General features: G+C 44.4%; 2 protein-coding genes across 5 annotated transcripts; both read left to right on the top strand.

Moving 5' to 3' along the window:
* The first annotated feature begins 6,553 nt into the window (after positions 1-6,553).
* acap2 (ArfGAP with coiled-coil, ankyrin repeat and PH domains 2) lies at positions 6,554-109,621 on the top strand. 4 transcript variants are annotated; one of them, XM_033031328.1, is made up of 25 exons: positions 6,566-6,733; positions 32,788-32,845; positions 34,639-34,758; positions 36,549-36,602; positions 43,436-43,494; positions 46,970-47,153; positions 51,604-51,648; positions 56,686-56,781; positions 60,501-60,575; positions 62,415-62,426; positions 72,622-72,734; positions 78,306-78,326; positions 79,727-79,778; positions 80,133-80,233; positions 81,738-81,849; positions 83,092-83,300; positions 84,623-84,692; positions 85,811-85,905; positions 86,935-87,101; positions 89,385-89,480; positions 90,101-90,309; positions 91,182-91,291; positions 92,934-93,044; positions 96,497-96,555; positions 107,687-109,621. In XM_033031328.1, exons 1-25 carry the CDS (start codon positions 6,681-6,683, stop codon positions 107,785-107,787), a joined length of 2,382 nt encoding a protein of 793 aa, XP_032887219.1. In that variant the 5' UTR covers positions 6,566-6,680; the 3' UTR covers positions 107,788-109,621. The 4 variants fall into 4 exon arrangements, with proteins under 4 accessions (XP_032887222.1, XP_032887219.1, XP_032887220.1 ...); XM_033031329.1 differs by lacking the exon at positions 62,415-62,426; XM_033031330.1 differs by lacking the exon at positions 78,306-78,326.
* Positions 109,622-112,315: 2,694 nt separating this feature from the next.
* xxylt1 (xyloside xylosyltransferase 1) lies at positions 112,316-164,397 on the top strand. The gene is made up of 4 exons (XM_033031327.1): positions 112,316-112,911; positions 119,453-119,600; positions 135,549-135,681; positions 162,483-164,397. Exons 1-4 carry the CDS (start codon positions 112,411-112,413, stop codon positions 162,877-162,879), a joined length of 1,179 nt encoding a protein of 392 aa, XP_032887218.1. The 5' UTR covers positions 112,316-112,410; the 3' UTR covers positions 162,880-164,397.
* Positions 164,398-220,554: the final 56,157 nt, after the last annotated feature.

The following is a 220,554-nucleotide window of genomic DNA, read 5'->3' as shown; positions in this document are numbered from 1 at the left end:
CACCTGGCCTTTGTAGCTGCAACACCAGATAGTAGTGGCAGGGATCAACCTTGCACGATGACATTGACAACTCTGGGCAGGCTCTTTCCCGCTGCCCTAAGTTCAGGTAGTCATGTGATTCAGAGCGCAGATAATTTACACATGAAGTTTGTTTCTGTAAATAAAACATTAAATTCTGTAATGTGAATTGCACTCATTCCAAGACAACATAGCTACTGGATAAGCTGAAGAATGATAGAATTGGACATGTAGATCAATACAATTTAAAATAATCACCCAGCCAAATTTAATTTCAATCTATCTGAAATGGCCATTTATTGACATGAAGTATGTTCGTTGTTACTCAATCAAAATCAGTTCAACTATCTGGTTATGTTTTAAATGGTTCATATATAATGTTTTACTACAAATCGCTGCTAATTTGTTAAATTATCTTTCTTTTTACTACTTAACAATTTAGTAATGCAGAAAAAATATCCTAGCTTGGTTCAGGATTACTACCAAACCAAAGTTGACACAATGTTGTATTGGAACATAATGGGGGGAGAAGGCCAAACACTTGGTCAAACATTTAAGTGGAACACGAGTCAGCAGCTTAGGGAGAGAGTTCCAAAGCTTGGCAAGTGGGGGAAGTCTATGTGTCAATTTCATTTGGATAATGTTTGGGAAGCAGATTTGGTGGATGGGGGTTTTTTAGAGGATTATACGGCCAATGGTTGGGGAGGGGGAGGGAGGGGTAAGACCCTCAAAATTATATAGCAAGGGAAAGGATTTAAAGATTGCTTACAGAGCATGTATAACTCAACTCAGAAGGATGATTAATGAATGCGATGATGAAAGTTAAGATATGAATGGCAAAAATTTGGATACCTCAAGCTTTTGGTGAGTAGAATAAAATAAACTAGTCTTGTGTCGTTAGGAAGTAGTCAAGTCTAAAAGTATTTAGGACGTGGATGAGAGTTTTACCAACAGATGTGCTGAGCTGGGGGATGCGGTTCGGTGAATGGTGAAACAATTTGCCTCATTTTCTGACATGCAAGGGAGAGCGATGGATATGGTACTGAACCGAGATTGTGATGAGAACAGAAGATAATGACTTCATTCTTCCCCATATTTGGCCATTTCTGCTCATTTACACATATTATTGGATGAGCAGAAAGATGACAGAACAGTGGATGAGCCATTACAGACAAGGGGGAAGTCAAACTAATTGTCGTTCCCTCGCCATGGATTTCAACCATGGCAAAGTTTAACACTTTCAAAAGTTGTTCTGATATCAAATCTTGTAAACCGGCAAACTAGAGGTTCAGGGAAGAAAACACAGCAAATACATGTTCCCCTCCCCCCCAACTTTTACCCCAACAGTAAATGTAAACATTTGCTTATGTTCATAATCTGCATTTTTGTCTTAAAGCCTTTCTGCTATTCTACAATTATTTTTGCCTGTTTACTCTATCTAAAATCACTTTTAAAATTCTTCACATTTTCTGTACAATTCATAATCCCATCCAATTTTGTGTCATTGCAAACTAAAATATTTAGTGATTCTCTTATCCAAACCATAGAATGTGTATGTGGAAATAAAGAACTACAGATGCTGGTTTATAACAAAAATAGACACAAAGTGGTGGAGTAACTTATCTCTGGAGAACATGGATGGGTGTTGATTCGGGTTCAGATTCTTCTTCGGACTGCTAGACTACGGCGCCTGGTGGTCTCTCAGGTGGTCTCCCGTCTAAGTAGTAACCAGGCCTGAGCCTATTTAACTTACGACATCAAACAGGATTAGGCATTTTCAGGCTAGAATGGGCGTAGGCGTAGTCTGAAGAAAGGTCCCGACCCGAAACAACACCTATCCATGTTGTCCCGAGATGCTGCATGACCCGCTGAGTTACTCCAGCACTCTGAAACGTCACCTATCCATGTTGTCCAGAGATGCTGCCTGACCGGCTGAGTTACTCCAGCACTTTGTCTCTGTCATAGTACAGGTGTATTTATATTCAGACTAGCTGCAGATCAAACATTGCCTGCCTCCCCAATAAACACACATTCATTCCTACTGTTTCCTTCTTTCAATCAATGTTCAATCCTTGTCAATGCATTACCGAATACAATGTTATAATTTTGAATACTAACGATTAATGTTGAATGTTATCAAAAGCTTTCTGAAAATCCATGCGCACCAACTTGAAATATCCAACCTCTCTGGCTTGAGGTGGGTCTAATGGAGCCTGACCTACTTAAACGACTGCAGGAGACTATGCGGTCGCCACATGTTCGCGGGTGGCTGCCTTCATGGTCGAGAGGAGTTACCGCATTCTGGGAACTAGTCGCGGCCTCATTATGGTTGCCGCAAATTTTTCAACATGTTGAAAAATTTGCGGCGACCAGAATGAAGCCGCCATAGATAGTAGCGAGAATTCTCGTGCCGTAGGTGCAGTTGTAGTGGGTTGCCAGGAGGTCAAAGGTTCTGGTAGGTTCTCTAAAGTTGTAGCCGGTGCTGACAGATGAATTTCATTGGCTCATTGGGGAAAAAAAACGTAAGCAGTTTTCAGAACCAAGGATAACCGACCGGTAATGTTAATGTCAGCCGAGCTTCACAGCCGTGTATCTTTGGCTTCTGAAAAGTTGTCTCCACTTCTTCTCTCCCCCCCCCCCCCCCCTCTTTTAAAGGACTTGCGTGACCCTTTCCGTACACTGTGCTTTCACCGTCAGAATTACAGCGATAACCTTCCTGTTCATCGTGGTGTGTGTGTGTATCACATTGGCTTAGCACCGTGTGAATTTCACTCAGACTGCGCTGTCCCCCGCCTGCATAGCGGGCTGGTGAAAAATCGACTAAGTGGGACAGGCCCATTCGTGTACAACTGCTGTTTTTTTATTTTTGTCTATTGCCCAAGCAGTTCCTGATGTGACTTGTACTAAATTTTGACTAATAACCTCTGAGGAAACTGCATTGGGATGATTCATCGTGTTGTATGTGCAATATAAACGTGCATTGCTGATGTAAATGTTATAATTTGGCCAAGGGAATGAAAAAGGGAATATTACTTTTATTGAAGACGGGTTTCGGCCCGAAACGTTGCCTATTTCCTTCGCTCCATAGATGCTGCCTCACTCGCTGAGTTTCTCCAGCATTTTTGTCTACCTTCGATTTTTCAGCATCTGCAGTTCCTTCTTAAACATATTACTTTATCCCCTTGTGCAACTTTCATTGCTAAAGATTTTAAACTTCTGGAAGATTCTTTACACATTGATTATTAATGTGTGGATTACAGTTACAAGAAGCAGAGTAGAATTATGTCCAAAGACTAAGAAACCATTCTGTGGTATGTCTGCAGTGGGGTGGGATAGATGTAAGCATTCTATTGGATTGACAGTCAGACTGCAACTGTATAGAATTCTGCAAGTCAAGCATGTTTGGAAAAAAATCAAGCATCGCAATACCAATCTGCAACCACTACTTGACCACATGAAATCCATGACGTGTCGTAATGTCCTGATGAATACATTTAGGCAGAGGAAATTTATATGCAGAGTTCATATTTATTTACAAATCAGCAGCCGTAACATGTCACATGCTGACTTTTCAGACGGCTGGTTTCACATTGTGGAGAGGCAAGTAGAACACATGACTACTGTCCAATGGGATTATAGCACCATGGATTCTGAGAATATGCTCATGTTTTAAGTACCAGTCAAATGACTATTTTACATTAGGCTCCTTATTTTTTGCTACTACAGATTGTTTTAATGTGCTCATGGTACTACTAAAGAGCAAAGTGAGTTTGCCCCGGGTTGTTTTAAGAATTATTTTGTCTTTAATCTGCACACCGAGAAGACGGGAAAAGCAGAAAGAACCAGAAATAAACCTCTGGCACTTCGGGTTCAAGAATATACTTAATATGTACAGCAAATGTAATCAATGCATCTTTCTCTACATTCATTGTATCATCAATTCAATAAGTTCTCTTCCAATGCATCAATATCACCCATGTTTCTGCCTTGGTGCACCCATGAAGTGTTTGAGAGGTTGTTACAAGGACCAGTGGTGGCTGGACACTAGACTGGTCCTCCCCTACAATGCCTGCAGTGGCTGCACTGAGCTCTCAAATGTCCCTCAGCACAGATTCCTGCTGCTTGGAATGTGCCAATTGGCAGCATTCACTTGTGGACATCTCCTTGCACTGGAAGACCACCAAGTTTCAGCTGACCCGAGGTGATCTCCCAGCAGCAGCAGCAGCAATATTTGTTTGGGTATGTGTCCCTGGTAACAATCCACGGATCACTCCTCTGACACTGCTGCTCAGGGTGAAACTAGACAAGGAACATTGAATCCCTTTCCACACCGCACTGGCAAACATACAGCTCATGAGCAAGTGGAAAGTTTGCTCATGTGGTTGTACAGGGTGTATGTCCCCATACTTGCATACCATTTTCCAACATGCATGAGCTGTACTGATCTTTCCAGATTGCGGTTTATTGTCTTGTAACCATTCCTGGACAGAAAAAAAGGTAGCAGCCTAACAAGGCACCTCTCCATGTCTGAAGAAGGGTCTGGACCCGAAACGTCACCCATTCCTTCTCTCCAGAGATGCCGCCTGTCCCGCTGAGTTACTCAAGCTTTTTGTGTCCGCCTATCCATGTTCTATAGAGATGCTGCCTGGTCCAGAGTTACTCCAGTACTTTGAGTATTTTTTTTGTAAACCAGTATCTACAGTTACTTGATTATACATTTCAGCATTGTTTAGGTTTCTAAAGATATGTCAGGTATTTTTTCCCCCACTAATAATGAGTACTAATAATGAGATTAGCAAGTTTGCTGATGATACAAAAGTGAGTGGATTTGCAGATAGTGAGGGTGGTTGTGAACGAATACAGCAGGATCTGGATTAATTGGTCAGGTGGGCAGAGGAAAGGTTGATGGAATTTAACACAGGGAAGTGTGAGGTGTTCCATTTTGGGACGTCGAACAAGGGCAGGACCTACACAGTGAATGGTCGGCTTCTGGGGAATGTTGTAGGATCTAGGAGTGCAGGTGCATGGTTCCTTGAAGGTTGAGTTGCAGGTAGATAAGGTGGTCAAAAAGGCTTATGGCACATTGGCCTTCATTAGTCAGAGTATAGAAGTTGGGAGGTCATGTTGCAGTTGTATAAGACGTTGGTGAGAGCATTTAGAATATTGTTTAAGAAGTAACTGCAGATGCTGGAAAATCGAAGGTAGACAAAAATGCTGGAGAAACTCAGTGGGTGGGGCAGCATCTATGGAGGGAAGGAAATAAGCAACGTTTCGGGCCGAAACCCTTCTTCAGACTGAAGAACTGACTGAACTTCAGTCTGAATTTCAGACTGAAGAAGGGTATCGACCCGAAACATTGCCTATTTCCTTCCCTCCGTAGATGCTGCCTCACCCGCTGAGGTTCTCCTGCATTTTTGTCTACTTTAGAATATTACGTTCAGTTCTGGGCACCACGTTATAAGAAAAATATTGTCAAGCTTGAAAGGGTTCAGAAGAGATTTACGAGGATGTTGCCGTGACTTTGTCTTTCTTTGTGAACCGCTATTCCTTGTGTCTTTATTTGTCGATGTGACCTGCTGCTTTTTTCACTTATTACCGATTGGATCATTTTTACCATTTCAAGATCAACTTTTTCAGTTTGTGGAGTTTTCTAATCATGCAAAATCAAACATCGGTTGTTGTGCAGTTCAAAGGTATTGACGTGAAACGCCAGCTCTGTAATTCTCTCCTCACAGACCTACCCGGTCGACAGAGCAGTTCCAGTTTTGACTGTTTTTGCGGCAGTTTAAAAAAAAAATGCTTTGAGATCAAACTTTCCCACGTCAAGATGTTTGATACAAGTACACACAGCAGATGGCGATCTCAGTCACTTTCAACTTAATTTTGGTTGTTAGTTGGCTGTCACTCCTATTAAATAATTTGCATCGATGCCTATTCCTTGCCAATAACCATGTTTCAGCGTCAGTTGTGTTGCAAAAACGGGGATGCAACGTGATACTGCCGTTCATGGTGAAGCGAGGGTTCCTATACAAATTACACCTGGACTGGAGACACTAGCCACTGGAGTTGGAGACAATCGCCACGAGATAGTGGACACTGGTACGAGCTGAAGAATACACTGGAGACAGTGGGTACTGGAGGCACTGGAGCTTGAGACATGGCAGTGGTGACACTGGAGATAGTGAAAACTGGCACTTGAGTCAGTGGACACTGGAGTTGGACACCGATACTGGAGCCACAGACGCTAGTACTGACAGTGCTGGAGCCACAGACACTGGTACTGACAGTGCTGGAGCTGGAGCCACATACACTGGTACTGACAGTGTTGGAGCTGCAGACACTTGTACTGACAGTGTTGGAGCCGCAGACACTGGTACTGACAGTGTTGGAGCCACTGGGTGTGCACTTGGCTCCGCCCCGCCCTGTCCCCAGGCACCGTGCACCCAAACCTGCTGCCGCCCAGAGCCCGCCCCCACCACGGGATTGGCTGGAGAGGAGGCGGGGCGGCGCTGATTGGCCGGGCGGGCTGTCCATCACACGGCGAGAGGGCAGGGTTGGTTGCGCTGGAAGGGACGGGGCATCGGACCCGCGCACACACACACACGCCCCGCAAACTCGGACCCGCTCACACGCCCAGGCCCTGATCCCCCCGCCCGCCTGCCATGAAGCTGATGGTGGATTTCGAGGAGTGTCTGAAGGACTCGCCGCGCTTCAGGTAGGCCGTGTCCGCGCCCCGGAGCCTTGGGCGGGCGGTTGGCCACCGTCCCCGGAGCCCAGGCCCCGGCTCCTCCCGCCCTCACCCACCGCCGCCCGGGCTTCAGGTCAATGGGTGTTTATAACGGCCGCCGCTTCGGTCTTGGTGGCGAGTGACGGGATCTAGGCGGCCCGGCTCCTTGCCCTGCCCAGGATCTACGGCATGTGTCCAGTCTATGCCCCGTGTCCAGTCTATGCCCCGCCTCCAGTCGATGCCCCGCATCCAGTCGAGTCCCAGTGTCCAGTCTAGTCCCAGTGTCCAGTCTATGCCCCGGGTCCAGTCTATGCCCCGCATCCAGTCGAGTCCCAGTGTCCAGTCTAGTCCCAGTGTCCAGTCTATGCCCCGCGTCCAGTCTATGCCCCGCGTCCAGTCTAGTCTCTGCGTCCAGTCTAGTCTCTGCGTCCAGTCTATGCCCTGTGTCCAGTCTAGTCCCTGTGTCCAGTCTATGCCCTGTGTCCCGCCTATGCCTGTCCACTCTAGTCCCTGTGCCCAGTCTATGCTCTGCGCCCAGCCCTTGCTTTCTCCAGTGGGCACCTTTAGCCCTGGTGTCTGAGGAGCAGACGCCAGCATCTCATCGGTCTACAGTTATTTGACAATCTAACTTTTATCCCGGAACTGGACCAGTTTGTCCGTTGGATCCATTATTGTCACCAATTTCAAGCGGCTGAAATCATGCATTAAAATACTGTAGAATCGAATAGTTCCTTTTGTATCAACATAAGATTTTACATCTTTGCGGAAATTATGTTCCGATTTCTAGTCAGTCTAAACATGTGTATGGGACTCGACCCGAATATTAATGGGTCTCGACCCGAAACGTTGCCTACTCCTTTTCTCTATAGATGCTGCCTCACCCCCTGAGTTTCTCCAGCATTTTTTGTTTATTTTGAATGTTTTATGAATGTTAGCTTTATTAAATCCTGTAAATCAAGGTCTCTCTTAACCTCGTTCAGTGTGAAGGTCGGTGTGAAGGACAGTGACTTGTGTCTGTTCAGACCTGTGTATGGCCTGTGTCTGTCATGTTTGACTGATTGAACTCAGTGCTGGTTGGCAGTGAATTTGATGACTGAAAGTGAGGTGGAGGCAGACTTGTATTTTCAGTGGTTCTTACTCGTTCACAAACTATCAATTACATAAAACCTCAGAAAAATGTTTTGATTTGTGAAGATGCATTTCGACTAGAATACTAGTGTTTACATTCCATACAAGCCAATAGTTTTAACCATAACAACTCTGTCCTTTTGTTTAATCTACTATTCCTTCATTCGCATATTGTGTAATTTTAATTGACAAATTAGATTTCTTTTATGTAAATTTGACACCCCATGTTCTGCAGAGCCAAATCCCATAAATTCTTATGTTGCATAAGTAGTTAATTTCTTTGGCAGAGTTGTACATAATTGAAACAGGTCCTATGCCTCACTGTGTCTACGCTGACCATCATAACATCTATACTAATCCCACTTGGCTTTATTAATTTTGTATTTCTCTATCCTATGCTCATTCACCTGTCCAGGTGCCTCTTAAACATTTTTACTGTTCCCTTATCAACCCTCGTGGTCATATCTTCATGAAACACTGAAATTCATGAAATATGATTTCCAATGTACAAAGCCATGTTGACTATTCCTAATCATTTCTCGTCTTTCCAAATGAAAATAAATCCTGTCTCTCAGAGTCTCTTCCAATAGCTTCCCCGTCACGAGCTTGTAGTTCTCTGGCTAGTTCCTGCTGCCTGTTCATCGTGGCTAACAAAGATGTAAACAGCTCTGGAGGTGCCTCAGCAACCTCAACCTTTGCTTCCCATTACCCTGCTGGACAGGCCCTGGAGATTTAGTCACCTTTATGCATTTCAAGACCTCCAACACCACCTCCTTTGTAATGTTGAAGTGTGCCAGGATGTCACTGTTCCCTCCCGTGAATTACTATCTCCCTTGTCCTTCTCCATGGTACATGTAGATGAGAAGTATTCATTTAAGACCGTGTCCATTTCCTGTGGATCCAGGTGCAGCACTTTCTCCCAATTTACCCGTTTACTTTTAACATATTTATAGAATTCCCTTTTTGCCATCCCAACTTCCTCAGTAAACGTATTCCGACACCCCTTATGCTTCTCAATGGACTCACTGGCTGGTTCCTAGCTGTTTATACCTGGTGCATGCCTCCTTTTTCTTGACCAGACTCTTGTTCAGTGTAAAGGTCAGGACAGTGATATGTGTCTGTTTAGTACTGCACATGGCCTGTCTACCTGTGATGTTTGATTCTGAATTAAATCAGTGCTGGTTAGCTGTGAAAGTGAGGGGGAGGCTGAGACCTATTTTCTGTGGTTCTTCATCTTTTAAATACAATGATCATACACGTATGCATTTTTATGAAAAATGCTTTCCTAACTTTGCCAGTCCAGACCTTCACTAACGGAGCATGTTAGCCCTAAACACTTTCAATCTCACTTTTCCAAAGCTCCTCTCTCTGCTTGAAAACAACCTCAGCAATCAACGTTAAGAACAATGGGGACCGGGCGTGGGGGACCGCCGTGAAGAACAATGGGGAACCGGCGTGCGGAGACCACCGTGATGGACGGTGGGAGAACAAAGGGGAGCTCGGTGTGGGGGAGAGGGGGCACTCTAGTTTAGAATCCTCTGCCTAGGGGATAAGCCCGCGTTTGTTCGTTCGTTGTTCTGGTTAAGGCTGTGCGCACAGCAGCCAGCCACCAGTCGCTTGTCTTTTTCTTTTTGTTTTCACTTTTAATTTAATTTTAATTTCAAGTTTTCACGTACCTTGTGTGTTGTGACTGTTGGCAGACCAATTTCCCTATGGGGATGAATAAAGTTCTATTGTATCGTATTGTAGAGAGCTCCTGTTGGATGCCATTTAAAAACTTCTTCACACTCCCCATCCGCATTAACTTAACACTTAAGGACCAGTCCTATTTATTTTTTTTGCAAACAAATACGATAATGGTGACTGGTCCCATAGTGCCTCAACAATGTCCCACTGTAGATATAATACCACAATCTCAGGTGGGTATCCATGCCCTGTACCTGTCAAACTCCTTGCAGTTCAGTCTAACAGGGAGAGACCTTCCTTGCTCCCTGCTCTGCCCCAGTGGGCCCTGCCTCCTGCTCTTGCTTTCTCAACCTCAATATTTGCTTCAACAATCTTATTTGATACATTACTACTTTGGGCAGCTGCTGCAGCAAAATTAATTTAGCTATATTTGCACTATCCAACTTTGGGTTTTAAAATTAGATGAAAATCCGGAGCCAACCTCTGGTCAAGTTTCTGCTTCACAGCGAAGCACACTTGGAATTGTGCAGCTTTGGTTAGACATAAACTTTGGTTCCGAAAGTAAAAGAGCATTGTTATTTCTGAGCTGTCTGCTCTGGAATATTTTGATGTCTTAAATTACAAAGTTTTAAAATTGGAAATATAGCCTCATAAACATCATCAACATTATTGAGTACGACAGTGATCGCAACTTTCACTGAAGTGTGGATGGCCATTGGCTCGCTAGGAGCTCATCCGCCCTTTGACAGGTCTTGTTTTTGGTCCTACTGGGGGTCCACAGCCCCCTCCTCCCCTGGCAGCCGACTATCCGACCATGGAGCAGGTAGCACGGGATTACGTGGTACCCGTGGCGGGGGGAACTCCACCCGACCTAACCTGACCCGACATAAACCAACTGGTTGAATTATTATTCAATCAAATATTTCAACTAACATCCTTCTTTACTATCTCCTACACAGGCCAATAAACTTTAATACATTGTTAGCACACTGTTATTTTTTAAATCAAGCGGTCTGATTTTTAATTTATGAGCTTGTTGCAATAAAGTTAAATACAAATTATATTTTTGAGATTTGGTTAATTATAAATAGATTTAATGTATGAGTAAATGGAGTAGCTTTATTTTCAGGCAAAATCTTAGTTAGGGAGTTGGGTAAAATTAAGTTGAGGATTTTATTTTATTCACTTCATAGAAAATGTAGCATTCATTTAATCTCTGGGAGCGCGATTTGCTTCCTTGACCTGTTGCATCCGGTTTGAGAATTCTACTTTCCGTTGTCCTGTTGGCTCACCAGTTTGAGAGTTTTTTCCCCAGAATCAATGATGTATGGCTTTGAACAAGCTTCAGGGTGGTATAGTTCACAGGTGCTTACTTCTCTTGTTCTTCCAGGTAGTAAGCTGGATATCTTGTACAGGGTGCATACTGCAGCTACCATTTACTGGTGAGCGAGTGGCTATTGAAGTTGTTCATTGGACTACTGATTACTTGGGCTGTTTCCCTCAGGATTCTTGAGCCTTGTTGGATCAAGGCTTGTGGTGCGAATCCCCTTGCACTTCTCAAGAAGGTGAGAGAGGAGCCACTTTCTCCAGAATGTTCTTTGATAATCGGATAGAAGTAAAATTATTTGACCTCACCAAGGGAATCAAACAACAGCAGAGTCTAAGTTCAGGGGAGTGAGACTTTTGGTCTTAATTACTGGCAATAATATTTAATTAGCTCTGCATCATCAAATAAGTTGTAGTAGAGGAACGTAACATTAGATTTATTTTAAAGGCAGCACTTCATCAGCTCTCTGTAATAACTCCGTTTCTACCTGCTGACTATGAATCACTTGAGGCAGTGGATCAGTTATCATTACAATGTCACCCTGTAACCAGGGAGAGGCCAGGCATATGCTTCATCTATAATGACTTGCTCATGTCCTGTTCTTTCAATAGCCATGTGTTTTTTATAAGTTGTGGCAACTTTGTGATGTACAGTGGGTCATTTTTATATTTTTTATGTTCTAGTGAAATCTAGCAATTTAAAAAAAAAAACCCTCTCCAGAGATCACTACAAAATACGTTGAAGTTGAGCTTTTTCTATTATTTCCCTGTCAAAAGTGTTTACTTGTCATATGTACTGCCAACAGAACAATGAAATTCTTACTTGTAACAAGTTTCTCTGTGACAGTCTTAAACATTAGCAGAGTTGTGAAATGACCGAGGAACTTAACATTTTTCACAATTTTCACAATTAAAATTGTTAGAAATGGTAATTTTATAAGATGTAATTTGTTTCATCTGCAAAGACCTGGTAGTATTTAGAAGATTTTCAGGATACCTGTAGTTGCTTTGCATCAACATTGATTGATGGGAATGCAGCATTTTGCTGGGAATGCCATGTCTTGGTTTTTTGCCTGTTGTCAGTGGCTGCCGATGTCCCAAGCATTTTGCGCAAGAACACCTGTGGCCCTGGCCATGACGTGTACCGCTTATCTCATGTTGTTGTGATACTTGTTATTTATATGGTTGGAAATGCATGCGTTTACTTACCAAAGGTTACTATACAATAAAAGCAGCAGGTCCGTTTGTAATGTTCTCAAAGTTAATTATTTTGTAAACTTGAATTACAGGTGCACAACCTTTTATCCGAAAGCCTTGGGACCAGACACTTTTTGTAATTCAGAATTTGTCGGCCTTCGGAATGGAAATTTTTTAGCGTAGATTTTAATGGCTGGCTCAGTGGTAGAGTGCTCGGCTCATATTCGCAAGGTCGCGAGTTTGCGCCTTGATCCCGGCAGTTACTCGGTGGCGAGTTTGAGTCTTCAATGTCGTTTTTTCTTGCAGAATAAATGTCTGTATGAAATACAGTGTGTTGAATGAATTCCTAAATTTGTAAATGTGCCCGCAGCATTGAATCACCTCTCGTACTCATGTCACCCTAGCGGGGCTACATGCCCTTAGGCGGCCTAGCTCGGGGATTCTTGAATCCCCGAGCTAGGTCGCGAGTTTTGCCTCGATCCTGGCAGTTACTCGGTCGCGAGTTTGAGTCTTCAATGTAGTTTTTTCTTGCAGAATAAATGTTTGTATGAAATGCAGTGTAGGAGAGGTGTACTGACTGTGTGGGCAGAACTTTGGAAGTGATTGCCCACCAGTCTAAAAAGCCGCTGTGTCTCCCTGTCCCTGGGATAGCAGGGGGCGATCAAACAGCACAATACCCCCCTCCCCCTCTAACTCCAGAGGAATCCGCTCCCCAATGGGCCGCTACGGCGACAAGTGGCAGTTTGCCCACAACCCGAGCTGCGCCCCCTCATCTGCCACCCCAAGAACAAGACGTACCTTGCACACCATCAGCTTCTGCCCCTACGTGTTCCTCTGGAGTTGGAGCGGGGCTGGGCTGGAGTTGCTGCTGGCTGTGGGTCTCTGGGATCTCTGTGCTTGCAGTGGGCCTGGGGGTCGGTGTCCCGTTGGTCCTGACGTCTCCGGCCACCCCCCTGGACTGGAGCTGAGACTGGGAACTGTACCGCCCTTGCCCCCTCCCTCTGCAACTGCAAACAACCCCACTCTCCTGCAAGGGCGGTACAGTTCCCGGAGGATGGCAGGTGGCCGGAGACGTCAGGACCAACAGGAACCCGCTCCCCGATGGGCCCCTACGACGCCCCGAGCTGCGCCCCGTCATCCGCAACCCAGGTTCCTCTGTAGTTGGAGCGGGGCTGGGCTGGGCTCTCCATGCTTGCAGTGGGCTTGGGGGTCGGTGTCCCGATGAGGGGGCGCAGCTCGGGGAACGGCTTCTGGTGGTCCTGACGTCTCCGGCCAGTTTGCAGTTTTCCTCTGGAGTTGGAACGGGGCTGGGCTGCTGCTGGCTGTGGGTCTCTGGGATCTCCGTGCTTGCAGTGGGCCTGGGGGTCAGTGTCCCGTTGGTCCTGACGTCTCCGGTGACTGGCACTGACCTGCTGGTATCGCCGACGTGAAGACAGTGCAAAGCCCCCGCGCCGGTGCAATGAGCGGGGAGCTGGAGAGGGGAGGGAAGGGGTCACACACATGGCCGGGAAGCAGAGGGGTATAGGTGGGGTGAAACTGAAGGGAGCGACAATCTGCTGCTGCCTGCCCGCTGAGTTAAAAAGTTCCCACGCAAGACTCACGATACACTGTGTATCGTGAGTCTACCGTGGGAACTTTTTAACTCAGTGGGCAGGCAGCAGCATATTGTCAATTATTAACCCTCCCGCGCAATATACCCTCACCTTCACTTTTATGAATGGGGATTTAGTTCCCCTTTCTTCGAGGACCGACCGGAGGTTCCGCTGTCACCTCTGCAGGCCGCCCTCGGTGAACGTTTTCAAGGACCTTTCTTCAAGGACCGAAAAAATGTCCGCTATTCGGAGGTTTTCGTTATTTGGATCTTCGGATAAAAGGTTGTGCACCTGTATTTTATTTAGTCGTGGTTTGGGAGAAGTTATAATTGCATATTTGAGATTCTACCGTTTATTAAAACAATGTGCGATTGGCTATTTAACAAGCAATTCTGATATAGTGATAAATTTATTTATGTGTTATTTCATTGAAATTTAAAGTGGTTGTAAGAAAAATAAAGTTGTTAATTGCTAGTTGGTCAGTTGCAATATCTTTATTAAAGTGACTTCCCTCTCCTGCGAAGCATACATGGGGATTGCAACATTTGTTAGTTAATGCCCTGTAAGGGTTGCCAAAACACAAATCAGAAGCACTGGACTTTGGCTGTTGTCACACAAGACCGCAAATGTATAGGCAAACTCACGTTCAGTGACAATCATTTTATGCTTTTGTCATCCTGCAAATTACTTTTAAGCATCAGAGTTTGTTTTGTTTTCTTTTTCTCATGGCAGAAAATCACTCCAAAATTTACAATATCCCCCCCTCATCACTTAATACCATTTAGAGCAAGAACAAGCAGGCACCACGCTTTGATCTTGTTTTAAAGAATAAGAATATTTGGGTTTTCTGAGTGTTACTGTAACAACATAGTTGCTAAACTGAAGTATAAAATGCCGCAAAATGAAACATGTATTCAACTTGGGGATGTTTCAGTATGTTTCAACATTTAGGTTGATGTTGTTGCTTCTCGGGAGTGTAGCCATTCCATGCTGTGCAGCTTCCCAAAGTCAGGAATTCCTTTCATTCCAGGGACAACGGATTTTTCTGGTGCAGGCTTAGCTTCTCTCGATATTTTAGTCTAGTTTAGTTGATTGTCATGTGTACTGATGGACAGTGAAAAACATTTTTCTGCATGCTATCCAGTTAACGGAAAGACTATACGTGATTACAATCAAGCTCTCCGCAGTGTACAGATATTCTTGAGTCGAGGGGAAAGCAAAATCTATTTTTCCACAATTCCTCCAACAGGAAGTCCAACATTTACTGGTCTAAACATGAACCTTTTGAGAGAAGAGGAAGAAATGACATTATTACCTCAATAATTCCATTTCTACACTCGATAAAAGTGATAAAATCCCCTTTGCTTTGGAAACGAAATCACTATTTGCTATGTTTGCTCCAGAGTTGCTGGAGAAACAATCGGACCTCATTGTAACGGTGATTTCCACTTCTCTTTGCCCAAAATATTGTATGCTTTTATTGTTTGTTGCAGGGAGAAAACATAACCTGGTTGCAATGATTTGCACAGGTTAGTGCATGTTTTCTCTTTTGTTACCTGTTTTGTTTGTCTTCACAGAGGTTTTTATGGATTGGGGTGAACGGAGAGGTGCAAAGAGGTTGCTGTCAGTGACTGGTTTCTGTGGCCCTGTACTCTAGTAGTTGCCCTCAGTGCTGGTTTATGTGGCCCTGTACTCTAGTAGTTGCCCTCAGTGCTGGTTTATGTTGCCCTCAGCGTTGGTTTCCCTGGCCCTGTACTCTAGTAGTTGCCCTCAGCGCTGGTTTATGTGGCCCTGTACTCTAGTAGTTGCCCTCAGTGCTGGTTTATGTTGCCCTCAGTGCTGGTTTATGTGGCCCTGTACTCTAGTAGTTGCCCTCAGTGCTGGTTTATGTGGCCCTGTACTCTAGTAGTTGCCCTCAGTGCTGGTTTTCCAGGCCCTGTACTCTAGTAGTTGCCCTCAGCGTTGGTTTCCCTGGCCCTGTACTTTTGAGCAGTTGCAGCAAGCGCAGTTTATATTTCAATAAAAGGGGACTTTTTTATTTCCTGGATTTGGTTAAAATGTCATATTAATGGTGCGTTCCCCATGTGCATATTTCTCACCACCAAAAAAGTTAGTGGTTATTTCTAGAATGTGTTGAATAGGGAATTTGCCATCTCATATAATGAAGACTGGAATGTTAATTCATCTGTTATAGCCTGAGTGCCATGAACAAAATCAGTAAATACATTTTGGTGGCTTTGATAATTTAAGCAGCATTAAACTGGCTCTTTGGGATTGATATTTACAGAATTGAATGGGAAGTTTTAATGACAGTATCTGAACATAGTCATGCAGTGTGGAAACAGGCCCAACTTGCTCATGCCCTTCAAGATACCCTGTCTACAATGATCCCATCTTCCTGAGTTTGACCCTTAGCCCACTCAGCCTTTCCTATGTACCTGTCCATATAGTAGATTGGAATAAAGATTGTCAAACATCTGTGGATGATTTTACATCTGTTGGTGTTGGCAGTCTTCAGTGGATAGCTCTACGCTTAGTTCTAATGTTTTGTGATCAGATTCCTAAGAGATTTAAGCCCTCCACATATGTTCTTTGCACAAACTTCATCTGCTGAATGTTTGGTTATCCATTTAGCATGGTACGATTGCAGCTGTTGCCTGCTTTTGATACCTTCCCCCCCCCCCCCCCCCCCCCCCCGCAAATTCTTCACTCTTTCCCTGATATGGCACCACGTTCACTTCCTCAAGCCCACGACTGAAGATATGAGGACATCGCGAGCATAACTGGTTTAGACATTGCTGTGTGACCTCCTGAGTCCTTCCAGCAAATGTTCCCTTGCTTTACATTCCAGCATCTGCAGCCTCTTCTGCCTCCATATTACTTCACCACTTTGCAAATACCCTGCTATGAATTATAACATTTTTTTTCTCTTGTTTTTTCCCCCCCCTCTGACCAACATATGGATTTAAGTAACAGAATTATTAGCTGAACCAGAAACAGCACCTCCAGTATATTCACATCTTGCACAGTTTTAACAAAACTTCCCTAACCTGATGCTCCTTTCATTAAACACCACCTTCCCTTTGCCTTCCAAACCACTTCCTCACCTTGCATGCTCACCTTGTGATTCAACTACAAGTGTGGTAAACAACCGCAGAATTTGCTCTTGGTCTATTTTTGTCGTTAAATAATACTGGTGAGGAATAAATGTAAGAGTTTCTAGAATGATTATATTAATCATGTTATAATGTTTTATGTTTTTTGTAATTACTGTTTTTAAAATGTGTCATTTTCTTAAAGATATATAAAGAATAATAAAGGTACACAAAATTGCTGGGGAAACTCAGCGGGTGCAGCAGCATCTATGGAGCGAAGGAAATAGGCGACGTTTCGGGCCGAAACCCTTCTTCAGACTGATGGGGGGTGGGAGAAAGAAGGAAAAGGGGAGGAGCCCGAGGGCGGTCGGATGGGAGGGTGGGAGGAGACAGCTAGAGGGTTAAGGAAGGGGAGGAGACAGCAAGGGCTAACAAAATCAGAATAATAGTCTGATTTGTGTGTGTGTGCAGAAGATTACTGCACCAATCAGTGTTTGGAAGGGAAGGGCAAGGTTTGTTTTGTAAGCACCAATCTGAGGCAAATGTAAAAGCTGAATTACAAACACAAACTTCTGGAGGCACTCAGTAGAAAAGGCCAGTGGAGCGGGTGGTAGTGAATGATTTGAGAAAAGCACCAGGAAATGTCAGAAAAGGAGCATGTTGCAGGTTAAGAGGAGGTGAGGAGTGGAGCGAACCGAGGGAGGGTGTGATGGGGAGAGATGGTGAGGAATGAGATGACTCTTGGGATTGGTGTTTAGTGAGAGAGGGAGGTGAAGGATTGCTCACTTTCCTCTGTCTGGAGAATGTGGAACTAGAGCATCATAAAATGCACAGAACACGGAGCGGTGCGGCACAGGAGCAGGCCACAGTCTGTGCCCACATTCACACCAATTATGTTATCCCGTCTGAATGCACGTGATCATAGTTGTAAATCAGTCAGAGATGGCATGGAATGCAAACCAGCAACCACTAATCCCACACTAATCCCATTTTATTTCCTCCATATTCTTATCCACTCCTCCCTGATTTTATACTCGGGCAATTTATTGTTGCTACTCAACCTACCCACCTGCACGTCCTTGGAAACCTGCATGGTTGCATGAGAACCAGCAAACTCCACACAGACAGAGGTTGGGATTGAACCTGGTTACGGAAATAAATCTACATTCTCTTGTTCGCATGAATGACTTTGCTGCTTAAAGTTGAATGCCCATAACATTGCATGTAAATAACGAGAAAATGAAGAGATTATAAAGGCAAGGACAAGATGTTTTGAAAGTTCAATCAAGAATTTAGAGGTTGGAGTTTGTTATTTCATGCTGAAGACATGGGAGTTATGTTTGCATGGCTGCAATGTCAGTCCTACTCTATCACAGCTGATTAATGCACAGCTTTCTGGAGAGCCCTTGGATCATCCTCAAATATTGGAATGTTAGCTGACTTTCCACTGTTCAGGAAGGCAAAAGGCATTTGGAGTCACTGACGTCTGCCAGGCACTGTTGCGGTTTTCCCAGTGTGAATCAATCATTTGCTCTGCATTAGGCATAGCTTTCATTTTAGGAGTGCTTTTGTCTACTTCAACTTTCATCAAAACAAGTTTATATTGTTTGAAGAGCTGCCGTAAGAACGTCACTATTTTCAACAATGCATACTTCCTTATTGTTGGAACTTGTTTCCATTCGTGGCCTTTTTGAATACTACCATATTTACACGGGCTTGGATCCACATTAGGATTCAACTGATGAGAAATGTCAGAGTTGAACTTCCTACGTCACCCATTCCTTCTCTCCAGAGATGCTGCCTGTCCCGCTGAGTTACTCCAGCTTTTTGTAACTAATGTCAGAGTTGAAAGTTGATTAGCAAAAATGATGTACTAAAACCAAATATTGCTTTGTGTATGTCTAACAGTTTTCAAGGGAAATTAGATTTTGCATTGTAATTCGTATTTCCTGCTTAAGTTAAGCATAGTTTAGATATTGTTTTTCAATGCAAGTTTGCTTTGCACACCAGATTAATTTGGACTTTGGGCCAGTCTTTGCAATGCCTGTGGAAGGGCACCCCCCCCCCCCCCCCCCAGACTGTTCCCAGTGTTCCCCACTCCCTGCCCATGGGGCCATGCTGACAGAGTTACCTGGCCGTGCACCCACACTCTGCTGCATGCAAGCATGACTCTTTATATAAAGGCTCAGCAGCATTTTTGTGAGCAATTGTCATGACTGTGGTCCGCAGTGATGGTGAGCAATTGCAAGGGTTCAGAGAGCGGCGTAGAAATCACAAAAGCGAAGTTGGAATTCCACCAGAAGTAAGAGCAAGTCTTGCAGCCCGCAGAACACTGGCAGCTTGACTACCCTTGCCTGCTGCCTCAGTTGATGCAAAATCCTAAATCTACCAAGCTTTTAGTTAATGTCCACTTCACTTTCAATTAATAATCTCATTTGGGTAATTTCAAGTAACATCTGTGGTTTCTGTGTCAGCCCATATTGTTGACCATCACACAAGACTGCAATGCTAAAGTTGCACGTGGGAATCCAGTGGTAATTTCTTCGTGTTTTGCAAGTTTTATGAAGTGCCCATTTGATGAAGAAAGTTGAAAGAAAACAAAATTGTGAAATCTTGGTATTTGGTCGAATTGGCATGAAGCTGCAAACCACAGCTCCATTTCCAATGGAAATCAAAAATAGCTCAGTGATTCACTCATCTCTGTGGAACCACCTAACAACCTCCTCCATTGTCAGAGTGAGGCCCAGCGAAAATTGGAGGAACAGCACCTCATATTTTGCTTAGATAGTTTACACCCCATGGGTATGAACATTGACTTCTCTAATTTTAGAAAGCCCTTGCTTTCTCCCTCCTTCCCCTTCCCAGCTCTCCCCCCCCCCCCCCCCCCCCCCCCCCCCCGCGACATCAGTCTGAAGAAGGGTTTCGACCAGAAATGTCGCCTATTCCTTCTCTCCATAGATGCTGCCTCACCCGCTGAGTTTCTCCAGTAATTTTGTCTACCCTCGATTTTTCCAGCATCTGCAGTTCTTTCTTTAACAACTAGAGTAGTATTCACAAAGCTAAACTGGCTCTCAGTGGCTGGGTGGTCTTGCACTTGTTGAATAACGTTTGTTTTATTTGAATGTAGTTACAAAGTTTGCATTTCTAAGTGTGGACTAATGTACAAAGTGGAGGAAGCTTGCAGAAAGGTGAAACAGTTTCCTCATTATGATCATGGGCCCAGGAAGATCGAGCAGATTGCCGGATTGTAGTGGGCTGCATGAACTGTGTTTAGCTAGTCAATCATGAGACGAAATAAATTCCGTTTGATCAGTAGTGGATTAGAAGCCATGTACGAACTGGGTTGGAATGTTTCAAGCATCGATGTTAGTCACAATAAAGTGGTTACTTTTGCATTTTGAGAATGTAGGTTATGGTTACTGTGAACCTGTTATTAATTTATATTTTCAATGCTCCATAAGCAAATCCATAAGTTTCGGTCCTCGATCTGATGGAAAATGTAATTGTCAGCCCTCTTCAGATTAGATTATCACCCGGTGTCATATGATAAACTTGTATTAGCCAGGATACCCCAGTTGAATCATCCCTTGCTACATTGGGCCAGGTTGAGATGATGGGTCTGAATTTATAAGTGTGCTGACACAAGGAACTGCAGATGCTGCAAGTGCTGGAGTAACTCAGCGGGTCAGGCAGCATCTGGATAGGTGGTGTTTTGGGCCGGGACTCTTGGTTTGCAAAAGTTCCATGTCCTTCAGAGATGTTGCCTGACCCGCTGAGTTACTCCAGCATTTTGTGTTTTTTTTAAATAAAAGTGTGTCCATTGACAGTGCATTCAATTAATGTAAAGATGTAGACTGTTCTCACAGAGAGTTGTGAGTGTGGAATTCTCTGCCTCAGAGGCCAGTTCTCTAGATGCTTTCAAGAGAGAGTTAGATAGGGCTCTTGAAGATAGCGGAGTCAGGGGATACAGGGAGAAGGCAGGAATGGGGTACTGATTGTGGATGATCAGCCATGATCACATTTAATGGCGATGCTGGCTTGAAGGGTCTAATGGCCTACTCCTGCATCTATTGTCTATTGACTGAAAGACGAGTGCTTAACAAATAATTCATTGCCAGATATTTTAATTCTCCCTTGTACAAATATTCCTCCACAGGAAAGATATTTTCACATTTTAAAAGTGAAAGTATTCTTCCCCGTAGTTCCTATGGAGTTATTCCATGTCTAATTGGACCAGCTCATCCAGAGTTACCTGTCACCAATGTTGACAGCTTAGAATGGTTTTTAAATGTTACAGTACAATACTTTGCAGTGTTGGGCAGAACTAGTGTCTTCAACCAGTGTTGCATTGTGCACCTCAATTGAAAATTTCAAGCAGTAAATAGCCAATTTTCAAACTGATGTCAATGTTCATCTCTTTGCTGGTCTTAGCTTGCATGTGATCAACAGCCAGTTTGCATGATGTGAGTGTGTGTGTGTCTGGTTTTACCAAGTTAGGATGTAGTCGCGACATTGTTGCTATTCTGTTTTTTTGTTGTTGTTTTTTTCCGTAAATGTTTTTTATTAGATTTTCAAACAAATGTACAATTTAAAAGGGAAGGTAGAAAGCTCAAACAATTTAAAAAACACTTAAACAAAATTATCAAATTAAAATATTAACATTTTTATCTATAATATATTCAACCTCCTGTGGTGACCAGCGTGCACAGAAGGCCTCCACAGTCCCCATGGACACCGCGTGTTCCCTTTCTAGGGACACGCGGGCACGGACGTAACCCCGGAAAAGTGGTAGGCAGCCGACTGCTGTGCCGCCATCGACTGCCCGCTGCCTGGACCCGCGAATGGCCATCTTGGCCAGGCCCAGGAGCAGACCAACAGGGAGACCCCCTCCTCCCTCCCGACCCTCCCCCCTCTGTACCGGGTGCCCATAAATTAATAGCGTTGGACTAAAATGTAGCCAAAACTTGAGGAGCAGCCCTTTCAGATACTCGAACCGTGGCTGCAACCTCTCACACTCTATGTACACATGGAACACGGTCGCTTCCTCACCGCAGAAATGACAAGCAGGGGAAGAGTCCGTGAACCGTCTCAAATACCTATTACAGGCCACTGCTTTGTGCAACACTCTCCACCCCAGGTCCCCGATGTAAAGGGGGAGGACTCCCTTGTAGAGAGACCTCCACTGGGGACCGCTCCCCTCGTCAGGTGGTAACACGGACCGCCAGGGTGTGTCTGGACGGAAGACGAGGGCGAGGAAGTGGAGAGTGTGCAAGAGCAGCCTGTACAGTACGCGCCTCTCCGCGTCACAGAACGGCACGCTGGGCATCTCGGAAAGGCGGCTCATGTTGCATGGGGCCGGCTCTCGGGGAGGGACCCGGGCCGTGGGCCCTATGAACAATTCCGACTGAGCGGGGGTAAGCTCGTCCGGAATCGCTCCATGCACACACCTCTCCTCGACACCCACCGTCACAGCCACGACACCCCCCTCCCCCTGAGGAGCAGGGCCCTGGCTGAAGGTGACCAAATTCCTGACCTTCAGGAGGTCACGGTAAAAGCCAGGCAACTCATGCCTTTCCCACCTAGCGCGTCGACTCATGCCCGCTACCGAGAGCCGTGAGCCCTCCTGAAGGCAGCGCCCCTGGCGGAAAAAGTACGTCGCCAGCACGTGCCATTTAGGAGGGTAGTCCGAGTAGACGTACCTCCGCAGGGTCCTGAGTCGGAGAGCCGCCACCTGGGTACGAATACAGACCAGCGTCTGACCGCCCTCCTCCAACGGGAGACTCAGAACCCCAGCAGAGACCCAGTGGTTCCTCTCACCCCAGAAGAAGTTGACCAATCTCCTCTGTAACATGGTTATAAAATAAGAGGACGGGACCATAGTGGCCATCCGGTACCACAGCAGAGAGGCCACCAGCTGGTTTATAACTACAGCCCTGCCCCGGTAAGAGAGCACACCAAGTAGGCCTGACCAACGTCCCAGCCGGGCGACCACTTTCGCCTCCGGCTCCTGCCAGTTCGCCAGCCACCCCCCCTCAGCGGGACTCAGGTAGACCCCCAGATAGAGGAGGTGCGTGGTACTCCACGCAAAACCTGCCGTCTCCTCCGGCAGGGAGTCCACCTGCCACCCACCCACCAAGAGACCAGAACACTTCCCCCAGTTGATCTTGGCGGAGGAAGCAGCCGAGAAAACCTGCTGGCACTCACGCATCCTCCGCAGGTCAACAGGGTCGGTGAACATCAGAATGACATCATCGGCGTAGGCCGAGAGGACCACCTCCATCCCCGGCCCCGGTAAAGCCAGGCCTGTCAACCGCCTCCGGAGAAGGCACAGGAAAGGCTCGACACAGATGGAATACAGCTGGCCCGGACATGGGACATCCCTGACGAACCCCCCTCCCAAAGGGAATGGGGGCCAACAAAGAGCCGTTGACCTTAACAAGGCATTCTGCAGCAGTGTATAAAAGTCGGACCCAGGCCACAAAGTGTGGTCCAAATCCGAACGCCTGCAGAGTCTCCAGAAGGTAGTCGTGCTCCACCCTGTCGAACGCCTTCTCCTGGTCGAGGGAGAGAAAGGCGACTTACTGACCAGCCCCCTGGGTCAGATGGATCAGGTCCCGGACCAGATGAATATTGTCTTGGATGGACCATTCTGTTGCTATTCTGTTGGGTTTCTACATTTTAATATTTTCATTTATGTGGTGAGCTGGCACATGGAGCTGGCACAATTATTTGCTTTTGAACGATACAACCTTCAAAATGTCATGATCATTCTGCACCATCAATGACCCACAAATGCCCTCTCTTACTCTCTGCATTGGTTGGAGGAAAGATATCAGAGATATTATTAAAAGGTCAGAAACCTGATGATCAAATGGACCAGTGGCATCATGAATAACCAAATGTAAGAGAACCAAACTCTGAGAACTTCTGCAGATAGTGAGCAATAACTAAACTGCTGCAGGAACTGAAGCGAGGTCCCCTCCTGAATCATTGACTGTCCATTTGCCTCCGTAGATTTGCGTGACCCGCTCAGTTCCTTCAGTAGTTTTTTTGCTCCAGAATATAGTGTCTGCAGTCTTTTGTCTCAATGTGCAGATAATGACCTGATATTTTCATGTATTGACATTCACCCATGGTTTTGAAACAGGAAGGTTGTTTACACTATTATCTCATGAAATACACTGGTAGCAAAATTCCTGGAGTTGGTTGAAAAGTAGACATAAACTCCTATAAACACTAACTTAGACTGTGTGTGCATGTTTAAGGAACAATTTTTCACATCCCAGTGATAGAGCTAATTGTAACTGCTGAATTTCAAATACCCTATTTGTAACTTAGTTCATGATGCTCATACTGTGGTTGAAATTTATTTTTGCTTTCTCCAAACTTGTTTCATTCCAAAAGGGTTAATTTATAGTTTGGTCATTTTGGAAGAGAAGTCACAATAAACAAATGGTTGTCCTGGGGCTTGTGCAGTTCTCTGCACTAAGGATATGGCATGTAGTTTGCACCTAATGCTTGCATGATTAATTCACCATGTAAGCATAATTAATTGAACAGACATCTAAAATTGATGTTTTTGGAAAAAAACATGTGTAACCAAGTGGAAAAAATGATGGTGAATAACCAAACAAAAGCTCAAGTTGAAGATCAGACCACTTTTCATAAAGAAAGGCCAAAGCGACATATTTAATAAAGGCTCAGAACTTTTTTACTAAATAAAAGCATGTTTTAAAAATAGAAATATATTTAATGTTGATAAGTCATGTGCGTGACTTTCTGCTGTATGTGGCCCTTTTTATAAGACCATCAATACTGCTATTTTATTCCAGTTCTGATAAATGTGTTCTTTGTTTTTGAGGATATTGTGAAGTTATTAACCACTGCCTGATGTCACCATCAATTAGTACTTGTCTTAGTCATCCTATTGTGCAAACATCCTTGGTGGTGTGGTTTTTGCTATGATTATTTTCCTGTTACAATTGCGGAAGAAATATGAAACATCAATAATCTGTTCAGAGTTTTGCACGATCCAAAATAGTACATGTTTTGTGAGTGTCCCTTCAGTAATGTGAATTCTGGTAACCAGCAGAGACTTCGGCCCTCACCCCCTTATATTCACCATGGATGTCCAGTCACTCTGCACCTCCATCCCCCACCAGGATGGCCTCAAAGCCCTCCGGTTCTTCCTCGACCAGAGGAGCAACCTATACCCAGCCACTGACACCCTCCTCCGCCTAGCGGAGTTGGTCCTCACCCTCAACAACTTTACGTTTGACTCCTCCCATTAAGAAATGCAACACCTGTCCCTTCACCTCCCCCCTCGACTCCATTCAAGGACCCAAGCAGTCGTTCCAGGTGCGACAAAGGTTCACCTGTATCTCCTCCAACCTCATCTACTGCATCTGCTGCTCTAGATGTCAGCTGATTTACATCGGGGAGACTAAGCGGAGGTTGGGCGATCGTTTCGCCGAACACCTCCGCTCAGTCCGCAATAACCTACCTGAACTCCCGGTGGCTCAGCACTTCAACTCCCCCTCTCATTCCCAATCCGACCTCTCTGTCCTGGGTCTCCTCCATTGCCAGAGTGAGCAACACCGGAAATTGGAGGAACAGCACCTCATATTCCGCCTGGGTTGCTTGATGGCATGAACGTTGAATTCTCCCAGTTTTGCTAGCCCTTGCTGTCTCCTCCCCTTCCTTAACCCTCGAGCTGTCTCCTCCCATCCCCCCCGCCCTCGGGCTCCTCCTCCTCCCTTTTTCCTTCCTTCCTTCTCCCCCCCACCCCCCATCAGTCTGAAGAAGGGTTTCGGCCCGAAACGTCGCCTATTTCCTTCGCTCCATAGATGCTGCTGCACCCGCTGAGTTTCTCCAGCATTTTTGTGTACCAGCAGAGACTTGCTTGATCATTCTCAGCTTTATATGGATTTTGCCATGGTAGATTGCAGACAAGTTTCATTTACAGATAAATAGATTCATTCTTGTCTCATTCTTGAGTGGCTGTGCTGCAACCAAACTTTAAAGTATACTACCAATAAAATAATGAAATGTCTATTTAAAAAAAGTTATTTGTCATTGATATATGGAACTCCAAATAGATCTTGTATGTAAAACATCTAAATGCAAGCTAAATAGTGGAAATATCTGCTCCAGTGCCAAGTAGTCCAGTGGACCATATAGTCTTTGGCGTTGTACCGCATCCAGTCAGCAAAGGTGTAGGACTGTTGAGCCAATTTTGGTGGGGTTTCCTCTGTGATCATCATTCCATGATAAACGATGTGAGTAAAACAGATAAATTCCTTCAAAACCACCTTGAGGTAGAAGTGTGGGTCAGTACATTCTTCAGCTTTCTGTTATCTTTCTGATAAAATGAATTTAGCTAATTTTGCTCCCTTCATTTGATATTAAAAATGTGATTTTAATTTAAGAATCAAATGAATGATACTTCAGAAGTAAAAGTATGTGTAGCCAAACAGTTCTAATTGTGGAAGCAATAAGGAAAATTGGACCATGATGAGATCCATTATAAAATGCCGGATGACTCCAATTAGCCTGTCATATCCCTCAGTAGTTTATCTTAATCAAGTGAATGAAAAATCCATGCCTTCTTTACCGCAGATCTGCTCATTAGGTTCCAACAGGATCTTTCCACTCGAGACTTTGATGCTTGGGCTCCAGCATCGGCCCATTTGTTAGATTCCAAAGATCAGTCAAAACTCTGATAGACGGGGTGTCGGAGTCCCAAGATGCTTGGGAAAAGCCCTTGAGTGGTTGGGATTATATCGCGCACGGTGTGATTGTTGAAGAGTTATCTCAGTCCCATGAGATTGTGTACCCGTGCCTCATCATCTTTCTTATTGAGTTTGGAAATAAAACCGATCTGTAGCATAATGTCCACTTCAGCTGCAGTTCCCTTGATAGAACATAGAAAAATAGGTGCAGGAGTAGGCCCTTCAAGCCTCCATTCAATGTGATCATGGCTGATCATCTAAAATCAGTACCCCGTTCCTGCCTTCTCCCCATATCCTTTGATTCCTTTAGCCCTAAGAGCTAAATCTAACTCTTGAAAACATCCAGTGAATTGGCCTCCACTGTCTTCTGTGGCAGAGAATTCCACTGATTCACAACTCTCTGGGTGAAGAGGTCTTTCCTCATTTCATTGACCTACCCCTTATTCTTAAACTGTGACCCCTGGTTATGGACTCCCACAACATTGGGAACATTTTTCCTGCATCTAGCCTGTCCAATCCTCTAAGAATTTTATATGTTTCTATAAGATTCTCTCATCCTTCTAAATTCCAGCGAATACAAGCCCAGTCGACCCATTCTTTCATCATATGTCAGTCCCACCATCCCGGGAATTAACCTGGTGAACCTACACTGCACTCCCTCAATAGCAATAATGTCCCTCCTCAAATTAGGAGACCAAAATTGCACACAATACTCCTTGTGCGGGACCTTGTCAAAGGCTTTTTGAAAGTCCAGATACACTACATCCACTGGCTCTCCCTTATCTATTCTACTTGTTACATCCTCAAAAAATTCCGGAAGATTAGTCAAGCATGATTTCCCCTTCATAAATCCATGCTGACTTTGACCGATCCCATAACTGCTTTCTAAATGCTCTGCTATAACATCTTTAATAATCGACTCCAGCATCTTGCCCACTACCGATGTACGGCTAACTGGCCTATAATTCCCCGTTTTCTCTCTCCCTCCTTTAAAAGTGGGTAGAGAGGAACATTGGCTACCCTCCAGTCCACAGGAACTGATCCCGAGTCTAGAGAACATTGGAAAATGATCACCAATGCATACACGATTTCTCGGGCCACCTCCTTGAGTACTCTGGGATGTAGACCATCAGGCCCTAGGGATTTATCTGCCTTCAGTCCCAACAGTTTACCTAACACCATTTTCTGACTAATGTGGATTCCCTTCAGTTCCTCCCTCCCACTCGATCCTCTGTCCCCTAATAAAGTTACCTAACTTTACAATGTGAACAAATTACAGTGCATGAGAAGAATACGACAGGAATAGAAAGAAAGATATTAGGAGCGAGTCCTGGATGGTATTTACACTTTGGCTTGTATATAGCAAATAACGTTGCCATGTACTTGTGTAATCTGTTGGTGAACTTCAAAGATGGAATGAATCATCGCCCTCTGACAACAACCAACAGAACTCCTGTCACCTAATCCCTCCCCATTGAACTGGGGTTGACACAAAACTGTATTGTGACTGGACATTGTGTGGCTGATGGTTCACCTTTTCTTGACCTTTCCACACTTTCATCATTGGTCTGGAACGCAGGGTGGCCCGATTGGCCTTTTTGAGACCAAATTCCAGAAATCTGGACTTTTTTAAGATTTGGTTGGTGTCAGTAAATTCATTTGTCCTCTTCCTGGCTTTTTTACATGCTAAAATTATCTGCCTGAAGATTACATACCATCCTTTTTCTAAAACATTTTTCTTTAAGAGAATGTCAATATTTCTGCCGCCAACTACGATGGTGGGAGCACTAGGACCAGGCCAGTAGAGTCAGGCCACGTGCTGCCCACAGTGGAGGTAACTTGTGTGCCCAGTGCTTTGGGGAAATAGCTGATGGTGCTTTAAAAAGAGCTGACAGTGTCTGTGTGGGGCGGTCAAGCAGCTTTGCTGAGGTGATAATATGATAATACACCAGGTTTAAGAGGCCCAGGTGACCTAGTTGGGTGCCTTCGAGTCTGAATTTCTCGAGAAGCTCCAGAACAACTTCTGCTTTTTGTGACACCTTGGTGCCATGGAGACTGGGTTTCAGCAAGAAACACCAGGTGTTTCGATGTTTGTGGCTTCTCTGATGATGGACTCCCTACAGACATTGAACAGTTTTGGATTGGTGTACTTCAGCATCAGGCATTTAAAGAGCTCGCCACCTTTGTCCTTCCTTGCCTAATAACCCCTGTCAGCAATGCTGTAGTTGAGAAGATATATTCTCTTGTATCCTCCGTTAAAACGAAGGCAAGAAACAGAATGCAGCCGCATCTTCTTGATGCTATTGTGAGAATCAGGGCAGAACTATTACTCTCAAGCAAATGTTGCAAAGATGTCACTGCATGTCCAGAAATGCTGAAAAACTTCACATCGGACAATGTTTATGCCGTGTGTTCCACTCATTCCAGTGGGGAGGATAGTAATGACCTGGATGCAACTGGAGCTTTTCATGTGATGCCAGTATGATAAATGTATTCACATTTGTTTGGCCTTTTTCTAGTATTGTTTGGGTTTAAATTAAAATGTTAAACTGGCAACCCTGTCTGGAAGGAGATTAGATTTTACGCTGGAAACCGGACTCCGATCTGAACTTGTTCAGTGTCTGAGGAACCGCATATTTCATTTGATGTTGGGCTGGATAGAGTTCAGCAATGCCATGATTATTGAACAGTGGTTCCCAAAGCAGCAATCGTCACGGGACAGGAAAATGTGTGGAAACATATTCCCCTTGTACCTCACCAGTGTCTTTTAATATGAATGAAGGCTCTTGGCAATAAGACACCAAGAAACATAATGGGAGTTAGAACAGCAGATGACATGGGATTAGTTAGAGATGGGTTTAAAGAGGAAAACAAGTCACACAAGCAGTATTTGCAGTAATCTGATCATATCCCAGTCTCTTGTTCTTTCCTTTTGGCCCTGCAGATTATGTACACTCAGCATCAACTGCATTTGCTTTCCACCCTCCACCTCTTTCTAGATCAACAAGTTAGGTGTCAAGTTTCTGCATCTTGTTGGTACAGGGAATTGCGATCATGTGTCACTGTGTGATGAAATTAATGATGGTTTTCCTCATAATAACCTTTGAATTTTGTGATTCCGTAGTCATAATTAACCACAGAATCATAATTAAACATTGTCAGGGTTGGCTTGAGTGAACTGATTTTTGGCATAATTTACATAACTGTCAGATTGCAAAATATTGTGAAATTTTAATTGCAGAATGCACTTGAATAGCAAACTTCTGCGGTAGCTTTAACATAATCCTCTAAACCCACCCCAGCTATAAATTGTCCATGCTAACAGTGTGACTTAATTATGAATGGGAGTTTAAATTTGTAATCATCATTAGCAGGCCTTTAAAGGAGGTTACAGAATGTTGTGTTGGCTGCAAGGACATCGACCAATGAGGTACATTTTTGAATGATTTTTACTTTACAAGGAGTTGACTGGTTAATCTCAGCCCAATTGGAAAATAGTGTTGTATATACTGACAAGTACTTGTTTGGTATTGAGGCTGATTACTCCCATGGGTCAATCTCTTTGCTAATTCACAATATTTTTAGTTTAACTCACTTTTGAATATTTCTTAATTTTACAAAGCTTCAATTGTAAATAATACAAAATAAATAACCTTTCAATAAACTGCTTGATCATGCTGGTTCATGGCAAATTTTGTAATCAGTGTAATGTAAGTGAGATTGAGCAAAGGTCTGTGGATTTGGACGGGGGAAATGGATTTAAGGGAGAGGCACGACATCTTTTCGTTCTGGGTGCAATGTTTACAATGGCAGCAGAACTACTGAATGAGCCCACAGCACAAACTGCATTAAATACATTGCAGCACTGAACTAAATTAATAAATTGATTCAAAATCCTCCATCTATGTGTTAAGTATCTTTTTTCTCTTGCTGTGCAATTACCATGGTAGAGGCTTAGCGTTCTAGAGTCGTTCTGCATAGAACAGCCCCTCCGGCCCAGCTTGTTCATGCTGACCAAGATGTCTCATCCAAGCTACTCCCATTTGGTTGTTTAAGAAGGAACTGCAGATGCTCGAAAAATCGAAGGTAGACAAAAATGCTGGAGAAACTCAGCGGGTGAGGCAGCATCTATGGAGCGAAGGAATAGGCGACGTTTCGTGATCCTTCTTCGGACTGATGCGGAGGGGGGGGCGGGAAGAAGAAAGGAAGAGGTGGAGACAGTGGGCTGTGAGAGAGCTGGGAAGGGGAGGGGAAGGAGGGAGAAAGCAAGGACTACCTGAAATTGGAGGTCAATGTTCATACCGCTGGGGTGTAAACTGCCCAAGCGAAATATGAGGTGCTGCTCCTCCAATTTGCGGTGGGACTCACTCTGGACATGGAGGAGGCCCAGGACAGAAAGGCCGGATTCGGAATGGGAGGGGGAGTTGAAGTGCTGAGCCACTGGGAGATCAGGTTGGTTAATGCGGACTGTGCGGAGGTGTTGGGCGAAGCGATCGCCAAGCCTGCTCTTGGTCTCACCGATGTAGAACAGTTGACATCTAGAGCAGCAGATGCAATAGATGAGGTTGGAGGAGGTGCAGGTGAACCTCTGCCTCATCTGGAAAGGCTGCTTAGGTCCTTGAATGGAGTCAAGGGGGGAGGTAAAGCGACAAGTGTAGCATTTCCTGCGGTTGCAAGGGAAAGTACCAGCGGAGGGGGTGGTAAGGGTGGGAAGGGAAGAATTGACCAGGGAGTTACGGAGGGAGCGGTCTCTGCGGAAAGCCGAAAGGGGAGGAGATGGGAAAATGTGGCTAGTGTTGGGATCCCGTTGGAGGTGCCGAAAATGTCGGAGGATTATTTGATGTATGTGATGGCTGGTAGGGTGGAAGGTGAGGACAAGGGGGACTCTGTCCTTGTTGCGAGTGGAGGGATGGGGAGTGAGAGCAGAGCTACGGGATATAGAAGAGACCCTGGTGAGAGCCTAATCTATCGTCGAGGGGAAACCCCTGTTCCCTAAAGAATGAGGACATCTCCGATGCCTTGGTTTGGAGCACCTCATCCTGGGTGCAGATGCGGCGTAGATGGAAGAATTAGCAGTAGGGGATGGAGTCCTTACAGGAAGCAGGGTGGGAAGAAGTGTAGTTCAGATAACCATGGGAGTCAGTGCATTTGTAGTGGATGTCGGTTAGTAGTCTGTTACCTGCGATGGAGATAGTGAGGTCTAGAAACGATAGGGAGATGTCGGAAATGGTCCAGGTGAATTTGAGTGCCGGATGGAAGTTAGTGGTGAAATGGATGAAGTCAGTGAGTTGTGGGTGGATGCAGGAGGTAGCACCAATGCAGTCAATGTAGTGGAGGTAGGGGATAGGGCCACGGCACGCCTCGAACAAGGATTGTTCGACGTACACTACAAAGAGGCAGGCAAAGCTGGGGCCCATGCGCATGCCCTCCGCTAGGCAGAGGAGAGTATCGGTAGACAGGGATTGGCAGGTAGAAACAGAGGGCTTTAAGACTCTCCTGGTGGGGGATGGAGGTGTAGAGTGACTGGATATCCATGGTGAAGATGAGGGAATGGGGTGCTTGTGGTACATATTCCTCTACCAAAAGTTTATTTAAACTGCATTAATTTTTGTCTTCCCTTCCTAATCACATCTTTATCATAACCATATAACATATAACTATATAACAATTACAGCACGGAAACAGGCCATCTCGGCCCTTCTAGTCCGTGCCGAACACTTACTTTATGTTCCTTTTATATTCATGGGTGTTCAACCATGTGGCATTAACTGAGCATGTTTGTCTTTGTACCCTTTGTCACTCTCCATGGAAATGTACTTAATTAGGTGCATGATCTTGTATTAATATTATTTGTGTGATTGAACTTGTGTTTATAGAAGGTTTATATTAATTTATTGCTTATCAGAGGTTTGAGAGGGGTTGTTGAAAAGATGAAAAGAAAAAGAAAACAGTACTGGAGTAACTCAGCGGGTCTGGCAGCATCTGTGGAGAACATGGATAGGTGATGTTTCACACAGTGCTGGAGTAACTCAGCGGGTCAGGCAGCATCTCTGGAGAGCATAGGTGACATTTTGGGTCGGAACCTTCTGAGTCTGAAGAAGCAGACCAACCCGAAACATCACCTATGTTTTCCAGTGATGCTGCCTGGCCATCTGAGTTACTCCAGCACTTCGTCTTTTTTTTGTAAAGCAGCATCTGTAATTCCTTGCTTCTCGTAATTCAACTTGTTAAGAAGAGAGCAGCATTGGAAATATTACATCAGATTAATTATATTGTTTCCTCAATAGAGCTGCAATAGAGGAAGTTGAAGGAGATTTTGCTGAATTGGAGTTAAAACTTGAAAAGGTGAGTGCCATTATATTTTACTTCATTTATTTCTGATGGGTCATTTTCCACCTTGGTGCCTGATCAATAATTTAAATGGTCACGTTCTGGGACGTGATTGTGGAAAGTTGCATTCAGGAAAAGGTTCAACAGCAATAGAAATAGTCGGTGAATGTTAACAGGCATACAAATTCAGAAAACCTTGCCGATGCATTTTTGCTCTAATGATCCTAATCCAAATGGATTCTGGCCAGAGAATTTTATGCAATTAAAAAGTTTGTGATGCTGTAAAGGGCCTGTCCCACTAGGTGATTATTTAGGCGACTGTCATAGTAGTAGCAGTCTTGTGCAGTGCTACATGGTTCTAGTGAGCCTACACCTGGATTACATTGTGTAATGTGGTCTCTGGCCCTGAGCACAAGCACACTTGCAAGCTGTGCAGTGTAGATCGACTCGGATATTCGTGTAGGTTGGGAGATGGAGTATTATTGGCCAATGTTTCCTGGAGTTTAGCTGAATGAGAGAGGATCTCATTGGAAAGGAATTTACATGATGAGGACATTCTGTGCCCTTTGGCTGGAGGGTCTGGAAGGCGAAGGCTCCTGAGGACTGAAAGGAGAAATTTCTTCACAGATGGATAATAACTTGTGGAACTCTGGGCCCCAGAGGGTTGTGGAATTTCAGACACCATGTATATTCCGGACGTTTGCACACAGAGTGAGAGGATCAGGTGGTAATTTGGGAGTTGGGGTGGAGGATTTTTGAATGATAGAACGGTTTACTGCTTTGAACTCTTGCAGTCTTCACAGTCCATGATACTGCCATCCTCTAAGCTTGGATCTTTCATTAGACATCAGCAACGTCTAGCTTTGCTTCAGTCCTTTCTGCTTTCAGTATTTGTCTTCCTGAAATTGATTTTGCAAAAATTCCCTGACATCGAGTTTTGCTCCAAAGTAATGATTACTGAAACTGTTACAAATTGAAACACAATTTTCGACATTGTACGTATTAATACTTTAAGTCTTTAATCATTTGAAATGATTTGGAAGAAATGGCATTAAAGACCATTGTAGAAGAGGATCAACTAGTTCGATGATAGCTGATCTCATCTCTACCCAGTTACCTTTGTTCAAAAACCATCAGTCACCATATCCAACAAAAGTCCGGAAACTTTAATAGTTTGTGTAAGAAGGAACTGCGGATGCTGGTTTAAAACGAAGATAGACACAAAAGCTGGAGTAACTCAGCGGAACAGGCAGCATCTCTAGAGAGAAGGAAAGGGTGACGTTTCTGAAGAAGAGTCTCGACCCGAAACGTCACCCATTCCTTCTCTCCAGAGATGCTGCCTGTCCCGCTGAGTTACTCCAGCTTTTTGTGTCTATCTTAACTTTAATAGTTTGTTGCTTCCATCTGTCCCACTCCACATGTTCAAACCAATCCTCTCTCAACCTTTGTCCCTCTCCCACACGGTGCTGGTGGGGTGATTGAGGTGGGGTGGGAGAGTGCAGGAGGTTTAGAGCATGTGCTCTCCACTGCTGTTCCCCATCCACTCCCATGTCCCATACCATGTCAATTCTATCACTATTTAAATGCTCCACCATAATAACAGCACTGTTGATTTGAATTGATGTCATTGTGTCCCGTGTTGTTCACTGCATCCTCTGTGTCTGCAGTGCATTAGGATTTTCAAGTTTTCTGTGCCATTGTTAATTTCACAAATAAAGCCTATTGATATTTGAATGTCTTTTCCACAACATTATTTGGATATCGGTTCGGGAGTTTGTAAAGATTGAGCACACATTTACCTCCTTTAGGTTGTCAAGTTGTGCATTGGGATGATCGATGCTGGAAAGAACTTCTGTAATGCCAACAAACAGTTTGTCAATGGAATTCGTGAGCTGGCCCAACACTCCACCAAGGACGAAGTCATTGAGGTGAGGACATCGCAGTGACAAATCTGTATCTCTTCCAACAGTAGCTGAGTGTTTTATTGAAACATGACCACTAACCGCTGACTTTTCAGCATCTTATTGTGTTTGGCCGGTGTGCAGTGCTTGAGAGTCACGGCACAACACCAGTGAAAGTCAATGTGCATCATTCTGTGTACAGTGTCTAGTTTGCAACCAAACTTCAAGCCACATGGCTTGTACATTTGCGATCAGTTTATTAGTTTACATTTACAATGTAAATTTAGAAACTTGCTTGGATTATTATCAGAGCTTGACTCATGACAATAGACAATAGGTGCAGGAGTAGGCCATTCGGCCCTTCGAGCCAGCACCGCCATTCAATGTGATCGTGGCTGATCATCCCCAATCAGTACCCCGTTCCTGCCTTCTCCCCATATCCCCTGACTCAGCTATCTTGCCCTATCTGGCTCTCTCTTGAAAGTATCCAGAGAGCCGGCCTCCACCGCCCTCTGAGGCAGAGAATTCCACAGACTCACCACTCTCTGTGTGAAAAAGTGTTTGCTCATCTCCGTTCTAAATGACTTACCCCTTATTCTTAAACTGTGGACCCTGGTTCTGGACTCCCCCAACATCGGGAACATGAGTAATGACATTTCTATGAAGACAATATAACAGGCATTGTGTGCTGCTGTTGTTTTCATCCTAATGAACAACAACCAGTAGATGGATTTTTAAATACAAAGTTCCTTCCTTAAGCTTTCCTTTAATGCAGCAATTTGTCCAGTTGAGGCCTTTGATTTGCCACCCATTCTTTTCCTTGTTTGAGTACTCCTGCATGTTTTATCAAGTAAGGTCATAAGTAATAGGAGCAGAATTCGGCCATTCGGCCCATCAAGTCTACTCTGCCATTCAATAATGGCTGATCTATCTCTCCCTCCTCAGAGGTTTATTGTCACAGCCATACCATAAAAAAGCAACACGGCACACAACTACATCAAAGTTAACATAAACATCCACCACAGTGGATTGCATATTCCTCACTGTGATGGAAGGCAAAACAAGTCCAATCTTCTTCCCTCATTTTTCTCCCATCCGTCAGGGCAATCGAAGCTCCCGCAGCCGGCGGTCGAAGCCCCCGCGTTGGTGCGGTTGAAGCCCCCGCGTCGGTGTGATTGAGGGTCCCGCATCAGGGCGGTTGAAGCCCCCGCGTCGGGGTGGTCGAAGCTCCTGCGGCCTGGAGTTCCCGGTCGTTCTCTGAGCAGAGCTCCGCGATGCTAAAAGTCCGCAGGCTCCCGCGGCGGAGCTCAGAGGTCGATCCCTGGCAGAGGGATCGCAAGCTCCGTAATGTTAAAGTCCCTCAGGCTCCCGCGGTGGAGCTCTCAAAGTCGGTCTCCAGCAAAGGCCGCCAACTCCTCGATGTTAGGCCGCAGTGCGGACGGAGACACGATACGGGAAAAAAATCGCATCTCCATCGAGGTAAGAGATTAGAAAAAGTTTCCTCCAAACCCCACCCCCACCCCCCACATAAAACAAGCTAAAGAACGCTAAAAATATACATTTAACACATACTAAAAGAACAACAAAGAAGAAAGGGACAGACAGACTGTTGGCGAGGCAGCCCGGTCCTAACCCTTCCTCATTCTCTTGCCTTCTCCCCATTGCCCCTGACACCGTACTAATCAAGAATCTATCTATCTCTGCCTTAAAAATATTATTAAAAGTAGATATATACATTTTAGATTTGGGAATGTTGATTACTTGTGTCATGTTCCAAATTGACATCTTTATTTCGTCTTTATATTTACTTTCCTCAGAACAGTCTAATGAGGTTTTCGGATAGCCTTCTGGAGATGGTTAATTTTCACACAGTAAGTCATAAATTTTGCTACTCACAATATGATGAAAACAGAAGCTGATAGAAGTCGATTCTGTGCAATGTACTTTTTTTAAAGAAATGTCAACTTGTCACTTAGTTTCACATTAAAACAATATTTTGACTTTGAAAATGAGCAATATGATATATTTATGGGTAACAAGTTGGCGATAGGGTAGTCGGGTTGCTGGTCATTAATACTTGCCCTTATCTAAAGTCTCTGACTCACTTCATCACTGAGGCTGCATGATATATTTTAATGCCCAGTCAAATTAGATGATGCCAACAGAACACTAGGTTTTGGTTAAAGCCTTCTAGTTGGAACCTACTCCTATGTTCCACATCACGGCCATGGATTGGTTCTGCATCCAATTAGCTGTCATTGGACAATGCTAAGACACAAAATGCTGGAGTAACTCAGTGGGACAGGCAGCATATCTGGAGAGAAGGAATGGGTGACGTTTCAGGTCGAGACCCTTCTTCAGATATGTCACCCAATCCTTCTCTCCAGAGATGCTGCCTGTCCCGCTGAGTTACTCCAGCTTTTTGTGTCTATCTTGGGTTTAAAGCAGCATCTGCAGTTCCTTCATACACATTGAACAATGCTTCATGTGCGATTGATCTTGCAGCAATGTAGCAGGATATTTATTTGATCAGACTGCTCTGTGTCGTTGAGGAATCAGCTGAGCTCTATTCAGCCTCCCCGCCTCTCGGTAGAAACAAAGAATGTATTGAGTTAACAAGAACATTTGCCATTAGCAGACATTCTGAATCACACAACATAAGTACATTGTAATTTTATTTTTCTTTGCAGACATTAAAATAACAGTGGTCATAAATTTAATATCAGCGATGTCTATAATTGATTGTTTCATAACTCCTGCTACTCATAGAATCATACAACGTGAACACAGGCCCTTCAGCCCGACCTACCCATGCCGGACAACATGCCCCATCCAGGCTATTCCCACCTTTCTGCGTTTGGCTCGTATCCCTCTAAACTATCCCATCCATGTACTTTTCATAAACTTCAGGTAGCCTTTGCTTTCTCTCCATCCCCTTCCCAGTTCTCCCACTAGCCTTACTGTCTCCGACAACATTCTATCTTTGTCCAGCCCCCTCCCCTGACATCAGTCTGAAGAATGGTCTCTACCCGAAACGTCACCCATTCCTTCTCTCCAGATATGGTGCCTCACCCGCTGAGTTACTCCAGCTTTTTGTGCCTACCTTCCATTTAAGCCAGCATCTGCAGTTCTTTCTTACATACTTTCCATAAATGTTTCTTATGGTGCCAGCTACTGAGGTCTATAAATTACATTTGTGTTTTGTCTCCTCCACTTCGACCCGTTGCCACATTTTATCACTGTTATTGAGGTCAGGGAAATTATCCCAGAGTCATGAATGGGAATATTAATTTTGTGAATTGTTGCAATGACTTAACCCGAAAGGTAAAAAATGTTATGAAACGGTTAAGTGGATACAATGTTCTTGAAGTCTTCCTGGAATGTTCCGAAGTATTTTTGTTTCCTACCTTTAAGAAATTACAGTTAAAAGTTTAAACCGAAGATAGACACAAAGTTTAAAGCTTTCGTTTAGTTTTTAGTTTAGAGATACAGCGCAGAAACAGGCCCTGCGGCCCACCGAGCCCGCGCCGACCAGCGATCCCCGCACACTAACACTAACCTGCATATACTAGGGACAATTTACATTTACACCAAGCCAATTGACCTACAAACCTGTAAGTCTTTGGAGTGTGGGAGGAAACCGAAGATCTCGGAGAAAACCCACGCGGTCACTGGGAGAAAGTACAAACTGCATACAAACAGCATCTGTTGTTGGGTTCGAACCCGGGTCTCCGGCATTGCAAGCGCTGTAAGGCAGCAACTCTACCGCTGCGCCACTGTGCTGCCATATTTACTTTGAGTGTTGTTCCACTGCTGTTTAATTAATCGAAGCGAAGAAAACTGAGAGTGTGACAGCTGCAGAGGTGGAAATGATCAAACGTATCAACATGAGCAAGTAAGAGTTGGAAAGTAGGTTATTCTTAATGGCTCTGGTGACCATCCTGAAAGTGGACTACATCTTCTCTGCTTGTCTCTTTGATCCCCAATTTTCCAGAACTCCAGATTTTTGCCCAGATACTTGCACTTGTTTAAAAAGATCACTTGTGATTGGAGGTGATATAGTGTGGAGGGGTTGAGGATGGCCCGTTATAAGTTCTTTCATTAACAGTCTGTTGAAACAAACTCTTAATTATGTTACTGTTTAGATGTGGGGCATGGGGGTCAAATTTGCATCCAAAGTCATCATGTGCTACAATAATAACCAAGTTCATGAGTTACTTTCAAAGGCTGGACGATACCATCAACTCCCTTTGTCTCTCGTTTGCCCTAAACCACTAGTTGTTTGAGACCACGTTATGAAAATTACATGTCAGTGTCCCAGAGATACGGCCGTCTCGGTTACACAAACTGATTACATATAAATACATAGCAATTTTCCAATTAAAATTAATGACAATAAAATGGGAAAAAAAGCCAATTATTATTATATCTTTAAAGAGCATTAACTAGAAATGAACAAATACCACATAAAGCATTCATATGTGTAACGTGATTTTAATTCTTTCTTAATTTGATGATTTTTCAATCTGGATCAAACTTTCATCTTGGCTATTCTAGAAATGTTTAAGTATCTGTGCACAAAAGTATTGAGAAAACTGAATGGCAATTTGACTCGAATAGTGCAGCATGGAGACAAAAACACATCACCTGGTTCTGGATAGACTCAGTTTGTACTCACTAGAATTTAGAAGATTGAGGGGGGATCTTATAGAAACTTATAAAATTCTTAAGGGGTTGGACAGGCTAGATGCAGGAAGATTGTTCCCGATGTTGGGGAAGTCCAGAACAAGGGGTCACAGTTTAAGGATAAGGGGGAAATCTTTTAGGACCGAGATGAGAAAAACATTTTTCATACAGAGAGTGGTTAATTTCTGGAATTCTCTGCCACAGAAGGTAGTTGAGGCCAGTTCTTTGGCTATATTTAAGAGGGAGTTAGATGTGGCCCTTGTGGCTAAAGGGATCAGGGGGTATGGAGAGAATGCAGGTACAGGATACTGAGTTGGATGATCAGGCATGATCATATTGAATGGTGGTGCAGGCTCGAAGGGCCGAATGGCCTACTCCTGCACCTATTTTCTATGTTTCTATGTTTTATCACTAGGCTTGTCATTTTGAATCTTCCTTGGCCCCAAAAACATCCTGTCTCTTCCATATGTCATACTGTGAAAAGCACTGTTAATGTGAGTGCATCACCACACCATGTACACCCACCATGTGCTGGTTAAGGTGCTTTCATGAATTAGAGACGTAGCTCATCGCCAATTGCTTGCTCTGTTGTAACCTATCAATGTGTGTACATGAGACCAGTGGGCAAGTTCTCATTCAGCTTCCCAGCGATGCCTTAACTCAAATTTGGGACAATATTTCATCCAGTGGATTATGTTCAGCTGTGCATGCCCAAACATTGCATCTTGTGCCAGTCAGTTATTTTGTAGACTTAGTGAGGTCTTCCACTTAGTACATCTGCAAGATGTACAACATCAGGACTATCGTGAACGGTCATTTCCTGAACCTCGACTCCTCCTGCAGAATGTCCAGCAACTGAAGCTGCAGGCTGAAACGCTCCATCCCTGCACTGCTCTGCGGCATTCATTCGTTCATCTCATTGCATTGTCTGCAACCTTGCATGATGCTCTACTGTTGCATGGCTGTGAGCAGTCAACTTTGAAGAGCTAGATGCTCATGGTCCTTAGAGTTAACGTCAACCACCATCGTAGTACAAAATTACTTACTTTTGTTACTCTTCTAATCCTTGAATGCTTGCCAATCAAAGCTTTCACTTGCATTAATGCATTAACCAGCTGGGTACGAGTGGTTTAGGATTGCTTTAGCCTTGAAGTTGCTGGGAAAGTGGTGGTTGCCGTCTCTATATTTATGGATAGCCAGCCTATGGTGATCAGCTCTCTCCCCACCAACCCATGGCATGTCAGGTGATTCCCAGGATCCCGTGAATCGGTTTTCCATTCATGCCTCATCTGCTATTGTAAAGCATGCATGAAGATGCCGCCGGTTTAGTAGCAGATGCTGCTATTGTGAAGCAGCAGCTTAGAGTGAAGACAGTCCACTAATGTTTCTTTTTATAGTGGATTATTAAGAAGAAGAGGATCTTTCTTTCTCAATGTTGCTGAAGAGCATTTATCTACAGATCTTAACCACAGTTGATTCAACAACAAGCCTGGTTATTTATATTTTACGTTTATGACGTGGTGTTTGGCTCAAAAATGTTATGAAAGAGTTCAAAGGGATTCACATGACAGCTGCAGTGCACTGCAGAGCATAGTCTGAAATAGACACGCTTGATTTATTGTGGGAATTAATTCTGTACTTTAGTCCAATGATGAATGTTGGGTGGAGATTGCAGATGCTGGAACCTGGAGCCAGAAACTACTGGAGGAAGTGAGTGGGTCAGGGAGCAGAGGGTCATGTGTGGGAGCGGAGGGTTATGTGTGGAAGCAGAGGGTTATGTGTAGGCATTGTGGAAGCAGAGGGCCGTGCGTGGGGATTGTAGGGAGCAGAGGGTCGTGCGTGGGGATTGTTACGGAATGCAAGCTATGTATTTCAGTTATTCTACATCATGTATAAAAAAGCCTGTGTCAAATTATAAACAGGATTACAAAGAATGCTCGACAGTTCAGGTGGCATCTTTGGAATGAAAAGATTTATTCTTTTCATTCCCATTATTAGAACTGGGCAACAAAGAAAACAGATTAGTAGGACAAAAAGTTTATGTCAGACCCATTTGGAATATTGTGTTCAGTTTTGGTCATCCTGGTATAGGAAAGATGTTGTTAAGCTGGAACGGGTGCAGAGAAGATTTACGAGGATGTTGCCGGGTCTCGAGGGCCTGAGCTACAGGGACAGGTTGGGACTCTACTCCTTGGGGAAGGCAGGTACAATGGCAATGTTTATGGAGTGTTGGAGTTGTTCCACTGCTTTAGTTCATTTAATGTTTTATGATAATTTAAGGATGTGGATGGGACTGGTTTGGAGGAATATGGGACAAACGCAGGCAGGGATTAGTGTAGCTGGGACATGTTGGCCAGTATGGGCAAGTTGGGCCAAAGGGCCTGTTTCCACGCTGTATCACTCTCTGACTCTGAACACCATGTTCTACCACCGTGCCTCGCATTCCCATCTCATCTTTCCTGGAGTTGACGAATGTACAAAGACTTTCTTGGAATATGTGGCCTTATTTAGCAGCATCTTCATTTACTGAGTCCTTTCACTGGCCAATATTTACGATTCCGTTTGGAGATTTTCATGTGCATTTTTCTTTTATTTCTACATCTGATTCTTTCTGCACTGAATGAGAACTGATTTCAGCATTTAATTGTGATTTATAAAATAATAACTGGGGCTAATGACCTGTTTCCATGTTTGGCAGTGCTGTCAAATGTGTTTTCTTTGTCGTGTTTGACTGCTGTTGCATAATTACATTTATAAGATCACTTCAGTGCCAAAGAAGATCAAATCCAATTTCTTCATTTTAGCTCCTTTTACATTGAGGGTCTTTTATATTAGTTCCTGCATTAGTGCTGCTTTCTGCACTAGTAAAAGTCAAATATCAATATATTTTGCCCCTTGGTCTGTTCTCTTCTTCTCTTGGTGCATTTGTGATTCTGTCCTTGCCTCTCTGTGCCTCTCCCGTCTACATCTCAGGACAAAAGCTAGTCAGCAACATCCATTAGAAGCCTGTAGAATTTGAAAAATAACATGGTGTTATTACACTGTTGGACAAACTAAACCATGTTGTCGACAAAAATATCCTAACAATTCATAAATTAAAATGAAGTGAGTGATAACTTGTTTTATATCAATTTATTACCAAATATTATTGCAATACAACAAAATTGTTGTCATAATTATGGACAGAAGTGAATTCTTTGGCCTCCTTCTGTCATGTGTGACCATGGGTGTCTCCAGGGTGCTATTCCCCACATGGAGGACACCTGTGCGTGACTTTGTTTAACGTGGGGAGACCACGTGCACAGCCACCCCACGGTCCTTGACAGATCTGGTTCAGGATCCAGTGGCATGGAGTCCAAGACAACCGGAGACCCATTTCTGCTGCAGCCGTCATCCGCCTTCCCAGCCGTTGTGACGCTCCACTAAGGTCAGCCATCATCCTCCGCCTGTTCCACTGTTGAGGTCTTGGTTGCATCACTCTTTGTCAGAGTCCTCCCCCTCGACCTTACCGCCATGGGTGGCCCAACCAGGAGCATAGCTCCAGATGGCATCGCTCTCAGGATCTCAGGTCCACACAAGCTTCTCCACTACGAGAAGGTGACAATCCACGGAGAAGTGAATTACATAGGTGATAAATGAATATCCAGCCGATGATTCTTGAATTGTACACCTTAGAAATTAATACAATACAATACAATAATACAATACAATTTTATTGTCATTTGAACCTCAAAAGAAGTTCAAACGAAATGATGGATTTTCCATTTTAACAAAGGTTGCCAGACTTGGAGATGGAACAATGAATTGTAAGTGTGGAAGTAGAGAACACGGGGTAAATGCAGGTGGTGTATGAGAGTGGAACTTGTAGTTCCTCTTCACGCCAGTCTTATATTTGCAACAGTTGTTGGAAGAGAAATTGCAAACCTTGATACAAATGTACGAGAAGTGTGCTTCCATTGAAATAGTTAAGCTAGAGTGACCATTTAATTATCGTAAAAATGTTTTTTTTCTCTTTCAGATTCTGTTTGACCAAGTCCAAAGATCCATCAAGTTGCAGCTTCAGTCATTTGTGAAAGAGTAGGCACCTTTTTTTATTATTACATTCCTATCATCATTCAGCAAAGTCAAATGGTTAAATACACAGCAGAGTAAATGAGAAACAGACGATCCAAACATCTCTTCACAGCTGTGTGTTACTTTCAACATGATGTATCAGCATGGAGTGCAGAAATTCAGTGGACTTTCCCTCCCATAATCGCTGACTTGGGAATGTGTACACGTTGATTCTTTGGTTACATTCCTTTTCTTGCTCACACGGTGCATGAAATGCAAATTAATTTCAAAGCTGATCTATCATTGTCATAAGATAGAGGAGCAGAATTAGGCCATTCAGCCCATCGAGCCTGCTGTGCTATTCGATCATGGCTGATCTATTATCCACAACCGCATTCTCCTGCCTTCTCCCCGTAACCCTTGACATCCTTACTAATCAATCTCCACTTTATTGATATCCGATTATTTCATAAAACTGCATTTCATTGCACAAATATTAAACATCATGTTCATTGAACATGGTGCGGTTTACCTACTCACCACTTCTGGTGGAACAGGTTTAACAGGTTTAAATTAATCAGTTGGACACAGCTTCCTCTTGTTAGTAGACAAAAATGCTGGAGAAACTCAGCGGGTGAGGCAGCATCTATGGAGCGAAGAAAATAAGCGACGTTTCGTGTCGAGACCCTTCTTTTCCTCTTGTTAGTAATCATTAATGTAATTGGTGATAGCTCTGCTTCCTGTGGGTAAACCCTTCATCTCGCTGGCTTCATTTTCAACAGGTTTCTACAATCAGACAAATTTGGGGGGGAAAATGAAGAGAAATGTCATGAAGTTGTCTGAGGATCGTATGTGGGATCAATGTGATGGTGGAGAACTTCAACATATTTCATCCTCTCAGTCAATGTCAGAGACCTTGTGTAAACAACTCAAACCATTGCTAATGAGTCACTATGCCATGAGAAGAAACTTGGGAAGGAAATTAGAATTTCTTCTCTCGGTAACTTTCAGATGTTCTAATGAAGTTTATAATTTGTGGACTGTAGGATCATCTTGTCAATTGTGTTCTCATCCATGAGAGCAGTTCTGAGTATTCCCCAGTTAGACACAGAGTGCTGGAGTAACTCAGTGGGTCATGCAGCATCCCTGGAGAAAATGGATAGTGACGTTTTGGGTTGGGATCCTTCTTCAGACTAAGTGTAATGGGGTTGGGGGGGGGGGGGGACTGGAAACAAGGAAAAAACGAGGACATAGAAACATAGACATAGAAACATAGAAAATAGGTGCAGGAGTAGGCCATTCGGCCCTTTGAGCCTGCACCGCCATTCAATATGATCATGGCTGATCATCCAACTCAGTATCCTGTACCTGCCTTCTCTCCATACCCCCTGATCCCTTTAGCCACAAGGGCCACATCTAAATCCCTCTTAAATATAGCCAATGAACTGACCTCAACTACCTTCTATGGCAGAGAATTCCAGAGATTCACCACTCTCTGTGTGAAAAATGTTTTCCTCATCTTGGTCCTAAAAGATTTCCCCCTTAGTCTTAAATTGTGACCCCTTGTTCTGGACTTCCCCAACATCGGTAACAATCTTCCTGCATCTAGCCTGTCCAACCCCTTAAGAATTTTGTAAGTTTCTATAAGATCCCCCCTCAATCTTCTAAATTCTAGCGAGTACAAACCGAGTCTATCCAGTCTTTCTTCATATGAAAGTCCTGACATCCCAGGAATCAGTCTGGTGAACCTTCTCTGTACTGCCTCTATGGCAAGAATGTCTTTCCTCAGATTAGGAGACCAAAACTGTACGCAATACTCCAGGTGTGGTCTCACCAGTGTACAAGTCAGGGTGGTCACAGATGACCTTGTTCAGAGAGGTTCCCTGATAGGCCAATTGTTGGCTAGAGGCAGGTATGAGCTCAAGGGGAATAAATAGTTGTGAACTGTGGAACTGGTTCACAGACTTTTAGTGGAAAAAGGGAGATGAAGAGTGATGGAGGTAGTTGAAGCAGGTACTGTAACAGCATTTAAAAGACATTTGGACATGTACATGGATAGGAAAGGTTAAGAGGGATATGGGCCAAATGCGGGCAAATCAGATTGGCTCAGATGGGGCACCTTGGTCGGCATGGACCAGTTGGGCCGAAGGGCCTGTTTACATATTCTATAATTCTCTATTCGTCTCTTGAAAGATAAATGAGCCAGAACTAGAGCTCATTTAGAGTTTCTAATTTATGGGTTTCACAATCATATTTCCCCATCATCCTTTCAAAATATTGCATTGTTCCAAAGAGATATTTAAGTTCTATCATAAAATTCATTTCTTTCGTGGTAGAAGTTGAATGAATGAATGAATGAATGAATACGTTTATTGTCATTGCACAATACTGTGCAACGAAATTCCATTACATCTCCTCCGGTTAAAAACAATACAAACACGACAACCATTGACACATATGTACACTTATTAGTAAAAAATAAATAGGTGTTTTAAAAGAATTTAAAAGAATTTAAAAGAATTTGGCGGCATTTCTTAGAATTACATTTTGCTTCCCCAGCATTCTCTGTTGGAATTTAGCTCTTTTATCGCACATGGGTAGAAACTATTCTTTAGTCTACCGGTGCGAGCCTTCAGAGTCCTGAATCGCCTCCCAGAGGGTAGCAGAGTAAAAAGGTGGTTGGCAGGGTGGGATGTGTCCTGCTTGATATTTGTGGCCCGGCGCAAGCATCGGGCCCTATATATGTCATCCAAGGAGGGCAGTTGGGCGTTTGTAATGTTCTGCGCAGTTTTTATAATTCCCTGCAACGCCCTCCTCTCAGCCACAGTACAGCTAGCAAACCACACCAGGATTCCATAGGAGAGTTCTCGTATTTTCAAGCTTCTAAACAAAACAAAAAGGGTGAAAAATCGTAGTTCTTGTATGTTGTATAGTGTGTCTCCTTTAATGTACTAGTATGGTGAACTGCTGAGAATCCACCAGCGCTTGGATTGTATTAAAAGATGTTTCCCCTCTGCTGCCTTGTTTCATTGTTTATTCTTTATTCCTTGTTTTCCTGCCCTGTCGGTAAACTTGTTTTCTCTCCATTCTGGTGATTTTCTTTCCAGAAGTAATTCCTTTTCAACTTTCAAGTGGTTGGTGAAGAATTATCTCAATGCACTTTGTGCATCTGTAGTTTACAAGTCGCGTGCGTCCCCAATACATGTGAAGTCGCTGTTAATCACAGTAGGAATTTGTGAAGAAACTACATCTGAAAGGATGCAATTCTAATTTTAATTATTCATAGTTTGAATTTATTCCAGTTGCAATGCAGAAGATTTTATAATCACTGCATCAGATGACTACATAGTTGACTACTTTTAATACAACTTTGCTGATTCATTTCCCACGTAAAGATGGAGATAACAGCTCTCAGTACCTCGTTGGTTTTGAAGCATCTAGATGACCTGAAGCTATTGAAGATGCTATATAAATGCACGCTCTTTCCGATTATTTCCAGTGATCTCAGAAAATTTAAAGAAGCGAAGAAACAGTTTGACAAGGTCAGTGAAGAGAAGGAGAATGCACTGGTGAAAAATGCTCAGATTCAAAGAAATAAGCAGCATGAGGTGGAGGAGGCGACCAACATTCTGACAGCCACACGGAAATGCTTCCGGCACATCGCGCTGGACTATGTGCTGCAGGTACGGCTTCAGTCCCAATGTAACTCACTGAAATAAATGATGGTAGAACTGGGCCAGGGGCCTGTTCCTGTGCTGTACTGTTCTAACTGTTCAGCCCTAATTATTTTCTCGTTTTAATAAGATTGCAACAAAGAAAATAGTATGGAAAATACATGACAATTTTTTTCGTGTTTGGTTTATATTCTTTAAACCAAACGTGAAAAATATTGTGCCTGGCTGTTGTCAATTTAAACTTATATGCAGTCACATTGAGACTGTGGAGGGAGACCTTGAGACTCCATGGGCATTGGGACTGGTGATGGATGAGAGGAGATGTGTACAAGCCAGAATGGTTGCAACTCAACAAAGCTGGAGCTGTACATGGTTTACTCTTGGAGTGAGGTAGGAGTGGTTTACACTGGACTCTGTAGATGATGGAGAAGAAAGGTAAGGAATAGCACAGAACCACATGCGATCAGACTTATCAAAAACAATAACATAGAAGATAGATGATTATGGGGTTTAGAAGAAAAGAAAGCTTTTTGAATAATATTCCACATTGTGCTCCCAGTGAAAAGTATTATTTCAAAATAAATTAATCTTGGAACAACAGGAGGTATTTAAAAAGTATAGGCTGGATATATGTGGTAAACATTCCCACCGAGAGAACGGGGAGGGCTGCCAAATATACAGCCCCAGACTCCACCGATCACAGAGGGTGGGATATGGCAAGTTTAATACAGCTGAAAGCCTGGCAGAGGATAGAAACTGAAGGAAGGAAAATAAATAGAAAATTAGGGAAGCCTAGAGATTACAAAAACAAATATTGACAAGTAAAATGAAAGAAAACCCAATGATATTTTGACAGTACGTAAAGAACAGGTAGGTATCAAACAACTCAATAGGTATTGTTGGGAGCAGAACGGTAACCTGTGGTCAGAGGTCAAGTAGGTGGGCAAGATAATTCATGTTTTGTGATGGTCTTTTAAAAAAACACATGTTTTAAAGCATTAAATACACGTTACTTTAAGTCCCTTTAAGTAGAACAAGGACAACATTTGCTTAAAATGTTTATTGAAAGAACTCTGCAGACATCAACTTCCAATATAACTTGTAGGTGATAAGTCTGACAGTGGTTCATTGTCGAAGATGCTGTCTGTGTGGAGTTTGCAGGCTGTCCGTGAACATACTTGTTTTTCCTCCCACATCCCAAACGTGCTGGTTGGTGGATAAGCTGGCTGCTGTAAATCGCCACCGTGCAGCTTGGAGGTCGGAGAGTGGGAGAAGGTTTGATGAACAAGCGAAAGTGAATATGTTGCAGGGAAACGGATTGATGGGGATGCTTTCACAGCTGACCTAGGCTTAACGTGCTGAATGGCCTCTTGTAGGGAAGTGTGAGGAAATAGATACACATGACAATAGGAGAGACTTGGATGCATTAGTCGGGGTTTTTAATGAAAAAGGAAGTTACAGTTCACTACAGTCAAATTAAAAACACATGTTTGGTATTTCTCCAATTGGCAGATCAGTGGAAACCGTGTGAGCATATGGTCCCAGTATCTTCTGCAGCATTATCGGTGGGTGTTTAAGACGAATAGTATCCCGAAGTGTTCATTGTCATAAAGGTGAATAATTGTAAATGATCAACATTGTTCTTGTTCTAGTCTGAAATATACTAGAACAAGAACAATGTTGAACACTGTGAAATATACTTCCCATGTCACAGCTTGTGGAAAGCACCCAGATATTCTGAAGTTGTCACTGAACAGTAACAGTGACTGAGTGTGGCTGTAACAGGGTTGCAGTCTGCTGAAGTAGGCCACACATTTGGTGCAAATGGGAATCTGGACCAGAGCCTGCATTCAATTTTTGTTTTGACACACAATGAATTTTTTGTATCGAGTCCACACACAAGATTAGAAGTTGTTCAGCCAGAGCTGAACACACTTCTCGGCATCTGCATACAATGGTGTCTGTCTTGTCGCTTCTTGTGTGTGGTGGTGGAAAGATTAGTGGAAACAGGGCCGCGACGTGAATGCTCTTTCCTTGACCCCACACAATGAATTAATCTGCTTTCATATTCACGGAAAACATAAGCTGTCGGCAAAGTTGCACCCCAGTTTTCACTACCCCCTGCACATTGGGACTAGTACCTCTGCATCTACTGACTGTCGTGCTCATGGCCCGGAGCTCCAACTGACCCAGCAACCTCTCTCTCTCTGCCTCCTCCTGCTCCCTCAAGTGGCTTTGTCATTTCGAATGTGGTCCTCCCGTTCACCTATCCTGTGTCTCCCACTCCTTTCACACAGTTATATCTCGGGCTGAAAGCAAGAGCAAGCTTTCGTTCATATAATGCCTGCTACCAATCTGCGGAAATGGCTTGTCGTGTTATAAATAAGTAATGTCAGTGCAGTTTAAAAACAGGAGAGGAACTAATTGACCACACGAATGGGGGAGGAAACAGGAAATGATAGCAGCTGGACAGTGTTTGTGTTCAGGCATGACAGAAGTAGTCAGAAGCAAGTTAGAGATAAGGAGGAACATGGTGGTGAATGAGGACTGTTGCCAACAGCTCCCGCTGTGGTTGCTCGGTGTCTTGGTCATGATGGTACAGACCCGCGTGGTTGCAGGGGGTCTTGGTCATGATGCTAGAGACCCGCGTGGTTGCAGGGGGTCTTGGTCATGATGGTACAGACATCTGTTTGGGTTGTGGTAGCAACAACTGAAGGAACAAAGGAAGGATTGATTAAAATTGATTTGGGTCAGGACCTTCCTCAGGCTGGGTGCAATGTAAGCACCCTGATTACTCAACCCAATGGTCTGAGATTGGGATGAATTGTGCAATTCCTCAAACTACTATTTGACTTTTAATATTTTGTTGTTCTCTACCAATTCTTCCTGGTTTGTGAGTCATAGATGTACCGCTAATGTTGGCCTCTTGTTGAAAAAAGCAACAAAAAAAACCACCAGGCCGGTAAGCCGTACATCAGCAGTAGGAAAATCCTTGGAGAACTCTGAGGAATTTAGTCAGGGATGATCACGTCTCACGGTTCTGAGTTTTTTTAAGGAGATAACTCAGAAAATTGAAAGCTGAACAGTGGACATGGTTTACATGGACTTTGAGACTTTTCCAAGATCCTACATGGTTGGTTGATTCAGAAGGTTAAAGCATCTTGAATGGATCTGAGGCAAACTGGATCTAAAGTTGGCTTGGTTGAAAATATTGATTAGAAGTAGATATTTTCTGTTTTTTCATGTAATGTTCTGGTGTGCATGGAAGAATGGCTATTGAATTTGGATTTGTAATTGGTGTGTTTGTTGATGAAGAGGAACTTCTCGTTAAGATGCAGTGCTTTCTTTATGATGGTTCGTGCCGTACGTTTGGAAAGTTATATACTAGATTTACATATTTTTAATATTATAAAAAGATCTCAAGTTTATTAAAGAAAATGCATCAATCAAATTAGACAGTCAGGCCCTTCAACAACTTAAGCAGTTTATAAGACGACAATCCGCCAGAGGCACCAACAGCAGGGACTGATAAGTGGACTGACCCTCTTTGTTCACAGAAAAAGCAGTGGTAAGACAAAAGTACCAGTTCTGTTTTCAGCAGAATATTCTGTTTTCAGCAGAATATTCTGTTTTCAGCAGAATATAATTTCCTTTTGCTGCCCACACCTCTTAGGTTTACACAATAAGGTTAGTTGAGCTTGTGCGGGTTAAGCAGCTTCCATTTGCCAGGTTCTGCTGCTCGTTCAGGGGTTTACCTGCATTATCCAGCCGCACACTCCATTATACTTCAGCCCTGTGAAAGTGAGAAGGCCAAAGCTAAAGCTGTCGACTTAATACGTGTTTGTTTATGTCAGAAAAACCAAATGTGTGAGCACTGGACTGAAGTGTGTTTGTGCAGCTTCACTTTCCTCGGTTTGAACTGTTGAATTGTTAGTACTACAAGGCGCATTTGGTGGCTATAGCGGGAAAGCTGAACAAGTGAGAAGACATAAGCAGGCAATCCAAGTTGCATTTACATCACCATCATACGTATGTTCAATGCCTCTGAGTAAAAATATCATGACCATATCTTGCAGGATATGAATTAGCTGTGGGACAGAAAATTATTTCATAAAAGGCCAATTATGCATTAATTTAAAGTTGACGTTTACTTGAAACAGTGCCAGGCAAAAACAAATCTGAAATTCTTTCCAGGGATGGATCGTATAACAAATGTAAGGAAACCTACGATGGTTTTCAATGTGTGTAAAATCAGCTGTGAATTACTTTGGGTCAGTGTACACTCCAGATGGGAAAGAATGCTTTGTTTTGTATTTGTATTTTGGTAATAGATGTCTACGGAAACCATTTCAAGCAACTTTACACTATTTGTTCATGAAATGCTTTATGCTGACACCTATCGCCTATTTCCTCTGGTAATGTGTAAAACTTTTTGTTCATTTTGATGATTCAATTTTAGATTAATGTCCTTCAGTCAAAGAGGCGATCGGAGATTTTAAAATCGGTAAGCAGTTTTCCTCTTACTTGTGGTTTAGCAAACATGTAAAGTCTGTTTACAATGTTTCATTATATGTTGTGTTTAAAGCAATGAATATTTAATATGCAAGGCATTGTTGCTGTCATAAAACCATGTTCAGAACAATTTGTCTGAGCAGTTATGACATTTACTAAGCCATGATCATGTTACATCAACACACAAAGTGCTGGAGGAACTCAGCAGGTCAGGCAGCATCTGTGGAGGGAATGGCCAGATGACATCTTGGGTCGAGACCCTTCAGACTGCTGGATAGGGAGTGAGAGACCTGGGTAAGAGATGGATGGAGTAAGTGACAGGCTAGAGATGAAAATGTCTCTATCCCTTTAAGGCTTCTCTCATCTCTGCATGCCCATCACCCATTTTATGACGTGCCACATTATGGAACCTGTTATGTGACATGCTTATAAAGTTACAAATACATTGCATTCACTTGTTCACCTTATCTACAGTATTCCACTTCTTACTATCGCAGACACACGATTGTTAAAAGGGATGTCTCTTTGGCCCCTGTTACTATTTTCGAAACATCTTACGATTATTTAATACTAGATTCCAGCTATTAATGTTAGTTTAACTAATCTCATTTCCCTTTTTCCTTCCTTCTTTCCCAACTTGTCGGGTTACATTTTCTACCGTCAGATCTGAAAGAACAGTTTTAAATTCTGTCAAATTTTGGAGGATCAAACATAGAAACATAGAAATTAGGTGCAGGAGTAGGCCATTCGGCCCTTCGAGCCTGCACCACCATTCAATATGATCATGGCTGATCATCCAACTCAGTATCCTGTACCTGCCTTCTCTCCATACCCTCTGATCCCCTTAGCCACAAGGGCCACATCTAACTCCCTCTTAAATATAGCCAATGAACTGGCCTCGACTACCCTCTGTGGCAGAGAGTTCCAGAGATTCACCACTCTCTGTGTGAAAAAAGTTCTTCTCATCTCGGTTTTAAAGGATTTCCCCCTTATCCTTAAGCTGTGACCCCTTGTCCTGGACTTCCCCAACATCGGGAGCAATCTTCCTGCATCTAGCCTGTCCAACCCCTTAAGAATTTTATAAGTTTCTATAAGATCCCCTCTCAATCTCCTAAATTCTAGAGAGTATAAACCAAGTCTATCCAGTCTTTCTTCATAAGACAGTCCTGACATCCCAGGAATCAGTCTGGTGAACCTTCTCTGCACTCCCCTCTATGGCAATAATGTCCTTCCTCAGATTTGGAGACCAAAACTGTACGCAATACTCCAGGTGTGGTCTCACCAAGACCCTGTACAACTGCAGTAGAACCTCCCTGCTCCTATACTCAAATCCATTTGTTATGAAAGCTAACATACCATTCGCTTTCTTCACTGCCTGCTGCACCTGCATGCCTACTTTCAATGACTGGTGTACCATGACACCCAGGTCTCGCTGCATCTCCCCTTTTCCTAGTCGGCCACCATTTAGATAATAGTCTGCTTTCCTATTTTTGCCACCAAAATGGATAACCTCACATTTATTCACATTATACTGCATCTGCCAAACATTTGCCCACTCACCCAGCCTATCCAAGTCACCTTGCAGTTTCCTAGCATCCTCCTCACAGCTAACACTGCCCCCCAGCTTAGTGTCATCCGCGAACTTGGAGATATTGCCTTCAATTCCCTCATCCAGATCATTAATATATATTGTAAATAGCTGGGGTCCCAGCACTGAGCCTTGCGGTACCCCACTAGTCACAGCCTGCCATTGTGAAAAGGACCCGTTTACTCCTACTCTTTGCTTCCTGTTTGCCAGACAGTTCTCTATCCACATCAATACTGAACCCCCAATGCCGTGTGCTTTAAGTTTGTATACTAATCTCTTATGTGGGACCTTGTTGAAAGCCTTCTGGAAGTCCAGATACACCACATCCGCTGGTTCTCCCCTATCCACGCTACTAGTTACATCCTCGAAAAATTCTATAAGATTCGTCAGACATGATTTACCTTTTGTAAATCCATGCTGACTGTCCAATGATTTCACCACTTTGCAAATGTGCTGCTATCCCATCTTTAATAACTGACTCTAGCAGTTTCCCCACTACCGATGTTAGACTAACTGGTCTGTAATTCCCCGTTTTCTCTCTCCCTCCCTTCTTAAAAAGTGGGGTTACGTTTGCTACCCGCCGATCCTCAGGAACTACTCCAGAATCTAAGGAGTTTTGAAAGATTATTACTAATGCATCCACTATTTCTGGAGCTACTTCCTTAAGTACTCTGGGATGCAGCCTATCTGGCCCTGGGGATTTATCGGCCTTTAATCCATTCAATTTACCCAACACCACTTCCGGGCTAACCTGGATTTCACTCAATTCCTCCAACTCCTTTGACCCGCGGTCCCCTGCTATTTCCGGCAGATTATTTATGTCTTCCTTAGTGAAGACGGAACCAAAGTAGTTATTCAATTGGTCCGCCATATCCTTGTTCCCCATGATCAACTCACCTGTTTCTGACTGCAAGGGACCTACATTTGTTTTAACTAATCTCTTTCTTTTCACATATCTATAAAAACCTTTGCAGTCAGTTTTTATGTTCCCTGCCAGTTTTCTTTCATAATCTATTTTTCCTTTCCTAATTAAGCCTTTTGTCCTCCTCTGCTGGTCTCTGAATTTCTCCCAGTCCTCCTTATGCTGCTTTTTCTGGCTAATTTGTACGCATCATCCTTCGCTTTGATACTATCCCTGATTTCCCTTGTTATCCACGGATGCACTACCTTCCCTGATTTATTCTTTTGCCAAACTGGGATGAACAATTTTTGTAGTTCATCCATGCAGTCTTTAAATGTCTTCCATTGCATATCCACCGTCAACCCTTTTAGAATTAATTGCCAGTCAATCTTGGCCAATTCACGTCTCATACCCTCAAAGTTACCTTTCTTTAAGTTCAGAACCATTGATTCTGAATTAACAATGTCACTCTCCATCCTAATGAAGAACTCAACCATATTATGGTCACTCTTGCCCAAGGGGGCATGTACAACAAGACTGCTAACTAACCCTTCCTCATTACTCAATACCCAGTCTAAAATAGCCTGCTCTCTCGTTGGTTCCTCTACATGTTGATTTAGATAACTATCTTCAACTATACATTCCAAGAAATCCTCTTCCTCAGCACCCCAGCCAATTTGATTCACCCAATCTATATGTAGATTGAAGTCACCCATTATAACGGTTTTGCCTTTGTCGCACGCATTTCTAATTTCCTGTTTGATACCATCTCCAACTTCACTACTACTGTTAGGTGGCCTGTACACAACACCCACCAGCGTTTTCTGCCCCTTAGTGTTTCGCAGCTCTACCCATACCGATTCCACATCCTCCAAACTAATGTCCTTCCTTTCCATTGCGTTAATCTCCTCTCTAACCAGCAACGCTACCCCACCTCCTTTTCCTTTCTCTCTATCCCTCCTGAATATTGAATATCCCTGGATGTTCAGCTCCCAGCCTTGGTCACCCTGGAGCCATGTCTCCGTGATCCCAACTATATCATAGTCATTAATAGCTATTAATAGGCATGTAAATGTGTCCAGATTTACTGGCTTTCAGTCCTCCTCATTTCCCCAACACTTTCTTTTAACAAATAATAATTTCCCTCAGCTCTTCATTCTTTCAGGACTACCTTTACTATTTTTGACTTGTTGTTGTGTTGTCTTCCTTGAAGCCCGAAGTACAAATGCTTTTTTTTTTGTTCCATTTTCTTATTCCCTAGGGTCATTTCCCTGGTCCCAGTGTTCGAGAGATTTACAATAACTTTGGTGAATCCATTTTAATTTACAGAGCAAAGAAACTTTGACAATCTGTTTGTGTTTGTTGTAAGATTATTCTCACATTCCACCTTCCCTTTCTGTATCAAGTTCTTGGTTCTCATTTGTAGATTCTGAGGGTTTTCTTCTCTTCGGCAACATGTATAAACCTTTTCCCGTTATCCAATACTACCTTCCCTTTTTTTTATTTTTTTTTATTTTATTTATTTTTTTTTAAATTTATTTATTTATTAGAAGTAGACATCTTATAAAATGTAGTTACATATTATAGTAAAAAAAAAACTTTTCATATACATCAGTCATACATTATTAAAATTTTCCATTATCAATTACTTCTGCTTCTAGTATTTTTATTTTTTATAGAAAGCGAGAAAAAGAGAGGGTAGAAAGTTACAAATAAAAAAGAAAGCAAAAAAAAAAAAAACACAACAGAAAAACAAGGGAGGTGGAATGGGTTACCTGTAATACATCAATGGAGATATACCTTCCCTTTTTGGCCACAACTTGATCATTTCCCCCACTCAGAGCTACGTGGTTCTCTTTAAATGCTGGCCATTTCTTATCCACTGTCTTGTCTTTTCCTGTGCTATTGGAATCTATCATCGTCAACTCTGGCGTCGTACATTTGTGTTTGGTTTTAGAATTAAGACCCTGGTTGTCGATTGAATTAAATCAGTTTCAGTTTTAATATAAAATTCACCATATTATGATTACTCTTCCCCAAAGAACTCCTCAACATCCAGATTATTAATGAACCTTTTCACATTGCACAACACGCGATCCAGAAAGCATAGCTTTAAGGTGGGAGGTGCGAAGTTTAAAGGAGATGTGCAGGGCAACTATTTTTCACAGAGGATGTTGAGTGCCTGGAATGCTGGGTGGTTGAGACAGATACACTCGTGGTGTATGAGAGGCACATGGATATGCCAGAAATGGAGAGATATGGATTGCGTGCAGATGGTTAAGAGATGGACTTGGCATCATGTTCAGAACAGACCTAGTGGCCGAAGGGCTTATTATTGTGTTGTACTGTTCTCTGTCCTATCTACTGTAGCCTGTTCCTTATGTTTCTTGGTCTACTGATCTAGAAAAATGTCTGTATGCACAATGCAATAACTTAAAATGAATATTTAAACAATTATTGTCCCTGCATAATACTCTGCGCAAGTTCTTTACAAATTGTTATGTGTTGATTATATGTCTTTGTCTCTATTCCACTTCCAGATGTTGTCGTTCATGTATGCCCATCTTGCGTTCTTTCACCAAGGATATGACCTCTTCATGGAACTGGAGCCTTACATGAAGGACTTGGGAGCACAGGTGAGATTTTTAAAAGCAATGACCAATTTTAAGCATTCTAAGAAAATTGGGATTGTATGTAAATTCCCACTCATTCGTGTTACTGTTGCTGACACTGAATAAAACGTACTAAACCCTGTCATTAAAGTTCTCCTGTTTCCACTGCCTGCCTCCATCTAGTGTGGGAATTGGTATGTGCAGCTGATTTGGACAGGTGCTGAGATCCAGAGGTGAGAGTGAGTGTACCTGATGCCAGGGCAACATTTGACCCAGTGTGGCATCATTGGAAGTCTGGTGAATTAGAAGCTGATGGGTACTAACGGGGAGCAGTGCAGTGGTTGTGTGAGGCCTCGTTCAGAGGCAGATGCTTGTGCTTGTTGGTGGGCATGGGGAGTTCTGCTGATTGGACAATGTTCACTTCCATTGTCAATGCCTCAGGGAATGAAGTCCTTGTCACTGCATTAAATGTAAGGTCATAAGTGATAAGTGTAGAATTAAGCCATTTGGCCCATCAAGTCTACTCCGCCATTCAATCATGGCTGATCTATCTCTCCCTCACAACCCCATCCTCCTGCCTTCTGCCATAACCTCTGACACCCGTACTAATCAAGAATCTATCTATCTCTACCTTAAGAATATTCACTGACTTGGCCTCCGCAGCCTTCTGTGGCAAAGAATTCCACAGATTTACCACCCTCTGACTAAAGAAATTTCTCCTCATCTCCTTCCTAAAAGAACATCCTTTAATTCTGAGGCTATGACCTCGAGCCGTAGACTCTCCCATTAGTGGAACCATCCTCTCCACATCCACTCTATCCAACCCTTTCACTATTCTGTATGTTTCAATGAGGTCAAAATGACAGTCAAAGTGCATTGCTGATAATATATATGGTATTCAGTTATTTGATTTTACACTTTCTCTCTTCATCTATATTTACAGTTATTTTGCCAATGCATTATTGTGGCAACATTAAAAAAATTGACTTTCTACATTTGTACTTTTCCATCTGTCGGACTTGTGCAGCACAGAAATAGGCCCCTGCTCAACAATCTGTGTCCATCCCATGTCTCTCTAAAGATTTATTGTCTATCTACTTGACTGAATGTCTTTTCAACTTTATAATTGTATGCGGCTCTACAGCTTCCTAAGGCAACATGTTCTGTATATACAAAATGCTGGAGTAACTCAGCGGGACAAGCAGCTTCTCTGGAGAGAAGAAATGGGTGACGTTTCGGGTCAAGACACTTCCTTCAGCTTTTATAAATAGGAGGAGGTGTCGTCTGAGAGTTGTTGGCTGGCCAGCGCGCCAGACTACCACGGCACCTCCCTTGTCAGCGGGTTTGATTATCAAGTCGGGGTTGCTGTAGAGTGAGCGGAGGGCTGTACGTTCAGGGGGGGAGAGGTTAGCGTAGGTAAGGGGAGTGTTGAGACAGTTGATGTCCGGCCAGCAGTTGGAAATGAAAAGGTCTAAAAAAGATAGATGGCCGCGGGGGGGCGGGGGGGGGGGGGGGGGGGGTCCGTTGGAGACGGGAGAAGGGTTCATTACTGGGTGGTGAGGACTCCTTCCCATAGCAAAAGGCCCAGAGGCGGAGGCGACGGAAGAAGAGCTCTTCATCGTGGCGGACCCGGAACCCGTTGAGGTGAGGGCGGAGGGGAACAAAGGTGAGGCCTCTGCTGAGGACAGACAGTTCTGTATCAGAAAGGGGGAGGTCAGGGGGGATGGTGAACACACGGCAAGGGTGGGGGTTGGGATCGGGGGAGGGCAGGTGAATGGGTGGAGGCCGAGGTGATGTCTGGGGGAGGTGGGTGGTGAACACATGGCAAGGGTGGCGGTTGGGGTCGGATGAAGGCAGGTGAGTAGATGGAGGCCGAGGTGATGTCTGGGGGGGGGATACCCATTCTGTGTACCCCACATTCTTTGTAGAAAAATAATGATTGCCTCTCGGGTTCCTTTTAAATGTTTCCCCTTTTACCGTAAACCTTTCCCCGTTAGTTTTAGACTCGTGGGAAAATGACAGAGCATCCAGCTTACTTACACCCCTCATGATTTGATATATAACTCTATAAGGCCCCCCCCCTCCATGCGATGATCTGGGGAATAGGTTTCCAGCCTGTCCAGTCTTTTATAACTCGTCCTCCAGTCCCAGTAACATCCTGGTGAATCCTCTCTGCAACCTTTCGAGCATAATGATATCCTGCCCTTGTGAGATGCACTAATTTCTTCAATAACAGGGTATGCAGACGACAAAAGCAGCGGTTTCTCCCAGTGCTGCTCCACTAACTGCTGCAGGTATATTGGATATTCTTGTTATTCTCTCTTGAGGTTTATATTTCCTACATTTGCTGTGACCTCTATGTGTACTGAGATTAAAGTGAAGCAGGGACATGAAAACTGTTGGGCCAAGTGTGATTCACCCCCACACTCGTGTGCAGAGTTAATTTTAGCTGGACAGAAATAGGACTAATATCATTATGCAAGAATTTAGAATAACATTTTAAACTGAAAAGATGTTTTACATTTAGTCTATTAAATTGATATGCCTTCTAGAAATGTATTTTCTTATATGTTAAATAATCATGTGCAAGGTCCAGCCATTTTTTGGTATTTTATTAGATGAAAATCCTGTATTTAATCATGTTTACATTTCTGCATAATTAATGCAGTTGCACTCAGCATCAGCATCTGTGCCACTCGTCCACCCTGACAGGCATTGATAGTTGCTAATGCAGGCAACAATGATTGTGCATTGCAACATTCACTAATGTGTGCATTCTGTGCATCACATTCACAATTTATTTAGAACCACGTCATCTTTCTCATTTTTAGACAGCTTTATGATCAATACCTAATGCCTGCTGTTGTAACTATCAACTGGACCACAGAACAAGCAGTCAGAATGAATCCAGCAAGGTGCGATGTTTCTTCAGAATTATAAAGAACCAAATGTAAACTAGGTGTATGAGATCGGACGATGCTGAATCTATTCTCAGCGGTGAACAGATTGACTTGCTGGAATCTTGTCAATTTTGTTAATTGTGGAAATAATCTGAGACATCAGGACAATAGACAATAGGTGCAGGAGTAGGCCATTCAGCCCTTCGAGCCAGCACCGCAGGACATAGGCTGTTAGAATTAATTTAGTGTTGCTCCAGAAATCTGCCAATTGCTTGGTTATGGTTTCATTATTTTGTAAGTTTTCTTTATTACTTATGATTAATTTAAGTTTCACAATTTAGGGATTTAACTAAAAAGTTAATGTCTTGTTCTCAATCTGTATTCTTTGGAGCTTGGAAGAATTTGGAGTGATCTTATTGAAACGTGCAGGATCCTTGGGGAACAGATGCAGTAGATGTTGAGATGTACCCACTGTTTGGAGACCCTGAACCAGGAATAGTTACAAGATCTGGGGTTGGCCATTTAAAACAGGTGCATAGGGATTTCTTGCAGAAGGTGGAGAACCTTGAAATTCGCTATCACAGTTGGTTCACTGGATCACAGGGTATTTAATGAAGAATAAATGAATGTTTGATAGCTCAGCGAATTGAGGGCTGGGAAGAGAAAATGAGGCCTGGGACTGATCAGATACGATATTGAATGGCAGGGCTGCAGTCTGAAGAAGAGTCTCGACCCGAAACGTCACCTATTCCTTTTCTCCAGAGATGCTGTCTGACCCGCAGTTACTCCAGCTTTTTGTGTCTCTCTGCAGTTTCTTTATGTTGTTGTGTTGTGTTTCAACAGCTGGATAAATTAGCCGTGGATGCAGCTAAAGAGAAGAGAGACATGGAACATAAACACTCCACTATTCAACAAAAGGTACAAGGACAGTAGTGAAAACTTTACATGCGCTAAAAGCTGTGATAGCTGGCAGTTCATCCAGAGCTCCAGTGTTAGTCTCGTTTGGGCTCTTGCCCTTATAGTTGTTAACCATAATCCTTCGATTTATTCATTTTGATTATACATCCTCAGCCTGTGGCAACTGCATTGAACTAATTTTGCAATAATAGCAGCACAGGCCTCGAAAGTGCCTCTTAATTGTCATTCATACGGCTGTCGTATGAATGCCTGCTTTTTATGTGAACCAACACTGGTTGAAATGGGATATGTTACCAACCTTTAATTGCAGTTAATTGTACATATTTTCAAATATAAAATGATTGATACATGCTTTTCTGAAATTAAGCAGAAACCCAAAATGCATGATTGAAAGCTCATTGTACGAAATGGGAAACCTACTATCATTCCAACAATTACAATTAAAGTTTAAACTGAAAAACAACCAATATTTTAAATATCTTCAGATTTGCGATTTCATGAATAAAAATATATACAAGGATATCAAAAAATAACTCCTGAATTATTGGAAGAAGCAATGAATATTGAAGCTGACTCACAAAAATTAATATCATATCTATATAATAGTATTCTAAATATAGACCTACCATCGACAGAGGTACTTAGAGAAGAGTGGGAACGGGAACTAATGATAAAAATTACGAAGGTTACATGGGAAAAGTACTTGATGAAATGTTCACAAATTCACAAATGTTCGATTAATGTAAGACATAATCTAATTCAATTAAAAATTTTACATAGATTATATTATTCAAAAACAAGATTGAACAAATTTTATCCAAATATTTCCCCCATTTGTGATAAATGGCTTTCCCAAAACGCAACTATAACGCACTCCTTAGTTTCCTGCATAAAACTTTATAGATTTTGGAGTGATATTTTCGAAATATTTACAAAATTATTCAAGATAAGAATGGAACCTAATACTGAAATGATTATATTTGGAGTAATGGAAGATGGGAATAAATTGAACACATCTCAAAATTTATTTTTTAACTATGGTTTAATAATAGCAAAAAAATTAATACTTACATTTTGGAAAAATACATCAATACCAACTCTTAAAATGTGGATTGCAAGTATGTTGGACACCGCACATCTTGAGGAAATGCGATTCCTCCTAATGGATAAATCAGACCAATTCATAACGAGTTGGTCTCCATTTGTCGTCTTTTTGGAATCATATGGTGCAACACAATTGTAAAAACTAACTGTTTCAGGACTGGACGAGGGTTGGTCAAGATTATAAACAATGATCTTACCTTTTTTTTTTAAATTCTTTTTTTTTATGTCTTATTCTCTTTTTTCTATTTTCTTTTTCTCAACTTTCTTCACTCATTCGTCTTTTTTCTTTTTCTTCACACACTATATATCTCACGCCTTTCTATCCTTTACTATCTAATTTATTTTTCTTATTCTCATCTTTCTTTATTATAACAAAAAAAATAAGAAGCTGTACATAAAATGTATTATGAAAATATATATTAGGCACTTTGGTGCCATATGATTGTACTTCTAATAAAATAAAATATTAAAAAAAAAAAAAGAAAGCTCATTGCTAAACATAAATATTAAAATGATTCATTTCATTTCATCGGGGCTGAGGTCTCTTTCCATCATTAAATTTTAAGTAAATTCTACTCATTTGTTTAGAAACATAATACTTTCAGAATCTATTTACTTTTCTATGCTCCACCTTCTTCACACTTCATGTGTTAACTTGGTCTTTCTGTAGCTTTGGAGCATTGAACAAGCAGCTATAATGAACTTTCCTTCCTTTTTCTTAAATGCATATCAAAGGCTGCCCTTCAGGTAAGTCACTGCACCTGTCTGTGTACCTCTACGCTGGGCACGCACAATATGAATGGTGCCAGGGGTCTATAAATATAGATTCATACAGGCTGGAAACATACCCATCAGCCCAACTTGTCCATGCTGACCCAGATGCCCCATCTGCCCGTGTTTGACCCATATCCCTCTCGACCGTTCCTATCTATGTACCTGTCCAAAGGTCTTTTAAATGTTATTGTACCTGCCTGAACTACCTTCTCTGGCACCTAGTTCCATTCACCCACCACCCTCTCTGTGAAGAAGTTGCCCACTCAGGCTCCTTTTAAATCTTTCCCCTTTTACCTTAAACCAACTCTGGTTCTTGATTCCCCTGCTCATGGTGAAATACAGTGTGTATTCATATTATCTATTCTCCTCGTGATTTTATACACCACTATGAAATTATCCCTCAGTCTCCTGCGCTCCACAGAATGAAGTCCTGGCCTGCCCAATCTCTCCCTTTAGCTCAGGCTTGAGTCATTTTCCATACAATGGGTTACCTCATCCAGCAACAGCTGAAATAGTCCAATGTGGATGTGCCATCAACATTTGTTCCATTAGTTTTCTACTCTCTTCTGTTCTATTCTTTCAAATATCCTAGTCCAATCATAACTTTATCTCCTTTTCTGACCACCAAACCTGAACTAAGTGCTCCTGATTTTGTGAAAGCATTTTAAAATGATTTGCTTTTATAACACTAATTTATAGTTATGACCAGCAATTGATGCAAGTTGGATCCTTTTAAAAGTGTCCGATATATTATACACACAGATCAGAATTTTCCTTAAATCGTGAGAATTCCTGTGGTGCAACAGGACTGTGTGCTGGTCCGAAAATCTGTTTGAGCATAGATTTGTGTTCCTGAAATCTAAACTTTGTGATAGTTAATTTTTCTTTTTGCTGTAGGATGTTGTATGAAGGAAGGGCAGATGCTGGTTTTAAACCGAAGAGAGACATAAAATGCTGGAGTAACTCAACGCAGGCAGCATTTCTGGAGAGAAGGAATGGATGGCGTTTCAGGCCGAGGAGTCTGAAGAAGGGTCTCGACCTGAAACGTCACCCATTCCTTCTCTCCAGAGATGCTGCCTGTCCCGCTGAGTTACTCCAGCATTTTATGTATATTTTCTTTTTGCTGCATGAATGTTGAATCAGTGGTTCTTGCAATTGTTTTACTGTTGAACTTTGTGCAGAAGGAGCAGGGTTTGTTGAAGTGTTGGAGGTGCTGGGCTTGAATAGATGAGCAGCAGCTACTGTGCCTTGTACTCGCCGGCACTGATGATGCTGTGAAGAACACTGATCCTTATCCTGACCTTTCTCCCACTCACTGCACATATTGTAATTGCTGCTTGTGAAGTAAACCAACACCATTTGAAATGGGATATGTCACTCACATTGAATTGCAGTTATTTGTACACTTTGCACGGAACATTTAAAAAATGTGATCTTCTACTAAAGGAAGTTTGTTTTTCCATTGGCAAATCAGAATGTAAGTGATCTCTGAGACCAAGGATTTAAATTATAAGGGTGTGTTTCAGAGCATTCAGCAAAAAATATCATAATTACTAAAATGCTGGTTTTTTTTTGTAATATGTTTACTAGAACTTGGGAAAGAATGATGAAAAAATATACAGATATTGGATGTAAACTTGTGTACTGCTGGATCTAAATCGTTATTGTTGCAGTTATCCCCTGAAAATGATTTTGTTTATTATATATTGTGAAGTGATTCCTGATTGCACCAGTTTAGGTTTTTTATTGTCATGTGTACTAGGTACAGTGAAAAGCTTTGTTCTGCATGCTATCCAGTCAGATAAGATATCTGAAGAAGTGTCCCGACCGGAAACGTCACCTATCCATGTTCTCCACAGATGCTGCCTGACCCACTGAGTTACTCCAGCACTCTGTGAAACGTCACCTATCCATGTTCTCCACAGATGCTGAGTTACATAAGCGCTCTGAAACGTCACCTATCCATGTTCTCCACAGATGCTGCCTGACCCGCTGGGTTACTCCAGCACTCTGTGAAACGTCACCTATCCATGTTCTCCACAGATGCTGCCTGACCCACTGAGTTACTCCAGCACTCTGTGAAACGTCACCTATCCACGTTCTCCACAGCTGCTGCCTGACCTGCTGAGTTACTCCAGCACTCTGTGTCCTCAGATGTACCACACATAAATACAATCGTCAAACTCGACTACAATAGATAGAGCAGGGGAAAGTACGGAGTGCAGAATATAGTTCTCAGCATTGTAGCGCATCAGTTCCAGAGACAAAGTCCAATACCCACAATGGTGTAGAGGTGAATCGGACAGTACCCTAGCTTATAGAATGACCTTTAGCAGAGGAGAAGAAGCTGAGAAGAGGCCTGATAACAGAGGAGAAGAAGCTGTGCCCAAGTTTACAATAAGATACGATAGAACTTTATTTATCCCAGGAGGGAAATTGATCTGCCAATGGTCATAAAAGCACAAAATATATGAAACATGAAATTAAAGTGACGGGTGGAAAGGATTGTGGATGTGGGGGGTGGGTGGGGGGAATCCGTCTCAGTCAACCCCATGACTGAAGGGGGAGGAGTTGTACTGTGAGTTAGCCACAGGGAAGAATATCTCCTGTGACGTTCTGTCCTGCATCTTGGTCCGGTGTTGGGCACCCCAAATTTATCTGAAAGTTTTGATGTTTGGTGAATGAATTAAAGAACACTGAATCAACCTAAATATTCGAAGTTGCATTAGAGATATTCTAAAAACACAGTTAAATGGATATGCATAAAACAGCACATGAACCACTGACTGTTCATTGACTGTTATGTTATTATCAGGCTGCCATCAGCTGACCACTTGGTGAGGGAGGAGTTACTCAGAACATGATCTAGGTCCTTGTTAATGTAATGGGTTGTGCATCATGGGCGGATACATCCAGGTTTATAAATAATTACTTATTGTTGGTGCAGAGAATTAAGGGGAAAATATTGTCGGAGCTTCAAAGGTAGAGTTTAAATATAAAGCAGATAATGCAAGGCAGTTGCTAAGTATCTGGAGCCCAGACTGGTTGCTATGAAATATTTCACCATCTTGAAACAAAAATTGCTGTATTTGCCAGGATTATAGTTTATTATCGTTTCTAAGATCAGTTACAATGAGACTCTTCAGATTTCATTACGTGTTATATATGGTAAGTTGTTTTCTGTGAAATATGTTGATGTAAATGGTATTTGAAGTGAATGTTTTCAGTAACAGGAATGCTGTTCCTTCAGTGGGCTATTTTGTTTTGGTTTTAAATGTGACTGATAAATGCAGCATAACATAATTTATAAATTATATTCTTAAAGATGAATGCAATCTATGGATTATGTTTTGTTCTAACTAGCTGTTGTGTATGAGTACCAAATGTCATGACATAGTTTTATTTTAGCCGAATTGAATAGATGATCTGACTGCGCTAATGCTGCATGTTATTGAATCGCCTTCAGTTTGACATTAAAAGGCAGTGAGTTCTTAAATAACCAAGACAAAAAACTGCAGATACTGGACTCTAGAGAAAATAGCAAACTGTTCGAGGAACTCGGTGGAAGCTGCTGAATCCTCGACAAGCTGCATTTTGAGAGGTTGCATTGAACGTTGGAGCAGAGAGATCCCTCATCCTCATCGCTTTCTGCTCGTAAAAGGATTTACAACACTTGCTTGTTCACATGCATTTGCAGCTTGGGGTTTATAGTCTTGGACAATAGACAATAGGTGCAGGAATAGGCCATTTGGTCCTTCGAGTCAGCACCGCCATTCAATGTGATCATGGCTGATCATCCCCAATCAGTACCCCGTTCCTGCCTTCTCCCCATATCCCCTAACTCCGCTATTTTTAAGAGCCCTATCGAGCTCTTTCTTGAAAGCATCCAGAGAACCTGCCTCCACTGCCCTCTGAGGCAGAGAATTCCACAGGTTCACCACTCTCTGTGAGAAAAAGTGTTTCCTCGTCTCCGTTCTAAATGGCTTACTCCTTATTCTTAAACTGTGGCCCCTGGTTCTGGACTCCCCCAACATCGGGAACATGTTTCCTGCCTCTAGTGTGTCCAAGCCCTTAACAATCTTATATGTTTCAATGAGATTCCCTCTCATCCTTCTAAACTCCAGAGTGTACAAGACCTGCTGCTCCATTCTCTCAGCATATGACAGTCCCGCCATCCTGGGAATTAACGTTGTAAACCTACGCTGCACTCCCTCAATAGCAAGAATGTCCTTCCTTAAATTAGGGGACCAAAACTGCACACAATACTCCAGGTGTGGTCTCACTAGGGCTCTGTACAACTGCAGACGGACCTCTTTGCTCCTATATTCGATTCCTCTTGTTAGAAAGGCCAACATACCATTCGCTTTCTTCACTGCCTGCTGTACCTGCATGCTTACTTTCATAGACTGATGTACAAGGACGCCCAGATCCTGTTGTACTTCCCCTTTTCCCAACTTGACGCCATTTAGATAGTAATCTGCCTTCCTGTTTTTGATACCAAAGTGGATAACCTCACATTTATCCGCATTAAACTTCATCTGCCATGCATCTGCCCACTCCCCCAACCTGTCCAAGTCACCCTGCATTCTCATAGCATCTTCCTCACAGTTCACACTGCCACCCAGCTTTGTGTCATCTGCAAATTTGCTAATGTTACTTTGAATCCCTTCATCCAAATCATTGATATATATTGTAAATAGCTGCGGTCCCAGCACCGAGCCTTGCGGTACCCCACTAGTCACTGCCTGCCATTCTAAAAGGGACCCGTTTATCCCTACTCTTTGTTTCCTGTCTGCCAACCACTTCTCTATCCATGTCAGCACTCTACCCCCAATACCATGTGCCCTTTTTGCCCACGAATCTCCTATGTGGGACCTTATCAAATGCTTTCTGAAAGTCCAGGTACACTACACCCACTGGCGCTCTCCCTTGTCCATTTTCCTAGTTACATCTTCAAAAAATTCCAGAAGATCAGTCAAGCATAATTTCCCCTTCGTAAATCCATGCTGACTCGGACCGATCCTGTTACTGCTATCCAAATGTGCGGCTATTTCATCTTTTAGAATTGACTCCAGCATCTTCCCCACCACCGATGTCAGGCTAACTGGTCAATAATTCCCCGTTTTCTCTCTCCGCCTTTCTTAAAAAGTGGGATAACATTAGCTACCCTCCAATCCACAGGAACTGATCCTGAGTCTGGAGAATTGGAAAATTATCACCAATGCATCCACGATTTCTAGAGCTACTTCCTTAAGTACCCTGGGATGCAGACCATCAGGCCCTGGGGATTTATCAGCCTTCAATCCCATCAGTTTATCCAACACCATTTCCTGCCTAATGTGGATTTCCTTCACCCCAGATCCTCTGGCCACTACTATATCAGGAAGATTGTTTGTGTCCTCCTTAGTGAAGACAGATCCAAAGTTCCTGTTGAACTCATCTGCCATTTCCTTGTTCCCCATAATAAATTCACCTTTTTCAGTCTTCAAGGGTCACACTTTTGGTCTTAACTAATTTTTTTCTCTTCACATATCTAAAGAAGCTTTTACTATCCTGCTTTATATTCTTGGCTAGCTTACCTTCGTACCTCATCTTTTCTTCCCGTATTGTCTTTTTGGTTATCTTCTGTTGTTCTTTAAACATTACCCAATCCTCTTGCTTCCCACTCATCTTTTCTACGTTGTACTTCTTCGCTTTAATTTTTTTGTCTTCACTTGGCCTTTTTACCAGATGCTACCATATCCTTTTTAATGCAAACAGAAAATATTGGAAGTGCTCAGTTGGCCAAGCAGTATCCATGGGAAGAGAGAGTTAACTACTTTAATCTGCGAGAAGGGTCCCGACCCAAAACCTCACCCATCTTTTTTCACCAGAGATGCTGCCTGACCCACTGAGTTACTCCAGCACTCTGTGAAACGTCACCTATCCACGTTCTCCACAGATGCTGCCTGACCCACTGAGTTACTCCAGCACTCTGTGAAATGTCACCTATCCATGTTCTCCACAGATGCTGCCTGACCCGCTGAGTTACTCCAGCACTTTGTGTCTATCCTTGGTATAAACCAGCATCTGCAGTTCTTTGTTTCTGTACTTTATCTGTAAAGGCTTGTCCAGAAATCCAATAGGAACTGTAGAGAATGACACCTCATTTTTTATATCAATTCCTTCTATCAAAATACAGCTTACACTTATAAATCGTAAAAACAGTTGTAGAGCTAATTTAGTGCTTCACTTTTTCCAATTCTTTTTTTTCCTGTAATAAGTCACCTGTTAGTTCAAGGGATGCAAATGATTATCCCAACCTTGCCCACAATCCTCTGCTGACTTTCTGCAGGAACAAACCCCTTGTTTAAAATAGAAAGCTTTGAGCAACAGAGTCAGGCCAATGCTACACCAAACTGCCCCAAGTGTTTAATGATTGATGCAATGCATTATGTTCTTGGAATACCATAGGATGTTGCTGAACAGTGATGAAACCATGGTCAGGATTAAATATGAATGTTTCAGATCCTGCTGTAGATAGACAGTTACCTGTTACGGCTTTAGTTTTGACTGCCTTCTCCCAATTCTGTGAGTAATTTGATGTTCATGTGAGATCATGTTAATAAAACAGTAATAGGTAAATAATACAATATTTATGGTAAATTATTCCCCCTGCATTATTAAATTCCAATTCTAAAGACTATGTAGTGAATGGTTGGTGCTAATTACACTGGACTGATCTATGGCTCTGCCTCCTTTGTCCATCTTGGTGATCGGATTTCACTTCTGCTTTGGCATTGATCCCCCATTGCTTCTTGTGAATGACCCTTGTGTTCACTCCTTTCATATGTCAACTGTCTTAAGCCCCGGTCCCACTTACGTGTCCTTGGCACGCTAATTACGCGACCTCGCGGTCACGTTGAGGCGCGACTGTCCCGCGAAGGACGCGCGCGATTTCATGCGCCCGCACAGCCGTCTGGAGCGCGTGACGTCATTTGAAGGTGGACACAAAATGCTGGAGTAACTCAGCGGGACCGGCAGCATCTCTGGAGAGAATCAATGGGTGACGTTTCTTGTCGAGACTTCTTCAGTCTGAAAGAAGGGTCTTGACCCAAAACGTCACCCATTCCTTCTCTCCAGAGATGCTGCCGGTCCCGCTGAGTTACTTCTGCATTATGTGTCTATCTTCAATTTTCTTGGCCCCGCTCTCGGAGTAGGAGTGGTGGCGGATCCGGACCGCAACGGCCGTGAGCCCCAGGCTGAGTTCGGCAATCGTTTGCCTGCTTCTGCTGCTGTTGGAGGTGACCTACTTTGGTTGTCAGTTACGCGACAGGCTGTTGGCGCACAAAGATTTCGTTCGCTACAAAGATTTCGGAGCACCGCGCGATGTCGCGCACAACTACATACCCCTCCGCGCTTCTCAGTGGGACCGGCCCCGCACGGCCATTCGATTCCCGTGCGCCTCAATGCGACCACGAGGTCGCATAATTTGCGTGCCAAGGACACGTAAGTGGGACAGGCCCTTTACAGTTATAAAGGACATCGTGTACAACTATGTTACAATGCCTCATCTTTTAACCTCTCAACATCCATGCAGATGTTATTGTACACATCCTCTTTCAAAATGTATCTCCCTTATTTCTTCGTGTTCACCTGCATGAAGCAGGTCTCTCCTGATTTAGACAGTAGTCCTCTAGAAAGGTTGACACCTGTCAATTTTTAATTGCCTTCTGGGAGTGTATTCAAGAGAGAGTTAGATATAGCTCTTAAGGCTAACGGAATCGGGATATGGGGAGAAAGTAGGAACGGGGTACTGATTTGAGATAATCAGCCATGATTATATTGAATGGGGGTGCTGGCTGGAAGGGCCGAGTGGCCTACTCCTGAACCTATTGGCGATGTATCTACGAGTGGGTGGACAGCTGTGTGGCCAGTGCTCTATTTCCTTTTCCCTCTCGGCCGTATCCACTGCTATTCGAGCTTTACTTCTTGAATTACTTCCCCTGTTGCTGTAATAGACACCAACTTGTGTCACATTCTTGTATTTAGCCAACCAGACAGCCTTCGTGATCATCAACTTGTTCTAAGTATTCAGTTTGTTCCTTGCACACAAAGCCCAGCTCTGTGTCACCCAGCCTTGCTAAACTCCCCCTGCTCTCCTTACCAAGAGTCAATTGTCTTCAAGATTCCCAATCTGATATCTGTCAGAACTGTTGTCCACTCTTGGGGATTTAGCAATCTCTTTCACCCAAACATACACTAACAATAAACATGTTCAATGTTCAATTATGATGTCTGAGATACCTGGAAATATGAATTCCTATAGTACCTGTAACCAAGGAGACTGCAGATGCTGGAATCTTGAGCAAATTGAAAATTGAGCTGTCCACAGACGCTGCATGAGCTGCTGAGTTCCTCCAGCACTTTGTGTGTCGCATACACATTACCACATTGTTTTGCCTGCATTTTATCTTTCATGTCTGCTCACCCTAGGCCAACTCTTAATATCATTAATCACTTATTACTTTTCAGTTCTTGAGCACAGTATTTTGCGAGTGACTTTCAGTTACAGAAGTTGGAATTCCACATTGGTGATCTTTTGCTCAACAAGTTTGAAAAAGTGGCTCTGCTTGTTTTGTTTCCTAATGCAATGAAGCACAAATGTAATTGAGAAATTCTGCTTCTCAAAGGAATTATATAATTGATACTGAATACTTCATGTATTTCTTAAGAATTGAGCTTGTAGGAAGAATCATTTCAGAAGGGAACAAGGGCAGCAGGGGAAGTTGTGTGTTGGTGGAGTATTGCACACGACCAGACAACTTCCTCTTGTATACAAGCTCAGTCGCTCCATTCTCTCAGCATATGATAGTCCCGCCATCCCGGGAATTAACCTTGTAAACCTACGCTGCACTCCCTCAATAGCAAGAATATCCTTCCTCAAATTAGGGGACCAAAACTGCAGGTGTGGCTCACTAAGGCTCTAACCAACTGCAGAAGTATCTCTTTGCTCCTATACTCAACTCCTCTTGTTATAAAGGCCAACATGCCATTCGCTTTCTTCACTGCCTGCTGTACCTGCATGCTTACTTTCAGTGAATGATGAACAAGGACCCCCAGATCCCGTTGTACATCCCCTTTTCCCAACTTGACACAATTTAGATAGTAATCTGCTTTCCTGTTTTTGCTACCAAAGTGGATAACCTCACATTTATCCGCATTAAACTTCATCTGTCATGCATCTGCCCACTCCCCAACCTATCCAAGTCACCCTGCATTTTCATAGCATCCTCCTCACAGTTCACACTGCTACGCAGCTTTGTGTCATGTGCAAATTTGCTAATGTTACTTTGAATCCCTTCATCTAAATCATTGATGTATATTGTAAATAACTGTGGTCCATGGACCCAAACAATCCTTCCAAGTGAAGCAGTGATTCACTGTTTCCAATTTGTTGTGTTGCTTTTGGTGTTCATGATGAGGGCTTTAGAGAAACCAAATACAGACTGGGTGGCAACTCTGTGGAGCATCTCGATACAGTGTGGACCCTAACCTCCAATTATCTTCCACTCATTCTTCACCCCGCTCCCGCTCCCACTCCCACTCCGATCCATCAGACTGAGACCCTATGTACTGTGACCATCTCCTCTCAACAAGGCCCAACATAGGCCTGAGGACATCACATCTTTCATCTGAGAATGTTGTAGCCTTGTGGATTAACTGCCCAAACATTGTGACTTTACATAGCTCTTTTCTCTTTGCCAGTGGAGCTAGAAGATGAGCAGTAGGTCACAGATGCTGCCTGATACTGACATTTCAAGCATTCTCTTTATAGCTTCAGATTTCACCAACGACAAACATTAAAAAATACGTAAAGCAAAGGCAATTATCTAATGTGTACCTAATACTTAATTTGTTTATAACTGCTATTTATAAAAAAACAGTTATAATTAGACCAATGCTGCTGCAATTTAATGAAAATAACATTCAATTTTGGAACTTGAAAAGCTGATGTTGTGCAGAGATTATTGTCTTGAGTAATGTTGTAATTTGTGTATGTTCTCTGCTTGTGTCGTTTCATAAGATGACTAACATTCCATTACCTTCTACAACTTATTTTTCTTTTATTTTTATCGCCTATCAGTGATTGATGTTTTTATGCTTTATTTAACATCAAACACTTCAGGATTTCTCCAGCGATGATCCCAAGATGGAATTTAATACGGATGCTGCCAATGGCATTGTCATGGAAGGATATTTATATAAACGAGCCAGTAATGCCTTCAAAACATGGAACCGGTAAGATCATTCTTGTTTCTGGAATAAAATACTTTAGTTGTTAATAATCACTGTGCAGAAAAGGGAGGTGATTAATGTAATATCGTGGATACTGTTTATACCTTAGACGGTGTATTCAGTGCAATTATAATCATCGACATCACTCCACTATGCTCATACTTCAAAACAGAATGCAATAGGTTGTTAACAGACGTTTATCTTGCATGAAATAATGACAATACCAAACTATTTTACGTCAGAGATTTGGCTGTCCATAATGATGCTTTAATTTGCATTAAACGTTTCCAATTAAAGTAAAATTATGCACAACAGTATTAATGAATACGAAGGGCCATCAGTGACCAAAGTTGTGTATTTAGTTAACCAAGTTGAAACTGTTCACAACGTTAGTGCCAGGCAACATGACTCGCAAACAGAGCTTATTGCATAAAAATAGAGTAACCTCTTTCTGAGCATTCATACTTTCAGTAAAGGCTGGCTCGAAGGGCCGAATGGCCTACTCCTGCACCTATGTTCTATGTTTCTGCTGACAAGCTGCATTCGTCAGGATCTGCATGCATTGGCCAATTATTGTTGCCTCTCTTGCTTGAACGTAGTATTTGGTTTCCCAAAGAAGAGCTTAAATCATGATATCTGGAGATTGTGAGCATTTGTTCCTCAGCTGATCCACAGTAAGGTTTCTACTAAATGTCTTGTAATCGGTTTTCATTAAACAATATAGTCGAAATGAAACTATAACGCAGAGCCACTTCAGTTTGGGAAGAAATTGTGCCATCGTGCCATATGACTTGGGAACTTTTGACTTTTTGACTTTGACATATGACTTTTCACCCAGAGAGTTGTGAATCTGTGGAGATTTTTACCCAGAGAGTTGTGAATCTGTGGAAGTCTAGGACTAGAGGTCATACCCTTAGAATTAAAGGATGTTCTTTTAGGAAGGAGATGAGACATTTCTTTTGTCAAAGGGTGATGAATCTGTGGAATTCTTTTCCACAGAAGGCCAAGTCAGTGGATATTTTTAAGGCAGATAGATGGATAGATTTTTGATTAGTACAGGTGTCTGAGGTTGCGGGGGGAAGGCAGGTGAATGGGGTTTTGAAGGAGAGATAGATCAGCCATGACTTGATGGGCCGAATGGCCTAATTCTACTCCTATCTCTTATGACCATATAACCTTATTCCCTGCATATCCGAAAGTCATTTAAATGCCACTAACGTATCTGCTTCAACCACCACCCTGGCAGTGAGTTCCAGGCACTTGCCACCCTTTGTATAAAAAACACTGGCCCCGCACAACTCCTTTAAACTTTGTCCCTCTCACTTTAAGGCGATGCCTACTAGTATTTGATTTTTTACCTCCTGGGACAAGGTTGTGATCGTCAACCCTATCTATACCTCTCATAATTTTCTATACGTGTATCAGATCATAACTGCTACCTCTGGCATTCCAGCGAAAACAATACAAGTTTGTCCAACCTCTTCCTGTAGCTAACACCCCCATTCTCCAGGTATTATTCTGATAACAGACAGAAAATGCTGAAGTAACTCTGCAGGACAGGCAGCATCTCTGGAGAGAAGGAATGGATGACGTTTTGGGACGAGACCCTTCGTCAGAGCTGGTAAACCTCCTCTGCACCTTTTCCAAAGCCTCCATGTCCTTCCTGTAAATGGGTGACCAGAACTGAATGCAACAATCACAGGCCTTCAAGTGTGCAATCTTGCCTTAAAGGTATTATCACCGGGGTGTGTTGTCTGTACGATAATCTTGGAAGCATTCAGTCTAGGTCAAAGCCCATATTCCTCCATTGTGCTTGTAACCTTGAATAATACAAATGTTTGAAATAACATCAACTTTTGAATTTGAAAGAAATGGCCAGCAATTATTCTGACCAGACGATGTTTTGTGCATCTTCTGATTTCCCTTGTTCACATGACAGGTATAAAAATCAAATGAATATAATGAAAGTATCACACAAATGTGTGATTGTTACTAAGTTTGAACATGCTCCACAATTCCTGCATAAATAATTAGCTTGACAGCTTGAGGGATAAAATGTGAAATCTCTTTCTTCTGTCAAACTTGCAAGCACCAATGAAACCATTATCAATGAACTCACAAATTATAAAATTGTCCAGATCGATGTGGATTGGAATCAGTTTTGAAATGACCCTTGGAGGTCAATATGACGAGTTAAGACTTGTATTCACTGAGGACGGTAAATCTTTCCTTTTGGTCCCAGTAGATGTTGATGTTTGTGTTGAAAATTGTGTGCATTCAATATTGTGACACAGAAGATGCTGGATTTGGCTCGAACCTACCTGCTGAACTGCATTTCATAGTGAACAAATTAACCGTTGCATGTCACAGGTTTGGTATGATGATTATCATCAAGAAAGTAATTGCCACAATGCCAGCAAAGATCCAAAGGTTATTTTATTGGTCACATACACCTAGGTGTAGTGAAATGCTTCTTGCCAATGCAGCACATAAAGAAAGGATACAGACATAACATTAATAAAGAAATTTGAACATAAAAACATCCCCCACAATGGTTCCCATTATGAGGGAAGGCACAAAGTTCAGTCCCCATCCCATGTCCACCCATAGTCGGGCCTATTGAGGCCTCCACAGTTTCCTTTACAGAGGCCCGATGTTCCAGGCCGTTCTCGCCGGGTGATGGTGCTCCGGGGTCGGGAGAATCCTCTCAGTGGCATGGGAACCCTGGAACGGCCGCGGCTTCCGAAGCCAACAAGGCTACGCCGGATGGAGCTCCACCACTGGCGATCTCGGCGAGAGATCCCAGGCTCCCGATGAAAAGTTCAGCGCCGCAGCTGGCCGCTCCATAGTCCCGAAGCTCCGCGATGTGCGGCGGGGGAGGCGACTTTTGCCATGTCGCCTCCCCCGTGGCCTAACAGCAAGGATTGGTGTGGCCTTTCCTGGAGAAGCGCCTGGGGCTTCAGCAGCGCGTTCTTTCGTCGCGGAGCGGGCGAGCCCCTGCTGGGGGTCGCCGGAGGGGAGTGGTCCATTCGCTGGCCCGCGGCAGCCTGAAGCCGCAGTCTGCGGAGCTCCAGCTGGCGCAGCGTCCGCAGTCTGGGATTCCTCGTTGGGGACCCCAGAGGAGAAGAAGCTCCGACCGCGGGCACGGTGGCGACTTACCATCAGGAGCGGGGTCCCTCGCCAGGGATCCCTGGAGAGGAGCTCTGACCGCCGGCCCTGCAGTCTGCGGTGCTTCTGGCTGAGGTGCGGCGGCGACTTTAAATCTTCGACCGCCGGCCTGCGGCTTACACCATCTTGAAGCCGCGGTCTCCGGTGGGGAGGCACCGATTCAGGACTTACTTGGAATTACCTTGACTGTACATCTGGACGCCCGCAACGACGACTGCGGTGGGTTGAGGGCCCAACCACGGGGAAAAATGGAGGAGGACTGGCCAAATTTTGTGCCATCACCACAGTGATGAATGCTGTGGTGGACATTTGTGTACATTTTTATTGTGTATTGTGTGTTTTTTTAATTGTACCGCTGCTGGCAAATTCATTTCACTTGCACTTTATGTGCAAGTGAGGAATAAAACTTGATTGATTGATTGCAAACACACTGAATTAGGGGCTGGAGTAAACTACTTTGTGGTGCTGGAGCTTCTAACAAGAGTATGGCTGATCTGATTGTAACCCCAGCTCTGCATCTCCTTCTATCTGTAGTAACTCTTCACCCCTCTTATCCTTTCTTATGTCCATTTTTTAAATATTCATTGACTGCTGGCCTTATATTGTGAAGAGGAGATTCCAAACACTCAATCCCCTGCCTGAAAAAAAATAAAATTTCATCCATCTTAAATGAGAACGCTTAATGTTTAACCCATAAGAGGTAACATCCTCTCTACATCGCCCCATTAAGAGACCTCAGAATTTATATTTTAATCGGGTCATCTGCGACCTTTCTTTGTTAAACCTTTCCTTGTTAAAAAAGGTATTTTAGTCCAGTTATTAACCTATCAAGGGGCCACTCTTTATGGCCCTAGGATGAAGTGCAGACATCTTACTTAAAGCCTCCGTTATGCCTGGGAAAGTGAACCTTAATAATAATAATAATAAATTTTATTTATGGGCGCCTTTCAAGAGTCTCAAGGACACCTTACAAAAATTTAGCAGGTAGAGGAAAAACATGTAAGGGGAATGAAATAAATTGTAGAGACATGACTAGTACACAAAGTAAAGACAGAATACAATTCAAAACACAATATGAGGCAATTAATGCACAGATGATAAAGGAGGGGGACGTGGGGCTAAGGATAGGCAGAGGTGAAGAGATGGGTCGTGCGGCGGGACTGGAAAATGGTGAGGGACACGGAATTGCGGATCAGTTGGGGGAGAACCTTGTGTGTGGATAAACAGACAACTAATCCTGAGTGCATCATCTGTAGGGTTACATCCCCCATAACCTGTATGGGAATACTGGGAGAGCAGAGGTGGAAATTGAACAACTTGTGCTTGCTGTAACTTTGTGCCAGCAGTCCATAAGCCATGAGATCCTTGAGAGAACTGGACTGCAATGTGTACAGATGGTGTTGATGCTTGCAGGCTGGGACAATTGGAGCACATAAGTCAAAAACTGCCCATCAATTAATAAGGCTAAACTCTTTCCAGGAATTCAACTTTCCTAACTTAAACTGGGGAAATATCCCAGTTGTTCAGAATGGTGAAGTTGAGTCCAAACTACCGTGGTCATTGTGGAGAGCCTGGGATGAAGCAAGGAAGTCATGGAGTCAGGCCCTTTGGCCCAACCTGTCCATGCCGACCAAGATGTCCTATCTACACTGCCCGTGTTTGTCTCGCATTCCTCTAAATCATTCCTATCCATGTACCTCTCCAAATATATTCTAAACGTTGTTATATTGATGGAAGTTTTAACTCCGTATGGCAAGTAACCTCTTTCCAATGATTTGGCCTCGTTAGCATCACAGTTGAGCAACAAGATATTGTTAGATCTTCTCTTCTCTATCATCATGTTGGGCAGCAAAAGAAAGGTCTTTGGACAAATAAGGGAATAGAAGATAAGAGATCACGTGGAAGACACACGCTCTCATTGGGTAGCAAAGGGACCCACCTTCCCCATTGTTGATTCATATTCGGGTACATTGAAGGATTCTGAGGGTCCAGGTGTCCAGTGGACAGTTATCTGGTCGCGCTACTGACCTCTAGTACATTTTCAGAGGATGCATGGACATTTTGAAATGGATAGATTTTAAGTCTCATTATATTTTTAACTGAATGGATTTCTGTCATTTTTCCAGGGCTAGTGATTAATGTTCAATAACATTCAATACTGAAATCAAAAGAATATATCTGTAATTTTGCAGCAACATTTTTAACCAAAGTATCAAACAGTAAATGAGTATATTTCTGTTCCGTTGCGACTTTGTGCAAAAATGCTGTACTAGCTTTTACTGCTTTACCTTTAGTACACATTTAATCTTCCTGTGTTTTTAGATCATTGCATTTCATTTTACTATTTCATTTTTTTTTCTGTTTTCTTTCTATGTCTTGATCCCACCCCATTTTGTCATGTGACAGGAAAAAGACCCCCCACACCAGGTAGCAACCTATCAGCCGGACATCTTATCTGCTCCCCAACCCTGTGTCTGAATATTAGCTCTCACCTGTCTGCAAGTGTCCAAAGAACTTCGGGTAAACCTGGTTTAATCCATGGCTTCTAAACTGGTCACATTGCTGTCCTTTCCACAGCATGGACACAGTGTTAGCTGCAAACCAGAGGCAGCATTCTCTGCTTGTTCTGCCTTTCACAATATTAACAAAACTAACCATCCATCTAACCACCCTGCTGCACCTCACGTTATGTGTGGTAAATCGACTTTAATATTAAAGAAAATGTTTATATTTAAAATTCAAAAAAGTGTTCAACTAATGAGTTTGGTTTATTTAGAACAAAAATACTCGTTTGTTTAAATTATGTCCTTAATATCTGTTGTGAAAACCAAGCATCATTGTCAAATCTATTTTCCAAGTGTAAACTTTTGATGTTCTTGAGAGTACAAAGAACAACTATCTGTTGCATATGTTCTATTGCAGAGTGGGAATGGGGTGTTTAACAATGTATGGGCTGGCTGTGTGGATCAATGAATGATTACAGTGCAGTCAATACTCAACTCGCAACAGCAGTCTTGTCAACTCATTCTCACAGTTTGGGAGATTTCTCGGTCAAGTGGTGCAATAGGCCACATGATGATATTGCAGATGCATTTATGGAGTTATTAAGCAGTAGGCAATTGGAGATGAGCAATAATATTGGTCATATCACATAATGATTGTTGATTTCTGGGATTTCACATCTAGTCTGAAGCTTCTTGCTGGAAGAAAAGTGTAGAACTCAATCATTCTAAGGAGGTGATGCATATAAAAAAGCCAAAGTGCTGGAGTAACTCAGCGGGTCAGGCAGCATCTGTGAAGAACATGGATAGGTGACGTTTCAGGTTGGGATATTGTTATGTGCTGTCATCAGCATGTTGGCTGGACTGGAGATCTGTGTGTGGGATGGAGTGGGAGAAGGTGAACAAGAGGAGGAGAGAAGGAGGGAGGGTTTTAGTAGAAATGTGGCTTTGAAACCTGGTCATCACTGAGCTGTGTGGGTCTGACATTGTTCCCACAAACCATTGTGATGAGACACATGTGGGTGGGAATATGGGTAAGAAGGATGGTCAGGTCTTTGCTTCTGAACATCACCCAGCAATATGCAGGGACATGAGCTGAGAACACAGTCTATACGAGGATCTTCCATCAGTAGTGCATACGTCACACACCACTGGTGAGGTGAAGTCAAGACCTTCAGAAGTGAGCTAATAAGAGCTGAAGAAACTGCAGCTAAGAGAAGGAGTGGAAGAGAGTTGATTATCTGTCAAAATGTTGTTGCTGTTCAATGGAAATATTGTTGATGCCCATTTACTTCCTATTTGCAAATGATGTTTTTCTCATTACAGGCGCTGGTTTTCAATTCAGAACAACCAGCTTGTTTACCAAAAGAAGTTCAGGGTAAGCAGAATTAGACCGTGTTTTAAGTATGAATTGATTTTGGCTGTTAATTGCTGAGTAAAAAATATCAATGTTCAGAAACATGATAAACTGTTGACATGTTGCGTACCCACTGAAAATGTTAATAAAGATCCAATTACATTGTCAAAGACAACTCTGCCAGTGTTTGGCCACAGAGTCTTTGTCTAACACAACTCATTGGATCTTAAACACCTCCTGTGTTTTACTGTTCTTCCCACATCCGAGCACCGTGCTGGATTTGTCCCTGTCGTGCTCACCAGCAGATTTGTGATAACCATAATCATTGTATACTTTAGTCTAACCAGTGTTTCTTTCCCCACACATTCCTTTAAGGATAACCTGACTGTAGTAGTTGATGATTTACGACTTTGTACAGTCAAGCCATGTGAGGATATTGAGAGACGTTTCTGCTTTGAAGTCGTCTCACCTACAAAGTAAGTGGCCAAACATATTGCTTTTTCTTTAGTGATTTTGGATGGACTTTAGCATGCAGATATAACTTGCTAGTTAATTGTTGGTGTCTAGTAAAGCATTCTTTGGTAGGATCATAGAGTAGCGTCGAGATGGTTGGTGTTTGCAGGTTGCAAATGGCCTTGCAGCATTACCATCACTTTTATTTATAGCCAGGACCAATTGTGACAAGAACATGGAACAGTCCAGCACAAGAACAGGCCATTCTTGCCACGGTGTCTGTGCCCAACATGATGCGCAGACCATCCGTTATCTACCTGCACATAACCTGTATTCCTCCATTCTCTGCATATTCATGTGCCTCTCAAACACCACTACTGTATCAGCCTCCACCACCGATCACAGCAGCACGTTCCAGGTACTCACCACTCTGAGTGGAAAAGAAAAAGTTGCCCCGCACATCTTCTCTCACGTTAAACCTCGGCCCTCCAGTATTAGATTATTTCACCTTGGGGGGGACGGTCTCTACCCTATCGATGCATCTTATAATTGTATGTACGTCGATCAGGTCTCCCCGCAACCTCTAGCATTCCAGAGAAAACCATCCAAGTCTGTCCAACCTCTCCTTGTAGCTAATCCCCCCTAATCCAGGCATCGTTCTGGTAAACCTCCTCTGCACGCTACCCAAAGCCTCAACATCTTTCTGGTAATGAGGTGACCTGAACTACACCAAAAACTCCTAGAATAGACACAAAATTCTGGAGTAACTCAGCGGGTCCGGTAGCATCTGTGGAGAACATGGATAGGTGACGTTTCACAGAGTGCTGGAGTAACTCAGCGGGTCAGGCAGCATCTCTGGAGAGAAGGAATAGAAGGAATGGGTGACGTTTCGGGTCGAGACCTTTCTTGGGGGTGAGTCTCTCCTCTGACTCTCAGTCTGAAGAAGGGTCTCGACCCGAAACGTCACCCATTCCTTCTCTCCAGAGATGCTGCCTGTCCCGCTGAGTTACTCCAGCATTTTGCGTCTTATCTTCGGTGTAAACCAGCATCTGCAGTTCCTTCCAACACAATACTGGGTGTGGCCGTACCAGAGTCTAATCAAGCTGCTTCATAACTTCCTGTCGCTTATACCCTATGGCCTGACCTATGACGGCAAGCACACAGTATGCCTTCTTTACCACTCTATGATTCTAATCCCACTTTTAGTTGTCGTCACCTGTGTGACATTCCTGGTGGTGATGGATTCAAAGATGCAGACTCACGGTGAGGCAGAATGGTTATAAAGTTACTGGCATTTTCTTTATGTACTTGTAAAATTAATGAAGTATAATTTTCATTTTGTGATTCATACAACCTTCAGTTGTTTCTAAACTCAGCATAAAAGATGTTCAGATTGACTGACTTTGTGATCTGTTTCCTGTAACATTTATACTTGGACTGTGTTTTCAGTCTTTTTTGCTACATGGATTATAACTCCATCTTCTCTCTAGTTTCATTGACTTTACGTCTGAATGCTTACACCTGTAGGAGCTGTATGTTGCAAGCAGATTCTGAAAAAATCCGGCAAGTTTGGATCAAAGCTGTTCAAGCCAGTATAGCGACAGCATACAAGGAGAAGGGAGAGGAAAGCCATGCAGATGTACGCAAGTTACTGTAACAATTACATCTTGTGAGATGCACACTTCAAGGATAAAGCTTTTAAATGCTCACAGCTGGGAATTGGCAAATATAAAATACAGCCTTGAAGCATTGTCTAATGTTCCTAGAGCAATGAAAGAAATATAATAATGACCCTACTAATGTTTCAATCTGATAGGAGGGCTATAGCTTGGAGGGACCTATGTAAGCATGTATAATATAACAATCTCAACGTAACTGTGGGGGAGTCAGGCCTGCCTGGACACGAGTTTTGTTTATTATATTCTCAGATTGTGACAGCAATGAGGAAACCATTGAGGCAGTTTCAGCCATTTTCATCATCTTGTTCTTTATTCCTCTTCAAATCCATTAATCCCCTTTCAATCAGTGCTGTGCGGTTTGAATGAATGAATAGGTTTATTGGCCAAGTATTCACATACAAGGAATTTGCCTTGGTGATCCGACCGCAAGTGACAACGACATAGAGTGAATGATGTGTTGAGTCCTACTTTCACTCTTCGTGTGGTCGTTTTGCCAACCTGTGGCCTGTTCCTGGGTACCATTCACCCCTTCATCCTTTCCCCATGATATCTGATAATCTGATATCTGATAATCACCTATTGACTCCAGTCTCATCGCCTGTGGCAGGAGGGATCCCAGACTTCTATTGCCTGTGGCGAACAGCGCTTACACTCACAAGAACAATGGAGGACCCGGCGTAGGGGGACCGCCGTGGGGGGGGATCAAGAGGAGCTTTGTAACTTTGTTATTGCCGTAGGTGGCCGCTATTTGTATACATTGTGTATGCAGCAAAGAATGTCACTGTGCCTAGTCACACGTGACAATGAAGTATTCCATTGCATTCCAAATGGTTCTGTCTCATTATAAGGTTGTGGTGATGTGACATTGAAAGGAGGTGAGTGCTCTAATGACCAGTCTCCAGAGAGAGTCGACAGGGAGATGGTGGAAGAACAGCAGCGCTGTGCAAACTGTGAGGTGGATATTCCACGCAAGAACCAAGCAATATCTGTGGCTCAAAGTGCAAATATTTTGTGCTTGTTGTTTTTACCATATTCACCGGGAATAAGGTGGGGCCGAGTTGGAATGAGATGGGCTGAAGGGCCTGTTTCCGTGCTGTATAACTGTAACTCTATAAAGAACAATGTGTAGCTTAAAGTTTGTAATGGGATGAAGTAGAGTTTAATTAATAAAGGAAAAGCAATAACTTTATTTGCTGCTTCAGAAGTTGGACAGAAGGTCGTCCCCATCGACCAGCAGTCTGGACTCGGGGAGTGAATTGAAGGAGCGCCCAGTGAAAGGCGAAAGTGTACTTCAGCGCGTCGAGTGTATCGCTGGCAACAGCAATTGCTGCGACTGTGGCCAGTCGGACCCTCGCTGGGCTAGCATCAATCTGGGAATCACCCTGTGCATCGAATGTTCAGGCATTCACAGGTATTATCATATCAGGGATGAGGGATGCTTGATTGGAAATGATCTGCGGGATCACCATTCTATTCGGTTGCTCCTTTCACTCTAGTTAGACATGTATTTACAGTTCAGGAGCATGGTCAGGTGGGAGGGAGGAGCAGAGGGGTACTCAGTTAATGTTTTAAGAGAATGCCTTTGTGTGTGTCATGTGGAAGTTTAACATTCTTGCTACAAATATTAACTCCTCCATACATGACATGTCTAATTTGGCCAGATATCGGTTTAATGGAAGGATGAATCCCAACCCCTGCTCTATTTTCTCTTCACTGTCAGAATGTTGGGCAGCAAAAGATAGGTCTTTGGACAGTTAAAGGAATAGAAATTGATAGAGCTCATGTGGAAGAAACACGCTCACATTGGGTAGCAAAGCAGGCCCAAGGGACCCACCCTAGCTTCCCCATTGCCGATTCATATTCCTGGACATTAAAGCATTCTGCGTGCTCCAGATGTCCAGTGAAATGTGTGTGGTCCAGGTGCGCGAGCCAGCACCGCCATTCAATGTGATCATGGCTGATCATCCCCAATCAGTACCCCGTTCCTGCCTTCTCCCCATGACTCCACTATTTTTAAGAGCCCTATCTAGTTCTCTCTTGAAAGCATCCAGAGAACCCGCCTCCACCGCCCTCTGAGGCAGATAATTCCACAGACTCACAACTCTCTGTGTGAAAAAGTGTTTCCTCGTATCCGTTCTAAATGGCTTACTCATTCTTAAACTGTAGCCCCTGGTTCTGGACTCTCCCAACATCGGGAACATGTTTCCTGCCTCTAGCGTGTCCAAACCCTTAACAATCTTATATGTTTCAATGAGATCCACTCTTATCCTTCTAAACTCCAGAGTGTACAAGCCCGGCTGCTCCATTCTCTCAGCATATGACAGTCCCGCCATCACGGGAATTAACCTTGTAAACCTACGCTGCACTCCCTCAATAGCAAGAATGTCCTTCCTCAAATTAGGGGACCAAAACTGCACACAATACTCCAGGTGTGGTCTCACTAGGGCTCTGTATAACTGCAGAAGGACCTGTTTGCTCCTATATTCGATTCCTCTTGTTATAAAGGCAACATGCCATTCGTTTTCTTCACTGCCAGCGAAGTGTGCCATGTCCAGGTGTCCAGTGAAGTGTGCCATGTCCAGATGTCCAGTGATGAAAAGCCTGTTGCAATGGGAAAGCTCCACAAGATGGGAGAATTAGCTTGGCCACAACTAGAATGTGTGTTGCGCTATCTGTCCAGTACGGCAGAGGCGTTGTTTTTGTTGCCTAACTTCATTTGTTCTCTACATCTAGAAGTCTGGGTGTCCATTTTTCCAAGGTGCGTTCCCTGACTCTGGATTCGTGGGAACCTGAGCTCATAAAAGTGAGTATTCAGCTGTTGGTAACAAGAGAGATTGTTATATGATATTTTATTACAACTCAAATATGTGATCAGCTTGTGCATAAAATATACAGATTTAATATGAAACATCATAAAGATACATTGGTCCAATGGGACTTTATTGTCATATATACCTTGATACAGTGCAGTTCCTTGTGTACAATTGAGTAAAATCTTCCTGTACATAAACACACTCACAGCGAAGTACAAGACTGGAACGGTCGTTGTGGCAGTTCTCAAAGAGCAAAAATACATGTGCTGGAACCTGTGTCAGTCAAGGAGGACATACAACAACACAGCTTCATCAGATTCCCTGGCGTTTTAACCCTTGCAACATACAAAATATTTACTGTCACCCACAAACCTTAAGGTAGCTGGAGTTGGTGTGATGAAATCTGATGATAATGGTAAAATGCCAGTACTTTCAGTCATGGACGTTGCAGTATAGAAATGTATCTTGAGAGAGTACAGAGGAGATTTACTAGAATGTTGCCTGGGTTTCAGCAACTAAGTTACAGAGAAAGGTTGAACAAGTTAGGGCTTTATTCTTTGGAGCGCAGAAGGTTAAGGGGGGACTTGATAGAGGTCTTTAAAATGATGAGAGGGATAGACAGAGTTGACGTGGATAAGCTTTTCCCACTGAGAGTAGGGAAGATTCAAACAAGGGGACATGACTTGAGAATTAAGGGACAGAAGTTTAGGGGTAACATGAGGGGGAACTTCTATACTCAGAGAGTGGTGGCTGTGTGGAATGAGCTTCCAGTGAAGGTGGTGGAGGCAGGTTCTTTTTTATCATTTAAAAATAAATTGGATAGTTATATGGACGGGAAAGGAATGGAGGGTTATGGTCTGAAGCAGGTGTATGGGACTAGGGGAGAATACGTGTTCGGCACGGACTAGAAGGGTCGAGATGGCCTGTTTCCGTGCTGTAATTGTTATATGGTTATTATATAGATATACCTTCCATTGGTACCTTGGAAGATTTGAATCTGCAGTAAAAGATTTCATCTTCACAATTGTACTTTTGGCATGTCACTGGTATTATTCTGTATTTGCTGAGAGTGAACGTCAAGCTGAAATGTTCTCGTTTTGTTCTCCAGCTTATGTGTGCATTAGGAAATAACGTTATCAACAGAATCTATGAGGCACAGGTGGATGCGATATACTTCAAGAAACCAAATCCAGGAGACCCGAGGTAATGAATAAATGTGGTAAAACTGGTCACTGTTACACAAGATGTCACAAGCATTCACATATCATTTTGGCTCAACACGCTTTAAACAATAATTCTCTCTGCTTGTTCTGATAGTAGATATTAAAGGTCCGATAACAATTTGCAATGGTTGGCATATTGTTCCATTGTGTTGGTCCTCTTAAAGTGGTTCAAGAGGTTAATCATTCTATTTTACCCAGTTGTAAGTAGTGTTATTAATTGTATAAGATTTATTTCTTTGAATGCAAAACAGTCTGAGATCTTGAAAGGCAGTAAATAAATGCTAAAGGTAAATGTATGCTTTCTAATGTATAAGTAGACACAAAATGCTGGAGTAACTCAGCGGGACAGGCAGCATCTCTGGAGAGAATGAATGGGTGACGTTTCGGGTCGACGTTTCGGGTCGATGTTAGACTGATGTCAAGGGAGTGGGCGGGACAGAGATAGAATGTAGTCGGAGACAGTAAGACTGGTGGGAGAACTGGGAAGGGGGAGGGGATTGAGAGACAGGGAAAGCAAGGGCTTTTTGAAGAGTAGTCTAGATAGCTATGGGAGTCAGTGGGTTTGTAATAGATGTCAGTCAATAATCTGTCTCCTGTGATGGAGACGGTGAGATCTAGAAAAGGTTGGGAAATGTCGGAGATGGTCCAAGTGAATTTGAATGCAGGATGGAAATTAGTTATGAAGTTGATGAAGTCAGTGAGTTCTGCATGGGTGCAGGAAGTAACAATGTTGCAGTCGTCAATGTAGAGGAGGTAGAGTTCAGGGATATATGTACATATGTATTAATGTAAAATATTTACCATAATTGCCACTCAGGTTAAAAATGTTAAATCGATTACAGGCAGTTTTAGATGTAGATTATATTTCTTTAATGTAAAACATGTGCTAATTCTCAAATGCAAAACCTGTCAAAACTCAAAAAGATGCGAGCACCTGTCGTGCGTTGGGTGTTTCACAAGGCACGTGACACAAGTTTCTGTTCAAATATTTCTGCACAATTATCACTAGGCCTGAGAAGGAAAGTTGGATCAAAGCTAAGTATGTTGAAAAGAAGTTTATTCAGAAAGCTCATACTTTAACTTCATCAAAAAGAAGACAGAATGTGCGGACCAGTCAACAGGAGGATACCTGTGAAAAATCCTCCAACCTTCTTTCTGTTCCAGGGAACACTTCAGGTAGCTTATCTGTCGTGTAATGTGTGGAGTACCAGTGACCTGAAAAAATATGAATTATTTTATATAAAAGGAAAGTGCAAATGTTTGGCCTGGAGTTTGTGGTCAGTGGCAGGACTTCAACATGACTAGATTCTCCAGATCTGGCAATATGTGCAATGCAGGACTTAGAGCCATAGAGTGATACAGCACGGAAAGAGGCCCTTCAGCCCAACTTGCCCACACCGGCCAACATGTCCCAGCTACACTAGTCCCACCTGTCCGCATTTGGTCGATATCCCTCCAAACCTGTCCAATCCATATAAAACTTCCTCCTCTCTGACCCTGGTTGCTCTTCAAAGGAATCTCTGCCACCCAGCATGTGAACTCCACCTTTTTATCCTACACACTGGGGGCATTTACCCGACAAACCTGCAGATCTTTGGGTCAATACCCGTCAGTATTGAACCTGTGTCTCAGGGGCTGTACGGCATTGGCTTTACTGCCCTGCCACTGTGCCACCATAAATGCCAGATGCTGGAATCTGTGCCAGTCTTCCCTTCTCCCCCCCCTTCGCACTGCCAACCACCAGTCATGGAATCGTGAAGGAGCCAGGCTCTGATAGAGGTTCCTCCCAGCTGCAGGTTGCTTACCAGCTCGGGTCTGTCTGCTGCTATAATCAGCATGACACTGCACCTTGTAGCAGCTGACTCAATACTGGCTCCAACAATGAGTTGGACAGTGGCCATCTTGGTAACCGATCCGGTCACCCGCCAACCAGAGGCACGGGTACTGCCAGCACCTACTGCCCACCAACCAGGGGCACCTACTGCCCGCCAACCAGGGACACTGGTACTGCCGGCTCTTACTGCCCGCCAACCGGAGACATGGGTAGTGCCGCCACTTACTGCCCGCCAACCAGAGGCACGGGTACTGCCGGCTCTTACTGCGAGTCTACCCATGAGTTGAGCTGCCCCAATGACACAGGTTGAAGGTTTTGCGGCTATTCCAGCCACCAGCCTCAGGCCAGCATTCTACTCTTTGTTATTCATTCATACCACTGGATCACAACAGACGTGTACAACTGCAGTAAGGAACGCATAACTATATTAAGTCTACCAAACTCAGTAATGCTCTTCAGACTATTACTAACAATCTCTCTTTCAATGTTGTATTTTTCTTTGAATTTCTCAAAAGCTATTTCCTCTGTTTCCCTCTGTTTCCCTGGCTGCTTTGCTTTGCTAACATGCATGTAACCAGCCGCTGTTAGTAACACTGAGCCACGACGGGAGTCTCTCTTCTGCCCAGATGAGCTAGACTCGCTATTCTCCTACTTTGACACCACTTCAAAATCTAACAGTAGTAAGTACTGTACCGCACTATGTAGCTTCTTAGTGCCTGGCCTACAAAATAATCACCCGCTTATTCCACCATGGTTGATTGAGTTGATGCATGATTTTAAAACATTGTTTGTTCAATTAGCATTTCCCATATTGATTTCATTCTTTCTCTTCAGTTTATAGTCACTGTTTAATCACTTTGGATATTGCAGAAATAATCGCAGTGTGAACATATTCATTTAGTTATGACAGTGAAATGTTAGAATATTTGGAAGGGAGGCAAAAATGCTGGAGAAACTCAGCGGGTGAGGCAGCATCTATGGAGCGAAGGAATAGGTGACGTTTCGGGTAGAGACCCTTCTGACCTGAAACGTCACCTATTCCTTCGCTCCATAGATGCTGCCTCACCCCCTGAGTTTCTCCAGCATTTTTGTCTACCTTTGATTTTTCCAGCATCTGCAGTTCCTTCTTAAACATTTAGAATATTTGGATGTCATTCATGGTGCTCTTGTGTATGATTTGCTTTTCATCAACCCTCAATAGACAGGGCACTTTATGTGCATTTAAGTTCCACACAATTCATGTATTACAACAACAACAAAAGTCAAATAATTTATAGATTCCCAAGGAATATCTTTGCAAAAATCAGATTGTTACGTTAACTTGGTTAATTTGGAAGCATTCAGAATGTAGTAATGTGCACGAACATTAGTTTCTGGTCTATTCTCTTTTGGTACGTTTGGACTTTCTGGCAAATGAGTAACAATTTGTTTTAAATAGTTTTTATGGGCTGAATAAACAAACTTTTGCAATAACAAATGTGTTGTAAGCGTAAATATGACTGGTAGAAGCAAAATATTTCTGTGTCATTGTGCACAGTTTTGTGTTCATTCTGTTCATAGAAGCGTTTGTGCATCAACTCAAATCCAACAAATCCATCTTGCTTAACTTGTCCGTTTTTTTTAAGGGGTAAAAAATTCAGACAATGGAGTTCTGAATAACTCTGATGGGAACAAAGATGTGGTGGTGCCTTTGACCTCCAATAACAATGTACCAGCGAAAGGTTAGTAAGATTGGGCAACTGCAAAAAGCAGCAGTTATTTAATAGCCTCCCTTGTAGATGAAACTTCCCTGTCTTTTTACCCGTTTATGTTAGGTGTGTGTGATTTGTACTCATGAATGAATGAATATGAATGAATGGATAAGTTTATTGGCCAAGTATTCACATACAAAAAATACGCCTTGGTGCTCCGCTCGCAAGTGACAACATGACACACAGTGACAGTTAAGAATGACACATAAAACATTAAACATTAATAATAAAACATTATTGATTAAACATGTGAAATTTTTAAAAAAACAGAGCAAAAGGAGGCTACAGATTTTTGGTTATTGAGTAGAGCTCCTACTCGTGAAAAAAAGTTGTTTTTATGTCTGGCTGTGGCAGCTTTGACAGTCCGGAGTCGCCTTCCAGAGGGAAGTGATTCAAAGAGTTTGTGGCCAGGGTGAGAGGGATTTGAACCTGAGCGTTGATTGCCTGGTATCCAATCCTTTTTATTAATATGATCAGATATATGTACGTTTAACGCTATTTCATCAATTGCATGGTTCAGAATCTTTAATTATGAAACTTTGATTACGGTCAGTGAAAAATATGCTAAAATTATGTTGTTCCCTTCAAAGCTTCGGAACAGTTTCTGGGAGAAGGAGTGGGAAAGGATTTGTGCGCTTCGCAAGAAGTGAAAGCGATGCCTATAGGATTACAGCTATACACCGCTGCTCACCGTCGAAGCCTGCCTGACATGGCAGAGGCATTGGCCTGTGGTGCTGATGTGAACTGGGCTCATCCTGACGACAACAAGGCCACTCCTCTCATTCAGGCTGTGCTGGGGGTAGGTGCCGTCAGCAATGTGGTCTCCACTGAGGGAATAGTACACAGGGTGGGAATCTCACCTGACCAGAACGTCCACGTGCTAGAGATGCGTGTGATCACAGGGCAGCAAGTGTGGCCACCACTCTCATCTTGTCTTTCATTTGGCTGCTTACTCAAGACGTTCACTTACAAATGTTTGCTTCAGTGAGGTCATGTTAATATTTATTTCAATCCAATTAAGAGTAATCCTCCAATAGTTGAAGCATTGCTGCATGTGTGTGATTGGCACAGGCAAGCAAATGGGAAAGCTGAGTGACTAAAATGTTTTGCTGATTTGTTCCATGGGATTTCTGTGCGTGTGCCATCAACTGGTTTATCTCACAGCTTGGGAACAATGTGCTTGGTTATGAATGTACTCTGATCCCTGTAGTTAAACACATGGACAGGAAACATGACTCGACCTCATGTCAGTACAGCACACATCACAGTCAATCATCTGTGTGCCATTGTGCAGGGAAATGGCATTTGTGTACCCACCAGGATATAATGAAACACAAAGTCCTGGAGCAAACCAGTGTGTCAGGAATGGACACACGACGTATCAGTTCGGGGCCCTTGTCCAGCCTGAACAGATGAGTTCCTCCCGTACTTTGTGTACATCTAGGTTAGTTCCTTTTAGCCGTTTCTTCCTGGACTGTTATTAATTCATAAGTGATAAGAGTAGAATTATGCCCATCAAGCCTACTCCACCACACAATCATGGTTGATCTATCTCTCCCTCCTAACCCTATTCTCCTGCCTTCTCCCCATAACCCCTGACACCCCAATGAATAACATTTTACTTTGTTTTCCTCTACTATGTGTGAATTTTGAAACTCTGTTTCATCATAGGGTTCTTTGGTTGCCTGTGAGTTTCTGCTGCAGAATGGAGCGGATGTAAACCGCAGGGACAGCCACGGCAGAGGCCCACTGCATCATGCGACCATCTTGGGCCACACCGGGTAACAAACGTACTTGCTTTCAGTGGCGTGTGAACGATCGGCTTAATGTTGCTCCGTGTATGATGTACCGCAGCAGGCAGGAGATGCTTCCAATAAGCACCTTGGCATTGGTTTTCAAAAACATGTCGGGATGGTTGTATGCTTCAATATGTTTGGGAGAGTTGTCGACAGTCTAAAATGGTGTACAGTGCAGAACATTGGAGGGAGTTCAGGTGTGAAGCGCTGATAGATGAGAATCATTTTTATTGTCAATGACCTTGTTGAAAAGAGCAGGAAGAGTTCCAAATTTACCAACTACATATCACTGACAGTTTAATCTTTTCAGTTGTGTACAAAGTGGCAGGGGAGGAAATCTGATTTCTATGGTGTGTTATAGGATTGACATATTCCTCGCTGTAAGATGACTCTCAGCAACGTGGGCTCCTTGTGTTTGAGTTTCTCTTGTCTGCCCTCGTGTGCCTGAGATTGTGTAACTGTTAATCTGGTGACAGCTGAGGGGGAGATGGGTGTCGAATCAATGATCAACAAACTAAACGTCAGGATGGGACCAGGCTTGGAAACTTGCCGTAGTTCACACACTGAGACTGCACTGAGTATCACATCACATCACACGGCTGGCAAGTTGTTTACATGTCAGAGAATATTTATTTGTCAGATGGTGACAGCTCACCACAAACTCTTCCATCTTCACTGCAACCTGTGGGCCAGTTATAGACTGGCCTGGTCTGTGGGGAATCACAGTCTGTGGTGAGCCTCTCCCACCTCTCCTCACAGCCTCGCCCACCCCTCTTCACAGCCTCGCTCAGCTCTCACAGCCTCGCCCACCCCTCACAGTTTTGCCCACCGCTCCTACCCTCTGCACCATCCCAGGACAGTCGTGGTTGGTGAATGATGAAGAGCAGAACTGGCCAGGCCCTTCTTTGTTGCCAAAAAGTGTTAATTTATTCCGACTGATTTTTATCTTCAACAACCTTCTGTTCAGTTGAATGTGAATCTGAGAATGTTGTTAATACCTGGATACTGCAGACCAACCCAGCCCAAGTTCTGAATGTTATCACTTACGGTTGCCAACACGTCCCCCTTTTATTAACAAGAATGTACATTTCATCAAACTTATTCCAAAAGCAATTTTAACAAATGGTGGCAAAGTAATCATTTGAAAGACCACCGTGGTAATTTAGCTTGTGGGACCGTGGCAGTAGCTTAACAGTGGTGACAAGTAAAGAATGAATGTAAGTATACTTTAGAACTGGTGGTAAGTGAGTGAGGGAGTGGAGGGTACAGAGAGGGCATGTTCAGTGAGGGGTGGACTTGATCATTTAGAGGCTGTAGATGAGCCCCACTCCTGGATAAATCACCTGTCCTGCACTCAATCCTGCAAACGCCCGTGCTGAAGGGGGGAGATTAGCATTGTAGCGTCACGTGATGATGTATCTTTTTTATCAGATTTATCTTTCCTAACATCATATAGCTGTTTGTATTCATGTTGGGCCAATTCTAATCTCTGTTGCTTGACTTGGTAGATTTCCTTCTGATCGGTTAATGCACCCTTGTGTTACATTGAGTATAAGACTCCAGTGTGCAGCAATTCTATTTGATGATTTTGCAGCAATATTCATGACCTTTCTCTATCTTACTTCAGACAAGTGTGTTTATTTCTGAAACGAGGAGCTGATCAAGATGCACGGGACGGAGACCAGAAAGACCCACTCAGCATCGCTGTGGAAGCTGCCAATGCAGACATCGTCACACTGTACGTTTCAATGCCCACACCTGCTTTTATTAACCACATTTTTGTTCGGTAGAAAGGATTAGAAGTTGCATTTTTGGTCTTTTCTGCCATTCATTGCGATCTTGTTGGCAAATATCAATTAATCTCCAATGTAAAGGAGTGATAATCTACAGTCTGTGGTGACCCTCGCCCACCCGTTCTCACAGCCTCGCACCCCCCCCCCCCCCGCCCGTTCTCACAGCCTCGCCCATTCTTCTCTCATCCTCACAGCCTCGCCCACTCCCCCCCACGTCCTCACAGCCCACTCCCCCCCCGTCCTCACAGCCTCGCCCACTCCCCCATCCTCACAGCCTCGCCCACTCCCCCCCTCGTCCTCACAGCCTCGCACCCACCACCCGTTCTCACAGCCTTGCCCACTCCCCCCCGTCCTCACAGCCCACTCCCCCCCCCCCCGTCCTCACAGCCTCGCCCACTCCCCCCGTCCCCATAGCCTCGCCCCCCCTCCGTCCCCACAGCCTCGCCCACTCCCCCCCTCATCCTCACAGCCTCGCCCCCCCCACCCGTTCTCACAGCCTTGCCCACTCCCCCCCGTCCTCACAGCCTCACCCACTCCCCCCCTCGTCCTCACAGCCTCGCCCACTCCCCCCGTCCCCATAGCCTCGCCCACTCCCCCCCTCGTCCTCACAGCCTCGCCCCCCCCACCCGTCCTCACAGCCTCGCACCCCCCACCCGTTCTCACAGCCTTGCCCACTCCCCCCCGTCCTCACAGCCCACTCCCCCCCCCCCGTCCTCACAGCCTCGCCCACTCCCCCATCCTCACAGCCTCGCCCACTCCCCCCCTCGTCCTCACAGCCTCGCCCCCCCACCCGTTCTCACAGCCTTGCCCACTCCCCCCCGTCTTCACAGCCTCACCCACTCCCCCCCTCGTCCTCACAGCCTCGCCCACTCCCCCCGTCCCCATAGCCTCGCCCCCCCTCCGTCCCCACAGCCTCGCCCCCCCGTCCTCACAGCCTCGCCCCCACCCCCCCGTCCTCACAGCCTCGCCCACTCCCACCCCCGACCTCACAGCCTCGCCCACTCCCACCCCCGACCTCACAGCCTCACCCACTCCCACCCCCGTCCTCACAGCCTCGCCCACCCCTCACAGCCTCGCCCCCCCGCACAGTGATCTAATGAGGGGAAAGATTGTCCGTATAACGGAATAGAAATGATGTGCCAAAATATCACACACAAACTCCAGTAGGTAGCTGAGCAGTCAGCTTATGCCAGTAATGATCAAGTGCCCTCATGATGGGAGACATAATGATAATTAAAAAAAAACATTTTATCAGATATATGGACAGGAAACATTTAGAGAAATATGGGACAAATGTAGGCAAATGGGATTCGCCATTTAGAACAACAGAGGAGGACAAAGGGGTTAATTAAGAGGGGGGGGGAAGAGCATGAAAGAAAGCTTGGGGGAAATATAAAAAGTTTCTATAGGTATGTAAATAGGAAAAGATTAGTGAAGACAAATGTAGGTCCCTTACAGTCAGAGACAGGTGAATTTTTAAGGGGAAACAAGGAAATGGCAGAACAGTTAATCGAGAACTTTGGTTTTGGCTAAGGAACTAAGGAAGACCCAAACAATCTCTCGGAAATACTAGGGGACCGAAGATCTAGTGGGAGGGAGGAACTGAAGGGAATCCACATTAGTCAGGAAATGGTGTTAGGTAAACTGTTGGGACTGAAGGCAGATAAATCCCCAGGGCCTGATGGTCTGCATCCCAGAGTACTCAAGGAAGTGGCCCTAGAAATCGTGGATGCGTTGGTGATCATTTTCTAATATAATCTTGCCTCTGGATCAGTCCCTGTGGACTGGATGGTGGCCAATGTAACTCCACTCTTTAAGAAAGGAGGGAGAGAGAAAACGGGGAATTATAGACTAGTTAGCCTTACATCGATAGTGGGTAAAATGCTGGAGTCGATTATTAAAGATGTTATCGCAGCGCATTTGGAAAGCAGTGATGGGATCGGTCAAAGTCAGCATGGATTTATGAAGGGGAAATCATGCTTGACTAATCTTCTGGAATTTTTTGAGGATGTAACAAGTAGAATGGATAAGGGGGAGCCAGTGGATGTAGTGTATCTGGACTTTCAAAAAGCCTTTGACAAGGTCCCACACAAGAGATTAGTGTGCAAAATTAGAGCAGATGGTATTGGGGGTAGGGTATTGACATGGATAGAGAACTAGTTGGCAGACAGGAAGCAAAGAGTAGGAATTAACGGGTCCTTTTCAGAATGGCAGGTAGTGACTAGTGGGGTGCTGCAAGGCTCAGTGCTGAGACCCCAGTTGTTTACAATATATATTCATGATTTAGACGAGGGAATTAAAGTTTACGGATAACACAAATTTGGTGGCAGTGTGAGCTGCGAGGAGGGTGCAGGGTGACTTGGATAGCTTGGGTGAGTGGGCAGAAGCATGGCAGACGCAGTATAATGTGGATAACTGTGAGGTTATCCACTTTGGTGGCAAGAACATGAAGGCAGATTATTATCTGAATGGTGTCAGTTTAGGAAAAGGGGAGGTGCAACGAGATCTGGGTGTGCTGGTAAATCAGTCACTGAAAGTAAGCATGCAGGTACAGCAGGCAGTGAAGAAAGCTAATGGCATGTTGGCCTTCATTGCGAGAAGATTTGGGTTTAGGAGCAGGGAGGTCCTACTGCAGTTGTACAGGGCCCTGGTGAGACCGCACCTGGAGTATTGTGTGCAATTTTGGTCTCCTAATTTGAGGAAGGACATTATTGCTATTGAGGGAATGCAGCGAAGGTTCACCAGGTTAATTCCCGGGATGGCGGGACTGTCATATGATGAAAGAATGGGTTGACTGGGCTTGTATTCGCAGGAATTTAGAAGGATGAGAGGGGATCTTATAGAAACATATTAAATTCTTAGAGGATTGGAGAGGGTAGATGCAGGAAAAATGTTCCAGATGTTGGGGTAGTCCAGAACCAGGGGTCACAGTTTAAGAATAAGGGGTAGGCCATTTAGGACTGAGATGAGGAAAAACTTTTTCACCCAGAGAGTTGTGAATGTGTGGAATTCTCTGCCACAGAAGGCAGTGGAGGCCAATTCACTGGATGTTTTCAAGAGCGAGTTAGATTTAGCTCTTCGGGCAAAGGGAATCGAGGGATATGCGGAAAAAGCAGGAACGGGGTACTGTTTTTGGATGATCAGCCATGATCATATTGAATAGCTGTGCTGGCTGGAAGGGCCGAATGGCCTACTCCTGCACCTATTTTCTATGTCTATTTTCTATGCCAACCTGGTCGGCGTGGACAAGGTGGCTGAAGGGCCTGTTTCTCTGCTGTACAATTTTATGACTTCATAATACCCAGAAGGATACGTAGTTACAAAACATATAGTAGTTGTTTTTGATCTTTGATGACTTTGTTAGTTTACTGAGCAAGTTGATGTATTGTTTTCACAGGTTGCGCCTGGCCAAGATGAATGATGAGATGCGAGAATCTGAAGGCATCGGGCAGTCAGGTCATTATTCCAGTAACAGTCACACCGAGATGCAATATAAAAAGTGCATACAGGAATTTATTAGCTTGCAGCTGGAGGATTCTTGAATCGTATGATGTGGATTTTAAATGGTTATATAGGCGTCAATTGTCTGGACGGGGGGAAAGGTTGGTGGTCACGTGATTTGACAGGTGATTTGGCGATCAAAGACCAATGCTTTGACCAGCTCAATCTCAAATGGAGAATCTTTTAATCAGGAAGAATTTGCACGCCAACATGATTTGTCAAATCTAAATCATGCACCTCACAAGTTTCAACTAGTATTTGCAAAGTGATATTTTCTGGAATAGTTCCTGATAATATTTTCATTGCTCGTTGAATTTTTAATAATAGTTTTGAAAATATGAGAGCCTATAATTGCCTTGAGTCATGAGTTTGTTTTGAAACGGTGAAAGTAGGAGGTTGTGTGCCTGGTTCCCAGGGTACATCTGACTAGTCTCGCTCTCACAGCCCCACTCAGTGATACAAACCTCTGCTGCCGAGGAATAAGCCTGGCAGCCCCCTCACCCTGCCCACATCCCCCTTCTGACGTAAACCAATGCAAAGGCAATAACTCCAATCACAACACTTGGATAGATACATGGATAGGAAAGGTTTAGAGGGATATGGACCACATGCGGGCAAATGGGACAATCATAGTTGGGACATCTTGGTTAGCATGGACGTTGGGCCGAAGGGCCTGTTTCCATGCTATATGACTATGATCCTACAACGGGATTGTCTAGTCGCCAGTTCTGGTCCTGTTGTTGATTGATATCCATCCCCTTGCACTTTGCAAAAGTAAATCACTGGAGAACAAACCAGGGGCTGGAATTATGACTGACTTTTCTTTTTTAGTCCATAGACTAGAAATACAGTACACCCCCTAAAATTAACCTTTTGTCCTCATTAGTCCATTAGGCCATTCTTAGCTGCATCAGTTCCTCGTGATTTTATTTTTTACTTTTTGTACTTTAGCACAACTTGCTTCCTTGATTGGAAAAGGTTATCAATGTTTATTTGCATCAGTATAAAAGACTGTGTTGATCCTGTTGCTGGGAGACTGTGCATGCTCACCAGCTCCACAGCCTTCAGCCAGCAATGGTCATCAGGTCAACAGAGCAGAATTAGGCCATTTGGCCCATTGAGTCTACTCTGCCATTCAATCATAGCTGATCTATCTCTCCCTCTCAACTGCCTTCTCCCCATAATCCCTGACACCCGTACTGATCATGAATCTATCTATCTCTGCCTTAAAAAAATACCCAATGACTTTGCCTCCACAGCTGTCAGTGGCAAAGAATTCCACAGATTCACCACTCTCCAAAGAAATTCCTCCTCATCTCCTTCCTAAAGGAAAGTCCTCTAATTCTGAGGCTGTGTCCTCTGGTCCTAGACTCTCCCACTAGTGGAAACATCCTCTCCACATCCACTCTATGCAGGCCTTTCACTATTTGTTAAGTTTCAAAGACCCGCCTCATCCTGGTCAACAGTCCCTTCCACTGTTGGGCAGAAGTCACAACTCACTGTTGAGCTGTTCATGGTCAGTCACACTGCCACAACACGCACACTCAAACATACAACTGCACTGGGCAGCAAAGTTTAGACAGCTAAATTATTCCAGTGCACAGAGAAAAAATTAACAAAAGAAACGTTTAATTTTAACATTTCTTTCAAATGCAATGCAAGTGGAATATATGGTAATTTTTCCTGTTACTTTTATTATTGCTGAGAAAGACAATAAGATACAAATATTCTTGCTGTTGTATCTGATGGTTTTAGTGTGTGGAGTTTTTTGTTAATTCAGTGTGAAAATATTATTTCTCCAAATGTCAAGCTTTTATAAACACATTTCACTTTGTGCAGGTAGTTTAATTTGGATTTTTGTTGGTCAATAGACAATAGGTGCAGGAGTAGGCCATTCGGCCCTTCGAGCCAGCACCGCCATTCAATGTGATCATGGCTGATCATCCCCAATCAGTTCCTGCCTTCTCCCCATATCCCCTGACTCCGCTATTTTTAAGAGCCCCATCTAGCTCTCCCTTGAAAGCATCCAGAGAACCTGCCTCCACTGCCCTCTGAGGCAGAGAATTCCACAGACTCACCACTCTGTGAGAAAAAGTGTTTCCTCGTCTCCGTTCTAAATGGCTTACTCCTTATTCTTAAACTGTGGCCCCTGGTTCTGGACTCCCCCAACATCGGGAACATGTTTCCTGCCTCTAGCATGTCCAAACCCTTAACAATCTTATATGTTTCAATGAGATACCCTCTCATCCTTCTAAACTCCAGAGCGTACAAGCCCAGCTGCTCCATTCTCTCAGCATAGGATAGTCACACCATCCCGGGAATTAACCTTGTAAACCAATGCTGCACTCCCTCAATAGCAAGAATGTCCTTCCTCATATTAGGGGACCAAAACTGCGCACAATACTCCAGGTGTGGTCTCTTTAATATTTACACTTTTAATTAGAAATGAATAAGGCACAAGAGTGACATTTTAAGTTTTTAATACTTCAAGAGCAGGGAATATAATAATGTGTGGTGTAGGGTTCGTGTTGCTGGGTGGGTGATGTGGAATGAAGGGCCTGCCCTTGTGCTGGATCTCTTCATTACTCTATGATTATTGCATAAATATAAAAATGTGATGAAATGTTAGAAACCGTTGCATTGGCAGTTATGATTTCATATATTCAATGTATGGCTGATAATCATAACCTGATTATGATACTTGCTCAGTGATTTATAAAGACCACAAGTAAAAGAAACTGCAGGATAAATGATGATGCACTGTTAAAAGCCAAAGCCATATAGACCACATCCTGGACCAACCTTGTAGTTCGGTTTGAATTGTACATCATAAGAGCCAAATTGATGCTAGCAAATGTATCCGTTTCATTTCATTACTTTATTATTGTCCATATTTGCAAGTATACTTTTGAATGTATATGTGTGCCTTTTTGTGTTCTCAATCTGGGATTGCAATGAGATATTTTTGTATATACCTTGTATGAACTTTCCTGCACTTTAAATGTAGCATTGCGATAAAAGAAATGCAGTTGCTAATGTCAAGGTCGACTTGAATGAACATTCCAATGTTGAAGCAAGTTTAGCAGTTAAAATACCTGATGTATCTCCTGAGTTCATAATTTAAACCCTTGTGTTTCCAACAATATTTGGGGAAATAAATTGTAGCCTGAATCCTCTTGCTCAAAGTTCCCATAGGATAGTTTTAGTCCAGATTTAAAGTCTGAAAACGGTGCTGATCTGAATGGCATTGGGCTCCATCGATACATAGACAATAGGTGCAGGAGGAGGCCATTCGGCCCTTCCAGCCAGCACCGCCATTCAATGTGATCATGTCTGATCATCCACAATCAGTACCCCGTTCCTGCCTTTCCATATCCCTTGATTCCGTTAGCCTTAAGAGCTAAATCTAACTCTCTCTTGAATGTATTTGGTGAATTAGCCTCCACTGCCTTCTGAGGCAGAGAATTCCACAAATTCAAAACTCTGTGTGAAAAGGTTTTTCATCATCTCAGTTCTAAATGGCCTACCCCTTATTCTTAAACTGTGGACCCTGGTTCTTGTCATCCTTCTAAATTCCAGTGACTGCAAGCCCAGTCGTCCATTCTTTCATCATATGACAGTCCTGCCATCCCAGGAATTAACCTCATGAACCTACGCTGCTCTGCTTCAATAGCAATAATGTCCTTCCTCAAATTGGGAGACCAAAACTGCACACAATACACCAGGTGTGGTCTCACCAGGGACCTGCACAACTGCAGAAGTCCTATACTTAATTCCTCTCGTTATGATGGCCGACATGCCATTAGCTTTCTTCACTGCCTGCTGTACCTGCATGCTTACTTTCAGTGACTGATGTACAAGGACACCCAGGTCTCATCGTACTTCCCCTTTTCCTAACTTGACACCATTCATATAATAATCTGCCTTCCTGTTCTTGCCACCAAAGTGGATAACCTCACATTTATCCACATTAAACTGCATCTGCCATGCATCTGCCCTCTCACCCAACCTGTCCAAGGCACCCTGCATCCTCATAGCATCCTCTTCACAGTTCACACTGCCACCCAGCTTTGTGTCATCTGCAAATTTGCTAATGTTACTTTTAACACCTTCATCTAAATCATTAATGTATATTGTAAATAGCTACGGTCCCAGCACCAAGCCTTGCGGTACTCCACTATTCACTGCCTGCCATTCTGAAAGGGACCTGTTAATCCCTACTCTTTGTTTCCTGTCTGCCAAACAATTTTCCATCCATGTCAGCACTCTATCCCCAATACCATGTGCTCTAATTTTGCCCACTAATCTCCTGTATCAAAGGCTTTCTGAAAGTCCAGGTACACTACATCCACTGGCTCTCCCTTGTTCATTTTACTTGTTACATCCTCAAAAAATCCCAGAAGATTAGTCAAGCATGATTTTCCCTTCGTAAATCCATACTGACTCGGACCCATCCTGTTACTGCTATCCAAATGCGGCGCAATTTCATTTTTAATAATGGCATATCTCGGACATTCTGCACAATGCTATTGTTAATTTCAATCGGGCACCAGCTGACTGTGGAGAATCCACTCAACCTCTTGCAGAAGACCCAATAATTACTGGAATCTTTAGTTTGTGTGTTCACGTAATCTACCTAGACTGCTCTTATCCATCCAGTTTTGATTTTCAAACTGATTCTCAATATAAAAACTTTGGCCTTGTTTACTTCTTGAATGATTATTCTAACTTAGCCCGTTATCTTTGTGGACTTGTTCACCTGCATAACATGATCAGTATTTTCTTTCAGTGTCTACCTTTTAACTTCTTAATATGGAGCTGTGATCTTCAAAGTGTAATATAAAGTAACCACATGATAGCTGCACAATTTTATTCTTACAAATCTTGACATATGATCAAATCTGCTTCTTGTCAATTGCATCTTTAAGCCATAGGTTCAAATGAAGGAAAGTGTGCTTATGTTCAAACTTGTAGGTAATATTGGATTGCATCTAAATTCTTGATTTATAATGTGCTAACAATTCTGACTTTGCTTCTGCTAGAGTTAAATATTGATCTAAATGTATATAAATGATTTGCAGAGCTGTATATTCATGCAAAAGCAGAACTCCAAAATTATCTCAACTTAGTGGGTGCTGGTGACATAACGTGTGGAAAGAACTGCAGAGGCTGGTTTAAATCGAAGGTAAACACGAAATGTGGAGTAACTCAGCGGGACAGGCAGCATCTCTGGAGAGAAGGAATGGGTGACGTTTCGGGTCGAGACCCTTCTTCAGACTGAAACGTCACCCATTCCTTCTCTCCAGAGATGTTGCCTTACCTGCTGTTACTCCAGCATTTAGTGTCTACCTGGTGACATAACTCTGGTTAAAAGCAGGACCCAATTTACTCATCCATGTTGGCACCCATATTTGTTGAATTTTTTAACATATAATATTTAAGATAAATTAATCTCGATCAATTGGGAAAGTTACTTGTAGGAAAAAGTTAAATTAAGCCAATAACACTACAATTTTAATGTTTACTAGACCAAGTGGGACCCGTTGGGCCCCGTTCCCCCAACGCAATATTCCACCACTCACCCGTTCCCCCAACGCAATATTCCACCACTCACCCATAGCCCCCAACTGCACAGGCGCGGCTCATTTACCCTCATCCCCCAACACGCCTTCCCCCTCCTCTTCACCCCCCCTGTTCTCTCCCCTCTCCTCCTCCACTCCCTCCCTCACCTTTCCCTTCTTCTCCTTTCCGCTACCCTCAGTCACTCCCTCCCTCCATAACCCCTCTCGCCTCCCAACCCTCGTCCTCTCCCCCTATCTCCCTATCTTTACAACAATGTAATAAATCTCTCATTGCACTGCGTGGGCAGTTTATGTAAATGAGATCCAATTGTGACGTCATAGCTGCTAACTGCCAGTGCAGATGGAAGAAATAATGCAAAGTGGGATTTTGTAGTTAAAACGTGAATAACTTGTAAAATGTAACATCAATCTGAACAAAGCTTGATACACCACGCACAAAGACAATGGTGAGTAAGGTGGGCCTAAAATTGTAGTGCTATCGTGTACCGTTTTGACGTAATTCAGGGCATAACTATGCACGTAAACACACAGAGAGGCACACGGACAGACAGACTCACAAACAAACAAGATGAGAGTTTTAGTAATATACTAGACTAAGTGGGACCCATTGGGTCCCAGCTTCACATGGGAGGGCTGTTCCCCCAACGCAATATTCCACCTCTCCACCAATTCCAATATTGCTGGCCAGTGGGGGGGGCTTTCTGGAGTGCTAGCATGGTGTTGTGAGCCGAAGGGACTGGTTTCCAGAGGGCTAATATGGACATCGTGGGCTGAATGGATTCTTGGGCTGGCAGCTCAGTCACTGAGACCACTCACACTCTCACTAACACACACACACACACACACACACACACACACACACACACACACACACACACACACACACACACACACACACACACACTCACACTCAAACACACACTCACACACCATATATGGCAGGAAACTTTCTTGACTACTCATACGGCTGAGCGTGGCCTCTCCACTTTGGGGCTTCTAAAATCAGTGTGACCTCTGCACTTACCGGAAATTACACAATCAGCGCAACCTGTCCACTAAGCGGAAGTCACGAAATGAGCCTTTGAACCAAACACAGTCGGACCTAATAAAGCATTTATTCCTTCCAAACACAGTCGGACCTAATAAAGCATTGCAGTTTCAAGCACAGGCATGGCAGCAGGCCAAACAACTCATGGCATTGTCATTAAGGGCTAACAAATCATTTATTGCCAGTACTTTGCAGACTCACAGTTCAGTTGATTCACAGCTTAGAATGAGAGTCGTGGCCTCTCCCTCGTGTTCTTGCAGAGTGACTGAGTCACGTCCAGGCATCCGGGGTTTTATAGTCCTGCCCCCCTGGAGGGGCGTTACTTTATTCGTGGTGATTGACAGGCGAGAGGATCTCAAGGTTTTTTAAACACTCATAACTTTTTTATTTTTCATTGATGGGAAAAATCCTCGGGGGCCTGCTCAGTGGAGGAGGACTGTGAGTAAGATGGCCAAAAATCATAGTGATGTATGGCAGCGATTTTTCTAAAATCAATATACAGCGCAGACAGGAAGTGGTCAAGATGTGACTTTTAATTATATAGATATATAGATGGATGATTGTATGGGAGAATTACCAAACACTGAAGCGATTGGCCTAACTTAAACCCTTCACTCCTGCATTTCTGTACACTGCAGTTGCTCCTCAGTCCTTTACGCATAGGATTGATCTTTCTGAACCTAGTTCAATTTGCACGTGTGCAGTGTTGAAATTCCAAAGGAATTGTTTTTGAAATCTGTGGCATAGCATTATAATTAGTTTAGTACATTAGGAACATGAGATTTGTTGAACATGTGATACCAGTTTGAAAATGGTAAATGAATCTTGGTTGACAATGTAATGAGCTGTATCTCATACAATATGCATGAGGGCTGAAATATCAGCTTGGGGTTTGTCTGAAACGTTCATTTGTGGGATCTTATTTAAACACTTTGGCCAGTTCTTTTCATCCTTGACTGTTTCCTGACATAAGGACACTGTATGATTGAGGGGTCAAGCAAAGAAGTGTTGACAGATCACTTGAAGATCTTGAAAAGATGATCCTGGGTGCAGTATACATTCACATCCTGAGGAGTTTATTGGATTTTAGTTTTACTGAACTGTTCTCTATTTGCTTCTTGCCCATAGCATTGTAGCAAAAATCTCTACAAAACCATGGTGATCACTAAATGGTATTCCACAAAGCCAGGAGTGTTAATTGCAGATTTAACAGCAGAGTAGAGAGCAGGAATTAGTGGATAACAGGGCATTAGGAATTAAAAACAAAATTGATGTTGCCGCACATAATAGTTCATAATGGCTTACAGGATTGGAGGGAGTGTACTGACGTGGACAGAGTGTTAGTTTCTACTTCTTCTTCTTGCGTATGGCGTGCACAGCCTAAAGTTGTAGGACAACTTGTTTCTATTTGACCTTATTTGATTGTGCACGCCAGGTTGATTGCATTCGTTGAAACAGGGTGGACCACGAGAAGGTTGCAATCTTCCACCCCAGAGTTAGTTCGAGGAACACTGCTGATTACATCATGTTAAGCATGTTGCAGGTGGAATGCCATGAGAAGCATTGGCCCACAGTTCTCTGCAATCTGTATTTTAATGTAACATTGAATACATATTTAAATGTGGAAAAATTAGTAAATGTTTGTGCACAAAAGGAAAGGAGGAAAGAGAAAATGGATGAAATGGATTGTCTGCCCTGGATTATTAAGTGTTAAGTACTGTTGCATTGTAGATTTAAAGGTTGTAGATTTGGGGAAATGTACCGACATGAACACATGAAGTGGTGAGGTGAAGCTTTGATGCTCTGCCACTACATTGGCCCTGCCAGTGGGCACTGTTCAGGCTAGGTTGCTGCTTTCTGCACAGACACGTGAATGGGTCAGTATTTAGAGGTAAAGCAAGAGGGAAAATAATCTTCTCAAAATGAAAATGAAGATATTGAGATAATAATCTGGAAATGTTGCAGGTGAAGGTGTCCTATTATAATGTCTCCTGATTCTTGCACTCTTCCTTTGATGTTGCTGCTGTGAGATTCATGCAGGTACAGTAGCACTTTCTCAAGGTGGCATGTGTGCACGCACATTCCTTGTTCTCCCAATATTCTCACAGTCATTTGCCATTTCCATAAATTCTTGTTTGTCTTTCTTTTCATGTTCATATTGACCTAAATTTGTTGACACTTTGCAGTTTATAAGTTCCCTGTTCACGTGAGTGGTGACAAATTTTGTTCAAACATCATTGTTGATGGAATGCATCAAGACATCCCATTTTTCTTTCACCACTCTTGTTACCACAAGATGCATGACTCTATTTTCCCTTGGTAATGTTTGTTTTTAAGAGAATGATGAATCATTGGTTGTTGCCTGTCTTACTAACTGCTGGGTCACAGCACCCATTCCAAACCTATACTGATGAACTTTGTAATGCAAGTCAATGTTTGCTATTTGATTAAATGCACTGCATCAACAGAGATTTGGCAGCTAGTACTTGACTAGTATTTAATTTTTCCATTGCATGTCATGTGAGCATCTTCATGGACATGAACAATACTGGAAGTGCTCAGCAGGTCAGGCGGCATCTGTGGGAAGGGAGGTGGCCGGTGCTTCAGGTTGGAGTTAATTCTTCATCAGAACGGTAAAGGAGGCAGAAGCGGCTCATAAACCTGTGGGGGGGGGGGGGGGGGTGTCTGTGGCGTAAAACCGAGGTGACCATGGGGAATAGACTGTGTGAGCTGCTTTCATCTTCAGTTCTGAGGAAGGGTCTCTGAACTGAAACATTAATTCTGTTTTATTGCCACAGCAGCCTGACCTGCTGGGAGTTCCCAGCAGCTTCTGTGAGCACCTTAGCTGGATGGTGTGCAGTTGTTTATTCTAACTGTGGCCGGGGGTGGGGGGGGGGGGGCAGATATGGGTAGTATTTGAAAACGTTGCCCCTCTTCCACCTCTGACTCCATTGCAGCTGCTACAACTGACCAAAATGTTTAACAGAGGAAATGTTTACAGCAGCGTTTAAACCAAATTAACTAAACATGTTTCAGAGCAGAGAGGGCAATGAGCAGTAGGGAGAATGGGAAATTACTGCCCAGGGATGGTGTTACATTGAAGAGGCTTTTAGACGGGCACACGGAATGGAGAGGTATGGATCACATGCAGACAGAGGTGATTAGTTTATCATGGCATCATGTTCTGCACTGACATTGGATGCAGAAGGGTGTGTACTGTTCTGTTCTATATTCTAAACAAAAGGAAGATGGAAACGGCGTATAAAGGAGAGAGCAGGATAATTTATGGCAGTAAAACCAATCAACGAGTTGTGGGTAGACCGTTGATTTGAGAAAAGGCTCGGCCATGGAGCTTTGGAAATGTGTCAACAGATGAAGCAAGGAGCAATGTTTTTCATGCCTCACTGGTAGTTGGTGGTGAGAGAGAGATAGAGAGAGAGAGTGAGGGGAGACTGAAAGAAAATGTCCATGGCAGCGCCAGTGGGAGAAACTACTGTTGGAAAGCCACTGGCAAAGTCTTGCAGAGTAGGATCAAATCCAAATGAAGTCACGTTGGTGCAGCGGGTAGAGCTGCTGCCTCACAGCCCAAGAGTCCCAGGTTTGATCCTGACCTCGGGTGCTGTCTGTGTGGTGTTTGCATGGTCTCCCTGTGACCCTATGGGTTTCCTCTGGGTGCTCCAATTTCCTCCCACATCCCAAAGACATACAAGTTTGTAGGTTACTTGGCCCCAGTGGGTACGGAGTGGATGAGAAAGTGGGATAATATGGAAACATGTGAACAATGGTTGTTGTGGACTGGGTGGGCCGGAGGTACTGTGCCTGTGTTGCATCGTTCAATTCAGTTCAATTAAAATCAGTGCCATCAAGGTGAGATGTTATGACATAGAATATCTGATCATATCAAGGGGGGGGGGGGGGGGGCTTGGTTAACATATTACAGTGTGTCACAGAGGATATTGCATGCTAAAGGAGTCTGTCTTGGAAAGCGTGTGTAGATGAGTTCTTGCTTGTGTGGGACTATCCTCTCACTGCTGTACAGCTCTCTGACCACAGAATCAAACAAAAACGTCAATTCACGGGGCAAAATTATAAGCAGAGTGACCAGTAAAACAGGAACGATGTTTCCAGTGGAAGGTGGGATTATTAACCAGAGGAACAGCTTTAAGATAGCAACCAAGGGGTCGCTGAGGAGGTGAGACTTTCACGCTGCAGGTTTATAATCTGGGAGCAGGGAGCTGGAAGGACGGGGATGTGGTGCAGAAGCCACGAGCAAGAATCTCGGGGTCTGTGGTCAGAGAGCAGGAATGATGACACAACTCCAGCACGGATATCCTGAGCTCAGCAGCCTCCTCCAGCATTAAACATAATAGTAACATACGTAACCATTCGTTAGTACATGGGTAACTCTATTGCCTCATTATATTTCTGCAATAACATTCAGCTTTTACTATTGCAGGTGATGCAACCTACCAGGATATTTTCAGAGACTTTTCCCATATGGCCTCTCACAACCCCGAAAGATTAAACCGTTTCCAGCGGAGATCAGAGGCTGATTAACCTTTTACTGCATTTCTTGAGAGAACTGCAGTCATTCTTTTGATGCAATCGTATGGAAGCATATTTATCAATACAATATATATATATATACACACCAAAAATGAATGTTAACATTTTAAAGAGCTGTAAATGAAGGAACCTTGGCCTATATATTTCCACACAGCTAGTTTTATTCGGATGATGCTGTCTATGCAAACATGCCACCTATGTGCTGTTGATTTTGTCAAACTTGAGTTAAAGTTAATAATCTTTTGTGATGTTCCACCACTGGGAAACGTGCAAATGGAATGGAAGTTCAAGTGAACTGAAGTCTTGTATGTGAAAAAAATGTTCGGACAAAAATATTTCCAAAAGTATACGTCCATCATTCACCATCCATGAAGCGGAGTGGTGAGAAAATCATGACCGCAGCAAGAGCACTTCCATCCCCATGTCTTTTAAAAGCACTGTGGGTGCTGCAGTGGTGGAGCTGTGATGCTGCAGTGGTGGGTGTTGCAGCGGTGGAGCCGTGGGTGCTGCAGTGGTGGAGCTGCGATGCTGCAGTGGTGGAGTTGCGATGCTGCAGTGGTGGAGCTGTGGTGCTGCAGTGGTGGAGCTGTGGTGCAGTGAGACAATGTGCCCAGGGAACATATTACATTTGTTTCCTCTTACAAAATAGAAAATGCTTTTAATCTACAATTTCAACAAATATTTTATCATACTTGTTATACTTTGTATATTCTTTCCACCTACGAAATGTTGGGTTTTTATATCTTTGAACTGCATTACCTATAACCCACACTTGGTGCAATATATCGAGACTTTCAGGTCAACCCTCTACATACCCTGCAACATTATTTTACATCCCAACATGAAATCCAGTTGGTGAGATAAATTAAAGTAGGAAATTAAATGAGGAGATTAGAATTAATTTATACATTTAGCATTATATCATCATCATCATCATCATCACACTATCCTATTTTACATTTCGTGTTATTCAAATACAAATGGAAAGCAAGTCAGTTGTCTAAGTTGGAACACGATCTGTACCACCACTGACAAGATGAAGCAAATGTTACTGACTTCTTTGCCAGTGTTCAGAACATCTTCAGTACATGGGCATTCAAATTCAAATAAATCTATATTCTTAACAGATTTTATTTACCAACACTTAAATTAGATGGTGGCAACTTTAAAAATTAACATTGCATCAAAGATCAACCAGGTTAATTCCATATCCTTAAGCAACAAAAAACAAATCAAAGTTACAGATTTTTGAAATGTCAACAGCATTTATGCTGCGTTACATTTTTAAACCTTATATGTCCAATGTATTTTGCTCTTGAACTTGTGTAAATATATACCAATATATGTTCTGTGCCCAGGGATTGATAAAATACTTTTTCTGTTTTGCTTTAGCTGTGGGTTTTGAGTTAGTACATTTGTACAAAAGAGTTTAAATATATCAGTAAAAGGTTAATGAGAATGTAATGACAACTTATGAAGTATACCATAAGCTCCAAAGCAGTTGAGCAGTTATAGTCTTATATTTCAGTTTCAAATGTGATTTGTCCTTTGAGAGGCTGAAGCATCGGCAATTTTAGACCATTAATCAGCACTGTACGTACTTGATGGATCCATTTGCCTCCACACAAACAAATATACCCCCAGAAGTTTGAAAATGTATTCAATCTATTTATCATCCTTATGTAATTGCATATATTGTATAAACCTTTCTGTATGGAATATTTTATTCACATTATAGAACTGTTGTATAAAAGTTCCCTGGAAACTTGTATGAGTTTACATTCCATGAACAAAAATTAAATATGCATTTGGTTTTCAAAACTGCCGGAAGTCTACTGTATTACTGATGCTGATTACACATGTTTTGGGCCTCCTCCATGGCCAGAGTGAGGACCACCGTAAATTGGAGGAGCAGAACCTCATATTTTGCTTGGGTAGTTTATATCCCAGCAGTATGAACATTGACTTCTCCAATTTCAGGTAGTCCCTACTTTTTCCTTCCCTTCTCAGCTCTCTCTCAGCCCACTGTCTCCGCCTCTTCCTTTCTTCTTCTTCCCGACCCCCCCCCCCTAACCTCACATCAGTCTGAGGAAGGGTCTCGACCCGAAACATTGCCTATTTCCTTCGCTCCATAGATGCTGCCTCACCCACTGAGTTTCTACAGCATTTTTGTCTTCCTTCGATTTTCCAGCATCTAGAAGCAGTTCCTTCTTAAACACATGTTTTGAAATTGGTCTAGCTTGTTCTCCGGTATCACTTTGTTTTTTTGTGCTGGGGAACAGTAATAATTTGAAAGGGGAATTGAGGCAAATGAAGTGGTAGAGAAATTAAACGTGTGCTGTGAAGTATAAATCTGATTTTTAAGACCAGTTTTACAAAGCTTTCTGTCTATGATAGAGGCACAGTAAAAGACAAAAAGTGTTCAGTGGATCAGGCAGCATCTCTGCAGAAGATGCATAGGTGATGTTTCCATTTAGAACAGAGGTGAGGAAACGCTTTTTCACACAGAGAGTTGAGGGTCTGGAATTCTGAGGCAGAGGGCGGTACTGCTTGGGGATGATCAGCCATGATCACATTGAATGGCGGTGCTGGCTCAAAGGGCCGAATGGCCTACTCCTGCACCTATTGTCTATTGTTTCGGGTTGGGACCCTTCTTCAGGCTAATTGTGGGGAGAAAGCTGAAAGAGAGGTGGAGTAGGACAAAGCCAGGCAAGTTATTGGTGGAAGTTATAGGTATAGGAGTCTGAAGAAGGGTCTTGACCCGAAACGTCACCCATTCTCTCCAGAGATGTGTCTCTCCCGCTGACTTACTCCAGCTTTTTGTGTCTATCTTAAGTTATAGGTGGAGAGAGATACAAAATGCTGGAGTAACTCTGCGGCATCTCTGGAGAGAAGGGATGGGTGACGTTTCTGGAAAGAAGGAATCTCTACATTGATGGTACACAAAATTGCTGGAGAAACTCAGCGGGTGCAGCAGCATCTATGGAGCGAAGGAAATAGGCGACGTTTCGGGCCGAAACCCTTCTTCAGACTGATGGGGGGTGGGGGGGGAGAAGGAAGGAAAAGGGGAGGAGGAGGAGGAGCCCGAGGGCGGGCGGATGGGAGGGTGGGAGGAGACAGCTAGAGGGTTAAGGAAGGGCAGGAGACAGCAAGGGCTAGCAAAATTGGGAGAATTCAATGTTAATGCCATCCGGAGGCAAGGTCCCCAGGCGGAATATGAGGTGCTGTTCCTCCAATTTCCGCTGTGCTCACTCTGGCAATGGAGGAGACCCAGGACAGAGAGGTCGGATTGGGAATGGGAGGGGGAGTTGAAGTGCTGAGCCACCGGGAGTTCAGGTAGGTTATTGCGGACTGAGCGGAGGTGTTCGGCGAAACGATCGCCCAACCTCCGCTTAGTCTCCCCGATGTAAATCAGCTGACATCTAGAGCAGCGGATGCAGTAGATGAGGTTGGAGGAGATACAGGTGAACCTTTGTCGCACCTGGAACGACTGCTTGGGTCCTTGAATGGAGTCGAGGGGGGAGGTTAAGGGACAGGTGTTGCATTTCTTGCGGTTGCAACGGAAAGTGCCCGGGGAGGGGATGGTGCGGGAGGGAACGGAAGAATTGACGAGGGAGTTGCGGAGGGAGCGGTCTTTGCGGAAGGCAGACATGGGGGGAGATGGGAAGATGTGGCGAGTGGTGGGGTCACGTTGGAGGTGGCGGAAATGGCGGAGGATTATGTGCTGTATTTGCCGGCTGGTGGGGTGAAAGGTGAGGACCAGAGGGACTCTGCCCTTGTTGCGAGTGCGGGGATGGGGAGAGAGAGCAGTGTTACGGGCTATGGATGAGACCCTGGTGTGAGCTTCATCTATGGTGGCGGAGGGGAATCCCCGTTCCCTGAAGAACGAGGACATTTCCGATGCCCTGGTATGGAATGTCTCATCCTGGGAACAGATGCGGCGTAGGCGGAGGTATTGGGAGTAGGGGATAGAGTCTTTACAGGGGGCAGGGTGTGAAGACGTGTAGTCCAGATAGCCATGTGAGTCAGTGGGTTTGTAATGTATGTCGGTGTCTCTACATTGATGCTGCCCGGCCCGCTGTTACTCCAGCATTGTGTGTCTATCTCCATAGATGCTGCCTGACCTGCTGGGACTGATGGCAGGAAGACTGGGCGGGAGGGGGCGCTGTGGGCGGGACGGGGCGCTGTGTGTGGGCGGACGGGAGGGGGCGCTGTGGTGACTGGGCGGGAGGGGGCGCTGTGGGCGGGACGGGGCGCTGTGTGTGGGCGGACGGGAGGGGGCGCTGTGGTGACTGGGCGGGAGGGGGCGCTGTGGGCGGGAGGGGGCGCTGTGGGCGGGAGGGGGCGCTGTGGGCGGGAGGGGGCGCTGTGGGCGGGAGGGGGCGCTGTGGGCGGGACGGGGCGCTGTGTGTGGGCGGACGGGAGGGGGCGCTGTGTGTGTGTGTGTGTGGGCGTGGGCGGGAGGGGGCGCTGCTGTGACCGGGCGGGGTCACTTTGGTCACTGCCCCTAAGCGGGTCGGGAGGGGCGGGGACTGTTGGCGCGGTCCCCGACAAAGCTCTATAATCTTTGGTTCCCGAGGCCCCGTCCCCTTTGCCCGTGCGGGCGGGCGGGTGATGGCGCTGTGTGTGCCGAGGCCGCTGTGGCCACCGCGCTCGGCCCAGGCCGCGCTCCTGTGCGCCGCCGCGCTGGCCGTCTGCGCCTTCTACTACCTGGGCTCGGAGCGCCACAGCTTCTCCAGCAACAGCCGCCGCATCAAGCTGGGCCGGGCGGGCGGGGGCAGACCCACTGACAGGGGCCCAGTCGGGCAGGGAGCCGGGGCCCAGGAGCCGGGGGTCGGGGCCCAGGAGCCGGGGGTCGGGTCCCTGCAGCCGGGGGTCGGGGTCAGCCTGGGGCCCGTGGCCCAGCAGCTACACGTCCTGATGATGCTGACCAAGGCGGACACGAACCCCGCTCTCCGGGCCAGGCTGGCCGTGGCCGTGCGCTCGATGGTGGAGCGGGCAGAGCTGCGGGACGGGGAGCAGCTCCACCTTCACTTGGTCACCGACCCCGCCAGCAGGCGGCTGGGGGAGCCGCTGGTCCGGGAGCAGCTGCGAGCCGCCGCCTTCCACTGCCAGGTACCCGACACAGCAACAGGCCCTTCGGCCCACAGGGTCCCTGCTCAACCTGATGCCAGGTTGGGGGAAACTAATGTTTGACACAAGGAACTGCAGATGCTGGTTTACACAAAAAGGACACAGTGCTGGAGTAACAGCGGGTCGCGGTAGAGTTGCTGCCTTACGGCAAAATGCAGCGCTAGAGACCCGGGATCGAACCCGATTACAGGTGCTGTCTGCGGAGTTTTTACCTTCTCTCCGTGACATGCGTGGGTTTTCTCTGAGACCTTCGGTTTCCTCCCACATTCCAAAGACCTACAGGTTTGTAGGTTATTTGGCTTGATAAATGTTAAAATTGTCCATCTTCCAGTATAGTTCCTGGTGGACTCTTCAGAAGGTACATGGGTCAGGCAGCATCTGTGGAGAGCATGGATGGGTGTTGTTTCAGGTTGAGACCCTTCTGCACCAATCCATGTTCTCCAGAGATGCTGCCTGCACTAACCTTCACCTGCGCATAATTCATGTCCATCTATGAATGAATGAAAATGTGTGACAAGTCACAGTGAAATACTTTGCTTGCAAATCTTGCCACAATATGCAATAGTCACCCATGAAGGGCACTTACAAAGTTACAAATCCCCCGCCAGTTGCCCCTTACCCCTTACCCCTTCACCCCCCCCCCTCCCCCCCGCCAAGTCCCCATTGTTCCACCCCACTGCACCTCACGGCGGTATTCCCCGTGTATCCAAGTAAAAGCCTGTTAAACACCACTATCGTCTCAGCCTCAAACACCGCCCCAGCCAGTGCGTTCCAGGCACCCACCACCCTTTGAGTAAAAAAACCCTGCCTTGTACATCATAAAACTTACCCCTTCTCACCTCAAAACTATGACCTCTAAATCATACCCATTTAATGTCCCCTCAACCCGCTCTAATGATGGAGAAATGAAAATTTAAAGACTACTTGAATCTTGAATAAAAAGTAAAATTCATATCAGTGATAACAATGTTCTAAGATTATGGATGTTTTATTTGAAACTTGAAACTGCATTATCTACAGTTCCTTCCCACACATGATTTGCTTCTATTCTGTTTCCCCTAAAGTTTACAATCAATTCCACCGTCTTAAGAGCATTAAGCTCCATGTTGTTGTGATGGCACCCGGACACCAGCTGTATCACTTCCTGCCTGTAGGCAGATTCCTCCCCATCCTGGATTAGTCAATCAGGGTTGTGTCATCCGCAAACTTGAGAAGCTTGACAGGAGTCTGCGGAGGTGCAGTCGTTGGTGTAGAGAGAGTAGAGTAGAGGAGAGGGGAGAGTACGCAGCCTTGCGGTGCTCCTATGCTGAGTGTCAGCGGGTCTGAGATGTGCTTTCCCAGCCTCACATGCTGCGTCCTGTCCGTCAGGAAGTTGGTGATCCACTGACAGAGGGGTTCAGGCATAGTCAACTGAGAGAGTTTGGAGTGTAGTAGCTCTGGCACAATGGTGTTGAATGCAGAGCTAAAATCAACAAACAAAATCCTTGCATAGGTCCCCTGGTGGTCTAGCTGCTGGCGGATGAAGTGCAGGCCTAGGTTGACTGCGTCATCCACTGATCTATTGGCGGTATGTAAACAAGAACTTGAACACAGGTCCAACGTAACCAAGACCTTGAACACAGCCACAGCCCCGCCGACGAGTATGTCCAAATAATCCAGCGAGTGAGAGAAATCTGGAACGATGTTTGGAGGTACCGGATGTCATGTTAATAAGTACATCTCTCATGAAAGTGATCTGTGTGGGGTTTTCACAAAATACACAAACGAACAACCATACAAAACAACAAGGAGCAGTCCACTGTGGCAGCCATCGTCAGCGCCAGTCAGATCTTTGTGGGTTTCAGAGGGAGAGAGGTTTCAGAGAGAGAGGGAGGTTTCATAGAGAGGTTTCAGAGAGGGAGAGGGAGAGAGGTTTCAGAGAGAGGTGAGGGGAGAAAGATTTAGTAGAAACATGAGGTGCAATTTTTTCACTAGGAGGTTGTGGGTATATATAGAATGAGCTGCCTGAGGAGGTAGCTTGGACAGGTACATGGATAAGAAAGGATATGGACCAATTGCGGGAAATGGGACAAGCTTAAACGGGACATCTTGGTTGGCAAGTGGGAGCGGGGCTGTGGGGCCTGTTTCTGTGCTGTAAGAGGAGGAAGGAACTGCAGATGCTGGTTTACACCGAAGACAGACACAAAATGCTGGTGGAACTCTCTCAACCTGAAACGTAACCTATTTTCTCCAGAGATGTTGCCTGACTCGCTGAGTTACTCCAGCATTTTGTGTCTTATCTTCCGTAGCGTGTGTGGGATAGTGTGCAGGGGATCACTGGTCGCAGGCTGGGTCCACAAATGGGGGGGCGTCAGGGAAAGGGGGGGGGGGGAGGTGGAGAATGGGAGAAGGGAGGGAGGGGGAGAAGGGGATGTGGGGAGGGGGGTGTAGTGGATAAGGGGGAGTAGAGTGGAGAAGGGAGGAAGAGGGGGGAAGGGAAGCAGGGGGGAGACAGGAGGGGAGAAGGGTAGGGGGGAGTGGAGAAGGAGGAATGAGGACGGGAGAGGGGAGTTCAGTCGACACTCACTGAATCCATCCCTGTGAAAAGAGACGGTGATCGGATCTGGAAGCGGACCAATACATCTATAAATAAAACTGAACGACTCAGACATCTTTTCATTTGCACAATTGATTTTATTGTATTAATTTTAATATATTAATGTTTAAAATCCATGCATTGAAGGAAGAATATTTTACACCCCACCTGTGGTCCCTAACCTCAACCCTAACCCTAACCGGGTATCACCCACAGGACAGCATACGTCAGCGTGTGACAGGGCGCACGACATGATGAGACACCTGAATGTCGACCCAGGATTTTGAACATTTCAAAATCCTGGGGCTGCAGGGAAGCACAGCGTGTCACTGCATGCCTCACCATGCGTCATGACGCGCCAACCTAATTTTAGGCTGTTGCGAAAATGACATGCAAATGTTGCCCAAGTGGGACAGGCCCTTTAGTTTGTGTTTGTTGGACTTTAATCTGATTCCTTTGACTTCTGGCTTCCACCCGTTCTCACCGTGTTGGATGCTATGCTTGAACACTGGATGGCGCTGTTGGACAGAGGGAGATACATCAGAGCAGCGTCAACTCTGATGCCTGCAGACTTCTGTGTGACCCTGGTTCCCCTCCCACCACACCATGCAATGTGCAAATCAGAGACACACCCAGCTTTGATTGAGCTGGGGACAAAAGCAGAACAAAAGTGAAACAATTAATTTGTGGTCACAAGGACCTGCAGGTGTGTACTTTAGAGATACAGCTTGGCCAAATATAAAGAGTGAGACTTGCTTTGGACAGTGGGGGTTGCCAGAGGTGGTCAGAGTGACGGAGTTTCGCCTGCCACTGGGCCTCGTGATCTGCCCGCCCGCGCCAGGCAGCAAGCTGGGCTACAGGGGTGCTTGGAGGGGGGAGCATGGAGAAGGAGGTGCTGAACGGCGAGTGGTGTCAACTCCTTGGCAGTTGTTCAGCCACTGTATTAGGACATTTACTCCAACTGTCATACACAAATTATTGCTAAGACAGCACTTGGATTACCGTGTGTGCTTCTGGTCGCCCAGCAATAGGAATGATCATAAGTGATAGGAGCAGAATTATACCATTTGGCCCATCAAGTCTACTCCACCATTCATTTGTGGCTGATCTATCTCTCCCTCCTAACCCCATTCTCCTGCCTTCTCCCCATAACCTCTGACAATATAATGATGTCATCACATTGGAAAGACTCACCAGGATGTTAGCTAAATGGAAGCGCTTGCATTATAGGGAGAGGTTGGAGAGAAGGAATGGGTTGACACCCTTCCTCAGACTTCAATCTGAATATTGGTCTCGACCTGAAACACCACCCATTCCTTCTCTCCAGAGATGCTGCCTGAATTACTCCAGCATTTTGTGTCTATCTTCGATTTAAACCAGCATCTGCTGTTCTTTCCTGCACGAGAGATTGGATAGGCTGGGACTGTTTTCCCTGGAGTGTAGGAGGCCGAGGGGTGTCTTTAAAGAGGGGTGTAGATTAGATGGATGGTCACAGTCTTTTACCTAGAGTAGGGGAGTCTCATATTAGAGGACTTGGGATTTAAAGTGGATGGGGAAAAGTGTAATAGTGATGTGAGAAGCAAGTTTTCCACTGCTTCTTGGGATTTAAAGTGATGGGTTTATGGAACGAGCAATAGGGGAAAAGGCTATAGAGGCAGGTACAATTACAATGTTTAAAAGATATTTAAACAGGTACATGAATAGAAAAGTTTTAGGATATGGCTCAAATCCGGGCAAATTGGACTAGTTTAAATTGGCATCTTGGTTAGCATGGACAGGTTGGGCTGAAGGGCCTGTGGCTGTGCTGCATAACTTTAGTAACCTATGACCAGTTTGATGAGAATTGATGGTGGAACTGGAGGTTTGAAATGAGTTTAAGCGTTGTCCTCCATCTCTCCCCTGCCGCACACCTCAACATTTGGCAGGGGATTGCCCTACTTGAATTAACTGTTGACTTCATTTCAGTTTTGCATTTATTTTGGGTATCCACATGCTACTGGAAATGTCAGTGAATAGATTTCCTGAATAGAGTCATTGACTGGAGTACGTTTTTGATCTATTGAATACAGTTGGCATTGCAAGATGCTGATTTGTAATGGCTCAGTTTTGGAGACAGGATTATTTTACAGTGAATCCCTGCCCTTATCTTCAGCAGTGGAAAGTCTTTCTCATGCCTTTTGTCTGAAGTTTGTTGCTGTAACCAGGCATGAAACATGGGATCAGAATATAGAACAGGTCATTCCCTGATCCATTCCCAGAGCCTGCACGGACTATTCTCCAGCTGCCGAGCTAACACAAAGCTCCACTGTGTCTTCATCCTCACTAATTGAAGGGGTCACAGTGTAGAATTCAGAGTAAAATAAAATCCACTTCTTCTAATCTCGCCGATAAGAAAGATGTTCAGGTCGCCCAGCTACAGGAAGGATGTGATTAAAGTGAGCAGCAGAGATTCACCGGGATGTTACCTGGGCTTGCGGGCGTGAGTTACAGGGAGAGGGTGGATAGGCTGGGACTTTATCTTTGGAGCGTGTAGGAGGCTGATGGGGGACCTTATTGAGGTGTACAAGATCATGAGGGGCACGGATAAAGTGAACGCTCACAGTCTTTTTCCCAGGGTAGAGGGATTTTAACGCTAGAGGGCACAGACTTAAGGTGAGAGGGGAGAGGTTTAAAAGGGATATTAGGGGCAACTTTTTCACTGAAGGTAGTCCGTATCTGCAATGAGCTGCCAGAGGAAACTATAGAAGTGGATACAGTTCTGACTTAAAAGGCATTTGGACAGATACAGGATTTAGAGGGATTTGAGCCAAATGTAGGAAAATGGGACCATCCCTGCAATCCATACACTTCTATGATGGCCAAACCTTCAGATGCTCGATGTCTGAACTGTGGTATTCCCATATGGTTGGAAAGTAAACACTTCCCTGATGGCCAAACCTTCAGATGCTCCAGATCCCAGCTCCGGTGTCCTATCTTAACCTCTTCCTTTTTCCTTTAAATAAATCTCTTCCTAAATCTCCCCTCTCTAAAGTTCTCTGGAATGTTTTAACACCACTTGGCTTTTGATCTTCAAACCTATGAATGAATGCACCACAAATCTTTGTCCACATTGTCTGTGGTGCTTCAGCTGAGAGTTTGAGATACTTGTCCTATTTTTGTTAGTTCAGGTTTTGAAACTTGAGGCTTTATCAAGTTGGCCACTTTATTTACATCTTGTATTTGGGAACAGCACAGGAGCAGGCCCTTTGGCCCACTATATCCATGCCACCCATGTTGCCAAGGTAACCTACTCTCCTCTGCCTGCACGTGATCCAGATCCATGTTTGGAGGTCATGCAGCCTGTCCTGTTGAAAGGGCTCTCAATGTGGTTAACTGCTCCTCCACGTTTCCCTGTTACATCTGCTCTCACATCTTCACACGCCTGATTCTCCCACCATCTGACCACACTGAGGTCGGAACCAGTTAACCTAAGCCAACGTCCAGTATATCTTGGGGAGCAGGGTGGAAACTGGAACATCCACAGGGTCATGTGTGTGTGTACAGGGGACAGGATTGGCCCTTGGTCACTCCTAACCTCTTTGTAGTGATTTGTCTCGGCATAAAAGCAGAATTACATTTATAATGTCTATAAATAAAAACCTGCTTGCATTGAACGAGATTGCAGATATCAGTACATTCCCCGATCACAGCAGAGCCGTGACCCCATAACAAGCGGCAGCTCCATGCTGATGTTGCACAATTGTTGTCAAGATGCAAGCGGGGAATGGAATTTATAGATCCAGATCCTCAGGGACATGAAGATTTTTGTCTCATTACGTTTCTCTGCCTGTGTGCACGTTATATGTTTACGCTGACTGGTTAGCACACAACAAAAACGTTTTCACTGTACAACATGTGACAATAAACTAAACTAGAAACACAACTAACCCTGTGCACTCTGTGTGACAGCTCACCTTCCATGACGTGGACACCATGACCCACGAGTTATTCCCTGTGGTTGAACCGATGCAGCAGCTCTTCAGTGCTGGCGCTGGCTCCTACTACAGTGACTCCATTTTCTTCCTGTCCGTGGCCATGCACAGAATCATGCCAGCAGGTAAACTGTGTGTTGTCTCAGCAGTGGCGCTAGAAATATCCTGCAATCACTGAATGTTTGTTCTGTAAAATCATTCACATAATATCCTCTCCTAAGTGAATTTGGCTTTGGCAGGTATTAACATATCATTATCATTATCATAATCATACTTCATTAGCCAAGTATGTTTTGCAACATACGAGGAATTTGATTTGCCATACAGTCCTACCAATAAAAAGCAACAAGACACATAAAATACATTTTAACATGAACATCCACCACTGTGACTCTTCCACATTCCTCACTGTGATGGAAGGCGGGAAAAAAATTCAATCTCTTCCCTTCCTTGTCCTCCCGCGGTCGGGGGCCTCGAGCCTTCCGTTGATGGGACAATCTTGGTTCCAGTAGCTGGTGGTCGGGCCCTCCACGTCGGGGCATTCAAGCTCACTTGGGGGGATCTCAGCTTCCCCACGCCAGGCGATCGGATTCTGGGTCGGGGCTGGTCGAATCTCTTGCGACTTTGGAGCTTCCCGACATCGGTCTCTAACTGAGACTGCAAGCTCCTCAATGTTGAATCCTCAGGCTGCGGTTGGAGCGTCGATCCCAAGCATGGGATCGCAGACTCCAATGGTAAGTCCACGGCCCTGTGGTGTGGCTTAAAGTCAGTCTCGAGCAAGGCCGCCAGCTCCATGATGTTAGGTCACAGAGCAACCGGAGATACGACCCGGAAAACACTCGCATCTCGGGCAAGGTAAGAGATTGAAAAAAAAAGTTTACCCCGACACCCCCCCCCCCCACACACACACATTAAACAAACCAGAGAACATTAACGCAAACTTTTAAAATCACATTAAAAATAACAAAAAAGATGAACAGACAGACAGACCGTTGGTGAGGCTGCCATCGCTGACGGCGCCACCCGTCAATTTAACTTTCTTTGCATGTCGTTTGAAAATGAGCTGAAAGCCTGAGAGGGGTTACTTTTATTCACTGGGATTTCACTGCAATGTTTGGTCGTTGTTGCTTCAGCTGAATTATTCCAGAGAGTTGCTGAGTCACTGCCCTCAACTGTTCCTGACCTCTGGTGAGTGTACACCCATCGCACACGTGTAGGCTTTGAGGAGATGGAATGGTGGCCATAAGTTTCAGTCAGGAGGGTGTGTTGAGGTCTTTTGAGGTTTGTTGCCAAGATAGACCACATGTAGTTGCATTGCGATGTAACTGGAATGGTTGTGGGAGGCTTGAAGCTCTTGGATCAGGAAGGCAATCCGTAGAAGTTCAAAGGGTGGAGAGCATTTTGATAGATTCACATAACCAATTACCAGAAGAGAACAAAAATTTATAGACAGTAGAAAAGTTTAAATAATAATACGAATTCAGGACAGCCCAATCCAAGACCGCAAGAAATTACAGCGAATTGTGGACGCAGCCCAAACCAACCTCCCTTCCATTGACTCCATTTACAGTGGCTTGCAAAAGTTTTCATACCCCTTGAACTTTTCCACATTTTGTCACGTTACAACCACAAACGTAAATGTTTTTTATTGGGATTTTATGTGATAGACCAACACAAAGTGGTGCATGATTGTGAAGTGGAAGGAAAATAATACATGGTTTTCAAATTTTTTTACAAATAAAAAACTGAAAAGTGTGGCGTGCAAAAGTATTCAGCCCCCCTGAGTCAATACTTTGTAGAACCGCCTTTCGCTGCAATTATAGCTGCAAGTCTTTTGGGGTATGTCTCTACCAGCTTTGCACATCTAGAGACTGAAATTTTTATCCATTCTTCTTTGCAAAATAGCTCAAGCTCAGTCAGATTGGATGGAGAGCGTCTGTGAACAGCAATTTTCAAGTCTTGCCAGAGATTCTCAATTGGATTTAGGTCTGGACTTTGACTGGGCCATTCTAACACATGAATATGCTTTGATCTAAACCATTCCATTGTAGCTCTGGCTGTATGTTTAGGGTCATTGTCCTGCTGGAAGGTGAACCTCCGCCCCAGTCTCAAGTCTTTTGCAGACTCTAACAGGTTTTCTTCCAAGATTGCCCTGTATTTGGCTCCATCCATCTTCCCATCAACTTCCCATCAGCTTCCCTGTCCCTGCTGAAGAAAAGCATCCCCACAGCATGATGCTGCCACCACCATGTTTCACAGTGGGGATGGTGTGTTCAGGGTGATGTGCAGTGTTAGTTTTCCGCCACACATAGCGTTTTGCATTTAGGCCAAAAACTTCAATTTTGGTCTCATCTGACCAGAGCACCTTCCTCCACATGTTTGCTGTGTTCCCCACATGGCTTGTGGCAAACTGCAAACGGGACTTCTTATGGCTTTTTTTCAACAATGGCTTTCTTCTTGCCACTCTTCCATAAAGGCCCGATTTGTGGAGTGCACGACTAATAGTTGTCCTGTGGACAGATTCTCCCACCTGAGCTGTGGATCTCTGCAGCTCCTGCAGAGTTACCATGGGCCTCTTGGCTGCTTCTCTGATCAATGCTCTCCTTGCCCGGCCTGTCAGTTTAGGTGGACGGCCATGTCTTGGTAGGTTTGCAGTTGTGCCATACTCTTTCCATTTTCGGATGATGGATTGAACAGTGCTCCGTGAGATGTTCAAAGCTTGGGATATTTTTTTATAACCTAACCCTGCTTTAACCTTCTCCACAACTTTATCCCTGACCTGTCTGGTGTGTCCCTTGGGCTTCATGATGCTGTTTGTTCACTAATGTTCTCTTAACAAACCTCTGAGGCCTTCACAGAACAGCTGTATTTATACTGAGATTAGATTACACACGTGGACTCTATCTACTAATTAGGTGACTTCTGAAGACAATTGGTTGCACTGGATTTTATTTAGGGGTGATTTTATTTAGGGGTATCAAGTAAAGGGGGCTGAATACTTTTGCACGCCACACTTTTCAGTTTTTTATTTGTAAAAAAAATTGAAAGCCATGTATCATTTTCCTTCCACTTCACAATTATGCGCCACTTTGTGTTGGTCTATCACATAAAATCTCAATAAAATCTCGACAGGGCCAGCAGCATAATCAAGGACCAGTCTCACCCCAGTCACTCCCTCTTCTCCCCTCTCCCATCGGGCAAAAGGTACTGAAGTGTGAAAATGCACACCTCCAGATTCAGGGACAGTTTCTTCCCAGCTGTTATCAGGCAACTGAATCATCGTACCACAACCAGAGAGCGGTCTTGAACTACTATCTTGATCATTGGTGACCCTCAGACTTTACTGGCTTTACTTTGCACTAAATGTTATTCCCTTATCATGTATCCATGCACTATAAATGGCTCGATTGTAATCATCTATTGTCTTTCCGCTGACTGGTTAGCACGCAACAAAAGCTTGCACATTGACTTCTCTAACTTCAAATAGCCCTTGCTTTCCCTCTCTCTCCATCCCCTCCCCCTTCTCAGTTCTCCCACCAGTCTTACTGTCTCAGAGTACATTCTATCTCTGTCCCGCCCACTCCCCTGACATCAGTCTGAAGGAGGGGATCGACCCGAAACGTCACCCATTTCTTCTCTCCAGAGATGCTGCCTGTCCCGGGCTGAGTTACTCCAGCGTTTTGTGTCTACTGTTGATTTATACCAGCATCTGCAGTTTTTTCCTACCATTCTTATGGTGCATTCTATCATCTTGATGGGCAATAATTTACAATAATTGAAGCAGAATATTGATTATAATGGTTGAACATTGAGTATTACTTCAAATGGTTTTCCATCACAGCCAGTTGATTGGAAAAAATGCAGCTGTTTGATATTTAACAAGTTCATAATATTGATATTTAACAAGTTGAAAGTGAGCGACCAGTTGAAGTGTGCATTGTGGTGATACATTGAAATATCAGCGACACAAGTGGATTCATTCAGCAGCGTTGGTGGCACAGCTCAACTTAAGATAGACACAACAAGTTGGAGTAACTCAGCGGGTCAGACAGCCTCTGGAGAAAAAGAATAGGCGATGTTTCGGGTTGAGACCCTTCTTCAGTCCTGAAACGTCACCTATTCCTTTTCTCCAGAAATGCTGCCTGTCCCGCTGAGTTAGTCCTGCATTTTGTGGCTATCTTCGGTTTAAACCAGCATCTGCAGTTCCTTTCTGCACAGCCCAGCTTAACTAGTTTTTGCCCATGAGAATTTGTGGCAGGAAATTGAAGTGGAATAAACTTCTTGTGTCGTGTTTGCATTCAAAGCTCTAAACTTTGAGAGCTGCCAGGTCAAATAAATAGTCCTTAATAGTCTTAAAATTAAAACTTGCATTTGTCACAGAACTCCACAGAGTTGTGCGCAGTTATCGTGATGTTGGTACAATGGGCACCTATCCCACACCGCCCTGCAGTAACTCCATGCCTCACTACTTCCACTCACTGAACTGCTCCTCACTGTGAGCATAGTTGTCTGACCTCAGCCTGGCAGCGCCATGGGGACACCTTTCATTCACTTGGTCACTTTGATTCTATGGCATCATCGTTGTGGAACTGTACTCGCTTTTACGATTTAGCTTTTACCATTTCAAATAGAAATAAATGTTTGATCTGTCCCTTGGTCTAACATAACCAATTACTTTGTTAATATATTTTCGGAAGCAGCCTTTCAACAGACTTAAATTTATAGATGTGCCCATTCCCAGGTAAACGTGCAAGTCAAGTTGAGTTTAGTGTTATATGTACAAGTATGGTGAGGGGCAGGTACTTTGTACAGGAGTTGTGGAAGGAAAATCATCTTTATGGCATTTACTCTACCTAAAAGGGAAATTGAAAGTGTTTTTCAAAATTGAATAAGGGCATTTAATTTGGTGATTAATGGTGGAAAATTTGCTTGAAATAAAGAGGGATATTTTCTAGACACGTAGACTCCAAGATATTAAAAATTTTCCCGTAGCAATTCTAAAGGGAAATTTTAGGAGATGTGAAGGGTCTTCAGGTTTTATCGGCATAATTTCACTTTTGTTCCAGTTTATTCTATACCCTGAGAAAGAGCCGAATTGTTCTATGAGGTTTAGTATATTTGGGATACTGACTTGGGAGTTGGTAACATATTAAAAAAAAGTACATCGTCTGCATATGACGAAATCTTATTATTAGTATATTTAGTATTATAGCCATGAATGCTCAGATGTACTCTTATACTTTCAACTAAGGGTTCTATAGCAAGGGCTATAAAAAACGTTCTGGAGATTTAATCCTCAAATATTAACCGACCCAGGTTGCTGTGAATATTTGAAGCAACAGATGGAACTATTTTATGAGACAAATGACACACCTGGTATTTCGGCCTCTTTATTATGGGAATCTTTTAAGGCCTTTATCAGAGGTTCTATTATCTCATATCAAGCTTATCAAAATAAAAAAAATAGTTTGGAACAATTGGAATTAGAAGATTTAGAAAATGCTACCGATCCCTCTATTAATAATATCTTTTTTTTTTAAATTGTCATTGCACATCAGTGCAACAAGGTTTGGTATGCAGCTTCCAACCGATGTCAAAAAAATAAATAAATAAACTGCGACATGACCATCTGAGGGAGACAGTCCAGGGGGGATAGGGGGCACTAAGCAGGGCCGGTTCAGAGCCGCTATAGCTCTGGGAATTAGGCTGTTTCTGAGTCTCGGGCGTAGAAGGCCTTGTAACGTCTGCCGGAGGGAAGTAGTTCGAACAGTCTATTACAAGGGTGTGAGGAGTCTTTATGGACGCTGACGGCCTTCCTGAGGCACCGTGTGTGGTAGATGCCCTCCAAGGCTGTTAGCTGTGTCCCACTAATCATGTGTGACAAACACAATAAGATAGCAGTATTAAAATTCAAGTTAAATCAAATTCTTCCCGCAAGAGTTATTAAGTTATTTCAATATACTAAGCACAAAAGACGCGCACACACACACACTCGCACACATGCCCGCACAGACACACACACACACACACAAAACGCACACACAAAACACGCGCACACACACACACTCTCACACACACACACACACACACACAAAACATGTGCACTCAAAACACGCGCATACACTCTCACGCACACACACACACTCACGCACACAAAACACGCGCGCACTCACACACACACTCAAAACGCGCACACACACAAAACACTCATTAAAACACACACACACAAAACGCACGCACACAAAACAATCGCACACAAAACATGCGCACACACACAAAACGCGCGCACACACACCCTCTCACACACACACAAAACACGCGCACACACTCACTCACACACACACAAAACAGGCGCACACAAAACACACGCTCACACACACACAAAACACGCGCACACAAAACACATGCGCGCACACACACACACACACACTCACACACACTCTCACAAAACACGCGCACACAAATGCGCGCACAGACACTAACAAATTATACATTGTCCATAGATTACACACAACTAAAAGGTCAAAGACTGCAAAAAACCCCAAGAGATTTAGTGTAAAAAGATTAGTAGATGAAAAAACCCCTGCAAAAACATGCAAGTGGGTGTAGTGGTGTGTAGTGTAGTGTTGTGGCTTTGGGTTGTGTAGGTCGGTTCATGGACATGATGGACTTCTGTACCTCCTGCCTAATGGTAAGAGTGGGTAGAGGGCATGTTGGGAGGTGGGATCCTTGACGATATATGCTGTCTTGGCTAACAACAGTAACCACAATCTCTGCAACTCCCGGGATGGCAGGACTGCCATATGCTGAAAGAATGGGTTGACTGGGCTTGTATTCACTGGAGTTTAGAAGGATGAGAGGGAATCTTATGCAGGAAAATGTTCCCGATGTTGGGGGAGACCAGAACCAGGGGTCACAGTTTAAGAATAAGGGGTAGGCCATTTAGGATTGAGATGAGGAAAAACCTCTTCACCCAGAGAGTTGTGAATCTGTGGAATTCTCTGCCACAGAAGGCAGTGGAGGCCAATTCACTGGATGTTTTCAAGAAAGAGTTAGATTTAGCTCTTAGGGCTAAAGGAATCGAGGGATATGGGGAAAAAGCAGGAACGGGTACTGATGTTAGATGATCAGCTGTGATCATATTGAATGGCGGTGCTGGCTCGAAGGGACGAATGGCCTACTCCTGCACCTATGTTCTAACTATGATCTCCTCTGGACTTTTTTGTTGCTGTACGGACTTGGCTTTTGCACTCTCTATGGTCTGGTTACTGGGTATTCCTGATTAGTAATTTATTATGTTATTGTTTATGATATATTTATCTGTGCTATTGAAGTAAGAGTTTCATTGTTCCGTTGCCGGTACATGTGACGATTAAACACTCAAGTCTTGATGCAACCAGTCACGATGTGTACAGAGCATCTGTAGGAGATTGGAGCATTCGGTGAAATATCGACTCTTGAACCAGTGCGGTTTCCTGAGTTGGAAATAGAAGAAAACCCCGCTAATTCAAAAAACCTGTCCAGTTGAAAGCAACAGGTTTTTTTTAATGTTTCTCTGGATGATGAGTGATGTTTCAGTATGTAAGGAATAATTCTAATCTTATCTCAAACTGAGTAAATCAAGACCAGTAACATGAGCTTTGAAGTTGAAGAGTGTTACAATGGAGAAAATAATCTAAAGGTTCATGGAAGGGTTCTGCAAACCAGACCAAGTAGTCTGTGCATTGCGTGTCCTTGTGTTTGTGTAAGATGCCACTGAAGCAAGGGCCAACCCTCCTGCATTGGCGTTGATGAAATGTTGCCGCTCCCAGGAAGTTGTGCAGAATCTTACAGAGACCAGTGGCACTTGGAGCATGTGGGCTGGTGGTGCAGGCAGAGTGGATAGAACTCTCAGTAATGTGCTGTGTGTCAGTGGATGCTGACAGTGACGGGGTGGAAAATGTTTGCATGGTGAGAACGTGCAGTGTGAGAAGCCATGTTAACGCTACCTGACCAATCGGAGCAGTCATGCCTCCACTGGCATGGTGGCGCATTGGTAGAGTTGCTGCCTTACAGCGCTTGCAATGCCAGAGACTCTGGTTTCGTCCTGACTGAACTGTGTTGCCTTCCACCACAGTGGAGAATGCTGTGGTGGATGTCTGTGTTGAATTATGTTGTGTATTAAGTCCTTTTTTTAATTGGAAGGCTGCATGATAAATTCATTTCACTGCACCTTATGATGCATGTGACAAATAAATTTGAACCTTTGAACCGTTGACTACGGATGCTGTCTGTACGGAGTTTGTACGTTCTTCCCGTGACTGCGTGGGTTTTCACCGAGATCTTCGGTTTCCTACCACAGTCCAAAGACGTACAGGTTTGTATGTTAATTGGCTTGGTATAAATGTAAATTGTCCTGAGTTTGTGTAGGATAGTGCTAATGTGCGGGGATCGGTGCGGACTCGGTGGGCCGAAGGGCCTGTTTCCGTGTTATATCTCTAAAACTAATTTTAAAAAACAATTTGGTTCTCAGCTGCTGTTTGTTGTACAAGCAACACCTTCCCGCGGACTATCGCAATGTTTAAGACGCATTTGGACAGGTACATGGATAGGACAGGTTTAGAGGGATATGAGCCAAAAGCAGACAAGTGAGACTAATGTATAGAGCCAGGAGGTTTAGGCACGAAAAAACTCTGAAATAGGCAGGCAAAAAGGCATAATAAAATTACAAAAAGGTATACAGGTGCACAACCTTTTATCCGAAGATCCAAATAACGAAAACCTCCGAATAGCGGACATTTTTTCGGTCCTTGAAGAAAGGTCCTTGAAAACGTTCACCGAGGGTGGCCCGCAGAGGTGACAGCGGAACCTCCGGTCGGTCCTCGAAGAAAGGGGAACTAAATCCCCATTCATAAAAGAGAAGGTGAGGGTATATTGCACGGGAGGGTTAATAATTGACAATATGCTGCTGCCTGCCCGCTGAGTTAAAAAGTTCCCACGGTAGACTTACGATACAGTGTATCGTGAGTCTTGCGTGGGAACTTTTTAACTCACCGGGCAGGCAGCAGCAGATTGTCGCTCCCTTCAGTTTCACCCCACCTACACCCCTCTGCTTCCCGGCCATGTGTGTGACCCCTTCCCTCCCCTCTCCAGCTCCCCGCCCATTGCAACGGCGCGGGGGCTTTGCACTGTCTTCACGTCGGCAATGCCAGCAGGTCAGTGCCAGTCACCGGAGACGTCAGGACCAACGGGACACCGACCCCCAGGCCCACTGCAAGCACGGAGATCCCAGATCAGCAACTCCAGCCCAGCCCCGCTCCAGCTCCAGAGGAACACGCTCCCCGTAGGGGCAGAAGCTGATGGTGTGCAAGGGACGTCTTGTTCTTGGGGTCGCGCAGCTCGGGCTGTGGGCGAACTGCCACTTGTCGCCGTAACGGCCCATCGGGGAGCGGATTCCTCTGGAGTTGGAGGGGGAGGGGGGTATTGTGCTGTTTGATCGCCCCCTACTATCCCAGGGACAGGGAGACAGGACGTTCACCGAGGGCGGCCCGCAGAGGTGACAGCGGAACCTCCGGTCGGTCCTCGAAGAAAGGGGAACTAAATCCCCATTCATAAAAGAGAAGGTGAGGGTACATTGCGCGGGACAGTAGGAATCCCAAGACAAAGTTGAGTGAGCGTTCACCGAGGGTGGCCCGCAGAGGTGACAGCGGAACCTCCGGTCGGTCCTGGAAGAAAGGGGAACTAAATCCCCTTCATAAAAGAGAAGTGGAGGGTATATTGCCCGGGAGGGTATATCGCCTACCTGGAAGAAACCGGACATTTTTTCCAGGATGTTGTCTGCACACCAAAGCTCACCAAAGCTCACGTTTGGCGCTAAACATGGCACGCCAAAGCTCACGTTTGGCGCCAAACGCACATCGCCTCTGTTGCACACGGATATAAGAGTGTGAAAATGTCGCCTTAGGCCGCCTAAGGGCATGTAGCCCCGCTAGGGTGACATGAGTGCGAGAGGTGATTCAATGCTGCGGTCACATTTACAAATTCAGGAATTCATTCAACACACTGCATTTCATACAGACATTTATTCTGCAAGAAAAAACTACATTGAAGACTCAAACTCGCGACCGAGGAACTGCCGGGATCAAGGCGCAAACTCGCGAGCTTGCGGATATGAGCCGAGCACTCTACCACTGAGCCAGCCATTAAAATCTACACTAAAAAATTTCCATTCCGAAGGCCGACAAATTCCGAATTACGAAAAGTGTCTGGTCCCAAGGCTTTCGGATAAAAGGTTGTGCACCTGTACTACATTAAATGACCAAAGGTATATATGCACATATAGCATTTTTTCCCAAATTATCTGGTGTTAAACTATACCGTCTGTCAGACAGAATATGCTTCAGTTGTGAAAAACTTCTTTCTACCGCAGCGGAGGTCACTGGTGCATACCCGAAACAAGCTGCATGTTCATGTAACGGCAACGGTTTCTACCTTCTGGCCAAAGTACAGCAAGTGAAGATGTAAACAACTGAGCAATAGTTGAGCTGTTTGACTTCTCCAATACTTCCGATGTCAACTCCTTTGATGGTTGACCTGCCTCCAATGTACTGATGACCACATTGGCAAAATAACTCCCCACAGCATCGGTTGTCTCGCCTTATTGAGATCCATATTTTGTTGCATGCAACTTCATCTCTAATTTTCTGCACAACAATGTTAAAGTTGCTGTCAACATAATTTTTCCGTAATGATGACTCGCTTGGTATAGGTTCCTCTGTGTATTTCTCAAAAAAAACCCCTGAGAGATTTGTTTTCCAATTTCCACAGTGGAATTCCAGCATTACCTTCGATTTTTCCAGCATCTGCAGTTCTTTCTTAAATAGATCTTGGAGAAGACTGAACCAGCGGGCAGTGGCATGAACGAATGAACGACCGATGGTGGCGCCCCTGGTTTCGCCCGGTGGTGGAAGTTTTCTTGGAAGTTATACTATGTTAACATGTTAATAATAACATTAATATTAACATGATAACATAAAAAATGTCATTGTAATCATGGTACATCTAGAGAAAATAGAATGACCTTTCAGCAAAATGGCAAAAAAAGGCTGATTTAGGCACTTGATCATGAAAAAGGCTCTATCCTGGTGAAATCATCAAAAAAGGCATGAAAAGGCACATGGCATTTATGGCAAAATCCTGGCTCGACTAATGTAGATGTGGCATGTTGGTCGGAGTGGGTAAGTTGGGCCGAAGGGTCTGTTTCCATGCTGTATCTCTATAACTCTGAGGAGGATTTCCTGGCTTGTTCTCGCTGTGTGAAAGTCACAGGTCTGCATTGGATCTCTTAATAGCTACCTTGCCTGCTATTGCCAAAGGAAACTACAATTTGCCAATGTTTAAAATGTACTTTTCTCAATTTGTGCCAAGCCAAAGTTTATTTTTTTGCCTTTTCCATGTCCATGTTAATTCGAGCTGTTTGTTATACCAGACTGGAGTCTCATATTGGATGTAGACTGGCGACAATTCTAGAAATTCTATTAAGATTACATTCCAAAGCTATGAATTATTTCCCACAAAGCATGGAGCATGGTGCTGCTTTATGTAATACATCTATCACCAGTCCTCCATGTACAAGCTAGACTGAAGAATGATGTGTGCCTGAAATATCAACACCTTCTCTGCCGGCACAGGTGACCTGTTGATTATCTCCAAGGATTCGTTGTTTTGTTTCAGAATTCAACACCTGCAGAATTTTACTAAAATCTAGAATTCTATCTATCTCTGCATTAAAAATATCCATTGAATCTCTCTCCAATTCTCCTCATTTAACACACCCAGCAGAACCTCTGATGGCTGGATATCACTGTGGCAACCATGGCCTTGTCCAATCTGAGCTCGGCTCTTTGAGAGGTCCACTCCTCTCCCAAACTCTCTGCAATTTAGACTCTTTACTTTTCTGTCTTCCCAGTCCTGAAGAAGGGTGTTCAACCCGCAGATTATCTGTGACTGCTTGAATGTTTACAGTATGTGTTCTAGTCTCAGCTGCAGTTAACTTGAGCTGCATATTTTCCTTGGTGTTAGAGCCCATTTAGTGTGGCAGCTCTTCGATGCTTTGCTCAGTAGATTGCCTTCTGCTTGTCCCACCTTCTACAACCACAGGAAGAAGATAGAAAACATAGTAACCTATCTGAGGAAGGAGGTGCTGGCTCTGGAGAGGATCTTGAGGAGGTTTACAAGGATGATCCCAGAAGTGAGTTGGTTAACGTGTGATGAGTGTTTGACAGCACTGGTTGAGGGGGGACCTCATTGAAACTTAGAGAATAATGGAAGGCCTGGAGAGTGGATGTGGAAAGAATGTTCCCACTGTAGGGAGAGTCTAAGACCAGGTCACTGCCTCAGAATTAAAGGGCGTTCTTTTAGAAAGGATGTGAGGAGGAACTTCTTTAGTCAGAGGGTGGTGAATCTGTGGAACTCATTGCCACAGAGGGCTGTGGAGGCCAAGTCAGTGGATATTTTTAAGGCAGAGGTAGACAAATTCTTGATTAGAACGGGTGTCAAGGGTTATGGAGAGAAAGCAGGAAAATGGGATTAGGAGGCAGCCATGATTGAATGGCGGAGTGGACTCGATGAGCTGAATCATGGCCTAATTCTGCTGCTAGAACGTGAACTTGAACTCTTGACTTTCCACAGACTTCTGGATTATTCTCATATTTGCTGCCAGTCTGGGTTTTTTCCATCCTCTGTCTCTTTTTTTTAACTTTCCATCCGAGTGTTCTGTCTTCAGCCTGGTTCTCATTTATTAATAAACTGGCAGGTGGAGGAGGTGATATTTGACTCCTCATCTTTTGTCCATCCGTGCAGGTCTGCTCCTAATCTCCCTCCCCTCCCCCATGTGGGAATGTAGCCAACCTGCGGCTGTTGTAAACCAGAATATATCTAAACAAGATTTAAAGTGAGTACAAGTTATTTAATATACTTGTAATTGTAAATACCATCCCATTTAATCTAAAGCTGGTATTTCAGTCTAATGATACAGCACCATTGAATTTTCTCAATGCCATCAGCTCTCCTTTCATTCACCGGTTCAGTTTAAAACATGATAACATGACAGCTGTGGAGATAAACTCATCCACCGTCACGGCTTCCCCTGGGAGAACGGCCTCGCTGCACTTCACTTGTTTTACAGAAAGAGTTTATATTCATATTACTGATCTACCTTCATGCTGCCTCGGGAAAGCAGCCAACATAGCCAAGGACCACTCAAACCCTGGTCATTCCCTCTACCCCCTACTCCCAATAGCCTGAAGATACAGAAGCTTGAAAGCATGTGCCCCCAGTTCAGTAACATCTACTTCCTACTGACCAGTCCTCCTATAAGCCTGGATGTAAGCCCGATCTTCCAACCTACTTCATTGTACACCTTGGATTTTTTCTCTGTAATTGTAACTCTATAATGCTGTAACATGATATTCTGCACTCTGGTATTTTCTCTGTACACTACTTATTATACCAGTCTATGGCTTGATTGTACTTGCCTATAGTATAACCTGATCCGACTGGATAGCACACAAAATAAAGCTCTCGGTACACACAACAACAATAAACCAACTGAGAAGAATTAGAAAACAAACATTTGTGAATCAGTGTATAGCAAAGTCTTCCCATTCGGCGTTCCCTCCCCTTCACATGTAGCATTTTCAGGAGAAAATGTGGGAAAGCAGCCTTCCATTAGCTGCCTGTCCACCACTTTTATGTTGGTTTGCTCCACAACCGGTGTGTCTGATACACAGGTCCCAGCAGATACTTGTCTCAGCTATTCTAACAGTACACAAGATGGGGCAGCTCCATCTCTCCACACTCCTCTCCCAGTCGTACACATTCCTGACTTGGAAATACATCGCCATTCCTTCATTGTTCCTGGGTGTACATTGTGAAATTGTCCACCTATTAGTAATGTGGCAGGTCCTTTAGCAGAAGAACTACAGTGATTTGAGAAGGTGACACTAGCTTCCGAAGGACAGGTGGACATGGCCAATGAGAGCCATGAGTGAACAGTTAACCTCTAACACTGTTTGTACAGCTTTAAAATGTTCAGAAATGTACTTGCCAACTATTTAATCATTTAATACAAATGGTTGTGTTTATCTTTACAAAACTAAAATACTAATTTTCAATAATGAAATCGTTTTTGATCTGAAAATGAGATCGATCATTTTGTACTGTGGGGAAAATGCACTAAATCCCAATTGTTAGAATGGATTTGCCAAGAATTCTGTTTCAATGAGAACTTGTGTTCTCTGTGGGAAATGAGCAGTTGAAAGCTCGATTACGCAAACATTGTACTGATTTTTATTGAACTTTATACCAAGGGAATGCCTAATCCATAGAACAAATATTGTCGTTCATTGAAATGGCAGCTTAATGAAGGAAAAGTATTTGAAGCTGCTTCACAGTTGGGGCAAGGCATTCCAGATGACCAAGAGTCCAGGGAAATCAGTTGAGTTTATTGTCACGTGTACCGAGGTACAGTGAAATATTAAAGGGCTGCCTTAAAGGAAAAAAAGATGGAAGAGGTAGTCCATCTCTCTGGCCCTTTAGAGATAGAGAAAAATCTCTCCATTTCTGAAGGGGTGAATAGATTAAGAAGTTTGAGGTGAAAATGGGGCTTTGTGTGTTGTTGGGGTGAAGAAGGCAGAGTGTGCCTGGCTCCTGAATCATTCTGCTGTCATTGTGGTTCGGTCTCTGTCAGAGTTAGTCATCACTTTACGGTTAGGTGAATGAGAACAATGGATCTAATTATAATGGAGTTGCATTAACCAAAGTGTTTTTGGTTAATCAAGATTATGTGGCTCGTCGGGAAATGAACAGTTTAGCACTGTTTTTACTCAAACATTAAGCATTTTATTGCTGAGTTGGCAGCAACAGGGCTAAGAGCAGTTGTTTAGATATACAGATACAATCACCTGGAGCAATATAGATGATAGGCACACATTGCTGGAGTAACCCAGTGGGTCAGGCAACATCTCTGGAGGAAAAGGATGGTGACAGGGGTAATAGGAATGGGGAACCCTGGATGTTGAGGCTTGGATAAAGAGAAAAATGGAAGCTTGTAATGGTAACTACTGATGGAGACGATCCATCAAGAGAATAAAAAGTATAACGAACTTAGTAAAGCTAAGAGATATAATACAAAACCATTGACAGGTGGCATTATGGTATATCTGGTGGAGGTCTATAAGTATATTCATGGCAAAAGAATACCCGGGAAGAGTGAGTGCCCATTACAGACAACCTGTAAAGAGATGGAAGTTATGGGGTGATATCCTAAATGAATATTTTTCATCAGCATGAAGGAAACATATTGTGGTTGGGGGATTCTATGAATTGGGGGGGGGCGAGAGACTAGTGCAGGTCTGCACCTACAAAGAACAGGCGGGTTTTCTCCACGTGCTCTGGTTCCCCCCCCCCCCCCCCCCCCCCCCCATTCCAAAGATATGCAAGTTTCTAGGCTAATTGGCTTCTGTAAATTGCCCCTAGTGTGTAGGACATGGATCTGAGAGGATGGAGGTTTGGAGAGGATCCGTGGGTTGCAGGCTAGAATGTCCTCCCTGGAGACAAATACTCATGGCATTATCATGCACCCAGACAACTACTTGAATGTCCAAGGAATTGGAAGGCTGCAGTCCTGATGTGGGTTAATGGCATTAACATAAGATAGAACATGAAGGGCCGAATGGCCAGCCTGTTTCTGAGCTGTACCACTTAGACTCAACATCTCTAAACATTTACTGGTTCATTGCCACAAGAAACAAATGAAAAGAAAATGAGCAACACCTTTCATAACATGATAGACAATAGGTGCAGGAGTAGGTCATTCGGCCCTTCATGATAGAATGAAGCTTACTGTAATTCTCACAGAAGTCTCCATTTTTCTTCCATGTTTGTTTGCTGTCTCTGACCATGTACAAAGCAACATTTAAATCCTGTGTCAGAGATGTTTTAGAGCCTTTGAACGAGCATAGGATATCATGCATCCTGTCAATTCCCACTGACCTCGACCTGATCTGATGTTTTTTCCTCCTTTTGTTTTGTAGAGTTGACGCATATTGTGCAGTTGGACCTGGATGTGAAGTACATGTCTAACATCAGGGAGCTGTTTGAAGAGTTTGACAAGTTCCAGCCTGGAGCTGTTCTGGGTATCGCCAGGGAGATGCAGCCTGTTTACAGGTACGGAGATGAATGCTGGCTCTGCAAAGCCTGGCCAGTGCTGAAGTGAAGGTGATGGAGCACAGGAGGGCTGATCTGGCAGACGTGACTCAAATCATCAGGGCAATGCACATGAGGGTTAGTGCACAGTCTTGTTCCCAGGGTAGGAAAATCAAGAACCAGATATTCTCGGTTTAAGCTGAGAAGGGAAAGCTTTAATAGGAACCTGTGTTGGCAGCTTTTCACGCAGGCTGTTGGGTATAGAAACATAGAAAATAGGTGCAGGAGTAGGCCATTCGGCCCTTCGAGCCTGCACCGTGATACAGTGTGGAACGAGCTGCCAGAAGTGTTAGTTCAGGCAAATGAAATAACATTTAAAAGACACTTGTATAGGTACAGGGATATGACAAATTTAGAGGGATATGGGCCAAACGCGGGCAAATGGGACAAGCTTAGATGGAGTATCTTGGTCAGCATGGCCGAGTTGGGCCAAAGGGCCAGTTGCCCTGCTATATGATTATCTGGTACGATTTCCATTTTCTGTTCAATCCCTGTAGACTTGGAGTTGAATAAATTGAACTTAAATTGAGAAATGTTCTATTGCCAGAGGGAAAGATGGCGCCTGTTTTATATTCCACCCCGTAGCTATTTTGGTAATATTTTTACTGCCCTCATATTTGATGAACATATCTGCTCTGTACCTCTGCATTATATATCTGCACAGAAATAAACAAATTCTGAAAAATTACAATGAAATAAAAATCGATGAAAAGTGTAAAAATATAATTTATCAATGACACCTTTTTATCGTCACTGCTTGATGACTTTTTAAGGAGAAAATCTATAGAAACAAATTGAATTCACTATTTTTAAACAAAACGATGAAATAATCTGTGCTGAAGGATTTCACAACTTGTCCCACAGGGCAGGTGAGGGAGGTGCTGTGATTCTGGCAAAACGCTCAGAACAGATCTGTTACCACAGCAACCCAGCGCTGGAGTAATGAGTGTTAGCAGTGTAGTTGATCCACTGCAGTGGTTTTTGAAGAGCTTTACTTCAAACAAAACAAGAGGTGATTGAGGGGTCTGCACTGCGTTTATAAGTTATAGACTAATGGAGGGTGAAATGAAGCATTTCCTGAATGCCATCGTGTTGATCTGACGAGTTGCAATAAGTGCACCTTCATGTATAATAGAAAGTCTCCTGAACAGGAGGTATTTATAACCCAGGCCTGATAATGAGGCTGAGTGTGGTTTCATGTTTGAGTATCGGTGTCCAGATGGGAGTTGGAGAGTTACAGGGCCACGGGCTCCATGCATGGCATTTGCTCTGCAGCTTTTAGGAATGTTGTTCTGGCAGCAGATAGGTTTGGGTTTATTGGACCAGTTCCCAGAGACACAGTGGATGTTTTCCACCCTTGCTGCTTCATCTGGAAAGATTCAATGTGCCTTTCAAGTTGTCGACCTTCTTTTGCAGATTGTTACCATTTCACTGAACTGGTCCAGCTGTTGTGAGACTAATTTACAGGTTTCCATGTCATGAAGGCGATAGCTAACTGTCAGTGTGTTTTAGTTTAGTTTATTGTCATGTGTACCGAGGTACAGTGAAAAGCTTTTGTTGCGAGCTACCCAGAGAATATGATCCAGAGAAATGGGAGAACATGACTTCAAAATTTGTTTCAATGAAAGCAGCAAAACAATTCAACCATGTCAGATAGATTTGAAAACCAACATCTTTATTTGATTTCTCTCATAAAATAACCTTTTCCAAATGGAGTTTAGAAGAGACTCTGGGGAAGGATGACCTCTGTGATGGATCACAATGTGCTGGAGTAACTCAGCGGCTCAGGCAGCATCTCTGGAGGACACGGACAGGTGACGTGTGGGAATAAGCGAGTTCAGTATTCCGACTGCGCATGCCCGGGTCATAGGTCACTCGCTATAAACATTCTTGGAAGCTGTGGTGCTGCGTTGTCTGCAGGCCTGCATTTTGTCCGTGGTCGGGGTCCGGCCCGGATCCCCGGCACTGCGGGCGCTGTTGAGTTGCTGCTGGACCATCCCCGTCCCATCCCGGGTGTCCCGTCTCTGTTGGCCGGCTGGAATTTCACATTTGTACAGCAAAACCGTGAATATTATTGGTGAACGATATTTGCTCTTGAAAGTTTGCTCATGAAATTAAATTGAAAGTTTCTGTCTACTGCATGAAGTTAGTTACAAAAATCATGTCAATGGCATGAAATACAATGCGGTTGGGGTTTCAGGGTAGAATATAATTTGAGAACTTGCCAGAGATTATTTCATCTCTTACATTGTCGTATATCATAGACTGAGATGTGGACCTTTTCACTCTGGGCAGCAGAAGGTTTGCGTGGATGGTGTTGAGCAGTAAAGTGGATTGGATTATCCACACACAATGCTGACAGTATCCACTCCCCTTCACCTAGTTGTGCCCATGACCATGCTCAGCACCCCACCCATTCACATTGCCCCCGTCACTCCTCAAACCTAACCCATGTTGTTTGTAGCGTAAGAGGCTTTCTCCTCCTCTCAATACTCCAGACCACTGATTATTGTTGAATGTGTTTCTACAGCCCTTTCAGACAATGTGTCCAAATTGTGGCTCCCTGTGCACTGAGGGCATTCTTGTCACGTTCTCACTTCATAATATGGAGCACGGAGGAAGAAAGGGAGAAAAGCAGAGCAAAGGGCAGCATCTTTTAGAAAGGGAATGGCAGTTATGTTGAAAAGGATTCTAACAAGAAAACACTTTTTTTAACTGATTCTTTAAATAAAGAGTCAGAAATGTCCAGTAGTACGTGGCAAACACAACCAAGGTGTCTTAAATCCAGAACAACAAATAGTTGCACTTTCAGGGACAAATTCCCAAAAGCAGAGTACCAACTCTCCTGGAAAAAGATGGTTTTACAATGTTGAGCTGGTAAAATAATGACAAAATCTACAGTGTAATTTGTAGACGCTAAGTAAGTAAGTAAGTTTATTGGCCAAGTATTCACATACAAGGAATTTGCCTTGGTGCTCCGCCCACAAGTAACAACATGACATACAGTGACAGTTACGAATGACTCAGAAAACACTAAACATTAATAATAATAAAACATTAATGATAAAACGCCATTGATCAAGCATGTTAACCAACAAAATACCAGATCAAAGGGAGGCTACAGATTTTTGGCTGGTGAGTAGAGCAACTATTTGTGGATAAAAACTGTTTTTATGTCTGGCTGTGGCAGCTCTGACAATCCGGAGTCCCCTTCCAGAGGGAAGTGATTCAAAGAGTTTGTGGCCAGGGTGAGAGGGGTCAGAGATGATCTTGCCCGCTCGCTTCCTGGCCCTTGCAGTGTACAGTTCATCAATGGAGGGAAGGTTGCAGCCAATAACCTTCTCTGCTGATCGGATTCTGTAAACCATATTCTGTAAATGTTATTTGTTTTGATAGATTGTCAAATGTTACCTCTCGGATGTGGTTACAAACTGGCTTAATGATCTCAAGGATGCTGCAAGCAAGTCTCCTGGACCTTTCTCTGCTCCCAAAAGGTTGACAAGTTGGAGTTTGTGTGATTTAATTGAGTTTCCAGAGGTGGTGGATGGACACATTGCCTGGTGACACTGGCCCCAGGAACTGCACGGTGCTAGTAGTACACTTGGATCTCATCACCCAAAGTGTGGCCTCACAACAGATGCAAGTGGTGAGCGGGAACTGCCATAGTGTCTCTGAATAAAAGCTTTTTCTATTTAAAATGAGAAAAATGGAGTGTGTTCCACATGATGTTGGCTACTGTTAATTTAATGAATTGTGGCAGTCGGTGTGGAAGACCTGGTGTAAATAAAGAGCTGACACAACATGCCGGAGTAACTCAGCGGGTCAGGCAGCATCTGTGGAGAACATGGATAGGTGACGTTTCACGGAGTAACTCAGCGGGTCAGGCAGCATCTGTGGGGAACATAGATAGGTGACGCTTCACAGAGTGCTCTCTAATCTTTTCCTTTTTACATAGCTATAGAAACATTTAGAGGCAGTATGCTGTCTGCCATACATCTGTAGATATTCAATAGTATTTGGTGACATTCTGAATATTCAGCTTTTACAGCAAGGCGGCATAAAAACATATCCAACTCTCCCACCTGAATACAGTTTGTTTTCCCTGAATCTCACACTCGGATTCACGATGTACCCGCACTCTGATCACCTGCATGAAGAGAGGTGTCTTCTATTGATATGCTGTGTCAGAAGCAACTAGTTTAGATGGAGACATAAAGCTGAAGTAACTCAGCGAGTCTGTTCATCTTTTTCCATGTTGGTCAAGAGTCAGCAATCAGCGGACTTTGTCCCACAAGTTTCCCCTTCAGTGGGGAAGTCTCTGCCGCCCTGCACTTCTCTTCTAGTGCAGCGCACATCCTCACTGCTCTCCGTTCATGCATCGCTGCATGTTCCATGGAGCTTCCTGTGTAGCTCAGCGCAGTGGTGTGGAACAAACTCGGGCACGTTCACAAGCTGTTGTGCACAAGACGTCCAACAGAGGGAGCAGCTACATCACCATTCACAAATTTCAATCACACTCGGATTATTGCTCGGTATAGCATTACATTTTAATTCCAGTGGAATTGTGCAATGATAGGAGTACTATATTTTCAAAATGTCAGCATATTTATTGAATATTAATACTTTTATTTTGGTCACTATTTCTGTTGCTGCGTACAGATATATAACTACTTTTGTTGCCAGACTGTTGTTGATATCATAGATTCTGCTCTTTTTCATTTCTTTCTGACTGCACCAAAACTGCCTTGTCCTTCAGTGGGTAAACAAGAATCTACAGATGGTGGTTTCCAAAGAAAGACGCGGTGCTGGAGTAACTCAGCAGGTTGGGCAGCATCTGTGGAGAGCACGTGTCTGGCCGGGATTGTTCATGGCTGATTCAGCCTCCATTGTTGGTAGTGGGCTGAGAGACTGAGCTGCCTCCTCTGTCACTGTTTGCTGTGCCTACCACAGCTGTTTCCTGGCAAGTGGAGCCTCAGCACTTGTACTGTGGAGGAGACAATTGAAACATGTAAAACCATTGTTCTGTGGCAGCAATGTAAACGTGACTGGTTGGGCTTTTACAAACCGTCACACTTTCTGCAGGATGTTGCTTAAACAAGGATTATGTTTCACTGTTAGTGAAGATGCTGACTCTGACTTGCGGTTTTGTGTTGCTGCCAATTCTCCAACCCCTGGTCCAAACTTGTGGTTTCTTTACTGGTCCAAGAACTACTTGTTGGCGAGTGTCACAATCTGCATGATGAGAGCTGTTGTACAAGGTCTGGGAGTTTGCCAGGTCCATCCATCACTCTTAATGAGAGACACAGAAGCAGTTCAAAAGTTCAGCTGCCAGGGTTCTGCGATCGCTAACTACCTTTCACTGGGTGAAGAACTCGGTGTTTGTTCAGTAAAAACTGCATACGTCTGAATCAAAGAGCAGAGCAGGGCTCCAAGCTCGCCAGCACGAGCGGGATTCCTGCCTGAGTATTCTCACGTGTGAGGGGCATTGACAAATGCAGCGTAGATAGTGAGGATATTGAGAACAGTCATCGGCTTGGAAAACCCACTGATGAAGAGGTCAAACACTGACTGTGATAAAGGTGGTGGATTGCAGCAAGCTGCATAAGGCTCTGGAAAAAAAAGACAATGTGCTGGAGTAACCCAATGGGTCAGGCAGCATCTCTGGAGAACATGTTAGTGACATTTCAGATCCCTTCTTCAGACTGATTGCGTGGGGAGGGGGGGAGGGGTGGTGGGGGGGCTGGAAGAGAGCCAAGGCCAGACAGTGTGGACACAGGCGAGGAGAGGTTTTGATAGGCAGGGTGGGAATCTCTGGCCTTTGTTCCCACCATCTGCCTATCAAACCCTTGCTTGTGTCCACCAATTACCTGGCCTGTTTTGTTCAGCCTCTCCTCTCCTCTCCCCAAGGTTTCTTCCTCCCCTCCCACCCCCCCACCGGCAGTCTAAAGAAGGGTTCTGACCCAAAACATCACCTATCCACCTGCTGAGTTTTGAGATATAGAGATACAGCGCAGAAACAGGCCCTTTCAGCCCACCGGGTCCGCGCCGACCAGTGATTCCCGCACATTAACACTATCCTACACCCACACGGGACAACTTTTACATTTACAAAGCCAATTAACCTACGTACCTGTACGTCTTTGGAGTGTGGGAGGAAACCGAAGATTTCGGAGAAAACCCACGCAGGTCACGGGGAGAACGTACAAACTCCATACAGACAGCACCCGTAGTTGGGATCGAGCCCTGGTCTCCGGCGCTGTAAGGCAGCAACTCTACTGCTGCGCCACTGTGACACGTTTTGTGTCCAGCACTTTGTGTCCTTTGTGAAACCCAGCATCTGCAGTTCCTTCTTTCTTCAAAATAGTTCAACATATGTGTTGTATATTAAAATATTAGCAGCTGCTTTTGAACCAATTTACAGTAAAATCAGAACCATTTTCCCTGGGTGGAAATGTCCAAGACAGCAGAGCTGTAAGGTGAGAGGAGCAAAGCGTAAAGGAGATGTGCGCGGCAGGTTATTTAAACAGTGGTGAGTGCGTGGAATGTGCTGCCAGGAGTCAAAGTCAAAGTCAATTTTATTCATCACATGCACCCGAGGGTGCAGTGAAATGAATTTGCCAGCAGCGACACACTTAAAAACAACACACAATACACAATAATATTTAACACAAAAATCCACCACAGCATTCTTCAGTGTGGTGGAAGGCAACAAGGTTCAGTCAGCCCACCTCCTTTGTTCATCCTTAGTCGTGGAGGCAGATGTGACAGTGGTGTTTAAGAAGCTTTGACGTTTCCACCCTTGAAACAGATTGTGTCTACCTCAGGTGAAACATTCTCTGTCCGAACAGGCCAACATCCTGTTGAAAGTGCAATACCCCGGTGCACATGACAATAAACTAAACATCAACCCTGCACCATCATTCCTCATCGATGGACGGATGCTAAAATCTTTGCTTCTTATCATTTTATAAACTCCCATCAGGTCTCCCTCAACCTCCGATGATCCAGTAAAAAATATTGTCTAATCACTCTTTATAGCCAATGCCCTGTAATGTAGGCAGCATTTGGGTCAACCTCTGCTGTTGTCTTGCAGAGCGTGTAGCTTGCAGAGACGTGCTGGCTCACTGACGCCACTGTTGGCAAGTCCCAGCTTCCAGAAATACAAGTACAAGGTGTTCGTCAACTCACACATCTCTCATTTAACTTTGGATTATTCACTTGTTTTTTCTTGCCCACTGAGCAAAAAACAGTGCTGGAGGAACTCAATGGGTCAGGCAGCATCAGTGTGGGAAATGGACTGACAATGTTTTGGGCCAGGACCTCTTTCATACTGCTGTTTGTTTTATGCTCAGAATTCCAGCATCTGCAATCTCTCGTCGCCATTTTCTTCCTCGTTGTTCTTACTTTGTTGTCCTAGATTGACTTCATTTAAAAAATGGTGTCTCTGGAGAATGACTGAATATTTTTACATCCTTGCCAACTTCTGCACGGACATCCCATCCTCACAGAGAGTGGTGAGTTTGGAATTCTCTGTCTCAGAGGGCGGTGGAGGCAGGATCTCTGGATGCTTTCAAGAGAGAGCTAGATAGGGCTCTTAAAAATAGCGGTCAGGGGATATGGGGAGAAGGCAGGAACGGGGTACTGATTGTGGATGATCAGCCATGATCACATTGAATGGCGGTGCTGGCTCGAAGGGCCGAATGGCCTACTCCTGCACCTATTGTCTATTGTTTGGCCTACCAGTGACAGCGTTGAGACTCCCAAACACTAGAGAGACACAAAAAGCTGGAGTAACTCAGCGGGTCAGACAGCATCTCTGGGGAGAAGGAATAGGTAATGTTTTGAGTTGAGACCCATTTTCAGATGTCCCAAGCTCTAAAGTCTATTGCTCACCTCCCCTTCACCCAATGCTAGCTGCTGGCACATCCAGTAACACATCTACGACCAACAGACAGACCCATGTAATGAGGGCAGTCAAGACCCTGGAACTTCTTGGGGCCAGGGTTAGATGTGAAATATAGGAGCAAAGAAATATGCATGTGTGACATCTGAAACCAAGGGGAAAAACGGGCATGCGTATCGGGTCAGACAGCACCTGGAGATGGGTAATGTTTCCCATCGGTAACCTTTCATCAGGGCTGTGTTTTTAATTAAATTGAGTGGCATTGAAAGAGTTAGGTGTGGATGGGGGTTGGGTGGACAAAGGGAAGATGTGTGGGAGGGTGGATGGCAGGAGAGATTAAATAACAACAGGAGGTTGATGTCAAAGGAAGTAGTGGTGCAAGACCAAGATCCTTCTCCTTCCCACGACATCTTCCAGGCAGGCACAGGGAGTGAGCCACTGACCTACCCTGTATTTAAATTTAAAAGCTTTAGTTGTGCAAAACGTGCTCTGATCATCCGAGTGGAATGACAGCACTCTGCATAGAGAGTTATTGAAACATCCCATTCAAAATCATTCAAACTTCTTTCCAATTTCATAATGCTTTTCATTTCTTCATCCAGACAGGTTTTTTTACATTAACAGCTGCCAGCTTGTTTGTTAACCCACGGCAACATTGTGATCAGGACACTTACAAGATCTGTGCGGTGGAAACCAACAGCGTATTAAAAGCTTGCATATAGTCAATCCAGGCTGCCTTTTATCCACAGCACATGGTTTTTTAAAATAAAACAATGATTGGAGTTTGTTGAGGCTGGTGTTGGGAGTGCAGTCTGCCCAGTTAGGTCTATCTGTGGTTGGTGGGTCAGATGGTGGTTTAGTTTAATTCATGTTAGAGATACAGCGCAGAAAAAGGCCCTTCGGCCCACCAAGTCCACGCCAACCAGCGATCCCCACACATTAACACTATCCTACACACACTTGGGACAATTTACAATTATACCAAGCCAATTAACCTACAATCCTGTACATCTTGGGAGTGTGGGAGGAAACTGGAGCACCCAGAAAAAATCCATGCAGGTCATGGGGAGAGCATAAAAGCTCCGTATGGATAAGCAGCCTTAGGATCGAACCCGGGTCTCTGGCGCTGTGAGGCAGCAACTCTACCGCTGGTTGCTCAGGGGGGTGGGGAGTCTGTGCTGCTCCTCTCGGGGTGCTTTCAGTGCATGGGCTTGAGGTGCCAGGATGGTCTGAATCCCCTCCCCCCTGTCTGCCCTGGGATCAGGGGATCCCTTCCACTTTTACAAGGAGGCTTTGAGAACATCCTTAAATCTTTGAGAGGCTCCTGTGATGGGAGTGTGCAAGTTTTCCATGAATCGTTCTCAGAGTCTGATGTAAGTAGAGCAGGTGGACAGACAACACAGCTCTGGCCCATTCTCTGTGTGCTTCAGTGAACGTGGCCTTGATGACTTGGAGCTTAGCCTCCAACCATGTGAGTCCGTGACCATCAGCTGCTCAACCACCTGGAGTGATGCAAGTTAAACAATTCTCCATTCATCCCACAGGGCTACCGCAGTACAGGATGGACTTGATAGAGTTGAATTATGGGGTCAGTAAGTTAGTGTTGCTTGACATCAGCCTGCACTGAGATGAGGACTGGACTGTTGTGCAATTTAATATACAACATCAGTACAAGCTGTACAACACCTAGAGTTTGTGGAGGTACAAGAGATTGCAGATGCTGGAGCCTTGAGAAAAGAAAAGTGCTGGAGGAACTGAGTGGATCAGGCAGCATCTGTGGAGGGAACAGATAGACTGATGCCTAGTCATCATCGATTTACCAGCATCTGCAGTTCCTTCTTAAACTCTTCGAAGCAAAGTTCAGCTGCTACTGTAATTGTTGAAAGTGAGTATGTTTTACATTCTAGCAGTTATTGTTCGGAGATGTTCCATGCAGTCTTCCACAGATTCATGGTGTTAGCTTGGAGCTTTCTCATTCTTAACTGACGAGACTTTACTGGACAGTTAAGTGCAAGGTCACCGCTTTTCTTGAGCTCCTGCCGTAGTTTCCAATATTGTTGTGCCAATTATTTTTGTCAGTCAATGAGCCGTTTATTTTAATTGGCACTGATTTTTGTTACTGACGAGGCAATGCCATGAGTAAATGGTGTCAACAGGCGCTGAGTGTCACCCCCTCCGGACCCAGCCATTAATGATAAGATAACGCTTCCTGTCTGCAGGCTGCCATCAGCAATCGACAACAATGGAAAATGTTCACAAACATTGTGCAGGTCCCAGCGGTGGTTTCAGCAAGTGTGTTCCGATGCTGCTGGGAATGACGTCAGCTCTTGCTGCACAGATGTACAATCATGTCCGTGGCACATCGAACAGATCCTCCAGGATTTAAAAAAAAACTTGCAACATTTATTTTTATCCACTTTGAATGCATGGAAGTGGAAGCAAACAGATGTTTCCTAGTTCTCTGGGCCTGTTTATCAGTAATGTCACATTTATCACTCACCTGCATTTTCAAACAAGGAATGGATAGATGTTGGAGAATATTGAACCAAACTGGAGTACAACGTGTGTACTAGTAACTCCTCCTCATGGGTTGTTCCCATTCACTACTGTTTGACAGCATCTCCTGCCACTGCCAACTATGCTATATTTGAGATGGCAATGAAAACCTACCATCGGTAGACTGGGAGAACGAATTGTGACGACGGTCTCATCATCATCATCTGAATGAGTGGTCTGCGAGGCTCGAGAGGTGCATGTCTGCTTTAGAAGTGTCAAACTGTACTTGTACACAGTGGCAAAGACTCTACACTGACTGGCCCGATACTGACTGGCCCGATACTGACAAGCCATATACTGACTAGCCATATACTAACTAGCCCGATACTGACTAGCCCAATACTGACTAGCCCGATACCACTGACTGGCCCGATACTGACTAGCCCAATACTGACTGGCCCGATACTGACTAGCCCAATACCACTGACTAGCCCGATACTGACTGGCCCGAAAATAGTAGACATAGAAGGGGAGGATGGGGGGTGGGTGGAGAGAATGCGGGGTGGGTGGGGAGGGTGTTGGGTGGGCGGAGAGAGAGTGGGGTGGGTGGGTGGGGGTGGATGAGGAGTGGGTGGGGGGTTGGTGGGGATGGTGGCAGGGTGTGGGTGGGGGAGGGTGGGTGGGGGGAGGATGGGAAGTACGTGGCACCCTGCCATTGCCACCCACAGCCTGAGAATCAGTCACTAAATAAAAGCGGGTGCTGGGCCTGTAATTAGTTTGTGTTCAGCAAAGCATGGAAAATGCAGGCAGGTTTTGCAGGATTAAAATACCTCAGCTGACGACAACACACTCGCCGGTTGCATGTTCCTGGGTCCTGGTTTAGCCTGGACCCTGAAATTCTCACTGCCCACACTGTCCACACTGTACCCACACTGTACCCACACTCCCCACACTGTGCCCACACTCCCCACACTGTCCCCACACTCCCCACACTGTACCCACACTGTACCCACACTCCCCACACTGTACCCACACTGTCCCCACACTCCCCACACTGTGCCCACACTGTACCCACACTGTCCCCACACTCCCCACACTGTACCCACACTGTCCCCACACTCCCCACACTGTGCCCACACTGTCCCCACACTCCCCACACTGTACCCACACTGTCCCCACACTCCCCACACTGTACCCACACTGTCCCCACACTCCCCACACTGTGCCCACACTCCCCACACTGTACCCACACTGTACCCACACTCCACACACTGTACCCACACTGTCCACACTGTACCCACACTGTACCCACACTGTCCACACTCCCCACACTGTACCCACACTGTACCCACACTGTCCCCACACTCCCCACACTGTGCCCACACTCCCCACACTGTACCCACACTCCCCACACTGTGCCCACACTCCCCACACTGTACCCACACTCCCCACACTGTACCCACACTGTGCCCACACTCCCCACACTGTACCCACACTCCCCACACTGTGCCCACACTCCCCACACTGTACCCACACTCCCCACACTGTGCCCACACTCCCCACACTGTACCCACACTCCCCACACTGTACCCACACTGTACCCACACTCCCCACACTGTACCCACACGGTTCCCACACTACCCACATTGTGCTCACACTGTACCCACACTCTCCACACTGTGTCCACACTCCCCACACTGTGTCCACACTGTACCCACACTCTCCACACTGTACCCACACTCTCCACACTGTACCCACACTCCCCACACTGTGTCCACACTCCCCACACTGTGTCCACACTGTACCCACACTGTGTCCACACTGTGCCCACACTCCCCACACTGTACCCACTCTGTACCCACACTCCCCACACTGTGTCCACACTGTACCCACACTGTGTCCACACTGTACCCACACTGTGTCCACACTGTACCCACTCTGTACCCACGGGGTGAACACTGCTGCACTGGGCTCATGTGCAGATCATGTCCAACTTCATGGCTACAAGTGTACGTGTGGCTTCACACTGGGTTTGCGTAATTGCCAGGACGTGGTGTTGAAGTGTAATTAATGACAACTGGCTTAGCCATTGTCTGGCAACATTGTCTGTTCAACTACAGGCAGTACTTTGTGAATTGTGTGTCTGGGAATGTGTCTCATGTCGATGCCATATGTGATGGATCGGAGCTGAGTGTTTAATTGTCATATGTGCTGGCAACAGAACAGTGACATTCTGTCTTGCTGCAGCCTAATCAACAGGCACCTTGATGCTTTAACACAGTAAGAATATATAATAATCGACAATAAAATTAATTCACAATTGTAAAACTCAGTGACTGTAACAGTAGAATCCAAAGTCCATATTGCAACTAAAGACACAGTCCACAGAAGATCACAGTTGCTGAGGTTAGCGTTGCGATCAAACAAACTCATCAGGAAGGCTGGCTCCGACCTGGGGACAGAGTTGGATTCACGGGAGGTTGGTCTTGGAGGGGAGGATGCTCCTCAAACTGGAGCACCCTGGACAATACAGCTCACCCCCTACATGACACACTGGTCAACCTGAGGAACACCTTCAGCAACAGACTGGTTCCACCAAGATGCAACACAGCACGCCACAGGAGATCCTTCTTCCCTGTGGCCATCAAACTACAACTCCTCCCCCTTCTGTCGTGGGGTAGACTGAGACGGAGACGGACTGGCCCCCCCCCCCCACCCAATCTTTGCGCATCCCCAATCCCATTTCCACTCATCACTTCAACTTCGAGATGAGTGCGTGGCCAGGGTGGTGAGGGTCTCTGATGATGCTGGCTGCCTTTTTGAGGCAACGCCTCCTGTACATCCTTTCGACGGTGGGGAGGTGGGTACCCATGATGGATCGACCGAGCAGGTGGTGGGGAGGTCAGTACCTGTGATGGATCGACCGGGCAGGTGGTGGGGAGGTGGGTACTGTAATGGGCCGACTGGGCTGGTGGTGGGGAGGTCAGTACCTGTGATGGAGCGGGCAGGTGGTGAGGGGGTGGGTGCCTGTGATGGATCGACTGGGCAGGTAGTAGGGAGGTGGGTACCTGTGATGGATCGACTGGGCAGGTGGTAGGGAGGTGGGTACCTGTGATGGGCCGACCGGGCAGTGTCTACCACTCTCTGTGTTCTTCATTCTTGTGCGTTCAAGTTATGGCCTTTACTCAATCAGTCAGTAAGCTCACCACCATACACTTATATTCAAGTATTCGCCATGTTTGATTGATTAAGGGGAGTGTGATTAGTCGTGGAATGTAAGCAGAGGAATTCTTACACATTCTTACCTGCCACAAGGCTGTCTGTTGAGTCCTTGTAAATACAAAGTGTTCCATTTGAATTAGTGATATATTGATGTTTTTTTGAGAATGGAATATCTTTGTACCACTTGATTACTGTGCTGAATTTAATGTGAGCAGCTGTTAAATTAAACATGCCATCAGTCATTATAACGGGAGTGTGTGAGAAAGAACTGCAGATGCTGGGTAAAACTGAAGGTAGACACAAAATGCTGGAGTAACTCAGCGGAACAGGCAGCATCTATGGAGAGAAGGAATGGGTGACGTTTTGGGTCAAGGCCCTTCTTCAGGTAATGGGACTGTTGTGCAGACAAGATGCAACAGATAAACAGTGTAATAGCAAACGGTAACCTTGGCAGCTTGACATTCATGACCAGGCGTCTCACTTCCAAACATTTATCAATAATTGAATTTATGGCTCAAAATACGGTGTTAAATTTATTTTGATTACTTTGAGATATGTTTATTCTTTATTTTCTCTTCTGTTTCTTCTGGCGCTGTGCCCTTCATCTTGGTGCTTAGTTAATGGTGATATTTCCATTGCTGGTTAACAAAGGATAAGTGAAAATACCTGAAAAGATTATAGAAGTAATCTGCTAATTGTGCATCTTGTCAAGAGACCTTTTCTTCATCAGCGGTCTCGTGGGAACCAGAGTAACGTGCCTCCTTGCCCGCTCTGTGGGTTCTGAAGTGGCAGATGAGGTCTGGGTGTAACATGCGGACATTGCCAGGGATTGCCACGAGTCAGTGAGGTGGTTTCATGTTTCACGGGCTTTAAACACACAGTTGAAGAATTTTTGGCGTTGGTGGAGGTTGCCACAGGAGGCTGGCAGCAACTGGGTGAACAAACATTGAGTCAATGTCCCCTATGTGGCCTCCCGGACACAGGCGAGACCCAGTGCAGCTACCCAACACGTGCCCGAGACCCAGTGCAGACTTAGAGACCCAACACCTGCTGCAGACCCAGTGCAGACTCAGCGACCCAACACCTGCTCCGACCCAGTGCAGACCTAGCGACCCAACACCTGCTCCATGGGATGTTACGCTGAATTCTGCAATTGTAGGTCACGAGTTTTCAACACTGAACGGAGCATAGCTGATGATTAATGTGTGTGTAGAATACAAGGTTAAAATGAGGGGCACCTGAGGACAAGGTAGCTGTCCTAAAGGTATTACCAGGAGATAGACACAGAGTGCTGGAGTAACTCAGCGTGTCAGGCAGCATCTGTGGAGAACATGGATAGGTGACGTTTTGGGTCAAGGCCCTTCTTCAGACTGACCAAGAGAAACGTTTCCTTTGCTGTGCTCTGGGCCATGGAAGAGATCTGTGTGTTTCTTCATATCGGTTAGGTTATTCAAAGAGTGGTTACAAAATGATTTAAAATATGACGCACTCATTTTCTGTATCTCAGTTATGTAGGTTTTCTAAATTTGCACCAAATCCGTCATCTAACTATTTGTCAGTGAGTCATGAACATTGTTCTCACTTTGGAAACTGTCCATGTCAGGATAAGAGATGTGTATCAGTCTCACACACTGTGTGGTCAGAGATCTTTCCAGGTCAGGCTGGATTGTACCCTTAGGGCCTGGTTTGTGAAGGGCCCCCCCACTCTGGGCTCCCCCACTCTGACCCACCCCCCCACTTTGCCCCCCTCCCCCTCCGAGTGGTGGTGCCATCGAGTGTGGCAGCCTCGCCGGCAGCTGTCTGTCCTTTCATCCTTTTTGTTATTTTTAGTCTGTCTAAAAGTTTGTTTTTGGATGTCTTTAGTTTTTTTTATGTGGGGAGGGGGGAAACTGTTTTTCTCAGTCATTACCTGGTCGAGGATGCGTCTTTTCTCCGAGCCGCATCTTCGCCCCCTCCTCGCGGCCTACCATCTGGATTGGCGCAGCCTTTCCTGCCGGAGACCGGCCAGAGCTTCAGCGGCGGCGCAGCACTGAACTCCATCGCGGAGCAGGCGATGCATTACCGGGATCGCCCTGTGGAGCTCCGGAGGACCTGCCGACTTTAACACCGTGGAGCTGTGGTCTGCGGAGCTTCCAACCGCGGGCGGCGCTGACTTTAACATCGCGGAGACTGGGATCCTTGCCTGGGTCGCCAGCGCTGAATCTCCGCCCAGCTCGGCCTGCAGACTTCGGGAGCCTCGGTCTCCGGTAGCAAGCGGCCGATTCGGAAACTCCAAGCCGCTGAGAGTGTTCTTCCATTCCGACGTCGTAGTTTCACCATCCCGGCGAGAGGGCCTTAAACATCGGGCCGCCGTTGCGGCGACTGCGGAGGCCTCAATAGGCCCCGTCCACGGGTGAACAAGAGGAAGAGGACTGAACTTTGTTGCCTTCCCTCACAGTGGGAAACGTTGATGTGGGATGTTTTATGTTTTAAGTTAAATTCTATAGTGTTGTGTTTATCTTATTTGTGTGCTGCATGGTAACTCAAATTTCACTGCACCAATTGGTGTATGTGACAATAAATGTCCTTTGTCCTCTCACCCTATCCGCTGCTCCCGGTGCCCTTGTACTCTTCAGCTTGGACATTGAAGGCTCCATTCCACTCGGTTTCAACAGCCAGTGCAGGCTGCATCATGCGTGTGTCAGTCAATGAACGATGTGGTCAGTGTGATGATCATTTTTCCACTGGCCCTTCCTTGTACACGTCCAGATCTCCATTTCTGCGCAGCATGACCATAACAAACCTTTGTGTTTATTTATTGGAGCGCTGTGATGCCGGCCAGAGACGTGCTGAGTAGATTCACCTGGGGGTTGCCTGCGACGCAGTGTCTGGGTTGGAGGAGAGGCTGGGTATGATTTCACCGGCTGAAGCAGGTTAAGTGAGGCAAATGAAAGATAGGATTGGTGCAGCAAACATTTCCTCTGATCAGAGTTGAATTAAACCAGAGGATGTCGATTGATGGAAGGGGTAAGAGATTTAGAAGGTTTCAGAGAGGGACCCAGATAGTGGGGAGAGATGGGACTCGCTGTCCCAGGGGGTGGGGGGAAGTGGGACACGCTGTCCCAGGGGGTGGGGGGAAGTGGGACACGCTGTCCCAGGGGGTGGGGGGTAGTGGGACACGCTGTCCCATGGGGTGGGGGGTAGTGGGACATGCTTCCCCAGGGGGTGGGGAGAGGTGGGACACACATATGTTGAGTTGTTTTGCGTGGAGTTGCAGCTAATAATGCTGTCAGGCGTGAGGGCTGCTGGCCTGGATCTGTGAGCTGTGGAACCTTCACTGCCCTTTACCAGTGCTGAACAGTGAAAACAGTGGCTTAAACACTCTACTTTGAAGCATTAATTACTGCGTTCAACCATTGGTGACTCAGTGTTGTCAGCACGTCCAATCCTCCAACACCTAATCTCTATTATTCACAGTCACCGTTTACTTGTAGGGTTTAAATGTAGACACTGCTGAATATAAATAGTTCTCATGGTATATTGTTACTGCTGGCTTCTTTAAAATGACCAGATTGAAGATTTACTGCCGTTAATCTCTCTTCAGTTTCGTTTTTTTGAGCCCACAAATGTTCTTTCTGCATTTGTAAAGGACTTGAAGAATCTTGGGGTACGTTAAGTTGTCGATTGTCCTAAATGTCCTTCTGCAGCTTGGATGCAATAAGTACGTATACAGATTATTGCACAACTCTGAAGAAACGTCCGGACCTGAAACGTCACCTTCCCATTCCCTCCACAATTGCTGCCTGACCCGCTGAGTTCCTCTAGCACTCTGTGTTTTGCTCAAGATTCTAGCACATGAAGAAAGAAATTTAATAAAAGCTGAGGGACCTGCATGTAATAATAAAAAATGAAAGGGTTGAAATGTGTGATAGTGTAGAAGAAGGAACTTGTTTTAATGTAGGCACTATATTATGTTCCAAAATGATTATAAAACACTTGTGATGATCTTGTGGAGTGTAATTGCTGCTGTTATGTGGGAAGGATGTGTTTTTGAAGTGATTCAGTGCCCAAGCCAATTATCTGGTTTTAAGCTTGCATTTAAATTAATCATTAAGAACTGAACCAGATGTGAATACAACAGAAAATGAAATGGAAATTACATTTGAGCATATTCCATTTGCTTTTTTTCCCGTTGTTTGCTATGTTGTAAGGATAAACATTGTTCCTGGTGGGTTCTCCTGAAGTTGGGTGTCACAGAGTCCACATTTGCATTCCCATGGTGGGTGCGATGACTACTGAAATCATCACTGTTGTAGTCGAGGCAGAGAGAGGTTAGGGACCATGGCAATACGTCAACTGCCAGGGCATCTGAATGCTGAATGATGGACTGAACATCACCCAGAGAGAGACCCACATGTGCACGTCTGTCGAGTGGCTGGATGGAAGTTGCCAGAGTCTCATATGTTGAACCATCCTGTCCCACTCACTCTGGGGACAAATGGTCAGTGAAAAACAAACCACAGCTGCTGCTCCAACACTCTTGTCTCTGCTGGGAGTTTGGGGTCATTATGTACAAGCTTGAGTAACAATCGAGTGCAGTGCCTCGGGGATCTGTGCTGGGTACACACTGTTGTTTGTCATCTACATTATCATTTGCATGACAGCCAGGTTTGTTTCCATGTTGCAAGACTTTCTGAATCCATGATCAAATGGGCTCCAAACGGGCCATCTTTATGGCTCCAAATATTGTGTTGGTGCTGTCCAAAGTGTAGTGTGTAGCTGCTGGAATTGTTGCTGGTTTAACTACCATAGCCTCTGGTAAGAAGTGAACATTTGAACACTCCAGAAGGGATTCAGGCCCCGAGTGTTTGTGTTCTTCTGAATTTAAAACTCACCTTGGTTTCATTAAAATGGATGTTTAACCAAGGCTGCAGTGAATATCCAGTATAGGGATGCAGATATTCCAGTAAACAAACACTGGCTATAATAAGGATAACAATTCTGCAGGCCAAACACATGCTGACATTTATTTTGAAACCACACTGGCGATTGATCAGGCTGGCATTGATTCAGTGCTGCTCAATTTAATTTGTGGTTTGTTTTGGTGCATCGTTTGGCTTTCTTGAAATCTACCGTCATGCATGGATTTTGGAATTAAATGGAGTGAGTAGAGCTTGTTCCTTTTGGTCAACAACATTTTCTTCCAATGTAACGTTTCACCTGCATGTTATTGCAGCATGTTTCGTTGCTCTTTGGTTCTGCCTTACGTGGCTTTTCCTTTCAAATCGAAGGCAGTATTTTGGGAGGAGAGATGCACCAGGTTTACAGTTGACAGCAGAATTAACACTGGGAAAGCCAGTATTCATAGGGATCTTACTGTTCAGCACAGCCCAACCAACATTGATTTACGTTAAACCATCACCATTTACTCTGTTATTGTTGTACTGTTAAAAAGTTATTATTTCTAATAATCGCATCATTTTATTGTGGAGCTGAAGACTGATGAATGAATCCATAGTGCCTCAGTCTGTGTCTGGTTTGTGCATCAATACTTTCTCAGGGTCTTTTGACCCATTCATCAGGATTTTCATCCCTCTCTGGGATACTCTCTCAAACATGTGTTCTCACACAGCTTCCATCTTGTTCACATTGTCAAACAGTGTTGGTCTACGGAAAGACACAGTACTCAAGATTTAACTCATGACTTCCTTACGCGAGGGGAAGAAACATTTTGCCTTCACTCTATCCATTCCCCTTATGTTCTTCACACTCTGACAGTTGTGAAGTTATTAAACTCAAAGATGTGGATCATCCACTACCAGAGCTGCATTGCCAGAGCTATGCTACAGTCAGTCAGCTTAAAACAAGATTAAAACAAAAAGTGCTGGAAGAACTCAGCGGCTCAAGCAGTATCTGTGGAAGAAAATAGATAAATGTCATTTTGGGTCGGGACCCCTCTTCAGACTAACGCCAAACATAGAAAAATAGGTGCAGGAGTAGGCCATTCGGCCCTTCGAGCCAGCACAGCCATTCAATATGATCATGGCTGATCATCTAAAATCAGTACCCCGTTCCTGCTTTTTCCCAATATGCCATGATTGCTTTAGCTCTAAGAGCTCTCTTGAAAACATCCAGTGAATTGGCCTCTACTTCCTTCTGTGGCAGAGAATTCCACAGATTCACAACTCTCCGGGTGAAGACGTTTTTCCTCATCTCAGTCCTAAATGGCCTACCCCTTATTCCCTGCGACCCCTGGTTCCGGACTCTCCCAACATCGGGTACAATTTTCCTGCATCTAACCTGCCAATCCTTTAAGAATTTTATGTTTCTATAAGAAACCCTCTCATCCTAAATTCCAGTGAATACAAGCCCAGTTGACCCATTCTTTCATCATATGTCAGTCCCGCCATGCCGGGAATTAACCTGGTGAACCTACGCTGCACTCCCTCAATAGCAAGAATATCCTTCCTCAAATTAGGAGACCAAAACTACACACTATACTCCAGGTGCGGTCTTTCTTCACTGCCTGCTGTACCTGCCTGCTTACTTTCAGCGACTGATGTACAAGCACACCCAGGTCTTGTTGCACCTCCCCTTCTCCTAATCTGAAACCATTCAGATAATAATCTGCCTTCCTGTTCTTGCCACCAAAGTGGATAACTTCACATTTATCAGCATTATACTGCATCAGCCATGCATCTGCCCACTCACCCAACCTATCCAAGTCACCCTGCAGCCTCATAACATCCTCCTCGCAGCTCACACTTCCACCCAGCTTTGTGTCATCCGCAAACTTGGAGATGTTACATTTAATTCCCCCGTCTAAATTGTGAATATATATTGTAAATAACTGGGGTCCCAGCACCGGGCACCCCACTAGTCACTGCCTACCTTTCTGAAAATGGCCCGTTAATTCCTACTCTTTGCTTCCTGACTGCGAATCAGTTCTCTATCCATGACAGTACCCTACCCTAATACCATGTGCTCTTATTTTGCAGGACCTTGTTGAAAGTCAACAAGTCAACTGGGCTTTTTGAAAGTCCAGATACACTACATTCACTGGCTCTCCCTTATCCATTCTACTTGTTACATCCTCAAAAAATTCCAGAAGATTAGTCAAGCATGATTTCCCCTTCATAAATCCATATTTTCCAAATGTGCTGCTATAACATCTTTAATAATCGATTCAATTCTAACCCCTGGATTTAGCCAAATTTCCCCAAAATTCCCATGATATTGCCATTCCCTACAATTGCAACACCTTTGGCATAAAATGCCATGTCATGCTGGCCTGGATCCTGATACTCTGCTGCGTAAAGAGACAGCAACGTTGCTGTGTGAAACTGCCGATCATGTCTAACATTGAGCCTGTTGGTTGGTTTTAGGATGACAAAATGTTACAATAAATCTGTATAATTGTCGTGAATTCCTTTGGTCACATTGTCACACTTGCCGCTGCTGTTATTTCCTGTGACACCACTATTTCTGTACACATACTGTTAATGTGAGAACTCCAGATGTGGCTGGATATTAGCCTGCCCATTTGGACCATTACATTCCAAGCCTGGGGATTTACATTCAGATCTTCCTCATGTATGAATGTACTTGGCCCCATTATGTATTGCCTTGCATTATATTTTCAAGGTAGAGATAGATAGATCTTGGGGTGGGAGATTGCAACCTTCACGTGGCCCACCCTGTTTCGACGAATGCAATCAACCTGGCAAGCACAATCAAATAAGATTAAATAGAACAAGTTGTCCTACAACTTTAGGCTGTGCACGCCATACGCAAAAAGAGAAATAAGTAGAAGATAGATTCTTGATTAAGGGTGTCAAGGGTTATAGGGAGAAGGCAGGAGAATGGGGTTAGGAGGGAGAGATAGATCAGCCATGATTGAATGGCAGCGTAAACATGAGCCTAATTCTGCTCCTATCACTTATGACCTTATTAGCATCTGTGCCTGGAATAGACTGTAGCCAGAAACAGTAAAACAGTGAAAACTCTGCACTCAATGGGAATGCCTGTGCTGCTGCTATACTGATCTCTCTTGATGTGAGAGTGAGTTGAATGAATGAATGAATGAATACGTTTATTGTCATTGCACAATACTGTGCAACGAAATTCCATTACATCTCCTCCGGTTAAAAACAATACAAACACGACAAACATTGACACATATGTACACTTATTAGTAAAAATAAATAGGTGTTTTAAAAGAATTTAAAAGAATTTAAAAGAATTTGGCGGCATTTCTTAGAATTACATTTTGCTTCCCCAGCATTCTCTGTTGGAATTTAGCTCTTTTATCGCACATGGGTAGAAACTATTCTTTAGTCTACCGGTGCGAGCCTTCAGAGTCCTGAATCGCCTCCCAGAGGGTAGCAGAGTAAAAAGGTGGTTGGCAGGGTGGGATGTGTCCTGCTTGATATTTGTGGCCCGGCGCAAGAGTTTGACTCGGGGAACATCAAGTGCACAAGATGGTAAACAAATTCGAAATAATCATCCCCAAAACATAGTTGATCAAAAACATGTAAAAGTATGTCTTTGCCTCAAGATGTTACACCATGCGCTCAAGCAGCTCCAAGAGTTGGCAAATTAAATTCCTCTGCACGCCCTGTCAAATTATACTGACACAAGGATTTGAATCGGATGACGCTTGCTTGTTTGTTGTAGTTTGATGATGGAAGAAGTGAGACACAAAATGCCGGAGTAACTCAGCATCTCTGGAGAAAAGGAATGGGTGACATTTCAGGTCAAGACCCTTCTGTAGACTGCGAGTCAGGGGATAGGGAAACTAGAGATATGAAATGCTACAAAGAACAAATGAATAAAAGGTATAAAAATAATAAATCAAAGCCAGCAATGACGATCAAGGAAAGATGGAGCCCACAATGGTCCATTGTTTGCTGTGGAGAAGGTGATTACAAGTGGATACGAACAGTAAAACCAGAAAGAATGCTAGGGTGGGGAAGAGAAGGAATGTAAGGGTTACTTGACATGATAGAAATCAATATGAAGTGAGAGGTGACAAAGCTGAAGGAAATGTATAAACCCAGGTGACGGACAGCCACAAAAAGTGAAAAAGGTTTTTATAAAATGATGGTGTTAAAGCTGATACTAAAACTACCTGACACTGATATGCAGTTGTTACAATTATGTAAAAGGAGGGGTAGTTCAAGGCATGTTTACTTCCACGTGCATTATTCTTAAATAAAAAGGAAATGACACTCTTGTCCAAATGTTATTTGTTAGTCGTCACAGCAGAGGAAGAGGATCACAAGCCGACATTCCAGGGAAAACAAGAAACTAGGACTAAAACTTTCAAGCTAAACTGCGCAAAGGCACAGTCACGGGGCAATAGTTGGGGGAATGTCCAAGAAACGAGTATTTCCGCGTGGTTTCAGACAAGCGGTGGAAGAAGTCAGTGATGTGGAGACCTCACTTTCCAACGCTGACTGAGAAGAATCCCTGCATCCCTGCACACTGAAAATGTGTAATCTCATTACTTCAGACGGTTGAAGGATTAAAGAAGGAAATAATATTACTGTTAGTCCAACATACATTGTGTGGAAATTGTTGAGGTTTGAAGAGGGAATTTTGAGGCGATTGAAGAGAACCAGGTGGGTTTGTGAAGGACAGGAGGTCGTTGAGGAATGTAACTGGAGTAACTAGAGTTGTGTGCAGAGCAATGTCTGCAGGCCAGGTTTATGTCCAATTCTGCGATAGATTTGGTCTGGTCCACCTCAGATAATGTAAGCTTGTGGATTGGAAAATAAATGATTCACCTGGTTGAGATTGGAGGGAAGTGACTGGTACTGTTCTGTAAGGAACCATCATGGACTGTACCATTGAGTTTGGTGACGTCTGCAGATCGCAGCCTAACCATCCCAGCGAGAGCTTGGACTGAGTTGAGGAAGAATTTCTTGATGCAGAGTGGTGACCTGTGGCATTCAACACTGCAGAAGGCAGTCAAGATCGTCATCAACGAGAAGTTAGATCATGGCGAGAGAGTGGAAGGGACCTGGGCAGAAAACGGGGATTCAGCGATCGGCTGTGATCATATTGAGTGAAGAGGGCTCTCTCCTGGCCTACTCCTGCTCCCAGTATTTTATCTTTCTCTTTCTCAATGGTGGTAAACCCACATACTGTAAGCGCAGCAGGTTGTCCTCTGACGTTCCCGTGAAGTATTCCATTTGGAACCAAAAGACAATCTTCCCGTGCAAACTACTAAAGTTCTTTGGTCAGACAATAAGATTAATCACCTAGAACTGGTGTTCAGTTCCCAACTCCATCTCCTGGGCATAGTTCGTCTGACAGATAGGCTGCCGGCATTGAGCATGTATTGCCACAAAATTTACAAATGGTTCAGTAAACTCGATCATAACTAAATCCATGCATTATAAAAAATATCAAAATGATACCCTCAAAGGCTGGGTAGTTTACTCCCCAGCGGTATGAACATTGACCTCCAAATGCTTTCTCCCTCCTTCCCCTCCCCTTCCCAACTCTTCCACAAAGCCTACTGTCTCCGTCTCTTCCTTTCTTCAGAGACATCAGTCTGAAGCAGGGTCTCGACCTGAAACGTCGCCTATTTCTTCGCTCCATAGATGCTGCCTGACCTGCTGAGTTTCTCCTGCATTTTTGACTACCCTCAAAGGCTTTGTTACACTGTGATAATGAGAAGGTGATAAAAGGCGTGTGTAAACTCCCAGGATGGTGCCGGGATGGAGACGCGTTTGCCAGAAAGGTCTTGTCACAAACAGGTTGTTTCATTTAAAGAATAATAATGCATTGTTGAGTAAATGTCAGCAGCTTCCAGGAATGTTCAGTTGGTTTACATTCCAACAAGGAACATTGCATCATGTGTGTTTATCCTAGTCTAAAGAATTTGAATGTGCGTTCTAAAAGAGTTCTATTGTAGAATACCTGCAGTCAACAATATAACATATGAATCTGTGCATGAAAACACCAAGGGCTCTACTGCATAATTATATTCAGTTATTTCAAGCAGCTTCATTTCTTCACAGCTTAGTATCAACCTCCTACTGCCTACCGACCCCAATTAGAAAGCATTGTCAGAGATTTATTTAGGATTTCACTGCAAAGCCTGCTGTTGGATGGCAGGAAGCTTAAGACTGTAATTATTTGCTGGGTCCTAATTTGGATACAGGTTAATGCATTTTGTTCCTTCAGATGAACGTCACATTCAGGTGCTGTTTCTTAATTCATTATTTCTCATGCCCCCTTTGAGTAAAATATACAATAACATGGACCTCTTTTAGAATGAATTGCCTTCTTTCTGTGTGTTCAACTCCTGTTTGATGCAGTGTGAAATGCTGCCTGGTACATTGAAAGTTGAACACCTGATACAATAATGACTTGTTAAAGGCATTTGGACACATGTCTGGATAGGACGGGTTTAGAGTTCATAGAGTGCTGCCTGTATTACAGAGCATTAGCCACATGGGGCTGGACAAACTTCTCTAGAACATCAGAGATTGAGTGGAGACCTGATAGAAAAACATAAATGATGAAAGTGAAAAGTTTAGACCCGTTGGGTCCCGTCCCCCCAACGCACGGTTGCGGTGGGGGGGGGGGGTGGGGGCCTGCGGCGACACACACACACTAACTATCCCCCATACGCACACATTACTCACCCCACACACACTAAACCCCCCCCCCCCTCCCACTCATGCACACTACCCACCCCCCACAGACACACACTAACCGCCTCCCCCACACACACTAACCACCCCCCCCCCCCCCACACACACACACACACACACTAACCACCCCACACACACACACTAACCACATCCCTTGATATTGGAGAGGGGAGGGGGGATGAAAGGGAAAAGTTTAAAGGTGATGTGAGGGGTACGTGTTTTACACAGAGCATGGTGGCTGCCTGGAACGCACTGCAGGAGTGGTGGCAGAGGCAGATACAACAGTGGTGCTAATGAGCTTTCGGACATGGAAAGGGATCATCTGTTGCAGAGGAGATTAGTTGATGCTGGCACCCTGTTCTGCACAGACAGTGTGGGCAAAAGGGCTTGTTCCTGTGCTGACTGTTCTTTGTGGGAAAAATAAGAAATGAATTATCTAAAAGCAAGTGAGTTTATTGTCATGTGTCCCTGATAGGACAATGAAATTCTTGCTTTGCTTCAGCACAACAGAACATAGTAGGCATTGACTACAAAACATATCAGTGTGTCCATATACCATTATATAAATATATACACACATGAATAAATAAACTGATAAAGTGCAAATAACAGATTATGGGCTATTAATGTTCAGAGTTTTGTCCGAACCAAGTTTAATAGCCTGATGGCTGTGGGGAAGTAGCTATTCCTGAACCTGGTCATTGCAGTCTTCAGGCTCCTGTATTTCTACCTGAAGGTAGCAGGGAGATGAGTGTGTGGCCAGGATGATACTGCCAGCCTTTTTGGGGCAGCGACTGCGATAGATCCCCTCGATGGAAGGGAGGTCAGAGCCGATGATGGACTGGGGAGTGTTTACTACTTTTTGTAGTCTTTTCCTCTCCTGGGCGCTCAAGTTTCCAAACCAAGCCACGATGCAACCGGTCAGCATGCTCTCTACTGTGCACCTGTAGATGTTAGAGAGAGTCCTCCTTGACAAACCAAATCCGTAATCTTCTCAGGAAGTAGAGGCGCTGATGTGCTTTCATAATAATTGCATCAGTGTTCTCGGACCAGGAATGATCTTCAGAGATGTGCACGCCCAGGAATTTGAAGCTCTTGACCCTTTCAACCATCGACCTGTTGATATAAACGGGACTGTGGGTCCCCATTCTACTCCTTCCAAAGTCCACAATCAGTTCCTTGGTTTTGCTGGTGTTGAGGGCCAGGTTATTGTGCTGGCACCATATGGACAGTTGCTGGATCTCTCTTCTATACTCTGACTCATCCCCATCAGTGATACGTCCCACAACAGTGATGTCGTCAGTGAACTTGATGATGGAGTTCGTCCATGATGATGAGCACTAGTCAGATCTCACTGTTTATATGAAACATCACAGGCCTGTACTCTTGCAGGAAAATCTGGACGGATGTTTCTCTCAAAGATTATTCTCCAAGCTGTTACTTACATGAGAGATCCTGTTGGTTGAATGGATGTGTTTTGCTTTTTTATCCAGGCACACCTTTTGGCAGTACCGCCAAGAGAACCCTCACACTAAAGTTGGCGATCCCCCACCAGACGGCCTCCCGGGTTTCAACAGCGGAGTGCTGCTGCTCAATCTCCAAGCCATGCGGCAGTCTGCTCTTTACAATCAGCTCCTGGATGCCGAGAAGGTAAGGAAACTTGCAGACAAGTATCACTTCAAGGGTCACCTTGGCGACCAGGACTTCTTCACGTTGATTGGAATGGAGCACATGGAGCTCTTTCACATTCTGCACTGTTCCTATAACAGACAGCTGTGTACCTGGTGGCGGGACCACGGTTATTCCGACATCTTTCACCTCTACTTCAAGTGTGATGGCAAAGTGAAAATCTACCATGGAAACTGTAATACTCCAATCCCTGATGAGTAAACACACAACATTGGGACACGTGTACCGATCCTTCACAACATTCTCTGTGCCGCAAAACTTTACTCCTTTTATAAGAAGTGTTTTGTTTCCATTTTAAAACTTCTATTTTTATCTCCTCTTTGTTATGTCTCTGGGTCTGTCATTCTGTGAGTGACGGATACAAATAATACATTTATTGTGTGGAAAACTGCATTGTCAAAGTGGAGTACATCCTGGAAAATGTCATCTCTCATTAAACTCATCACTGCTTTCCTGGAGTACACAACTTGTACACAAAAAACAATATACAAATCAATGTATAATCATATACAGACAATCTATGCAAAAAAACGACAACAGTGAAAACTGAAATAGGAAGTGAACATTTGTTGAGATATTCAGCAGGTCAGGCAGCATCTACGGAGAGAGAAGCACGGTTCATGAGTGAAAGATTGTCGACCTAAAACATTATCTCTGGTTGTGCGGATGCTGCTGAGTATTCCCAAGCATCGTTTTCCATTTTAACTGTGATATTTACGTTGTTGTCTGCTGTTGCTTTCTTCCTTCCCCCTTCTCTTTGAGAAACTGTGGTGAGCCCTTGCTCCAGGGAGAGGCCTTGGCAAGCTCACAACTTTGCCCCACACATCATTCCATTGTCTTGTTCATATTGTGTATTTGAAACATCTGTCTCACATTAATTTTTATCAGATATGTTTGTTTGTTAAATCATTGGATATCCTGTGTAGAGAACTGTTTGTTCTTGCTGTTTGCTGGTTTTAACACTGTGTTAGATGAATTCAGAAGAAAGATCTGGAAGATTTACACATAAGAACCTGAAATGTCTTGACAGGGTGCAAGTGGAAAACATGTTTGCTCTTGCTAAACTAAGACCAAGTATCACCATTTACAAATCAGTCTTCACTCATTTAAGATGCAGTGGAGGCAAATCTTCATCTCCCAAAGGTAGAGCATCTTCCTCAAAGACAACAAACACAGAGGTGACAGAAGGTAAGGCAGCGGTAAACAGATATTTGGAGAGCAGGCGGATGAAAGATTACTGCAGGAAAACCGGAACAGAATTGATGTTACAGTAACATGATCACGTTAAATAATGGGATGGAGGGGGTCAAATAATGGGGTGGAGGGGGTCAAATAATGGGCTGGAGGGGGGTTCAGGTATAAAGTGGTAGTGTACTTCTCCTTTTTCACATGTTTGTATGAAGCATATTTGAAATGATCATTTTGCCCGAACGCACCTTAATTCACCTGAACGAGCCTGTGAAGATGAAGAAGACAGAAATATCGAGGTATCTGTGTGTACATTATTGTGTCTTCCTTCAGAACAGAGAGATCACTACATTAATCCCCACTGATAAACTTTCTCAGTCATTTATCTTTCATTTCCATTTAACATTTTATAGATTTGGTCTAATTTGAATGGTTTTGAAAGCTGACATATCCCAGTGGAAGGATTTGGGGAATGGAACAGTATTTGCAGTTCAGAGATTGCCTGTTAATAAAGATTGTGATTGTTCTCACCCTGTGAGTGTGTGGTGACTTCCTTCAGCATTGATGATACCGATGTCCACTGAGGCAAACACTAGTATATCTGTCATGAGTCAACAGGGCCAAGATTGGGTCTTGTACATAATTAGTGGCCAACACATTTCAACCCACCAATGGCACATCCCTGAAAGTACATGCTTTTGGTTAAAAAAACATAACTAAAATAATGTCTCCAAACAAAATGGACCTTGATAGGAAGGTATGGATTTGATAGGAAGTTACGGTTCTGATAACAAGTTGATTCCGTGTGGCATGCATTTTCAATTCAGTTTAGTTAATTGTCACGTGTTCCGAGGTACAGTGAAAAGCTTTTGTTGCCTGCTAACCCGTCAGTGGAAAAACAATCCGTGATCAGGCTGGGTATTGAATGCTAAACCATAGAGAACTACCTTCCTGCTGCATCGAAGATGCCATCAAGCCTCCCTGCCCAATGGAAGCACCACACGCAAATCCTCAGCCATCGTTCCTGGGCAGAAATGCAACAAATATCGAGCCAGGTACCCCGTTTCACAACTATTCCGATTTCAAGCTTGGACAACTTGTACAACTGACGTGTATTTTTTTCCTGCTTTTCCACAATTATTACAGTGGGTGAATGGACATGAAGTTTTATTCTGACATTTATCTAATGTTGATCAGGTGGCATTGTGCATTCTAGACAGGTCCATGTTAATTACTGAAATTATTATTGCTTGTTCATTGTTTAACAAATGAAGAGGTTTTACTTTTAGAGTTGGGTACTCCTGCTGTGAAATGACCGAGGGCTTATCCCAACAACAGAACACGATGGACAGCCTCTTGTACAACCCTGGAATTGGTGTCCATTTGTATTGTCTTTTTCTTTTCACTGTCTTATAAAATGAATATCTAATTGATGTTTTAGTGTCTGAGTCTTTGCCTCTGACGCTGGTGCTGCGAGCGAGGTTTTCATTGTACCTGTACCTGACTGTACTTGTGCACGTGACAAGAAACTCTAGTCGAATGGTCTAGGTCTTGTACATGCAGGTTCCGACTGCGTCATTAACTCTGAAGTTGCAAATTCAAAGGTCATGAGTGTTTTATTGTCATGTGTCCCAGATAGAACAATGAAATTCTTACTTGCTGCAGCACAACAGAATATGTGAACATGATACATTACGGGAGAAGAAAAAATGTTCAGTGTGTATATACCTAGCGATGTTACAAACCTTACCTTCAGCGCCGCTGCAGTTCTGCCACTGGCCGTGTGCGCGACTTTGGAGCCTTTGAGGGGCGGGGGGGGGATTAAAATCCAGCTTTCTACCGCCTGTCCGAGGCGGATTTCCTCGGGCTGCTAGCTGATGCAGAAAAATCGTTCCGACTTCCATTCCCGATTTTTTTTTTTTTTAATCGCGAGACAATTTCATAATTATATTAAAATAAAAAGCAACTTCTAACGCCGTCAACGCCTACAACGTGACGGATCTCAAGTACGGGACAAAACACGGTGTAAGTCGTTTATTTTACATATAAACTTGCTTCTTGGGATGACTTTAGTCAATCCTCTATAAGCGAAAATGTGATTTGGGCCCCATGCGAACTGGCAGTGTTTTTCCTGCCGATATGGGGTTCAAATTCACCGCAAATGCAACGTTCCAATCGATCGCATTCCAGAAGCAAGATGATTAAAATGCCCATTTCTTTTGGAGATAAGCCGTCTAAATTGTCTATATTTTGTCTTATTCTCTCTCTCCATGATCATTATTTTTAAACTAAATATTCACAACAGTTTGAGTCACATGTATTGTGCAAAAAACAATAATTTGATTATATTTTGGGTGGATGTTTCTAGATTAATTTATGGGAATTAAACATTAAATTCCTTCCATCTGGGATATAAATTCATGACAGTGAGATTTAAAAATCATGTTATATTGTGAATTCTTGTGTGAATGGGATTAGTTTGTTATTTGGATACAGGCTATTTAAAAAAATATCCTTTTCTTAAGAAATTGAATCTACAGGACATTGTTAATGGGAAAGTAGTGGGCAGAAAGGCATGTCATGCGTGGTTTGAAGAGCAAAAACCTGTAGTTTACAATGCCAAAATTGAAAAGTACAGAGTTGCTTATTGGTTACAATCTGAGGAGTATGATGATGCTACTGATTATGATATGCCAATGTACCAGCTAGCAACTTAAAGGTTAAAGGTTATTTTATTGGTCACATACACCATAGGTGTAGTGAAATGCTTCTTGCCAATGATCTTCTCCATAAAGACTTGGTCTATTGCTAGAAATTGTAATTTATTTACCTATCTATCACGGATTTTCAGCATATAATACAATAATATTAAAGTTCTGATCTTGAGAATTTTTTAATTTTCAAGGCAGTCTGGGTGTTTATCACTATTTCCGTCACAACGGTCAATTTTGTAATTAACTACAATTAGGTAATTAACTAATTATATGCTTTAATTTCAGGTCATCCAAGAAAGATGTTTTATATTTGTTTCAGAATGCTTCAATCTATAATAACTGAAATTTTCATTCAGTTCTCTTGATTGTTAAGAAAGTTATGGGCTTTTGACTGTCCTCGATCACAGCTTTTGTGTTCAGTCAATGGAAAAGCAATTACAAGATGTTAATATCCGAGTATGAAAATGGCCATAACTTTTTTTAATACTGAAGATATGAAAGTGAATCAGGTGTCAAATTAAACTTCTTTTTATGCTTTATCTGATGGGATAAATTGCAGACTTGATTTTTTTAATCGCAAAATTTTGTGACTGCTAATATATACACATGCACACATACTCAATAAAGAAACAAATATAGTGCAATAATAATAGTCTGTTGTAGTTCAGAGCTTATTATTATCGTGTTTAATAGCCTGATGGCTGTAGGGAAGAAGCTGTTCCTGAACCTGGACGTTACAGTTTTCAGGCTCCTGTACCTTATTCCCAATGGCAGTGGTGAAATGAGTGTGTGACCAGGATGGTGTGGGTCTTTGATGATTTTGGATGCCTTTTTGAGGATAGATCCCTTCGATGGTGGGGAGGTCAGAGCCGGTGGTGGACTGGGCAGTGGTCACAAATTTTTGCAATCTTTTCCGCTCCTAAACGTTCAAGTTGCCGAACCAGACAATGATGCAACCAGTCAGCATGCTAACTGTGCACCTGTAGAAGTTCAAGAGAGTCCTCTTTGACATACCAAATCTCCGTAATCTTCTCAGGAAGTAGAGGCGCTGATGTGCCTTCTTTATAATTGCGTCAGTGTTATGTTGTGGGATCATCAATGAATACTTCTATTAAAATCTGTATAAATCTCCGCTGTAAATGGCTTTTAGCGGAAATCATGTACGCGGGTGTGAGCCGACCGTCTTTGCATGTGCAAAGATAGAAGAGGGAGGGTGAGTGGAGGTAGGATAGCGATGGAGGGGAGGAGAGTGAGGTAGGGGAGAGAGGGAGGGTGAGAGGAGGTAGGATAACGATGGAGCGGGGAGAGTGAGGTAGGGGAGAGAGGGAGGGTGAGAGGAGGTAGGATAATGATGGAGCGGGGAGAGTGAGGTAGGGGAGAGAGGGAGGGTGAGAGAGGGAGGGTGAGAGGAGGTAGGCAGCCATGAGATTTCTCCGTGGGTTTTGAATTTGGGCAAAGCCCCCTGGACCGCCATCTCTCTTCCTCCAGTTGTTTCCTGTCTCATGTCTGTGTACTATCTGTCTCTATAACCCTATGATCAGTATGGACGAGTTGGGCCAAAGTGCCTGTTTCTGTGCTGTGCTATGATGTTGGTGTTAGGAGCGAGCTCAAGTTTCCTTCCACATCCCACAAGTGGTGTATTGGGCCAGAAGACATGGCCAGTATATTTTAAATAGTTCCATTTTGCAGCTAATATGCAGATCACGCTTTTGTATTGTGCTTATGAAGAATTATCAATCATAATGAAGTCTTTATGGCTATTGTCAAGTATTCAATTCCAAAATGCCACGAACTTAATATCAAGCGCCAGATAATGGAGCCAAGACTTGCTTGGAATCATGTTAATATGCACAGGTGTGGCAGCATTGCTGACATTCTTCACCCTTTGTACCTGCAGCAGAGAATGGTTTCGGTGTGGTGTGTGTGAAGTGCAGTCTGCTATTTTAACGAACAGTACATGATGTGAAGGTAGACAAAAATGCTGGAGAATCTCAGCGGGTGAGGCAGCATCTATGGAGCGAAGGAATAGGAGACGCTTCAGGTCGAGACCCTTCTTCAGACTGTGAAGCTGACTCCAGTTTCTGATTCTGATTCTGAATCCCTGTATCAACAATACAAACACTGGTACATTCCTCAAGTAACCTGCCTGAGTACTTGTCTATGTTTCATGTATGTCAGCCTTTTAAGCTTTGCTTATTATCCTGTTCCTTCGGTTCCATTCCGGGAATCTCTCTTTTTTAAACCAACATCTACAGTTCCTTCTTCCACATTCCATTGGTTGGGGGAGGGATGGAGAGAGAGGGAATGCCGGGGCTACCTGAAGTGAGAGAAATCAATATTCATACCACTGGGCTAGGAGCTGCCCAAGCGAAATATTAGACGCTGTTCCTACAATTTGCATTTAGCCTCACTCTGATAATGGAGGAGATCGAGGACAGAAAGGTCAGTGTGGGAATGGGAAGGAGAATTAAAGTGTCCAGCAACCGGGAGATCAGGTAGGTTCTCACGGGCTGAGCAAAGGTGTTCCGCGAAATGATCGCCCAGTCTGCGTTTGGTCTCACCGATGTACAAGAGTCCACATCTTGAACAACGGATACAGTAGATGAGGTTGGAGGAGGTGCAGGTGAACCTCTGCCTAACCTGAAAGGACTGTCGGGGTCCCTGGACAGAGTCGAGGGAGGAGGTATAGCGATAGCGACATCTTCTGCTATTGCGGGGAAAGGTACCTGGGGAGGGGGTGGTTTGGGTGGGAAGGGATGAGTTGACCAGGGAGTTGCGGAGGGAACGGTCTCTGAGGAAAGGGGTGGGGGTGGGAAAATGTGGCTAGCGGTGGGATCCTGTTGGAGGTGGCGGAAATTTCGGAGGATTATATGTTGTTATGTGTTGATCTTACACAGATCTTCAGAGATATGCACGCACAGAAATGTGAAGTTTTTGACTCCACTACTGTCTCGTTGATGAAGACAGGAAGGATTTAAAAGGATATGGGCCAAAAGCAGGCAATTATATCTAGAAGATAGACACAAAATGCTGGAGTAACTCAGCGGGACAGGCAGCATCTATGGAGAGAAGGAAAGGGTGACGTTTTGGGTCAAGACCCTTCTTCAGACTGTCTAATTATATCTAGCCCTTCAACTTGGTTGGCATGGACAATGTGGGCCAAAGGGCCTGTTTCCATGCCGTACAGCTCTATGCTTGATTGTTATTAGCACCACTACCAAGAAAACCACTGCTGTGAGACTTTCCTCTAAGGCAGCACTCTTAATAGAGTGGAAAACCCCTGCACCATGTGAACAGATTGTGAGAAGAAGCAGTAATGGTTTGCATTGATATAGTTCCATAGAACAAGGCAATAAACTACAACGTAAACGGCATGGAGCCAAATACCATCCAGTGGAAGTGGTTGCAACAACCTGTTGTCAAAGTTGGTGATGGAGAGGGTCTTTGGCATTGGTGCCACAGATTTTATAGCAGATTTGTGGGAGTGTGTCCAATAATGAATACAAGCAGTAGTGAAGATCACTGCCCTCTTGAGCACAACAGCAGCAAACCATCTCGTCTCATTTTCACCAGGCTAGTTGCTTTGCATCTGTACATTAGCAGCTTGTCATCACTGAAGAAGGGTCCCAACCTGAAACGTTACCTATCTATGTTCTCCACAGATGCTGCCTGACCCGCTGAGTTACTCCAGCACTCTGTGAAACGTCTCCTATCCATGTTCTCCACAGATGCTGCCTGACCCGCTGAGTTACTCCAGCACTCTGAAACGTCACCTATCCATGTTCTCCACAGATGCTGCCTGACCCCGTGAGTTACTCCAGCACTCTGACTTTTGTAAACCAGCATCTACACTTCCTTGTTCTGCTTTGTATATTTGATTTGTTGTGCAATTTCATTGAACCAAATAATTCTTATACTGAAGTGTAAGCATTTGCATACCGACTAAGCTATCACAGGCACAGCTGACAGCTTATACAAATGCATATGTTGACACTGACAAATGATGGTAGGTAATAAATAACTCGGGCTCTTTGCTTCCATTGTCACTTCAAGAGTGTCCGTGTGTTGAACTGGCATGTGTACTGGTAACAGAAGAATGAAAACCTTACATGCAGCAGCTTAACAGACCTGTAAACATCGTACTCATGGATAACAATGTAATCAAATCATTCAATAATTTTAAAACAACTGTTTAACTCGCAGGTTGGGACCCTCCTTCAGAGTGATGGCTAGCTGCCAATGTACAGGTGCAAAAAGCCCAAAGTCCTTAGTGCAACCGAGAAAGTTAGTAGTTCATATATTAGTTAGCGTTTGTAGTGTTCAAGAGCCTTAAGGTTTTCAGGAAGATGCTCTTCTTGTACCTGGCAAAATATTAAGTGCAGGATCTTTAATCAGAAGGTCATCACAAATATGCTTTATTTCACATTATCAATATCATCCACATTTTGCTTTTGGAGCCCAGATAACGTGTTTGATTTTATTTCCTGTTTTACTCTTTAATCACAGTCAAATGATCATTATATATTTACCGTGTAGGAAGGAACTGCAGATGCTGGCTTAAACCGAAGATAGACACAAAAAGCCGGAGTAACTCAGCGGGACAGGCAGCATCTCTGGAAAGAAGGAATGGGTGATGTTTCAGGTCGAAGAAGTGTCTCGTGCTTCTACGTGAAGTGAGGATTTGTATTTAGTTTGATTTAATCAATACATTTCTGTCTTGGAGCCAAAATGTACTAGTTGGTGAAATAACCATTATGCCAATGGCATTGAAGAGGCTTTTAGACAGGCTCATGAATATGCAGGATATGGTGAGATAGAGATAAGGTGCAGGCAGAGGAGATGCATTTAACTTGGCTTCATGTTCGAGGGCCAAAGGCCCTGTTCCTGTGCTGTACTTTTCTATCTTCACTGTCGCTAATCAGAGAGCGTGCTGCGATGATATTTCTTCAACTTGGCTTCCACCTATAAATGGTGTGTTTGAAGGTATGTAGGAATGTGTTAAGAAGTGAGACAATTCACCACATGTTCCTGTAAGCTGTGAATGGAACAAACAATATACCACATTTTCACACATGCCCCTCTATGTCCATTGAAGATAGACACAAAATGCTGGAATAACTCAGCGGGACAGGCAGCATCTATGGAGAGAAGGAATGAGTGACGTTTTGGGTCGAGACCCTTTTTCAGAGACCCAGTCTGTCGCTGCCTGTCCCACTGAGTTACTCCAGCATTTTTTTTTTTTAATTTTTTTTTTTTTTATTTTTTTTTTTAAAGCTTTAAGAAAAAGATAGAAGTAAGGAAAGTAAAGAAGGTGCGCAAGAGTTGTGAAGTGCAGAAGAGTGTTGGGAAAAGAAAGCCCCTTAGAAAAGAAGTTAGAGAAGGAAGTAAGTAAGAAAGTAGACCCTAGAAAAGAAAGAAAAAGAAAGTAAGGACAATCGCTCTATTATAACATTAAACTCCGCAGAAAGACTACCAACCAAGTCTGTTTTTGTTGTTTTATCTCCCAATGCCAGGTCCTGATACCATTTATTTATTTATTTATTTATTTAAAATTACTATTGCACCTCATGCTTGTAATAGGTCCATAAACGTAGACCACGTCTTTTGGAATTGGTTTGCTTTACCTGCTAAGAGGAATCTCATCTCTTCCAGATGTAATGTTTCAAACATATTTGATATCCACATTTTTATTGTTGGTGTGGGCGCATTTTTCCAGAATTTAAGTATGAGCTTTTTTCCCATTATTAGCCCGTAATTGAGTAAATTCTTCTGATACACGTTTAATTCAGGGATATCTTCCGATATCCCAAAAATGATCCATTCTGGTTTTGGTACCAGTTTTATTTTAATTAATTTTGAAAAAATATCAAATATTCCATGCCAGAATTTTTGGATTTTTGTACAAAAAATAAAAGAATGCGCTATGGTAGCTTCTTGACACAGACATTTATCACAGATTGGTGAAACATTGGGAAAGATTTTATTTAATTTAGTTTTTGAATAGTATAGTCTATGTAATGTTTTGAATTGGATAAGCGTATGTCGTACATTGATCGAGCATTTATGCACCTGTAGTAAATGTTTATCCCAGCTCTCTTTTGAAATTTTTATAGCTAATTCTTGTTCCCAGTCTCTTCTAATTCCATCTGTTGTGGGTATTTCTATGTTTAAAATGATATTATATAAGTACGATATTAAGTTAGCTGATTCCGCCTTTGTCTTCATTGCTTCATCCAGTAAGTCGGAAGGCATATTATGATAGTCTTTTGTGTATTTTTTCAAATAATCACAAATTTGAAGATATTTAAAATATTGGTTATTTTTCAAATTATATTTCAGTTGTAGTTGTTGAAATGATAGTAATTTTCCCACTTCATACAGATCTTCGAGCGTTTTGATTCCCATTCTTTCCCAATGTATAAATGATTTGTCTATGATTGATGGTTTAAACGATGGGTTATTGGCTATTGGTATTGAGAGAGATAGGTTTCTTAATTTTAGATTCTGTTTTATTTGTTTCCATGTTCTAATTGTGCTATGTATAATTGGGTTTTTATTATAATTTTTATTATTCAGATTTATTGGTGAGAGGATAATCGCTCCTATATTACTCGGGGAGCAATCCCCTTTTTCCATTACAATCCAGTCCGCCTGCTGGGCAGAATTGTCCAGCAGGTGAATCATATTTTTAATATTTACTGCCCAATTATAATACATAAAGTTAGGGAGCGCTAGACCCCCCCACTCTTTTCGTTTATTAAGGTGTGTTCTTTGTATTCTATGGGGTTTATAATCCCATATGAAATTTGTAATGTCTGAGTCCAATTTTTTGAAAAACTTTTTTGGGAGATATATAGGTATTGATTGAAATAGGTATAGAATTTGTGGTAAGAAAATCATTTTTATAGCGTTTATTCTGCCTATTAAGGACATCGGAAGTGTTTTCCAGAATTTAATCAAATTATTTAATTTCTTAAGTAGGGGATTATAATTGGCTTTAAACATATCCTGGTAATTTCTAGTAATTTCAATTCCCAAATATTTGAATTTTTCTGTAGCTATTTTAAAGGGGAATTTCCTGAGATGTGTTGAGTCTTTTGGTTTTATCGACATAATTTCACTTTTGTTCCAATTTATTCTATATCCTGAAAAGGATCCAAAGTCCTCAATTAAATTTAATATATTCGGTATACTAATTTGTGGTTTTGTGATGTACAGTAGTACATCATCGGCATATAGGGATATTTTGTTATTTGAATATTTTGTATTATAACCGTAAATATCCAGGTGTGTTCTTATTTTTTCAGCAAGGGGTTCAATTACCAAAGCAAATAACAGCGGAGATAATGAACAACCTTGTCTATTGCCCCTTGATAGTTCAAATTTCGAGGATAATATATTATTAGTTAGTATTCTAGCCGTAGGTTTGTTATATAATAGTTTTATCCATGCAATGAAGTTCTCTCCCAATTGGAATTTTTGCAATACTTTAATCATATAATCCCATTCTACTTGATCAAACGCTTTTTCTGCATCCAGTGAGATGATAGCTAACTCTTGGTCGTGAGATTTATGTGAGTGCATTATGTTAAGCAAACGTCTCAAGTTATTGAATGAATGTCTCTTAGGTATAAATCCTGTTTGATCCTCATTTATTAATCTACTAACATACCTGCTTAGTCTACTGGCTAGTGTTTTCGCTATTATTTTTTGATCCGTATTTAACAAAGCAATAGCTCTATATGAACCTGGTTCTTCTATATTTTTATCTTTTTTAAGTATTAATATGATCGTTGATTCTGCTAGTGTTTCAGGTAAGCTTTGCTCCTCAAAAGCATATGTATACATTTTCTGTAATCGTGGAGTAACTATGTCATAAAAAGATTTATAAAATTCATTACTGAATCCATCTGGTCCTGGTGTTTTTCCATTCTTTAGTGTTTTTATTGTGTCTTCTATCTCCTTAGAAGTAATTTGTGCTCCCAGTTCCTCTTGTTCCCTCAGTTCTAATTGTGGTAGGTTACAGTTATCTAGAAATTCTGAAATTTTATTATTGTCTATTAACGTTTTAGATGTGTATAGATTCTGGTAAAATTGAGCAAATCTTTTATTGATATCCTTGGGTAATGTTAATAATTCCCCTCTATCTGATTTAATCTTTAATATTGCATTCTCTTTTTCCCGTTTTTTCAGTTGGCGTGCTAAAAGTTTGTGGGGTTTATCCCCGAATTCGAAGTGTTCTTGTTTTGTAATTTGAAATAATGTTATAACTTTCTCTGACAGTAATTTATTTAGCTTGAATTTCAATAATAGGATTTTATTATGTTTATCCATAGTTGGATCTTCAGCATACTCCAGCATTTTGTCTGCATTGTTTCTCCTCTCCTCCCAGCTGATAATGGACATATGTTGTCCTTCCTTCTGAGGGTTTCCTTGTGTTTTGGGTCGAGACCCTTCTTCCATCCATGTGCGTTGTCTCAAGACATACGCAGTGTGAATGGAAGATGGTGCCGGCATTGAGCACCATTACCTCTTGCACTGTGACCAGGTCAGGGTGACTACAACACTTGGACAAAGGCGGTACGTTACTGTGTGATGTAACCTGTTCATGGCTACAGAAACAGCACACATTTTGAATGGGTCGGAGAGAGAATCAGAGGGAGCAGTGAGAGAGGATAATCTCAGATTAAGTTAGTTTCTTCCTCGACCGCAGAACCAATCAATTTCCGTCTATTAACACTCTCCTCCGCCTAGCAGAGCTGGTCCTTACCCTTAACAACTTCTCTTTCGACTCCTCCCACTTCCTCCAGATCCAAGGCGTAGCTATGGGCACGCGCATGGGCCCAAACTATGCCTGCCTCTTTGTAGGGTACATCGAACAATCACTGTTCCAGGCATACAATGGCCCTATCCCCAAACTCTACCTCCGCTACATTGATGGCTGTATCAGTGCTACCTCCTGCACCCATGCAGAACTCACTGACTTCATCAACTTCATAACTAATTTCCATCCTGTACTCAAATTCACTTGGACCATCTCCGACATCTCCCTACCGTTTCTAGATCTCACCGTCTCCATCACAGGAGACAGACTATCGACTGACATCTATTACAAACCCACTGACGCCCATAGCTATCATGATTACACTTCTTCCCACCCTGCTTCCTGTAAAGACGCTATCCCCTACTCCCAATCCCTCCGCTACGCCGCATCTGTGCCCAGGATGAGGTTTACCATACCAGGTTATTGGAGATGTCCTCATTCTTTAGGAAACGGGGGTTCCCCTCTTCCATTATAGATAAGGCTCTTACGATATAGGCTCTAGATAAGGTCTCCTCGATATCCCACAGCTCCGCTCTTGCTTCCCCCCCATTCGTAACAAGGACAGAGTCCCCCTAGTCCTCACCTTCCACCCCATCAGCCATCACATATAGCATACAATCCTCCGACATTTTCGGCACCTCCAACGGGATCCCACCACTGGCCACATCTTCCCATCTCCACCTTTTTCTGCTTTCCACAGAGAACGTTCCCTCCGAAACTCCCTGGTCAATTACCTCCCCCCTTGAATCCGTCCAAGGACCCCGACTGTCTTTCCAGGTGAGGTAGAGGTTCACTTGCACCTCCTCCAACCTCATCGACTGTATCCGCTGTCCAGATGTCAACTCCTGTATATCGGCGAGACCAAGCGCAGGCTAGGCAATCATTTCGCTGAACACCCTCGCTCAGTCCGCCTTAACCAACCTGATTAGATTAGATTAGATTAGATTAGATTAGATTAGATTTGGTTTATTGTCATTCAGACCTTTCGGCCTGAACGAAATTTTGTTTCCCTGCAGTCATACATATAATTTAAAAAATGGCAAAAACACACAATCAACACAAATTTAACATCCACCACAGTGAGTTCACCAAACACCTCCTCACTGTGGTGGAAGGCAAAATCTTAAAGTCTCTGTCTCTTCCCTCTTTGTTCTCCCTCTGCGCCGAGGCGACGGTTCAAACTCCGCGGGTGGTTGCTGCCTCCTCCACAACTCCAGGGCCGAGTCGGGTCTCCGCCGCTGCTGCTGCTGCCGTCGCCACAGCTTCGGTGCCGAGCCGGGTCTCCGCTGCTGCTGCTGCCGCCGCCACAGCTTCGGTGCCGAGCCGGGTCTCCGCTGCTGCTGCTGCCGCCGCTACAGCTTCGGTGCCGAGCCGGGTCTCCGCTGCTGCTGCTGCCTCCGCCACAACTCCAGGGCCGAGTCGGGTCTCCGCCGCTGCTGCTGCTGCCGCCGCTACAGCTTCGGTGCCGAGCCGGGTCGCCGCTGCTGCTGCTGCCGCTGCTACAGCTTCGGGGCCGAGTCAGGTCTTCGCTGCTGCTGCTGTTGCTGCTACAGCTCCGATGCCGCCAGCTCCGCCATTAGGCCTCGGCGCAGACGGAGACGGGGAATACGACCGAAGAAAAAGTCGCATCCCCCGAAGGAAGAGACCAAAGCATGTTTCTCCCACCCCACCCACACACATACACAACTTAATAAAACAAAATTAACTAAGACATGACAAAGAACAAAACGAAAGAAAAAAACAGACGGACTGCAGGTGGGCCGCAGCTGTTAAGCCAGCGCCGCCATCTTGGCCATACTGATCTCCCGGTGGCTCAGTACTTTAACTCCCCCTCCCATTCCCAATCTGATCTTTCTGTCCTGGGCCTCCTCCATTGTCAGAGTGAGGCCCAGCGTAAATTGGAGGACCAGCACCTCATATTTCGCTTGGGTAGTTTACACCCCAGCTGTATGAACATTGACTTCTCGTCAAATAGCCCCTCTCTCTCAAACCCCTCCCCCTTCCCAGTTCTCCCACCAGTCTTACTGTCTCCGACTACATTTTTTCTCTGTATCGCCCACTCCCCTGACCTCAGTCTGAAGAAGGGTCTCGACCCGAAACGTCACGCATTCCTCTCCAGAGATGCTGCCTGTCCCGCTGAGTTACTCCAGCACTCTGTGTCCACTTCACATTTTGAAAGTTCCATTGGCCCAGATCGCTGGAAACTCTTCCTACCCATATATCTGAATGTCATTTAAAAGTCAGAATTGTCTCTGTTTCTATAGCTTCCTCTGGCAGCTCGTTCCAGAAGATAAACACAAAGTACTGGAGTAACTCAGCAGGACAGGCAGCATCTCTGGAGCAAAGGAATGGGTGATGTTTCGGCTTGAGACCCTTCTTCAGCTCATTCCAGATACAAACTACGTTCTGTGTGAAAAGGTTGCCCCTGAGGCCCCTCTTAAATCTCTCTCCTCTCACCTTAAGCCTGTAATTATGGAAGCTAGAAGGAATTCAGTACCCATAACGGCAAAAAAACATTGCGATCAATCAGGCTGATGACTGTTTAAAAGCTTGTTTTTCTCTGGTAAAGAATGTGAACAATGGCTCCAGGCGAACATGAAACAGCAGGTGGAGTGGTGGTGGATTTACCAAATTAACCAGAGACAAGCAAATTCCAATTCCATTACTGAAATGAAGTACACAAACATCTATTGACAGTTTTGCACTTGTTAAGATGATTACACCGACTTTTAGTTTTTGGCTCGGTAAAGTACCGTGACTTCCTGTCAAACTATGGTCCTTTGACAAAATTGCCCAAAGACACAGATAACAATGGACAGGAACAAGCAGGAAGTTTGGCTTCACCAGCCGTGAGTGTTAATGATGTCAATTGTTGAGTTCAGTCAAATTCCCACTAATGACTCAACTTACATTCTTGCACGTATCGTCAATGCACAAGTCACAAACCAGACAGTCATAGAGCAGTGCAGCATGGAAACAGGCCCTTCGGCCCACCTTGTCCATGCTGACTAAGCTGCCATTCTGGGCTGGTCTCTTTGGCCCATAGCCCTCTTCACCTTTCCTATCCATATATCTGTCCAAATGTTTTTTAAAAGTTATAATTGTCTCTGCTTCTACGGGTTTATCATTCCAGACACGGACTACCCTCTGAGTTAAAGAGTTGCCCTGGACTTGAATGGGAGAATCCACTACCCTGGGATAAAGTGAGTGAGCATTCACTTTACCCGTGCCCCTCATGATCTTGTACACCTCAATAAGATCACCCCTCAGCCTGTTTTGTTTCCAAACCAATAGGTGCAGCTTGAGCCCACAGGTAGCATCCTGGAGGATCTCTCCTGCACCCTTTCCAACATAATCACACTTTACAGAAGAGGTTTGTTTTGAATGATTCGGTGGTTAACAGCCAGATAATTGAGATCAAGGATGATTCGTTCCCATCCTGACGATAATCTCACACGTACAAGATGATTTGTTCCAGCAGAGCTAGGCTTCCCTTGTGGCCTATGTATTTATACATTTATATATTTAGTGACAATGGAAACAATGAGTGCTTTTCTCTTGATGAAAGAACAGCTGGGCTAACAGTGGAGTTGTCCCAGTGGCAGATGAGAGGGAGTGAGCTGTGAGAGTACCAGCTCCAGTATGCAATGTGTAGGAAGGAACTGCAGATGCTGGTTTACCCCAAAGATAGACACAAAGTGCTGGAGTAACTTAGTGGGTCAGGCAGCATCTCTGGAGAGAAGGAATGGGTGACCTTTCGGGTCGAGACCCTTCTTCAGACTCCAGTATTCAGTGGCTGGTTCTCACTTCGACCATTCCCCCTCTACTCTCCGCTTTCTCCGCAGCTCCGAGAGCCACAGTTGTGTAGACACTCTTCACCCAGCTGGGCTGTTCAAACTCCAGCCTGAGCGACAACAATCCCCGCTCTACTGACACACCTTCTCACCTTGGCGATGAATGTATTTCCAATACGTTAAACCATATAACAATTACAGCACGGAAACAGGCCATCTCGACCCCTCTAGTCCGTGCCGAACACATAATCTCCCCTAGTCCCATATACCTGCGCTCAGACCATAACCCTCCATTCCTTTCCCATCCATATAACTATCCAATTTATTTTTAAATGATAAAAACGAACCTGCCTCCACCACCTTCACTGGAAGCTCATTCCACACAGCTACCACTCTCTGAGTAAAGAAGTTCCCCCTCATGTTACCCCTAAACTTCAGTCCCTTAATTCTCAAGTCATGTCCCCTTGTTTGAATCTTCCCTACTCTCAGTGGGAAAAGCTTTTCCACGTCAACTCTGTCTATCCCTCTCATCATTTTAAAAACCTCTATCAAGTCCCCCCTTAACCTTCTGCGCTCCAAAGAATAAAGCCCTAACTTGTTCAACCTTTCTCTGTAACTTAGTTGCTGAAACCCAGGCAACATTCTAGTAAATCTCCTCTGTACTCTCTCTATTTTGTTGACATCCTTCCTATAATTAGGCGACCAAAATTGTACACCATACTCCAGAATTGGCCTCACCAATGCCTTGTACAATTTTAACATTACATCCCAACTTCTATACTCAATGCTCTGATTTATAAAGGCCAGCACACCAAAAGCTTTCTTTACCACCCTATCTACATGAGATTCCACTTTCATGGAACTGTGCAGTTATTCCCAGATCCCTCTGTTCACCTACATTCTTCAATTCCCTACCATTTACCATGTACATCCTATTTTGATTTGTCCTGCCAAGATGTAGCACCTCACACTTATCAGCATTAAACTCCATCTGCCATCTTTCAGCCCACTCTTCCAACTGGCATAAATCTCTCTGTAGACTTTGAAACTCTTCTTCATTACCCGCAACCCCACCTATCTTAGTATCATCTGCATACTTACTAATCCAATTTACCACACCACCGTCCAGATCATTGATGTACATGACAAACAACAGTGGACCCAACACAGATCCCTGTGGCACCCCACTCGTCACTGGCCTCCAACCTGACAAACAACCATCCACCATTACTCTCTGGCATCTCCCATTCAGCCACTGTTGAATCCATCTTGCTACTCCACCATTAATACCCAACCATTGAACCTTCTTAACCAACCTTCCATGAGGAACCTTGTCAAAGGCCTTACTGAAGTCCATATACACAACATCCACTGCTTTACCCTCATCAATTTCCCGAGTAACATCTTCAAAAAATTCAAGAAGATTAGTTAAACATGACCTTCCAGGCACAAAGATTAACAATAATTGTAAATTCCTCAGTTCTAGCAGATATTTGACATTGGTCCACGGAAATGAAGCTGAACCTTTACTAAGCACTGGACAGCCACACTAAAAATCTTTCTTTAGTTTTGGTCATCATATTACTTCTTCTTCTTGCATATGACGTGCACAGCCTAAAGTTGTGGGACAACTTGCTCTATTTGATCTTACTTGATTGTGCACGCCAGGTTGAAACAGGGCGGACCACCTGAAGGTTGCAATCTCCCACCCCATCGTCATATTACAAGAATAAAAAACTGAATTCAGAGCAAGAACACAGAAACTCAAAGAAAATAAGTCTTTCAGCTTGAAGGGAAGCAAGTGAAACAAGATAACACATAGTTTAGATAGGATGAGCTACATCAGTACATCAAAGGATGCCAAGAATGCAGGATAAAAGAGATTGTGAAAATAAATGAGAACTAAATCCAATTTAGGAGATGCTGATAATCCCACAGACGTGCCTCTAAAGAGTATTTACCGCAATAGTTCAAATACTTCAGTCACTTTGTGCACACTTCGACCGACACAACGGCGAATAGATATAGGAGTGGGCAACCTGTTGCAATAGGTGTGGTAGAGGGATGATGGGCAGAATGGTCTCTTTGAGGAGTTTCATGGGAGCTTGTGAAGGCCAGATGTTACGGTTTATATTTTATATAAATAATGGCACTTCTGTCGTAGCATGGTATTCAACAGGACGCCCAGGAATGAAGGAAGCCACAGAGAGTGTAGACTTGTACTTTCCTCTCTATGTATTTATTAGTGTGTTGTGTGAATGGGCCTGTGAAGCTGTAAGAATGTCATTGATCCGTTGCCACTACATATGACAATTAAACACTCTTGATTCCTGCACCACCTGAGTCTGTGCAGACTTGCCTTCGTCCATTCCAATGTCAGCACTATTGCTGCAAGCCCTGTGTTCCAATTCTGGCCTGGGCCCAAGCTGGCAGCAGCCCCTCCCTGCTCCCCCAGTGAGTTCCCATTGGAACCAAGATGCCAGACACTGTGAGTGACACAAGCACGGCTAGCTCTGTAACAATGAACAAGAGGTTTTGGCTGCTGGGAGAGAGCCATGTTGACCTTTCTATAAGTGTACAACCCGGAAACAGGCCCTTTGGCCCACCATCTCCATGCCGACCAAGTTGACATTCTAGACCAGTCCCATTTGCCTCCATTTGGCCCATATCCCTCTCAACACTTTCTATCCACATGTCTGTCCAAATGTCTTATAACATTCATAATTGTATCCGCTTTTACAGCTTCCTCTGGCAACTCGTTCCAGACACGGACTACCCTCAGAGTGAAGAAGTTGCCCCTGAGGTCTGTCATAAATCTCGCCCCTCTCACCTAAAGCCTGTGCTCTCTTGTGTCCACAATTATTTAGATTTGGTTGTGTTTTTAGGATTTAAAAAATATTATAACAAAGCGTTCTGTGAACATTATGGTTTTACTCTGTGTAGGAAGGAACTACAGATGCTGGTTTAAACCGAAGATAGAAAATAGGTGCAAGAGTAGGCCATTCTGCCCTTCAAGCCAACAACGCCATTCAATATCAGTACCTCGTTCCGGTTTTTCCCCATTTCCCTTGATTCCCTTAGCCCTAAGAGCTAAATCTTTCTCAAGACCCTTCTTCACGCTGCCTTTACAAATTGAGGAGGTTTGTTGGGTTGGTGCTAATGCATCGTTGGTGTTAATGTCTGTTATCAAGTTATATGAGAGTCCAGCTGCTGCCAGGTGTTAAATGTGCAGAGATCACAGTGTTAGCAGTCTCTCACCTTGACTGTGTAAATGGTCTGCTATTGGTCTGTGTAAATGACTTCTATTTGCAAGATTGTTACTGATCGATTAGATAAAGCATTGATTTGCAGCAGTTTGATTGTCAGACAATATTGGAATCACATGCTTTTGCTATCTCCAGCCTGTAGACCAGAACAGATTATAGAGCGGGAGGCTTGCGGCGATAACCGAGACCGGACGTGTATGTGGAGGGGCAATGGATTCAAAGTCCATTTGTAGTAGCAGGGCGGTCAATAGACAATACAGAATAGGTGCAGGAGTAGGCCATTCGGCCCTACGAGCCAGCACTGCCATTCAATGTGATCATGGTTGATCATCCCCAATCAGTACCCCGTTCCTGACATCCCTATATCCCATGACTCCGCTTTCTTTAAGAGCCCTATCTAGCTCTCTCTTGAAAGTATCCAGAGAACCGGCCTCCACCGCCCTCTGAGGCAGAGAATGGGTGATGTCACGGTGGTGATAGTGCATGTGGGAGGCGTGCATGGCTAGATCACATTCATTTTAATGCAACATCTGATGTAAAACAGATAAACCTGGGATTATGCGTAAGAAGGAACTCCAGATGCTGGTTTAAACCAAAGATAGACACAAAATGCTGGAGTAACTCAGCGGGACAGGCAGCATCTCTGGAGAGAAGGAATGGGTGATGTTTCGGGTCGAGACCATTCTTCATAGTCTAAAGAAGGGTCTCGACCGGAAACGTCACCCATTCCTTCTCTCCAGAGATGCTACCTGTCCCGCTGAGTTACTCCAGCAGTTTGAATTTATCTTCAGCATCTCTGAAGAACTTGGATGGGTAATGTTGTGTAACATTGTAAGTGCCCCTCTGTCCCTTTTAAACCTTCCCCCCTCAATTTAAAGCTGTAGCTTTACACCCCCCCCCCCCTCACTCTGAGGAAAAGACCATGGCTATTTACTGTCTGTATCTTGCTGCTATTGCATGCACTTTTCCTGTAAAGCCGCAGCCCATAAGTAGCAATGTTACAAAATTTTGAGATTTAAAAAATCAAGTCTGTAATTTATCCCATCAGATAAAGCATAAAAATAAGTTTAATTTGACACCTAATTCACTTTCATATCTCAAGTATTTAAAAAGTTATGGCCATTTTCATACTCGGAAATGAGCATCTTGTTCCCTATTGATTTTCTATGGACATAACAAAAAAGCTGTGATCGTGGACAGGAAAAGCCCATAACTTTCTTAAAAATTAAGAGAACTGAATGAAATTTTCAGTTATCATAGATTGAAGCATTCTGAAACAAATATAAAATAATCTTACTTGGATGACCTGAAATTAAAGCATATCATTAGTTAGTTACCTAATTGTAGCTAATTTCAGACTTCAATTACTAGATCTAAACATCTATCCATTTCTTAATAAATGATTAACATTTTTAAATAGCCTAAATGTCCAAATAATATTCACAAATAATTCACAATAAAACATGATTTTTAAATCTCATTTACATTAATTTATAGACCAAATGGAAGGAATTTAGTGTTCAATTGCTGTAAATAAATGCCCATTTAAATCAGCTTTCCAGTGGGTCCCTGTGGAACGCGCTGGTTTAGAACGTTCACATTGCGGTAGATTTGTGCCCTCAAATGCCGAGAAAAATACTGCGCGATATAATGGGCCCAAAATGAGCTACTCGCAATATTAAACTTTGTATAAAGGGATCTTTAGAAGCCCTTTTTAATGTAAAAATATACAGCCCACCTTCTGCTATTTGCTTTATGAGACCCTGCGGTTGCTGGCGGTCGCGGGTTTAGAGATTGATTTTTAAACTACTATAACTATTATACGAGGCCTTTAAAACTAATAATAGCTTTTGCGACGGGGTCTTCCAGCGATTTTTCGTTAATAATTAACTAGGCTGAACATCTTCGATTTGAACAGCCTAGAGAAAATCGCGTTTTAAACCCGCCCCCTCTAAACGGCGCCAAAATCGCGCACACGGGCTGGGGCAGATTTTCAACGACGCTTCAGGTAGGCTTTGCAACATACCTACCATAAGAATATCGTCGCTCCAGTTCATCTCCCATGCATTTGACAAATAAACTCTCATACAAGATACATTTATTCGTCACATGTGCCAGATGGCACAGTGAAATGAAATTCCCATACAGCCATACAATAAAAATAAAGGACACAACACACTATAGAATTTAACATAAAACATCCCCACACAGCAGAATCAAAGTTTCCCACTGTGTGGGAAGGCACCAAAGTCAGTCTCTTTCTCCACTGTTCCCCGTGGTCAGGGCCTCCCCAAGCCCTCCGTAGTTGCCGCTACGGGCGGCCCGGTGTTCAGTCCCGCTCGCCGGGGTGTTGCAAGTCCGACGTCGGGGCTGCGGGACGTCCTCAGCGGCGTGGACACAGAGTCGGCCCCCTCCTACCGGAGTCGGCGGCTTCCAAAGACTCTTGAAGAAGTACAGTTGAGTGGAGCAAGAATTTGCCGTTTGGATTGTTTGATCGTTGAAAAGTTAGGCACCAGGCAGCACATAGGTTTACTGATGTGCAGTAATGAAGTCTTGCTGTGAACTAACCTTGATCAAGCATTGGAACAGATTACGTTCCACTACATTGATTCAGACCGCTGTAAGCACAGGATGCAAACTGCTCTGTACTTTCCACTAACCTCTACTGATTCACATAGCTTCTTGACCAGAGATGCTGCTTGACCCGCCCGCTGAGTCACTCCAGCACTTTGTGTCTTTTTCTGTAAACCAGCATCAGCAGCTCGTTGTTTCCAGCTTCTTTCACTGAGACCGTTGTTCTATTTTTACCAGGCTTCATTGTTATATCGTGCTCTAAATGTTGCAGGGTTTATCCTTGATCTGTGCACTGTGGACGGCGTGCTTTTATTCTTGTATAGACTTTCCTTTGGTAGCATGCAAACAAAACCTCGGTACAGGTGACAATTATAAACGGTGTTACTATCACAGACTTCGACTTAGTTCCTCCCACACTGTTGAGTTAATTGGGCAGCAAGCTTTGGCCATTCTGATCGATCATGTGCGACGTCTTCCACCCTCGATAGGTTAACGTCCCGGGCTTCCAAATCCTTCTGGAATGTTCGCCACCATGTGAGTTGTGGTCGGCCTCTTTTCCTTCTTCCGTCAGGTTGCCATGTCATTGCTATCTGAGGGGCACGTTCTGGTGACATTCTGAGTACATGTCCTGCAGATTTCATCCTGCGTCCCTCTATGTTCTGGCTGAGAGTCTTTGTTGCAGTTTCCCGGTAGATGTCCTCGTTTGCGATGTGGTCTCTGTAGCTAGTCTTCAGGATCCTCCTCAAGCAGCGTTGTTGGGATGCATCCAATTTCTTTGTCATCTTCACATTGAGGTTACTACCATAACCCTGTTTCAATTCTCTGCTCCTTTCATCACCTCTCTGCAGCTTTTTTGTGGTTCAGTGGCTCTGAAATCTGTTGCAGGTTACTGAACTGATGCACTTCAAATATCTGTTGACATGCAAGAAGAGTTTAACTCTGATGAATGGTGAAAACTTCCAACAGGTGCTTACATAAATCCCACCGCTGCTCTTCAATGAATGCTTGTACTAGCGCTGTTGTCCTGCTGACAGAAGTTGTCTCCATTGTTTTGAAGGCTGTTATTCAAACATAAAGGACAACATACAGATTCTTCTGTGTGTTATCCTTCCTTCTGAAAGCTACCACCTCTCTGTCTCCCCCTCTCTGCCACCCCTTCTCTGTCTCCCCCTCCTCTGTCTCCCCCTCTCTGCTTGGTCGTACGTACAGGGTGTCCATAACCTGTGGAAGACTGTAGGTTTAAAGAGCCTTGTGCTAATTGTAGTTTTGGTGGCTGGTGAGTGGGCATTGTATACAACACTAGAGAGTGACGAGTGGCAGTGAGCTGCCTGGGGTCGTGTTGGCAGCAGATATGAGAGAACATTGATGAGGCACTTGGACCAACACGGGTCGAGTCGGGATGAGGGATTCACACCAAGGCAGGCAGATGGCGGCGTGCTGGATGCAGACGACCTGCTTCTCTGCTGCACTTCTGTGCTCAGGCTATTTATATCTGTTTGGGCACTCAAGTAAGATTGTAAATTACAGTGTGGGTGCGTCTCTGCTGTGGTACTGCTGCTCAATCTGGTTTCTCTCTGCTTGTTATTTCTTTTGCAGGAAGAATTAAAGGAGAAATCCTGTACATTTTCAGCAAAACAATTTCCTTTTGCATTTCTGCTCTCAGAAATGTCACCTTGGGCTGGATCTCATGGAACCTCAACCTTTAACCATGGTAGCCTTCCATATCAGCTTTGATGTGTAGCCCGACATCTCCTGTATCTCTGTGGAGGAAGGAACTAAGCTGGGTGGCAGTGTGAACTGTGAGGAGGATGCTATGAGAATGCAGGGTGACTTGGACAGGTTGGGTGAGTGGGCAGATGCATGGCAGATGCAATATAATGTGGATAAATGTGAGGTTGTCCACTTTGGTAATAGGTGCAGGAGTAGGCCATTTGGCTCTTCGAGCCTGCACCGACCGCTATTCAATATGATCATGGCTGATCATCCAACTCAGATATGAGAGAACATTGATGAGGCACTTGGACCAACACGGGTCGAGTGTGGGGATGGGGGACAAGGGTGGTTAACGAGGTTAATTCCTGGGATGGCGGGACTGTCATATGCTGAGAGAATGGAGTGGCTGGGCTTGTATACTGGAATTTAGAAGGATGAGAGGGGATCTTATTGAAATATATAAGGTTATTAAAGCTTTGGACATGCTAGAGGCAGGAAACATGTTCCCGATGTTGGGGGAGTCCAGAACCAGTTTAAGAATAAGGGGTAAGCCATTTAGAACGGAGACGAGGAGACACTTTTTCACACAGTTGTGAGCCTGTGGAATTCTCTGCCTCAGAGGGCGTTGGAGGTCGTTTCTCTGGATACTTTCAAGAGAGAGCTAGACAGGGCTCTTAAAGATAGCGGAGTCAGGGGATATGGGGAGAAGGCAGGAACGGGGTACTGATTGGGGATGATCAGCCATGATCACATTGAATGGCGGTGCTGGCTTGTAGGGCCGAATGGCCTACTACTGCACCTATAGTCTATTGTCTATAACTGCAGATGCTGGTTTACACTGAAGATAGACACAAAATGCTGGAGTAACTCAGCGGGTCAGGCATCATCCCTGGAGAGAAGGAATGGGTGACATTTCGGGTCGAGACCCTTCTTCAGAGACACAGCCTGAAGAAAGGTCTCAACCCGAAACGTCACCCATTCCTTCTCTCCAGAGATGCTGCCCGTCCCTCTGAGTTACTCCAGCTTTTCATCTCCATTATCTCTCCCTTCATCCCAGCTGATAAATGGACATATGTTGTCCTTCCTTCTGAGACGCATCGTTCACACGAATGACATGTTAGTCTCCCGGATGAGTGCAGCAAGCTCGTTACACAGGTTCAACTGACTGCTGCTGTACAACTGGCATTCCTGTCTTCTTGTTCATTTCAAATGAAAGTGTAAAGGGTATGTTTGCATCTGTAGACTAGCTCTCAGCAGGTCTGAGTGTTTTGTTGGACTATTTACTCCACACCTGTCCACCAGTCTGGTCAGCCAGCACAGGGCATCACCTGTCAGAACTCATTGCTGTTACAGCATCCAATCTCATGAGTTATAGACAATAGGTGCAGGAGTAGGCCATTCGGCGCTTCGAGCCAGCACCGCCATTCAATGTGATCATGGCTGATCATCCCCATTCAGTACCCCGTTCCTGCCTTCTCACCATAACTCCTGACTCCGCTATCTTTAGAGCCCTATATAACTCCCGCTTGAAAGCATCCAGAGAATTGGCCTGCACTGTCTTCTGAGGCAGAGAATTCCACCGATTCACAACTCTGTGTGTGAAAAAGTGTTTCCTTGTCTCTGTTCTAAATTCTTAAACTGTGGCCACTGGTTCTGGACTCCCCCAACATCAGGAACATGTTTCCTGCCCCTAGCGTGTCCAACCCCTTAATAATCTTATATGTTTCAACAAGATACCCTCTCATCCTTCTAAATTCCAGAGTGTACAAGCCCAGCCGCTCCATTCTCTCAGCATATGACATTCCCGCCATCCCGGGAATTAACCTTGTAAACCTACGCTGCACTCCCTCAATAGCAAGAATGTCCTTCCTCAAATTAGGAGGGTGAAATATGTTAGGGTGAAGACTGGGAGATTGTCAGACCAGGCGTCTGTGATTCTGGGGCTTTGCATTGGTCATTGTGTGTGAGATCAGCAAGTCAGGGGGTTTAGACGTCCCCCCCCCCCTCCATGAGGAAATATTATATAATAGAATTGCTCAGATAATAACTTTCTTGTGAGGAACTTATGTTGAGTTGCAAGAGAAGGGTTTGGGGTTTTCAGAAATACATGTCCCCACAAAGAAATAAAGTACAAAGAACACACACAGGAGAACAGGTGGCTTATCATAACATGGAAATGTTGATCTGAATAGGCATAGCTTTGTTTGCTTTGAAGCAGCTATAACGCTTTCAGAAGTTGTATTTAGTTTAGTTTGGTGTTTAGAATATAGGTTGTTAATGGGGGTCTCTTCCCAGGATATGGGCACCATTTGTTCTTTCTTTGTGACACATTTCTAAGCTCAAGTGTGTCACAAAGAGGGTTTATGGGTGTTTATATTGGGTCTTAGACAGCAAGGCTAGATAATAGTCTGTGATTGGTTTGCGCTGTTTAAATGTATTTATGTTGAGATAAGAGATAAGGCACAGGTGATGGTTGTGTGACCTTTGTATAAGGGTGATTTCTTATGTTTATAGAAAACTGAGAAAGTAACTCTGTTTTGATCCAAGCCAAACGATTGGGGTCTGCATATAGTAATCTTCCATTTGCTGTGTGGAATGCTATTAGTGGGAAGTCATAAAAGAGTCCTTACATTCCTTTCGTCCAGAGATAGAAGGGGGAGGTTGTAATTCAGAATGAAACTAGACCCGAGCTTGGTAAATGGCCTTGGTGTGCTTGGAGTTGGGAATTGTGTGACTAGAAATATCTTACATGTCTTCAATAAGTTCACCCCTCAGCCTCCTACGCTCAATAAACCCCAACCTATCCAACCTCTCCCTGTAAGGCAAGCCCAGGTAGTATCCAGGTCAACCACTTCCGTACCCTTACCAACTTGATGACATCATCCTATAGCTGGGCGACTAGAGCTGCTCACAATGTTCAGGTCCAGCGCAGATTGGAGGAACAGCACCTCATATTTCACCTGGGTAGCTTACAGCGGTATGAATATTGACTTCTCTAACTCCAAGTAGCCCTTGCTTTCCCTCTCTCCCCATTCCTCCCCCTTCCTGGTTCTCCCACCAGTCTGACTATCCCCCGATTACATTTTATCTCTGTCTGCTTCGTTGCCACCCTCTCTTAGCTAAACATCTTCGCTCTTCGTCACCTTTGATATCTCCTTTATGCACCTTACACTTCCGTATCACTGTGTCTCTCACTCCCCTTACTCAGTCTGAAGAAGGGCCTCAACCCGAAACGTCACAAATTCCTTCTATCCAGAGATGTTGCCTGTCCCGCTGAGTTACTGCAGCATTTTGGGTCTATCTTCAGTGCCCCAAGTATCACAAGTGATCTCACTTGTACCCCTGCATCAAGATGTCCTGAGGTTTGTACTAAATACCCTTCCCAATAAAGGCAAGCGTGCCAAAGGCCTTCTCCACCAGATCCTGAACCGGCTGTGAACGACAATGTCTCACGGTGAAAGCTGAATGCCTTCCATGTCATTTCATGTCATAAGTGATAGGATAGAATTAGGCCATTCGACCCATTAAGTCCACTCTGTCATTCAATTATGGCTGGAGCTATATATCCCTTTGGCCAAAGGGGCTGTTTCCACGCTGTATTTCTAAACTAAAAAAGGAGATAGGCAACGTTTTGGGCCGAAACCCTTCTTCAGCAGCAGAGAGGGCATTCTCTCATGAATATATCAGCAGACATCTTTATTGACAGTTTATCACCACAATAACCTGGCCTTTCCTTTCATCTCTCTATCCTTATCTCTGCAACTTAAGCAAATGTTTCCCCTCTCTCCCACTTCTGATGAAGGGCTCTCCACCTGAAACTTCTGCTCACTTTATCTTCCCACAGATGCCACCGAGTCTTTCCAGCCTCCTCTTTTATTTTGTGTCTTTAGCGAGATTGGATATATTATACTTGATCCACCACTGTACATCATTGATCTATGTAGGAAGGAACTGCAGATGCTGGTTTAAACCAAAGATAGACACAAAATGCTGGAGTAACTCAGCGGGACAGGCTGGCAGCATCTCCGGAGAGAAGGAATGGGTGACGTTTTGGGTCAAGACCCTTCTTCAGACTGAAACGTCACCCATTCCTTCTCTCCAGAGATGCTGCCTGTCCCGCTGAGTTACTCCAGCATTTTGTGCCTATCTGAGATTTGTCCATAACTCAGCTGTCAGGTACACTCTCTTCAGGACTGGGCCACTTGTCCCTGGTTATATAAATGGGGATAGACTTCCAGCTGCCCTCTGATCAGTGCTGTGCACAGCTCCACCACATTCATCTGCCACACTCGTTTAGTTTGGCATTCTCTCTACTAGTCTATGTTCCATCACAGTAAATCTTTACCACACATTGTGACCACATACATGCGCAGTTTAAACATTCTATCACAGCAAGTTTTTACCACACTTTGTTAACTTTGTTCTAAAGGTAGTGCCGCAGTTCCCCAGTGCGGGCAAGCATTGCCTTCCTTCCTTCCTACCGACCTGTCGTGGCTAATCTCCCGGCAATGTGTGCACAGGAGACTCTTGTCTGGCAACTACATGCGATTTGGAAATCACGACAGAATATTGTCTCCAAAAGTTTAATATGTGACTTAATATGGAGCTGATTTTTGGACCCTGTCTGTTGATGTCGTATAAAGTGATTTTAATCAGCGGTGGAACCTAACATTTATAGCAGTTGAAAGATTGCTTGAGGCTAAGCCAAGCAAATCAGTGGCGTGTTAACATCTAGATTTGTTTCTTAATTAGGTATGTGTTATTCACATTGCTGCAATCACCAGGCAACTGTCCCAAACCGAAACATCACCTGTCCATTCCCTCCACGGACGCTGCCTGACCTGTCGAGTTCCTCCAGCACCTTGTGTTTAACTCTAATGGTTGCTCTTATTATACAGTGTGAAGTGATGCATCGTTCCTTTTGTGACATGTACCTAAAGGGCCTGTCCCACTTGGCCGTCATTCGCGCGCCATTTACGCGACCTGCTAGCGTATGGATAGCGCGTGGGTTGTGCGGGACGGGCGCATTGAGTGGCGCGGAGGAATGCGGAGTTGCGTGCAGCCCGCCAAGATTTGGTCCTGCACTAAATCTTCGCGCGCCACCGGCCTGTCGCGTAAATGACGGCCAAAGTGGGACAGGCCCAAGACCGTGGCGCGGCGCAACGTCTCACCTCCAACAGCAGCAGAAGCAGGCAAACGGTCGCCGAGCTCCGCCTGGGGCTCACTGCCATTGCGGATCCGACTCCGCCCCCACTCCGACTCCCAGAGCGGGGCCAAGACGATTGGAGATAGACACAAAATGCTGGAGTAACTCAGCGGGACCGGCAGCACCTCTGGAGAGAAACAATGGGTGACTTTTCGGGTCGAGACCCTTCTTCAGACTGAAGATCTGTGCGCTGGAGTAACTCAGCGGGTCAGGCAGCATCTGTGGAGAACATGGATAGGTGACGTTTCAGGTCGGTACCCTTCTTCAGATTGGAGAAGGGTCTCGACCCTGAAAACGCCACCCATTCTTTCTCTCCATAGATGCTGCTTGTTACTCCAGCATTTTGTGTCTATGGTGTAAACCAGCATCTGCAGTTCCTTCCCACACTAATAGAAACAGTTTTTTTTTTACATTTATAAGTTTCCTTTTAAAAATTTAACTATATTTACATAGAGACCGGGAGGTCTATATTCATTATGTATTTTGACACTGGTCTCTTATTAGGGTATACCTGTGTTATTAATGTAATCCTGATCCCTATGTATCAATACCATTGTTATGTTTATCATTGTTCTTTTTGCTCTGTTTTTTACGTTTTATTTTTGGGTTTTTTGGAGAGAGAAAAAACAATAAAAAGATTTTAAAAGAAAGAAACAGTCCTGCTCTGTGACATCAAGGTGTGAACATGTGGGGCTTCAGAAAGTGAGCACAGCCACAGGAGTAACGCAGGGAGTAGGTTAATCGGTGTAAGATCAGGCCCTCTGAGTAACGCAGGGGATGGGTTAATCGGTGTAAGATCAGGCCTATTGATTTCTGTATTCTCTATCGGCACGTTTGTGAAATGTCAACAACCTTCAAAGAGTGCTGAATGAAAGTATTGAATGGGCACAGTTTGACTGGAGAATAATAATGTTGACACTGACTGATAGGTGGTGATACAGTTTACATGTATCGAGTGAAGCAAGGATGTTTTCAGTAGCCAGTAGCAGTTTATTCAGGATTCTTCTCATGTAAAGTCATCATGAAAGAGAATTTGGGGGAAGTGGTGTCAACAGTTTGTTGTGTCATCTCTTGAAAGATTTCATCCACCATCTGCAGAAAAGTGCACGTATTACGTTGGAATTAAGGACCATTGTGGCAAAGTTTTGAGGATGTTGTGTGGGCATTGTATGAATGAGGATTGATATCTTTGTGAAGATGCATTGTGATTAAAGGGTGAAGATATCCAGCAGTTAGTATAATGTTGGAGATGCCACATCTTGTCAACTGTTCAAATACACTTATTCAAAGAGAGATCAGATTCTGGCATGGATATTCTACATTCACTATACGTTGATGAATCTTTTGAAGTAATCTGTATCCTGATGGTAAACTTGCCTCTCTGGAGATTCACTTTAATTTAATATCAGGTATCAGGGGTTATGGGGAGAGGGCAGGAGAATGGGGATAGGAGGGAGAGATAGATCAGCCACGATTGAATGGTGGAGTAGACATGATGTGCCGAATGGCCTAATTTTACTCCTATTCCTTATGACTTTATGATCAGAGAGGCAGCTTTGTCAAGGAGGATGCTGTTAGTGAGGCAAATAACCATTTTGAGACAAGTTGCTGACCATACTTTATTGTGTAGAACTGGGATTCCCAACCTTTCTCATCCCCAGGCAACGTTAGTAGCGCATCACAATGATATTTCACTTCTTTATGAACAACTAATGATGAACAGATACCAGTATACCAGAATGAAACACAGTCAGTCAATGAGAACAAATATGTACAAATCCAGAATCAACAAATGTACCCCCTGGGTAGGCGAAGTTTACCTCAGGTTGGGAACCCTTGGTTTAGAACAATCTTTCATACACAAAATATGATGGGGAGTTTTTTTTTGTTTTTTTATGATGGGCTTATTTTAGGACATGATAATAAAAGGAGGAAATTCTTCCTGTCCTTTGCTGTTACTGCAAAACAATAAGTATTTAAGCAGACCTAAAAGTTATTGTGAAGGTTAAAATAATACATAGTTGGCAGTTTTCTCAAATAGCATCTGATCAAAACGTGTGTGTGCGGTGGCTGTAAGTGGTGAAGTGCCTGAACTAGAATGTTGTTTTCACAAAAGCGCCAGTTAGGAGCAAAATAAATATACAAAACTAAGTTAAATAAACTCTGATTAAAATCAGAAAAACAAATTCAGAAACTGCCATCATAAGCATTGTTCAGAAAAAAGGACTTGCTCATTGGCACAGGTTCCCAGCTCAAAGCAATGTACTGAAGCAAGCTCCAATCTTCAACACGCAATGAAGTACAACAGCAGGCCATTCAGCCCACAATCCGCAGCTGTTTGTGCTGTGCCTTTGTCTCCTGTTTTCTCATCATTTCACCTGTAAACTCCGTAAGATAAAAGAGGTGAGTTTCCTTCAGAGATGATTATTACCACCCACAGTACTCAGACAATACCTTTGCCCATCGATTATAGTTGGTGACTCTTTTACACGTTTAAATTGAGAGAAAAATATTATATAAAACTCTTTTGCAGAGATAATAGTTTTAAAATATTGCATTTCAGAATTAATCCTCAAAGCAATGAAGTGATATTCACCAAGATGCCAACATAACATGTTCAGTGACGTCGGTTACAGCAGGCGGAAGCTTGGTTCCGTTTATTGTCACGTGTACAGATACAATGAGAGCTTGTTCTGCGTGCTGGCCAGTCCAATCCCACTGTACATGACTACAATATACCTGTCTCCTCTTCTGGAACAGCACGCAGAGAGTCACCACGTTCCAACTTGCAGTCCCTGAAAAGCCCCATCTTGGCCCAAGCAGATTGAATTAGATTGAATGGAATTGAATAAATGTTATGAGCCAAGTATGTACACATACAAGGAATTTGCCTTGATGCTTTACTTGCAAGTAACAACACGATATACAGTGGACAATTAAAAATAAAACATTATAATTTAAACATGTGAAGAAGGAAATAAAATACCAGAGCAAAAGGAGGCGACAGACATTTGGCTGTTGAGTAGAGCTACTGCTCGTGGATAAAAGCTGTTTTTATGTCTGGCTGTGGCATTTCCTAAAATCTCCCTTCAAATTCCCAGAGAATTTCCATCACATATTCTTCTGGAGCAGCAACATTTAGTCACTGCGGACTAGTTATGTAAATAAGTTGTGTGATCAGAGAATGTATGATGACATATTACAAACACCACCAGTATTGAGTTTGTAAAAACAAGGAACTGCAGATGCCTAGTTAATACACAAAAGGACACAGAGTGCTCGAGTAACTCAACAGGTCCGGCAGCATCTCTGGAGAACATGTGTAGGACCTTTCCTCGACCTGAAACGTCATCTATCCATGTTCTCCACAGATGCTGCCTGACCCGCTGAGTTACTCCAGCACTCTGTGTCCTCCAGTATTGAGTTCCTTGGTAAAGGGTCTCGACCCGAAATGTCACCCGTTCCTTCTCTCCAATGATGCTGCCTGTCTCGCTGAGTTGTTCCAGCTTTTTGTGTCTATCCTGGGGGTTAAACATCCTTGTTGAAAGCTCCTCTCTTCTACAACTATTGGAATGATGTGTGCATTCATTCACGTGGCGTGGACTCAGAGGAACAAGCTGACTTGTTTTTGTCATAGTTTGCTGTGGGAATGATCGATTCTGTTTGCTGGATATCCACTGCACGCACAGCTCAACTCTCAGTTTACAATTATTTTAATTTTCAATCATTAATAACTTTAATACTTCTCAACTTTTACACTTTATTCATGATTTGAATTGTTAGTTACATTCTTGAAATAGATCCACTAAATTTAACAAATGTGGGGATGGTAGAGAGTTACATTTATTATTTAAAATGAAGAGCAGGAATGTTTGAAATCCTGAATGTAATTATAACAATAGACAATAGGTGCAGGAGTAGACCATTTGGCCCTTCAAGCCAGCACCACCATTCACTGTGATCATGGCTGATCATCCACAATCAGTACCCTGTTCCTGCCTTCTCCCCATATCCCCTGACTCCGCTATTTAGCCCTATCTAGCTCTCTCTTGAAAGCATCCAGAGATCCTGCCTCCACTGCCCTCTGAGGCAGAGAATTCCACAGACTCACAACTCTCTGTGAGAAAAAGTGTTTCCTCGTCTCCGTTCTAATTATTAAAGTCTCACTACCATTTTGTGTAAAGAGCTCCTACTTTTATATAAAACAGGACTGTAGAGTGACTGTCATCATATGAGGTTAAATTAGACTTGACTGCAATTCCTATTTCAAAGATTCTTTAACATTTTCAAAAATGTGATGAATAATTTTTCGGGACTACAGTTTAAGATTTGAGTTAAGGTATTTTGGGTTGGATGTGAAGATATGAAGACAATGCATGGTGTGACTGTGTTTGAGCAACTTCAGAGGAAAGTCACATTTGTGAAGATGCAGTGATTGGGGATTAAATATCAGAGGCCAGTTTGTAGACAATCGCTTTACATTTTGAGTGAACTGCAAGTTTTACATCGAACTACAAATATCAGAAGCTGTTTCCCAGGATGGGAAGATCAAATACGAGGGGGCATAACTTTAAAGCGAGAGGGGAAAAGGTTAAAGGAGATGTGCGGGGCAGTGGTGCCTGGAACATGCTGCCAGGGGTGGTGGTGCCTGGAACATGCTGCCAGGGGTGGTGGTGCCTGGAACATGCTGCCAGGGGCAGTGGTGCCTGGAACATGCTGCCAGGGGCAGTGGTGCCTGGAACATGCTGCCAGGGGCAGTGGTGCCTGGAACATGCTGCCAGGGGTGGTGGTGCCTGGAACATGCTGCCAGGGGTGGTGGTGCCTGGAACATGCTGCCAGGGGCAGTGGTGCCTGGAACATGCTGCCAGGGGCAGTGGTGCCTGGAACATGCTGCCAGGGGTGGTGGTGCAGGCAGATACCATAGTGGTGTTTAAGAGGATTTTGGATAGGCACATGGATATGCAGGGAATGGAGGGATATGGATCACGTGCAGGCAGAGGATAGTTGGTCTAGGCATCGTGTCGGGCACAGATATGGTGGGTTGTTCTTGTGCTGCACTAGTTTATGAATTATATTTGAAGCTCATTTGGCATAATATGTTCTTTATTCATTGGAAATATTAGTGCTTGGGGGGTAGAGTGGGAGTGGCTCGACTACAGTCGTCTGTCATTTTTTATTTTTGTCTTGTTAAATGTATGTCTTGAGTTAGTTTTTATTATTATTTTTTAGCTGTGTATATGTGGGGGTTGGTGGGGGTGCTGTGGGGAAACCGTTTTAAATCTCTTCCCTGTGCGGGGACCCGACTATTCCCTGTCGGGTCTCGGATGTCGTTGGGCCTAACATCGTGGAGCCGGCGGCGACCTCCGGCCGGGACTAACCTGGAGGCTCCAGTTGCAGAGCCTGCGGAACTGAGATCGTGGAGCTGGCCAACTTCGGAGCGGGAAGAGCTGTGGTGGCGCGCGGCTGCGACCCGACTTTGGAGTTCGGAGGCACCGGCCGCAGACCCGGTGGACAGGAACATCGGGAGCTCGCAGGTCCCTGGTGGGAGACCGCTTTTCCGAGCTCCGCAACGGCGACTTCTCCCGCTGGAACCGCGGGTTTAAAGGACATGGAGCCGGGGCCTAACATCACCCGGCGTGGCTTAAACGGCCTCAGGACTTACCATCGCCCGCCGGGGGCTTTAACATCGGAGCCCCAGTTCGCCTCGACACTGCAGTTGGACTGCTGGACCGCGGGAGAAGGAACAAAGGGAAGAGATAAAGACTTTGCCTTCCATCACAGTGAGGAGATGTTGGAGACTCACTGTGATGGATGTTTATGTAAACTGTGTTAAGTGTGGGTCTTGGATTGTTTTGTAATGTAAAAAAAACTGTAGAAATCATACTTCGTTCAAACCTAGGTTTGAATGACAATAAATAGCATTCTATTCTAGAGGGGAAACAAACAATATAAGCGTGACCAGGTGGATTGAAAAGAGGGCAATATCACGGAAACAGCAGCAGCAACAGGAGTCGTTGCTAAAGTGGGGTGACAGGCTGCAGAGTCAGGTAGTTAGCGACTCAGTGCCAAAGGGCCATGGCAGCGGCAGTGGTTCCCACGGAGATGTGAGCAACAAAGATCTGATTGCTTCACTACATGAGGAGCAATAATGCAGGCAACAGGAACGTTGGCACTGTTGTCCACTCTGGTGCCACAGTACAGCAACTCTGGTGCACGAGTACAGGCAACTCTGGTGCACGAGTACAGGCAACTCTGGTGCCACAGTACAGGCAACTCTGGTGCACGAGTACAGGCAACTTTGGTGCACGAGTACAGGCAACTCTGGTGCAGGAGTACAGGCAACTCTGGTGCACGAGTACAGGCAACTCTGGTGCACGAGTACAGGCAACTCTGGTGCACGAGTACAGGCAACTCTGGTGCACGAGTACAGGCAACTCTGGTGCAGGAGTACAGGCAACTCTGGTGCAGGAGTACAGGCAACTCTGGTGCACGAGTACAGGCAACTCTGGTGCACGAGTACAGGCAACTCTGGTGCACGAGTACAGGCAACTCTGGTGCCACAGTACAGGCAACTCTGGTGCCACAGAACAGGCAACTCTGGTGCCACAGAACAGGCAACTCTGGTGTACGAGTACAAGCAACTCTGGTGCCACAGAACAGGCAACTCTGGTGTACGAGTACAGGCAACTCTGGTGCCAGGAGTACAGGCGGCTCGTTATTGTGGGTTTTGCTTTGGGTTGCTGTAGCACAAACATGTTGGGCCAAATGGCCTTCCCTGTCGTAAACTGTGGTTCTCAAGCTCGAGTGGAAATGGCTATGAATCATTTTGTAGCTGCATCAGGCCTGGCGACATGCCAGCTATATCTCTGCTTCATTAAGGCAGGACTACACATCTTACTGTAAAATCTTGGTTCCAGTGTAATTATAACTAGTTATCTTTATTGTTTAACACCATCAAGAGGAGAATTTATCCTCCCAACATTGCTGTACAGATTATATAAAAATATAAGCTGTTGAATGTTGAACAGTCTTTGGCAAAGATCGTGATTGTGTGTAAAGTTTGATTCCTTCTACCAATATCAGGCAACGATGCGACTTCACAATTCATGCCAAGGGCCGTGAATTCCCATCAGATAACCATTCATCGATAATCAAACAAGCATCCTCTCTCTCATAGAAACATAGAAAATAGGTGCTGGAGTAGGCCATTCAGCCCTTCGAGCCAGCACCGCCATTCAATATGATCATGGCTGATCATCTAAAATCAGTACCCCGTTCCTGCTTTGTCTCCATATTCCTTGATTCCGTTAGCCCTAAGAGCTAAATCTAACTCTCTCTTGAAAACATCTCAACAGTGGCACTGGGGCCACGTGTACTGGCTGGAGATTCCCCGAACAGCCACTGACTTACTCCATTTCATTCAGACACTGCTGCATACACAGATATCCATGTGCATCTCATTTACTTCATGCAGTGAGTGTGAGGGTCCCTGGCAGGCGGGCAGTCGTTCCCCATTCTCAGTCAGCCTGCCCACCAGGCTCACTCATTCTCAGTCAATAGACAATAGGTGACCATTCGGCCCTTCAAGCCAGTACTGCCATTCACTGTGATCATGGCTGATTATCCACAATCAGTACCCCCGTTCCTGCCTTCTACCCATATCCCTTGACTCTGCTATCTTTAAGAGATCTATCTAACTCTCTCTTGAAAGCATCCAGAGAATTGGCCTCCACTGCCTTCTGAGGCAGAGAATTCCACAGATTCACAACTCTCTGGGTGAAAAAGTTTTTCTCCGTTCTAAATGACCTAACCCTTGTTCTTGAGAAACTCACCCGCTGAGTTGCTCCAGCTTTTTTGTCCACCTTCGATTTTTCCAGCATCTGCAGCTCTTTCTTAAACATACCCCTTATTCTTAAACTGTGGCACCTGGTTCTGGACTCCCCCAACATCAGGAACATGTTTCCTGCCTCTAGCGTGTCCAATCCATTAATAATCTTATATGTTTCAATAAGATATCCTCTCATCCTTCTAAATTCCAGTGAATACAAGCCCTGTCGCTCCATTCTCTCAGCATATGACAGTCCCACTATCCCGGGAATTAACATTGTGAACCCACGCTGCACTCCCTCAATAGGAAGAATGTCCTTCCTCTGCACACAATACTTCAGGTGTGGTCTCACCAGGACCCTGTACAACTGCAGAAAGACCTCTCTGCTCCTATACTCAACTCCTCTTGTTATAAAGGCCAACATGCTATTAGCTTCCTTCACTGCCTGCTGTACCTGCAAGCTTACTTTAAGTGACTGATGAACAAGGAGCCCCAGATCCCATTGTACTTCCCCTTTTCCTAACTTGACACCATTCAGAAAATAACCTGCCTTCCTGTTCTTGTCACCAAAGTGGATAACCTCACATTTATCCACATAAAACTGCATCTGCCATGCATCTGCCCACTCACCCAACCTGTCCAAGTCACCCTGCATCCTCATAGCATCTTCCTCACAGTTCACACTGCCACCCAGCCTGGCTACCATCAGAGGGCCACATTGCCACACCATGGATCAGGTAAATAAAATAGATTTGCCCCTCTGAAGTTATTGCATCATGGAGCTGTATAGCACAGGAACATGCCCTTCAGCCCACCTTGTCCATGCTAACCGTTGGCATACTGGGCAAGTACCATTTGCCTGCATTTGGCCCAAAGCCCTCTAAATCTTTCCTAACCAGATATCTGTTCCAAGTTGTAACTGTATCCGCTTGTATAGCTTCCTCTGGCAGCTCGTTCCAGATATCCCATAAACCCAGGTAACATCCTGGTGAATCGCTTCCACACCCATCTCACTCAGTAATGCTGTCCATCCAGATTTAGGGAGTTTCTTTCATCTACCCCCTACTTGCCCACTTCTCCCCACTGGGAATGTGGTCCTTCATCAAGGCTGTTTCTTGACCTCTTCACGCCTCCATCTCCTCCTGCCCTTCCCTTCACTCACCTCCCTTCCCTGCCCTCGCTGCATGCCCCTGCTGCTCCATGCCCCTGCTCCTGCTCCCTGCTCCCTGCTCCCTCCCTGCTTCCTGCCCCTGCTCCCTGCTCCCTGCTCCCTGCCCCTGCTCCCTGCTCCCTGCTCCCTGCTCCCTGCTCCCTGCTCCCTGCTCCCTGCTCCCTGCTCCATGCCCCTGCTCCTTGCCCCTGCTCCCTGCTCCCTCCCTGCTCCCTGCTCCCTGCTCCCTGCTCCATGCCCCTGCTCCTTGCCCCTGCTCCCTGCTCCCTGCTCCCTGCTCCCTGCTCTCTGCTCCAGCTCCCTGCTCCTGCTCCTGCTCCCTGCTCCCTGCTCCCTGCTCCAGCTCCCTGCTCCTGCTCCTGCTCCCTGTTCCTTGCTCCCTGCTCCAGCTCCCTGCTCCCTGCTCCCTGCTCCCTGCTCCCTGCTCTCTGCTCCAGCTCCCTGCTCCTGCTCCTGCTCCCTGCTCCCTGCTCCATGCCCCTGCCCCCTGCTCTATGCCCCTGCCCTTGCTTCCATGCCCCTGCTCCCTGCCTCCGCTGCCTGCCTCTCTCCTCACCTCTTCCCTGCATCTCCCAATTGTCCCACACCTGTCAACCTTTCCTCATCTGGGAACCATTTGCAGGCGAGTCTGCGAACAGACCCAATGGAAATATAATAATAGAAACAAGGAACTGCAGTTGCTAGTTTACAAAAGAAGACACAGAGTGCTGGAGTAACTCAGCGAATCAGGCAGCATCTGTGGAGAACATGGATAGGTGTCGTTTCACAGAGTGCTGGAGTAACTCAGCGGGCCAGGCAGCATCTGTGGAGAACATGGATAGGTGACGTTTCACAGAGTGCTGGAGTAACTCAGCGGGTCAGGCAGCATCGCTGGACATCATGGATAGATGACGTTTCAGGCGGAGATGTTTTTCGGTTCAAAAGACAAAATAGATTTATTTTCCTTACAATGTTTGATTTCCTGTCACACTTTACATAACGGTGAGATCTCACTATAATATGCAAAGTTATAACAGATTAGCTCGCTAATGACAATCTCTTAGCTGGTTTCTATGGTTACCGTGCTCTGGACACATTCTGATAACGATTGCATTTTTGTTTAAAAATATCCCCAATTTTCTTGTATCTCAATTTTTAAAATAATCCCCTGGTCTCGGGATATTACTTCACTCGTTTGATTGCAAAATTAACTCCGTGTTGCCTGCTTGGTTTGTGAAGCAATCTGCAAACTCACACATTGGCCTTCCCCTCCCCTCTGTCCCCTCCTTCCCTGACTTTTGTCTCCTTTTCACCTCCAGCCTTTGTCACTTACTCCACCCATCTGCCTATCACCCTCCTCACCTGTATCCACCTATCACTTGCCAGGCTTTGCCCCACCCCCACCTCTCTGTTAAATACTGAGAGAATGGAGCAGCTGGGCTCGTGTACTCTGGAATTTAGAAGGATGAGAGGAGATCTCATTGAAACATATAAGATCGTTAAGGGCTTGGACACACTAGAGGCAGGAAACATATTCCCGATATTGGGGGAGTCCAGAACCAGGGGCCACAGTTTAAGAATAAGGAGTAAGCCATTTAGAACAGAGACAAGAAAACACTTTTTCTCACAGAGAGTGGTGAGTCTGTGGGATTCTCTGTCTCAGAGGGTGGTGGAGGCGAGTTCTCTGGATGCTTTCAAGAGAGAGCTAGATAGGGCTCTTAAAAATAGCGGAGTCAGTGGATATGGGGAGAAGGCAGGAACGGGGTACTGATTGTGGATGATCAGCCATGATCACATTGAATGGCAGTGCTGGCTCGAAGGGCCAAATGGCCTGCTCCTGCACCTATTGTCTATTGTCAGCCTCCCCCCCCCCCCCCCAACCCCAATCCATCAGTCTGAAGAAGGTCCCAAGCCAAATGTTGCCTGTCCATTCTCTCCCCAGATGCTACCTGGCCCGCTGACTTTCTCCAGCGCTCTGCCTTTTGCTCAAGGTTCCAGCATCAGCAGAATTTCTCTCTATTTTCCTTTTTCTCCTTCCCAGATCTGAGAATGAATCTTCAACCTGGAACATTAACTCCATTCCCTTCCCACAGATGCTGCCTGACCTGCTGAGCATTTTCCGCAGTTTCTGTTTTGACTTTACATTTCCAGCACAAGATGCTTGCATCTGTTTTTCTGCCTGCTTTAGCTGGTGTACGTGGACACCCACGAACCTGGACTTAATGTCAGGCTCAGCTTCCCGACAAACACACAGATGCAACAGTATGTTGAAACCACTGGGGAATATTGCAGCTAATATTGAGAGGTTGCATTCACGTTCATCCTTGGCATCATAGTGAAGATCACCAAACATTTCTGACTTAATGGAAACACCTCTCCATTTCTTGACACATTTTTCTTTCATGTGTGTTACTCATATTTTATTTCTAGATCTTCTTTGTGATAGGGACTCAGCAAAATCATCTTCATCTACTTAAACTGGAGATCCTGTTGTCCAGGAAGAGAGGGAGTGTTTGAGTGGAGAATATTTATCCTTAGGTCTTGACCCGAAACTTCACCTATTCCTTCACTCCATAGATGCTGCCTGTCCCGCTGAATTTCTCCAGCAATTTTTGTCTATCCTTAATGTAAAGATGGATTCCTGATTGAAGATGATTAGTGTGAATAATCACACTTGTTCCAAGGATGTGTAGGAAGGAACTGCAGATGCTGGTTTAAACCAAAGACAGACACAAATTGCTGGAGTAACTCAGCGGAACAGGCAGCATCTCTGAAGAGAAGGAGAGAATGCATTTCTTCACTTGCTGCCTGTCCCGTTGAGTTACTCCAGCATTTTGTGTCTCTTCTTGTTCCCAGGAAGCCTAGATGTGATAATTTTATATTTGACCTACATCGACTGACGGGGAGAAGGAACGGTTTAATTGATGCTCCTGCTACAGAGCCTCATCTCACCAAAGATAAGGTTTTTCCTTTACAGAATTCTGTGGGAAAGAATCCCCAGCCTGTCACGTCTCTTACCTTCAATTGATGCCAAAGGAGCTGGAATTATACCTCTGTTTTTGCTTATTAAAATACAAGAGATGAAAGTATGTTTGAAGCAAAGTGGAATAACAGACTTTCCAATACTGCTCAGGGTATTTGCACTAATTCCGTTGATCTTAGTTATCTATTCTGTTGAATGTTGAGATTCAGCGCTTCAACCATGGAAAGCATTTTATCAGGATGCATCACACCTTGGTTTGGGAACAGCTCCATCCAGGACCGAAAGAAATTGCGGAGAATTGTGGACGCAGCCCAGACAATCACACAAACCAACCTCCCTTACATTGACTCCATCTACACCTCACGCTGCCTCGGCAAGGCCAGCAGCACAATCAAGGACCAGTCACACCCTGGCCACTCCCTCTTCTCTCCCCTCCCATCGGGCAAAAACAGAAGTGTGAAAATGCACACCTCCAGATTCAGGGACAGTTTCTTCCCAGCTGTTATCAGGCAACTGAATCATCCTACCATAACCAGAGAGCAGTGCTGAACTATCTGCCTCATTGGTGACCCTTGGACTGTCCTTGATCTGACTTTGCTGGCTTTACCTTGTACTGAACGTTATTCCCTTATCATGTATCTGTAAATGGCTCGGTTGTAATCATGTATTGTCTTTCTGCTGACTGGTTAGCCTGCAACAAATGCTTTTCACTGTACCTCGGTACATGTGACAATAAACTAGACTGAACCGAATGGATGTGAAAGGGTGTAGCGGAGATTTCCACTGTCTGTAGAGAGAGGTGCCTCACTGTGTCACTGCTACCTGTCACTGAGCTACAGGAGCTTGCACAGACCACTCTCAGTGGCATGCTATCCCTACCCACACACATCCTGCCCTCCACTGAACAATATAGTACAGCCAAGCTCGTGTATTTTTAGCGAGCATTATTCCTTTTCACTAGTAGCTTTCCGAAATGAACAAGTGTTGAAATATATTTTGAGTACTCTTTTGAGTATTTTTCAGAATTGCACTATCGTGGAGTTCAGAACTGTGTCAAACTCCTGTGTTTTATTTGTAAAGTAATGTAGATGATAAAAGTTTTCACAAAGTGTAACTCTCGTGACATGAAGTGCAGGAGTGGCAGACGAGACAGTGCAGAGTGAAGGATGCTTGTGCAGTGTTGAGTGGAGTACAAGTACACTCTCCAACACTGGCAGGATTATTATTGTGTGCTTCATGTGGAGCACATAGTGGGAATAATACAGATGGTAATCTATGGGCTTGGATGGAGTGATCTCCTTGTCAAATGCTGCTCGCTGCGGGGGAGGGACTCTGATGCACTGCCACAACATATAAAATCAGAGCATGTCACAGCACAGAATGAGGCCGCTTGGCCCATTAATCTCCTGCCAGCTCTGCAGGCGAGTCATACAGCACGGAAACCCACCTCATCAATGCTAGCCAATCCCATTTGCCCGCAATTGGCCCATATCACTCTAAACCTTTCCTTTCCATGTACCTGTCCAAATGTCTTTTAAATTCTTGCTATTAAGGGAATGCAGCGTAGGTTTACAAGGTTAATTCCCGGGATGGCGGGACTATCATATGCTGAGAGAATTGAGCAGCTGGGCTTGTACACTCTGGAGTTTAGAAGGATGAGAGTGGATCTCATTGAAACATATAAGATTGTTAAGGATTTGGACACGCTAGAGGCAGGAAACACGTTCCCGATGTTGGGGGAGTCCAGAACCAGGGGCCACTGTTTAAGAATAAGGGGTAAGCCATTTAGAATGGACATGAGGAAAAACTTTGTGAATTTGTGGAATTCTCTGCCTCAGAAGACAGTGGAGGCCAATGCTCTGGATGCTTTCAAGAGAGAGTTAGATATTCTTAAAGATAGTGGAGTCATGGGATATAGCCAGAAGGCAGGAACGGAGTACTGATTGGGGATGATCAGCCATGATCACATTGAATGGCGGTGCTGGCTCGAAGGGCGGAATGGCCTACTCCTGCACCTATTGTCTATTGTCTACTGTATCCACTGTTCCTGGTGTGGAGTCCTGTATATCGGCGAGGCCAAGCGCAGGCTCAGCGATCGCTGAACACCTTTGCTCAGTCTGCCTAAACCTACCTGATCTCCCGGTTGCTCAGCACTTTAACTTCCCCTCCCAATCCCACACTGACCTTTCTGTCCTGGGCCTCCTCCATTGTCAGAGTGAGGCCCCAGCGTAAGTTGGAGGAACAGCACCTCATATTTCGCTTGGGTAGTTTACACCCCAGCGGTATGAACATTGACTTCTCTAACTTCAAATAGCCCTTGCTTTCCCTCCCTCTCCATCCCCTCCCCTTCCCAGTTCTCCCACCAGTCTTACTGTCTCCGACTACATTCTATCTCTGTCCCGCCCACTCCCCTGACATCAGTCTGAGGAAGGGACTCGACGCGAAACGCCACTCATTCCTTCTCTCCAGAGATGCTGCCTGTCCCGCTGAGTTACTCCAGTATTTTTATGTCTACCTTTGATTTAAACCAGCATCTGCAGTTCATTCCTACACTTGTTTTAACCTTAATTTGATCAGGGTAGGAGACCAAGGATGTTCCCACCATCTTCCAGGGCCCTCACTGTGTTACCAGGGGAAATAAATCAGGAATATTCTGGAGTTTACATCATTGTCGGAAAATAATTTAAAGTAATTTTCTGTTTGATGGGAATCACTTTACACTCAGTTTTTGTATGCTGGTAATAGTTCAAACTGTAACTACAGTGGTGCAGCGGGTAGAGCTGCTGCCTCACAGCACCAGAGACCCGGGTTCCATCCCGACTACAGGTGCTGTAGATACGGAGTTTGTCCCCGTGATTGCGTTGGCTTTTTCCGAGATCTTCGGTTTCCTCCCACACTCCAAAGACGTGAAAGTTTATAGGTTAATTGACTTGGTATAAATGTAAAAAAATGTCCCTAGTGTGTGTAGGATAGTGTTAATGTGCGGGGATCGCTGATCGGCGCACTCGTTGGGCTGAAGGGCCTGCTTCTGCGCTGTATCTCTAAACTAAACAAAACCAAACTAAACTAAACAAAACCAAATTAAACTAAACTGGATGCTTTCAAGAGAGAGCTAGATAGGGCTCTTAAAAATAGCGGGGTCAAGGGATATGGGGAGAAGGCTGGAACGGGGTACTGATTGTGGATGATCAGCCATGATCACATTGAATGGCTGTGCTGGCTTGAAGGGCCGAATGGCCTACTCCTGCACCTATTGTCTATTATCTATTGTCTATTAACCAAACTAAACTTAAGGGAATACATCCAAATAAGCAACCAGATGGATCAGTGTAGCCATAAGGAGTTGACTCTGGATGTAGAGAGAGAGAGAGGAGGCGGTGGAAACAAGCAGGTGTGTTGTCTGTTGAGAGAAGAGCATCCAAGACCTGTGTGTCCATGTATAGAGTCTTTCAGTGGCTGAGAAAATCCAGGGTGATGTAACTATAATAAGATGACGCTGAGAGTTTGGCTGCTCTCAAATCACATTTACGATAAACTCCCCTCTCTGACTGAAGTCTGCTTGTGTAAGTTGCAAGACGTGTGATGACAGCACCTTTCCACTCTGGCAACTTTCAGTCCAGTAAGGGGGGGTCGGCAGAGTTAACTCCATTCGTTTCCACCTTGTGATTTTCCTTTCATTTTTAACAGTGTCAGATTGCCAGACCTAGAGACTGAAGGGCCTTGGGTAAAATGCAGAAAGAAATCACCTAATAAAAATGTCACAATGAAGATACAATGATTTTGACAGAACTTGATGAAGAGTCTCCACCTGAAACGTCACCCGTTCCTTCTCTCCAGAGATGCTGCCCGTCCCGCTGAGTTACTCCAGCATGTTGTGTGTATCTTTGGATTGTTAGCTGGGCAGGTATGTCCCCGGTGGGGTGGGAGTGTGGGTGGGGAATGTGAATAGTGAGTTGCTCAATGTGAAGATAATTGTCATTCTGTTCTTGTGCTTTCCAGTGGCATGGGATGACAAAATAAGGTCAGTTATTGCCTTTTTGAACCTTAACATATCTAATAATATTCTTCTTCTTACTCTGTTTAACATTTGTTTTCAATGCTAGAAACTAAAAGCTGAAGAAAGAGATTCTATCTTTAAACATGAATCTTCAGTAAGGAGGAGGCGTTTGCTGAGGATTGGCACGCGGTTAGAATAATGAGGTGATGCGGGCAAGGGCCTCGTTTAGTCCCATGTGTGTGCCGTGTATGCCCCCATGCGTGTGTCATGTATGTACCATGCGTGTCATGCACGTACCATGTGTGTGTGCCATGTATACCCCATTTATGTGCCATATATGCTCCATGTGTGTCGTGCATGCACCATGTGTGTACCATATGTTCCATGCGTGTGCCATGTATGTCCCATGTAACTGCAGGGTCTTCGTCACGTTGGAATTGCCACCCGGAGAGCAGGCGGCAGGGTGGTGTATCAAAGACAACTTCCAGAGGTTCACACCAGCCAGCCACCTGCTCCCCACCTCTGTAACCTCACACAGTGGGCCGTGTGGGTCATTGACACGTGGTCCATTCACACACTGAGCAAGGAGTCTCTGCAGCTGACCGCACAGAGGCCTGGACATTGGATGTCCTTCACTGGGCTACTTCTCCATTAGTTGTGGGGAGTTTTATTCTATGACCAGACGAATAATACAGAGGTGTTCCAAATGCAACAAAGATTATCCCAAACAGTGTTTAAATCAATGATGCCACAAGGAACTGGACATAGACACAAAATGCTGGAGTAACTCAGCGGGTCAGGCAGCATCTCTGGAGAACATGGGAAGGTGACGTTTCATGTCAGACCCGAACAGAAATGTCATCTATCCATGTTCTCCACAGATGACCCGCTGAGTTACTCTCTTTGGTGTGAACCAGCATCTGCAGTTCCTTCCAAAACATCCTCAGAAATCTTGTTTGCACTCTTTCCAGTTTAACACATCCTTTCCAAAGGTTCTCATGTCAGAGTGTGAATATTTTATTGTACATGACACCATCAATCTATTGGAGGAAATTCTGATTTTTTTTTAAAGTAATTCTACACCAATCCCTCCCCATGTCATGCCTTTCTGTGTTACAGAAGCTGCATGTCTCCTGGCTTGTTGTGTATGAATATTTGACTGAATGTGAGTCTGTATCTTCCATGGGGCTGTTTAAAAGGCTGCTCCTTGTCCAGCTGTTACCTGTTGTTGTTCAGGGATGACCCTCGTTCACGTGAGCTCTGGTTCCTCTTATCTTTCCTCATGAGACTGAAACATCAAACACCACTGCCGGGGTGGAGGGTTCTTGCAGTGAGAGACTGAGTTGTAACACATGCACTTGTCCGTTCCCTGATTCCTGCCCACCTGAGGAGACAACGTGTCCAAAACCACGGATCAGCTGACAATCCTACACCTGTCACACTGTCTCTGCCGGAGAGAAACAAATTGTTGGAGATTTTCCCTGTTGCTTTGGAAGCCCCAGGGCAGTGGCTGACGTGTCATGTCCACCTTGTCCAGCATCCAGTCTGACGTCTGCCTCCTGCCATATACACGTGTGCTCCGGAGCTACTGCACCGGCCATGGCTGAGCTTAATGCCCACCCACCCCTCACCCCCCTCGCTCATACCCCCCCTCACCCTCCCCTCACCCCCTCCCTCCATCACCCTCACTCCCCCTCACCCTCACCTTATCCCACCCTCACCCCCCTCGCTCTCCCCCCCCCCTCATTCTCCCCTCACCCCCAACCTCCCTCACCTTCACCCCCCCCCTCACCCTCCCCTCACCCCCACCCTCCATCACCCTCACCCCCCCCCTCACCCTCACCTTATCCCACCCTCACCCCCCTCGCTCTTCCCCCCCCTCATTCTCCCCTCACCCCCAACCTCCCTCACCTTCACCCCCCCCCCCCCCCTCACCCTCCCCTTACCCCCACCCTACCTCACCCTCAACCCCCCTCACCCTCATAATATTTATAGACCTCTAATCCTGGATGTAGACACAGATCTTAGTTACTGTTACTGTTACACCCCAGCGGTATGAATATTGACTTCTCCAATTTCAGATAGTCCTTGCTTTCTCCCTCCTTCACCCTCCCCCCCCCCCCCCCCCCATCCACTCACCCTCACCCCCCATCACCCTCACCCCCCCACCCCCATCACCCTCACCCACACCCAGGCCCTCACACACAGTCTCCATCCATGGTCTCCCCCATTGCAGACGGGCCACTCTGAGGAAGGGAATGTGTTGAGCTCCGTGAAGGAGCGTGGTGGTGGAGGGGGAACAGCCATGCAATGCAGTCAGTGGAAGACCCTCAGACCCTGTGGTGAAGATCAATAACCTGGATGTGTGACAGTGACAGTACATTGAGACCACGGACATCAGTGGGGTGATGAGTGGGTTCAGTCTATGTGTGACCAGGGTGTTCATGTTAAACGTTTCAGCAGCAGACTAGCAATCACAACACTGCCTATCCTCCCCGCCTCTCCACTGCCAGGTCCAAAATCCTGGCACGGTCGGTTTGAAAAGCAACGCAGCCTCCAGGAGACCAGTGCTATCGTTTGCCTTGACTAGCACCAGGACCGGGTGTAGTTAGTGGCAGCGTGATCATTGTTTCTGTAGAGACGTTAATGATCATTTATATATTCAAGTATCATGTATCTGTACACTGGATGGCTCGATGGTAATCATGTATTGCCTTTCCGCTGACTGGATAGCACGTAACAAAAGCTTTTCACTGCACCTCGGTACACGTGACAATAAACTAGACTAAACTGAGCTGCCATTGACGCATAAAACAATTGCACATGATTTAATTAACTGCTCATTGGTAAAACACAAGCCACTGACACAGAATTACACGACTGATTATACCATGAAATTGCACTAAATGATATCACTCCATCAAATCATGTTCCTAATTTAGATTTAGATCTTCAGCTCAAAAATTAAAAACACAAATCTAAGATGCCACATTTGACACTGCTCCCAAAAAACACATAAACATCTAACCAAAATATTGATCTATTGTGTATATTCTATGATGGGTGGTTGCACAAATATCTGCAGGATTCCAGTTGATTTTGTACTAGAGGATAAAATGCTACAGGACTTGTTTCACTGCATGTTTACAAACTTGTGCTGTTGCACGTAAGAATTTCATTGTTTTCTTTCAGGACATCTGACAATAATACGCTCTTGACTCTTGCATATTGACATAGAAACAGAGTGTATATCAGTGAGTGACAGCCTGTATAGCTGAAGCTCCTTTACCAGTGCGTGCGACAATTAAACTCTTAACTTGACAGGCACAAAATGCTGGAGTAGCTCAGCGGGACGGGCAGCGTTGCTGGAGAGACGGAATGGGTCACTGGTTCTTCTGCCACCCGTTCCTTCTCTCCAGAGACTGTCTGCCTGTCCCACTGAGTTACTCCAGCATTTTGTCTATCTTTGGTGTAAACCAGCATCTGCAGTTTCTTCCTACACTCTTAACTTGAATCCTGACTCTTGACACAGAACCACGATTTGGAAAAGGAAGTGAAGCTGGCAGAAACAAAGATCCTATAGCTATAGGATCTGTGGGCAGAAGTATCCACACCTCGGGCTGATGGTGTCATTCTATAGTGGAGACAAAGAACTGCTCTTTCCCAGGCACTTACAACTAGTTAACGCACCATCTGTCGATCAACAGTGTCAAACTGTGAAGTAGCGACTGCACAAAGAGCTTACGTAAAGTCAGCGCTTTGCAGATGGAGGTCAATAAGACCTGACCGACAACACCTTTATTGGCAAATTCACACAAATTATATTTGGATGAGTATATGGCCGACTGACTCGGGTTGAGAATATTTATTGGCAGCAGGTTCAGCTCTGAAACCCTGCTGTTAGAACTTCTGCTCTCAGTCTGAAGAAGGGTCTCGACCCAAAACGTCACCCATTCCTTCTCTCCAGAGATGCTGCCTGTCCCCGTTGAGTTACTCCAGCTTTTTGTGTCTACTCTGCTTGTAATTGCTCTGGGTTGCTGGAAGAGTTGAAATATCCAGCACTGATAATCCTCACGTTGATAATCTGAGAATTATCCAGTGAAACCATCGCCTGTTCATCAAACAGGTTTGGTGACTTGTGACTGAAACGTGCTGATGAATCAGCTTGGAGTTATGTGCTTTGTTGTTGCTGCGTTCAATACAAACTTGAATTCACTATTGTGAACTTCCGCTTTCAGGTTTTATTTGTAAACTGAAAGTAGCAATTATGTCATTTCATCCAAAAATGAACAAAGTGCCAGAGAGTCTCGACCATCACAGAGAGAGTCCTGACCATCAGAGGGTCCTGACCATCAGAAGGTCCCGAGCAGAAACCTCGCATGCTTATTCCCTCTGTGGAGGCTGCTGCACTTTCTGTTGTGTGCAAGATTCCAGCGTTGGCAGTTCCTAGTGTCTACTCCACTAGAGTGTGAGCAGTGCTGCTACAACTAGCCAGGCATCTATCTGCACAAGGCATTCTCTAGCTACGACTTCTTCTGGTTGGTATCTCGTGAAAATGTGCGTTTAAAAATTCAACACAATCCACAGATTTGATGTCTGTGGTCGTTCGAATTCCATCTGCTTTGTTCACACCAAGACTAAAGTGCACATTTAAAGAAAAGCTGTGATCCTGGGCTTTGGGCTTTTTGGGGCAAGCAGCACGTTTGAATTATGAAACGCGAGCACCATGATCACTGAACACGTCACTTGATTTTGGAATATTTGTTGTCAGTGTCTGAGCTCTGATTGTAAAGCAGGCACATGCCATAGACTCAGGGATATAGATGTATTTGCTCTACAGAGGGCAGTGACCAGACGGCTGTCTGGGGACGGTGTGGGGCACAAGGAGCGTGCGGAGGGGCTGGCTTGTTTGTCTTGGAGCAAAAGAGGGTGAGGGAGAACCTGAAACTCTTCTTCCAAATTATGAAAGGCACAGGCAGGGTAACTAGTGGGAAACTACTCCCAAAGGCAGAGCTATCTAACATTGGAGGTCCTGGGCTTAGAGCGTGAGGTAAAAGGTTTGGAGAGGATCAGAGCAGCAACAAAGGCTGGAGTGTGGGAGGCAGAGACTGCAGCAATGTTTAATGTATCAGGATGGTCCCGTGAATCACAATGTTGTACACAGGGCCATGGCCCAAGTGCCCATGAGGGACAGGTTTCCTTGATGGTCAGACTTTAGACTTCACTTTAGACTTTAGAAATGCAGCACGGAAACAGGCCATTCGGCCCATCGAGTGCGCCAACCAGCGATGCCCCTGTACACTAGTTCTATCCAACACACTAGGAACAATATACAATTTTTACCAAGCCAATTAATCTACAAACTTGTACATCTTTGGAGTGTCTTTGGAGGAAACCGGAGTGCTGGGAGAAAATCTACGTGGTCACAGAGAGAACTACAACAACCTTATTTGACCTGCAGCTGTCTGCAATCTCCCGGCACGTTTGTTCTTCTAATTCCCGTTGACTAGTCGGGGGTCTGTAGCGCACCCCCAAACAAGGTGATCATCCCTTTCTTGTTCCTCAGCTCCACCCATATAGCCTACACTGGAATGGATGATGTTTCGGGTCAAGACCCTTCTTCAGACTGAAGAAACGTCACCCATTGCTTCTCTCCAGAGATGCTGCCGGTCCCGCTAAGTTACTCCAGCATTTTGTGTCTATCTCGAATCGTCTTGGCCCCGCTCTGGGAGTAGAAGTGGGGGCGGATCCAGATCTGCAACGGCTGTGAGCCCCATGCTGAGTTCAGCGATCGTTTGCCTGCTTCTGCTGCTGTTGAAGGTGAGACGTTGCGTCGCACCAGGGTCTTGGGCCTGTCCCACTTTGGCCGTCAGTTACGCGACAGGCCGGTGGCGCGCGAAGATTTCATGCAGGACAAAGTCCACACTCCTCCACACCCCTCCACACCACCCCATGCCACCGTCCTGCGCTACCCACGCGCTACCCACACGCTAGCAGGTCGCGTAAATGGTGGGCGAATGACGGCCAAGTGGGACAGGCCCTGTAGACAGCTCTCCTGCTGTGGTGATAAGTTGCTCCTGAACAATTAGTGATGTGTGAGATACCTGGACCACTTTGTTGCAGTTACCAACACTAAACTCCCCATACCATCAAATATTTTGTACATACACTGGGGTGTAAATGGGGACCTCATTTCTACAAAAAACGTTGTTTATGAACAGTAAGAATTATGTCTACTGCTGCATGTTAAACAGAACAACATTATTCTCTGTATGTATACACTGCACATTTTCTTGCGTATGTATCGAGAGACGACTGGTTATGTGTACTCTTAAGGAATGCAGGGAAATGTAATTTAAAAATTGGCGGGAAGTAAAAGTGAATTCAATTCACTATCATGATTTTAGTCTAAATTGTCCCCTGCATGGGACAAATATGATTAGTTTCAGTGTAGACTGACACAGCGGGTTAGGGAATAGGCAGGTGATGTTTTGGGTCGGGACCCTTCTTCAGACTGATGCTGTCTGAACAAACTCATTATTGGCCTGTACGCAGTATTTCGGAAATGAATTTTCAGATTTGATCTGGTTTAATTTAGTGTTTCTTATAAAGATTTTCTGCAATATAAACACATAACAGTTATGTCAAATTATGTATATTTTCTTAAAATATTTCCACAGTAAAGTCTTTATTGGAATTTAAAGCATCACCATTTCTGGCTTGTCTTTTTACATCATTTAATATTCTTGGACATCTGTTGTAAACACATTTATTTTTCATTTGCCAATAGCAATCTGAGACTTTTTAGTTAGGTTAGAGATACAGCACGAAAACAGGTCCTTTGGCCCACTGAGCATGCTGATCATCAATCATCCGTTCACACCAGTTCAATGCTATCCCGTTTTCTCATCCACTCCCTACACAGTTTAGAGGCCAATTAACCTACAAACCTTCAAGTGTTTGAGAGGAAGTTGGAGCAGGCAGAGGAATGCTAATGGCAAGTTGGCCTTCATAACAAGAGGAGTTGAGTATAGGAGCAAAGAGGTCCTTCTGCAGTTGTACAGGGCCCTGGTGAGACCACGTCTAGAATATTGTGTGCAGTTTTGGTCTCCAACTCTGAGGAAGGACATTATTGCTATTGAGAGGGTGCAGCGTAGGTTCACCAGGTTAATTCCCGGGATGGCAGGACTGTCATATGTTGAAAGAATGGAGCGACTGGGCTTGTATACACTAGAATTTAGAAGGATGAGGGAGGATCTTATTGAAACATATAAGATTACTAGACTAAGTGGGACCCGTTGGGTCCCAGCATCACACAGGAGGGCTGGTCATCCAACGCAATATTCCACCTCTCCACCAATTCTCATATTGGTGGCCAGTTGGGGGGGGGGGTGGGCTTTCTGGAGCGCTAGTATGGGTGTTGTGAGCTGAAGGGACTGGTTTCCAGAGGGCTAGTATGCAAATTGTGCGCCAAATGGATTCTTGGGCTGGCGTCTCAGTCAATCAAGCCTGTTGTGCTGGCAACTCACTCACTCACGGCTGGTGGGCTGGCAGTTGACACACGACTAATGCTTGAAATTCTATTTCAAGCAGGGTATAAGGCCACCAAATTCAAGTGCAGTTTCTTACCACTTCTAGCAGGGTGCAAGGCCACCAAATTCAAGTGCAGTTTCATACCATTTGAAGTAGGGTGCAAAGCCACTAAAGACAGCGAGTCGTGACCTCTCCCTCCTCCATCTTGCAGAGACTGAGCCACACCCACATTTCCGGGTTTTATAACCCCTCCCCCCCCCCTCCACCGGAAAAGGTGTGGCTTTCATGGAGTGATTGACAGGAGAGAGATTCTCAACATTTAAAAAAAAACTAATAACACTTTTATTTTTCATTGATGGGAAGAATTCTCTGCATCTGCTCAGCGGAGGGGGGCTGAGTAAGATGGCCAAAAATCACAGCCGTAAGTGGTAGCGTTTTATCTAAAATCAATATACAGTGCAAACAGGAAGTAAGTGCATTTACAGTAGTGCCTTTTAACTTCAAGCCAAAGCACCCAAGCCACCATTTGCAGTAAGTAGTGCATTTCAACTTCAAGCCAATGCACCCACGCCACCATTTGCAGTAAGAGGTGCCTTTCAACTTCAAGTCAAAGCAACCAAGCCACCATTAGCAGTAAATAGTGCCTTTCAACTTCAAGCCAATGCACTCAAGCCACCATTTGCAGTATGTAGTGCCTTTCAACTTCAAGCCAATGCACCCAAGCCACCATTTGCAGTAAGTAGTGTCTTTCAACCTCATGCCACCATTTGCAGTAAGTAGTGCCTTTCAACTTCAAGCCAAAGCACCCAAGCCACCATTTGCAGTAAGTAGTGCCTTTTCTACTTCAAGCCAAAGCTCCCAAGCCACCATTTGCAGTAATTAGTGCCTTTCAACTTCAAGCCAAAGCAACCAAGCCACCATTTGCAGTAAGTAGAGCCTTTCAACTTCAAGCCAATGCTCCCAAGCCACCATTTGCAGTAAGTAGTGGCTTTCAACTTCAAACCAAAGCTCCCAAGCCACCACTTGCAGTAAGTAGTGCCTTTCAACTTCATGCCACCATTTGCAGTGCCTTTCAACTTAATGCCAAAGCACCCAAGCTACAATTTGCAGTAAGTAGTGCCTTTCAACTTAAAGCCAAAGCACCCAAGCCACCATTTGCAGTAAGTAGTGCCTTTCAACTTCAAGCCACAATTTGCAGTAAGTAGTGCCTTTCAACTTCAAGCCAATGCACCCACGCCCCCATTTGCAGTAAGTAATGCATTTTAACTTCAAGCCATTGCACCCAAGCCACCATCTGCAGTAAGTAGTGCCTTTCAACTTCAAGCCACACCCAAGCTACTATTTGCAGTAAGTAGTGCCTTTCAACGTCATGCCACCATTTGCAGTAAGTAATGCCTTTCAACTTCAAGCCATTGCACCCAAGCCACCATTTGCAGTAAGTACAGCCTTTCAACTGCAAGCCAAAGCACCCAAGCCACCATTTGCAGTAAGTAGTGCCTTTCAACTTCATGACACCATTTGCAGTAAGTAGTGCCTTTCAACTTCAAGCCACAAAATGCAGTAAGTAGTGCCTTTCAACTTCAAGCCACAATTTGCAGTAAGTAGTGCCTTTCAACTTCAAGCCAATGTACCCATGCCTCCCATTTGCAGTAAATAGTGCCTTTCAACTTCAAGCCACACCCAAGCCACCATTTGCAGGAAGTAGTGCCTTTCAACTTCATGCCACCATTTGCAGTAAGTGGTGTCTTTCAACTTCAAGCCACACCCAAGCCACCATTTGCAGTAAGTAGTGCCTTTCAACTTCAAGCCAAAGCAACCGCCACCATTTGCAGTAATAGTGCCTTTGAACTTCAAGCCAAAGCTCCCAAGCCGTGATTTGCAGTAAGTAGTGCCTTTCAACTTCATGCCATCATTTGCAGTTAATAGTGGTTTCAATTTCAAGACACACCCAAGCCAAGCCAACCAGGGGGGGGGGGGGGGGGGCGCTTTCTGGAGCGCTAGTATGAACCATTTTAGAACCAATAGATATTTTTTTTGCAAGCTTTAGAACCAATAGAGACACTTTTTGCAAGCTTTAGAACCAATAGACATTTTTTGCAAGTTTTAGAACCAATAGACATTTTTTTGCAAGCTTGAGAACCAATAGCCTTTTTTTTTGCAAGCTTTAGAACCAATAGACATTTTTTGCAAGCTTTAGAACCAATAGTCATTTTTTTGCAAGCTTTAGAACTAACATCTCTCAAAACAGCTTCTGTCACCCCGATTCTAAAAAAAACAGGTTCTGATCCAAACAATCCAAATAACTACCGCCCCATCTCCAAGCTCCCATTCAACACTAAATTTCTGGAAAGGACAGTAGCGACACAACTTCAAGTCCACCTTCAAAACAATAACCTCTCTGAACCATTTCAGTCCGGTTTTCGCCACAATCACAGCACTGAAACAGCATTGGTAAAAATTACAAATGATCTCCTTCTCGCAGCTGACACCGGTCACTTATCCATTCTGAACCACCTCGACCTCACAGCAGCCTTTGACACCATGTCCCACCCAATTTTTCTGGAACGTCTATCTGCCACCGGCATCAACAACAATGCACTACTTTGGTTCAGGTCCTATCTACACAACAGAAAACAGTTCATCCAGGGAAATAAAGTCACATCCACAACTGCCACAGTCACCCATGGTGTTCCTCATGGATCGGTGCTGGGGCCACTGCTTTTTATCATCTATATTCAACCTCTTGGCAATATTCTCCGTCATTTTGGAATCAATTTTCACTGCTACGCCGATGATACACAACTTTACCTCTCCACAAAACCAAACACCTCCCTTCCCCCAACTGCCCTCACCACCTGTCTTCAAGCTATCAGCAACTGGATGTCACTCAACCTTCTAAAACTCAATGGAAATAAAACAGAAATCATGCTAATTGGCTCAAAGTCCATACTCTCCAAAACCCACCCGTTCACCATTTCAGTTGATGGCTCACCCATACCCACCTCCTCCCATGTCAAAAGTCTCGGCGTCATTCTGGACAGTACACTTTCCTTTGGCCCCCACATCAGCAATATCACACGCTCTGCATACTTTCATCTCCGCAACATCTCCAGACTCCGCCCCTCCCTCTCCAAAGACAATACAAAAGTCCTCACCCACGCTCTGGTCACATCCCGCATCGATTACTGCAACGCCCTCCTCACTTGCACCTCCAATAAACTTCTTCATCGCCTCCAATGCATTCAGAACTCTGCAGCCCGGATCATCACCCGCACCAGATCATCGGACCACACCACACCCATCCTCACTCAGCTCCACTGGCTCCCTGTGCACCACCGGATTAACTACAAGATTTTACTGCTGACCTTCAAAGCCCTACACCACCTTGCTCCCCAATACCTCTCTGACCTGCTGCTACCATACACTCCTTCCCGGTCACTTCGTTCCTCAGCTGCAATTTTAACTGTCCCCACATTTAGACTCAGCACCATGGGTGCCAGAGCCTTCAGCTGCTCTGCCCCACGTCTCAGGAACACTCTCCCACCTCCCATCCGTCACATGGACACTATCGATCAATTCAAATCACAACTCAAAACACACCTGTTTAGATTAGCATACCCGACATAACTTCCACCATGTTCACCCTGATTTTAATGACTTAAAATGTTTTGTGTATTTTTTGTTTTTTGTTTTTAATCAACTTGATTTTAATATTGATAAATGTATTGTGATTTTATGTCCTGTAAGGTGTCCTTGGGTGTCCAGAAAGGCGCCAGCAAATAAAATGCATTATTATTATTATACATTGTTTTGCAAGCTTTAGAACCAATAGACACTTTTTTTGCAAGCTTTAGAACCAATAGACATTTTTTGCAAGCTTTAGAACCAATAGAGACACTTTTTGCAAGCTTTAGAACCAATAGAGACACTTTTTGCTAGCTTTAGAATCAATAGAGACACTTTTTGCTAGCTTTAGAACCAATAGACATTTTTTGCAAGCTTTAGAACCAATAGACATTTTTTTGCAAGCTTTAGAACCAATAGACATTTTTTTGCAAGCTTTAGAACCAATAGACATTTTTTTGCAAGCTTTAGAACCAATAGACATTTTTTTGCAAGCTTTAGAACCAATAGACATTTTTTTTGCAAGTTTTGAACCAATAGACACATTCTGCAAGCATTTTAGAACCACTAAGGGCACTTACATTTGAGTAGACGTGTGTTCAGTGTTATTCACAGCTCAGAGAAACGTGACCCTCTGCCTTCCTCCATCTTGAAGAGACTGTGGCACACCACTTCCTGGTTTTATAGTCCCTCCCCCTGCCGCCAGCGGGGGCAGCAGAGAGAATGGGGAATTTTGTAAAAACATTAATATCTCTGTCATTTTTAATCGACGGGAAAAATCCTCGGCATACATGCGGCGGAGGGGGGCTCTGAGCAAGGTGGCCAAAAATGATGGCCGTAGGTGGCGGCGTTCTCTCGGAAATCGCAGCACAGATGGCCAAAACCGGTCAAGAACAGACTTTTAGTAATATAGATTAAGGGATTGGACACACTAGAGGCAGGAAACATGTTCCCGATGTTGGGGGAGTCCAGAACCAGGGGCCACAGTTTAAGAATAAGGGGTAAACCATTTAGAACGGAGATGAGTAAAAACTTTTTCACAAACTCCGTGATCTGTGGAATTCGCTGCCTCAGAAGGCAGTTGAGGCCAATTCTCTGGATTCTTTCAAGAGATGGTTAGATAGGGCTCTTAAATATAGCGGAGTCAATGGATATGGTAAGAAGGCAGGAACGGGGTACTGAATGTGGATGATCAGCCATGATCATATTGAATGGCGGTGCTGGCTCGAAGGGCTGAATGGCCTACTCCTGCATCTATTGTCTATTGTCTATTGAAACCCACGCGGTCACAAGGAGAACATGCAAACTCCACACAGGCAGCACAGGTCGGGATCGAACCTTGATCTCTGATACTGTGAGCAGCAGCTTGGAAGAAGTGAAGAACGTTCCTTAATTTTTTTATCCTGGTCTTCTCGTTCACCTAATTTACCTTTGATGGATCTGCCATTGTTGACCAGCCTAAAATGACAAGGCCCAGGGTGG

The sequence above is a fragment of the Amblyraja radiata genome, chromosome 13 (genome assembly GCF_010909765.2).
Source record: "Amblyraja radiata isolate CabotCenter1 chromosome 13, sAmbRad1.1.pri, whole genome shotgun sequence".
NCBI classification, from domain to species: Eukaryota; Metazoa; Chordata; class Chondrichthyes; order Rajiformes; family Rajidae; genus Amblyraja; species Amblyraja radiata.
The sequence above is the reverse complement of the archived record's forward strand: the minus strand, read 5'-3'. Positions and strand labels throughout refer to the sequence as shown.

Bases quoted from the DNA above. Each gene is read 5' to 3' on its own strand.
- acap2 (XM_033031328.1), top strand. From the start codon at position 6,681: ATGAAGCTGATGGTGGATTTCGAGGAGTGTCTGAAGGACTCGCCGCGC. The intron at 47,154-51,603 runs GTACGGCTTCAG...ATTCAATTTTAG, and splicing joins CGCTGGACTATGTGCTGCAG to ATTAATGTCCTTCAGTCAAA. The intron at 72,735-78,305 runs GTAAGATCATTC...GTCATGTGACAG, and splicing joins GCCTTCAAAACATGGAACCG to GAAAAAGACCCCCCACACCA.
- xxylt1 (XM_033031327.1), top strand. From the start codon at position 112,411: ATGGCGCTGTGTGTGCCGAGGCCGCTGTGGCCACCGCGCTCGGCCCAG. The intron at 112,912-119,452 runs GTACCCGACACA...TCTGTGTGACAG, and splicing joins CCGCCGCCTTCCACTGCCAG to CTCACCTTCCATGACGTGGA. The intron at 135,682-162,482 runs GTACGGAGATGA...TTTTTTATCCAG, and splicing joins GAGATGCAGCCTGTTTACAG to GCACACCTTTTGGCAGTACC.